The sequence below is a fragment of the Rana temporaria genome, chromosome 11, assembly GCF_905171775.1.
Source record: "Rana temporaria chromosome 11, aRanTem1.1, whole genome shotgun sequence".
NCBI lineage: Eukaryota > Metazoa > Chordata > Amphibia > Anura > Ranidae > Rana > Rana temporaria.
In genome coordinates, this window is record NC_053499.1 from 69,392,256 (window position 1) to 69,680,613 (window position 288,358).

At 42.8% G+C, this 288,358-nt stretch overlaps 1 protein-coding gene across 1 annotated transcript; it reads right to left on the reverse strand.

The window, feature by feature from the left end:
* Positions 1–61,769: 61,769 nt before the first annotated feature.
* NKD1 (NKD inhibitor of WNT signaling pathway 1) lies at positions 61,770–188,516 on the reverse strand. Its single transcript, XM_040328707.1, has 10 exons — positions 188,325–188,516; positions 188,144–188,176; positions 177,725–177,831; positions 94,926–94,983; positions 83,850–83,953; positions 79,721–79,816; positions 74,885–75,032; positions 71,933–72,014; positions 68,009–68,139; positions 61,770–63,666 (listed from the first exon to the last, which is right to left on the reverse strand). Exons 1-10 carry the CDS (start codon positions 188,347–188,349, stop codon positions 63,086–63,088), a joined length of 1,365 nt encoding a protein of 454 aa, XP_040184641.1. The 5' UTR covers positions 188,350–188,516; the 3' UTR covers positions 61,770–63,085.
* Positions 188,517–288,358: the final 99,842 nt, after the last annotated feature.

The following is a 288,358-nucleotide window of genomic DNA, read 5'->3' on the forward strand; positions in this document are numbered from 1 at the left end:
CTGAGCAACAACACTTGCAGGACAACACATCTGTGTGCCAACATGTCAGGGGCAGCCGTGGTCATACTACTACGGCGTCTACGCGCACGCAGGAGGAGGAGGAGGGCACAGGAGAGGGTACCCCGAGATCGCATGGACCTCTTTGGCATGGTGGAATCGGAGGTGTTTCGCTTGTTGAGATTTGACACTGAAGCCATCATGGAAATAGTACGATCCCTGCAGGATGACCTCACCAGCCCAACACATCGATCACAAGCAGTGCCGCCACTGCTCAAGGTCATGGCAACCCTGCATTTTTTAGCCAGTGGATCATTTCAAAGAACCAGTGGAAATTTGGCTGGGATGTCCCAATCCACAATGAGTAGGTGCGTGCACCAGGTTGTACCCGCTATCCTGAGACGGATGTCCCACCACATTGTGAGACCCACCCAGGAGGTCCAGCAGGCAAAGGCAAGAACCGATTTCTATAAAATAGCCAGATTTCCACGCACTGTGGGGGCCATTGATTGTTCTCATGTGGCACTCCAGGCCCCCCGTGACGCTGAACATATGTACCGTAACAGGAAGAATTGGCATTCCATTAATGTACAAGTAATAACCGATGCTCAAGGCCTCATATGGCACGTATGTGCTAAACACCCTGGGGCCACCCATGACAGCTTTATCTACCGGCAAAGCGACATCCCAAGACAACTTGAAGAGAACGTGTATGGGGACAGCTGGCTGGTTGGTGAGTGACATGGGTGTCAGGTTTGATTGTCCCCCCCCATGATGCAGACATCACGAGGGGCACATGCATGACTAACATCCTCCTGTCTTTTCCCTTCCAGGTGACTCTGGATATGCCCTGGGACCCCACCTGATGACCCCATTCCGGAACCCACAAACACCAGGAGAAAGAAGCTACAACGAGGCTCATATACGTACCCGGGGAGTGGTGGAGCGCACGTTTGGCCTCCTGAAGTCACGGTTCCGATGCCTAGATAGGTCTGGGGGTACCCTGTTGTATGCCCCAGACTTTGTGTGCCAGATTATCGGTGCATGTTGCATTTTGCACAATTTCGCCATGAGAAGGGGCCTGCAGGTTGAAGTCCGTCATGACCTGACCCCCGAACCAGACATTCCCCCCCCAACCGAGGGTCCCCCGTCTGCTGAGGGAAGAGCAGTCAGGAGATGCCTCGTGGAAGGCTTATTTTCACGTGCAACACGCACATGAAACATGTCACAATGCTAATGCACGCATGCACCCCACTGTGGTCCCTAACACACCCCCCCCAAACACAAATAAATTGGATTAGACCGAAGTACACCGTGCGGTACTTGGGAGCAGCAACGCCACATCAAGGCTCCAATTATGTTGCTGTATGTTTCTCTGAAAATAATTGTCAATATATATATCCAAAATAATAATAAAATAAATACAACTCCAATCGAGTATCATAATAACAAAATATCACTCATATCATGAGTATCAATTAATAACCAAAAATCAAATTGAATATAAAAATAAAATAATCTAAATGGCACTCATCTGGCCCGACGTGTACTACGCCTAGTGCCAAGGCTCCGTGCCCTCTGTTGCCTGGGGGCAGCCGCGGGTGGGGGGGGTGGGTCATTGGGAGGAGGAACATCCTCCGGTCTCTCCCTGGCTGCCTGGATACCCTCTAAAGCCAGGGCTATGCGGGTAAGGACCGCAGTGGTCTGATTCCCCACCGCCTCAATGGCTGCTGTATTGGCCTGTATGGCCACTCCCAGGCTCCTCACCTCTGCCACAAGGCCTGAATTAGTGTCATCCAGGTCCCTAACGCAGGTCACCAACGCAGTGCTGTTGGCACTGACCTCCTGCACATTTTCACTAATGGTGGCAGTGAAAGCAGCCTGGGTCTGCTGCATGGAGGCCAGGCTGGCTGCCACCCGGCGCATATCACATGCAACAGAACCCACATGTTGGGTCTGCCTGGCCAGGTCCATAGCCAAAGTGGCTTCTAAGGCATCAGGATCACCCCTCGTCTTCCTAATTGCCTTCCTGGGTGCAGGTGAGGCTTGGGGACGAATGTATGGGGAGGACCCTGAGGGAACTTCCCTTAGGGAGGATGGGCTTCCCAAAAGGTCGGAGGCCCTTAGGGGGCTTCCCAAAAGGGTGGAGGCCCTTAGGGGGGATCCCACATTTGAGGGCCTTGGGGGGGTTAGAATGAAGTTTGAGTCCCTTGGGGGGGTATCCCCTATGGAGGTGGAGGTATGGGAGGGTCCAGCGACGGTGGTCTCATCCCCCAGATATATGCCATCATCCAGGTGCCCGTGCTCCTCCTCCACTTCCTCTAATGGAGAGGTGTGGACACTGGTATCCTGGGATGGGCTTGGTTGGCCAGCAGCCGAGGATGGGCCCGCTTCATCCTGCATATCTGTGGATGACACAAAACAGTAACATGTTGGTGGACCCACACACTTGTCACATATTCACTCCCCCCCCACACACATGCTATACACCAGATAAAAGATAAAACACACTCACCTGTCCTCAAGGGCTGATCAACTGACTCGAAGCCCTCCAGGCCCTCCACCTGCTCCTTCTCCAGGCACCTGGCAATGACCTCCTCATCAGGTGTCAGTCTTAGTTTCAGGGCTGGTCCACCTCCGGTGCCCCTACTGTGTTTTTTTATCTTGGCCACCTTCTCCTTCACAAGACGCCGCAGGTCGTTGATCTTCTTGGCGATCTTGTCTGGGGTCCGGTTGGCATAGCCAAGGGCACTCACCTCCGCTGCAATCTGTGCCAAGATTTGATCCTTACGGACCTTGCTGGTCGAGCCACTTTCCTTGCCGTGGAGGAACTTGTTATATTTTCTCATGGCATCAATAATCACCGCCTTCTCCTCAATAATAAAGTTTTTTTCCCTCCTATCTTTCGAGCCAGCCTCAGACATCTTTTTTGATCTGAACAAAGCAAAAGTAGCCACACCAAACGACCAAAACCTGCAGGTGTACTTTTGCACTTGACTGGCGCATGTCCGTGCGGATTTATGCCCTGGGCGGAAACGGTGGGCTGGGTTATCGTGGGGGGGAATACGAGAGGCGAATTGGGGCGCATGCGCAGTGGGACGCGGGGGATGCGATCACGTGACGGCGCATGCGCCGTTCGTTCGGACCTTAATTTGCATGGGGTCACGCTTCATTTAAATGGATCACGCCCACCTCCTTCCCACTTTGAATTACGTCGGGTTACGCCATCAAAATTACATTACGATGGCGCAACGCAGCGCGCATTTGCTTGCTGAATAGGCTGCTTGCCTCTCTAAGTTTCGACGGTCTAGTGTATCTGCTTTGCGATACGCCCGCCTATTGATGCACTGAGCTTCGTGAATCTGGGCCATAGACTCCAGAAAGAGATAATTTTGGCCCTGTAAAAATCATTGGTAAAACCTCACCTGGAATATGCAGTTCAGTTTCAGGCACTAATTCACAAAAAGGAGTCTTAGATGACTTATGCCGCATACACACGGTCGTTTTTCGGCATGAAAAAAAACGTCATTTTTCAGCATGTCCAAAAAACGAAGTTTTTCCAACTTCATCATTAAAAACTACGTTGCCCACACACCATCGTTCTAGAAAAATTATGAACAAAGCACGGTGACGTACAACACGTACGACGGCACTCTAAAGGGGAAGTTCTATTCGCCTTTATGCTGCTTTTAGCTGCTTTTAGCTGACTCCTTGTTAGTAAAAGACGATTCGCGCTTTTTTGTCTGCTTACTTCATTATGAATGGTAGTTTTACCTGAACGAGCGCTCCCATCTCATAACTTGCTTCTGGGTATGCGCGGGTTTAAAATGTCGTTTTAGCCCACACACGATCATTTTTGACAACCCGAAAAAATAACATTTTAAAAAACAACATTAAAAAATGCAGCATGTTCGAATTTCAGAAGCCGAAAAACGATGTGAAGCCACACACGATGATTTTAAATGAAGTTTTTAAAAATTTAATTTTTTTTCATGCTGAAAAACGGCCATGTGTACGCGGCATTAAAGTGCAGAATGTGGTAATGATTAATAGGCAATGTACAGGCGGAGTGTGCGGCGGTGGGTAGTATGTGCAGGAGAGCAGTATGGGGTGTACGGCAGTGGATAGCATATGCAGGAGAGGAGTGCAGTGTGTATGAAGGTGGGTAGTATGTGCAGAAGAGGACACACCTCCAGAAGTCTGTGTGCTGTTTTTTTCTTTGTCACCCTACCAGGTACCACACTTAATGACTGGTTGTTAGTGGCTTGTTACTTCACTTGGTCACTCATAGCAACTACATTACTTCCTGACTTGCAGAGTTAACCTTTTGTAGTGGTGTTACTTAGGGCTGTGCAAATTAACTTTTAATTAATCGATGAATCTTTAATTTTTTTGATCGATCAAAATCTTTTTGATCGATTAAATTTCTTTTGATTGGTACTCACCTCTCCGCCGACTTCTGGGCCTTCAGGGAGTTCCGTTGGAGATCCAGTAACGTCACGGACACCGGCGGGGCTTGCCGTGTCCATCTGAAGGGCTCCTTTGCTGTGCCTTCATATCTGCATGCCGGCGGGACCTTACTATCTGCCGCACGCAAGAGCTGTTACACTTCCCTCTTTCACTTCCCTCTATCAACCTGGGATTTTACAACCATCCACTGGGAGTTGTGATAGTTCCCTTCATGGGACATCTACATACCGACGGACTGATGTTAACCTCTCCTCATCAGGATTCAGCAGTGGTATCGTACACATTTTTATACCAGTATCATACTTGGCTACATGTTTTTATGACTGCTTTTGGTACCGTTTGGTATTACTCGCACCATTTTTACAGTTTATGTAGCTACATCGATTTTATCTCCAGTGCAATATTTATTTGGTTACCTACTTGAAGACTATAAAAGTTTTAATGCTATTCCCATCGAGCGCTGCCTTCGTTTTTTGCATCCTGCTATCCATTTTTCCAGTTGTTGGTAGCTGCACTGGGAATCAGCCTGCAAGGAGATCAGCTAAAAGTAGTTGGATCTGTATGTGCGATATAATTAATCGAAATTAGTCGGTTAATCGATTAAAAAACAAAACGATTTAATCAAACAGAAAATTTTTGATCAGTAACAGCCCTAGTGTTACTTCATACCCCACATGTGCTTTACAGGCCTGAGTTCTTTAGAATAAGCCAGAAACAACATGCATCCCTTTGAATAACTTTACTGTAAAAATACAGCATGACAGCATACCTCCAAACTTTTTGAGATGGGAACGAGGGACAACTATTAGAAAAAGTATATAGGACACACCCCCTGCCATGCACACTTAAAGGAGATTTATACAAAAAATTATTAGGTAAACCCAGAAGTGGTTTTTTTTACCATTACAATTCCTTTATATTGGCCTTTGAAATTTACAAATGCAGATACAAAGTGCATTTATTATACCATTATATAGATCAGACCAAAATGAGGGACAAATGAGGAGGAAAGAGAGACAGAGGGACTTTGTTCCAAATCAGGGCAGTCCCTCGAAATCAGGGACAGTTGGGAGCCATGTGCAGTACAAAACAAACAATGTCCTGTCCTTAAACCTAACTAGGATAATGTAGTGACTTAGGCATACAGTACGTCTGTGGGGTGAGAGCCCATAATGGCATTGTCAATGGCTTGGATGCTGTCTGTGATCCCAGGTTGCTTCAGCGCCAAACTTGTGTCCACAGGTGTCTACGTTCCACCTGTACCCACATTACCGTTCTCCGAAGATCTTGAATCTAGGCTGTCCCCCTTTTTATAGGTGGGCCAGCCAGAGTAAAAACCCAGGAACTGAATACAAAATGTTTAAAAGTGAAGTATAGCCAAATCTTTTTTGGCTATACTTCTCCTATTTGATTACAAGAGTGCAGTCCGTTCTGCACTCTTGTGACCTGTTTTCAGCTGACAGCAGGTTAAAGCTGTTGGTGGATGTCACTCAGCCAGTCCAGGCTCAGGAAAGATCCTGATTTTACAGTGGGGAACCACCCAGTTTCCTGGACTGGCAGCTGGCTCAGCCTCTCCACAACCTTGAGCCAGCCCCTTCCGCCCCTACCACAGCCCAGTGCTCAGTGAGCACTGGAGGTGTAGAGCAAAGAGCCAGTGACTGACAGTCATGGCTCTATGCTCAAACTGGAGGGGGAGAACTGAGCGATCAGCGGTATTTAATTGTTCTGTTCCTGGGGTAGAGCCAGCGGGGGACAGTGGCAGCTGTGATCGGTGCTGCAGCCATCTAGGCATGATTTTTCATTTTTATGAATTACTGAACTTCTCTTTCAACCCTTTTCTCAGTCTGGGCCAGCTGCTGGAACTGCACACACATTTTCAACCTGCCTATAGGTGCCTTACGTAAAAAAAAAAAAAAAAAAACATGAGTGAGGTCCCCCAGAAAATCCATACTAAACCTTTCAATCGAGCATGCGCCCTGACTGGCCAGGAAGGGGGGAGAGCGTACCTTCTCCTGAACCATACCAGACCACATACCCTCAATATAGGGCTGGTGCCCATGTTGATGAGGACAAAGGCCTCTTCCCCACAACGCTGGTCAGTTGTTGTGGGGTGTCTGTGGTGTGGAGCTCATCGGAATTTAGAAATCCCTCAAATATTTGTGGCTATATTAAAGTGGTTGTAAAGCTCTCCTCCAGCCCTGCCTTAAATACTTACCTGAACCTGATCTTGATCCATCCATGTGCATGAGAGCAGAGGCTCTCTCGGTCTCGTTCTCTCCTCAGTAGCTCGGACACAGCAGTGGGAGCCACTCTGTCTGAGTTTCTGTCAATCCCAACCAATGAAGAGGAAACGGACAATGGGGAGGGAGGTAAAGCCTATCTGTGCTCTGTGTTCCTTAAGGACACATAGATCTGGCTCGGGAGCAGGCATGCGCTAATGTCCCCATAGCAAGCTGCTTGCTATGGGCACATTTGGCAGGGGAGGACACAGGAGTGCCAGCAGGCGACCTGAGAACAGGAGGAACATGGCTGCTCTGTGAAAAAAACATTACACATGGCAGGCAAGTATAACATGTTTGTTATTTAGAAAAAAATGCCTTTAGAATCACTTTAAGACAATTATGTAACCCCGCTTACATGGTCTGGATTGTAAGTCAATGGGTCGGGTGATATCAGTGGTTGGTAAGGATGCAGTGTGTACAAGCCCCCACTGTTTCCTTAGCAAACATTGAAGCCTCGTACACACGACTGTTTTTCCCAACAGGAAAACTGCCAGGAGAGCTTTTGGCCGGGAAAACCGGATGTGTGTATGCTTCCTCGCAGTTTTCCCGCCAGGAGAACCTGCTCTCTATTTTCCCGTCGGGATTCCCAGTGTTTTTTTTTCCTGCCAGATCTACTACTTACCTATGCCGATGGAGCATACACACGGCCGGGATTCCTGGCCAAAGCTCCATGGCAGTTTTCCTGCCATGTTCTCGGCTTTCCCTTGGTTTTCTCAGTGGACTTTTTACCGCCAAGAAAACCGAGAGTGTGTACAGGACTTGACACAAGAAAGCTGGCAAGTTCGTTCAAGCCAAACTCCATACACGTTCTGTGTTCAGACAAACATCCAGCTTGTGTTTAGTCAGTACTTACATTTGGATTGAACACTGGGCTCATTCCTACTGCTGGCCAATTTTGTGCTGCTGTGTCATCTGTGAGCTTTTAATATTTTGTAATTCTTGTAGGAAAACACCTTCCTATATCCTTTTTCTTAGTGCATTTCATCCAATTATCCCTCATTAAAAATGTCCTTCGGTTGACCAATTTTACTGCTGTATTATTCGTTTTGAATTAGTGAGAACAGGCACAGTCTCAGGGAACTTCTACTCAATTTCGATCCACCTATCAAAGCAGGCCTATAACATGTTGCTGCAAAAACTATTGCAAAAACTTCAAATTGCAATAAATCATATTGGAGTGCTGCTTCTGTATGTAGGCCAAGCCAATTTTATTAGGAGGCAAAATCAATATCACAGCAAAAATTTTAAAAAATGTGCTTCTAGTTAGGGCTGTTACTGATTAAAATTTTCGTGTTCGGTTAATCGTTTTTTTTTTTAATCCGTTAATAGACAAATTTTGGTTAATTATAACGCACATACAGATCCAACTACTTTTAGCTGATCTCCTTGCATTGCAACTCTGCATTAGTCAGTGATAAATGTGGTATACACTATATACAATCACCCGACACTAGTTAGTTTCCACAATCCATGACTTAACTTCACAGTTCACACAAATTTGCTTTAAATTCAAACTGTAGCACTGACGCAAGTAATTTTTTCTTATTAAACTTTAAGAAAAACATAGAAAGTTAGTTTAACTAGTTTATCTAGTGTATTGACTGTCAGTCACTTTATAGTAGGCAAGTAGGCATCACTTTAGCCAGTCATGCAGACATACCAGAGTGTTTAAATTTTCTGGAAGCAGACATGATCGCATTTTATTGACAGTATACCCTGAAGAACTGAACAGTCTTTCGCACGGAACAGATGTTGCCGATACACAAAGAATTGTCTGCACAAAACTGCTTAGGACAGGAAAACAATGGTTATTTTTGCCCCCTTCCTTTGATGGAGCCTGATGCATCCTCCTTCTCCACAGATGCAAAGGTACCTCAATCCAATGGGTGCAGTTTGCTTGCATCCAGCAGGGTAAGTCTCACTGTCCAGGCTGACCAGTGACATCAAGAATTTTGATTGATCAGAAAAATTAAAGATTAATAGAGGAATTAATCTTTAATTTCTGTAGCCCTACTTCTAGTGTATGTAGCCATTGAGATTGTCAGTAAATATACAGTTTCTTAAATCCACGAACAGTTTTAAAGGCATGCCCAAGCGTCTTAGGCCACGTACACATGGTCGGTCAAAACCGATGAAAACGGACTGAAGGACCTTTTCATCGGACCAAACCGACCGTGTGTGGGCCCCATCGGTCAGTTATCCTTCGGTCAAAAAATGTAGAACTTGCTGTAAATCTGAACCGATGGACGCCTAACCGATAGGTCAAAACCGACAGTTAGTATGCAAAAGCATCGGTTAAAAATCCATGCATGCTCAGAATCAAGTCGACGCATGCTTGGAAGCATTGAACTTTGTTTTTTTCAGCACGTTGTCGTGTTTTGCGTCACCGCGTTCTGACCCAATCGGTTATTTAACCTATGGTGTGTAGGCACATCAGACCATCAGTCAGCTTCATCGGTTAACCGATGAGAACGGTTCGAAGGACCGTTCTCATCGGATGGACTGATCGTGTGTACAGGGCTTTAGAGTTTGTATTTTTTTTTCAATATTGCCCTTAAAGCCACATGACAAGAGGCAGTCCTGGTCACGAGACGCCCCCCCCGCTCTGGTGAAGCTGACAGGAAGGAGTTTATGGTGGAACTACGGCGGTGGTATCCGATCCTGATAAACCAAGTTTTGAACCGCAGATTGGCGGTGACAGGCCTGCAGTCCCAGTGCCGGGTAGGCACTTTTAAAGTAAGAGGCCATTTGGCTTTCCGTTGTTTTTAGTTGTTTTTATTATTAAAACGTTATTACGCTATCGGCGTCTACCGGTTCTCTTTTTTTGCATATCATCCTTATCTGGAACGCCTGGAAACGAGATTCAATAGTCCATATCCATGTGTGTGTAGGCACAATCCTGCACTAGCCCGTATGACCATCTTTTTAAGTAAAGTGGTCAACAGGCTCTGGTAAGAGCACTTTATATACAAAGCACCTTGGGTGGAAACAAGTGAAATTTGAAAAGTATGGTGGTGGCATTTTCTACTTTTCTCCACTAGGAAGATCACAGCAATTGTCAAGATTCGTTTGGCTTTCTATGCATGCTATTGGGACTCTATTTTTTTATTTTTTATTTTTTTGGTGTTTAACACAGTGAACTTCAGTGTTTTTTGCTTACACTGCAGAGGAATCTGCGTATTCATGCACATCTGTGTGGGACATTTCTGCTGTATATTGATTTATATTGTTTCAGCAATCACTGTTCACATATGCTTTTGGAAACGTATTTTATTATTAATTGTTGCACGGTGTTGTGTGGTATTCCACATTTCACAATCACTATTGTGTGGTTGAGCGCCCTCTACCTTCCATTTTCATTATCACAATTCAGTATTGTTCTTTGAGGAGCAGCTTATTTAGTTTAATTTAGTACTTATTTATATTTGGCGCGGAATTTTCTATTCTACAAGAATTTTGATTGATCAGAAAAATTAAAGATTAATAGAGGAATTAATCTTTAATTTCTGTAGCCCTACTTCTAGTGTATGTTGCCATTGAGATTGTCAGTAAATATACAGTTTCTTAAATCCACGAACAGTTTTAAGGCATGCCCAAGCGTCTTAGGCCACGTACACATGGTCGGTCAAAACCGATGAAAACGGACTGAAGGACCTTTTCATCGGACCAAACCGACCGTGTGTGGGCCCCATCGGTCAGTTATCCTTCGGTCAAAAAATGTAGAACTTGCTGTAAATCTGAACCGATGGATGCCTAACCGATAGGTCAAAACCGACAGTTAGTATGCAAAAGCATCGGTTAAAAATCCATGCATGCTCAGAATCAAGTCGACGCATGCTTGGAAGCATTGAACTTTGTTTTTTTCAGCACGTTGTCGTGTTTTGCGTCACCGCGTTCTGACCCAATCGGTTATTTAACCTATGGTGTGTAGGCACATCAGACCATCAGTCAGCTTCATCGGTTAACCGATGAGAACGGTTCGAAGGACCGTTCTCATCGGATGGACTGATCGTGTGTACAGGGCTTTAGAGTTTGTATTTTTTTTTCAATATTGCCCTTAAAGCCACATGACAAGAGCCTCTCCATACATCTTATTTTTCATTTTGCTTTGGTGCATATGTCCCCAATGTCACCAATGCCCAGCTTCCCACACCTTTTTGACAGTGGTTTGCATATTTTTTTGAAAAATTTTGAGAATTTACTAACAGGATTTTCCCCCACAGACTTTAGAAAATCAAACAGGATTTTCCCAACCCTTAGCGAATCAAACCCGGGCAGATGCAATTATCTCGAATGTTGGCTCTGAGACCAAACATCCAATCCAATCATCCATATGATATACTTTTAGGGTCCATTGAGGAGTCTAGATAAACTGCAATTATTTTCTAAAGAAGATGCCTGAGGCTCTCATCTGTTGCCTGTAGTTTCTACATGTAGCACCCTGCCTTAGACATGCTAAATTTAGTTTTTGGCTCTGCTGTTTTCAGTGGGGCGGCAATCTATTTTCTAGGTCTGGCCAGGTTTCCATATGCCTGGTGCTTGATTCCTCCTGTCTGCCTCTGAAAGACATTTCCAGAAATCGAGTAGGAGGGTAAGCCCCTGAGCTATGAAAATGTATCTGGCCTCAGCCAATCCCTGGGAGGGGGTGCCGAGAAGGTGGCTGTGGAGAAAATAAATGTATGGAAGGCCTATTCAGCAGTGTCAGCAGTGTCATTCTCTTTGGGCTTCTGCCCCTGGAAGGCAGCCTGTATCCTGAAGTGCTGTTGTTAGGCTTTAGCATGTGGTTGACTGAGGTCTTGTAAGAACCTGGTCTAAAAGGTATTTGTTGGAGGGCATCACCTGTGAAATCTGGTCCCTTTTCTCTCACAGAAGAGTGTTGCATTGAAGCTAGGTGGATGACAGCTGTCCTTGGACATTATGAGTAGGATCTTGATCTAGGACTCCAGAGTACAGGGCCAATTACAATGGCCCTTTACCATGTGATCAGCCGTGACCAATCACAACTGATCATATGTAAACAGACTTGCTAGCTAACGGCAATCCGTTCCTCACACGCTGTGTCTTGTGAGGAAAGGAGTGCTGATAATCGGCAAACCTGTCAGCACACTGTTTACAATGATGATTAGTGAACTGATCACCAGTGTCCTGAATATCATTTCAGCGCCAAAAGAGCCAATCATTGCCTATCACTCCTTCAGAAGCATCCATTGTCGGCAAAATATGCAGAGGAACAACAGTGTAGCCTATACGGAAGAAACAACCAAATGTAATGTTTTGCTTTACTTTTTAAAATGATTTTAATGTAAAATAAAATGTACATATTTTTTTAAGAAAAAATTGTGTTCTGGCACCATTAAAACCCAATAGACTATGATTAGAATGAAATACTATATTTAAGGGATGTGGTGTAGAAAAAGGTCTTAGTCCAGAAGAGCTTTCCTTATTATTTAGGAACACTTAAAAATATTGCCTATCAGTGCTGCCCATCAGTGCCACCTCATCAGTGCAGCCTCATCATTGCAGCCTCATCAGTGCAGTTTTATCAGTACCCATTGGTGCCCATCAGAGCAGCCTCATCAGTGGCCATCTAAGGCCTCGTACACACCAGCGGATCTGTCCACTGAAAACGGTCCGCCAGACCGTTTTCAGTGGACATGTCCGCTGCGTCTGCTGCCGGATTTCTGTCTGATGGTTGTACACACCATCAGACAGAAATCCGTGCAGACACGATACGCGGTGATGTGGCCGCGCGGTCGCCGCAACGATGACGCGGTGACGTGCGCGGCCCTGGAAGGTCAATAGAAGATTTTCACCGCTCCAGGTGAGCCCTATAGACAATCGGGGACGGTCGGATTACCAAGGTGCTGGCAATGCACGTAGCAGTAGCAATAGGAGGAAGGAGATGGACAGCCGCACTCCGAAATAACTTTTCAAAAAAGTTGTCTTTTATTTTCAAGCAGGAACATGCATAATCACCACAACCATAAACCAGGACAGCCGACTAGTTTCGCACTCTTGCTAGTGCTTAATCATGGCCATGATTAAGCACTAGCAAGAGTGCGAAACTAGTCGGCTGTCCTGGTTTATGGTTGTGGTGATTATGCATGTTCCTGCTTGAAACACTTGTACACTTTTAGATTTGAGCAGCATTCTCATTAGATTACACATTTTCCCTGGTTTAGATTCTCTATTATTCATTTGGCCAGCACAGATTTTCTTTATCTATACAAACATAACTTCACTGTTTTGTTACCTTTTTATTCATGAAACTATTTTTTTTTTTCCAAAAAAAAATTGTTGTGCAAATACGGTTTGACATAAAACAACCACTATTTTATTCCCAAGGGTATCTGATAAAAAAAAAAACATATATATAGTTTGGCGGTTCTGAGTAATTTTCTAGCAAAAAAATTAAGATTGTAGGAGAGGAGTGCCAGAATAGGCCCGGTATGGAAGTGGTACAAGAAAGGAATTTCTAATGGCAATTGACAATATATTTTTTTTATTTGGTTTCTAGGTTGTACTATTTTTTGGGCACATTGGAGTAATGTAAGGAAAGCAAATAAACACATTTATAGTGTGTATGGGCTATTGAAATGTACTGTACAGTATATCCCATACTGTATTTTGTGTTATATGACATTTGTGAAAGGAACAATTATTTGAATAAAAATAGTATGCAAAACGTAAATTTTTGTAGTTACTGTACATCTGGCACAATATCAGTCCCTTAAAAAAAAGTGAATGAATGCCCTTAATCTGAGTGTTGATTGTACAGATTGTAATATGTTCTGCTACATACAGATCAGATTCCTTCCATTGAAATGTTTCTGTGCATAGATTGATTAGTGACTAAACTATTCTGTAATTTTTCCTAATAAAAAACAATAATATTTTACAGATTAAACATACTACGCCAGTGACAACATATTGGTTAAATATGGTCTAGACATGAACTAGAGCTAGTTATACTTCCAATGGGCATTACATAATTGACATAGTTAAATGTTATAGATACATTTTTTTAAGATCTGTTGCAATGGAAATATACTGTCTGCAGTTATGCAATTAAAGCACTACATTAAAGAAAAACTGAAAATTAAACACCATGAGGGCAATTTTCAAAGTAAAAGAACATCAGACATTCTAGAAATGACCTTTTCCATTCCAATGTTTCTGTTTATATTTAAAAGTAATGATGTTCAAGTCATATAAGTTATCTAATTTGCATATCAGTCACATTTTATAATTGATATGAGATCTAAGACACAAGGCCAACATTACCTCTAGGCTCAGTGCGATTGTGCCTAAGGAAATAGGACATGAGGGAAGTGCAGCAAAGATAACTTATTAACACTTTATAGCTATTCAATGAGGCAGAGCAAAGACTGATTTTGTTTGGTAACCTATAGCGATTTGACCGGGTAACCTTGCAAAGCGATCTGTATCATTGAATACTTTTTTGTATAATCATTATAAGTATTAATCTTTGTATATGAACATGAAGTGTTTTTTTAATTAATAAACATGTTATACTTACCAGGTCTGTGCAATTGAATTGCACAGAGTGACCCTGAACATTGTTTTCCTTGGGTTCCCCATCTACCCACCTGGCTCTTCCTCTTTAGCGAGTGTCCCTATAGTATGCTGCTTTCTGTGGTGGCACTTGTGCTGGCTCAATTCCAAGCTGCGTCGCCGGCGCCCCCTGCTGCCTCATTACAGGATTTGACTGACAGCAGCAGGAACCGATGCCTCCCGTTGCCTTGCAAAGCCTGTGAGAGCGGGGAGAGAAGAGGGACACAGTGCTGGGTCAAGTGAGGACTAGCCAAGGGCAAGGGGTGATACTGCTACCTAAAGATTTTGTACCTTTTCGACAGGGAATGTATTAAGGTCAAAAATGTTCAGGCTTTATAACCACTTTGGCAGAACATACCTGTGGGTATCCTTGAAGGGAAGATGAATATACTTAAGGGGATCATAGTGTTGATGTACTTCTAAGTGCCCGTCTACATATTTCTAAGGGCCCCAACTGTGAGTTATCTTTCATTTCCAAATGTAGTTTCAGGGCCTTATAAGTTTTCCTTGCGAAATGTTGCTCACTTCTGCTAAGCACATTGTAGCACTGTGAATAGTCCTATAGCCAAAGTTGTGCCTCGTGTCCAAACATCTGTTTTAAGAACAGTTGGCACTTCACACAGAAAATATTCAAGTGTGAAGCTAATTTCAACTCCTGGAGGGAGCTTGAGGGAGTAATAAATATGGTATTTCACCTACCTTTCTCCTTAGGCTAAAGGAGTCGTTAACTCTTGCTGTGCAGGGAGATGGGGCAACTGGATAGCAATCTATAAATTCTAACCAGAATTCAGCTTTACATTCATAAATTCCAGCTGTCATTTTCCGGGGCAGGTTTCAATCTAACTGGTAGCTATAGAGAGAAAAAAAAATTCCTAGCCTGTTATTTTGTATTATACAGGCAGCCCCCTGCCCTATATGGCTGTTAATAAGGGCCTGTTCACAAAGGACAAAGGACAATGCAGCAATTTTTATTTTCAACTGTATTGAAATATCAAAATGACATTCAGCTCATTTTATATGCACTGCAGAAGACTTACTGCTGTCATGGTGGGAGAAGCACTTGTCAATATCATGTGATACAGGGAACTAGTGCCGATGAGTGTTCCAGAGCATCCAGAGTGCTCCAGAATGTTCCAGAGTGCTCCAGAATGTTCAAGTGTGATCCAGTTTTTCCATAAAGCCGGTGCAGCATCACCATAAAGCTGGTCAGCAGACGGATATTGAAGTGCTCTAGAATTTCCTGGTAGAGGACTGTGCTGACTTTGGACTTGATAAAACACAGTGGACCAACACCAGCAGATGACATGGCTCCCCCCTAAATCATCACTGATAGTGGAAACTTCACACTGGACCTCATGCAACTTGGATTCTGTGCCTCTCCACTTTTCCTCCATACTCTGGGACTTTGATTTCCAAATGAAATGCAAAATGTTCCAGAGTCAGTGGTGATTTGGGGAGCCATGTCATCTGTTGGTGTTGGTCCACTGTGTTTTATCAAGTCCAGCTTTATGGAGATGCTGATTTCATTTTCCAGCAAGACTTGGCACCTGTCCACACTGCCCAAAGTACCAATACCTGGTTTAATGATCATGGTATCACTGTGCTTGTTTGGCCAGCAACCTCGCCTGACCTAAACCCCATAGAGAATCTGTGGGGTATTGTCAAGAGGAAGATGAGAGACACCAGACCCAACAATGCAGATGACCTGAAAGCCACTATCAAAGAAACCTGGGCTTCCATAACACCTCAGCAGTACCACAGGCTGATCCCCTCCATGCCACGCCACAATAATGCAGTAATTTATGCAAAAGGAGCCCCGACCAAGTATTGGTTCGGAATTTAGTATTCGTCCGAAAAATACATTTATTTAGTTACTCCCGAAATTAGTTTTTATTTATTTTGTTTATTTATTTTGTTTCCTTAAAAAATGCATTGGTCCGAAAATCCAAATTAATTAAGGTCGAATCTGTCATTGAAGGCTTATGGTGTCGAATGTTCTAAGAAGATTCGATGAAGCAGCTAAACTGTACGACGCCGCACTTGTACATTTCCGGTCATGTTCTGCCTACAAGCTATAGAAGAATTCTAATGTTGTATGACGCTAGTAATAATTATATTTATAAATTATTATTACCAGTCAACCAACATTCAAATTCTTCTATAGCCTATGGGCCGAGCATTTGTCCTGAAATGTACTATTGCAGTGTCGTACAGTTTAGCTGCTTGTCGAATCTTCTTAGAACTTTCGACAGACACCATAAGCCTTCAATGACAGATTCAACGCTTGTATGTTTTTCGCTGCTTCGTCAAATCTTCGTAGTTCATGTCTAATGGTCTATCCCAACACTGTCTCTATAATGTCGAATCTTTTCTCTCTATGTCGAATCTTTCCTCTCTATATCGAATCTTTCCTCTCTATGTACAATAATCTTGGACTAATAGAGTTAAGGTTAGGCACATTCGACCACAGGTTCGATAGACACAGATTGCTATTGTCAGCGTCATGTCGAATCTAGTATCTATAGCGAAATGTTGTAGCAACGAAAATAAAGCATTTTTTTATGTCGGATATTTCAGTTTTCGGATTCTGCTCTCTCATTTTCGTTTGTTAAAATGATGACAAAAATACCCGAAATTGGGACAAAAATGCATTCGGACGAAAACAAATGCACATATCTACTGTATATGGACATGACTTTTCAGTAAGCCAACATTCCTGTATTAAAAATCCTTTTTTGTATTGGTCTTACGAAATATTCCAATTTACTGAGATACTGAATTTGGGATTTTCACTAGCTGTAAGCCATAATCATAAAATTAAAAGAAATGCTTTAAATATATCACTCTGTGTGTAACCCATCTATATAATATATATAACTTTCACTTTTTGAATTGAATTACTGAAATAATTTTACTTTTTGATGATATTCTAATTTTATGAGATGCACCTGTATAATACAACAAAACGATTTTTAGGCACCTGCTGATACCTGATCCTGTTGCTGTTTCGGAATACTTAAAGTGAGGGTTGCCTGGAGACACTGAAATAAACTGTCCTCAGAGGTGAACCTGGGGAAAGGTAGAAGAACCTTTCGCTGGTCTTCATGGGACCACCAGGGATTAATAACCAACTGTTCATGGTGAGAGGCTTTTAAACACCTGCTACACTTAAACCTTCTTTGTTGTTTGCTGCTTTGGGGAATCCCTAGTTTGTAGCAGAGGCCTCTAACCTACAGCTGGAAGAGGTGCATGTAAGCAGAGATGCAAGACAGCAGCAAAACCTGCTAGTATAAGATGGCTGTCTGGAACCTGGGTAGTGAGCTCAGGAGAAGAAGATTGTATGGCTGTTGGCGCTACTGTAGAGAGAGCCCAGGGCCATTTGTTTCTTATTACCAGGGAGGACTTTGCTGCAGGGATCATGTGGCGCTGTACCCATTCTGGGGTAAAAGCTGAGAATCCCCCAGGCCATGTGACCCATTCCTTTACCGTTGCTGCTGATGTAATCCTGTTTTCCAGAGACTGTATATGTTTTATAATCCTTAAAAGTAAGGACTGCCTGGAGATACTGCAGGAAGATGGCTTGAGAAGTGGGCCGCAGGAACCTGTCCAGCTGTCTGAGAAATAGGTTCTTATTGGCTTTGAAACAACACTTTTTTTGGTGACAATAAAAAATTTCTTGAATATGGTGTGCTGATAAAATCCTGGATAGAGGCAGAAACCTTTAGCTGGCCCTTGTGGGACCGCCAGAGATTAAAGACCAGCTGTTAATGGTGAGAGGCTCCTATTCAAATGCTATACTTAAACCTTCTTTATTGTTTGCTGCCTGCTTTGGGGCATCCCTAGTTTGGAGTAGAGGTCTTTCTCTAACGTAGGGCTGGAAGAGATTCAAGTTTGCAGAGACAAGATGGGAACCTAGAGTGCCTGGCTGCTGTAGCTACTGTAGAGAGAGAGAGAGAGTCCAAGGCCTTTTTTCCCAAAAAATTGTGTAATATATTTTGTGATTCTTTTCTGCAAAAATAACTTTGTTGAATTATTTACAGAAAATTTGCATTTGATAAACGGTTCCACTAATATCATGTGACAAAATTAAAACATTTATTCTCCAGTGTCTCTGCTTTCAGAAAATATATAATGTTTGAAGCTTTATCTAATCGTCAGTCCTAAACGGATTTTTTGAACATATGAAAAAAAATACACAAAAAACACTCTGGCAGCAAAAGGGTTAAATGCATCTCCCACTCATTTAAAGCATTGTTTTTTTTCCCCCCATGTTGCGCTCAAAGTAACATTGAAGGACCCTCTCTTTGTGGTACTTTTTTTTTTATTCTTTATGTTTTTTGCTTTGTCCTCCATGGCTGTGCCCATCTTCCCATGATCTTTTTAAAAATGTCTATTATTCTTCAAAATGGTCAGAATTTAGATTACCCTCCCTTGACTTTATTTATTATGGGTACTTTTATAGCAACATCGATTTACACAGCATTTTACATATACTTTATATCTCACGTCAGTCCCTGCCCTCAAGGAGCTTCCAATCTAAGGTCCCTAACTCACATTCATGCATTGACATACTAAGCCAATTTAGACAGGAGCCAAGTAACCTAGCAGCATATCTTTGGAGTGCGGGAGAATTCCACATAGGCACAGGGAGAACATACAAACTCTTTGCAGGTAGTGCCATGGTTGGGATTTTAACCTGGGACCCTAGTGCTGTTAGGCAGAATGGCTAACCACTTCAATGGGACTAGCTGATAAGTTCAGGTTTTGCAGATTTCAAGCAAATCAAACCCAGGTTGATTTCCTCACCCCCACACGCAGTCTTGCCTTATGACCACAAAATAAAGATAAGGATCATGGCACATTACATGCTGAACAAATACACGTACTACATAAAAGCTATCTTTGTGTTTTATATACAAAGATACAGCGTTTCTGTCAATAATTTATTAAGTGGGTTGTCTTGTAGTTTATATCTGTCCAAATATTCAAACAGATTATGCAGAGCAAAAATTTCAGATCTTAATGGGGTGGAGATCAAAGTTAAAGCATGTTTAAATACAGTCTGGATTGCTTTGAACTGACTTTTAACGTCACAGTTCTTAAGGGAACAACCATGTTGCACTAAAAGAGTTAAACCAACAAGTTCTTTCTTCTTTCTGAACTCTAACATTGAAAGCATACTTTTCTTTTTAGGTTTGGTGCATCTTTCTGCCTTATAGGGTCAAACTTATTGACCTTGATCATATTTTTTTAGTACCACTATCTGGGTAAGAGTATTTCTCAGCACAGGACTAATACCTTTGAGTGCCAATACTCTTGATGTAAAGTGCCTTGTGGTTAGTTCAGACCATACGTTAGTTTTAAGAGATACGTTTGGCTTGGAAAAGAGATTAGGGGCTTAGGTGTTAATTTGAGGGTTTTGGGGGGTCAGTTCACTTAATGTTTACCGCATGTGATAAGGGTATCATGTTACTCATTTGTATAAATTATTGCATGCGGTAAACTAAGTCCAGTTCACAAAAAAAAATAAAGATTATGCTGTATTTACCGGGAAGAAAATGTGCAGGTAAATACAGCATAAAAAGCTCTTAAAGCGGATGTTCGCTCAAAAAAAATATTAAAAGCCAGCAGCTACAAATACTGCAGCTGCTGACTTTTAATATTAGGACACTTACCTGTCCTGGAGTCCAGCGATCGCTCGTCACCCTGCTGCTCCCCCCCTCCATCCACGCTGAGGGAACCTGGAAGTGAAGCGCTCCGGCTTCACTGCCCAGTTCCCTACGGCGCATGCGCGAGTCGCGCTGCGCCTGCCGATTGGCTCCCACTGTGTGATGGGAGCCGAGTGTTCCCAGCACACAATGGGGGGGGCGACGGGATGTGACGCAATGCCCGTCTTTTGCCCGTGAATGCCGGGCCGGAAGTGGGTGCAAATACCTGTCTTTAGACAGGTATCTGCACCCCCCTCCCCCCTGAAAGGTGTCAAATGTGACACCAGAGGGGGGAGGGTGCCGATCAGCGCGACTTCACTTTAGGGTGGAGAACCGCTTTAAGTCCAATTCACAAATGGACCAAATGAACGTTAAAAAGCATGCGACAATTACCACCAGGGTTTTGCTGGAGGTATCACATGCTATATTTGTCAAAAAACAGCCTGAGGTAGGGGACCTCTAGGCTGTTTTTTGACAAATAGCTGGTTGCAGAGCCCCCTTCCCTTGCCCCAAAGCACCCACCCCCCCATTTTGCATGCATATGGCCTGGTTCGCTCCCCCCCTTTTCCTGACTTGCCAGGCTGCATACCCGAATAAGATTATGGTATGGATTTGTGGGGGGGGCGCAATAAGCAGTTATTTTCTTTTTGCTTAATTTTGGCGATTTTTAGGGTTCCCCTTAAATCCCATAACGGAGCCGAAGTTTGGCTTTTTTTTATCAGCTGTGAGCGGAGTAGCCCACTGGCAGCTGTTGAGTCATCGGTTGTTAAGGATGGCGCGGCCGGCTTCCCAGCCCACACCTTAGCAACCAGCTAAATGCGGAAAATTACTGCATTAAGTAATTTGGTAATAACAGTTAAAACAAACAAATACCGCATTTGGTATTTAACTCTTTCACTAATTATTAGTCAATTGAATACTTGCAGAATTATTGGAACTCATCCCACGGGACATCTGCTGCAACACAAATGTCTCAGTGTGTATGAGGAAGATTAGCTGTCACGTGTCATTGGTGGCAGTCATAGAAAAGGGTGGGGGGGAGTGTCCCTGGATGACAAGAAATTGAGAATGCCAATCAGCAGTGTTCAAACTCTAATCAAGAAGTGAAAAATTAGGGGTTCTGTTGAAACCAAACCACGGTCAGGTAGACCAACTAAAATGTCAGCCAAAACTGGCAGGAAAATTGTTCAGGATGCAAAAAAAAACATAAATACCTTCAAGTGAAATACAGGACTCTGAAAACATGTGGCAAATTCCACAAAGTATCCCGTTTACAATACACCAAACAGCACAGAGACAAGCCTCAAACCTTCTGGCACAAAGTTATTTGGAGTGATGAGACCAAAATTTAGCTTTTTGGCCACAACCATAAACGCTACATGTGGAGAGGAGTCAACAAGGCCTATGATGAAAGATACACAAAAACAAATCTCCTGCGCTCTGATATTTTCAGGAAGTGCTATGAGGTGGTGCAGTTCAAATAAAAGTTATCATCTAGAGTCTTGCAGCCCTCCTCAGAATCGTGGGAATTCATAGAACTATAAAAAAGAAGAAAAAGAGCGGAGGGCGCACCGACCTCGTGTGATACTGATAAAAAGTATTTATTCAAATATTAAAATCAATGGTTATACTCACAAAATTGGAGTTAAAATCAGGCTTTAAAAATGAGTACAGCAGATGTCCAGCAACATCAGTGGAACACGAATAATCGTTTGAACCAATCAGTCAATGTTAAAGCTGACGCGTTTCGGGGGCGTACCCCTTTCTTCAGAGCTACGTGGTCTGCAGTGCTCTATGAAAGATACACCATTCCTACTGTGAAACACGGAGGTGGATCACTGATGTTTTGGGGTTGTGTGAGCTACAAAGGCACAGGAAATTTGGTCAAAATTGATGGTAAGATGAATGCAATTTGTTATCAAAAAATACTGGAGGAACATTTGCATTCATCAGCCAGGAAGCTGCACATGGGACATGCTTGGACATTCCAACATGACCGTGATGTAAAACACAAGGCCAAGTTGACCTGTCATTGGCTACAGCAAAATAAAGTGAAGGTTCTGGAGTGGCCATCTCAGTCTCCTGACCTCAATATCATTGAGCCACTCTGGGGAGACCTCAAATGTGTAGTTCATGCAAGACAGCCCAAGAATTTACAGGAACTGGAGGCTTTTTGCCAAGAGGAATGGGCAGCTTTACCATCTGAGAAGGTAAAGAGCCTCATCCACAAATACCACAAAAGACTTTAAGCTGTCATTGATGTTAAAGGGGCAATACACAGTAACTGGGATATGTAAAATTTTGATCAGGGTCAGTTGGGTAGTTTCTGCTGTCATTATGATTTAAAAAGAGTAAACACAGTTGATTGGTAATAAATGGCTCAGCTAAAATCTAACCATGAGTGAAAGAAAAGTTTTTGTGTTATCATTCACATTCTCTGAAAAATGTCCAAGAAATCATAAATGTTGCCAGGGTATGTAAACGTATGAGCACAATTGTATGTATGGGGCGGTTACATGTGTGTAGAGTTCATTATGACTAGGATTTGATTTTAGCTACCCCCCTCTCTCCACCCCCTATATGCAATGGATAGATGCATGCATACCGTAGCATTAAATCTATCCATGGCCGCTGCGGCCACCCCCTATTAATGCGTCCGGCCCCTATCAGGGCACTGGGTGCATGATTTTTTTTAAGCACCTGATTAGAGCCAGAGGCTCTAATGGGCTTCAAAATCGGGTGGGATCGGGTCGCAGAGGATGCGCTCCAATCCCACCCACTGATCCTCAATTCGGCCAATCAGAAGTGGGTGTGAGACCCGTTTTCCGATTGGCCAAAAAGAGTAGACTCCCGATTGACCACCGAGGAGAAGGAAGGAACCGGCAGAATGGGAGGCTGCAGGAGAACAGCATGAGAACATAAGCTTGCCAAGCAGGGGAAGCCACTGGTAATGGGGTTGGTGCTACAGACCAACCCAGGGGCGTGGCATACTGTTTTCCGCCCCCCAAAAACATTTCAACGGCCGCCACTTTTCCATGGGAAATTCCTGTGCTCCTACCACGGGAACTGACTTCATGACCATTAGTAAATTTGCGACTATTTTTCCCCTGTGTGCTATAGTAAATGCTATTTCCGCGTAAATCTACCCAGTTTAGCCAACTGAGACCCATGCATTCGCACATTCGCCGACTAGGCGCTATAGTCCCTAGGTGACCCAATTAACAGTTAACCACTTACCCCCCGGACCATATTGCTGCCCAAAGACCAGAGTACTTTTTGCGATTCGGGACTGCGTCGCTTTAACAGACAATTGCGCGGTCGTGCGACGTGGCTCCCAAACAAAATTGGCGTCCTTTTTTTCCCACAAATAGAGCTTTCTTTTGGTGGTATTTAAGAGAAAGACAAAAAGAGGGAAGCGCCTCTGAGTATACTGCTTTTAATTTAAAACATAAAAATATATATCCAGCACTTACATCATAATAATATGGTGCAGTCGTGGAGGCTGGCGTGCATCTGTAGCAGACAGTCCGCAAAGCGTCAGAGCTGGGCAGCCGGAGAGAGCCGGGGAGAGAGACGGCTGAGTCCTGGTTGTTGTGCCGCTGCTGGGCAATGGATTCGTCAGCTGTTGCGTGACGTCAGGTCGGACGGTGGCTGAGGGGGACCACAACGCGTTTCAGAGCCGGCGCACGGAAAAGACCAGCGCGCTCCTTTTTCAAGTGTAGTGAATGGAAGACAGGGCTCATATTTTAAACAGTCATGTGATCAGTGCCGACCAATGGGCATACAGGGATACCGAGCAAACGAAAGTGAATCGAATTACTTGATTAAAACTGACAGCGGGACAAGACTTATATATATATATGTGTATATAATACAAATGGAAAGGTATAATCTGAGGAGGGTGGATATTAAATGATTATCTACATATGTATAGTCAAAGTGACTGTGTATACATATAGTGGGGGAAACATGATTAAAAAGTGGAAAACGTATTACAAGTTTTGGACACTAGAGGGCCACCAAAGTAAGGATATATAAACGGTGCCTTAATTTAAAATGATATTATAATGGGAATACTACTAAGGGGTGATACTTCGGGCAGTGGCAATAGAACCACAAGGCTATGATGAGGCAGATATTGAATGTAAATATAAAAATACAGATGATAAAAATAGAAATAAAAATAAAAATAATAATAAAAGAAATAAGGATTGATCGCATCAAAATACAATACAAGGACAAGTAGGAACAATCATTGAGTATATCAGGCCCAGATGTAAATGGAAACTGATAAGTAATAGAGTATAGGGGAATATAGGGAGGGGGGGAGGGGAAAAGAAAAAGGAGAATGCGCGTGTATGTAGGGCTGCATACATAAACACACATATGCATGCATCCACATACGCGTGTAGATATGTGGTAAAGATGTAAGGAATATGTATATTTGGATATTTAAAGGATGGCATTGACATCTAATTCTTCGTTGAGGCCGAGAGGAGAGAGACAATCAAGGGTAAATATCCAGAAGGTCTCGCGTTCGCACAGTCTGGAGAAACGCTCAGCCTCAGAGAGGCCCCTAGGTATGGATTCAATGACCCATACCCGTAGGCCCTCCGTAGACCGGTCGTGGTGCTCCAGAAAATGACGAGGCACACTGTGTTCGTCACAACCAGCCTCAACGAAGCGTCGGTGTGCACCAAAACGCTGTCTCAGAGGATTGATGGTGCGTCCGACATAAAGAAGTTTACAGGGGCATGTGATACAGTACACCACATAGTCACTGGAACAATTGTGGAAATTGTCCAGCGAGTATGATTTACCTCTATGGAAGAAATCTTTTTGGCCGTGGGTGACGAATGGGCAGGTTTTGCATCTAGGTTTGTTGCACCTGTACATCCCTTTAAGTGGGATCAGACAGGTGGAATCTAACGATTTAAGACTTTTTAACCTACTGGGTGCTATCTTGTTTTTAAGGGTAGGAGCTCTTCTGTAAGTGACTTTAGGTTTATCACACAAGGTAGTAGCTAAATGGGGGTCTTGTTTAAGTATATTCCAATGTCCATTGGAATATACTTAAACAAGACCCCCATTTAGCTACTACCTTGTGTGATAAACCTAAAGTCACTTACAGAAGAGCTCCTACCCTTAAAAACAAGATAGCACCCAGTAGGTTAAAAAGTCTTAAATCGTTAGATTCCACCTGTCTGATCCCACTTAAAGGGATGTACAGGTGCAACAAACCTAGATGCAAAACCTGCCCATTCGTCACCCACGGCCAAAAAGATTTCTTCCATAGAGGTAAATCATACTCGCTGGACAATTTCCACAATTGTTCCAGTGACTATGTGGTGTACTGTATCACATGCCCCTGTAAACTTCTTTATGTCGGACGCACCATCAATCCTCTGAGACAGCGTTTTGGTGCACACCGACGCTTCGTTGAGGCTGGTTGTGACGAACACAGTGTGCCTCGTCATTTTCTGGAGCACCACGACCGGTCTACGGAGGGCCTACGGGTATGGGTCATTGAATCCATACCTAGGGGCCTCTCTGAGGCTGAGCGTTTCTCCAGACTGTGCGAACGCGAGACCTTCTGGATATTTACCCTTGATTGTCTCTCTCCTCTCGGCCTCAACGAAGAATTAGATGTCAATGCCATCCTTTAAATATCCAAATATACATATTCCTTACATCTTTACCACATATCTACACGCGTATGTGGATGCATGCATATGTGTGTTTATGTATGCAGCCCTACATACACGCGCATTCTCCTTTTTCTTTTCCCCTCCCCCCCTCCCTATATTCCCCTATACTCTATTACTTATCAGTTTCCATTTACATCTGGGCCTGATATACTCAATGATTGTTCCTACTTGTCCTTGTATTGTATTTTGATGCGATCAATCCTTATTTCTTTTATTATTATTTTTATTTTTATTTCTATTTTTATCATCTGTATTTTTATATTTACATTCAATATCTGCCTCATCATAGCCTTGTGGTTCTATTGCCACTGCCCGAAGTATCACCCCTTAGTAGTATTCCCATTATAATATCATTTTAAATTAAGGCACCGTTTATATATCCTTACTTTGGTGGCCCTCTAGTGTCCAAAACTTGTAATACGTTTTCCACTTTTTAATCATGTTTCCCCCACTATATGTATACACAGTCACTTTGACTATACATATGTAGATAATCATTTAATATCCACCCTCCTCAGATTATACCTTTCCATTTGTATTATATACACATATATATATATAAGTCTTGTCCCGCTGTCAGTTTTAATCAAGTAATTCGATTCACTTTCGTTTGCTCGGTATCCCTGTATGCCCATTGGTCGGCACTGATCACATGACTGTTTAAAATATGAGCCCTGTCTTCCATTCACTACACTTGAAAAAGGAGCGCGCTGGTCTTTTCCGTGCGCCGGCTCTGAAACGCGTTGTGGTCCCCCTCAGCCACCGTCCGACCTGACGTCACGCAACAGCTGACGAATCCATTGCCCAGCAGCGGCACAACAACCAGGACTCAGCCGTCTCTCTCCCCGGCTCTCTCCGGCTGCCCAGCTCTGACGCTTTGCGGACTGTCTGCTACAGATGCACGCCAGCCTCCACGACTGCACCATATTATTATGATGTAAGTGCTGGATATATATTTTTATGTTTTAAATTAAAAGCAGTATACTCAGAGGCGCTTCCCTCTTTTTGTCTTTCTCTTGCATACACCGAGCTGACTTCGCTCCTGGATAGCAGCCCTGAACTACTGCCTTCAACCACATCAGTTCCTCATTTTTATCAACTACAACCTCTTTAGGCATTTATGCTGGGACTGAACCTATCATGGATTTTTGAATATCACCAGTCACACTGTATATCCCCAATGTGTTTTGTGATTTTTATCTCAAACTAATCAATCAACTTTATTATCATTATTTTTATTATCACTTTTATTTATTGTTAACCCTTTAGTTGATTGTTCTGTGCAAACACCCTGAGCGCTGCACTCCACCCATTTTTTTTTTTTTGGTGGTATTTGATCACCTCTGCGTTTTTTATTTTTTGCGCTATAAACAAAAATAGAACGACAATTTTGAAAAAAATGAATATTTTTTACTTTTTGCTGTAATAAATATCCCCCAAAAATATATAGAAAAACATTTTTTTTCCTCAGTTTAGGCCGATACGTATTCTTCTACATATTTTTCGTAAAAAAAAATCGCAATAAGCGTTTATTGATTGGTTTGCGCAAAAGTTATAGCGTTTACAAAATAGGGGGTATTTTTATGGCATTTTTATTAATATTTTTTTTACTAGTAATGGCGGCGATCAGCGATTTTTTTTTCGGTATTGCGACATTATGGCGGACACTTCGGACATTTTTGACACATTTTTGGGACCATTGGCATTTTTATAGCGATCAGTGCTATAAAAATGCATTAGATTACTATAAAAATGCCACTGGCAGTGAAGGGGTTAACACTAGGGGGCGGGGAAGGGGTTAAGTATGCCTGGGTGTGTTCTTACTGCGGGGGGGGGGGGGGGCCTCACTAGGGGAAACACTGATTTTCTGTTCATACATTGTATGAACAGAAAATCAGCATTTCCCCTGCTGACAGGAACGAGAGCTGTGTGTTTACACACACAGCTCCCGTTCCCCGCTCTGTACCGAGCGATCGCGTGTGCCCGGCGGCGATCGCGCCCGCCGGGCACACGCACGGGAGTCGGGGGCGAGCGGGGGGCGCGCGCGCGCGCGCCTCCGGCGGCGCCCGTGCGCCCCTAGTGGCGGCTAATAGGCAGGACGTCCATTTACGTGGTCTCGCCTAGGAGAGCCACCTTGTGGACGTATTTCGGCGGTGCAGCGACGGCAAGTGGTTAATAAGAAAACACATAACACCTTAATTAACAGACAATAGCAGGAGACCTACTTAAACTACAATAAACACACTTGTTTAGGAGGCCCAAGTGGTTTGAGTGAATAACATTAACATCTACTGTACAGTCGTTAGCTGGTTTGAGGCAAGGAGACCCACCAATATGAACATGGAACCTCCAGTTCCCAGAGTCTGTGTGCTTTGGGAAAACATGAACTTGAATCAGAAACAAGACCACTCCACTGATCCCCCAGGCATACACCACCCAAAGAGTAGTGTTCCTCTTAAATGCCAGGCGCCATTGTCAGTGGGTAAGAGGCTTGCTCCTAGTCCTCTGCAAAAGCCCCTATCCAGGTTAGATATGTGACACGACCTTATCTGTAGATGGCATAAAAGAGATGATACGCAAGATGTAAAACGTTATTACTTAAATGTCCATTCATGAAAACCAGACAGATTGACCATGTGTTGCCACTATGTGACTTGCAATTGCTAGGAAGGGACCTGCCAATTCTCTCACTGTATTATACAAATGAGGATATTCCTCCCTGTTGGTGGACACACAGTGACTGCAGATTGTGGGATGGTTTTGAAATCTTGATTGAGCATATTTGGAGGAATATCCTTATTTGGAAGATGCATTGAGAGGATTGGCAGGTCCATTCCTGGCAATTGCAAGTGACATTGTGGTGACACAAACTGTTTGGTTTGCATACTACCTCTTTCATGCCATCTACAGATAAGGCTTGCTTGTGTATACCATATATGCTATTTTGCAGTCCTACACAATATATTTTTCTGAACTATATGATGTCCAACCATCTTTGTGCAACACTCTTGGGATGATACGCCAAATTTCTTTTTGCTGAGGAAACAACTATGTGAAACGCGTTGACCTCTTGGAACATTTAGAAAAGACATGTTGGTTCTTCAATATATGGCGGAATTTTTCCTATGATAACATGAATACATGATTTTACTAATGATTTTTACATTTTTGTAATAAATATTGTTTTATCTTAACTAAATGTGGCCGTCCTCTTGGTACCAGTAAAGTCCAACATCTCCTAGTTTTTAGTGAATTAGAAAAATGATATAGTGTTATCTTCCTTCTGTAAATTTCTAATTTATCCAACCCCCCCAGGTATTGAACTAAAGGCTGCTATACATAGCTTTTGGCTGATTCATACTGTACTTAGTTGTATAAAACTTGAGCTGTGGGTGCCCCTGTCGGCAACAACCAGCTCGACAAAAGTCGATCGTTGCTGTTAGTATACAATAGCCAATGGAAAATTCATTATCTGCGCTGTTTAGCGTGGATAAAGAAACGGTTTGATTTCTTTAACTCAGACCATAGGCAAACATGTTTTAGGTCTAGCCTGTATGACAACCCTGGTTCCCTAGATAGATACAGTGGAGTAGTGAGCATTGCCACCTAGGGAAAGAAAGTGTATTATTGCCGGATTACCAGGTAAAAATAAAGGGAAAAAAATCCCCCCCGGAACGAAAACTAAAATAGCCACCTCATCTTAACACTGGTTAGCTGCAATCAATTTCATTTTTGTTTTGGGTTAGATATGCTTTAAATCTATGTAGCCAATGCCAAAATGTATTCAAAATACTGGGTAGGAGTCATGCCCTAAGCTCTGACAATACTCATCACTATGAATATGGTACAGTAAGATAGTATACTCCTGACTGCGAATGAGATCTATTTACTAAGTGCTTTATAATATACTAATTATTTGATGTGTTTTTCAATTTGATGATAAAACATGTTTATAATAAGGTGGAACTGAGGCTTAATATATATTTACACTGTTTAAGAGTTTCGTTTTTAAAATGTTGGTGGTATTCATAGTTTATTTAATCTGAGTCTACACCAGCTTTTCTCAACCTTTTTACCCTAGGGAAACCCTAGAAATAATTTTGAGGTTTTGGGAAACTCATGCAAATCAATTACAGTATTTGAGGGTTGGGGGAAAAATCCTCCACATTGGTGGCCAGTGGGACAAATGACCCCCCCCCCCTTACAGTGGTGGCCACAATGCCACTTACAGACAGCTCAATTGTTGGAATCGTGTAGCTGGCTCTGCCAAGTGGTGCTGGCTCTGAGGCTATGCAGGTACCACCAAATTTGAGGTTAATGAGCCACAGCTCAAGAAACCACTAGCAACCTCTGTAGGAACTAGTGCTGGTGCAAGGATTTTCTACACCCTAGGCGAAACCTAATTTTGTCACCCCCTTGGCTCCGCCCCAACTCCACCCTGACTCCACCCCTTTGCCCTGCCCATGTATACGGTGGAGGTGGCGGTTGGGGGGGGATTTTTTGTAATCCTCAAATGTAATCACCTCAGTATAATGCCCCCAATGTACAGTTGGGGGGTATACAGTATACAGGTGGTGGTGTACAGTATACAGGTGGGAGTGGGGGTTTGCAGTATACAGATGGGGGGGCTGTACAGTATGCAGGTGGGTGGCAGGGGCTGTACAGTATACAGGTGGGGTGGGGGTTTGCAGTATACAGGTGGGGGGCTGTACAGTATACAGGTGGGGTGGGGGTGTGGGCTGTACAGTATACAGGTGGGGTGGGGGCTATACAGTATACAGGTGGGGGCTGTACAGTATACAGGTGGGGTGGGGGTGTGGGCTGTACAGTATACAGGTGGGGGTGGGGGCTATACAGTATACAGGTGGGGGCTGTACAGTATACAGGTGGGGTGGGGGCTGTACAGTATACAGGTGGGATGGGGGTTTGCAGTATACAGGTGGGGGGCTGTACAGTATACAGGTGGGGTGGGGTGGGGGTGTGGGCTGTACAGTATACAGGTGGGGGTGGGGGCTATACAGTATACAGGTGGGGGCTGTACAGTATACAGGTGGGGTGGGGGCTGTACAGTATATAGGTGGGGGGTCCAGTATACAGGTGGGGGGCTGTACAGTATACAGGTGGGGTGGGAGCTGTACAGTATACAGGTGGGGGTGGGGGCTGTACAGTATACAGGTGGGGGCTATACAGTATACAGGCGGGAGTGGGTGCTGTACAGTTTACAGGTGTGGGCTGTAGAGTATACATGTGGGGGCTGAACAGTATACAGGTGGGGGTGGGGTCTGTAAAGTATACAGATGGGGGTGGGGGCTGTTCACTATACAGGTGGGGGGCTGTACAGTATACAGGTGGGGGCTGTACAGTATACAGGTGGGGGTTGTCCAGTATACAGGTGGGGGGTGTACAGTATAAAGGTGGGGGTGGGAGCTGTACAGTATACAGGTGGGGGCTGTACAGTATACAGGTGGGTGGGAGCTGTACAGTATACAGGTGGGGCTGTACAGTATACAGGTGGGGAGGGGGCTTCAGGTGATTTGATCAGTTTCACTGCCTTAGTAATTTACTATTGTAGCACTACCCCACGAAGGAGCTGCTGGTTTGTTTTGGGTGGCATGTTACCTCATGGCTCCTCCGCTGTCTAGGGGTGTATAGTAAATATAGTAGTAACGGAATGTCCACGACAGGTGTCTTTTTCTGTGCTCTTTATTACCCAGCGGGGTAAAAACAAATAAACTTGTGGTGATAGAAGAGTTGAAGTAAAAGGAGAAATAGCAGATTCAGGCGTAACAATAGGGAAACAGTCCTGCTTCCAACAACACTTATGCCGCGTACAGACGGTCGTTTTTTGTGATGAAAAAACCCGTTGTTTTTGAAAACGTCATTTAAAATGACCGTGTGTGGGGAAAACGTTGTTTTATGTCTTCTCAAAAACGACAAAAAAAAAATCGAACATGCTTGAATTTTTGTGTCGTTTTTCAAAACGTTGTTCTTTGTGTCAATTAAAATGATAGTGTGTGGGCAAAACGACGTTTAAAACAACGTTTTTAAACCCGCGCATGCTCAGAAGCAAGTTATGAAGCTAGCTTTAATGGAAAAGAGTGCTGAACCTAACCGCGCTTTGCTAGAGCATTTTGAAAAAACGATGGTGTGTAGGCAAAGTCGTTTTTTAAAATGAAGTTTCAAAAACTTTGTTTTATTTCATGTTTTAAAACGTTGTTTTTTTTCATCACAAAAAACGACCGTCTGTACGTGGCATTAGTCTTCTTCGCCACTTCAGCCAGAGTGGGTATAGTGTATCTGAACAGGCCTCTCTCACTGACCTGGCAGCCAGAGTATCACTCGGAACTTAGAGGAAAAGTCTCTGCCACAGACCCTCCTTAGGATTGAAGTAGCGGAGGTGATCCTCCTTAATAGACTTTGGCCTGGATCTCCTTCAGGTTACTGACTGATAGGTGACCAACGTCCAGCCTTTCAGTAACCGGTTACCTTGATCCCCGGCCACAGCTTAAATGTTCCGGACCAACATGGTCCCGGAACCATGAACACCACGTGGCACGTGTACCCCGGCCTGGAAGGCCATTTCGCCGGGGCGCCGTGATGCAGTCACCCTAAAAGTGGGTGCCGCACTAGAAGAAGAACCCAGACCAATGGCGTCTGTATCATAAATACCCTCCCCCAGCATGCACAGTGAGGAGAAACCCTCCTGATAGGCTGCTGGGAAAAAGCACCCAAACCTCGACTCCACTGCTGCCACCTATCGTCCTGGGGTTGGAACAGCACCCCAGAAACAACAGAATGAACCCACAGCACAGCCAAGCTGAGACAGAGATCCAATTTGAACAGATAAACTGGAAAAGAAGCCAATTAACTCTCTGATCCCCCTCTAAATTTACAAAGCACCGGTAACCAGGCGCTACACACTCCCCCCACTTGAATAGACACTGTCCCAACAAACTGGTGTTTAAGCCTGAACACCTGACCTGAATCTGCTTTAACAGTAAAGGGAAGAAATAGAAAGGGTAGAAAAATATAAAAATATCAAACATTACTTTGTACAATATTCACAGTGTTGCATTATGACATTAAACATTCCTATCTATCTATTCTGCCCCATTCTCCAACAGTTTTGAAAGATAATCAATAACCTGAAAAAAAATGGAAGAACATACACAAATATACATTAATATACATTTATAGTCACTGAGGCTGAAAATGCACCTCTCCCATCTAAGGTGAAGCCTCCTTTCCTCCCAAAGAGACACATTCAAAAATAAGTGCTGAGATTTTCTCAAACTGCAAGGGCCTAGGAGAAAATATATACAGGTTAGGCTTTCTGCAGTGGTAGAAGCTGCGGAACACTGCCCCTAGTGGTCAGTGCGCTGGTACTACCAACATAAGGCAGTCCACACTTAAATTAGAGTAATCTAAAAGGAAGAAAAAAAAACTCTTCATATGAGACTCTCTGCCAGTGTTTCAATTTTTTCTTTATAACTCTTTCTCATTTCTACACTTATTGTAATCCAATATTCTTTCTGCCAATTCTCCTTTATAGGACCCTGATGATCTTTTCCACGAGATGGCACTATGTCACTGTTTGCCCCTGGCCTGCTGTCTCTGGCTGCCTCTCAGTGAGGGGGAGAGAGCCCAGGTTTCTGGGTTCTCTCATACTCCACCAGATGGCGGGCTGGTCCCGCTGTGTTGGTTGTTTTTTTTTCCCCCTCACTGACGGCGTCGTGGGTTTTTCCCGGAGCGCAGTGTTTTGGTCCCGCGCGCGCGTAAACACGTGCTGCGCGTGCGTGTGACGTCACGGGCGCGACGGGATTACAACAGATGTCGGGGATCTGACTGGTTCACCTGTGGGGGGGGGAAGTCGTCCAGGGCGGAGACAGCCATTAGCGCAGGACCACCATTGGCTCAGGTACTGTGCATGCACCTATATATACACTCCCCAGGGACTGATGGGGTCTTTATGTGACCCTTGTCCACTGTTGCAGGAGCGGATCATTGCAATACGGGGTAAGAAGCTTAATCTTTGGGCAGTACATTTCTGATGTGATTTTATACAATCTTAATACAACTTTACCTTTTTTCCATCCTTTCCTCTGCAGGCATGGGTTTATGTAGATAGCCCAGTGCTATATCCAGGCCCAAGCCTTTTCATCAACAGAGGTAATTTTTGAACAGATATTTTCAACCTATCCATTTATACATTGCTGCCCTTACCCTCAGTATAGCATATACACTATGTTACACCACCTCGTCTAGCACCTCTTTCACTTCCTCACTTTCCCCTTTCCCTTACCCACTTTTTTTTTTTTTCACATAGTCTCATATGTGTTATGCAATATGCTAATATACTAAAAACTATTTTCATTATTTCCCTCTGGCCTATGTCCAATTCAATTAACACCACTGCCCATGCTATATTCCCCCTTCCCCCCTCTTTGATCCCCTGCCGACACATGATGGAGGATGTGTAATGTGGAATGCACATGGACCTGACCCAATTTAGTTACTTTTTCATATATAATTATACATCATATACTCTATCATTATCTCTTGATAGGTGTCCCTGTGCTGACTGTCTTGCCGGGATCCCCTTCCCTTGTCAGTCTGGACTCGGTTCGGGATCCTTTTCCCATCACATTGTGAGCTCCAGTAGGCCGCCAACAGAGACACCACACTTTCGGGTCTCTCCGGTGCATTGCCTTCTGTGTGGAGGATAACTTTTGGGGTCCATTCTTGGAGTTTTCTTGCTTTTAAGCAATCTCTGGTTCCAACACAACTACGTTTCCATACAGCAAGTAGGTAGTTATATATGTAACACTTATGCTAATAGATACTTGTTCTACAATACATTGTAGCAACTATATATGTTGACATTGTACTTTTCGTTACAGTAGCACCTATTAGTTCCTCTGAAGAAGACCCTGCCTATGGGTTGAAACGCGTCAGGACCATGTTTGACATATTTGTATACCATTTATGTGCTTTTATGTCATTCTTTTGGTGCTTACCCTTCTGTATGTATATATTTGACTTTGTTTTGGAGTACCAGAGCTCATTTTTATGACTTTCAATGTACCAATAAATATTTTTGACTTACATTTACTTTCAGTTCCTATTTTACCAACCATTCGATACACTTTGCTGCCCAAAAACCCCAATGGGGGAGCTGTTTCTATTATCTATCATATAGGGGTGAGCAGCGCTTTCCACACCCACTTCGTGTCCTTTTCCATTATCCTTTTTTAACTCTTCTTCTTTTATTTTTCCTCTTTGCTGTGATGAAATCCGCGGGACCCTAATTTTACTAACTTATCATTATATCCCCCCGAAGTTCTTCACATCACTGCCAAATGTGGATCCGGAGGAAGAATGAAAACAAAAACTGAAAAGGGGTGATCGTTCCCGTTCATGATTTCTTCAATAGCAGCAGAAACAAAACAATAACACTGTAGGCATTGGTCCCACAGGTAAAATCTAGGATCCGGCAAAGTGATGATGTCCCCTTGGTCATTCATTTTGGTAATTAAATAAACCCGATCCACTTTTCCGGGACTCTTGATGACCACTCTGTCACTGTAGATGTACCGACCAGGGCTCCACTCCTTTAGGCAACCTTCAAACCGGTGGCCGGTACAGATGAAATCATACTCAGTGCCGCGATCAGCTTTTGGTACTTCCAAATATTCCCAAATTGCATCCTTGCACCACTCCTCTCTCATTTCCTCAATTAGTGTCATGAGATCTGGGGGCACGTAGAGATATTCCCAGCCATAGACCAGTGCCACCCTCGTCATTACTATGCACTGAAGGCGAGCCAGTTTCGGTAGGATACGGGGGTGTCCAAGTCCTGACATAACAATGGCATCAGGTGCTCTTTTCACGACAGGCAATGCAGCTGGTATGGGAGCAGTCTCTCTAGTAACACTGGTGCTTGGCACCGCAACTCCCCAAGTCAACTGCAGGACATCCGCCTGTGGCGCAGTTTTCCTGGAACATCTCTTGTGCTTGTGGGGTTTGGAGTTTCTGCCCCATTGTAACTTGAGCAGCACCGGCTCAAACCACTAATCATCCCCCACATCAGAGGAAGAGTCAATTTCAGAAGTGTGGTATTCTTCAGCAGGTAAACAGACACGTTCCTTAGTAAGTGTACTGACCTTGTCCTTGGACTTGGATTTGTCTTGGCCAGGGGCAACACTCTCCCTGGAATCTGTCATGTCCACACATTGGTAGGCCTTGTCCACAGCCGTGGAAGACCTTGACGGGTCCCATTTTCCCAGAGGTGAGCCAAGCGGGGACCACCGCCATGCATACTGTTTCGGTAGCAGCATCCACCTTCACAGCAGGCACATTCTCTTTATTTTCAGTGTCACTTACTTCGAACAACACAATCGGGGTAGTGAGTGTGGAAGAGACAGTCACGACATCGGGATCAACAGTAGTAGTGGTAGAAGCAGGTACAGGCCATGGGACCTTTTCTTCCGCGGTCACCGTTCCAGCTACCCAATACACCCGGTACTCACGGGGAGACTCCGTTGGTTGTTCCACATAGAACAAATATTCCCGACACTTCTTGCACCTAGCAAAAGGCAAGAGTCGGACAGCTAGCTCCGCATGTTGGGGGCAGGACAGTCCAAGGACCTTAACACTACCACTGGAAAATAGTACGAACCTCCCCTGGGTCCTCATTCGAATCCCGGTATCGGTCAGGGGGACTCTGGTGGCAGCAGGCATCGGATTGATTCCCGGTATAGACATCGTGGGTCTCAATCTCTCAAACGGCGTCGGGGGCACAGACATGTATGCACGACTCTCTCTCATGGGCGGGCAATCACTCTGTCCTTTGGCGCCAAATTTGCCCTACTTCTCACGCAGGGGTGGGTAACTCCTCCCACTTTGAGTTATTTTTCTTGCACGTTGCAGGCACAGGTCACTCCGCTGCACATGCGCCCAGACTTTAACTACCTGACGTTAACTCTCTCCTCACAGCACAGTCCAACACCACGACAATTTCCTTGCTTCAATGGCGGAATAAATGTTCTCAATTTGGTTGTCCGAGCCTATCCCGGACAAGCCCCCATACGTAGCACTACCCCCGCAGGAGTCTTTGGTTTGTTTTGGGTGGCATGTTACCTCATGGCTCCTCCGCCGTCTAGGGGTGTATGGTGAATATAATAGTAACGGAATGTCCACGACAGGTGTCTTTTTCTGTGCTCTTTATTACCCAGCCAGGTTAAAACAAATAAACTTGTGGTGATAGAAGAGTTGAAGTAAAAGGAGAAATAGGAGATTCAGGTGTAACAATAGGGAAACAGTCCTGCTTCCAACAACACTTAGTCTTCTTCGCCGGAGTGGGTATAGCGTACCTGGACAGGCCTCTCTCACTGACCTGGCAGCCATATTATCACTCGGGACTTAGAGGAAAAGTCTCTGCCACAGACCCTCTTTAGGATTGAGGTAGCAGAGGTGATCCTCCTTAATAGACTTTGGCCTGGATCTCCTTCAGGTAGTTTGCAGGTTATCGACTGATAAGTGACCAACGTCCAGCCTTTCAATAACCGGTTACCTTGATCTCCGGTGGATTGTCGAGATCCTATTGGATTGCCAGCCTCTCTTGGCTCTCCTCAGATTAACTCCCCACCGAACAGCTTCCTCACAAGGGAACAATGCTTGGGATCTTCTTAAGGATAGGGACCCAGTCGATTACTGGGGCCCAGCCACAGCTTAAATGTTCCGGACCAACATGGTCCCGGAACCAGGAACACCATGTTGCACGTGCACCCCGGCCTGGAAGGCCATTTCGCCGGGGCGCCGTGATGCAGTCAGACCAATGGCGTCTGTCTCATAAATACTCTCCCCCAGCATGCACAGCGAGGAGAAACCCTCCTGATAGGCTGCTGGGGAAAAGCACCCAAACCTTGACTCCACTGCTGCCACCTATCGTCCTGGGGTGGGAACAGCACCCCAGAAACAACAGAATGAGCCCACAGCACAGCCAAGCTGAGATAGAGACCCAATTTGAACAGATTAACTGGATCAGAGCCAGCAGAGACTCTCTGATCCCCCTCTAAATTTACGAAGCACCGGTACTTAGAAGTAACCAGGCGCTACACTATAGACGTTTCATCTGAGGGAAATCCTGAAAACATGACCTGTTGGAGGCATCTTGAGGACTGGAGCTGAGAAACACTGGTCTACACTCTCACTAATTACTATGCTTCAGGTTTTGATTTTCTATTTATGAGGCTTGAGCATTCTTAAGATTTTACATGTTCTTGTTTAACCACTTAAGGACCTTGGCTGTTCTTCAGATTTGGTGTTTACAAGACTAAAACTATTTTTTTTGCTAGAAAATTACTTAAAACCCCCAAACATTATATATTTTTTTCTAACACCCTAGAGAATAAAATGGCGGTCATTGCAATACTTTTTGTCACACCGTATTTGCGCAGCGGTCTTACAAGCGCACTTTTTTTGGAAAAAATTCATTTTTTTTGTATTAAAAAATAAGACAACAGTAAATTTAGCCCAATTTTTTTATATTGTGAAAGATAATGTTACGCCGAGTACAATGATACCCAACATGTCACGCTTCAAAATTGCGCCCGCTCGTGGAATGGCGTCAAACTTTTACCCTTAAAAATCTCCATAGGCGACGTTTAAAAAAATCTATAGGTTGCATCTTTTGAGCTACAGAGGATGTCTAGGGCTAGAATTATTGCTCTCACTCTAACGATCGCGGTGATACCTCACTTGTGTGGTTTGAACACCGTTTTCATATGCGGGCGCTACTCACGTATGCGCTCGCTTCTGCGTGCAAGCTCGTCGGGACGAGACGCTTTATAAAAAAAAATCTTTTGTTTTCTTATTTATTTCTATTTGTTTTATTAATTTTTACACTGAAAAAAAAATGGATCACTTTTATTCCTGTTACAAGGAATGTAAACATCCCTTGTAATAGAAAAAAGCATGACAGGTCCTCTTAAATATGAGATCTGGGGTCAAAAAGACCTCAGATCTCATATTTAGACTCTCATATTTAGACTTAAATGCAAAAAAAAAAAAATGTTGTCATTTGAAAAAATTACAACAAGAAAATATTGCTTTAAGAAGCATGGGCGGAAGTGACTTTTTGACGTCACTTCCGCACTGCTATGCTATGGGGACGGGTGGGGGCTATTTTGCCCTCACTCGTATCCCAGCCGAGCAGGGGACAGGACCCGATCGCCTCCGCTGCTACCGACGGTTCCGGTAAGCGGCGTTGGGCGCGGGAGAGCGGCGGGAGCCCTCTCCCGCCGCCGATAATGGTGATCTTGCGCCGAATCTGACACGGAGACAACCGTTATCGTTTACAGGACCGCTCAAGGAAAATATGGATATCTCGGTTGTGGCAGCAGATGCTGCTGTTACCGAGATATCCATCTTTAACCACTAGCCGACCGCGCACCGCCGTTCTACGTCGGCAGGTCGGCTCGGCTGGGCGAGAGCACGTAGTATAACGTCCTCTCTCTCAGCCGCCACTAGGGGCGCGCGGGCGCCCCCCGCTCGCCCCCGACTCCCGTGCGTGTGCCAGGCGGGCGCTATCCGGTCCTGTCAGCGGGGGAAACGCTGATCTTCTGTTCATACAATGTATGAACAGAAGATCAGTGTTTCCCCTAGTGAGTCCACCCCCCCCCCCACAGTAAGAACACACAAGGGACATACTTAACCCCTTCCCCACCCCCTAGTGTTAACCCCTTCACTGCCAGTGGCATTTTTATAGTAATCCAATGCATTTTTATAGCACTGATCGCTATAAAAATGCCAATGGTCCCAAAAATGTGTCAAAAGTGTCCGAAGTGTCCGCCATAATGTCGCAATACCGAAAAAAAATCGCTGATCGCCGCCATTACTAGTAAAAAAAATATATTAATAAAAATGCAATAAAACTATCCCCTATTTTGTAAACGCTATAACTTTTGCGCAAACCAATCAATAAACGCTTATTGCGATTTTTTTTACGAAAAATATGTAGAAGAATACGTATCGGCCTAAACTGAGGAAAAAAATGTTTTTTTTATATATTTTTGGGGGATATTTATTACAGCAAAAAGTAAAAAATATTAATTTTTTTCAAAATTGTCGCTCTATTTTTGTTTATAGCGCAAAAAATAAAAAACGCAGAGGTGATCAAATACCACCAAAAGAAAGCTCTATTTGTGGGAAAAAAAGGACGCCAATTTTGTTTGGTAGCCACGTCGCACGACCGCGCAATTGTCTGTTAAACGACGCAGTCCCGAATCGCAAAAAGTAGTCTGGTCTTTGGGCAGCAATATGGTCCGGCGGGTAAGTGGTTAAAAACAGGACGTATATAGTCGTGAGCGGGTCCTTAAGTGGTTGAAGGTGCAACAGTTAAAAACGATCCATTACCTGAATATTTAGCTGGTTGGCTGAATTTCAGCTTTAGTTATTTAAAGCCACCACTTTCATAGGGATTAAAGTATCATAGTTATGCTTATTCAAGATGTAATCAAAGAAAAGATATTGCATAACTTTCGTAAATGTCACATATGCGTTCTGCAACAGAATCCCTATCTGCAGTAAAACTATATGTGCAGTATACAGTACAGTAATTGTTCACAGAGGTCACTATATCTGAGTAGTAAAGGCTTGTGAAAAAAAATATGTACCAAAAAGTTTTTAGTTTTTTTACTTAAGTCCTTACAGTTCATATTTTATTTATTTATTTATAACTCTTGGGTCATTTATTGGTTGTCAGCCTGTAACCTAAAATAACATCCACATCATCCATATTCCCAGCTACATTTAATACAGAATCGTGTCGTAACTAGAGCCGGACCTAGACTGCTCTCGGTTTGACGTGGCTCCTCTCCTCTTGGCCTCAGCAACAGCTGCAAATCTATTTCAGACATAACAAATACAAATGTTCAAGTCCTCTTATGACTTGTGTTGTACATAATCTACCTATTGATTTTGTCTCTTCCATATCAAATGACAAAGTGTAGTCTAGACAAAGTGAAGACTTGTTTATACTAATAGACACCAATTATCATTGCAAATTATAATTACCATTCATTTATATATTGTCAAATATCACACAACCCTTTAGAGATGGGCTAATATTTTGTTGTTCTGAGCTACAGTATGTGATGTGTTATGAACATGAATCTCACCAGCATCCATATATATTTGGACACAGGCACAATTTAATTTTTTTCAGGTATTTACTAAAACGTATTCAAGCTATAGTTCTATAATGGATATGGGCTGAAAGTGCACTCTCAGGTTTAATTTGAGAGTATGTACATCCAAATCGGAGGAAGGGTTTAAGAATTTATAGAGGTGATGGTGGTGGTTCCCTGATAATATAACATACACATAGTGGGGTAGATTCACAGACAAGATACGACTGCGTATCTCCAGATACGCCGTCGTATCTCTGAGTCCGGCCGGTCGTATCTATGCGACTGATTCATAGAATCAGTTACGCATAGATTTCTAATAGATCCAACCGGCGTAAGTCTCTACTGATATAGACTTGGAAAGTGCTTTCTCTGATTACTCATCTGTTTCTTCAGCATTTTCATTACAGGGACAATCGAATGTAAGAGGAACTAGATTCAATCACCGCACATGAGGAAATCGGGGTAGATCTGGTGGTGGTGAGTCATGTGATGAATACAATCGCACCCCCTTCCCACTAAACGTAAAGATCCACCATCTGGGCAAGAGCAGATTGAAAGGCCTCACAAACACATGGGTGCTAATAGAGGTGATTGTTTGGTTAGGAAAAAGGAGACACAGGGTGCGAGGGGTCCACTACCACCTCCCCCCCAATATACAGATGATGATTTTTTTAGAACCAACCTCGACCTTCAAACTCTTATACTGCGTACACACAATCGGAAATTCCAACAACAAAACCGTGGATTTTTTTCCGACTGAATTTTGGCTCAAACTTGTCTTGCATACACACGATCACACAAATGTTGTCGGAAATTCCGAACGTCAAAAACGCGGTCATGTACAACACTAAGACAAGCCGAAAAAAATGAAGTTCAATGATTCCAAGAAATGCGTCAAATTGATTCCGAGCATGCGTATGATTTTTGTGCGTCAGAATTGCATACAAGGCGCCTTTTACAGTGATGACATTCTATCCAACCGTACCTGGTACAACAAAATATCCCCTTTGATTACAAGCTTTCAACAGGAATTCTGCAATTTAGAGGTTTTAGACAACACATTATTGCGAAAAACACTAGAGACTTTCTGGTTATTACTCATCCAATAAGTTCTATGCGTTACCCAAAACACACAAAAGCCTCTGGGACCCCCCAGGACTGCCTATCATTTTAGGCATCAAAAGCATCACTTTATAAGTGAGCATACTTGTAGATGACTATCTGCGCCCACATGTTGACATTCTACCGACATATCTCAGACACTATTCATTTGTTAACAATTCTTGAGGGCATGATTGTCATGATTTTCGAGACAGATACATTATTTAAGCATACCACACCAGTTAGGGCTCAAGATAGTTAAACAGTTCCTGGATGAAAGAAGTCATGACAACCATAATTATAACATCTTTGTATTGAACTTATTGCAGTGTATTTTGACGCACAATACATTTCTATTTGATGGCTCCCACGACCTCCAGATGCAAGGGGTGGCCATGGGGACTACATGTGTCCCCTCTTATGCCAACTTGTACCTGGAGGGTTGGGAGAGGTACATTTTTGGATCTGAGGACTTGTCGATGTACCTCCGCTATAAAGTCTTGTGGCAGTAGTATATCAAGGACATCCTCATCCTTTGGCCAGGACCCAAAGATATTTTGACCCATTTTGTCGATAGACTCAATAACAATTTGAAATTTACTTTAAATTTGGATACACATACTATACCCTTCCTAGATCTTAACATTACTAAGCTTTCTGATGGTTTAATTAGTAGGAATCTTTTTTTATAGAAAAAAAAACTGAATTCTCTCCTTTAAGCTACAAGGCTCCATCCTAGACAGTTTGACGGATTTGTACCAGTGATGTGGATTTTAAAATACAAGCCGATGCATGGAGGTATAGATTCCTCGAACAAGGATATAGCCACAAGGCCCTCAAGAGAGCCTATAAAAAAGCATTGGAAAGCCCACGAGAACTCTTACTATTTCAGGGAGAACAGCTATCTGAACAGGTCAAAATTAGGCCCATTAACAAACAAAGCGATGATATTTTTGCTGTCTTGCGTGAGCAATGGCATTTGCTCAATCAGGACACCACCATCAGGCACTTTGTGGATCCTAACCCCCCACATCACGTTTAAAAGAAATCGCTCACTTAAAGATGTCCTTACAGCAAGCCATTTTGATAGGCATCATGGTAATGATCAATGAGTGACGCCCGAGTGGTACATATAGGTGCAACCACCGCGACTATTGTCACTACATTAACCAGGTGAGAGACCCTTTCAAAATCGGTCCTATCACAATTTGGCCGAGACATTTTGTTAATTGCGAGGGCATAGTTTATTTACTTTTAGGAGGCTGCGATGCCTTCTATGTAGGCAAAACCGAACGCATGTTTTGGCAGCATATTAAGGCGACATTCAAGATGGGGTCTCTGAGAGCCCTATTGCAAGGCATGTCAATGAGTGTGGCTCCTGTGATTTGGATACTATCCCTTTTTCAGCAATTGATAGAATACATCCCAATCCTTGTGGGGAGATTTTGATAATCTCATCCTATGTTCTTAATCAAGCTGGATCTTTACCCTGAAGGCCAATTACCCACCCGGTTTAAATGGGGGTTTGTTAGTTACACTAATTGGTCAATTGTTTTATTTTGGGTTGATTAATTTTTTCCTAATTTTTTGGTAAATGGGCCATAGGGAATACAGTATATGTTTCGGACATGTCAGGTGGGGTCTGTTTGTCTGTTTTGGTTGTTATTTGTGGGAGGCGTTTCTCCAGGGGTGTGCAATGTGCCTTGGATGTGGCCCCTCCTTTTCGGGCATTTGAGTGCTCGGCTTAAGCACCCGTATATGTGGGGGCATGTTGAGGGAAGGCTCCGGATTCCACATTACTAGATATGCCTGGGGTGTAATATGCGTTCCCACGTGGCGCTTGCCTTCCAGGGATACGCACAGGGATGGGACGCATTTTCGGTCTGGCTGCCATCTTGGTTCTGGGAGATGCTATGACACCTCTGGTCTTTTGGGACAGACGGCATCTTTGGTGTTCCCTGACATTCTCTTCCCATCCTGCCTGCACCCCTTTAGAACTGGCCATGGGAGGGTTACCATGGAATGGATGTATCGGGTGTGGTGCATTTTATAGGGCTTTTATTTGGCTCTTTGTGGCCATTAGAGAGAGGACCTGCCCAGCACCCCACTGAACACCCCTCTTTCTGGTCCTACACAGAGGGGTAGGCTGGCATTGGGTTAATACATGCTGGATTGCGTGGTCTTTGGGAGACCCTGATAGACACTGTTTGGGGGCTCTAGGCATGAGGGAAATACCCATGTTCCTTCCATTCCACATTGTAAAGGACATATGGAGACCCTTTATGTTTTGTAATTGTTTTTTTGTTTGTGTCTGTATTTGAATTTACCACTGTTCAGGGACACCTGACTATGGTAGTGTTTTATATGTTTTTCAGGGAACCCTTGGTTGCAGACTTATTGGATGTATCCTATTTTCAGAAGGATTTGTACAGTTATCGCCTTGACTTTCATCTATTCATTATACCCAGGTAAACTTTGGGCTGATTGGCCGTGACACATTTTGGCATTCTCCATACAAACACCTTGGTGGCATCTATGTATATGTAGTTGTTTTAAATTTGTGTGCTTCTTTGATAGCCTTTTTTTGTAAGTATATATGTTTTTCTACATTTGAATGAATATTTAAAACTTTTAAATAATATATGTGCATGTTATATTACCAGGGAACCACCACTTAACACCCAAACTTTCCCTTTCCTCTTTATACATACCTAATACATAGGGCTGGTGCTTCCTGATAAATTGTTAAGCTGACTATATATCTATAACGCTTAATTTTCAGGGTTTATGAATTACAGCTCTTATGAATAGCCATCCCCTTTTGCAAGGGACCAAAAGTAATTGGACAATAGAATTAAAAGCTGTTTCGTGGCCAGGTGTGAGCTACTCCTTCGTTATTTCTTCATCATTTAAGCAGGTAAAAGGTCTGGTATCGATTCTACGTGTTGTATTTGCATTTGGAATATATTGCTGTGAACCTACATCATGCCTTCAAAGGAGTTGTCCATGCAAGTGAAACGGCCATTGTAAGGCTTCAAAAGCAAAACAAATCCACCAGAGAGATAGCAGCAACATTAGAATTGGCCAAATCAACAGTTTGGTATATTCTGATGAAAGAATGCACTGGTGAGCTCAGCAACATAAAAAGGCCTGGGTATCCACGGAAGACGCCAGTGGTGGATGATCGCAGGATCCTCTCTATGGTAAAGAGAAACCCACTCACAACATCCAGACAAGTAAAGGACACTCTCCAGGAGGTAGGCGTTTTATTGTCAAAGTCTACAATCAAGAGAATACTTCATGAGAGCACCACAAGGTGAAAAACATTCATACGCCTGAAGAATACAAAAGTCAGATTAGACTTTGCCAAAAAACATCTAAAAAAGTTAGACCAGTTCTGGAAAAGCATTCTTTGGACAGATGAAATTAAGATTAATCTGTGCCAGAATAACCGGAAGAAAAAAGTGTGGAGGTCTGCTTAATCTGCGTTTAGAGATCTACTGTCAACCTAGATTCAGCCAAATGTAGCACAGTTGATTGGATGACGCTTCACAGTACAGATGGACAATCATCCAAAACACACTGCAAAAGCAACCCAGGAGCTTTTGTAGGAAAATAAGTGGAATACTCTGCAATGGCCGAGTCAATCACCTGATCTCAACCCAATTAGAGCATGCATTTCACTTGAAGGCAAAACTAAAGGCAGAAAGACCCACAAAGAACAACTGAAGGTGGCTGCAGTTAGAGCCTGGCAAATCATCAGAAAGGAGAAAACCCAGTCTTTGGTAATGTCCATGGGTTCCAGACTTCAGGCAGTCATTACAGTATAGGATTAACAACAATATATTAAAAAATTATAATTTTATCTATGATTATATTAATTTGTCAAATTATATTTGAGCCCTTGAAAAAGGGGGGGGATGTATAAAAATGGTTTCAGTTCCCAAATGTTGTACTTGATATTTATGTTCAACCCCTTGAATTAAAGCTGGAAGTCTGCACTTCAAATTCATTTGGATTTTTTAATTTTATTCTGGTGGCATACAGAGCCAAAAGTATGAAAAAAGTGTCCAAATATATATGAACCTAACTGTATTCAACCATACTTCTTTACTGATTAAGTATTTCTAAAGTCATAAGATTTTTTACCAGAATGCACTCGATGTATTTGGGTAAAAAAAACTTTCAGTGCCTCTTACTCCCCCTCGCCCCTTGGGGGTGTATCGATCCAGCACTGTGCTCATCAGCAGGACTACTCTCCTCTCTCTGCTGGCCAGGCTTGGCTGAGAGTAGCAGGAGACATTGGCTCCTGCCACTGTCAGTCAAATTCAGTGAGAAGCGAGCAGTGGGCAGGGCCAAGCCGGGCTGTGTGTGTCAATGGACACAAGCCAAGCTCGGGAGTGAAATCGCACTTGTGCCACCATAGGAAGCATACAAAGAAAAGGAGCCCAGAGTGCTGTCAAAGGACCCCAGAAGAAGAGGTTTGGGGCTGTTCTGTGCAATACCATTGCACAGAGCAGGTAAGTTAAGCAGGTGTTAATTAAGGGGGGGGGGGAATGTGTATATCCCTGTGCTACCACACCTATGTTTAAATCACTCCAACAAAAAAATGTATTGATTGTTGCCAGCACTGACATGTGTTCCCACATCCACCACCTGAAATTCTATACAAAGTAAAGTGCAATCTGTGTGCAAACGGTATCAAATTAACAACTCCTCGGTCTCCTCCAAATGTATTTACAGGATCTTTACCACCACATTCTCCTTCAGAAATCTCAGAACTTTACTTCTGGTAAAACGTGATAATGTCACAATCGCTCCACCCCTGGCATGTTTCACCATGCCTGTCGTGGCTTACTTCACAAGAAAACTGGGAAATTTTTACAATCACTTTAAGGGAAGGAAATAAGGAAATAAGTACCTTTTGCTTGAATAACGTCCTTAATGGCACACTAATGGCACACTGTATCTTTTGGCAGCTGAGAAGGATGCAAAATGGGGCATATTGTTGGAACTGGTAGTGCCACCACATGTCTGACAGTGGCAGTGCAGTCACTTGTACCCATTCCTTCTCACCGGACTCAGTTAAAATCTGCTATGCTATGTTGCAGCTTGTAGATCTAGGGAGCCATACTGGGCCACAGCTGCTGGCAGCTGTACAGGCCAAAGCCAAGAGGTGGCTGAGCCCACACCATCTTCAGCCAGGAAAGGTCATTGTGACAACAGCACTAACCTACAGGTCCCACCCTTTTCTATTAAAAAATCACTACTTTACCTTGGCTGGCACGTTTTCAGCCTAGTGCACTGCATTGTCATGAAGTACCCCGGCTTCCAATTGGTCTTTTGTCAGGCCAAATGGGTTTGTGGCCATTTAGGATGCCTCTGCTGATTTCTGATAGCATGCTGTGTGCCCTGACTTCTACGCAACTACTTAAAATCTGATTCTGTCACCTGTCCTAAACTTTACCAATCGTCTTATCTGGCCTCTGGGGAACTGATAACACCTATTGTTTTCATTCAGCATTTTTGTGCTAAGAATGTGCTTATAATAACTAAACTGTCACAGACAGCTCCATGTCTAGACTTATGATCAGTGGGACATGATCTCAATCATTTGACCACTGTGACAGCCAATTACACTGATCACATGATTGGAAAGTCCATCCCAACTCCTGGCATTAAAACCCAGATAAAGAGCCACAAGGAAGGGTTAACAATACATTTCTCCACAGTGCCTGCAGCTGGTAAAATAAACAAAGGCAAAGTACACTAATTTTAGGAAAGTGTTTTTGGATAAAGAGAAGTTATTTAAGCTATAAAAAATTATCTGCTGCCCCTGCTAGAGGTTTTTCTTCTTTACTACGCTGACTTCTGACTTCCTGACACTGGCTCGTCTGATTACCTGCTTTGGCGTCCAAACCCTGGCTTCAGTATTTGACTACATTCCTGAGCTGTGTTTTTTGTTATTTTATTAAAGGTGTGATTTTAAATGCATTGTCTGTCTCCACCTGGTTTATGGTTCCTGACACATATATTACAATTTTTGAGTTTAGAATTAGATACCCTTTAACTACTTTTCTGTGTACAGCAAAAATAATGGAACCTATGACTTGCATGCATTGAAAGATGGATAATCATCTTTTTTTTCAGCTCTGTGTTTACACACAGATTGAGTGGTTTAATGGTTAGAATCCCACCAATAACACCATCAGAATCAGCAGTAAGGCCATTTTGCTATAGACTAAATCAGACTCAGAATCTAATGCAGGTTATTGTATATACTCTGGAAAGGGCTGCATGCTTTCTCGGTGATAAATAGATGAATCAAATAAAACAATATTTGTTTTAGCTTGTCACCACTGCTTAAAAATCTGTCTTCCATTGAAAAAGGTCACTGTATCACTGTATAAATCAATTACCAACCCAATCTGAGTTTCAGAGCCAACTGTGTGTGTGTGTGTGTATATATATATATATATATATATATATATATATATATATATTGTACAGGACGCCAGGGTTGGGTCCTGGACGGGTGCTATACAGCACCACTATTTGGGCTATGGTCCCTTTAAATAGCGGGAAGAGTGTTCAGGGGGTCACCCAAAGTGGGTGAAGGATTCCAGGTAAGAATTAATCCAGAGAGGACTGGCTCGCAGTTCTATCTGTTTTGATAGAGTAATTTGGGGCCTGGAATTCTGGAGGCTCTAAAGTGCTATTTGGGTGGGAAAGAGCCTCCACTCCTAAACACTGAAGAGCCAGCACACAAGGTGTTAACACTCCCAGAGAACCACCCATTTAAACAGGAAGTGATGGTGGAGGTGTGTGAGTGAGTTGGGAGAGTGCACCTGTGAGGACAAGATGGAAATCTGCTAGCTGTTCAGAGAGGACTTCTGAGTAGTTTGGAAGTGAAGCTGTGTCTGCAGGGAAGGTCTGGAGGACTTCTTACTAAAAACGTATGTGCCTTTCTTTTGGTTGTTTTCTGAAGAAAGACTTTTTCCTAATTTATGCTGGAAACAAGCAAGACTTTTGTTGTGACGTTTTGGATGCTGAAGAAAAGCTTTATTTTGTTTTGTTTGGTCACCAATAAAGACCCTTTGCTTTACTAACACGGTTTTACGCACTTGTCTCGCGGAGCTTAAGGACCCCCAAAGTTTACAATTGGTGGAGAATGCGGGCACTGGACCTGGAAGGGACAGGGTCTGAGGGGTCCGAACCTGAAACCTCCCCAACATACCCCTCCTATATGGAGACACCTGTCACCAATAATAAAACTGCAGAGAATGCTAATATGGAGGATAATGCCCCTGTCCCAGGTCTAGAAACCGAGTTGATCTCTGAGGGGGGGGGAGTCTTCCCATTGCAAGTTATGCTGGGGGAGGATGATGAGGAGCTCTCCCAGGTTGAGGAGGGGGAAGGGGAAGCATCCTCAAGGCCAGTACTTCCAGACCTGGATATATCCAGGGGTGCGTTCGGCACCGCCCAATTACAGGACCCTACATTGATCAATGCTCGAGAGCAGGTTTCTGTTATTGGTGGGGTCTCACAAATGCCAGGCGCAGATCAGAGGTTTCCTCACTTTGCATTGAAGGGGGACTTGGTGTATCGAGTGGCTGAGAGCCGAGGGGAAACTGTAGAGCAGTTGCTGGTTCCCCAACCGTATAGGCGGATGCTCCTTGATCTGGCCCACAACGATGCACTGGGAGGACACCTGGGGGCGGAGAAAACAGAGGCCAGGATAACCGACCGGTTTTACTGGCCAGGGCTGAAAGCCGAGGTTAAAAGGTATTGTGCGTCTTGTCCCATTTGCCAGTTAACCGCCCCAGTGTCCCACTATAGAAATCCTCTGGTACCCTTGCCAATTATTGAGGTCCCGTTTGAGCGAATCGCTATGGATCTGGTGGGACCCCTGGTAAAGTCGGCCCGGGGGCACCAATACATATTGGTAATCCTAGATTATGCAACTAGGTATCCAGAAGCCATCCCTTTGAGGAAAGTCTCCTCTAAGGCCATTGCCAGGGAATTGTTTCAAATGTTCTCACGAACTGGGTTCCCCAAAGAGATACTGACGGATCAGGGTACCCCTTTTATGTCAAAGGTGATGGCGGACTTGTGCAAACTGTTCCAAATTAAGCAGTTGCGGACGTCCGTCTATCACCCTCAGACCGATGGCCTGGTTGAGAGGTTTAATAAAACCCTAAAGTCAATGTTGAAAAGAGTAGTCCAGAAAGATGGTAAGGATTGGGATATGCTACTCCCTGCTCTGTTGTTTGCTATCCGGGAGGTTCCACAAGCATCCACGGGCTTCTCACCATTTGAATTAGTGTATGGACGAAGGCCCCGGGGGTTACTCGATCTGGTAAAAGAGACATGGGAAAGTGAGTCCTCACCGCATAAAACGGTGGTGGAGCATATCTCTCAAATGCGAGAGAGAGTGGCTAAGGTGATGCCGCTGGTGAGGGAGCACATGCAGAAGGCTCAGGATGCCCAAAGAAGAGTGTATAACAGGTCGGCTAAAATTAGACAGTTCCAAGTAGGAGACCGGGTGGCTGTTCTAATACCCACGGTAGAGAGTAAATTCTTGGCCAAGTGGCAAGGCCCGTTTGAGGTGGTAGAGAAAGTCGGTGAGGTGGACTACAAGGTACACCAGCCAGGAAAAAGAAAACCATACCAGATCTATCATGTTAATTTATTGAAACCCTGGAGAGACAGAGAACAAGTGTCCGCGGTAGTAGGGGTACAGTCAGGGGACCATGCAGGGATCGACCTGGTGCAGGTTGCTGCTACCCTGACTGGGCCCCAAACCCAGCAAACAAAAGAATTTTTACAAAGAAATAAGGATATGTTTTCAGAGTTGCCCGGTCGCACCAATGTCATCGAGCATGACATTGTGACCGAGCCGAATGTAAAAATCCGATTAAGGCCTTACCGTATCCCAGAAGCTCATAGGGTGGCAGTGTCAGAAGAGGTTAAAAGAATGTTCGAGCTTGGAGTCATTGAAGAGTCGCAGAGCGAGTGGTCAAGTCCAATTGTGTTGGTACCCAAGCCCAACGGCACCCTCCGCTTCTGCAACGACTTCAGAAAACTTAATGAAGTCTCCAAGTTTGACGCATATCCCATGCCACGGGTAGATGAGCTGATTGAGAGGTTAGGTCCTGCCAGGTACATCACCACGCTGGACCTCACAAAAGGGTACTGGCAGATCCCCCTGACTAAGGAAGCCAGGGAGAAAACGGCCTTCTCTACCCCGGAAGGCCACTTCCAATATAAAAGGATGCCGTTTGGTCTACACTCAGCCCCCGCCACATTCCAAAGGGCCATGGACAAAACTCTGCGTCCACACCAACGGTACGCTTCGGTCTATCTAGATGACATAGTCATCTTCAGCACTGATTGGGAGTCCCACCTTCTCCGGGTTCAGGCAGTTGTAGACTCCTTGAGAAGAGCAGGATTCACCATCAATCCAGAGAAGTGTGCCATTGGGATGGAGGAAGCAAAATACCTAGGGTATATTGTGGGTAGAGGGCTGGTGAAGCCCCAAATGAATAAGGTGGAGGCTATACAGGACTGGCCCCGTCCCGTAACCAAGAAGCAGGTCAGAGCGTTTTTGGGCATAGTTGGCTATTATAGGAGGTTTGTCCCCAACTTCGCCACTATTGCTGCACCGCTGACTGACTTGACCAAAGGTAGAAAGTCAGTGATGATAAAGTGGAACGCCGAGGCCGAGACAGCTTTTCAAAAGCTTAAGACAGCTTTGTGCCAAGATCCGGTGCTTGTAGCTCCAGATTTTAAAAAAGATTTTGTAGTGCAGACAGATGCTTCCAGTGAAGGGTTGGGAGCGGTCCTGTCTCAGGAAATCAATGGAGAGGAGCACCCCGTGGTTTTTCTTAGCAGGAAGCTGACATCAGCTGAGAGAAACTACGCGGTGGTGGAACGGGAGTGTCTGGCCATCAAGTGGGCTTTAGACTCCCTACGATATTTCCTCCTGGGTAGGAAGTTTCGCTTGGTGTCAGACCACGCCCCCCTTACGTGGATGAGACAAAACAAGCACACCAATGCCAGGGTAACAAGGTGGTTCCTTTCTCTCCAGGAGTTCAATTTTGTGGTAGAGCACAGACCCGGGAGACAACATCAGAATGCCGATGCCCTCTCCCGTGTCCATTGTATGGTGTCTACTGGTGCCTCCAACACCTCCGCGTTGAGGCAGAGGGGGGGGATATGTACAGGACGCCAGGGTTGGGTCCTGGACGGGTGCTATACAGCACCACTATTTGGGCTATGGTCCCTTTAAATAGCGGGAAGAGTGTTCAGGGGGTCACCCAAAGTGGGTGAAGGATTCCAGGTAAGAATTAATCCAGAGAGGACTGGCTCGCAGTTCTATCTGTTTTGATAGAGTAATTTGGGGCCTGGAATTCTGGAGGCTCTAAAGTGCTATTTGGGTGGGAAAGAGCCTCCACTCCTAAACACTGAAGAGCCAGCACACAAGGTGTTAACACTCCCAGAGAACCACCCATTTAAACAGGAAGTGATGGTGGAGGTGTGTGAGTGAGTTGGGAGAGTGCACCTGTGAGGACAAGATGGAAATCTGCTAGCTGTTCAGAGAGGACTTCTGAGTAGTTTGGAAGTGAAGCTGTGTCTGCAGGGAAGGTCTGGAGGACTTCTTACTAAAAACGTATGTGCCTTTCTTTTGGTTGTTTTCTGAAGAAAGACTTTTTCCTAATTTATGCTGGAAACAAGCAAGACTTTTGTTGTGACGTTTTGGATGCTGAAGAAAAGCTTTATTTTGTTTTGTTTGGTCACCAATAAAGACCCTTTGCTTTACTAACACGGTTTTACGCACTTGTCTCGCGGAGCTTAAGGACCCCCAAAGTTTACAATATATATATATATATATATATATATATATATATATATATACACACACACACACACACACACACACACACACAGTTGTGCTCATAAGTTTACCCTGGCAGAATTTATGATTTCTTGGCCATTTTTCATGGTTAGGCTGAAGCCATTTATTATCAATGTGTTTACTCTTTTTAAATCATAATGACAACAGAAACTAGCTGTAAAAACGCTCTAACGTTGATAAACACCGATAAACGGTCCAAAAAGTTGCTCACCAGTGTTTTGTAATGTTCTTGATCTACTGAAAAAGAAAAGAAAAAAAAACGCTAAAAAACGCTATTGCAAAAACATTGAAAAAAGTAAAAAAACGCACTGCAAAGCTACTGGCATTTTAATAACATTATTTGAATGTCCAGTGTTCATGAGGACTTAAGGTAACCATCCTCACCTGTGATCTGTTTGCTTGTAATTAGTGTGTGTGTATATAAAAGGTCAATGAATTTCTGGACTCTTGACAGACCCTTGCATCTTTCATCCAGTGCTGCACTGACATTTCTGGATTCTGAGTCATGGGGAAAGCAAAAGAATTGTCAAAGGATCGGTGAGAAAAGGTAGTTGAACTGTTTAAAACAGGAAAGGGATATAAAAAGATATCCAAGAAATTGAGAATTTCAATCAGCAGTGTTCAAACTCTAATCAAAAAGTGGGAAATAAGGGGTTCTGTTGAAACCAAACCATGTAGTCAGGTAGACCAACTACAATTTCAGCCACAACTGCCAGGAAAATTGTACGGGATGCAAAGAAAAACCCACAAATAACTTCAGGTGAAATGCAGGTCTCTCTGAAAACATGTGGTGTGGCTGTTTTAAGATGCACAATAAGGATGCACTTGAAGAAAGTTGGGCTGCATGGTCGAGTCGCCAGAAGAAAGCCATTACTATGTAAATGCCACAAAGTATCTTGCTTAAAATACGCCAAACAGCACAGAGACAAGCCTCAAACCTTCTGGCACAAAGTCATTTGGAGTGATGAGACCAAAATTTAGCTTTTTGGCCACAACCATAAATGCTACATTTGGAGAGGAGTCAACAAGGCCTATGATGAAAAGGTACAACATTCCTACTGTGAAACACGGAGGGGGATCGCTGATGTTTTTGGGATGTGTGAGCTACAAAGGCACAGGAAATTTGGTTAAAATTTATGGCAAGATGAATGCAGTATGTTATCAGAAAAATACTGGAGGAACATTTGCATTCAGCCAGGAAGCTGCGCATGGGACATACATGGACATTCCAACATGACAATGATCAAAAACACAAGACCAAGTTGATCTGTCATTGGCTACAGCAGAATAAATTGAAGGTTCTTGAGTGGCCATCTTAGTCCCCTGACCTCAATATCATTAAGCCACTCTGGGGAGATCTCAAAACATGCAGTTCATGCAAGACAGCCCAAGAATTTACAGGAACTGGAGGCTTTCTACCAAGAGGAATGGGCAGCTTTACCATCTGAGAAGATAAAGAGGTCCGATTTTTGATGCTGAAAGCGGTACAATGTTTAGCATTGAAATTTGGCATTTTATATTGTAGGCCTGTAATTCTTAGAAATAACTCACTTAAATCTGTCCAAACAAGAGTCTAGTAAACATCCCGGGTATGATAAAGTTTGAAACACAAAATCATAATATAATAAATAACTATAACAAATAATAATAATAAAATGTATTCAATAATGTAATCAAATCAAAAACAGAGAAATTTGCTCAGCTGCAGAATTGTCGCCGTCATTACTTTCAGTGTCTGTTGACGAATTTCCCCACAAATCACTATCGCTCAATTCTGCAAGTGATTCTAATTTATTATCGCTGTTTTCTAGCTGGTCAAAAAGCACTTTTGACATAAAGGGACACTATTTGGACAATCTACAGTTTACAGGCAGAAAGAACCTGTAAAACTGCATGCAGGGCACTGGACAAAGCATTAGAGACAAAAGGGATGTTAAATTATTTGATACAGTAATCTGTAAGATTACAGTGTACTGTATGTATGTGTTTTTCAGTTTTTGAATTTGGCTCTGGGCTCCGTCCCCATGTGTCGCGACGCTCGCAGGGAATGGAGCTTGGCACTGTGATACATCAAGCGGAGACACGGCTCGTACTTACAGCGGGGAGACATTGCAGAATCCTGGGGACAAGGTAAGTAAGCTGTACATGGATCCTGTGATGCAATCCCGAGTGTGGTTCGGGGTCATGGATTTTGGTACTGAAAATTCACCCCGAGCCTCATTTAGGAATACCGCTAGGAAGGTTAAGTACTGGGGTATGTAAACTTTTGATCAGGATCATTTGGGTAGTTTCCGCTGTCATTATCATTTAAAAAGAGTAAACACAGTTGATTGATCAAAAATAGCTTCAGCCAAACACTAACACCAACTTATGAGCACAACTGTGTGTATGTATGTATTTAAAGCAGTAATTTGTTTTTCTGCTGTCAGCATGGCAGTGTGATATGCATAAACATCCTGCAACAATAGCTCTTTTCTCCAGCAAGTAGTGTTGTAGGTAAAATATGTCATCATTGCTTATATCAGGGAAACTGGGTACCTACAGAAGACAGGGAACACTTTGGTTTAGGCCCTGTTCAAATAGACATTTGAAGGGGATGCTTGACAGGACATGCTGGCACATGGCAAGAACCAGCAGATAGAATCAGAAAATTGTGACAACATTGCTAACATTATGATTGTGACATCTTTATATAGACTCTGTAGGTCAACTTTATTTTGAATGAATATCTCTCCATTGTCAGTTCATGTGTATACAGTTATTACATTTTTCTAGTGTTCCATCAGACATTTTCAGCCATAGTTTTCTTCCAGATGTCATAAACAAACATATATAAACCCAGTACATAAAGACTCATTTAGTACTCAATTTAGTACTCAACTTGCTTAAACCCTTAAAAACAAATATTTTCTATTGTCCAAAAAGATGCACCTACAGCAGGAAACGTATATACAAATATTTTCATTTTAATACTGTATAAATAATGTACATTACATTAAATGTGATATAAAATATTAGACATAAAGGAAAGAGCTCTATGCTGGTTGGTTTGCACAATTGGTTACCTCAGAGAAGACAAAATTAGAAAGGTGGTAAACTTTTGAAGACTGCTGAGCAACCAATGCATTCTTTTATACCTGTTTTGTACGAGAAGACTCTTAGCACCATATCGGTTTTCCCTCTATGTCAAATATAGATGAAGAAACAAAAATTTACAATAGAAAACATCAAAGGGGGCTGTAAAACGCCATCCTAGATTTTTGGGATCCTTCCATATCAAAACTTAGAAGCCTACAACCTGCTCCCCCTTGGCTCTCTGGTTTACCTGCATAGTTCCTGTTGATTAATCTAATTTATCGGGCTGTTCTGGGCAGCATTTGTCCATATAGAAAGATCTTATTCTGCAAATAATTTCACAGCAACAGGATGAGGAACAATGCAATGCTGCTGTAAAATTGGGGTACCTTTTTTTTTACTACAGAGAATCTGAATTATTTGGAAAATTCTTAGTTTTTTTACGGAGATGTAAAGCCTGTGGGTTGGGAAATGAAAATATGTCTAAGCTTTTGGATTATTTTGTTTTTCACAGATGTAAGCTTCTCAGTTTGGGGTACTGAAACACCAATACTAGTGGTCCCAAAACAATGAGATTCAATCAGTTAGGGCCCCAGCGAGGCTACACATATTTATTAGTAGAGCTTGTTCCATATCCTCAAAATTACTGTTACAGAAGCCATATTTCTTCATAAAATATTAGAATGCATAGCAAGTCTTAATGAGTCTTATTGTGTTTGTAATAATGGAGTGGCTATGGCAGACACAGAAGAAGGCAGAATTACTAATAATAAAAAAAATCTAATGGCAGATCATCTTTAACATAAAATATTGGTTCACAATAAATCATAAATAACATTATAATTGCTTAATGTTTCCATATGTTTTGGGAAAGTATTACATAGCAAATTTAACAATACAACACAACAAGCTTTTAAATTAAAGAAACATGTAGACAAATGTAGGTTTGGGGTTTCATCTATTGGAGGTAAGGAAGTGTGGGTTTTTTAATACACTGCAATTATTTAGATGCTTGATTTTATTTTTCACATGCACTATAGGTGTGACAGCTAGCTTTTGATTGGTTGCTCCAGGCAACATTTACACTTTCCCTTTTTTCAACCATTATTCCTTACTGCTTGAACATAGTTATTAGCTTATCTCATAAAATCCAGTTGGAGATCAGAAGTTACTGCTCCAGCTGCATGTGGATATATGTGAATAAAGCAGAGAGTCAGTGAAATAAATGCATTTTTCACCGGAGTATAAACATGTTATCTAAAATAAACTGAGCACTTTGCACAAAGGACAGTGAAGCTAATGGTGTAACGCTGTATAAAAACTATTTGTAGAAGAGCAGGAGCAGGTAAATTACAGATGGCTTCTCAATAGAGCCCTTTGCAATCACTGCATTTAGTCTTGACATTCTGTTGAAAAGCAACTCAATAATACTTCAAAAAGAAGCCACAAAATTCATACATACGGTATGAATGTTTTTGCAGATAAGCTAGAAGCTCAATCTTGGGATGGTTTGGTTTAGAAAAAAATCCATTTACGGTATATAATTGGATCCAAGTAAACAGTAACCTGAAAGAAAGCTACTTGACCCATTCACTGCAAAGTACATCTGGTGTTATTTTTTCCCAGTAGGTTCCAGGCAATGGCACCCTACATGTGTAACTCCGCTCCCTCTGCTTGGTATGCTCATTGACAATACTCCTGTGCTATAGTATGCATTAGCATTTATAGCCAATGGCAGAACATCAGGCGTAAGGACTTTTCGGTTTATTTTTAACTGTGTGCCAAGCACCTTATTACCCTACATTACACAACATTTTCAGCCTTACTGCTCGTATCACATCATGTGCTTATTTTTCCACATTGTAAAATCAGTCTATGTCACCTAGTATGCTACTAAGTTCTCAAGTGCAAATCTCAGTACACAATTGTGTAGCAGGCATTATGCCCTCGATACCCTTTTTAGCCCAGGTAAAATTGCCTCTATTGTCATATTCATACCGATATGACAGCCTCCACCCCCTACAAGACTGTGTGTCTTACATTCTTCTAGATTGCAACCTTCATGTGATCATTCAGCACCCTTTTTAAAAATCATTCAACTATTCCACTTAGCACATATGGTTTCCTACCATGCATTGCTAGACAAGCTTCCTATGCACTTTGTTTAACCCACCCATTACACTGATATACCAGCTTTCAGTGCCAGACTATGGTCCCTCAATCCTTATCACACCCATACAGCAATAATCAGATTCATCTAATTTTTGGTTCTGTGGTCCCTCCTTTCTCAGTATTTGATAATCTAGCTTTAACATCCCCTGTAAATAACATGCCTATTTATATTTCTTTTCTGTAGCCACTGATATATCAGCCAATATCAACCCTTGAATTCCTACAAACTGGCACAGTTACAAGTTTATTTAGCTATTCTCATTCTTGTACTACACTTATATTTTACTTCGTCCTTCTCAACAAAACCATTCCCTGGTTGAACCCACTCTCTCACCTTAAACATTTACAGAGAATGGCACAAGTAGTTCAGTTTGCAATAGTTACACAATATGAAAATGTCCATTTTAATGACGCTAAGAATTTGATTCTCCCTTTCATGTTTCTAGTATAGCTTAGAAGATAAAAGGGTAAACTTTGATTGGTTGCTGTGCACAATCTAAGCCCCTTTAGACAGTTTATGTATGGGTTTAGGTATATGGTATATTGTTTATATGATATTCATAAAAGTTGAAAGGATGTATATCATATTCCTCAATACCTTGTCATTGTTCTATAGACTAGCAATAGATGACAGACAGCGTTGGGAGGTCACAATTAAAGTTGTGCTTATCTTGAGGTAACAGCAGCTTACGATAAAAAATAATCCTTGCCAGGAAGTCTGAAATCCACTGACCAAGAGTTTCAGTAGAGACTATATAGAGGCATCCCCAATCATTTACTGATCCTGCCTAAATTTGGGAGATTGGGTAGGCTAGATATGATAATTTAAAATCACTAGTAAGCCAGTTTAAAGTTGTTTTCTCAAGAACACAGGAAGTTGCATCTCAAAATGTCTAACAGAAGAACTGTCTATGTTGCCCCACACTAACCAATTCGTTTTATCACATTTAAAAAAATTAAAAGGCAGACCACAATTGGTTACAATACATACAGTTCTTATTTAGGTAATTTTGATAAGTCCACTGCTTCGGTCTACCAAATTCATATCAAGCTATTCTGAGTGTGTATGTCGATAACCTGTGTACCAAGGATTACCCTAATATCTGGCAATTATTTTTATTATGCTGAACATAAAATTAAATACGCTCCTTCAAAATTCAGTTTTTCTTCCGAAAATGGCAATATGCCCAGAAAACAGCAAGACTTTAACAAAAGATTCTATTACAATACATTCTCTGAAATAAAATAATTAGAATAATACTTAAGAGAAAGAGAACAGAACGCTACAAATAATCAAACCACAGATGTTTTAATGCAAAAAAAAATTGTACCTGAGTGTATAGATAATATACTATAATATTTATATATATATATTTATACTATATACTTGCCAACTTTAAGTAAAAGAAAAAATAACATAAAAAACAAAAAAAACTTTTGTCTGAAAAAGCGCAACTAAGGAGAAAAAAATGGAAATGCATGGAGGTGTTGCCATTTTTGTAAGCTGGAAAACCATCAAGATATATAAAGAATGACATAATAAATTTTGAAGGAATTACACGTCTAGTTTGTAAACTTTAAATGATAGTGCAAACCATATGAGTGCACTGTAACTTCATAACAGCCAATTGGTTATAATAATTTACATTGCAGTATCCTACTCTCTGATTGGCTGACATGGCCTAGATTTCAAATATGAGCTTCTACCATAAAAAAAATAAAAAAATTAAACTTTGGAGGCTACAGAAAGTAGAGTGTTCTGATTATACTGCATTTTTCTCAGCTCTTATACATAAGAATTGGTACAAACTTAAATTCAGAATCCAAGGGAGCTGTACTGTTAACCTCTCTCACCTAGAGCCCAGACGCCATTTCTAATGTCTTTGGAGCTCAGATACTCTTAGTTACACCGTTGCAATGGCTTTAAGTTTTATAAGGGATGTAGAAATGCCTATTTTATACAACAGCTTTTCACAGGTGGTAGTAACAAAATGTCTTATATTTCCCCATTAATCCCAATAACTACCACCTTCCCCAGTGCTGTCCTATTACAAGTTCAGAACAGCTATAACATTGTCTCCAAAAAATCCTGCCTAACTACAATGGAAGAGGGATCCATCCTCATCTCTCTTGAGCCACTTGCTGATCATACTATGCAGAGGAAAAATTCTAACTTATATAGCAGAGGTCTCCAAACTGCAGCCTGCTGGCCAAGTATAGCTGGCTGCAAAATGTTATGTGGTCAGTGGCCTCTCACAGGTCAGTCAACAGTTTATGTTTCTCCCCAGCTTCCAACACCCCCCTCCTTCCTTTCTCCAGCACTGGTTACTCCGGATCTGTCATTGTACTGTCGTTGGTTGCTAGGACCCTGAGTGCCCTAACAACAAATAATGTGCTTTCCCTCGCATTCACAGGAGGATAGTTCCTAGCCATGCCGTAAGTGTGTGAAGGTGGACTCTTAGGCCCCGTACTCACGACCAAACATGTCTGCTGAAACTGGTCCGCAGACCAGTTTCAGCAGACATGTTTGGCCGTGTGTTGGCCCGAGCGGACCATTTTGGGACGGATCGGACAGGTTTCCAGCGGACAACTGTTTCCCGGACTTGTTTTAAAACAGTCCGCTGGAAACCTGTCCGCCCGGACATGTACGGTCGTCTGTACAGACCTACCGTACATGTCCTGCCGCCCGCATCCCTCGCATGCGTCGAATGACTTCGACGCATGCGTGGAAGCATATTTAAGGCGGCCCGCCCACGTCGCCGCGTCATTGTCGCGGCGACACCGCGTCATCGACGCGGCGACACCGCGGACACGCCCCGCGTAATGTTTACGCGCGGGCTTCTGTTCGATGGTGTGTATAGCCATCGAACAGAAGTCCCCGGGCAGTCCCCGGCCAGACATGTCCGATGGAAACGGTCTGCAGACCGTTTTCATCGGACATGTCCTGCCGTGAGTACAAGGCCTTATGGAGACAAGCATGTAAGGTTCCGACGGGTTTAGGTTTATGTGAAATTTCTTTGCTTTGTTTACTCAAGTTCTTTCTCTGTTGTTCTGAATCATATTCTAATTACAAAAAACTCCATGTAAAACGTATCTATTCATGTATAAAACTCTTTTTTCTAAGCCCCTGAGTATTTGTAAAATATACAATGTGGCCCTCATATTAAAAAGTTTGGAAACCTTTGTTATACAGAAAAGAGAAAAGCAGTGTGAATGTACAACTTTTGATCACTTTCAGGAGCTATGTCACACAAGGTGGAGTGATGTGCCTTTTCAGATGGCTGTGAGAGAGAAGGAACACCCATATGCATAACGTAAGAATGGATCAAACAATTGAATATAGGAACCCAAAATAATTACCATATATTACCATGTAGTGGCATATATTCTAATGTGGTTCACTTCGTTTTTTGGGTTTCTGAGAAATGGCATTCTGGGTCTAATAAAATGTTGTTAGCTGTTTGAACCATGTTAATAAACATTTTTAAATACATTAAATGGCTTATAGCATTACCACGTAGTAACTATTATGATCTGATTTACCAATCCAGCATACTGCTGTTTGATTCTGTGCTTTGTACATAGTTATAGAACTGTCATCTTTAAATAGCCTGCATATATGTAACCATCACCTATACCAAGTAGAAGATGATTTCTATATATTGTACCATTCATTTTAAACTATCAGTTTGTTAGGGACTTACTGCTGTTGGTGTGGTAAGTCATAATCACTCCACAGTGTGAAACACATAGAAATACCATTTGTCATAAAGACTAATTCTATCTACGAAAAACTTTAAATGGCCATTGTTTTTATGAAATACGTGACAATTTAACATTACTTCAGCAGCTGGTTAAACAGTAAAAAAAAATGAATAAAATGGTTACACTGATTTTGTGTTACAGCCGATTAGTTAAATTTATAAATGACCTTCTCTTGTGCATTGGTTTTCCAGCAGGCAGATATAACTATGCATGAATAAAAATCAGTGTGAACAGCCTATTTAGAGAAACAGACTGAGCTCACCTATTCCTAAAAGCCACTATAATTGGTTAAACACTTCCAACATATGTCAAAGTCTAACATTTGACTGTTGATAGCCACATGCAGCGTACTGTATCAGCTTTTGCCATTTAATACAAAGTAAGGACGTGCAGATTTTTTCTTCATTTCTCATAAATGGCATGTGTGACAGTAATTGCATTATAATTAAATAAATCACACTGAAGAATTATTTTTCCTAATCTTATAAAACCACTTTAAAATATCTAAAAATAAAAATATTACAGAAGAATAGGAAGATTTTACTAAGTAAATATGTTGGCATTTTTCTCCTTTATAAACATACAAAATAGGTAAACAACTTACATGCATACACACAAAAAGATCATACATATGCATTTACACATACGCACGCACACACACACACACATACACACACACACACATACACACACACACACACACACACACACACGTGAGTTTGCATGTAAGGCAAGTCTACCCGTTTCATAATGAAAATCATGAACTAACACGAAGTACGAAAAATACTAGAGGTAGTCTGCTGTTTGTGGGTTTTTTTGTTAGTGATATTTTTTGATGTAAGAAACTGTTCAGATTGTTCATTTCTGCTAAAGGCTTCTGTGCAACAAGTCTAACTGTATATAAACACCATTTAATAATGCAAATATCCATCCATAGGTCCAATGTAAACGAAGTGCTTGATGATCTTTATAAACTGTATCCAAAGTCCACTTTGATGCCACAAAGCCTGTCAATAAATGTACCTTAAAAGTCAGGCAAATTCATTTCTTACTGACAATGCAATTCTCTTCATAAGAAAAGATTTCAAAATAGTGGACTGTTCTCCTTGGAATGGATGATTCTTTATGTTTGGTAGAAATGATGATAGTGGTGGTGATGCTCATGGTGATGATGGTGCTCGTGTCTTTGTACCAAATGTCCAGTATGACCTTCATAAAGTAACATGCTTGGTAGATCCCTCACATGCTCATTCTCCACAACATTTACAGGAGACTGGAAGGCTTTGCACATCTGGTGACTTTCCTTAGCTTTCTGTTTGCTCTTTCTGTGTGGCTGCTGAGGTGGTAAAGGATGGTATGGATAACCCTGTCCCATAAAAGCAGCTGGAGAAGTCACGGGAATTGACATACCATGGTTAGGTTTGCTTCTTGGTGTCCTTCCTGGCTGGCTCATTGATGCAGTAACATTTTTAGTTGAAGCTTTGGGGCTTTTTACAGAATGTTTGTTGGACTCCTGGCCTCTTTGCCTTTGTTGAAGTTCTACCATTTTTGGGTGAGAAGGGTCTAGAAGACAGAAATGCCCAGGATCCAGTGCCTGGGACCTCCTCTGGTGGAGGTACAGGGTTTCTGGTTCATGGGATCGAGATCTCATCTGATTAGAAGGTCTTGCATGAGAATCATTTTTTTCACCTGTGGTTGGAGAACCTAAGAAACACAAAATTTTTATTCACAACACAGAATTCAAATTGGTAAAAAAAAAAAACATTTACTTGATACTTGATCAAAGGAGAAAAAAAAATATACGTGGTCTTTTGGATATAAATTACGCTATATATATATATATATATATATATATATATATATATATATATATATATATATATATATATATAGACATATCTATCTATATAATATAGTATTGTTTTACCCACAAATTCATTTTTCATGTTCTGTAAAGAAACTTCCACCACAATGTTGGTCAACTCCGCAGCTCCTCTATGGGATCTAACCTGCCTTGGCTTTACACACACAATAAAGGGGATCTAATCTGAGGTCACTGCAATTGATGTCACATTGCCAATTAAAGGCACGCATGTGTGCATGTCCTCACTATAATTCACCTGTTACCTGGAATTCAGTGGTTCTATATACAGTATCCCACAAAAGGGAGTACACCCGTCACATTTTTGTAAATATTTTATTATATCTTTTCATGTGACAACACTGAAGAAATTACACTTTGCTACAATGTAACGTAGTGAGTGTACAGCTTGCATAACAGTGTAAATTTGCTGTTCCCTCAAAATAACTCAACACACAGCCATTAACCAATTACCTCCCGCCCACCGTCAAATGAGCTGAGGAGTACAAAAGACAAGTGTGTCTTTCCTACAGTCAAGCATGGTGGTGGGAGTGTCATGCGGCACTCGTTCTGGCTGAACGTCATATGACAGCTTTCCAGAACGACCGCTCTGGCGCACCCACGGGGGACACGCAGCACGGTGATCACGGCATGTTGCTAGGACAAGGCGCGACCCAGATCTCTGTAAAGAGCCGTGGCTCTTTAACCATGTGATTGGCTGTATCCAATCACAGCCGGTCACATGTAAACACGGAGATGCCAGTAATCGTCGCTCCTCGCCTCACACTGACAGAGTGTGAGGAGAGCCGATCAGCGGCATCTCCTCTTAGGGGACAATTAGGTATGTGATCAGGACACTGATCATCAGTGCCCTGATTACAATAAAGTGCCCAACAGTGCCAGTAATTAGTGCCCACCACTGCCAGCAATGAGTACCCACCAGTGCCAGCAGTCAGTGCCCACAAGTGCCAGCAATGAGAACCCACAAGTGCCAACAATGCGTACCCACAAGTGATGACAGTCAGTGCTGGCTATCAGAGTCGCCCATCAATGCTCATCACTGCTGCCCATCAATGCCGCCCATCTGTGCCCGCCAGTGCCGCCCATCTGTGCCCATAAGTGCGGCATATTCGTGCCTCCTTATCAGTGCCAGCTAATTAGTGCCCATAAGTGCCGCCTGATCAGTTCCCATAAGTGCAACCTCATCAGTGCCCATCAGTGCAGCCTATCAGCGCCCATGAGTAAAGGAGAAAAATTACTTATTTAAAAAAATTACTGACAGAAACTTAGAAAAAATTTTTTTTTCATTTTCAGTCTTTTTTTTTCTTTCTTTTTTTAGGAAAAATAAAAAACCCAGAAGTGAATACTGTCACAGGGCAGTATTCCGACATGATAACAACCCCAAACACACCTCCAAGATGACCACTGCCTTGCTAAAGAAGCTGAGGGTAAAGGTGATTCACTGGCCTCAATCCCTATTGAGCATCTGTGGGGCATTCTCAAACGGAGGGTGGAGGAGCACAAGGTCTCTAACATCCACCAGCTCCGTGATATTGTCATAGAGGAGTGGAAGAGGACTCCAGTGGCAACCTGTGAAGCTCTGGTGAACTCCATGCCCAAGAGGGTTAAGGCATTGCTGGAAATTAATGGTGGCCACACAAAATATTGACACTTTGTGCCCAATTTGGACATTTTCACTTAGGGGTGTACTCACTTTTGTTGCCAGCGGTTTAGACATTAATGGCTGTTTATTGAGTTATTTTGAGGGGACAGCAAATTTACACTGTTATACAAGCTGTACACTCACTACTTTACATTGTACCAAAGTGTAATTTCCTCAGTGTTGTCACATGAAAAGATATAATAAAATATTTACAAAAAACGTTAGGGGTGTACTCACTTTTGTGAGATACTGTACACGGATCAACATTCAGCAGGGACCTGCCAAACAGTGAGATACTGTTGGTAAAATCTAATGCCCTGTGTGTGGGCCCCATCGTTTTTTTCCCCATCGGTGAAAAGAAATAGAACCTGTTTTACATTTTTCCTATGGTTAAAAAACCAATAGAAAAAAACGATCGTCTGTGGGAAAATCCATCAGTCAAAAATCCACGCATGCTCAGAATCAAGTCGACGCATGCTCGGAAGCATTGAACTTAATTTTTCTCAGAACGTCGTTGTGTTTTACGTCACCGCGTTGGACACGATCGGATTTTTAACCGATGGTGTGTAGGCAAGACTGATGAAAGTCAGCTTCATCGGATATCTGATGAAAAAATCCATCAGCCCGTTTTCATCAGACAAACCGATCGTGTGTACAGGGCATTAGTCTTGCAAGTCCAAGCAGAATAAATTGCAAGAGATCAGCAATATTTTATAATTCAAGTAAACTGCTAATATCAGGCACACTTGGCAAGCTATATAACCCATGATTCAGTACAGGTGTGTCCTGCCAGTTATTAGATTTAGATACTGTCAAGTTTTTGATGCTGCATAGGATTCTGGTATAAAGATTTCTCTTTACTTCCTCTTAGGCCGGGTACTCACGACCAAACATGTATGGTGAAAGCGGTCCGTCGGACCGTTTCCACCATACATGTCTGCCAGAGGGCTTCTGTACGATGGTTGTACACACCATCGTACAGAAGTCCGCGCGTAAACAATACGCGGGGCGTGTCCGCGGTGTCGCCGCGTCGATGACGCGGTGTCGCCGCGACAATGACGCGGCGACGTGGGCGGCCCGCCTTTAAAATGCTTCCACGCATGCGTCGAAGTCATTCGACGCATGCGAGGGATGGCGGGCGCCTGGACATGTACGGTAGGTCTGTACTGACGACCGTACATGTCCGAGCGGGCAGAATTCCAGCGGACTGTTTTAAAACAAGTCCAGGAATATTTGTCTGCTGGGAAAAGGCCCGGCGGGCAAATGTTTGCTGGAATTCGGCCCGCTCGCGCCCACACACGACCAAACATGTCTGCTGAAACTGGCCTGCGGGCCAGTTTCAGCAGACATGTTTGCTCGTGAGTATGGGGCCTTAGACTGCAAGTGAGGGTGAAGCCCTATACACACGGGCCAGAATCTCGTCAGGAAAAAAAATTCTTTTTCCTGACGAGATTCTTGGCAAATATCACTTGCCGCCCGAGTGTTCAGACTCTCCTTTCAAAAGAACCGCGGTTCTCTTGAATGGCAAGAACGCAATGACGCCGAGCATGCGCTCATCACATTCGATGCCATCCCCGCCATCTTGTTGCACCCTACCTATGCCTAGGAAGCTACCGCGCATGAGTCAAAGTAATTTTGAGCATGCGCGGGTTTCCACGGCGACAGGTAAGTATACACACTCACGGGTTTCTCGGCAGGAAAATTGCAGAGAATCTCACAACGAGAAATATAGAGAACATGTTCTCTATTTTTCTCGTCTAGATCCTGGGCAGTTTTCTTGTCGAGAAACCTGAAAGCCTCGTACACACGCTCGGTATACTCGGCAAGAAAGCTCTGCCAGCAGTTTTCTTGCTGGTCCTTGCCGAGCGTGTGTACGAGGCTTTAGTCTTGCAAGTCCAAGCAGAATAAATTGCAAGATATCAGCAATATTTTATAATTCAAGTAAACTGCTAATGTCAGGCACACTTGGCAAGCTATATAACCTATGATTCAGTTTGATTATTACAATGCACTTTTTAAAGTATCTTTTTACAAACATGCTGGTTCGCAATTATACTTCCGTATTTAGCTGCTAAAAATTTACTGCACTGGCACATGCATAGAGAATCACCATAGCGAACAGCTGCTAACAGCATTGTATTAACAGTTGGCCGTTTCTGAGATTCCCTCTATAATTCAGCTGTCATTACAGCATATTTTTAGAGACTAAATACAGCAGGATCGAAGCAGAAGAGCACATGTGGAAAAGGGTACTTTAGATCCCCAAAGTCTTATTGCATTCAGGCAGCTGAAGACCGTATTGCCTGCCTAAGCATGTATGGATTCTGTATGCCATTCGATTACACATAGATATTGCACCAAATCAATACATAATACAGTACTGTATACTGATGTTGCCGGCAGCTAATTTATACGCTTGTGCATTAATATGTATGAAATCTCTACTTTTTTCTAAAATGCAAAAGCAGTTTCCAGATGAACACAACTAACTTTTTTATACCCCAACTGTTAGCAATACACACCTGGTCCAAACCTTGAAGTGTAATTCTCTATTCCTGCAAGATCCAAATAGTGGTTTCTCCTTTCAATGTTTTCATCCACACATTGCCTCAGACATTCAGTCTGTTCTGTTTCATTTTCAGCTGGGTTATGTCTATGAGAGATAACAAAGAACAGGATACGTCTGGGAACCACTTTCATAACATCTATGAACAGATAAAAGAATTTGCAGCAACTATTTTTGTTTATTTTTATATTACAATCTGGAGGAATTTTCTTCTCCTTTTCCTTTCATCACTCTGTCTTAGCTTGCTCTTAAAGTGGCAAAAAAGTGTCGACAGGTATGCTTTTTAGGACAGTTAGTGCCAGTTCACACTACCGCGACTTGGGATCCGACTTGTGTCGTGCAACATGAGAAATTCAATTGAAGTGAATGAGAGCCGTCTTAATGTACACTACTGAAGTCGCTGCGACTTCAGAAAAGGTTCCTGTACTACTTCAATCCGACTTCTAGGCAACTTGTACCCATTGATTTTAATGCCTCTAAAGCCGGATTGCATCTTAACTGAAGCAACTTTACAGGAAAAGAAAATAGTTTACTCAGGCAAACCCCTCCCTCCCACACAGAGCTGATTATTCTGTGATTGGCCACTGCCAAATATTATTATTTTTAACTATATCACACTGAGACGAAGCAGTATTTATTCCACATACAACCAAAGTCGCCTGTCCTGAAGGCAACTTTAAAGGGGTTGTAAAGGTAAATGTTTTTTCACCTTAATGCATCCTATGCATTAAGGTGAAAAAACATCCGACGGTACCGCCCCCCCCCCCCCCCAAACCCCCGTTTTACTTACCTTACCCCTCGAAAGTCCCGCGCGTGTCCACGTGATCCTCTTTGGTTCCCAGCCTGGCCGTTGATTGATAGCAGCGCAGCCATTGGCAGGCGCTGCTGTCAATCACAGCGGAAGACGCGGCCGAGTGATACAGTCGGCGGCTATGGCCGCCGCTGTATCACGGGAGCGCGCTCGCAAAAGCTTTCCACCATGCTTGCTCGCTCGCATGAAGGTGGAAAGCTTTTGCGAGGAGGAGCCGAGACAGCCGCCGAGGGAACCCAGAAGACAGCATTCGGGGACACTCTGTGCAAAACGAGCTGCACAGTGGAGGTATGTATAACATGTTTGTTATTTATTTTATTTTTTTAACTTTGCCTTTAGTGTTCCTTTAAGTTGCGTTGTAAGTTGCTCCAAGTCACGCTGAAGTCGCGCTGAAGTTGCCTTGCAAAGTCGCACTGTAAGTTGGGTTTTACCCCTGTGTGAACGGCACTAAAGACTGTGACTATGTCTTCTGTCAAAGTTGAGGCTCCCTGCTAGCACTCTGTTCTGTAAGTGTATACTTAGCTGTGCATGCACAGCTCAGTGTACAGTGTTAACATGTTTCTGTGTAAGGATAAAGTAACATGTGTATGCATGCACAAGAGCTACATTTTCCGGTCCCGGCAAATTAAAAGGCCGAAGACTCTGAACTTGGAAACACCGGTGATGAAGGGAAGTGCTGAGATTGCAACGCTTTGCTAGATAAGCCTACTAGCACATTATGTCATAAAGCTCCAGGGGCCAAACATTTTTCATTAGGTGTGGCAGTTTAGTTGACCTTTAAAATGTACTTGTCACGCACTTGTGCCTAAGGCTGCCATTTTGAAACCTAAACAAACCTTTATAGAATGCAACCTATGGTACTGTATATAACATTATTTTGCTGATGCGGATTACATTATAATTGGCAGTCTCTCAGATTAGTATTTTTAAAGGGAACATAATAATAATTTTATTTATAGTTCTCTTCTACAACCTTACATTTTAAGCTCCAATAACACTGCATGCAGTGAAGTGAACTTTTATCCTTACCAGACTTTAAGTGATTACTATTTGTTGGGCCTCATTTCTGAAAGAGGCAAGAGAGATATACCCAATTGAAATGGATGGAAAAAAAGCTACTGTTCTGATTAAGAAGTATGTTTTCATGTCTAAAATGTGTGATTAGAGTCAGGACAGGGTTAAAGTGGTTGTAAACACTTTACAACCACTTTATGCTACAGGTAAGCCTATAATAAGGCTTACCTGTAGCTACCCTGGATATCTCCTAAACCTACACGTATCCCCTGTCTCCTGCATGTGCTGATGTCAACTGCACATGCGCATTAAATGTATGTGCCGTTGCTTCAGTCAGTGTGCCGTTACCGTTCAGTCATCGTGGCTCTGGCCAATCACAGCGCCGGAGCCTGCAATACCCGGAAGTCACGTCCGGGGAGAGATGTCGCCGTCCAGAGGGGGGGGGGTACGAGGACTGCTGCGGGGGGCTTTGAAGCAAGGTAAATAATTCATAATGAGCTAGTATGCTATGCAGGGCTTTTTTTTAATAGGGTTTACAACCACTTTAAGGAACTAAATTCTGTTTAAAGAAGATTTAAAAATATGTTGAGCTACATGGAGGTACCTTATGATACCTGTTTTTATATGTTATTTGTTTTGTTTTTTTGTTGGGTTACTTTAAAATAGATAATTTTTTAGTGGTAGACATGTAAATAAACAAAATTAGAACATTTTTGTCTGCAAACCACTAATATATGGAAAATTTATTTTAGACAGAATAGACAGAAATACAAATGTTTTAGCATGTAAGGCCTTGTACACACGACCGAGTTTCTCGGCAAAAAACAGCAAGAAACTTGCTGGGAGATATTTTTTTGCCGAAAAAAAAAACGGTCGTGTGTACATTTCCGTCGAGGAAACTGTCGAGAAACTCGACGAGCCAAAAAGAGAGCATGTTCTCTATTTCCTCGACGTGAATGGAGAAAATTGGCTTGTCGAGTTTCTCGACAGCCTAACAAGGAACTCGACGAGGAAAACGATGTGTTTCGCCCGTCGAGTTTCTCGGTCGTGTGTACAAGGCCTCAGACAGCAGCAACCAAAATCATTGAGTATATAGCTTTGCATGGAGTTCATTTTTTATGGAGTGTGTATGTCCGGTATTCTACAGCATTTTGCCTGTTAAATAATGGCAGACACAATTTAAGTCCTATAACACTGAGTGAGTTTGGTGGTTAGTTCCAAAAAACTATTATTCAACTTTTCATTTCTCAGGGAATGTTTATGTGTCTTCCTAGAACTGTCCCTGTTGCTTCTCTATATCTAGGCATAACATTTCCACCCTTCAGACATAACACTCCCTTTTATCTTTTCCTTTGTCTGTCTCTATCTTCCAAATCCTAAATTCTGTAAATCCCAGGACCGTAAGCAGTCTAGCTTCTGGGGCCCATAGAATACTTTTTATCACAAAGAATGGACTAAATTAGCGCCAAAAGGTCTCTACGCAGAGAGACACAAGAAGCTACAGCCATGCTTGGAATGTGAAACAACGAAGCATTGGAGGAGAAATAAGATCAGCTGCTGCCAACAAAAATAATCCTGCAGGGACATGGGACCTTCAGACTTTTCAACATTGCAGATTTAAAAGTATATTTTTTATATAAAAAGATACAGCTTCTGTATATGTGGCTTACAGAATATATAAGGAAACCATACATGAGGGCGGTCATCTCATTGCAAATGCACACATTTAACAATAAAAATCAAAGCAATTTTTTTTTCTTTTGTAGAACGTCAGGAAAAGTTAAAAACCCTGCCAGAGTTGAGGACATTTCCCTTCACTTCCTCCCAAAGATGCTACAAGAGATTGGAGGAAATCTCCAAAAGCGAGGGTAATTCCTCTCTTCGACAGCTGTCCTCCCAACAGGTAACCTCATCAGAAGATTGCCTCTCACCTCTTGTTCTTGGCACAATTTGAAAAAAAGAAAACATAAAACTTGATAGAAGGTCTAAAAACCTTCCCACTTTATCCAAACGGAAAAAGGGTTATGCTTAGGGTTACAGTCTAAGAATATTTACCTTCCTAATCCACGCCTTTTTTCAGAGTTCCGTAAATCTTCATTGACCTTGCTGTCACTTCTGTGTCTCCCATTTTGCACCTCTGCAAAAAAAAAATCAAAACTGACAGTCACATGATTGATAACTCCCTAAGGCCGGCCATACACTGAATACCGGTTTGGTTGCTGATAAACCACCCGAAATTCACTTTGTGGGTAGCTCTGCTGGCACATTATCATCCAACAGAATATGCATAGTAGTGCTACAGCATGCATCTAATGAGGGAGGTATAGCTAACCCCAATCTATGGATATATTATTATATATAGCCAAACATGTACAACATTTTGCAGACTGAGGTAAGAGGATCCACCTTCTCCATCAGCTGATAAGTGCATGTGTGCACTCCAAAGCCATGCTGGTAGGTTAATTGGATCCTTTCTAAATTGTTCCTAGTACAGCTGAACCTCAGATTACGAGCATACTCCGTTCCAGGAGTATGCTCCTAATCCAAAGTACTCGCATATCAAAACGATTTTTCGCATTAAGTCAATGGAAACTAAAATAATTTGTTCCGCACTGACTTCAATGGGATGCAATACCGAATGCGGCCAGAGGTGGGGGGCGCCAGAGAGCGCCGAAAACGGCCAAAAAGACACTTTGGCTTGTTTCCTGCGCCCCCGTACTTAAGGCCAAATGAGGTACTGCAGGCCAATGTTCGGCTTTTCTCGGTTCCTGCACCCTGTACCTCAGGCCAAATGAGGTACTGCAGGCCTATTTTCAGCTCTGCTCGACTTCTGCGCCCCTACCTCAGGCCAAATGAGGTACTGCAGGCCTATTTAGCTTGAATTCTGCTCGTCTTGCGAGTCAACACTAGCAAACGAGTCAGATTTAAAAAAAAAAAATGTTCACAAATCAAAGCGCTCTCAGACCAAGTTACTCTTAAACCAAGGTCCCACTGTATGTGTATATATGAATGTGAGTTAGGGACTTTAGAGTGTAAGCTCTTTGAGGGTAGGGACTTATGTGAATTTACAATGTATACGTAAATCGCTTAAATTGACAGCGCTATATACATTAAGTACCTTAAATAAATAAATAAATAAATAAAATGTGTGGTACAGGAAAAAAAATTAAAGGTGTAAGGGAATGGTATGTTCTATTCTCTGGGTGGAGCTCCTGTTTTTGAAACGCTGAATAAAATTTGGAGACTGGTTAAGGAATTATCAGGCTTGTACTAATTTTACATCTTTTTAGGGCAATTACAAGGCATCCGGAAAGTTCTTACAGCGCTTCACTTTTTCCACATTTTGTTATGTTACAGCCTTATTCTAAAAAGGATTAAATTCCTTATTTTCCTCAAAATTCTACAAACAATACCCAATAATGTCAATGTGAAAGAAGTTTGTTTCAAATCTTTGCACATTTATTAAATATAAAAAACGGAAAAAAAAAAACATGTCTCAAAAAAGTTGGAACAGGGCAACAAAAAGCTGGCAAAGTAAGTGGCACTAACAAGGAAGAGCTGTAAAAACATTTTACAACTAATTAGGTAAATTGGCACTTAGAGAATGTCTCAGAAGTAAAGATAGGCAGATGTTCACAAATCTGTAAAAAGCTGCATCTAAAAATTGTTGAACAATTTCAGAATAATGTTCCTTAATGCAAAATTGCAAAGACCTTACATGTATCATCATCTACAGTACACAATATCACCAAAAGATTTAAAGAATCTGGAGAAATCTCTGTGCCTGTGATCTTTGGGCCCTCAGATGGCACTGCATTAAAAATGGGCAGGATTGTGTGATGAACATCACTCCATGGGCTCAGAAATACTTAAAAAAAACACTAAACACAGTTTGCTGCCATCCGCAAATGCAAGTTAAAGCTCTATTATGCAAAGAAGAAGCCATATTTAAACATGTTCCAAAAATGCTGTCTTCTCTGGGCCAAAGCTCATTTAAAATGGTCTGTTGCAAAGTGGAAAACTGTTCTGTCGTCAGACGAAAAAAAAATGTACATTCTTTTTGGCAACCATGGGTGCCGTGTCATCTGTACTAAAGAGAAGAGGGACCTTCTTGCTTGTTATCAGCGCTCAGTTCAAAAGCCTGAATCTCTGATGTATGGGGGATGCATTAGTGCATATGGAATGGGCAGCTTGCACATCTGGAAAGGCAGAATCAATGCTGAAAGATATATCCAGGTTTTAGAGCAGCTGAAGCCCCCATCCAATGTATTTTTAAGGAAGGTCTTGCATATTTCATCAGGACAAAGCTAAGCTGCATACTTCATCCATGACAACAGCATGGCTTTGTAGTAGAAGAGTGCCGATGCTTCACTGGCCTGCCTGCAGTACAGACCGTTCACCAATTGAAAATATTTGGCGCATCTTGAATAAACAAAATATGACAAAGACCCAAGACTTTTGAGTAGGTAAAATCCTAAATCAGGCAAGAATGGTACAACATTCCTCGCCCAAATCTCTACTGGTCTCCTCAGTTCCCAGACTTTTGTTAAAATAAGAGGGATGCTACACTGTGGTAAACATGGCCCTATGCCAACTTTTTTGTGACGTGTTGCTACCATCAATTTTAAAAATTACCTTATTTATTCTTAAAATTGTACATTATCTCAGTTTAAACATTTGTTATGTTTTCTATTGTGGGTAAAATATGGGTTCATGGGGTTTACAAATCATTGCAATCTGTTTTCATGTAGATTTTACACAGCGTCCCAGCATTTTGGTAAACAAGGTTGTATTACTATTCATTTTAATGACAGCTGATAGGATATTACATGAAGCCTAGATCATATTTGGTGTGCTTACTGTTAAAAGTGGCAGCTAATGCAAATCTAGGAAGGAGCAAATACACTTTGAGGTTTGAATATCTTCTATTACACAAATATAAGCAAGTGTCATCTTTCAAAGAAAAATTCCCATAAGGGGACCACCAAAGAAGACAATTTGGATTACCTGCATGGTTGAGCAGGGTGGTTCTCTTCTTCAGGGTGGCATCTGGAGCCACTGACAGCTTGACCCTCAGAGTTTTACTGGAGCTACTTGAGTGATTCACGGATGCATCAAAGACTTCATATATAGTATGAAGCAAACTTGTAATGTCCTAGAGAAATTCAATAATAGCATAATAAATGATTATGAAAAGAAAACAATTCATGGATTCCAATTAAAAAAAAAAATAACTACATTTAAACTCTCACAGACAGTTGTCAGCTACTGTCAGTGAGAATCACAATATTCAAAAATTTTCTTGACCTCTAGGAGAAGATATGTAGCTGTAGGTTTTTAACTCTCAATGTTTCTTCAAAGTAAATATTTAGGCTGGGTTCACACATATGCGAATTGAATGCAGGTTTCCCTGCATTCAATTCGCATAGCAGGAGAATGTGATCGGCTCTCTATGGAGCCGGTTCACATATATCCACAGCGGGTTCGGTGTGGTGTGCCGGAAAAACGTGTGCCTTTTTTGGTACGTTTCAGGTTCGATTTCAGCCCAAAATTCGGGCTGAAATCGGACCTGAACCAGTGAACCAGCACGCACCGGACCCCTGCTGAGCGCCGCATGCGGCAAGAGTGTGAACCCAGCCTCAAAAGTACAATCTAACAATTTCAACAAATATATAAGACAAGGCAGTAAAACCACCAATTTATCCTCAACTGTGTATATTTATTACCTATCTTGGTGCCTGACCCTTGTAGGAATTTTGAAGAATCTATTTTGCCCAGTGGCAAATATTTAAATGTTCTTGCAACAAAGTGTTAGCTGTGTCTGGGCACACCCCAATCACCCCGTGACATACTAAATCCCTCTACTTCCTGGTGCCTTCCGTCTCCCCCCTGCAGTGCTGCCAGCTTCCCTCCTCTCCCATCGGCTGCTGCTGAGGTAGTTTTACAATTGAGTGCGGGTGAAGGTGCTGGTATATATTTCATTTATTGGCCCCTTCCTTTTTCTAAATGAACACAGTGAGTGATCTGCACTGCATTCATTCTTAATGGAAGTATAGTAAACTATGCTGCTCAGCACTTCCCATTCCTTCACTATGCAGCTAAGGCTGCAAAGAAAGCTACTGGGGAAGCACGGTCCTCAGTCCCTTTCTTGGTCTCAAAAGTGAGACATCAGGGGTCTGTTTAGACCCTTGATATTTCACCAAAGCCCCCCAATGGGGCTTCTAAAAAATATATATATATATTATAATAATAAAAAATAGTGTAAAGAATAATAAAAAAAAACGAAATTATAAAAAATAATAAAAACGCCTGACACCGTCCACTGCCCTACTGACACCGTCCACAACTCTGCTGAGGTTTGTGCTCTGGGGTGCATACCCTAATGCAATAGGCTGCACACACCAATGGTCTCTGAAATCATTTTGTAAAACTTCTCAGGATACTAAGGTTTGCTATATCCATCTTCAAAAATGCAACCAATGAGCAAAATATCTTACGGACACTGGTCAGTATACAGTAGGTCTTACCAACAGCTTGATAACATGCGTTTCTAAGTGTCAGAATTGCTCAGTATTACATGCAGATAATTCCAACAGACAGTAAATGGGACAATGCTTTCACAATGTATGTGCAACATCTGAGCAAGAAGTAAAGTCTAGGTAGTTCCGAAGGTGGAAAAATGCACATGATGATCTAGATCAGGGGTCTCCAAACTATCTAAACAAAGGGTCGGTTTACTGTCCTTCTGACCTTATGGGGGCCGGACTGTGGCCAGTGGGAGTAAACTATGTCCCATCATTGGTTTTAGTGGAAGGAATAGGGCCCTATTAATATTGGTGGGAGGAATAAAACCCCATCCTTGGTGTCAGTGGGAGGAATAGTGCCCCATCCTTGGTGTCAGTTGTGGATGCAATAGTGCCCCAAGGGCCGGATAGAGGCAATCAAAGGGCAACATTCGGCCCCAGGGCCGCAGTTTGGAGACCACTGATCTAGATGATATAGTTCATCTTTCTCTCTGGGAAATTTGCCCGGCCATGAATATCATAAAGACGTTTTGTAAACATATTTGTTTCTACAGTTTTTTCACCACAGGTGAAACTTACTGCCCCTGAAAAAAACAGGAGTGAGTTAACCAATTTTCTATCACCTCCAAAAACTACAATGGCAGTTAAGAGCAGAGGAACCCTGTAAGGATAAAAAGCCGAGAAAAACACTGCAATGGCTGAAAGAGTTAATGGAACAGAGCAGCAAAATGAGTGATCTTGTTCTTTTATAGCTCAAACACGCTCATAACGTTTTACGGATCACAAAACATTAGTTCAATTATCAGAGCCCGATTAGCCATTTTTCCTTACAAAGATAATTACAGGGCAGCCTGTCAATTGTAGAAAAAGACCTCAAGAGTAAAATAAATTGGACTGTCAATTGAGGAAAGTACTCCATTAGCTAATTCTTTTCAACAGGAGTATTAAAGCTATGCCGTTATCTTAACACGCTCACAAAGACAGCACTGAAAGGCTCATCAAAGCCATTAGAAGCGGGGTGTTTTCTACACTCACTTGGCAAGAGAGTCACGGAACGTGTCATCCTGGTAATGAGACAGTTCATATGCAGAAGATTGGCAAAGAGAATAATGTACTCATCAGAAGTACAAACATTAAAAGCTCCTGCTTTAAGGTCAGCTCTAAGACAAGAACGGAATCTTTCTAGTGAAAAGGTATTCAGTGCTGCTAGGATTTATTTTTTCAATTAAAACTTTCAAATACGCGAACTGCGGTATTTTCATGCTAATAACCTAACTAATGACTTTTGCACATATAGACAGAGAAATGGCATACATTTATAAATCAACCTACAACTAGGAGACATATATATAAAAAAAAATGATCCTCACAATTCTATCCATTCATCCCCTTTCCTTACAACGGCAGATGAACAAACTTTTATAAGCTCTGCCAACCCAAAATCTAAAACATATTTTAAACTGAAAGGGGGCTCAGAAGATCCAGATTCTTCTGCCACCAGTCATTGGACCACTGACAGTCCACTAAGTACCTAACATATGTCCATTATGACTTAAATTAGCACAAATCAAAAGGATTACCAACTGAAAAATAGAATCTTTTAATAGTTTTTTGTGAACCTTCAAAATTATACCACAAATCATTGCTGCATATGAAATAAAATGAAACTGAGTTTGAACTATTATATTTTAAAACGTTCCATAACCAAAGTGCCATTATTACTTAAAAATCTCTTGAACATGAACAACTACTGAAGATAACAGAGGGTATCATATTGGGCAAAATTGTAGTCATTCAGTCCGCTACTGTAAAAAAGGAATATCTCAGAACTAAATGGGTAGAAATACAAATCCTTTGGCAGCTAAAACAGTTATTTTACCTGTCTTTTAAACTGATCAGCCAAAACTTTATGAACACCCACTTAACATTGAGTAGGTCCCCCATTTGCTATCAAAACCGCCCTGACCTGTCAAGGCATGGATGCCAATAGACCTCTTAAAGGTATGGTGTGGTATTTGGTACCAAGCTGTCAACAGCAAATCCTCTAAGTCTTGTAAGTTTTGAGGTGGGGCCTCCATGGATTGGTCTTGTTTTTCCAGCACATCACACCGATAGTTGATTGGATTGACATCTGAAGAATTTGGAGGTGAAGTCAACACCTCAAACTTATTGTTGTGTTCCTCAGACCATTCTTGAGCCACGTTTGCAGTATTGCAGTGTGCATTATTCTGCTGAATGAGGCCACTGCCATCAAGGAATACCATTTCCATGAAGGGGTGTACTTGGTCAACAACAATGTTTAGGTAGGTGGTACGTGTCAAGTAATATCCACATGAATGGTAGGACCCAAGGTTTCCCCTCAGAACATTGACCAAATAATCCAACTGCCTTTGCTGGCGTGCCTTCTTCCCAGGTAAGCAACAAACAATGCACTGGGCAATCCACATGATGTAAAAGAAAATGTGATTCAATCGACCAGGCCACTTTCTTCCATTGCTTTGTAGTCCAGTTCTGATGCTGACTTGCTCATTGTTGGTGCTTTTTTGGTGCGTCCTTTTCTTCTGCTTGCAACACATCAACTTCAGAGACAACATGTTTACTTGCTGCCTAATCTATCCCTCTGACTTTCATATGCCATTGAATTGAGATAATCAATGTTATTCGCTTAACCTGTCAGTGGCCATAAAATTATGGCTGATTGGTGTATATATGTAATTAGCTGCTTATGTTATATTAATCTTGATCATATTTCAGAATAATTGTATTCTTGTGTCCTAGTTGCTATTACTGACCATTTAAGATGACATAAACTGTCTAATAATTGCAAGTTTTGTAATTGTGGACAGCCCTTAATTTTATAATTCATTTATGGGCAGTCATACCCAAGATGAAAAGACATTGTAATTTCCAACAACCTTTGCATTAACTTCATGAAGACAATTCTCTATACATTTCACTTCAACAGAAAAAAAAGTAGAAAGGTAAGCTGCCTACAAACATTATGGCTAACGTTATGGTTAGCTGGTGATGTATGACCATCAAACTATCTTACGAACAGAAGATATTTGTACAAACATACAACATTGAATGCATGAACGTAACCTACTAGGGAGAGCACTGCTAGCAACAGACTTACTTGAGGAAAGCAACAGTGATCATTTGGGAAAATCTTTTTCTTTTTCTAATCAAATACCGTACAGGAAACTGTAGGCACCTTCACTGAGCTGCCATTGCAGTGTATAGGAACCTAAAGGAACTACACTTAGCATACTGTCTTTAATTTTTTTTTCTTCACAAAACTAAGGAACAGAAATCTTACCTCTCGTGTAACTCTTCCACTGTTGTCAAAATCATATAATGTAAAGGTCCATTCTTGTCGGTTGTCCTCTTCCACAGAAACATCACACTGAAGTTCCTAAACATGTCAATTAAAGTACTCAGTTTAATGTATCTATGATACAAGGGCAACTTCTACGTCATTAACTCTTTGAAGAAACAGGAAATCCTTGGATAACTTAAAGATGATTTTTTTTTTTCTGGGACAATATGAAGTCAGCAGCTACAAATACTGTAGCTGCTAACATTTAATAATTATGCATTTATCAGTCCAGGGATCCAGCCCTGTCCTCACTCAGGCTGGTTCTTCACCATCTTGGAAGTGGGAAGCCGGCTGTTACTTTGTGGTGCTTCACAGCTGGATCCCCACTACACATGCACAAGCAAAACTTTCTCAATGCACCTGCAGCCCCCTGTGACCTGCGAGGTTGTGGGAGGGGGTTGAACTTCCACTCAGATTGCCTAGGCACACTATACCATCCTATTCCTCCCCGGGTCAGCTGATAGCCTTCCACGGCTTCCAATACCATCTCTACGCTGACGGCACTCAAATCTATTTCTCTGCCCCTCAACTCGCTCCTACATTCTCCTCACGTAGCACTAATTTATCTATCTATCTATCTATCTATCTATCTATCTATCTATCTATCTATCTATCTATCTATCTATCTATCTATCTATCAGATATATCAGTTTGGATATCACACCACTTCCTCAAACTCAATCTATCAAAAACCGAACTTATAATTTTTCCTCCCCGACGTGCCTCTTTCCCTGATCTCTCTGTCAAAATTGATGGCACAACTATCAGCCCATCCCCACATGCCAAGGTCCTAGGAGTAGTCCTGGACTCCAAACTCTCCTTTAAGACCCATGTCCAATCACTGTCCAAATCGTGCCGCCTGAACCTCGGCAACATCTCCAAAATACGCCCCTTTATAACCAATGACACAACAAAACTCTTATGCCGCGTACAGATGGTCGTTTTTTGTGATGAAAAAAAAACGACGTTTTAAATCATGAAATAAAACGACGTTTTTGAAACATCATTTTCAAAAACGACATTGCCTACACACCATCGTTTTTTCACAATGCTCTAGCAAAGCGAGGTTACGTTTCACCACTTTTTTCCATTGAAACTAGCTTCTGGGCATGCGCGGGTTTAACAACGTTGTTTTAAACGTCGTTTTTTGGTACACACGGTCAATTTCTGTGAAACAAAAAACGACGTTTTGAAAAACGACACAAAAAATTCGAGCATGTTTGAATTTTTTTTTGTCGTTTTTCAGAAGACATAAAACGACGTTTTCCCCCACACACGATCATTTTAAATGACGTTTTCAAAAACGTTGTTTTTTTTTCATCACAAAAAACGACCGTCTGTATGCGGCATTAGTTCACTCCCTAGTCATCTCTCGCCTCGATTACTGCAACTCCCTACTCATTGGCTTACCTCTACATACTCTATCACCCCTTCATGAATCATGAATGCTGCTGCCAGACTCATCCACCTTACCAACCGCTCTCTGGTCTCTGCTACTCCTCTCTGTCATTCCCTTCACTGGCTTCCGTTCACCCAACAAATTAATTTTAAAATACTAACAACTACCTACAAAGCCATCCACAACTTAGCCCCCAGCTACATCACTGACCTAGGCCCGGATTCAGAAAGCCTGGCGTAACTTTGTGCGGGCGTAGCGTATCTCAGATACGCTATGCCGCCGTAACTTAGTGAGGCAGGTTCTGTATTCAGAAAGAACCTGCGCCCTAAGTTACAGCGGCGTAGCGTATGTGGTCCGGCGTAAGCCCACGTAATACAAATTATCCAAGCAGTGGGCGTGTTGTCTGTTAATAAATGGTGACCCCACGTAATAGACGTTTTTTACTAACAGGGCATGCGCCGTCCGTGGATGTATCCCAGTGCGCATGCTCCAAATTACGCCGCAAAGCCTCATTGGTTTTGATGTGAACGTAACTTACGCAAAGCCCTATTCACGAACGACTTACGCAAACGAAGTAAACGACGCAAAATTTGACGCTGGCCCGACATCCATACTTAACATTGGCTACGCCTCATATAGCAGGGGTAACTTTACGCCAGAAAAAGCCTTACGTAAACGACGTAAAATAATGCGCCGGGCGGAAGTAAGTTTCTGAATCAGCGTATCTACCTAATTTACATATTCTACGCGTAAATCTCCAGAAGCGCCACCTAGCGGCCAGCGTAAATATGCAACTAAGATACTACGGCGTAAGAGACTTACGTCAGTCGTATCTTAGCCAAATTTCAGCGTATCTTGCTTTCTGAATACAGAAAGAAGATACGCCGGCGCATCCTAAAATTTACGCAGTGTATCAATAGATACGCCGACGTAAACTCTTTCTGAATCCGGGCCCTAGTCTCTAAATACCAATCATTCTCTTCGTTCTTCTTAAGACCTCCTGCTCTCTCATCACCTGCTCCCATGCTCGGATCCCTGAAAACCTTCCTCTTCAGAGAAGCCTATCCTACCCACATCTACCAACTGTATTTTCACAGAAGCTGAGAAGCTCATGGAAAAAAACATTAAGGCCTCTTGCATGATACTCTATTTACTTTTTCAGACTTTTTTTTGGTATGTATTTGCGCGCATGTTCGCACATATGCGTTTGTGAAATTTTCACACAAATTCAAGCACAAAAACGTATTCTCACGTTTTTGTTCTGCGCAATAGGCAAATGGACATTTGCACAAATTTTGCACGCAATCGTATGCATTTGCCTGCATGAGGGTAAATTACTGACCAGATTTTTTAATGAAGAATGCACGGCTCTTGTTTACGTTCCTATGTGCATATGCACATTACACTTAATAGGCTGTATTTTAGCTCAGTAAAAAAAAAAAGCTGAACTGAGCTTTTTTCAGCTGCAGTGTGCAAGAGGCCTAAGCATAATCACAGAAACCCCTGTTCTATCTTTTCCTGCAAGCATTTTTTCCTTTAATACAACATTGTATAACCAGTGACCTGTTAACTCCTTCCTTATATTGTTCTCAGTCATAAAGTGCACGTAAAAAGCTGCTTAAAATACATCAAGTCGAACCAGCAAAGTAAACTGCTGAAAATAGCCCAGGTTGTGTGCAGCCCAGTTACCTGCTAGATTTGCTGACTGAAATCCATTCCCTCTGGCAGTTCTAAAGAGTCTGTGTCCCCTACTGAGTTCAAAGCCTCCTGACTGTAATAAGCCAGCCTGAGATATTGCAAACGGTACCAGTCTCACATTACATGGTACTCGCTACTAGGCTAATTTTCTAGGAGAAGCTAAAACAGGAGCAAAAGAAGGAGGTCTGGATCAGAGATAAAAAGTATCTTAAAGAAGCAAGGGAACACCACAAGTAATAACACAACGCATGTGCTACAATCAATGCTATCTAGTTCTGTAGCAGTAACATTGCTATATATTCACATCCTTCTCTACAAAGGCATGTTTCTGAGTCCAGGGCACTCTGCAAAGAAAATGACGCCATCTCCCATACAGGGAATGTAATATATAGGGTTTTCATGGTTTTAGTTTTTTTTGCCATTTTTTTAAGATATAAAAGAGCTTGGCATCATATAAATAATATTATCAGTGGATGTTAATGTTTTAAAAACATTGTTTCTGTGTATAAAGTTCTAATTATACATAGACGTGTATGGGGGAAGCCATATTTGTTTATTAAATATACAGCTTAGGCTTCCTGCTTTGCAGTGATACACAACAAATTGAAAACAATACACTCCCTGTGTGGCAAATATGTTATCTCAATAAATACAAAGTAATTGCAAATTTGTAAACATGGAAGTCATATAAAATGGAGTGCCCGAGTGAGTGCTCATTGAGAACGGCTGAACAGCTGTGAGGGAGGAGCAGGGAGTTGGAGAAATACTTTTTTTTTTTTCTGCAATCTGTTCAGATTGCTCGTCCCCCCTGGTGGCCAGGCACGGTACAAAAGGGCCAGTTGTACTGGCTTATCAGCAGCCTTGATGGCCATACTATAAAATATGGCCATGGTTCGTTACGGAACTAAAACTGAACAAAAACTACAAATAAAAGACAAAAGAAATAAAAGGAAACAATAAAGAAAAGCATACCTCAAATTTCAGCTGTTTCTTTGCACATCCATCTGTATCCCTTTCTCCTGTTTTTTTCTCTTCACAGGTAAAAAGTCCCTCACTCTTCTCAGCAGGGAGAGCAACTAGGACATGAAGAAATCATGTGAAACAGAGTTAATATACACCATCCAGTACCCTGATCTTTATTATGTCTTCCAAGAACATCACAAGCATGGCTTTCAATGTAATTTCTTTTATTTGTTAGTTGTGGTTGTTATATTGAATATAAGGAAATCTGTAAGACAACACACACACATATGTTCTTGGTTTCTGAGGGAAGTATCCATGCTCTGACTTGCGAGATAGTCCTGGGGAAGTGAAGACAAACCTATTCAAGACTAACCCCTGGTGTTGCGTCTCTTTAAAGCTGATCTCCACATTTGAGGGTTTTTACCACGTTTTGCCGCGGGTTTTACAGTTTTTTTACCGCATTTTGCTGCGATGTTGGACAGGTCTGGAAGGGTCACCAAAGTTACAAGCTGAAAAAAGCCCAAATCTGCCTAAAAAAAGCCCCAGAACTTGTTTGAGCTTCAGCCGTTTGGGAACTTCTGGCTTCAGGCTTTTGGAGTGGAGATGTGAACCATCTCCATAGAGAATAATAGATTTTTTCCCCTTCCAGCATTTTGTAGCTTCAGGCTTCAAGCTACAAAATGCTCAGGTGTGAATGGGGTCTAACAGATGAAGCATCTGTGAGCACTGTATAAAATGTATGAAGCCTCTGTAATATTCAGTATAAGGGCTGTGTTCCAGCAGCAGGACAGGGACTCCCCATCCCACTCCCAGGACAAAACTGAGTCAGGCTGAGCAACACTTAGCACAAACAAGGTCCATGAAGACATGGATGAGTGAGTTTGGGGTGGAGGAAGTTGATTGGCTTCACAGAGTCCTGACTTCAACCTGATGAAACACCTTTGAGATGAATTAGAGTGGAGACTGTGAGTCAGGCCTTCTTATCCAACATCAGTGCCTGACCTCAATGTGCTTCTAGAAGAAACATTCCAATAGACACACTCCTAAACCTTGTGGACAGAGTTGAAGCTGTTATAGCTGCAAAGGGTGGGCCAACTCAATATTGAACCCTACGGGCCAAGATGCCTAAGACAGGTATTTGCACCCACTTCCGGGCATAGACTCCCGTGGGGGTCGCGCCAATCCCCCCCCCCCGCTGTCTCCTGTGAAACACACTGTTCTCAGGAGAGCGGGGACCAGTGAGGGAGCGCGGCGCTACTCGCACATACGCAGTAGGGAACCAGGCAGTGAAGCCGCAACTCTTCACTTCCCGATTCCCTCACTGAGGGTGGCAGAGGGGGCAGCAGAGGGACGAGAGATTGCTCGGCCTCAGCTGCCCACATCGTGGGCGCGATGGACAGGCAAGTGTCCATTTTTTTAAAGTCAGCAGCTGCAGAATTATAAGCTGCTGGTTTTTTATAAAAAAAAAAAAATTAGGGGGGACCTCCTCTTTAAACAGGTGGTTTTAAGCCCTGTTTGTATGAGACGTAAAAATATTTGTAGCACACCTGGATTTTTTTTTATTCAGCTGGAGTTTCACTTTAAGACTTTACACTTTAAAAAGCAAATCCCTTTGAAAGAACATTCTAAAAGGTTTGCTGTAAAATATTTGAGGAGATACACTGTTAAGCTTGTGGGGTGCTATTATGCCCAAGGAAGTTATTATCTAATTGTTTGCCCGGTAGAGATACTGGCACACATCCAGCACTAAAGAGGTTAACACCCCTGTTCAGACCATCTTAACCAGCACTTTGAAGTTATTTTTTCTCAAGGCTCAAAATACCTTGTTGGACAGAGATCAGACGGGTATTAAACAGAATCGCTAATTAATTAGGCAAAGTTACATTTTTAAACAGTGTTTGTTGTGTTAGCCAAACACCCATATGGAAAATCTTACCCCCTCTATTCCTCCCTGAAAACATCAAAGCACTTTCTCCTTCACCAACTATAAAAAGATGTGGGATCTTATCAGCTTTAGACTGGATTCTATGTACAAATAGCAGCAAGATTCGCTTTTGATCAGTGAGGATGTGAAAATTTTAGAGAAATAGTGGAATCTACCAACGCTGCATATTTTATTGCAAATTACTTCCTGGCTTGAAACAAAAACATCTAATATTTCTGGAGGGAACACCTGGATATCTTCTTTAAATCTATATTTGTATTTCATTGTGCTATTGTAGTAAAGGTTTGATGGATTGAATTTTTTGACATGCAGATGTGTAACTAGTACAGAGGTGCACAATAAATGTATTTGCTGGGACCACAGCTGTGACCCCACCATCTGGTTTCAAATCCCTGAAGGAGGATATAACAAGCTGGTTGTTGATACCAGCATTTATATAGAACTGAAATATTCACACAGCACATTCAGATCAACCAGTAGAACAGTGAAGATGCACTTCCAAATATAATAGCTGATGCACAATGATAAAGGTCAACGAGCTTCATTATCATGAGAACCTATTTCTGATACATAGATAGCTGACCTTAGATAAACTCAGCTGTTGGGACACTAATCATTCAGCATGTTCTACTTGTGATACCTCTTCTGGTTTGCCAGATCAGCAATTTAGAATTCGTCATATGTAAATATAATAGTACAAAGGCAGACAAAGAATATGATCTGAGAATAGCTGACAAGACAATGAATCATTTTTATGGAGAGACTTTTCTAAAGTGGTCAATGACCACATTTGACTGTGATATCATAGATTACTCTAGGACTGAAGTCTCGTACACACGACCGGTTTTCAATCAAGATAACTGCTAGGAGAGCTTTTTGCCGTAAAAACCGCGCGTGTGCATGCTCCCTCGCCGGGAAAACTGCCGGGAATTCCGGCGGGAAAAATAGAGAACCTGCTCTCTATTTTTCCGCCGGGATTCCCGCCGTTTTTTTTTTCCGCCAGATTTATTACACTTGCCAATGGAAAACTCTGCGAGGCAGTGCCGAGGGAGCATAAGCCCTGTACACACACCCGGGATTCCCAGCCAAAGCTCTCCCCGCAGTTTTCCCGGTGGAATTTATACCGCCGGGAATCCCAGCTGTGTGTACAGGGCTTTATTCTCTCAACCAATCCACTAAAGCAGCCATTCTCAACCTCGGGTCCCTCTAGAACTGACATTTTCAAGAGAAGTTACCATGGAACCCTAGGATTTCTCCAGAGGTTACCAAGGGTTCTTTGACCAAGTAGCAATTTCTGCCTCTTAGAAAAGCTCCCATTGACACCAATGAAATCTGTACACTGGACTTTAAAGCAGACCTTCAGAATTTTTTTTAACTTTCCATCGATTAAATCTTCTGTCATTTTTTCTGCCAATAAATACCTTATACAGCCCACTTCCTGTTTATTGTCCGGTGAAAAGCCTAGGCTTATGACATCAGGCACAGCTCGGTCTCATTCTCGTGAGAGTTTGCCAGGAAGAGGGGGGGTGTGCGTCATAAGATGGTCAATGAGAGCTGCAGAGCTCGAAGTGTGCCTGTGTGTGTCTGTGTAAATTCAGGAAGTGAACAGGCAGCAGATTCAGCTGCCCACAGTTAAAATGGTTGCAGCCAGACTCAGCAGAGAGAGAATTCTGCAGCATATTTGGCAAGTACGGAACCACAGTATATATAAATGAATACAAATAGAGTGGTTGAAGGAAAGCTTCAGAATGGCAAAGATGTTTTTATTACAATGTATGTGAGCAGACTGCAGTTTCTCTTTAAGCCTATATGCATCAAATCCTGGTATTTTCGGGAAGGCACAGGTGCAACGTCCAGTCCCGCTTGCCTGTAATTCATGGAGGCTGGATGCTGTACCAAGTGATAACCATGTTTATGGTTATATGCATTCAGGTACATATGCCTGTAACGCTAGAATTCTGCATTCCATACATCCCTGATTGCATTTGGCAATAAATGTGAGTACCGCTTCATACTGCATCCAGCTGCCATGTATTCCAGCCTGTAGATTTTACCAGGCTGCTGGAATTGCAGCTAAATGTTGCACTGTGCTTCCCAGGTACACAAAAACACTGGGATTTGACACACACAAGTGCAACACACAGTGTGCATGCAGTCTTAGTTTGTTTTCTTTCGAAAACAGCCACAACCTTAGAAGACCCCATTACGGAAGCGGAAATACGGGAAAATTTAAAGGAGTCCCCTGCAGGGAAAAGCCCAGGTCCCGACAGGCTGACGGCCACATACTATAAGAAGTTTAGCGATATTTTGGTCCCCAAGATGTGCTCCTATATGAATGGTATCGGCGTTAATTGGGAGATTCACCGCGAGGCATTGGAGGCCGCCATAACGATAATTCCTAAGGAAGGCAAGGATCCCTCTTTGTGTTCCAGTTACAGACCCATCTCCTTACTGAATGCCGACGTGAAGCTGTTCGCTAAAATATTAGCAGGCAGAATGAAGTCAATAATTAAGGATCTGGTGCATACCGATCAAGTGGGTTTTATCCCAGGCAGGGAAAGTAGGGATAATAGTATTAGAACGCTCCTACTGATACAAAAAATAAAAGAAAGTAAATCCCCAGGTCTACTACTGTATATTGATGCTGAAAAAGCGTTTGACAGAGTAGACTGGGGAATTCTACAAAATACATTAGAGGCATATGGGGTGGGACCTAAGATGTTGGGGTGGATAAATGCTCTTTACAATCACCCAACTGCTAGAGTTAAAATAAATGGGATAGTATCAGGGTCATTTGAGATGTTTAATGGGACCCAACAGGGGTGTCCCCTGTCCTCCTTACTGTTTATCCTATTTCTAGAACCACTGATGGCTGGGATTAGAAATAATCCCGACATCATGTGGATACGGATAGAAGAAGAGGAACACAAACTTGCGGCGTACGCCGATTATATTCTGCTCTACATAATGAACCCAACGATAACTCTCCCTAACTTATTAAAAACTCTTAAAACATATGGGGAGGTATCAAGTTTCAAAATTAATCCCCTAAAATTGGAAATACTTAACATAAACGTCAAAGCACAGGAGGAATGTAGATACAAACAAGACTTCCCATTTATCTGGAGAGACACGGAGTTAAAATATTTAGGAGTCAATAGTACATCATCACCTGAGTCAATCTACCAACATAATTACATCCCACTACTGAATGATATTAAAATGGATTTAAATAAAATCGCATCTAGACAGAGATCTATACTAGGGAGAATAAACAGTTTTAAAATGCTAACCCTCCCCAAGATTTTATATAAAATACAAATGTTACCGATCTCACTTCCGGAAGCATACTTTAAAACACTAAAAAAGCTATTAGGTAGGTTTATATGGCAGAAAAAAAAAACCTGCATAAGCATCGCAATATTAACAAGAGATAAGGCACACGGAGGTTTGGGGGTACTGGACATTAACACATATTACAAGGCAATTCATATGGCACGGGTGGTTGATTGGGTAAAAAAAAATAAAGAGAAAAGGTGGGTTAAATTGGAAAGTAGTATTAATAAGGCAATATTAGGAAAAGAGATTTGGATCCCGGCACATTTTAGACATTTAAATGAGCACATGCACATGATCACACTGACATCAATGTCAATTTGGGATATGGTACACAAAAAGGAAAAATGGAGATATAATTCCCCACTAATCCCACTAAATGACACAAATTATTTCACACCAGGGAAAGCTAGTTTGTTTGGTAACTGGATAAAAAATAAAGATGCACAATTAAAGGATATATTAAAAGAAGGTAAAATACACACTTATGAGGAATTGAAAATAAAAAAATAAATATGTGATTTAAACAGGTGGCGGTACGCACAGCTGAAACACTTCGTAGAATCCCTCCCTTATCCGATTAGGCCGGAGGGTAATCTGCTCCCACTAGAGCGCTTGTGCTCAGCGCCAAACGGAAAGGGAGGGATCTCCACGTTTTATACAATTTTGATTGGGCTAAAAATTATGGGGCCACCACCGTATATAAAAAAATTGGAAGAGGAGTTGGAAACAGGTGAAACTTAGATAGATGTTGGGAAAATACTAAAGTTGACACATATCACATCAACCAACTGTAGTTTGATAAAAATTAATTTCAAATGCCTAGCACTCTGGTATATAACCCTGGACATAGCACACCACTATCAAAGGGAAACCTCTAAATTTTGTTGGAGGGGCTGTTCGGAACCAGGAACTATGTCGCACTTATGGTGGACTTTCCCAAAAATTAAAACATACTGGAACAAAGTGATATTAGTAATAGAGGAAATTACTGGGATTAAAATAACAGAAGAGGCGTGGGTATGTCTGTTTCACGGGACTAAAATGCCTATCAAACAGTACATGAGAACCTTACTTCCCCATTTCCTAAACACAGCAAAAAGTTTGATTCCCAGACAGTGGAAGGTTTCTAAGAGCCCTACGGTGAGGGACTGGCTATGTAAAATAAATGATATTTATCATGCAGAACAGCTTAGGTTTATGGGGGAGGAAGGAGAAAGGGGGTTCAAACTGAAATTGCAAGACTGGTTAAAATATAAGCAGACACAGAGATTTGCAGAAAGGATGGTATAGAGCAGGAAGGACAATAGGCAAAGTGAGACATGACACGAGATGGTTGGTCGGAGAGAAGAGGGTGGTTGGGGTAGGGGTTTTCTTAAAACCGGAAAATAAAGTATTGGGCCGAAACAGGCTATTCGACTGTGATTGAAATATAACCTGAGTAGAAAAGCCTCTTCCACACCAGTCTGCTGTTCTTTGTGTCCAAGCTATAACTCACCAGTCAACAAGTAGTGTAAACTTTACCAGTCATAGAGCTCTAGCTCTCATGCTGGTCATAGATGGATTGAAATTCGTCCGGTTCAGCATGAACTGGCCACATTTTGATCAACTGTAGGTAGCAATAAAGTCGATCAAACAACTTCACTACAGCCAGTCTGTCAGGTTTTTGCTATGCGATCACTGCCAGCAGCTATAGCCACCATCAGTGATCATTGAATTCTGATGTCTGGGAAACCTCCCGCACTCAGAATACAATAGAAGGAGTCCCCCATAAAACACGGATTGTGTTGATGGGTGAATCGAGCGTTTTTATTTCCTTCAAACTGTGGTTGAAGGAAAGAAAACTGCATGATGTATGGCCTGCCTGACTCAAATCTTTGAGTTAAGAAACCAGATCCAATTGCTTCTATTTTCCTTTTCATAAGCTAGTACTGAAGGAGTCTACAATATGTAACCCACTCCACTTTGCAACCATTTGTGTTCAAGCTCATGCTGGGAAACCCATTGCCCTTTGTAATTGGATCTTGCATGCACTATCCACTCTCTTGTGTCTTTGGTCACCTTTATAGTTCTTGTCTTGCTTTGTTGGTCACTTTTTAATGTGACAAAGATGACTGAGAAATAGATAACAGAATCTCCCTGATGTTAGTTCAAACACAATGACGGTTCACAGGATCTGAGGATTCAGAAAGTTGCCTGCTTATCACTGTGTACAGACTCATGAGATCAGCACAATGATTTGTAAGTTCAAACATGCAAAACTTTTGCTACCTTACACTGTGTGTGGCCCAGACATCTAACTGTGCAGGAATGTTGTGATGGAGCATGCGTGTTTCATCTCTTCTATGATCTGTTAGCTCACAGCACTAAGATGTTCATTATATGCATACCATGTGTAATGTTTATATGCAGTGAGGAAAGACAGGTATCCGGATTTGTATAATAACTAAGTCAGCCCTTATCTAATAATACAGCTTCTGAGAACAAGCCAAATCAATGACAATCAGTAAAACCCAGCTTGTTTTAGCATATCAACAGAACACCAATTAAAAAAATTATCAGACATGATGACACCAGTCCTACATTTTGCTGCATTTTATGTGGACAGAACACATAGAAAATCCTTGGTTATCAACAGAGCACATTTATATCGAAGCACTGTGTTGCACTGCACTACATTTTTGCTGTTGGAATGGGAATGGGTACCTGTGTACCACAGTACGGGCACACATTGCCAAACACATTGTAATATAAAGAGCCTTCAAACTGAACCTGTGCCCAAATCATGTACACTTAAGTATTAATATATTCTGAGCAAACAGTAAAAGGACTTTCAAGTTGAAGGAATTACTTGTATTGCATATTTACATTGATCCAGCTTAGCACAAGTATGCATATGTCGTACCTTATGGGCTGCTGAGGAAACTGGAAAATCACTGTAGTATCAGTCACTACTACAATGATAGCCATGATCTTCTGGGTTCTGCTGGTGCTGTGTGAGTGACTGCTCCTCTGCACACTGACCATAGGGGGCACCACCACCATTCATAGAATGCCATACCTGAGCAGCACCTTGAAGATGGAGGCTATGACTGTAGTAGTGATTTCCAGCTTCCCCCTAGATATACATATTTAACTTGTTCTAAGCTGGACCAAGTATGCAAAAAACGATTGGAATTAAGCTGTTAAATAAGCACTCATGTATCTCTGGCTCTATAACCACTGTGAAAACATTTATTTTCAAAATTTACAATGCAGTAGAGCTGCACGATTCTGGATAAAATGAGAATCAAATATTTTTTTGCTTAGAACAAAGATCACCATTGTGTCAGAAAAAGGCTTAGGGCCAGATCCACAAAGAGCCGCCGTAACTTAAATATTCTGATTTAAGTTACACTGCCGCAAAATTTCTACCTAAGTGCCCGATCCACAAAGCACTTACCTAGAAATTTTCGGCTGTGTAACTTAAATCCGGCCGGCGCAAGGCGTTCCCAATTCAAATGGGGCGAGTCCCATTTAAATTAGGCGCGCTCCCGCGCCGGCCGTGCTGCGCATGCTCGTGATGTCATTTTCCCGACGGGCATAGCGCGAAATTACGTTACGCCGTGTTTTGTGAATCGCGCCAGGTAAAAAAAGTTGCGTCGGGAAAAAAAAAAAAGATACGGCGAAAAAAAAATAAAAAAATCAGCGTCGCTGCAAAGAAGGGTCTACTTTTACAACGTGTAAACAGTTTACACGTTGTAAAAGCAGCCCTAATTTTACGATGGCAACGTAAGTATTTACGGAGATTTCACGAAGCTAAACCGCTTCGTGGATCTCCGTAAGTGCTCATTTGCATACGCGAAGCGGCATTTCGACTCGAAATGCCCCCAGCGGCGGATGCGGTACTGCATCCTAAGATCCGGCAGTGTAAGTCCCTTACACATGCCGGATCTTCTGCCTATCTTTGGGAAACTGATTCTTTGGATCAGTTCCAAAGATAGAAACAGGGATACGACGGCGTATCAGTAGATACGCCGGCGTATCCCTTTTGAGGATCTGGCCCTTAGTCTTTAAAGGGGTTGTAAAGGTTTGTGTTTTTTCACCTTACTGCACCCTGGCAATCACCAGCCCCCCCGTTTTACTTACCTGAGCCAGTTCACCTGCTCGGTGTGCCGCCGGCGCCCTCTTCTCCACGGAGTCCTGCCGTTGATTGGACAGATTGATCACAGCACAGCCATTGGCTCCCACTGCTATCAATTAAATCCAATGATGCGGGCACCGAGGGGCAGGGCCGAGTCATACACTTAGCGTCTATAGATGCCGAGTGTATGACACAAGAGGGCGCCCGCAAAGTAACCCCGTGGGGAGACAGCTTCCCAGAGGGGGCCATCTAATGCAGGGAGGAGCTGCGAGAGCCGCCATGGGACCACAGAACAGACGGATCGGGGCCACTGTTTGCAAAACGAGCTGCACAATGGAGGTAAGTATGACATGTTTGTTTAAAAAAAATATATATATCCTTTAGTATCCCTTTAAAGTGGACTGTCCGTCATCTTTTCAACTTTCCATCTATTAAATCTTCTGCCCTTGTTGTTTTACCTTTGGATAGCAACACATTTTGTTCTGACTGTAAAAACCATGTACAGCCCATTTCCTAGTTTTTGTCTGATCATTAGCCTAGGCTCTATGACATCATGCACAGCTCTCTCTCACTCTTTGTCAGAAAGGAAGGGGGGGTTGAGTCATAAGAGTGTCAATGAAAGCTGCTGGGCTGCAGAGCTGGAGGTGTGTGTGTAAATCCAGGAAGTGAACAGGCAACAGCTTCAGCTGCCCATAGTTAAAATGGCTGCAGCCAAACCCAGTGGTGGGAGATTTCTGTAGCATATTTGGCAAGTACAGAATCACAGTATATATAAAATAATATGCAAAGTGGTTGGAGGGAAGCTTTATAATGGCAAATATGTTTTTTGTATTACAAATTATGTGAGCAGACTGCAGTTCCTCTTTCAGTCATTAAACTGACCTTATTTACAGACTGAAGTTCATCCCTTTGATCTAAATTATACAATGTTTATTTTTATCTCAGAGCTGAGGAATATTGTGATAAACTTTGCCAGCTTTTTTTTTTTTTTCTTGACAGCTCTGAGCAGAGAACTGTTATATGAATCGTGGAAATGCCGGATTAAGATAGTGAGGGGGGGTTTAATCAAGATCACGCAGGAAGTGTGCTTCTCCATGAGACCAGCATACCAGCCATCTAAACCATTCCATGTTGTTGAAAAAATAATTAATTCACATCACAAGATGCTAGAGGTCAGGAATGGTTTGTTTTAAAATGTTGTTAACATATGTAAATGAATATTTTATAGTGGTTATAAAAAGGTACTTTTTTTAATAAATATGTCCTACCACTTTAATGTTCATAGTCTGAACACAGGTGCACTTTAAGCCATATTTGCTTTCCATAAGAGAGCCTTGTGTCTAAAATCGAATATGTTAAAAAAACACACAACATACGGTATTCATAAAGCAACATGAAGTTTCCAAATAGTTGTGTAATAACAGGGGCAATTTAAAACTCATAAAACAGGGGAACTGCTGCAGCCAGGTTAACCTTCATGTTTTTTTGACTGATGGGATAAATTCACCTGTGAATATTGTATTAATCTAAAATATATTTTAAACATTTTTAATACAAGAAATCACTATCAACTAGTTACTAACCAAGTTCCAAAATAAATTTTAGGCTTCCACAATAACGAATTAAGAAAAAAGCAGAATGGTAGACAATTTATATAGTCTAATTTAATGGATTTTCTTACCTTCCAGGTGAAAATGTTCTGCTCCAATAGCTTCCTTACAAATATGCCCCGATGGGTCCTGCACAAAAAAAAATGTACAATTGGATTAAACGATCTTTGTGCTTTTCCTGAAACAGAAATTCATGCAAGCAGAGTATGATTAAATAGGGGAACATATTATTAAAGTGTCTCTTGTGGTCAAAAATGGTACTGCTGCTTTTCATACATCATCTTGCATAAAGGCTTTGGCCCCATTAAAAACACACATACGTTTACTATTCTTTTTTTTTTGTAAATAGTTTTTATTAAGAGTTTTACAATGATACAAGAAGAAAAAAAAAACACAAAAGTCAGTCCGAGCAAGAAAAGACATCAGATAGCCAACACCATGACATCAACACAGAGCAATTACTGTTAAAACATACCAATATGGCAGGAACACCCGTCCCACCCTCCCCCCGAGCCCCAAAAGGGATCACACTGCCCCGGGGAAAGAAGGCCCGGGGCCCCTCCAAAGTAGTATTCGCCCCCATTTAAGTATCAGGAACATGGACAGGCATAGTAACCTATGCGGAGCTCTGGACCAGGAAAGACTCGAACCGAGCGAAAGGGCCATCAATCCCTAGGAGCCAGAAGAGAGGGGAATACCCCCGTCTCCTAGTTCCAATACTAACATATATTAGACCCTTATATCGAAAAACAAAACAATGTTCAATCAACAAAGAAATGCCTAAATGACCTTTAAGGTCCATAACTAATTCGAAAGCTAAATCAAGTATACTGAATAATTAGAACAGTAGGGAAAAAGAAGAAAAAGGAAAAAAGAACAGATGAAGAAAGAGAAGGACAGAAAGTAGGGGAACAGGAGACACACGGAAGGCCAGTATGCAGAGGGTTCTAGAGCGAGTAGAGAGAATCAAAGGAGAACTCCAACGTATGAAGCCCAAGGCTCCCAGATAAGCTTGAAACCATCTACATTGTCCAAAATAATGTTGGAAATTTTCTCATTAGACATTATCCAGGAAATTTTCCGTTTAGCCAATACAAAGGAAACTGATGGGGACTTCCAGGCCTTGGTAATAGTCATCTTGGCTCCCAAAAGATGAAAAACACCAGCGCCTGTGTGTATTTGGAAATTTTAGGGATAGGATTGTTGAGTAGGGCAATGGTGGGATCATGAGATATCCCCACTCCCGTGAGTTTTCTGATAAGGCGGGAAATTTTATGCCAAAAGGATCGAATTCTAGGGCATTCCCACAGTGTGTGGAGAAAGGAGCCAGTAAGCCCACAACCCCTAAAGCACAAGGGGGAGGATTGCGGGTAAAATTTTGCAATGCGAGTGGGGACCAAGTACCATCGGGTCATGACCTTGAGGCTCGCCTCAACAAGCGACACATTCAAAATGCCCTTGAAGGAGCGAGTCAAATTAGAATGCCACTTTTCTAATGACCAATCGAGGTCAAGGTCACGATCCCAGCTCGTCTTGTAGAGCGCTTTCTCCAGAGGCTCGGCCAGAGCTGAGTAAATTAAAGATATACCTCCCCTTGTGTCCATGGCCGAGGAACACCACTGCTCATAGGGGGGTCACAGAAACGTTTACTATTCTTACATGTAATATTCTTTATTAGGGTGAGCTCTGTTAAAGCAGTTATAAAGGGTATTTTTTTTTACATACTTACCCAGCTCTGTGCAATGGGTATTGCACAAGGCAGCCCGGAATCTCCTATTCTGGGGGCCCCTGCCGCCACTGCCAACACCGGTTTTCTGACGGGAAATGCCCCTTGTCGAATAATGCCCACCCTGTACTGCGCAGGCGCTGCCTGCGCAGTACCGGGCGGGCATTATTCGACGGGGGAATTTCTCACCACAACACGGCACTATAAGCTGAGCTACCCATGCAAGGGGAATATACCTCCATCCATCGCATTTGTGTGGCTGGATGAATCTGTGACCTTTTTTTTCTGTTCAGCCTGCTGGCTAAATAATAATAATAAAAAAAACTAACCATGTATGACCAGCTTAAGAGGAAGTGACAGGAAGTGAAATTTTCCCAAAACAAAACTGCCTGTTTTTACCATTCCCTACTCGATCAAAAAACAAATTCACATATGATTTAAATCTCTATATGGCAGACCTGAAGCTGCTGTTGCTATCCAATTCACCTCTCACAATCATGAGGTCTCATGCACTCTGGGGCTATTATAAATGTTTTTCTCCTAGCAGGAAAAAAGCTAATCCAAAAATGCTCCTAAGCTACGTTTAGGTGTATCAAGTGTTTGGGTGTTTATTTTGTTGCCAAAAATATTCATTTATTCTGCACACTGAAATGAAAACCACTCAACGTGCCTCGCACTTGTCTTGAATGCACAAGTGATGTTTTCTGTTTACTGCCTCTAAACTCCTGTAAACGCCTATGTGTGCATAAACACATAAACTAACATGGGGGGGTTAAAAAGAACCAAAAAAACATCAAACACCTGTAAAACAAGTGTTTTTGTGCTCATGTGTGCATGAGGCCTAAGTGAGTGTATTAAACCATATTTAGAAAAGAAAGAGACTAATATATTTTAACATTTAGAAAGTAACTCTGGAAGCACATGCCACCTTGAAGTTGGGATGATTTTTGATTCCAAGTCGCAAATCACACTGTAAACAGACATGGCATAAAACCCAAAACCATTGTTTGTGTCACTTACAACCATGTGCATTCTAAAGGTAAACAGGACAGCTGTGCGTCTGTGAGAGAACTGGCAGGAAAATGCCATTAAAGTGCAGAAAGGCAACAAGGCACCTGAGTGTTTAAAACATAATAAACTGTTCAGCCTTAATGTATTCTTATGTCAGTGTACAGAAAGCCTTGGTTTTCTCACTGGATGACAAACAATCCCTTGTATAGTTGATCGCTGGGAGTTTGTCTGTTAAAAGTGCTAAATACAATGGATATGCCAATTGCTTTATACAATGAATGTATTAAGTCTAACTGCAAAGAAGTTAATTCCTGAAAAAAAAGCCAGCCACTCATGGATCGATATTTGTCTGGTTCAGCAGGGTCTGGCCCAATTTCAACCCACGTGGGCAGGATGGATGTACAAAAGTTGATCTATCGATTGACTTGTGTACAACCAGCCTGTTGGGCTTTTGCTGAATGACCAGTGCCACTGGCTATAGTAGGCAACCCTGATCATTGTATTCTGAACGTGGGGAAGGTTCCCTGCCATCAGAATACAATAGCACAGCGGGAAGATCTACCACATGAACATTGAATGTGTATGCTTTTCCGAGGAGAAAAAAACACGCATGGTCAGAATCAAGTATTAGACGGGAGCGCTCGTTCTGGTAAAACTAGCGTTCGTAATGGAGATAGCACATTCGTCACGCTGGACTGAAAAGCACGACGACTGAAAAGCGTGAGTTGTCTCTCACCAAACTTTTACTAACACAAGGATCCGCAAAAGCTGCCCAAAGGGTGGCGCCATTTGAATGGAACTTCCCCTTTATAGTCCCATCATACGTGTTGTACGTCACCGCGCTTTGGTTGGGCGGGAGTTGGCATGAACGTCTGTATGCAAGGCAGGCTGGAGAGGAATCACGTCTGCAAAAACTTTGTTTTCTTTTCCTGACAGGAAAACCGATCGTGTGTACGAGGCATTATGCTTAGGCTCTAAAATCTTGTTTGGCACTGTAGAAATAGTACACTGCAGAATGGTTGGGCAAAAACTCCCTTTCTAAGATTTGATGTGGTACATACATTTCTTAAAGTGTGTCTAAGATGTTCATCCCTGTATATTGTATCAAGCCCTCTTTCATGGTTGATTCTGCATATCCCTGTGGCAAACATTAGCCACATTAAAGGGGTTTTCCCCCCATTTTTTAAGTTTATTAAAGTCAGCAGCTACAAAAAGTGTAGCTGCTGGCTTTTAATAAACAGACACTTACCTGCTCCACGGCTCCAGCGACGCGCCTTCATTTCTAGTGTGGGCACCCGGCAGTGACAGCTTTCGGCTTCACGGCCGGGCACCCACTGCGCATGCGTGAGCGGCACTGCGCATGCGCGAGCGGCGCCGTCCGATCGGACAGGCGCTCGCCTACAGGGAGGGGTTGTGAAAAGGCGATTAAGCTAATCGCCTTTCCAGCCCCTCGGTGGAAGGAGGAAGTGGGACAGGAAGTCCCCTTCTCCTGAAGCCCCCACTCCTTCCCCAAAAAAATTACATGCCAAATGTGGCATGTAAGGGGGCGAGGAGTGGGTTAAGCGGAAGTTAAATTTTTAGGTGGAACTCCGCTTTAAAATGGTCATTATATTCCAGCAAAGAATGTTTTAAACAGCTCAAACAAGCATCTCCTCCTTATTTTCATTACCTAGTGGAAGTTAATATCTGTAACAGTGGGACATCTGAGACAACGCCAAGGCTGTACACCAGCTAAAGGCTCCATCATAAGAACTCCACCTCCCCCATTTAAAAAGGTAAGGAACTTATTTTCATTCACATACGTGGTGCAGCACAAACCTGGTTTTTATTATGTCAAGTTATTGTAAAAATCCTTTCCTTCTCTGTTTAACTCCTTGCATTCGGACACATATGCACTAGTCACTGCCGTACTGACAACTCAGTGGTCCAGTTTTCAAGGGCCTCTTCCTACATACATCAGTATACATTTTAGCAGAAATTAACATTCTTTAGATTCTTTCTAAGTATTTTTATCTGCCCTGATACCAAAGCAGCACTGCTGCATACTGCTTTTTCCCCCCTGTTCTGGCACTCTAGTCTCCAAGTCTAAACTCATAACACACTTCCTGACTCTAAAAGAATTTCTTAATTGGTTTAGAAGGAGGTGTGGGGGAGGGAGACTGAAATCTAGCAGATGCAATATCTAGTAAAAGCCAACTATAACTTAGTTCTGACTTTCAAGAAGCCTTGTGAGCAGTGAAAACTCAAAGCAGGACTTTAACCATAAACTCATTTTTTGCTTTCCTCCTCCCTTCCTGCTTCCCAAATAACTGGGTGTTGTTCCCTTTCTATATGAAAGGTTTATAGAGAAGGTCCTTTGGATGTTCACAATTCGCTGCTGGATGCAAACAAGTCACAAGGTCTCATGTAAGCACAGATGTGCCAACAGGTCTTTAAAATCTGGCAGAGACCCGTATCACATATGTAGAGTGTTCCTGTGTATGGCCAAACAAGATGCAAGTACCCACTAGGTCCACTGCAAGAAACAAAGGTGTGTGCGTACGCATGAGGCGGGGGGGGGGGGGGGGATACGAGCAAACTTTTTGCAGACGAAACATGCTAGGTTCCTTCTACAATTCCACAAATTACTTGCCAGTTCACAATTTTCTGCGCACACTCTGCCCACCTCAGTACAGAAATGTAATGAACTCCTGTGTGCATGCTTTGGGTTTATGTCATACCTGGGCTGGCCTATCAAGACAATGGAAGACCCAGTATCCAGTAGTAAATGGAGAAGCACAAGATATTGGCGCCACCAAGAGTGCCTCAAACATAGCGCATCTTAGAGTGGACATAAGCATTTGTGAATTTAGTTCTGCTATGAATTTTGGCTAATTGATTCATGCTGAAATATCTCTGCTAGTCACAGTGGGAGAAATTTTTTTGCCGAGGAAGCCGGTCGTGTGCACATTTTCGTAGAGGAAACTGTCGAGAAACTCGACGAGCCAAAAAGAGAGCATGTTCTCTATTTCCTTGATGGGAATGGAGAAAATTGACTTGTCGAGTTCCTCGACAGCCTAACAAGGAACTCGACGAGGAAAACTATGTGTTTCGCCCGTCGAGTTTCTCGGTCGTGTGTATGAGGCTTTTGTCTGCTATTGTTGCCCATCAGCTCCTCCCCTGCTAGAAGCCCAATTTGTGGGAGTTTCACTTTTTTTACCACCACATCTACTGTGACCATGCATGCAGGGTGCACTGTCAGGCTGGAGGACATCATTAGTACTCTTCTAACTGACAAAGTAAAATGGTGGATCTAGTCAGTACATCATGAGCTGTGTGTTGAAATAGCAATAGGAGACTCTTGTAGACATGCGCCCTACCCCAGAATGAGTAGAGATGGCACATTCCTAATGTGGAGCTTAGTCTGTCTTTCTTACAGTTATTATATTTCTGTGCTGCACTGACACATCGTTTCCCCTAGCAAGGATATAGACTGCATTCCTGTTGTGTAACTCAGGCCACACTCACTTGCTTCTGCCTCCACTGCTGTAGGCACACCTGTGGATGTTTTACAGGAAGTCAATCACATGCCCCCTCCTCTGCATGTATTGTGACATTGCTAGTCTCAGGCAAGAACCTAGTACAAAGACAAGCATGGTCAATCAGTACTAATTCTTAGGAACCTACAGAGCAGCATAGTCAGACAACTATGGGGGATGGCGAGAGGGGGTGCGCTGTCAAGTCTAAGGCCCCTTTCACATTGGAGCGGGAGTCGCGGTGGCGGTATAGCGCCGCTAAAAATAGCAACGCTATACCGCCGGGATTGCCGCGGGAATCGGCCGCTAGCGGTACGGTATTAACCCCCGCTAGCAGCCGATAAAGGGTTAATACCACCCGCAATGCGCCTCTGCAGAGGCGCATTGCGGGCGGTATTGCCGCGGTTTCCCATTGTTTTAAATGGGAAGGAGCGGTATACATGCCGCTCCTCTCACTGCTCCAAAGATGCTGCTGACAGGAGATTTTTTTCTCTCCATCATCCGAGCGGTGCTTAGTCAGCCAGAACAGCTTACTGAGGAGGAACAGGAAGTGAGAAATTCAGACAAAGAAAAAAAGGGAAATCGAAGGAAAAGGTAAGTGAACCAACAATGCACTAGCTTAAAGGAACCCATTTAGAAAATAAAAAACAAACCTTTACAACTCATTTAAAACGCATCAAAGTCCGACCAAAGTACAGGGACTACTTGGAAGTCACTGTGACTTGCAGTCGTACAGATATGAATGGTACTCACTGGAAATCATGGGGTAAGACTTGTCATGCTACTTTGCAGACCCAAGTCGCAGGACAAGTCGCACAAGTGTGAAAGGGGCCTTAGTCATTAGGATCATTAACAGCAGGAAGTCAGCCTAGTGTATGAAAGCATCCTCCTAGTACAGTCAAACAATATCAGTACAATATCAAAAGTGATAAATTCGCAAAAATGTATATGTATTTTGTTTTAATATTTGTAATTTGAGTATGGTGAATTTTTAAACTATCCTTTTTAACTGCTTCAAGCACACGGGTGCATTAGTGGCATACAACTTAATATTCTGGCTTTTCTCTGCCTCCAGGAAGCCCAGTTGCTGCAAACAGTGGCCCATAGGCATGAATGCTTGTACACAAGTATATGATGTATGTGCATAAACTATTCCCTGAATGGAGAAAGTCTGCATTCTGGTCATATGTCTGTATGCTTTCTGAAGGTGTACGTCCCCACAAGTTTGTGTGCATGAGGCCTAACAGGCCTTTGTAAACCCTCTCCAACAGATTGTATGTTCCATAAATGGAACATAAATATTGCATGGGAATACGAGCTTCATTATTGTAGGAGAATGGGTTTAATTACGAACAAGATGTTACGAGTTAGACAAAGGATGTTTATATGCACAGTATGCTTGCAAAAAAAAAGATGTTATCCCCTTTGCTAAAATGAAACATTCTTGAAGATTAAAGTATTCTGTGTTTAGTAACCAATTAGTAATCTGTAACTAATTAAATTCTCAAACACTGATCATCTGCCCAGGACTGATGTCATTTCAAACATCTGCAGCAATCACATTAAAAAGTCAGGTGTGAAATCTCTACGTTCGTTAATCTGCTCAACCTTACCCATTAAAATAAACATTAAAGGGACCACAGGCCCTTTAAACTCTCAAGTGATTGGGAAAATAATTCAATGGGAACTCATAACACAACACTTCAATGCCTTTCAGCAGAAAACCCGCTTTTGTTTTTCTTCCCTTTCAGCCAAATGAAGTGACTCCTAGGGATTTTATTTGTAACAGGACTGCTTTTATTCTCCATAGGAAGTCTTAGCACAGAAATCTGCTCGGTATTCTCATTTTACCGGGGTAAAGCATGAGTGTTATGTGCAGCACGCTGCCTCCATTCATTCAACAGACAACGCGGACATAAAAACGGAATGCAATGTGTGTCTCCCAAAACTTTTGCAGGTATAAGACATCAAGTATATGAACATTAAAAGGAAATCTGCCATTGCTGGAACCTGTGTCAGGCATGGCCCTACAATGGTGTTTGCTGCCCTGAACTAGCACAGATAATTAACAGAGCTAAGTAGATTTGGCTTGGTGAATAGTGATGAGCTCAGGCGTGTTCGGATCCTAGTCTAAACCCACCTGAGCGATTCCGCCAGGTCGATCATAAGCAGACAGTGCTGCTTTGCTCCTCTGTTTTTTCCAGTCTCTGACTATCTACAAGTGATAGGACTCAAGTGGAGTCCCAGATCTTTACGGGGAACTGCCCGTTCTTTCTGCTCCCTTGGGTCTATTTGTGGGAAGGTACATGGTAGCTGGTGATCACCAAGCTTCATCCAGGTAGTGGACTACTTCTGCTAATCTTTTAGAATCTTTGCAATCCAATACACAAGAAAATTCTGGTGACAATCACAATACTGTAATCCAATTAATTTGACAGAGTATCTGGAAAACTGACATGTTCACGCATTCAGCCTGGCGACATCTGTGTTTTTGATAGTGTATGGAAATCTGAACTACTGCACTGATCTTACATTATGACCTCAATGTTTCCCCACTAATGCTCTTTCAGTGGGCACAGTAGTTGGCTCTTTGAGTCTCCCCAGAGTCTCGTTCTATTAGTTTGGGAGAACCATGTACATGTCTCCTTTATATTTGATATTTCACACTGAATGTGTTAGAAGCATACCTTCGATCAGAGGTGATGGGAGTTTTTCTGTTGTTCTGGGTGTTTATATGCGGTAGATTCTTCATGTTGTGTGCTTTTACCACCCTATAGAATACAGCAGGGGAGGGGACATTCTGTTCTGAGTCTGAGACCTTTCTCTTGTAATAATGGCCTCCCTCCTAGCTTTACCTGGAAATGCAGCTGTGGTATCAGTACTTTAAATAGAAGCCCTGCCTCATCCGACTGCACACCACCTCCACATTGTCTATATAGCCTCTCACTACCCACTCGTAGGCAGCTTTTCTTTCAGCACGGCTCTCTATTAAAGCTACAAGTTGGTAAACAAGATTATAATTTAAATTGTCACTCTTCCGTAAGCCCTGTACACACATGGGCCAAATTTTGGGAGACACCGGGCAGTAAAAAAAAAAAAACGGCCAACATTAGGCCCTTGTGTATGCCACCTTGTACGTTTGGCCAGCTTCTGTCGGACAATCATGCTGGAAAACTAGCAGCCGACTGACTCACAATCAGCACTCTCAGCCAATGGCGGAGAGCGCTAATCAGAGTGATCCGACCTGAGCTGACAGATTTTTTTTTCATTCAACTCGCTGGGTTGAACAAAAGAAAAACAAATATTATGTACCAGGCTTTACTCTAACTGCTCCTTATCTCCTGTGTGTGTCCAGTCATCTCACCTTAATCCAGCTCTCTCTATATTGGGGTCTGGAAACAGGGCCTTGCTGCTAATTAACTTTTATCTCAGCCTCTTTCCCAGCTATTCACTCTCCATCTCTAGCCCATCTTACTCTTCTCCTCTCGTGACCATGGATGGGATTAAAGTTTACATCCCTGAATGTCAGGGGCTTACATCTACCTGAGGAATGCTCCGGACTTTGATAGGATCTAAAAAAAAATACATTACACAAATACTGTTTCTACAAAAAAAAGCATTTCAAATATGACAAAATCCCACAACTCATTAATAAAGCTTTTCCTTAAAGCGGGAGTTCACCCAAAAATCAACTTTCTGCAGTTGATTTCTATCAGTGCCCATTAGTGCTGCATATTAGTACCACTGTCACATGATATTAAAAAAAAAGTATCGGTATGAGCAAGTACTTGAAAAAAAGTATCGGTACTTGTACTATGTCTTAAAAAAGTGGTATTGGTGCAACCCTAATTAAGATGAGTAATTTACTTGAGAAAAAATGGCAGCTGTAAGTATAATCCTTTAGAAAGCTAAAGCTGGGTATACACTAGTAGAATTTTGTTCAATATTTTTAATTGTAAGAATGTTGTATGAATGTTTGCTCATCTTTCTATTCATTAGTGGGGTCAAAACAATGTTCATTTGCAACTGCAGTGATGAGAAAGTTCGAAGGTGCTGGATGGAAAAATATTTCCCGATGGTACAAATTTCTAACATTGTATGTGGTTTTTATCTGGTAACGTTCATTCATTACAAAAACCAAGAATAAAACTAAATGAAATATTGAACTACATTTGAATGACAGGTAAAGTTCTGGGAGTATTCATTCAAAATTCTACCAGTGTATGCCCTGCTTAAATGTCATTCAGTTGGGGTTTCCATCTACTTGTGGTCAGAAAGACTGTTTACGAGGCAGAATTCACACTCCTTACATAGCAGTTATGCTGCTCACTCACTCTGGCATATTGCCATGCATTCTGAAAAGCAAGCAAAATAAACGGACACATGATATTCCATAGTTTTCTATGAAGTCTGTTCCCACTGCATCACGATGGGAATAAAGTGCTGCGCACTGCATTTTTGGTGTATTCCCCCGCACAGTCAGACACAGCACAAGTTAACAAAAAAAAAATATGCATAGCTGTAAAAATGATAGAATTCATCCAGATTATAAAAAAAAAAAAGGCAATTTAACCCAGTGCACGCGCCATAATGATTAGCAGTAATATTTACAATAAGCTGGCTCCCTTTTAATGCTTTTAGCGCAATGTTAACTTTCCATCCGTGACTAAACAAGACAGACAAAGTGAACTGCACCTTTACAACATACATTATATCCAGTCCTTGAATTCCTCCCCCCTGTTCCACATTCCTTTGTCCTCCCACTCTCTCCCTATCCCGTCATCCTCTAGCCTGGCATCTGTGTCTGTAATCAGCAGGGCAGCAGTTATCCAAGCAGATGAAAGAAAGAATTGTCTCAGGCTTCCAAGCTTCCTGGACGGACCACTCCACTGATCAAAGGAAGAAGCCACTGCTGTTTGCTTTGTATTTCCCTTAATAAGGCCCCATTAAGTGATCCCCACACATAAACACAACTTTGGTGCTGCATCTGCAGACAGGGGAACATAGCACGTTTTTTTTTCTTTAGGTTGTCCTTAAATGCCTGCGAACTACACCTAACCTGTCATTCAAGTCACATCAAATGACATAACTTATAGGCCGTGTGTCACAGACACATGTATTAAATTACTGATTTGTAGACTGTAATAGAAGTTAGAAAAACACAAATATTCACGATATTTAGAAACTTAAAACAGTTGGTTTGAATTTAGTCTTCTTAAGGTTGAAGCTAAACGTGCTTTGAAAGCAATAAAAAGAGGAATCCACAAACAAAAAACTTCTCAACCCATATAATGCGATTACTGTCAAGATCAATAAAACTCAATTGATCAAATTATACGCAGTCTGGGCAAATTCTGATTAGATTAGTTGGCTTCTTTCAAATAAGAACGGAAGATCTTGGTTTCCAATGCCCCCACACATGGCGCAATTGCTTTAGTCCTATTAGTTTTTTTTTTAGCTTTGAAAACATTTCTTACAGTAAATAAATTAAAATGATTTAGAAGTGGAAATTGTCTGCTTTGTCTGATCCTTTCATCAAACAAGCCTAAAGTTGTCATCAAACTTTAATGTACAAAAACTGTGCCCACCCACACTATAAAAGGCAGAACATTAGAATGGATTAAGGAAAATGGTATGGCCTCACTTCAAATACACAAAACAAATATTGATATCTGGAAAAGTACTTTGAGGTACAATACAGAAGCTTTATAATGCTCACCATTGGGATAATATGACCAGTTTGATCAAAGTATCAAAATTCCAACGTCTATGTTCTGTGTGACCTAGACCAGCCTTTGTCAACATTTTTAACCAGAGGAATTCTTGAGATAATATTCAAACCTCAAGGAACCCCTGCTAAAACCAATTCATAAGGGGTTAGTGGGATGAATGCCCCCTAAAGCCTCGTACACACGATCGAGAAACTCGACGGGCGAAACACATCGTTTTGCTCGTCGAGTTCCTTGTTAGGCTGTCGAGGATCTCGGCGATCCAAATTTTCCCATTGCCGTTGAGGAAAAATAAGACATGCTCTCTTTTTGGCTCGACGAGATCCTCGACAGTTTCCTCGTCGAAAAGTGTACACATGACCGGTTTCCTCGGCCAAAAAAAAAACCCAGCAAGTTTCTTGCTGTTTTTTGCCGAGAAACTCGGTCGTGTGTACGAAGCCTTACAGTGTTGGCCAGAATGCCCCTTACAGACACTTTAAAATATCATTGGTGTAATGCTACTGGCTCTGCGAAGTGGCACTGGCCCCCCCCCCAACCATGCTTGCACCATCAGATTGGAGGCCAATTAGTCACAGCTCAAGGAACTCTGGAAGAATCTTAGGGTTCCATATAACCTTGGTTGAGAATGGCTGACCTACGCATATTACTCAAGAAATGACACCCATAATGCTTTGAAAAAGACAGACGATCACTTCCTGTCCTACAGCCATTAGAAGAAGTGAGGCCAAATCCCCTTTAGGCCCCTTTCACACTGGGGCGGGAGTTGCGCTGACGGTATAGCGCCACTATTTTTAGCAGCGCTATACCATCGGAATTGCGGCGGTATTCGGCCGCTAGCGGTGCGGCTTTAACCCCCGGTGGTGGCCAAAAAAGGGTTAATACCATCGGCAATGCGCCTCTACAGACGCGCATTGCTGGCGTAATTACCGTGGTGTCTCATTGTTTTCAGTGGGAAGGAGCGGTGGAGGAGCGGTAAACACACCGCCCCTCTCAACGCTCCAAAGATGCTGCTGGCAGGACTTTTGGAGCGGTCCCGCCAGCACATCGCCTCAGGCCTCGTACACACGACCGGTTTCCTCGGCAGAATCCATCAAGAAACTTGGTGGGAGATTTTTTTTGCCGAGGAAACCGGTCGTGTGTACATTTTTCAGCGAGGAAACTGTCGAGGAACTCATCGAGCCAAAAAGAGAGCATGTTCTCTTTTTCCTCGACGGGAATGGAGAAAATTGGTTCGTCGAGTTCCTCGACAAGCCTAACAAGAACTCGACGAGGAAAACGATGTGTTTCACCCGCCGAGTTCCTCGGTCGTGTGTACGAGGCCTTAGTGTAAAAGCCCTCGGGCTTTCACATTGAGACTACAGGGCAGGAGTTTTTCAGGCGGTATTTAGGCGCTATCCTCAGTGTGAAAGGGTTCTTAAGGTAAGAGAGACTCTTAAACCATTTTCACCAGAAAAGGTGTGTCCCTTTGGAAATGTCTACTCTTTTTTTGTTCCAATGACAACTCAAACTTTCGGATTTTCCTGCCAGTCCTAGCAACAAGGGTCTTTAGTACAAAAATAAGGTGAAATTCACCAAAGATGTCTCAATCAGCAGTCAAATTTGACAGAGGTTCTAAATTTTAGCCATTCTATAAAAAAACCTGATAGTTTTGGTTTTGAAAACAAATGATGTCCACAACCTTGTCACTAACCTTTGTCTACAGAGGGACACATATATGGCAGATGTATGCACTCTGATACACATATATGGCAGATGTATGCACTCTGATACTAGTACAGTAACTAGAAAATGAATAGATTAACCAACTGTGAGATCCATCGGGGGGGTCTACAAACATGCCATGTCATAACGAATATTGAATGTTTCAAACTGTAATTAAAGGGAATTTTAAAAATGACTAATTAATGGCATTAGATGCTCCACAAGAGAAATTTTGATATTTATTTAGAACTTTAAATAGCATTTAGTGCTTTGATAGTTATTTATTTTTCAAGGATGTAATAACATATTTATAAACCAAAAACCTGAAGAAATATTCAACATTAACATTTTAGGATAAATACATCTGATCTTATATAGATATAAAAAATGTAAAAATCGCTATTGAGTTACTGCAAGCCATGTTTGATAACAGAAATATACACGTGGGATTATTTTCTTGACTTATGCCTTCTACACACGATCGGCGTTTCCGATGAAAAAAGTCAGATGAAATTTTTTCATCGGATATTCCGTCCGCGTGTGGCCCCATCTGCCTTTTTTCTGTCGGAGTTTAGAAATAGAAATTAAGTGTGGAACTCCGACAGAGAAAAAAACACACATGCTCAGAATTAAGTCCACGCATGCTCGGAAGCATTGAACTTGATTTTTCTCGGCTCGTCGTAGTGTTTTACGTCACTGCGTTTTGGACGGTCGGAATTTGGTCTGACAGTGTGTATGCAAGATAGCTTGAACGGAATTCCGACGGAAAATTCCATCGGATTTTATCCCATCGGAAATTCCGATCGTGTGTTCAGGGCATAGAAGAGGAAGTTCTGCTTTAAAGACTTACCCCCCATTCTCCTGAAAAATGTACACCTTGAGGAGTGGGGGTAGGGAGGATTGGGTATCAATTTTGACAGGTACCCGCTCCCACTGCCTAGGCAATCGAAAGCAGAAGTTCTCCTCCCCCTGCAGACTTCTGGAACATGTGACAGTTCCCAGAAGACTGCTTGACTGTTCATGATGCTCGCAGTGGGCAATCGGCTGTGATGTTTCAAGCTGTCATAGCCGGGTGCCCATACTTAAGATGTCGGCGCCAAGAAAAGAAGACAGCAGGTGAAATCAGGTGGGGTGGGACAGGTAAGTGGCTTTTTTTTAAAAGTCAGCAGCTACAGTTTTTGTAACTGCTTAGTTTTTTTCACAGGAGACTGAAGCTCATCTTTAACACATATACCCATGGGTTCCTACTGGGCGCAATGTAATCTACATGTGAACAGTTATATACATCATGCTGAGTTAAGCAGAAATCCAAGGCAAAGAGTTATCCCAATTTGGCTGCAAAGGTGCAAATCTCTTTAAATTTTTGACGCAAATACTTCTACAGTATATATCTGCTTGAAAAGCCAACTGTATTTTTCGTTCTGGATGGAGAAGGTATGACCATTGTTACTGATGTCTGTATCCCTTCTCGGGACATTTCACTTATTTCAGTGAAGAAAGGCTAAGGCCTCGTACATACGACTGAGTTTCTCAGTAAAAACCAGCAAGAAACTTGCTGGGAGATATTTTTTTGCCGAGGAAAATGGTCGTGTATACATTTTCGTCGAGGAAACTGTCGAGAAACGCGACGAGCCAAAAAGAGAGCAAGTTCTCTATTTCCACGACGGGAATGGAGAAACTTGCCTTGTCGAGTTCCTCAACAGCCTGAAGCCTCGTACACACGACCGAGAAACTCAACGGGCGAAACACATCGAGTTCCTCGTCGAGTTCCTTGTTAGGCTTGTCGAGGAACTCGACAAGCTTGCTTTGCGTACACACAGTTAAGCCAAAATCTCCTTGTTCTCAAACGCGGTGACATACAACACATACAACGGCAGGGGAAGTTCGATTCCACTGGCTAAACTCTTGGGGCTGCTTTTGCTAATTTCATGTGTTTGCGTGTTAAATAAAAGTTTGGTAAGAGACAATTTGCACTTTCAGTCTGTTACAGCTTTAAAAATGTGTTATCTCCATTACAAATGCTACTTTTACTCCCGTCTCATACTTTAATCTGAGCAAACGCGGGTTTCTTAGCATACAGACGTCTGAGTTTCTCGTTGAAAACCAGCCTGTCGAGGATCTTGACGAGCCAAATCAGACTCCTGTCGAGAAAATAGAGAACTTGCTCTCTTTTTGGCTCGTCGAGGTTCTCGACAGTTTCCATGACGAAAATGTACACACGACCGGTTTCCTCGGCAAAAAAATGTATTTTTCCAGGTTCTTGCTGGTTTTTGCCGAGAAACTCGGTCGTGTGTACGAGGACTAACAAGGAACTCGACGAGGAAAACGATGTGTTTCGCCCGTCGAGTTCCTCGGTCGTGTGTACGAGGCTTCAGACCTCTTTAAGGTCTAGTAACCCATTACCACTGTTCTCTATGGAAAAGCATATATCCAAATTAAATCAATTCTGTGTAGATCCAATAAAACACAAGCCTATACGCTCACTGTAAACGGGTTTGTTTGCTGCAGTTTTATTGTATGAATGCTTGCTGTTTTATTTTTTATTTTTCAAAACACCAACACAAATCCCACCAACTAGTTATTATAAAAACAAGGTGAAAAAAGAGCTGATGACATATTGATAAAGCACTAATCTCTAAATCTGGGTGTCAGTTATGGGACATGGTATGAAGATCTAGCTCCGCATACCAGCAATCCACAAACACAACGACAGATCTCATTGATCCTCAGCCAACAATTACTGGCCTCCGTCCCAGAGGCTATTTCAGTATCAGACTCTGGACAGCTATCAAAACTCTACAAATGTGTGTTCAGTGTCCAACTCGTGTGAGGCCATGCTAGAATGGCAGGTGTGTGTCTGTGGGACAGCTAATATCTTCATGGTAAAAGGTCTTCCATCTATCAGATGAAGCATGTGTGGTGAACAATCAGTATTTTGGATCTTTTATGGCGTTCTTACTATTTTTTTTACTTGCCGTTTTATTTTGCCTGCAGGTCATTATTGAAAAAAAAAAATGAAATATTTATTTCACTGTTTTCGCTTCATGTTACTGAACAAAAAGTTAAAACTGAATATAAAATTGAAAACCGTTTAGGAGTCTAAAGTGCATGCTGTGAAATGTTTCAAGAGTCATCACATTTCCGAGAAACGTAATGCTGCGCCTTATTCATGTGCTGGACAACTTACAGTGAATTCTCAATTTATACTTGTGTCTAAATGGGTCTAGTTCTTCCTAGGTAAAAAAACAAAAAACTGAAAACAATTCTAGATTTATAAATACCAATAAAAGTGGTTTATTTGTTATACCCTCATCTAGAGGTCTCTTTATTTCTCAATATTATGAGTATTAGATGGAACTGTTGTTTTTTGATGCTCATCGTTTTTTATTTGTCTATATCCACCTACATGATGTCATGTAATTGGAACCATTTTTGTTATTCTGATTTGTAATTCTCGTTAAAACCGTTGATAAAATGTGTATGCAAAGAAAAAAAATTTAAAATAATTCTATATATATGGTTTTAAAACCAATTAAAAGTGGTTTATTTGTTATATTCTCATCAATAGGTCTCTTTATTTCCCAATATCATTAATATTAGATGGAATTATTGTTTTTTGATGCTCATCGATTTGTATTTGTCTATATCCACCTACACGATGTCATGTAATTGTTTTCAATTAATTTTTATTAATCTTTTTCGCATACCGTATTTATCGGCGTATACCGCGCACTTTTTTGCCCTGAAATTTAGGGCAAAATCGTGGGTGCGCAATATACGCCGATACCCGCGCCGAGTTTGAACTACTGCGCCGGCATATACCGAGCGCAGTACACTCGTGTATAGTCGGGCAGGCTCGGCTCCTCTCGCAGTCACGTCCTGGATGTACAGGACGCACAGGACGTGACCGCGAGAGGAGACAAGCCTGCCCGACTATACACGAATGTACTGCGCTCGGTATATGCCGGCGCAGTAGTTCAAACTCAGCACGGGAAGCGGAGATCGAGCAAGGAGGACACCGCAGAAGGACGCCGGACCCGACGAGGAGGACACCACCGAAGCCGCAGACGGACGCTGGACCCGACGAGGCAGCCAATGGACGCCGTGCAAGACACCAAAACTGTAAGTACTAAAATCTTTTTTTCACAGGAATGCGGGTCCACTTTAGGGGTGCGCGCTATACGCCGTAGTGCGCAATACCCCGATAAATACGGTATATAAAAAAAAAATTAGAACAAGATTCTATCACATTATGCATTTATTCCTATTCAATATACCAAATCTTATTCAATATCCATAAATCGCATTACCTTTTAAAACAAAATATACCTACATTTACTCACTATCTTCCATTCTCTTTCATCCTCACATTCATAATTTTTTTTTTATAAAAAAAATATATATCCCTTCTACTTTCTCTCCTTTCATATAATCATTTTATATTTCCCCTTTTTTCTTTATTATTTATATATATTCTTTCATTTCTTTTGAGAGCTGAAATTCGATGTCATGTAATTGGAACCATTTAATTTTTATTTATTTCTATTTATTTTTTATTTATTTTTTTCGATGTCATGTAATTGGAACCATTTTTTGTTGTTCTTATCTGTAAGGCCTTGTACAAACTATTTTTTTTGCTGAGAAAAACAGTCTTGTGTGTGTTTTTCGTCGAGAAAACTGTTGTGGATCTCAACGAGAAAAAAAGAGAACATGTTTTCTTTTTTCTCGTCGGCAGTATGCTCGTGTGTATGCTTAGAAACCTGCGCATGCTCAGAATAAAGTATGAGACGGCAGCGCACCTTCCGTAAAAGTAGCGTTCGTAATGGAGATAGCACATTCATCACGCTGTAACAGACTGAAAAGCGCGAATCATCTCTCATCAAACTTTTAATTAACACGCAGTAGCATGAGATTAGCAAAAGCAGCCCCAAGGGTGGCGCCGGTGGAATCAAACTTCCCCTTTATAGTGCCGTCATACGTGTTGTACGTCACCGCGTTTGAGAACGACGAGATTTTGTCTTGACAGTGTGTACTGAAAAAAAAGAAAACTTGACAAGATACTCGACAAGCCTGACAAGAAACTCGTCAAGGAAAACAATGTTTCTTTTACGACGAGATTCTCGGCCGTGTGTACAAGGCCCAATTCTCGTAAAAACCTTTAATAAAATGTTTATGCAAAAAAAAAAAATTAAAACAATTCTACAAATATGGTTTAAAAATTGTTTATTTGTTATATCCTCATCAAGAGGTCTCTTTATTTTTCAATATCATTAATATTAGATGGAATTTTTATTTTTTTTATGTATTTGTCTATATCCACCTACATGATGTAATGTAATTGGAACCATTCTTGATGTTCTTATCTGTAATTCTCGTTAAAACCTTTAATAAATTTGTTTATGCAAAAAAAAAAAAAAAAAAAAAAGAATAAAGCAAGCCACACTGTGCTTATGTGGGTGCAATGTATATAAACATGCAGATGTGAGCTTTTAAAGCAGTAATCCAGCCAAACATTAAATAAGAATTAGAATTCTATTAAAAGATAAAACAAAACCAGTTTTGGTGCAATAGTGACCTTCAATTCATAAACATTTCCACGCAGTACATTTTTTCTACCAGTAGATGTCCTCCATTTGGCAGCCAGCATCTTTTAACATATTTGCCATGAGCCCAAGTCATTCTATACCCACCCCAGCCTGTTAGTAGATAGTGAAAGAAGAAACAGCAAGCACAGTGATAAGCTCATATCTCACTCATCTGTCACTGAGCTTTCTCTTAACATCAGCAAGCTTTTTGAACTAAATGGCTTCTTTTACTGTTACTTCTACATACATGCCAATCCTGTTGTACAGGGACTGCAAAATACTTTTACCAGGTCAAATTAAGATACTTAAAATGTTTGCTTTTAAAAAATAAATTAAAACTGTATTTCCACGTTTGCAGTCAAACTGGAGAAAAGCCCACTCTGTTACAGGAAATATTTTTTTTAAAGGAGAAGGTGTCTTGGCTGTTTCTAAGAAGCCGAACGGCGAGTCGGCGCTATACTGCGCACCGCCGTTTGGCTCCTTTCGGCAATCGTGACGCAGCTTACGTGATGGGGGGAGCTCGTTTTTGGTCATCACGTCAATCACCAGCAAGTTAGGAACGCCCACTCCCACGGGATTCGCAACCCGGAAGCCGCGGGTGAATTAGCTGTACCGAGGTATGTACAGCATAAAAAAAAACAAAATAGGCATAATTGTATTGTAATGTGTCGGGACATTGTAATACTAGAAAGTAGTTTTAGGGTGAACCTCCCTTTTAACACTTTAACTTCTTGCCCCCCACATATCACACATGTGCAGCAGCAAAGTGTGTGTGTGTGTGTGTGTGTGTGGGGGGGGGGTTAACTACATACGCAGCATAAGTTTCTGTGCCATATGCATTCTCACTGTGCACTTCCAGCATAGTGGCTGAGCTGTCAAAGACCAGGAATGGCAAGCTGCAGGCACCTCCAGTGCCAGTGGAAAAGGGGTCAATAACGACCAAACAACATATTCAATCTTTTGTGTTTGTTATCCATCCTCCCAGCAATGAGCCTCAGCTGGCAGTGCAAGTGGAGACCGTATTATTACTATTATTATACAGGATTTATATAGCGCCAACAGTTGCACAGCACTTTACAACGTTAGGGCACACAGTACAGTTACAATACAATTCAGAACAGGAGGAATCACCCCTTATAAACATATATTTGTCTATGAGGATCATTACATACCAGCTACAACAAATTTACCATTTTGAGAGTATTCCAATAAAATGTATTGCCACTTAACGCACTTCTCTGGTATCAGTTATAGTCATCAGCAGTTAAATCGTTCACTTAAGTGTACAGCAGAAAGGGGCATTAGTGATCTCTTCACTGTCCAAAAAAGCAAAAAAAATAAAACCTGGCAAACACAATGATACATCTGATCGCAATGTGGACTTCTAAAACGAAGCAGCGTAAATGGCTTCCAAAACTCCAGATTGTTTATTTGAGATTATGCCTGGAACACTACAGATGGTTGTAATACCAGGAATTTTATTCAGTCTGACTTCTTAATATTTTCCCTGGGTGGAATCATTCCAAAAATGGAGCATAGTTTGAAGATCCCAATATTACATTTGTATGACCTGAGATGCTCTCTAAATAGAGAGTTCAAATGTAAAGCATTCTCCAGAGAGTCCAGAAACCAAGAAAAATAAAGAATTGTTTACCTATAATAACGTCATCATACGCAGGTATCCACTTTTTTGCAATCTCCTATATACCATAGCACTCAAAGAGTCAATGAGGTGTGTTACATAGAAATGTGCTGCCAAGTAAAAAAAATGTTGATAGAAGATAAGTGCAAAGTCGGACAAAACTCCAAAGTACAAACACGCATGTTCAGAAGCAATGCTCACCAAACACGACATTAGCAGATGATGCCCAAGGGGTGGCGCTAATAAGCTGAAAAAACAGGCAGTTTCGTGTTTGTTGACCGATAATTCTTTGCCGTTTGTATGCAATACAAGTTCCTGGCCAACGCTCTTCAAACAAAAGTCCTACACGTTGTCTGCAGAAAGTCCGATCATGTGTACGAGACTTTAGGGTGAGAAGAGGACACCACTCAATTCTTTGTACAGTCTAAACTGAAACAGAGAGAGTGGTGTCAGCTGCCTGCCAGGGCTGTTTGAATCTCCAAATTTTCTAGAAAGAAATACAAATATTTTGGCAGGTAAAACTGCTCTCATACACTGTATGTATTCCATTTGTGTATTTAGCTTTTTGCCTGGTGTTGAGCTTTTGGCTCCATGTACACTAGCAGGAGCTTTTGGCCTTTTTTTTTGCCAAAGCTCCTAAACTCAACTCCATAAAAGCCTAGGTGTCCATGTACACATAGGCTTTTAGGATCATTTAAGAGCTGCTGAGGTTAGAGGAGGTACAACCTCCCCTATCCTATCCATTATAATGCATGTGCTTCCACTGTGGAGGCTCTCAAAATTTAGAGTGAGGACTACAGAAAATACTGGGGTGCCTTGACGGGGCCTGTAGCTTATGCATGCATTTGCAAATGTGTGCAAACTAAAGCCCTTTTTTTAACGCATAATGTTAGACAGGATAATTTGGTTGGTTGCAGGCTGGTTGGTAAGATGAGCTGGGAATTTCTTTGATTTTGTTTAGTATACTAAACCAGGGGTTGACAAATTTGCTTGGAATCTAGGAGCCAGCTAAAAAAGTTAGGAGCCAGAAAACGCACCCCGTCCCGACGAGCTTGCGTGCAGAAGCGAAACACATTTCTGTGAGCAGCGCCCGCATATGTAAACGGTGTTCAAACCACACATGCAAGGTATCGCCACGATTGGTAGAGCGAGAGCAATAATTCTAGCCCTAGACCTCATCTGTAACTCAAAACATGCAACCTGTAGATTTTTGTAAACATCGCCTATGAAGATTTTAAAGGGTAAAAGTTTGTCGGCATTCCGCGAGCGGACGCAATTTTGAAGCGTGACAGGTTGGGTATGAATTTACTGGGCGTAACATTATCTTTCATAATATTAAAAAAAATGGGGATAACTTTACTGTTGTCTTATTTTTTTAATTAAAGAAAGTGTAATTTTTTCCCAAAAAAGTGCGCTTGTAGGACCGCTGCGCAAATACGGCGTGACAGAAAGTATTGCAACAATCGCCATTTTATTCTCTAGGGTGTTAGGATAAAAAATATATAATGTTTGGGGGTTCTAATTAGAGGCAAGAAGATGGCAGTGAAAATAGTGAAAAATTACATTAGAATTGCTGTTTAACTTGTAATGCTTAACTTGTAATACCAACGGCCACCACCAGATGGCGCCAGCTCACATCTGGTGGTAATAACTTGTAATACCAACGGCTCACCACCAGATTGCCCACCTTCCAAGCCAAGTCGCCAGGACACTATTTCTAGTCGCCATGGCAACCTGGCGACCAGGATTTGTCGAGCCCTGTACTAAACTATGTCACAAGTTGCAGGCAAGACCCTTACCTTACCGGGAAAGCAGACCCCGTTCCTTGTCACACTGATTTTCCGAAAAGGGATAGTTGGTGTTCTGCTAGGGACTCTCTCCTGAGAGTTAGGACTCTTTCCATTAAGCTGGCCATAGATGGATCAAATCTCGGCTGGTTCATCAAGGACCACATGAAATTCTAACCATCTATGGGCATGCTGGTTCTACTAAAAATCGATCGACTTCAGTACAACCAGCCTGTCAAACTGGCACAACGCAATAGTGCTGCAGACCAATGGCTGAGAGGGCTGACCAGTGTGTTCTGGGGGCATCAAAACCTAATAGCTCACCGTGGAGAGATTGCAAAGTTAGTACAGCAGCTCCTCCAAAGCTCATTCAGGGTTGTAGGAAAGAAAATTGCATCATCTATGGCTTGCCTTAAGTGTTGATGGGAGAATGCCTTCCACAGCACTATTGTATTCTGTCAGCGGGAGACCTTCCCAGCCGGCAGAATACAGTGATTCCTGCTAGTGGCTATGGCCGCTGGCAGCGATCGTATGTAAGAAAATTCAACAGGCTGGTTGTACCCAAGTTGATAGATAAATCGACATGGGTACAAAGGGCCAGATTCACAGAACAAATACGCCGGAGTATCTACTGATACTCCGGCGTATTTTCAAATTTGCCGCGTCGTATCTTAATTTGTGATTCACAAACAAGATACAACGGCATTTGGCTAAGATCCGACAGGCTTACAGCTTCGTACGCCTTCGGATCTTAGGCTGCAATACTTCGGCCGCCGCTGGGTGGAGTTTGCGTCATTTTCCAGCGTTGGGTATGCAAATTAGCTTTTACGGCGATCCACGAAGCTACTCGCGTGCGTTACGTCGTTTTTTACCGTCGCAAAGTTAAGCCATCCTTTTCATGGCTTAACTTTACAACAGCCATGTTAAAGTATGGCCGTCGTTCCCGCGTCGAATTGAAAAAAAAAATTTTTGGCGTAAGTACGTTACGCACGTCGCCATTCACAAACACGTCGGAGCGCCGTAATTTCGCGCAAAGCACGTTGGGAAATTTACTAACGGAGCATGCGCAGAACTTTCGGCGCGGGAGCGCGCTTAATTTAAATGGTACGCGCCCCATTTGAATTGGGCTGGCTTGCGCCAGACGTCTTTACGTTACTCCGCCGCAAGTTTATACTCAAGTGCTTTGTGGATCAAGCACTTACGAGAAAAACTTGCGGCGGTGTAACGTAAAGACGATACGTTACGCCGCCGCATTTGTACCTGAATCAGGCCCAATAATCCTACCCATACATGGATCACAATTCGTCCAATCCCTGCTAAAAATGTATGAATTTTGATCCATGTATGACCGGCTTTAGACCCTCACTACGAGGAATGCAGACGTGTAGAGGAAGGGGATCTACTTCACGCACGATTTTAACTTGAGATAAGGGTTATAGCCACAACTCAATACAAACTACATACTTGTTTTTTTTTTTTTTTAAATGACAGACACCAACAGACTTCAATGACAAGTGAGCTCCCTTTGTAGTAAGAATGGCCAGACTAGAGATTACTGAGAAACCATAATATCATTTGTAGAAACATGTGATTGTTTCCTTATGTGTCAAAAGCATTAGTGCAGAGATGCCGTGATCTGTACTACTTTGATCTGCAGCCACTTCTAAAATGCTCCTTCTAAACATCCAGAAAAGAACAAAATAAAGCTGGAAACACTTAGTAGGGGACCAGTGGCAAGTTTACTGCCTGAGCTACAAGTTCAGATGGTTTTCTAAAGAATAAAATAGACCTGTGTGAGAAACCTAAATGGACGGCAACAATGGACCCCTTGAAGGCCACATTCTAGTTCCAGGGTAGTAAACTTAATATATTCTGCTTCACAATGGGGTTGATTTACTAAAGGCAAATCCACTTTTTGCACTACAAGTGCAGTCACTGTAGATCAGAGGGGAAGATCTGAAATGAGGGGAAGCTCTGCTGATTTTATCATCCAAACATGTGCAAGCAAAAATGCTGTTTTTTATTCTCCTTTCATGTCCCCCTCGGATCTACAGCAACTGCACTTCCAAGTTCACTTTCAATGCATTTCCAAGTGCACTTTGCACTTGTAGTTTGCACTTGTAGTGCAAAGTGGATTTGCCTTTAGTAAATAACCCCCAGTGCAGGGCCGGTCCTACCATGGGACCCGCAGCACTTTCAGGGGGGCAGCAAATTGCCGCCCGCGCGCCATCCCATTCCGCCAGCTCCGCTCTCCACTCCACTGTGGGGCTAATTGCCACCCGACCGCTCTCCGCTCCACTGTGGGGTTAATTGCATGAATAGAGCCATAACAGGTTCTTTTTATACTCCTATATACATGTATAGAGCCATGATAGGTCCACTTTAGTTATCATGATAAAAAATAATGGATGTGGGGGCATTTTGGTGGGCGTAATTTTTTTTTTTTGGGGGGGGGCAGCATTTCATTCTTGGTACCAGGCAGCACACTGTCTTGGGCCGGCACTGCCCCAGTGACTTATGTAATCCAAAATTCAAATCGGAATAAGAGTGTGAGAATGCCATGATCGAGCTGTGGCTTTACAGGTATATTGCTTTGGGTCAGATTCCCTTTAGAACTGAACTCCAGGTAAAAATAATGTAAAAAGCATATATAAAGACACGTGCACGATTAGGTCTTCAGTTCCCTATGATCTTTTCTATAGTAAGGTTTATGAGAGGGAGGGGTACCATTCTCAGCCAATTGGGACCTAAATGGTTATGCCAGAGCATAAAGGATGCTAGAATACAGAAATGAACTCATCATTATGTTGCAGGCCCTCCTCTGTGCAAGGCTAGGGATGGTCCTAGACCAGGCTGTACTGCTTTCTTGCAGAAGAGCAAACTAAGGTATTAACCCCAGCTATAGTGTTTATTGGCAGAGTTACCTGGGCCTCAATATTAGGATTAAAAAACATGATATACAGTGTGTATTCTTATACACCATGTCTTACGTTTGCATGGAGTTTAGCTTTAAAGCGGAGTTCCACCCTAAAAACAATTTTTTTATGAACAGCTTGCCTTTAATGTAAAAAAAAAATCTTAATTTTTCTTTTACTCACTTCTATATGGCTGTTACTAGGCAGATTTCGTAATCTGCCTAGTTCCTAGTCCACGGGGTAGAACTTCCTGTCCTAAGACCCCATTGCCTCCTGGGAAATGATGACACTCATTTCCCAGGAGCCTCTGGGCATTACTGTGCCTAAAAATCCTGCAGGGAGCCTTGCTGAGATGACCTGAGTCCTCGTACACACGACCGAGGATCTCGACGGGCGAAACACATTGTTTTGCTCGTTGAGTTCCTTGTTGGGCTGTCGAGGAACTCGACATGCCAATTTTCTCCATTCCCGTCGAGGAGAAAGAGAACATGCTCTCTTTTTGGCTCGTCGAGTTCCTCGACAGTTTCCTCGTCGAAAAATGTACACACGACCGGTTTCCACGGCAAGCAAAAAAAACAGCAAGTTTCTTGCTGGTTTTTGCCGAGAAACTCGGTCGTGTGTACGAGGCCTCAGCCTCTAACAGCAGGATAGGTGCTTGGGATACTTGAGCCGTATTTGTTGCCAGCATCAGTGAAAGGTAGAAGGCAGTATGGGGGAAATAGGTGCCAGGCGATCTTCTGGCTTCAATGGGAGTGAAGGTCATGCCGACAGTAGTATCATGCACAGAAGCAGAGATAATATTGCTGTAATTACCTGTTCTAAAACATCTGGAGAACTTCTGTAATTTTTTTTTTTTTTTGCTTGTGGTTGCTCCTGGTTTACGCCTGCTTTTAAGACAAAAATATATCTAAAGCCATACATACGGTACATTTCACAAAAAGGGAAAAGGTCCAGCCTTTTGGTTTGCAAATGGCAAAATATACTCATGAATGGGTTTACCTAAAAAAAAGAGAATAATGAGTTAACTCCCGAGAGAAAGAAATAATCTATTGGGTGGCTGCAGGCAAGCTTTATAACTGATGTTCTTTAAGTATATTTTTAGTAGTCTTGGAGACATCCAGGTCTTTTCCAAAGATTCCATTCGTACTAGTCATTTATTATATCATGCTTTCTTGAGATTATTTTCCTTTATATACACAGGCTTCTTAATATTTAGGGACACCGAGTTTTCTCCATCACTATAATATTTATATTTTACTTTTTCCATTAGGTTTTACTTCAGTAAGATCTTTTTGGGTTGACTGTTGGATTTACCATCACCATCCAGAAAAAAAAATGAATGGGTTCACTCATTTCCTTTTCCCCCCTTACTGTTAATAACAGGGTTGTTGGAACCTATATCCTATTAACTCCCTAATATTTGATGATAAAATAACTCTGTATGTTCAGCACTAATCTTGCTCAATTCCTTAAAACAGAGTTCCACCCAAAAGTGGAATCTCTGCTGTTCTGCTTCCTCCCCCCTATGGTGCCATGTTTGGCGCCTTTCGGGGGGAGCGAGTACATGTTTTTGACAGGTACCCAACACCCACTTCTGGGAGACTCCGCCACCAGTTAGAAAGCTCAGAGCGCTTCACACACGCGCCATAGGGAACCGGCTGTGAAGACGAAAGGCACCACTGCCGGTTTCCCTTACCAAGAATGGTGGCGGCAGCACCCAGGAGCCGATTAAGAAATTGGCCTTAAATTTGTCCCAAGAAGATTTAGATACATTCGACCAATACTCCTTCTCGTACTTTAAGTCTCCGCCACCCTCTCCCTCAGGAGGGGATTTCTCGCCAGATACCCTTTCCACCGCCCCTGATTGATTGATTGATTGATTCTCTGATGTTAGTCAGGGTGTCACCCCCCCAGTCAATGCTTGCTATTTATTGGTGCGCCCCCCCTTCCTCTCCTCTTTTAGTATTGTATTCTGTTTCCTTTATATTGTTGTTACCGGTATCTGTAGGCTCTGTTTAGATAATCCTCCAGGCAAACCCAGGCCCTCTGAGTTCCTTACAGATCCTACCAGTTCATACCTTTGAGGTGACAATGATCACCATTTACCTCCTTATGGTTCATATGATTAATATGCCACACTCTGTTATGTTTACTGGATGCTTTGATTATTCTGTCAATGGCGTGTGTTTACTGGGGCAACTGCCCCTTTTCCTTTTGCCATGCTTGTTTTATCTTTTATGTATCATTTGTAAAAAAACTCAATAAACATTTTTTGGGGTTTCGACATTGCGGGATCGATAGACAGGTACAGTAATGCCCCGTACACACGATCAGGCTTTTGACCAGCCAAACTCACATCGGAATTCCAACGGAATTCCATCTGAGTAAAAGAGAACATGTTCTCTATCTAAACTCCGACGGAATTCCTCGGAAAATCCGATGGAAAAACCCTGATGGGGCATACACACGGTCAGAATTTCCGTTCGAAAAAGTATGTCTGACTTTTTCCATCTGAAATTATGATGGCGTGTACGGGGCATAAGTGTCCTAATATTAAAAGTCAGCGGCTAGCAATTTTTTGGTTGGGGTGGGGGCAGAACTACTCTACTCTTGCATATTGCTTCATATAATTTTGCACGGTGTTATATTATATAATTTAACAATATTAGTGGAAACAACAAGATTTATATTTTAGAGCATTTTAAAAAGTTTTTCCTAAAAGCTTTAAAAAGGCATACACATCAAGCGCCTCTCAGTGTGGAATTTGGATAAAAGAACAATATCATGTATTCAGGTGCATAACAATGTAAATGCATTGGCAAGCCTCTGAAGTTGTGCCATATTTACATATTTATCCCTGTTTACATAAACATATGTAAATATTCAGTATTATGTAGAACAATGCAGAGCTTGAATTACTATGAAGTTAGCATTACTGGTACAGGGAAAGTGACATTATTGTGGGAAGAAAGGAAGCAAATGGAAACAGGAGATTGGACACGTTGGGGAAAAATAACTAGTCTCGGTACAATGGCTAGAGCAAATATTGGCGTTACCATTGGCGCTTTCTTTTAACCACTTATTTTTATTTTACTGGTTTTACAAATATGCTTAGTCATTTGCATAGGATTACAGGATTAGGAAGATGTTTTTTTTTAAGGAAATCTGTCACAAGCAAAACAGTATTTAAAAAAAAAAAAATACATAAAGTAATCAGTCAGATTACTTCTGCCAGACGTGCATGCTTAAAAACCAGGAGATGACCGACTCACGATCACAGCTCTCAGCCAATGGCAAAGAGCGCTGATCGGAGTGCTCTGGCGGGGGGGCTGTCCCCCCTGTCAGAACACAACAGCTCAATGAGGGAGATTGCTGGACTAACCTTGCATAGTTAGTACAGTGTTTTCGACCTGAGCTGACAAGTTTTGGTAAAACTCATATAGTGTGTACCAGGCTTAAAGCAAACCATTGGCCTTGGAAATTTTAGTAAACCGGCCCTTGGAACCTATTGCATATGCCACCAAATTCTTGAATAGTTGCTGTTTTCCAAATCACCCATTATCCCACATATGGAGCGCACTATTATTTCAATTTCAAACCACAGCTCCAATGGCTGATAACCACTCCTGATGTTCCCATTGACCACCAAAATGTGATAAGCAGCCTTAAGGGCAGTACACACGCACACAGTTTCTGTTGAATATTCGGCCCGTGTGTACGGCAGCCGGTTCAGCCAGCTTCTGTTGAAGGGGCAAGACCAAAACATTTCTGCTGATTGGCATCCGATCAACACTCTCCCTGTCAGAACACAATAGCTCAACTGAAGGGATATGTTAGTACAGCAGCTTCTCCCAAGCTCTTCAGTTTTTTTTCAATTCAGCACGGTGGGTTGAACATAAAAAATAAAATAAAAGTGTGTATCAGGCTTTAGGCTGGCCATAGATGGTTCAAATCTCAGCCGGATCGGGAGGATTGAAACGTGTATGGGCAGGCTGAATGCACAGAGTTCATGGCCTGCTTTACTTTCTAACAGGGAGACAGTGGAAGCTGGGTCAAAGCTTGGCCAAAATACATAACAATACATAATACATAATTTTCAAGCCCAAATGACACTCTAAAAATTAATGAAAACACCTCGGTTTCTGGGTCCAGTTTACTCTTGATAAAGCCATGCTAAAATATTACAAGCAGTGGCCAGGCTCTGTTTAGCATTCAGAATTCCCTATTTAGCTACCATGCAGTGTACTACAAGTGCTGGCGACTTTTTTACTGTCAAGTTATTTTTTCCCTGTGTATCTCGGCAGATCCCCATAGCCACTAGAACAGGGTTGTGGAGAGGAAGCCCTTGTGCTCATCAACATAGTGGGACAAGAAGCTTGACTGTTCAGAAGCATAGGCTTGTTTTGACCAACTAATGTACCAAAACCTTGCCCCCCCCACAAAAAAAAAAGACAGAGGCTGATTAAGTTGGAAATAGGGCAATGCCACAGCTTTGCTGAATTTTCCAAATGTAACAACATTCAAAGTACCAAATAATGCCAGTCACACTTTTACCACGAGCAGCCATAACAAAACTCTAGTCTATGAGGCCTGTCTTCACCATCAGTGCCAGACAGGCATTGAACTGACTCCAGAATTAAACTTGAGGGCATAGCCCATAAATCAATATCAATCGCTGGCAAATTAAAAACTGCCAATAAAGCTGTGATGAAACTCTCAACGGATGAATGGGTGGGCAACTCTTGTGACGTCTGAATCTCCTCAGGATTAGTGAGAGGTGCCCCTGCATACCCTTTTTCTAGAGTTCTGGCTCCACCTAGTCACCACATGTCTTAATGGCCAATTCTAATAGAGCCACTTAACCTGTTTTAGGCTGATGCCCCCATAGATGCCAAGCTGGCAACCAATTCCAATCCCTAAGGGGGGGGGGGTTCAAGGGGCCTTCACTGATGGTTAAATTACCTTAATGCCCTGTTTCTGTGCCCATAAAGTTGTGGGGGAATCACCCAATTAGGACACAGGCAGCAATATGAAATTGGCAGAGGTTATAACTATGCATCCCTCTAAAAAGGTGGCTTCTGATAAATTATCCATACTTCCTATACCAGTGACCATCTAGGAAGTACACTAAGGTCAAAAAAATAAATACAAAATGTATCACTTCCTCAGTCTACAAAAAAACAAAAAGCTATTTTTCTGTATCTCAGTCTGCTGTTCAAACATGTTGATCTCCAATTTTATCTGACAGATTTGAATATGATTACAAATTTAAAGGGGTTGTAAAGGTTCATCTTTTATTTTCTAAATAGGTTACTTTAAGCTATTGCATTGTTGGTTCACTTACCTTTTCCTTCAATTTCCCTTTGTTTTCTTTGTCTGAATTTCTCACTTCCTGCTCCTCCTCAGTAAGCTGTTCTAAATGACTTTTCACCGCTCGGATGATGGTGGAAAGCTTACTGAGGAGAAACAGGAAGTGAGAAATTCAAACAAAGAAATAAAAACATTTAGAAGGGAAATGGAAGGAAAAGGTAAGTGAACCAACAATGCACTAGCTTAAAGGAACCAATTTAGAAAATAAAAGACAAACCTTTACAACCCTGTTTTCCTATGAGGAAGTGTTGAAAACATGATCATCATCTTCTTCAGGCACCTGTGATGAAATACTTGCACCTATTTTGTCATACTTAAGAAGGCAGGGCAAAGAGCAATGATCATGTAAACAGAACGGCCAGAATAACAAGAGATGAATTTCAAAAGGTTCCTGTGGGTTTCTTTATTGTATATTGCTCTTTGTCTTCTTAAACAAGGCTGCCCATAAAAATTTGAGGACATTCAAAAATTCAGACACAGTCCTCGTTAAATATTTGTTGCCCGACATCAAAAAGCCAAGACCAATTTAAAAATCAAAGATATAGAAGAGTTAACAATAAATGGAATATCTCGCTTGAAAGGGAACAGCTGGAGAAAAGCAAAGAAAAAAACTTTTTGTAATAAAGTTAAAGCGGAAGTGGAAACCTGGGTGTTCCCTGTTTGTGTCACATTCCACACAGACACCAGGGACCCTGCAAGAAGGCATATTTCACTCATATTAATTCCAGATTCTAACAATTGGCTTAATGGGATTTTAAAGCATTACATGAAATTTTGTGGACGGCCCTTTGAAATAAAAGACATTCAACAGTCGCCAACTTTGTTTTTCTTTCAAACCACAATACCTCTACCACCAATACAAAGCAGGGTGAGGAATTGGAACTTTAGTGTGCCACCCAGAGAAAACACACACATATACATATGTACGTACACATACACAGATTATATACCGTATTTACATATATACACATAGCAACTTCTTTATATTACAATTAAAAAAAGCAATCTATCAAGTTAGAGTGCAATCACACTTGCGAATGCACCCTGCCAGTGATTACATGCGAGAACCTCAGCGGGGGTTCTTGTTATAAGCTGCAAGTAAACAACCCTACTGAAAGCAATGGGAGGCTGCCAGCTCTCGCAGCTGAGCTACAGACAACATATGGCATATGAAACTGTCCTATCTATGGTGCCTAGGATCAATTTGGCAAATTGGGAAATCTCAAATTTGGAACAAGTAGACCCTCTCCTTTCTCCACATAAAAGGGAACAATGCTGCCATATTTGTGATTTTTTATTTATTTTTTGCTCCTGTGTCATATCTGTTCACTTATTGTTGCCTGTATTGCTAACTGGCACTGGCAACTGGCTATTGTCTAACTGGCACTCATTTTATAAATGTTTTTTTTCAGCTTTGGATAAAATATGGAAAGGTAAAACCACATTCTACAAGACCAGTAGCAAAGCTATGCGCAGAAGGGTCAGAAGCTTCATTGGAATAAATCTAAGGCCCCTTTCACACTGGGGCGGGAGGTGCGGTGGCGGTATAGCGCTGCTATTTTTAGCGGAGCTATACCGTCGGAATTGTGGCGGTATTCGGCCGCTGGTGGTGCGTTTCTAACCCCCGCTAGCGGTCAAAAAAGGGTTAATACCGCCCACAATGCGCCTCTGCAGAGGCGCATTGCCGGCAGTATAGCCACGGTTTCCCATTGATTTCAATGGGAAGGAGCGGTGGAGGTATCGGTAGCTCCTCTCACTGCTTCAAAGATGGAGGTAGCGGTAGCTCCTCTCACTGCTTCAAAGATGGAGGTAGAGGTAGCTCCTCTCACTGCTTCAAAGATGGAGGTAGAGGTAGCTCCTCTCACTGCTTCAAAGATGAGGTAGCGGTAACTCCTCTCACTGCTTCAAAGGTGGAGGTAGCGGTGGAGGTAGCGGTAGCTCCTCTCATTTCTTCAAAGATGCTGCTAGCAGGACTTTTGGAGCGGTCCTGCTAGCGCACTGCTCCAGTGTGAAAGCTCTGCTGTTTACGATCGGTTTGCACACGCTATTTTTAGCGCAATAGCGCCTACAAACCACCCAAGTGTGAAAGGGGCCTTAGGCTACCGTGGAGCAGAACTTTTATCCAGCCAAAATGTAAATAAAGGGAGGGACAACAGCCTGTAAAACCTAGGGTATGATAAGGGCCATGTTTATCCTCTCAGGTACAGGTCCTGTCAGTGACCACAGCTCTTTCAGCGATATCTGTGAAGATTGTGTCTAGACACTCACAGGAGAGCTGCTGATTCCTGCAACTGTAAAGCAGCATTTGTAATTACCCGTGCGAATGGAACATTGCTTTTTGGCCACAAAAAAAAAAAAAAAAAAAGACTTTTCAAATCCTTTGTAAATATTTCAAGAGACAGTTTCTTACATCTATAAAACTAAAGTAATTTTTTGTGGCATTGAAGAAAGTTGGGAAAAATACTTCTTTTGAGCGATGAAATGTTAAAGATATTTTGAGATGATACATAGGGTCTGGCTTTTATAAAACCCTATCCTATAAAACTATTAAAAAGAGTGCTTAAAAGGAAAGAGCTTGAAAGACTTTGACCCTTCTAGCAGAAGTAATAGCTAGTAAGAAAACCATCTAAAATGTCAAGAATTGTGGAGAGTGGTTACCAACAGGCCCAACTGTTCCTTGCATACGGCATTCAATACAATTGTTAGGTCCCAGGGAGCAGTAGTGACACTTGATTATAGGGTCTTCTGCTAATCTAGTGTTCAGTAATATTGGCAAAGTTGTCATTTTTATCACAAGAATGCTGGGTGATAATTATTATTGTTATACAGGATTTATATAAAACGCCAGTTTGCGCAGTTCTTTACAACATGAGGGCAGACAGTACAGTTACAATACAATTCAATACAGGTGGATTCAGAGGGCCCCGCTCAATAGAGCTTACAACCTAGGAGGGAGGATCAAATGATACAAAAGGTAATAGCTGTGGGGGATGATCTGATGGAGAAAGTAAAAGTACAGTTGTTAGGTGGGGGCCGGATAGACTTCTCTGAAGAGAATGATTTTCAGGCATTGTCTAAAAGCAAGCAGAGTAGGAGATAGTCGGACAGATTGGGGTAGGGAGTTCCAAAGTATGGGAGAGGCTTGGGAAAAGTCCTGGTGGCGAGCATGGAAGGAGGTGAAGAGGGAACTAGAGAGCAGGAGGTCTTGGGAGGAACAAAGGAAACAAGTAGGTTGGTGTTCTGAGACTAGGTTAGTGATGTAGCTGGGGGCCGAGTTGTGGATGGCTTTGCAAGTTATTAAAATGTTGTATTTAATTTGTTGGGTGAGTGGAAGCCAGTGGAGGGATTGACAGAGAGGTGTAGCAGACACTGAGTGGTTGGTAAGGTCGATGAACCTGGCAGCAGCATTCAGGATGGATTGAAGGGGGGATAGCCTGTATAAAGATAATCTAATGAGAACGGAGTTACAGTAGTCAAGGCGGGAGATGACCAGGGAGTGAACTAGAAGCTTTGTTGTGTCATTTGTTATGAAAGGGCATATTTTGGAGTGGTTAAGAGGGCAAGATTTGGAAAGTGTTTGGATGCAGAGCCGAAAGGAAAGTTCACGGTTACATCTAGAACCTTGGCATGTGGGGATGGGCTGATAGTAGGGCTATTGATTTTGACGGAGAGATCAGGAGCAGAGACATGTGGGGGGAGGGGGGGTGTCATAAGTTCCGTTTTGGATAGATTGAGTGGATGTGGCATCCAGGCTGATATGTCTGTTAGTAAATTAGTGATATGTGAGGAGACTGAAGGAGTGAGCTGAGGAGTAGAGATAATACTTTCTCAACTCCAGCCTAATGGAAGTCTAGGAATGTTGGTACTGAAAAGCTAACTTTGTTGAACTTTTTTATGCCATGTAAAAAAGATCATCCAAAATGTAGCATATATTTTTCTAGTAGTCATCGTATGGCCAGAGAGCAGTGTGAATAGCCCTGTACACATGACCGGGATTCCCGGCGGTAAATAATCCGCCGGGAATCCCGGGGGAAAACCAAGAACCTGCTCTGTAACTTTTCCCCTGTACACACCAGAGGTTTTCCCGTCGGGAAAACTGCGGTGAGAGCGTGTATGCTCTACTGCAGTGTTTCCCATAGGAAAAATTTTGGGAAAAAGACTGCCGGGAATCGCATACACACGGCCAGTTTTCCCGGCCAAAAGCGGTCATGGCAGTTTTCCAGACGGGAAAACTGGTCGTGTGTACGAGGCATAACACTTCAGAACTCTAATTTCTGAGAAATAAATTCCTCCTTGACCACCATGATGCCACTAGAATAATTTGTGACTGGTATCGAAGAACCTTCCTAACCACCAACAGAAGCATATAAAATAGGGCAAAGGTATACCCCTGACTGAGGTTCTGTCTGAGTTAGAGAGAATTACTTCTCTACTTTCTTGTTACTGCTGGAGGCAAAGAGGTCGACATCAGGAAACCCCCATCTGTCTAATTTCTTCGAATATATCTGGGTTCAGTTCCCATTTCACCTGCTGTACTTATACTTTGCTTAGGTAATCTGCCAAGACATTCAGAGACCCTTTGACATGAACTGCTAATAAGTATATATTTTCATCATCATGTTCATTATATATTTTCATATCAACAACTACATCTAATAGCCAAATTGTAGTATTTTTCTGATACACTTTATTCAATATAAATGAATAACATTTGACCAAGGGAGAGAACAGCTCAATAACATTGGATTTTGTCCCCATTCTCACAGAATGAATGTACATGTAGTTTCACAGGATGGATGCAAAATTGCTTATAAATACAGGCCTAACCTTTCCCCACACTGTCCAAAAAAAAATATATGTCTTTGTAATGTACATGGCAGCACAAAAAAAAAAAAAACAAGCGGATTGCAGTGAAACTATATCCAAGTGAAATATCAACCAATGGCATATACAAAAGTCCATCAAAATAGGCATTATATCTGTTACTGCATATCAAATCATCAATCCAAGCGCACAATGTGTTTCCCCCCTTTAATATACTAATACAAATATAAATTCCACTGTGGTCAGTTACTGCACAGGCATAAAAAACAGAGCTGTCATACATACAGGAAATATGCCTTTCTTTGAACCTCTTCCACTGAAGAGGCCTGGGGCAATGAATTGAGAACAGCTGTGCTTGCAGTCCTTCTCAGTTCACTGCACAAGTCATGCCCTTTCCAAATGTTCTACCCCTTATTTGATCTTCATCACCTTGGATGAAACACAATTCCATGTGAATTCTGCCAGGTGAGGAAGGACTGTTGCCCTGTCCCTATGTATTGTTATTATTGAGTAGTCCACATTAGGAAAACCATGCAGGCTGCATACAGTAAATATAAAAATTCTACACACCCCTGTTAAAATGTCAGGTTTCTGTGATGTAAAACAAATTAGATAGATAAAGATAAATCATTTTAGAACTTTTTCCACCTGTAATGTGACCTATAAACTGTACAAATTGAAAAACAAATTGAAATCTTTTGGGAAGGGGTAAAAACTAAAATCACGTGGTTGCATAAGTGTGCACACTGGCTTATAACTGGGGATGTGTCCAGAATTATGCAATCACGTTCAAATTCATGTTAAATAGGAGTCAGTACACACCTGCCATCATTTAAAGTGCCTCTGATTAACCCCAAATAAAGGTCAGCTGTTCTAGTAGGTCTTTTCTGACATTTTATTAGTTGCATCCTACAGAAAAAGCCATGGTCCGCAGAGAGCTTACAAAGGATTAGAGGGATCTCATTGTTAAAGGGTATCAGTCAAGAGGGTAGAAAAGAATTTCCAAAGCATTAGAAATACCATGGAACACAGTGAAGACAGTCATCATCAAGTGGAGAAAATATGGCACAACAGTGACATTACCAAGAACTGGACGTCCCTCCAAAATTGATGAAAAGACCAGAAGAAAACTGGTCAGGGAGGCTGCCAAGAGGCCTACAGTAACATTAAATGAGCTTCAGGAATCTTTGGCAAGTACTGGCTGTGTGGTACATGTGACAACAATCACCCGTATTCTTCATATGCCTGGGCTATGGGGTAAAGTGGCAAGATGGAAGCCTTTACTTAAGAAAAGTATCTAGGCCCTGCCAAATTTTGCAAAAACACATCTATTGTCTCCCAAAAGCATGTTGGAAAATGTGGTCTGATGATGAAACCAATGTTGAACTTTTTGGCCATAATTCCAAAAGATAGGTTTGCCGCAAAAACAACATTACACATCACCAAAAGAACACCATACCCACCCTGAAGCATGGTGGTGGCAGTGTTTTTCTTTAGCGGGAACAGGGGCTTTAGTCAAGGCAGGGGGGATTATGAACAGTTCCAAATACCAGGCGATATTGGCACAAAACCTTCAGGCTTCTGCTAGAAAGCTGTACATGAAGAGGAACTTCATCTTTCACCATGACAACTACCCAAAGCATACATCTAAATCAACAAAGGAATGGCTTTACCAGAAGACAATTAAAGTTTTGGAATGGCCCAGCCAGAGCCCAGACCTGAATCCGATTGAAAATGTGTGGGGTGATTGGAAGAGGGCTGTGCACAGGAGATGCTCTCGCAATCTGACAGATGGAGTGTTTTTGCAAAGAAGAGTGGGCAAATATGCCAAGTCAAGATGTGCCATGCTGATAGACTCAAACCCAAAAAGACTGAGTGCTGTAATAAAATCAAAACATGCTGCAACAAAGTATTAGTTTAAGGGTGTGCACACTTATACATCCACATTATTTTAGTTTTTTAGTTTTACTTCCCTCCACCTAAAAGATTTCAGTTTGTTGTTCAACTGAGTTGTACAGTTTATAGGTCACAATAAAAAGGTGAAAAAAGTTCTGGAATGATTTATTTTGGTCTCATTTTTTTTACATCACAGAAACCTGACATTTTAACAGGAGTATGTAGATTTTTTTATATCCACTGTATATATTGAATTTGTGATAATGTATGTAATGCCTACAATAACGTCTAGAGCTTTCCTCTTAAGTGTAGTGGTGGAAGATGGGCAAGCTTGCCATAACCTACTTTTCACACACTATAAGTATTGCTTCCTAAGTTTCTTTTGTTTCAAAAAAACAAGTAGCACTAGTAATGAGGAGGAATAAGTAGTAATAAAGCAAAGGGATGCCTCATTTAACAATTTAAGTACCAGCCTGTAATACCCCTTTATTACCTGGCCATTTTTATAGCTCTTAGGGATGGGATACCTTAACGGACCATTAACCTTAACTGCAACACTGTACTTTAATGAATTTTATAAAATTTTTGAGAAATTTCTTTTGGTGGTTTTTAAAAACCACTGTGTTGTGTTTACTATATAAAAAAAAAAACATAAAAAAAAAAGTGTCATTAAAAATAGCTTTCCCTTACTTTCTGTTACATTAAAAATGACAGGACAGTGCGAAAACCCCCAAAATTACCCCTTTTTAAAAAAAAGTTGTCACCCTAAGGTGATCTAGTTTTTTGCCAGTATAGAAACTGGTACTGAAGAAATAAAAAAATGGAGTTTGTCAACGGTGCATTGGATACAGCGCATAGAGGTCATACACAGAGGGAGATGAAAGGGTTAATGTACCAGTTCACATACACCGGGAGAATGGAGATGAAGGTTGGACTTGTGTCTTTTTTCAACCTCACCTACTATGTAACTATGTAAAGGGCTAATGTGCATATATGCAGGATAAGGGATGAGAAAAGATAATATACAGGGCACAGAGAAACTGTGTGGAGATCAGATGTGTAGGAGGGGTGCGGGTGAAAGGTTAAAACTCAACTTGAATTTGCATGATTCCTACTGTGCTCAGGAACTAATAAATGAGTCACGTTAGTTCCTGTTTCATACATTTTAAAGAGGAAGGGGAGGGCTCTTAAATGTAAACACACACTGTTTACATCATGTGATTGCTGTGATTGGCCACTCTGATCGATCACAGTAATCTGGAGGTTTAGAGCTGCTCGGATTGGCTCTGTACACAGTGTCTACGAACAGAGGAGCCATCCAAGCACATATTTGTTTACCGGCATTAACAGACAGAACGAAAAAAAATGTATTTATAAATGTTGAGGAACTAACAAAAAAGTATTACTGGCGTTTTATCAGCATTGGGATCCCAGTGTCTGGAGAAAATGTATGTTTTGTGTTGAAGCGTTTGAAATAATAGATGTGCAAAAATAAACTGGAAACACCACAACTGATGGAAGCTGCATAAAATATACAGATGTTTATACACAGATACATAAATAAGGGTGAATAGGGCCTTCAGATAGGCAGGTGGGAAAATCACAAAGAAAATGAGGTTCAGTGTGGAAAAGGGAAATTTCTGCATTTAAGAACTTAAAATGTAAATTCAACACATAATTTTGATCGGAAACTGCTGAGCAAATCTTCAAAAAATGAAGACTCATAACTTTGATGCCAAAAGCAAATATCACATTAAAATCTATAATTTTTTACAGAATTTCCAGTATCCTTTAAAGGGATTTTACTATCAAGAGTTTATTTAACTTTGAATTTATAAGCTATTTATTTTCTTTGAGGGGTTGTGTATAATTTTATATTATTAGCAATTTTGGGTTTTCTTCTTCTGGGTCTGCGATACAGCAATTTTTTTTTAACAAGTATTCAATGCATCCAGCAGTTGAATACTTACAGTGGCTGCAGAATGAAGAGGCAGCATTCAATACATGACCACTGGAAAGGTAATTATAATCACATCTCCTTTTACAGGTGAAGCTTTGAGTTAAAAATGAGTGTGGGGTGACAAGGTCACTTTGCATTTTCAGTACCCGTAAACTTGCAGTATACATCCAATCGTCCAGCTTTTTTTGCAGGATTGTCTTGGAATTTGACCTAAATCCCGCAAATCCAACCTATATCCCGATGCTGGGTTCTCTGGAAGGTTTTACCCCCTTCCTTAACAGGCCATTTTTGTACTAGGTTGCTTTAACTGACAATTGCGAAGCCATGTGACGCTGTACCCACAAACAGAGCTTTATTTTGGTGTTATTTGATTTTTTTGCGCTGCTATAAAATATTCTCAATAAAAAAAAAAATATCTAATTTCTTCATCAATTTAGGCCAATTTGTATTCTGTTACATACTTTTGGCAAAAAAATAAAATGAAAAATATCAGAAAAAGCGTATATTGATTGGTTTTCACAAAAGTTATGGCATCTACAAACTATTGGATGGATTGGTGAACTTTTTAAAAATGTTTTTATAAATGACGGCGATCAGCGGTTTTTAGCGGGACTGCGACATTGCGGCGGACAAATCTGCAACTTAGTGAGAGCAGAGTGACAGAGGTGAACTCAACACTGTGCCGCTTCTCCTTTAGGGCAGCCCGGCCTCAGAGCAAATGGGTTAAATAATGTTGGCCATCAGCCTGAGGACATCTAATGGCAGAAATTTAGAAAATGATGCATGGAATAGACTCCCAGCAGAGGTACAGCCAACAGTAATGCCGTGTACACACGACCGTTTTTCATGACGAGAAAAATTAAATTTTCTTAATTGGTCATTAAAAACGATCGTGTGTAGGCTCCAGAGCATTTTTCTCGACGTGAAAAATGGGCATTAAAAATTTAGAACATGCTCTAATTTTTCTCGTAGTTTTTCACGTTGAGAAAAACAGTCGTGTGTAGGCTTTAGCGACGGGAAAACAACGTGCATGCTCAGAAGCAAGTTATGAGACGGGAGCAATCGTTCGCGTAAAACCCTTTATAGTGCCGTCGTACGTGTTGTACGTCACCGTGCTTTGCTTGAGCATTTTTTTTTCACGATCGTGTGTATGCAAGGCATGCTTGACAAGAATCACATAGAGAAAAACAATGTTTTTTCCATGACATTAAAAACAGTCGTGTGTACGTGGCATGGGTGGGTTGAGCCATGCTTGGGACAAACAGATCTACTACAAAAACAAAACAAAAACATTTATAAACATTTAAAAAAATGGGATCACTGGGTAATTTTTTTGCTGTCGCTCAGGGACTGCAGGAAAAAATATCTATATTGAAGCGGAATAAAGCAGAAAAAGCTTGTTATGTTATATTATAGTTTTACCATTTTTTTGGACTGGAGATGTGCATCAATTACTTAACAAACATCCTTTGTTTTACTGGTTTAGCTTGTGGCCTTATTAGAATTTCTGAAATGAGATCTAGAAGGTCCTGGATATAAACACTTAATTATTATACTTAATTTTAGAGAACTTTTCATCTTGACATAATTTTGTTATTGGTGCCAATTTATGCCATGATTCCAAAATTATTCCCAGTCCAACAGTTTATGTAGATATATTCGCCAGTACACCGAGGATCATTTAGAAAAACGTCCAAAAAATTTTTAATGCATAGAAACGATCACAAAAAAGCAACGTTTCGAAGTCGCACAGGACCTCTTCGTCAGGCAGGACGTTTTTCTAAATGATCCTCGGTGTACTGGCGAATATATCTACATGATCGCTTTTCCAGTTCCCAGCTCGTGATCGCTTTAGCAACCTCTTCTTTTTTTGGCCGTTCTGCAGGAAGGTGTGCAATTGGAATATTTTTGAGACCATACCAACAGTTTGTCTATTGGAACTCAAACGCACTTGGGGGACAACATTTTGTTCAGTTTTCAGGTCTTGTGCCAAGATTATCCTATAAGACCATCTAATAAGGCCTCGTACACACGATAGGTTAACCAGAGGACAACGGTCTGATGGACCGTTTTCATCGGTCAAAACAGATCGTGTGTGGGCCCCATAGGTTATTTAACCATCGGTTAAAAAAAAGCCAACTTGCTTTAAATTTAACCGATGGATTCCTAACCGATGGGTCAAAACCGATCGTTAGTAGGCACGACCATCGGATAAAAATCCAGGCATGCTCAGAATCAAGTCGACGCATGCTTGGAAGCATTGAACTTCATTTTTTTCAGCACGTCGTTGTGTTTTACGTCACCGCGTTCTGACACGATCGGTTATTCAACCGATGGTGTGTGGGCGTGACGGACCATCAGTCAGCTTCATCGGTTAACCAATGACAACGGTCCTTCAGACCATTCTCATCGGATGGACTGATCGTGTGTACGAGGCTTAAGAGAGTCTTCTACCATCGGGTTGCCTTGTCTAGATTGCCCTCCTATTCCTATGCTTACCACTACTATGCCTGAAGTGGTTGTACCACATTCTGGTAACAGAGTTTTAAAATAAAAAAATGGTTTTTCAAAAACCCAGAGACAGATCACGGCTGGTTCCTTGCAGTAATATACAGTATATATCCTGAATATACTTTATTCTCTTATATTTTTAACCTGTACAATTCATTCCCAAGCTCAGAACTGTCCTTTTATCATCTGAGAATCTTAATGAACAGGTCAGGTCCACAATGACATCATGACCCATTTATCCAAGTGTGAGTACACATAAGCAACAGATGCACATTGCACCTGGCGCTCTGTTCTGAATCTTTTCTGCCAGCTGCACCCTTATCTCGCTTACCTCTTTCTCTAGTTGGGGCAACCTCTCGGGGAAACCATTGGCAGGAACAGGTGCTGCAGCATCAAAACCTGGCAGATTCTACAGGCACTGCTGGTCAAATTGTGTAGCAAAGCAAAAATCATGTCAATGCAGATATTAACCCAATCACTATAATCCCATACGTATTAACGCGTGACTGTAATTTTGACTGTAAAGTTTTCAATCAGATTAAAGTGGTATTAAACCCAAAACTAAAAATGAAATATATTACAGCTTACCAATCATTATATGTAGTGGCTGTATTAGTTATTTTTTTTGGTAGGCTTTTTCCTTCCTCTGTTTTCACCTGGTGATCGATACACTAACACATTGAAGCCAAACTCCATCTCACACTTTATAATCAGTTACAGCTAACTGTCCCCCCCCCCCCCATTTAGGGCCAGGCTGAGTTCATAAAGGAGAGCGCATCGACTCACAGCAGGAGTCCAGTGTGACTACATTCACCGTTTCAGGTCCAATTTCAGTCTGAATTTGGACCTGAAATGGACCAAAAACTCACAGGACAGTTCAATTTGCACCGGAGCCGCTGTGGAGATGTGTGAACCGGCTCCATAGAGAGATATAAATAAAAATAAATACTGTATATGCAGCTGATGACGTATATGGCGCATGCACTCTGAAGGAACGGCCACCCGTGCCATTTCTTCAGAGCCATGTGCCGTTACTGGTGGCTCCCACGTACATGCGTGGAAGTGACGTCATGCAGCTCCTGCTTTTGTCAATCAAATCCTGTGACACTGGAGCAGGTGGAGGGGCCAAGTCCTGCTGTCTGTGTCAATGGACGCAGTAATGGGTGCACCCATAGCTTTCTGTGGGGGCACCCAATAAAGGGGAGGAGCCAGGGGTGCCAGTGGGGAACCCCAGAATAGGAGGATCGGGGCTGCTCTGTGCAAAACGATTACACAGAGCAGGTAAGTATAGACATGTTTGTTATTTTTATTGAAAAAAATAAAATACAAGACGTTACAAACACTAATGCTGAGCGCTTCATACTTCTGTATAAACATCTTCACCTAGTTTTTATACTCGCACATGTTTTATCAATGATAAAAGACAAATACAACATGAACATATAAAAGGGGCCTATAAATATTTGCAACGAGGTAGAAGAACAATCACATTGTCAAAAGTTAAAAGCAAAATATGAAGCAGACAACTATGTGAACCCTCCTAAACCAACAAAAAAACGGCATCTTTCTCATTTGTCAGTTCAGTGTCTGGGGCTCACGCCACAAGCAGAAAACATGAAAGGCAAAAATCCTACATAATTAAATTCTTTGTTGAACTGCCAATGGAAAATAAGACGATTGAGGCATTACAATAGCGGCATTCATTCAGCAAAAAAAGTAGGTGTTCAGAAAAAAAGACACTCACGTCTAGCTAGGATAACAGACACCATTTTGTTATGGAGTATCCTGGTCACATATCTACTTAATGTGAAAGATAAAAAGATTTTCTCCAACTTTTGTATATTTAGACAACGTGATAAGCTAGAAATAATCTGCTTTTAAAAGGCAAAAAGAGACCAAAACAAAATATCCAAGTAAAAAATAAATGACTTAAACACAGCAAACAAAAATCTATCTTTGTAGGTATACATGTATACAAAGCAGACAGATTTCTTTATATCTGTGATCCAGTTATAAGACTTTTTACATTAAGTTTACATAAGACATTTATGAACTACAGAAAAACAGTATAACAAAGTAAAGTATCGATTCCTACATCCACAACGTATCCCATACACTGTACCTTTAGCTCTTACAAGCCCAGTAAACAGCATTTGCACATCTTTAAAGGAATTCAGTTATTGCTTCTGTATAAGACTAATAGTACTTTAGATGTATTCAGTAGCACAAATAAAGTTGAATATACAGGTAATCTAATCAATTAGAGTGATTAGCAATCAACTTTTTGCTTGAAATATTTTTTGTTCAATTTCCCATTGATGCTGCTATAGTTTCAAAACTACAGCAAGTGTGAACTGGAGCAACCAATCAGATTCTCCATGCACAATGAACTTACTGGTGTTAAAGGGGTTAGACTCTGTATAATTAAAGGGGAATTACACTGCATTTGAGCACCAAAAACACTATTTAATTCATTTTTAATATTCAAAGCAAACTTTGCTCTGGCAGTTGACTGTTCCTTTTTGTCCTCACATGCAATGCAGTGCTATGGGCCCTGCATTGGTTTTGATGACATCATGGGCATCTAACCATTTGGGCATAAGGGAGAAGAAGCTTCAGGGATCTGGCCTGCAGCAATGACGAGACTTCGGGAGCGGCAGGTCAGATAAGTAAAACTTATTTTCCTGGCCCCTTTAATGTAAATGAGCATTTAGCCCTCACAGTACTGGGCAGCCAATCCAAATGGAAGGGAAGGTTTTTACTTCCCTGGAGTTCGACTTAAAAAGGCATTTTCACTTTTGCAGCCCAATCAGGATAACACCTAGTGTATGTGTTGTATAATCTCATTCAGATAACATAGCTTTTATTCTGTGACGGATCTCGGATACCCCGGCTGGGCACCTCTGCCAGACCTGTGTCTCTTGTTCCCGAAATGCACCCGCAGCTGGTAGACTCGCCATAACCAGCCCTAACCCGCCAATCACAAGGCAAACCCCACAGGTGTTGAGGGTTAAACATGCAGAGCATAAACAAAATACAAAACATACACCTTTAAACACAGTTAGGGGGAGACACAGGTCTGGCGGTGGTGCCCAGCCAGGGTATCCGAGATCCTTCACAGTGGTGGCAGCAGTGGGATCTGTCACATATTCTACTTGTTCTTTTCCAAAACTGATGTGTTCTTCTGCTTGCAGAGGAGTTTAATAAGTTAACATTTACCACAGTTAACCCTGTCTGTACTGTTCTGACAGATCTTATTATCAATTGTAGCACTGTCTGTCCTAACAAATGGTTAAAGAACTCAGAGCTGAGCTTCTCCATGACATGTTAATGAGGAGAAGCTCATTGTGTCCCTATTTGTCAGCCATGACAGGGACATGTTGAGTTTCTGCTCAGTTCAAGTCTTTCAGAGTAGTTTGCAGAATTGCTAGAAAGGCCAGAAATATTTTAAGTTATTTTGGTAACACATCAAGTTTTAGTTGGGTCGTCTACAATTTTGTTGTAAAAGTGGAAATACACATTACAACCTTGTAGGGTAGAAAAGAATAATGAGTATATGCAAATATATGCAAAGTACTAGACAGAAGATGGCTCCAAGTATTAGGCAGACGATGGAGTGGACATTCATGACCTTCCTCCTAAATAAACAGGTGTGCTTATGTTAAGTGAGTCTGCACTGGGCAACATTGGCCTAAAACCAGGAAAAAAAGCAAAGATAAGCCAGGAAAATGAAATCATTACCAGCCAGCTACAATGTTGGCAGGGAGAACATTGAGTTATGAGGCACTCTTGTAAAACAGTAAACGTTGGTCATAGTAATTAAAGAGATGCTTTATTAAATTTTCTAACCTGGACTAGAGGAATGACATTTGGCATATGACTCCTTCAAAGGGTGACACAAACTTTAATAAGTTCTATGCACTACGCCCAAGGTTATCGAGTAACAAAATACGACAGGCCCTATGCTATCTGATTCTTGCAGCATTTCTAAAAGAATAATTGGTCAACTTATGAGATGCCCTCAAAATGTAACTTTCCCATTTCATCAGATGAAAGAAAAGAAAGAAAGAAAAATACTAGGGCAGAAAGAAAAACAGTGACATTCTTTCATCACATGCCAGTGTCTGAAACAGAGCTTTCAATATGCCAGTCTCATTTTGCACGCCATGAGTATTGTCGGTTTGTGTGACAATTGCGTGGCACACCCAGTCTACTGCCTAATGAGCCAAGCTCTTTCAAGTACATAGTAACACCGGTTCTGAAGGAAGGAAAGGACGGAAAAAGGAAAACAGGCAAAAATACAATTATTTTTAGCGCACATATACATAGCAATAATGAAAAGAAAGCAAGCCGAAGCTGGGTTGAATTGTGTGGATAGTACAAGGATAGCTCTCCCCAATTGGGGGTGCTGTATACATTTCAGTTCGCTTTTTTCCCCATCAAAGACAAAGACATCATCATGGTTAATATCTTATTTTTCAACCAATTATGTAGTATTTATCGGCGTATACCGCGCACTATTTTGCCCTGAAAATCAGGGCAAAATCGTGGGTGCGCGATATACGCCGATACCCGCTTTCCCGCCATGAGTTTGAATACTGCGCCCGCATATAGCGAGCGCAGTACACTCGTGAATCTTCGGCCAGTCTCGGCGCCTCTCGTACTGACGTCCTGACGTCCTGAGCGTACAGGACGTCAGTGCGAGAGGCGCCCGAGCCTGCCCGAAGATTCACGAGTGTACTGCGCTCGCTATATGCGGGCGCAGTATTCAAACTCATGGCGGGAAACGAGCGGGAGGACGCCGCCGAAGGACGCCGGACCCGCCGAAGATGGACACCGGACCCGCCGAAGATGGACACCGGACCCGCCGAAGATGGACACCGGACCCGCCGAAGATGGACGCCCGACCCGCCGAAGACGGACGCCGGACCCGCCGAAGAGGACACCCGACGAGGCCGCAGAAGGACGCCGACCCGACGAGGCCGCAGATGGACGCCGCGCAAGACATCAAAACTGTAAGTACAAAACAACAAAAAATCTTTTTTTCCCACAGGATTGGGGGCCACTTTGGGGGTGCGCGGTATACGCCAGAGCGCGGTATACCGCGATAAATACGGTATTTATAAAACTCAGAGGGATTATTAAATGTTCAGGTACTTTAATTGATATAAGACACTCAAACATTATAAGACTGAGATAGTTGACTATGTTAGTCAGGATAGGAATATGGGTCCCTGCGTGGCCGTTGTTTTCGGGTGACTGTCACGTTGACATAACCTAGATGTTGTATATCTTATGCTGGCCATAGACTCCACGAAAAATCGTTCCGAAAGAACTTTCGAAAAACGAAAGTTCTTTCGTGAGTGCAAACGATAGTGCCATCATGTAATGGGCGATAAATCGTTCAGTGGACTTAAAAAAAAAAAAAAATGGTTCGTTTTTTTTACATATACCTAGTGCAGAAACTTCAGACGGGAAACACATTAACCTTCCGATTTATCGTTCGTTCGGCAGAAAATTTCCAAACTTGTCCTTCGTTTTTTCGGCTCAAAAACGTCCAAACGATTTTCGATTTTGTGCCCATTAACTGGCCGAAAAACGAAAGATCTTTCTTTACGACCGATTTTTTTTGTATAGTGTATGGCCAGCATAATTTAATAAATTGTACAATAAACATAAATAATAAAAAAAAAACATTATAAGACTGCTGTTCATAAGAAGCATCAGCTGTTAGCCATGCCTCCCAAAAAGAAGCTCTCTGAAGACAAATCAAGAGTAGGTGATCTGCATAAGGCAGAAAAGGATATAAAGAAATCTCAAAGTGTTTTACACATCCATCAGTCTACAGATAAACTGGACATAAATGGAGACAGTTTAGTGCTGTGGTTCCTCCTCGAAGTTGGTGCCCACTGCCCAGCAAAGATGACTCCCAAGGCACAATGCAGAAACCTCAGTTAGGTAAAGAAGAACCCACGTGTAACAGCTAAAGGCTCGGAAACATTGCTGGAACTGAAAAACATCCCCTTTCACAGAAAAGTTTTCTATGAAAAGGGATGCTATTATTGAGGAAGCTGCTGCTCTCCAAACAGAAAAAAAAGAAGAGGAAGAAATTGTGGCACGCCAGAAGATTACCAAAGAGCACATTGACAAACTGCAGCGTTGCTGGGAAAAAAAATATGTGGAGTGATGAAACAAAAGGTAAATTGTTCAGGAAGAATACTCAGCACTATGTATGGCACAGAAAGGGTGCAGCTAACCAAAATCAAAACATCCTCCCAAAGGTGAAGTATGGCGGAAGGAAAAACATGATATGGCCTTGCTTCGCTGCCTTAGGCCGTGTACACACAGTCGGTCAAAACCGATGGAAACGGACTGAAGGATCGTTTCATCGGTCCAAACCGATGGTGTGTGGGCCCCATCGGTCAGTTATCCTTCGGTCAAAAATTTTAGAACTTAAATTTAAAATTGAACCGATGGACGCCTAACCGATAGGTCAAAACCGACGGTTAGTATACAAAAGCATCGGTTAAAAACTTGTGCATGCTCAGAATCAAGTCGACGCATGCTTGGAAGCATTGAACTTCATTTTTCTCAGCACGTCGTTGTGATTTACGTCACCGCGTTGGACCCGGTCAGTTTTTTAACTGATGGTGTGTAGGCACATCAGACCATCGGTCAGCTTCCTTCGGACCGTTCTCATCGGATGGACTGATCGTGTGTATGCGGCCTTAGGCCTCGTACACACGACAGAGTTTCTCGGCAGAATTCAGCGAGAAACTCGGTCAGAGCCGGATTCTGCCGAGAAACTCTGTCGTGTGTACACTTTCGGCCCGATGGAGCCGCCAAGGAACTCGTCGAGAAAATAGAGAACATGTTCTCTATTTTCTCGTTGTTCTATGGGAGAACTCGGCCCGCCGAGCTCCTCGGCGGCTTCAGGGCTGAACTCGCCGAGGAACTCGACGTGTTTGGCACGTCGAGTTCCTCGGCCGTGTGTACGAGGCCTTAGGGCCTAGACCACTTGCCATCATCAAGGGGAATTCCAAGTTTATCAAAATATCCAAAAAGAATGTCAGGATGGGGTGTCCACCAGCTGAAGCTTAGTACGTTGTAAAAGTTGGATGATGCAGCCAGACAATAAACCTAAGTAAATGCACCACAAGACTGGCTATAGAAAAAGAAAATGTGCCTTTTGGAGTGGCCCAGTCAGAGCCCAGACCTTAACCTCATAGAGATGCCATGGAATGACCTCTAGAGAGCCATTCACGCCAGACACCCTATAAATGTGTAGGGGAAGCAGTTTTGTAAAGAGGAATGTTCACAAAATCCTCCTGAATGTTTTACAGGTCTGACCCACAGCTACCAAAATCTTTGGCTTGAAGTCACTCCTGCCAAACAAGGTTTGACCAGCTATTAATGCCAAGGGTTCACCTACTTTTTCCTGCAGCACTGTAAATGTTTATTGGGTGTGTTCAATAAACATGCATTCAATTAGAATCAGCTTAAGAGCACATTGGGTTTGTCTATTGTTGGGACTTAGATAAGGATCAAAACACAGTTTATGGCAAACAACTGAAGAAAACCAGTTTGTTTCAAGGGGTTCCCAAACTTTTTCTTGCCATTGTATAACTAGAAACAGATGACTAGAGGATGCACTCAGAAAACTTAGACCCTAACAGAGCCTCACCACCAATGTTTCTCCCGTTACAGCTGATCCAATCCTGCAATATTTATTATTCTGTCAACTAAAACAGCTTGTACATACGGATACAGTGGTTCTTCTACAATATAAGTGGTATTCTGTTGCTCCAAAAATACTTTGATTTTGGCACTGCTTGGTGTTTCCTCTGAGTTCTCAGCATCATAATCAAACATGCTGTTGGGATAAGCTGGTATTTGGGCTATTCCCAAATGTTTTAGCTTTTTGGAAATGCAAGTTGAAAAACCTGCCCAGCCAGTACTAGACCAAGTGGGAAACCAGTATGCATGTTTTTTCTCCAGTGCAAATAGGATTTCATGAGGCCACTACACTAGTAGGATTAAAAAGCACCAGAAGAGGTTATCCTTAGACCCAGTTCACACAGGGGCGGCTCGACTTTGGGGGCGAATCAGCAAGAAGATCTCAAGATGACTTCAGAGGCTACTTGTAAAATTACTTCTGTTTGGAAGTCAATGCAAGTCGCCCCCAAAGTTGTGCAAGAACCCTTTTCTAAGTTGGAGCGACTTGAGTCGCTCCAATTTGAACGGTTCCATTGAATAGAGCGGAGCGCGACTTGTCAGGCGGCTGAGTAGCCTGACGAGTCGCCCCTGTGTGAACCGTGTCTTAATACAATTCAGCTTAATGTATTTGTAAAATATGATACTGTATTCTTTTTGTCAGAGATCAGCGAAAGATACATTTAACACAGCCAACAGGGTATGTTGGAAAATCTCAAATCATGCTTCATCATAGTTTACTGTGCTGCATAAATGCCTTTATTGATAACCTAATAGGTATTCAAATTGTGAAGTCCTATACAAAAATATTGTGTTTTTTCAGCTGCAGCCACAAAAGCCGTTTACACCATTTTTCTTTTCTTCCAAGCTATGACCAACGATTTCTTATAAAGGGTTTTCACATGCAAATCTCAGAATGGTCTGGCTTTGATACTTCCAAATAATGATGAAGCATGCTTGCACCTTACTACAATCTAAAACGTAATATTGGCCATTAAAGCTACCAATCATACTGATGGGCCAATAAGAACATGTGGTGGAAGAACATAGCAGCAAGCTTCAACACCACCCATAGTTTTGCCAGCATTTGGCTTAGACAGGAAGGTTGCTTTAGAAATATTCACACATATCTAGATTTCTGCATGTACACACGACCGGTTTTCTCGGCAGAATTGAGCAAGAAACTCGATGGGAGACGTATTCTGCCGAGAAAACCGGTCGTGTGTACACTTTTCGCAGAGGAAACCGACGAGGATCTTGTCGGGCCAAAAAGAGAACATGTTCTCTATTTCCTCGTTGGGCAATGGGAAAATTTGGCTCGCCGAGATCCTCGGCGGCTTCACAAGGAACTCGACGAGCAAAACGATGTGTTTTGCCCGTCGAGTTTCTCGGACGTGTGTACGGGGCCATATACCTGCAGTAGTTTGTCTTCTACCACCAGTCACAAAATCTCTAGGTATGATGCACGTGTAAAAAAACAGAAGAGTTGTTTGGGTTATGCCTTCTACAAAAATCAACCACACTAGACAATAAAGAAAATCTAGTGGATATGTGCGCTAACATTCTTGTCATCTCATCAAATACGAATACGAATAGTTAAGATTCAATGCATATTTTCTGGCACGCTTGAAGTTCATGTAATTTAAAAGCTTTAAAGTTCCCTTGGCCCCAAAAGAATACACTGTACAAGTCCTGATATATGAACAGACATCAGGTTTTTATCAAATTTCAAAGGAAGAGTAACGCAAGGTCAGTGTCTAGTTGCTTTTGCTTGTGAAGGATTTACAATTGTTAAGACGACCCAGAACTGAAAATGACTGAAGCTGTGCAAGTCCCCTCTACATATGTTGCTTGAATTTGGATGGGAGTTTCTATTATTGTCTCCAATTTATTTTATTTAGGGCTGTTACTGATTAAGATTTTCGTGTTTGATTAATTGATTTTTTTTTATATTGCATATGGACTATGATGACCGTTCTGTACCTGATTTTGCTACCTAAAGCGGTGTTCCACTTGTTTTTCTGTTTAATTAGGGTACTTTCACATTGAGGCGCTTCTAAACTGCCAATAAAACACTGAGCGCTTTTTGGGCGCTTTTGAAGCACTTTTCAGGTGCTTCCTATTCATTTCAATGGAGAGGGGCATTTTTGAGGTGCTTTTTTTAGCGCTCCAAAGATGGAGTTTTTTCACTGCCCCAGTGTAAAAGCATTTTCGTGAGGTTTATCATTTTTTTTTTTTTTTTTTTTTGCACAAAAGGCACCTGAAAAGTGCCTTAACGTGAAAGGGGTTCGAAAAGTCAGCAGCTACAAAAAAGTGGTGCTTAAATTAGGGCTGAGCACACAAGAGCACTATATATAAAATAAACCATGGGCCCATTATATTGTTAGGTGATCTGCCACCTAAATCGAGTGCCCAGATTTGAGCAACAGATGTAAAAGCGAGGCTACTACAAGAGTGTCCATAATGCTTTAGTACCTGCTCTTTTTAATATAATGTTTTTGATGTAATGGTAACTTCACATTTAATATTGGTATTACTTTTATCCAGAGCTTTTTTTCTCAGAAAATAGCTGCAGGAACTCAACCATGACTCCGTTCAGATTTCACAAACAGTAGAAGGTTCTTAAAGGGGCATTAAATACCAGGATTGCATTAGATACAGAGTGCAGAGTTCAGGGGGGTTACACACAGAGTGCAGAGCTGTCACTTGTAAACACAGAAACCAGACTTCTGTGTTTACAAGTGATTGTGGTGAGCAGGCACCAAAGGGTCTGAGCCAAAGGTGGTGGAACTGAGTTCCCCCTGAAAAAAAGCCCTGCTTTTATCTACACGAATGTTCAACCATTTAAAGGCCAAAACTCCAATGTTACACACATTTACACACACCCCTACCTCGCACGTATACACTCTCCAACTCATCCAACCCATCTACAGACGTGAAAACTAAGAAAAAATAAAGAGGTGGTAACTCTGACTCCATGGAAATCAGACAGTTGATAAACAAGAATGATGGCAAACATTTGTATTTGACCACAAATAACCTTCAGGAAGGAGGATTTTAACCTGTTACATCTAACTACAAACATATGCACTATTTACCCTCCTCCAACATAAATGCAGCAAGCATGCAATGGGGTTTATTTACTAAGGCTGAAGAGTGCAAAATCGGGCTCACTTCTGCATAGAAACCAATCGGCTTACAGGTTTTATTGCCAAAGCTTAATTGAACAAGCCGAGGTTAGAAGCTGATTGGTTTCCATGCAGTGAGCCTGATTTTGCACTCTCCAGCTCCAGTAAATAAACTCCAATGAATTTACTAGTCCTCAAAAGTGTCATGTTTAAAATCTACAATTATTTTGAGCAAACTATAATGTATGCCATCTCCATAGATCTAAAAAAAAATTTAAGCTGCCTAATTGTAACCATTACTATATCAACTAAGGGAATCTTCATTTGTAAAGTAGATATTAAAGGAGTTGTAAAGGAAAAAAAAAATCACCTTAATGCAATGTATGCATTAAGGTGAAAAAACATCTGATGATGCTGCCCCCCCCCCCCCGAGCCCCTGTTTTACTTACCTGACCCCTCGAAAGTCCAGCGCTTGGTCCCGAGATCCTCTTCGCCGCTCAGCCTGGCCGCTGATTGGCTAGAGCAGATGGATTGAGAGCAGCGCAGCCATTGGCTGGTGCTGCTGTCAATCACATCCAGTGACGCAGCGCGCCGAGGGGCGGGGCCGAGTGATACAGTGAGCGGCTATGGCCGCTCGCTGTATCACGGGAGCACGCCCGCAAGGACTCATCACCATGCAAGCTCTCTTGCATGAATGTGGTGAGTTCTTGCGGGGAGGACCAGAGACAGCCGCCGAGGGACCCCAGAAGACCTGGATCGGGGACACTCTGTGCAAAACGAACTGCACAGTGGAGGCAAGTATGACATGTTTGTTATTTTAAAGATTTTTTTTTTTTCCTTTAGTGACCCTTTAAGGCTGTATAATATCATTCAGTGTTCAACTATCTCACTTGGAATAGCACCCTTCCTTTGATTGCCTTTGACTACTATTTTGCCTTTCATCTGTTTTCTGTCTGTTTCAACTCAGTTCACTTTCTTCATCCAACTCTTGTCAATGATCCTTAATTCGTTTTTTACTCTTTCACCTCTCCCACTCCTTTTTCTGAATCCACTCTCCCCCTTTCAATTGCTGACCCTTAGATTGCTTTAGTTCTTCCCTTTTTTATTTAATCTTCTATTCCCACTCCTTGCAGCCCCTTCACTCTTCCTCTAAATCAGGGGTCTCCAAACTTTTTAGCCCGAGGGCCACATTGTAAATTTTATAAATATTTGCGGGCCGAAAAAATTCATTTAGAAATAAATGAATACAAATGTAAATAATCTTGTCAGAGCCTTTCCACATGTCTGTGTCCGCTACCCTGATAACACACCCAGATACCCCCCCTAATATAATAGCACCACCCCCCCCCCCCCCCAGATACTCCCCAGCCTGATCACCACCACCCCAGATACCCCCAGTCTGATCACACACCCCTATATCTCTCCACTCTGATCACACCCCCCCTCCTCATACCTCTCTCCTAACACACCCCTCCACCATCATACACACACCTTTGGGTTTTGCATTCCTGCAAACTGTTCCTGCTCCAGATGATGACAGTGGAGGAATCTGCAGCACACCAGGGTGGATCAGCTGTCACTGGAACAGGCACAATACCTTCCTAGAAATCTGGCAGTGGCAGCTGAAGAGAGCAGGAGCCTCCTCCACTCCAACCTTATCCCAGGGTTGGTAATTTGCACCCTAGACAAGACCAGCTACAGGCCACTACAGTATGGGTGAACAGGGTCTTGGGTAGAAATGCACCTGCATATGTGGTGTCACAAAAAATAAATAAAAATGTCTCTGCATTGATAGTGTTGCTGGAAGGACAAATGTCCTTGTACTGGGCTGTGAAGATGTTGGTGCTATATAGACATTTAAATGGGTGGGGAAGGCTCCTGCTGTCCTTGTACATAGCCACAGTCAGTGTTAACACTATACTTGGTGCAGTAGAATGGGGATGGATGGTGTACAGATAATGGGGAGCTGCTCCCACTCCATTTTTATGCCTTCCCCCTCCATGTACACACTTCTCCCATGTCATAAATATCTCTCACAGCCTATCAGTGGCCTATATTTAGGTATGTCTGTAAAGGGCGAGCAGGAGGGAACAATGCAGGGGAGGCACAGTACATGGAGCATGGGGACAAGAGGGCACAGTACAGGAGGCCACAATATAGGTTGGCACAGTACAAGGGGGGCACAGTACATGAGGTGTTACAGAGCTATGTGACCTGGAAAGGGCACAGTATCCAGGAGTAAAATGTCAGGCTTACCATGGCCATCTGAAGATCAAAGCCATCCATGACTCCTGTGTGTAGCACCAGGTGATCTGACTGCTCTCATGCTTCTCAGTGAAGGGGAGAGATAATCACACACCAGCAATATCTGATGTCTTTTATCCACTCAGCCTAGCGGGGTAGCAGTTCTTTGCAAGCAGTGTACCCCTCTCTGCATGCAATGCACTTTCAGCTCCATGGGGCAGCGGGAAAATGCCTGGCTCTCGAGATGTTTAAACACAGGGTCCGCCCCCGAGTGTCATCAGACAGAACTCCAAGCATGCCCCATTCCAAGCTCAGCTGATGAAGAACGGCTGGCTGTTAAACTGTGCATGTGCAGTTTGTATTAAACAGCGCTCGGCGGAGTTATCATCGTTACTGACCGGCAGCTCCCCCATGTTCACAGTCTGCAGGGGAAGAAACTTCAGGGGCCCCCTATGCACCTCGAGCCCTTGCCTGCGCGTTAAGATGGGCTTGCCTCCTCAGTGTCTCCACCCCCTCCTAGTCTCTGGGTGTCTGTCTCTCTGCAGTGTTAGTCTCCATGCCGTTCACATCAGAGCCATCCCCGGCTTGGTTCTTGGGGTGCAGCCGGCAGAGAGGGTGCTGACAGGCGTAGAGAGGGGGTGAAGCTAACTGACACGGCACGCCTCCTCCCCCACATCGGGACATGTATTTGCAGGACCCTACCTGACTCCAGCACACACAGCCAGCCCACATCAATGCTGCCCGATAGCGGGGCCCGCCTCCTCCCTTTGTGCATTGTAATCCGCCCACCGCAACACCTTCCTCTGCTCTGTCAGCGGTACACATACATCGCCCGCCTGCCTTCTGCTCTGTCCCACTGCCCGCATGGGGAAATTTAACCAGGCAGTCTCTGAATGAGCTGCGGGCCGGATAAAACATCCAAGCGGGCCGGATGTGGCCCGCGGGCCGGGGTTTGGAGACCCCTGCTCTAAATGACAATTCATGCCTCCCCATGCATACGCATATTCCCATTTTAAAATTGTATAATTGGCAGTTTGTTGCTACACATTGCACATAAATGTCTAATGCCTCGTACACACGACTGGTTTTCCCATCGGGAAAACTGCCATGAGAGCTTTTGGCCGGGAAAACCAGCCGTGTGTATGCTCCATCGCAGTTTTCCTGACGAGGAAAACTGCAGAAAAAAAAAAAAAAAAGAGAACCAGCTCTCTTTTTTCCCGTCAGGATTCCCGGCGGACTTTTTCTTGTCTGGAAAACTGGTAGTGTGTATGTTTTTCCGAGGTAAAAAAAAACGTGCATGCTCAGAATCAAGTACGAGACGGGAGCGCTCTTCCTGGTAAAACTAGCGTTCGTAATGGAGATATCACATTCGTCACGCTGCAAATTATTGCATCGTTTAATACAGCACATAAAAAGCGCGAATCGTCTCTCAAACTGTTGCTAACTCAAGGATCAGCAAAAGCAGGCCAAATGGTGTTGCCATTTGAATGAAACTTCCCCTTTATAGTCCCATCGTACGTGTTGTACGTCACCACGCTTTGGACGGCAGTTTTGGCCTGAACGTGTGTATGCAAGGCAGGTTTGAGAGAATCCCATTGGGAAAAACGCTGTTATTTTCCTGCCGAGAAAAACGGTCATGTGTAGGAGGCACAACACTCCAAGCCTGACTATACCAAGATTCCTAATGGAATCTTTAGCTCATGCCTTTTACAAGGATGTGCACCAAACACTCTCCTAAACCTAGAGTAGCCCTTGGCAAATCATGTCTTGCACAAAGTCCCATACCTACAAGCAGTTTGTATTTGTGCAGCCAACCATAGAGCAGCTAGGCTCACATCACCTTGCTACTATGAAAAGTTAACAAAGAAGGAAGCCAATTGGCAGCTCTGCCTGAACAACAATCCCCTTCTGAAGAAGCCAAGTGACCAAAACCGACCTTTACCATTGGCTACATGACTTCCTACTACAGAAATTCCTAAGTATCATTTCCTGCAAGAACATTAACTGGGATTACAGTCAACCTATAAAGTCCCATGTGTGATGTAGACTTCCCCCAACCAGTAAGACGGAGCACTTCTAAAGGAATTTAGACCCTGCCACTCTCCTCATTAGAACACTAAAATGCATCAGCTGATCAAAAATGAAAAACACTCCTATTCAGAATCAGTCCTGAACAAGACATGATCTAAGAAAAAGCTATTCCTTCATAGCAGAACCAGGTAGGAGTCTGCAACAACATTTGTCAAAATCCTTGCAGTATACATTGATCACCCAGAAGAGGGTTTGCTCTTCAAATAGCTTCAATCGATGCAACCAGAAACATTAAGACCAAAAGACAATTATGTAATTAAAAGCAGTAACCTCAGTTCTAACCTCACTTTTCCCCCACCATTTCTGAACTGCAAGCAGTCAGGGAACTTTGGGCCTTCATCAGTAGTGCCTGTTTTTTTTTGGGGGGGGGGGGGGGGGTCATCAGGTTTGCACCTACCCAGCTTCTCCTTCTGGCGAATCCAGTCTCAAGTTCCGCCTCCTGTCCTGATTGGCTGGGAGTAGAAGCCAGAAGACAATAGTGTTACAAGTGGGTGGGTTCGTTTTGAGCCTAACCTTTTTGAAGCCAATTAAAACCTCAGGCTCTAATCCTGTGCCTCAAAAAAAAAAACTCATAGAAACCTACGAGTCCAATGCCCTGAATGGAGATTAGGAGACGGCGAGTGGAGATTAGTGAGGTGGTTCCCCTTATGGACTGGCCACCGCTGGTCCTCATCCTTCACCCTTAGGCCCCGTACACACGTCCGAGGAACTCAACGGGCAAAACTCATCGTTTTGATCGTCGAGTTCTGTGTGAAGCCGCCGAGGATCTCGGCGAGCCAACTTTCCTCATTGAACAACGAGGAAATAGAGAACATGTTCTCTATTTGGCTCGACGAGGAACTCGTCGGCTTCCTCGGCCGAAAGTGTATACACGGCCGGGTTTCTCGGCAGAATTCAGCTCCGATCGAGTTTCTGGCTGAATTCTGCCGAGAAACTCGGTCGTGTGTACGGGGCCTTACATCTAGAACAGGGGTCTCCAAACATTATAAACAAAGGGCCGGTTTATTGTCCTTCAGACTCTTGGAGGGCCGGATTTTGGCAAGCGGGGGGTGGAAATTTTCCTGGCATCAGTGGGACTTAACATATGGTATTAGGGGGAGAAATGGTGCCCCATCGTTTATATCATAGGGAGGAATAAAGTCCCATTAGTGGTGTCAGTGGGAGAAATGGTGCTCCACTGTCGGTGTCAGATGTCAGAATAGTGTCTCGTATCAGTGGGAGGGATACTGCCCCAAGGGCCGGATAAAGGCAAGCAAAGGGCCGCATCCGGCCCTCGGGCAGCAGTTTGGAGACCACTGATCTAGAAGATGAAGAGTATCATGCATACGCCACTGTCAGCGTCATGCAAAGACTTGTGATATATTTTGCTTCTTGTCAATGAAGCAGTGTAGATACAATCACTTTTAAGTGATTACAAAATAACTTTGTGTTTATGATCTCTTCCTCTGCCTGCCTGCCAAAATGTTCTCAACTCCATCAAAATGAACTTTAAAAGATGTTTAACAGAACAGCCTTTGTTGGTGCAGTTTGTCTATGCAGGAGTGGCTGGGATGTTTTCCCTATAACACAATGGACGTCAATGGGAGAACTTTAAAAAAAAGCTCTTACATAGAAACTAGGGGAATAAAAAGGATCTCCATCCAGCATTCTGCATTTTTTGACGTCTGTGTAATGAGACGGGCTAAGAAAACAAGTATTTTATGTGGCTGGGATTCACGGTGGATCTCAGAAGAATTTGGCAGAGATCGATGCCAGGATTTCAAACGTCTTTCCACATTTCTAACAGAGATCTAAGGAACAAGAAGTTCAAATCCTTTTGGACCCTCTGTGACATTATAAAAAGACTGCAAAAATGTGCTTGTCCCTGGGACTTGCATTTCTCAGCAAAGTTCATCCAGGATCAATGATTTTTTATTATTATTGGAGACAGAGATTAATATTAAAGGGAGACTGTAAAAGAACAAAATTTGTCTCTGGACAACACCAACAAAAAGAAAAGTAATAAAAGAGTTTTACCGTGTTTGCAAAGTTTTCTATGACCTTCTTTTTTGGCAGCATTCTAGAGGAAAGCCGGCACATTAGCTTTAGAGAGCTCAAAATACCTTTGATGACACAGTGGGGTACTTTTGTATAATCTAGGAGGAAACTAGTTTCTTCCTTAATATACCAAAACGTGTAATCCTCACAAAAAGTTCAAATTGTAAACTGAAGCTTAAGCCAAAGTGAGAATCCCTTTAATTCAATGTGTACTTGTACTTCTGCAGCCAAATTGGGGATAACATACACTTTATATTTGTTACATTTTCCATTTACATGGTCCAACTTAAAAAAAAATTAAAGGGCAACTCCACTTTTGGGGGGGGGGGGGGGGGGCGATTAGCACATAAAAAAAATACAGTTGAACCTCGGATTACGAGCATAGTACGTTCCAGGAGTATGCTCGTAATCCAAAGTACTTGCATATCAAAGAGAGTTTTCCCATTGAAGTCAATGGAAACAAAAATAATTTGTTCCGCATTGACTTCAATAGGATGTAATACCGAATGCGGCCAGAGGTGGAGGGGCACCAGAGAGTGCCAAAAACACCCGAAAAGGTCCAAGGACACTTTGGCTCGTTTCCTGCGCCCCCGTACCTCGGGCCAAATGAGGTACTGCAGGCCTATTTTTGGCTTGGCTTGGCTTCTGCACCCCGTACCTCAGACCAAATGAGATACTGCAGGCCTATTTAGCTTGAATTCTGCTCGCCTTGCGAGTCAACACTCACAAACCAAGTCAGAATTAAAAAAAAAAAGTTGCTCGCAAATCAAAACGCTCTCAAACCAAGTTACTCTTAAACCGAGGTTTCACTGTATAGTGTATACAAGTGTGACACAAGTCATATTGTAAATGAAGTAGAGCTGCACGATTCTGGCCAAAATGAGAATCACCATTTTTTTGCTTAGAATAAACATCACGATTCTCCCAAGATTCTCGTGGCGTAACACCTTTCACATTATACAAAAAAAATTGGGCTAACTTTACTGTTTTTGTTTTTTTTATTAATAAAAGTGTATTTTTTTCCCCATAAAAATGTATTTGAAAGACTGCTGTGCAAATACAGTGCAACGTAAAATATTGCAACAGCCACCATTTTATTCTCTAGGGTCTCTGCTAAAATATATATATATATATATATAATGTTTGGGGGTTCTAAGGAATTTGCTAGCAAAAAAAAATGATTTTTAACTTGAAACCAACAAATGTCAGAAAAAGGTTTAGTGTATAAGTGGTTAAACTTCCCTCATTTACACACAGAAGTGTATTCCTTTGATCTAAAGGACACATTGTTACAATGTTTATACTTAGTTTCCCTACTGATGAATGTTGTGATACTTGGCAGACTGTTGGGGTTTTTTTTGTTTGTTTTTTGACGGCTGATGGCTTCAGCAGAGCAGAGAACTCTCTGCATAAAAAGAATCGAGAAATACTTTGTCAAAATTGTAAGAAGAAAGAAATTGCGATAACGATTCTTAACGATTAATCGCGCAGCTCTAAAATTAAGGTTATTAAAAATGACCTTTCCTTTTCAAACTGCAGTGCTGTAACTTTCTGTAAAATTCAATGCAATGTGGCTACCAGGAGGCGTTCTGTACACAGATGGTGTACAGAACGCCCCACAGAAACAACATTTCATACTTGAGGGATTGGCTTATGGATTTTAGCAGAAGTCTGCACTAAAATACAAATCAGATTAAGCATCCTCTACATCAAAATTTTCATTTTTGGTGAGATACTCCCAAAGGGAAATCACATCTAAAGGGATGCAGACACTGCCACTTTCCTCATTAGAGCCCTGCAGGTGCAGCAGCTGATTAATTATAAAACCACTCCTATTGGATTCACTTTTCGCACATGGACACAGACAAACAGCTATTTTTTCAGAATAGCAAGGTTGGAATCTGCAACAAAGTTTGTTAATCGCTTTAAATGTTTATAGATCAGCCAGGGGAGAAGATTTTGATCTCAACAAACGTGGAGTTGCTCTTTAAAAATTGCTGCTTACCTTTTTACATGCTTGAAAATACTATTTAGCCCTTATTTTTAATGTAATGTTAAGGAGGGGGTTGGGAAGTTATGTTTCCCATAAACAATCCAGACTGTACTTAGTTGGCAGGACTCATTATCAGTTGTACACTGTCTGCCCTAACAATATGGGTGGTATATTGGATGTTAATGGAAGAACTGAGCAAAAACAAAATCTTGGTTTGGTAATTTTCTCTTCTGAATAAATGTTTTGTTTTTCTTTCCTTGCGCTGGTAAAATACCTCACTATGGTCACTACAGCTAGCTGAGGACCAAAGTAAATGCAAAAATTACAAAGAATGCTAGAGGAAATTAGCAAAAAATTAAAAAAATGTGACCATTTGTTACATTTATCTGCTAATTGCCTTTGGTAATCTCTGGAATTCTTACACGGTATCTCTTGTTACAATGATGAATGCAGCTCCTACGCAACAACTAATTGTAACTAATGGTTACATTTATTTGCCAATACTAGCATTCTCTAGAAAAGTTATATTGTATCTCTGTATGCATTTCCTCTGCTCCTCTGCTCCATCTAGTGGCCATAAATAAGGATTTTACTACTGCAAATAACCAAAATTTGATCAGAATTGAAAATAGCCTAAACATTTGTTTTTGCCAAAATTGCACAGAATTTTAATGCATATACGGTACATGCATGTTGACTGGAAAAAATGGCTATGCAATTTCATTTATAGATAGTGTTTTTTTTTTTTACTAAAAAAGTGGAAATATACTATAAAAACAGACATCTTTCTCGCAAAGGCTTCATTCACACCAGCGTGTCCCCAAAGTCGCACAATTTCCAGTTTTGGTGTGATTTTGATCCAACTTTTCATTCTATGGATCAAAGTCATAAAAAAGTAGTGCAGGCACCTTTTCAGGCCTCACGCACACTGGACGTTAAAAAAAAGGCCAGTAGCTTCGCAGTGAGTTTTCCAACTTTTTTCAACGTTTTTTCAATAGCGTTTATTAGCGTTTTTTAGCGTTTTTCCGCGTTTTTTAGTTGAAGAAAAAAAAAATTTCAGTGGATCAAAAACATTAAAAAACGCTGGCGAGTGAAGTTTTTGAGCGTTTATTAGCGTTTTTGACCTTTATCAGCGTTTATCAGCTTTAGAGCGTTTTTACAGCTAAAAAAACGTCTCTCAGAACCCACTAGTTTTTTTTTTTTTTTTTACTGCTCAAAAACGCCACTTCCCAAAACTACTGATAACAGCCTATATGTGCATGGACACGTAGGATAACATGATGGAGAGTTTATTGACTGTAGAAAAAAACATCTACTGACAAAAACAGCTGCTGTAAAAATGTCCAAAAACGTCCAGTGTGCATGAGGCCTCAAAGTCGCTGCGACTAAGTTGCACTGATTTTGAACAGGTGTCATTTCAAAAGAATGGGGTGCAATTTGTCATGAGACTTTGATGTCCAAAGTCGCATGACAAACCTCACAAGTGTGAATGTAAACCTTTTCTCTCTCCCCACATTTCACCAATCACATTCCAACTACCAAGCCAAACTTACATTTACAGGTGCAAGTTCACCTTTTAAGAAAAAATCAAGTGGAGAACCAACACCCTACAGCACAGGTGTCAAACACAAGGCCCATGGGCCGAATCCGGCCCTCCAGGCCATTTCATGTGGCCTTCGCACCTCTCCTGCAGCTACAAGAGTTCTCCAGACCCTGTACTTTCTGCTTTCAAGCAATGCATTTAGCTTCTTCCCAGCAGCAGCATATAGTAAGGGAGTGCACTGTGATATAAGGGAGAGGGGGGACCCAACTTCTGATGGTGGGGTGGCTCTTGACATCTAATGTAAAAGGGAAGGGGACATCTAATCTTACAGATACAACAAGCCCTTTTGAGGGCAATCATAATGCTGATGCGACCCACAATTGAGTTTGACACCTCTGCCCTACAGCTTCGGTCCCCGCCGTAGTTAGCTCAATGGGTGATGAGCTGTTAGTGGTTCTTCTTTCTGCAGGGATTCCAGGATGCATGAAGCCTCGTACACATGACCGAGAAACTCGACGGGCGAAACACATCGTTTTGCTCGTCGAATTCCTTGTTAGGCTGTCGAGGATCTCGGCGAGCCAAATTTCCCCATTCCCGTTGAGGAAAAAAAAGACATGCTCTCTTTTTGGCTCGACGAGATCCTCGACAGCTTCCTCGTCGAAAAGTGTACACACGACCGGTTTCCTCGGCAAAAAAAAAAAAACAGCAAGTTGCTTGCTGTTTTTTGCCGAGAAACTCGGTCGTGTGTACGAGGCCTCAGAGTGATTCTGGATTGCAGCACTGGCTGTGAGGGCACTAACCACTCATCACCCATGGAGGTAAGTACAGCAGGGACTGGGGTGGGAAAGCTGTAGTGTGATAGTTCACCTTTTAATTTTTTCTTAAATTGTGAACTAGCCCTTTATTACTGATGTGCTCAATTTCTTCTCTAGAACCACAACAATCCACGTTTGAAGCACATGTGGAACTCATCAAAGTCTTTCAGGAATTAAACAGCTATCCTATGCCAGTTTCCCAGAATCCTTTTCTTTCTCGCATTCACATCTCCACCTCCCTGAACAGCAGCGTTAGTGGCTTTTCCACTCTGTACGTCATTTATGTTGATTCAGCCCAGAATGTTTCAGTAGAAGAACATGGAACTCGAGGAGGGGGTCAGAAAAAAAGAGGCAGGTATTACCTTAAAAAACACACACACAAAAATGGTGCCCTTATTTATTTTTACAGTGCAAAGGCTTCACCAGGAGCCACTGATGTTATTTTTCTAACATGAAGGAGACCACAGAGGTGAAGGCCCGGCCCCCTCCGAAATTGCTAACAACCTCACATGAAAGGCTGTGCCTAGAAGAGACGACCGATTGTCCGCCACACTTTAGTCCTCCTCCAAGTCTTTATTGGCTACTACCTCAAAGCACCCAAGGAGTATGTATTTATTCAGCTACTTCCTTCCCAGTATGTTTATGCATTTCAGCTGGAGAATTAACCCATGGGCTGCCAGATTTAGCTTCACTTTGACTGCAAATCTCCTTTAAATGTGCTTAAATTATTTTGTTGCACCGCTGCTAGAGACATTTAAAACTTACAACAAATAAACTTATTCACAGAGTAGTTACTTTTCACAGTGTAAAGTCAGAGGAGCAGGGTCCTCCTAATCCTAGCGCTGTCTCCTTTATATTATAAAGCGTCGCACAAACTGTTGGCACTGTATAAATCCTATACAATAATAATATTAGTATAATCATTACTTGTTGCACTTATCACCAGTATAATTTAAAGTGTTGGTTCACCTTTTCAGAAAGAGTGAACACCCTACACCTCCCCCACCCCTCCAATAACCCCTGTACTTACCTCTGTGGATAATGAGTTGTCAGTGCCTACAGACAGGGCCGCCATCAGGGCGGTAGAGGCAATACACCTGTAAGGGGCACGATGGTCCCCAGGGGCCTGGCTGGCCCCCCTCACGTTTTTTTTTTCTTTTTGCATTACACCCACCTGTAAGGGGCCCGATGGTCTCCAGGGCCCTTACAGGCCCGGCTCCTGTTTTCTTTTTGCATTACACTTGTAAGGGGGCCCGATGGTCCCCAGGTCCGTCCCCCCTGCTTAATATCTTGCGCCAGGAGAGAAGAGATTCTCTGCTCCAGGGGGGCCCTGCCTAAAGCTGTGTAAGGGGCCCCAAAATTTGTGTTGACTGCCCTGCCCACACAGCAGATACAGTGGTCCAGAGATTCGATATCCCCACTTCTCTCCCCCTTCTTTCTGCATTTGGGACGGATAAGTACAATCTTTTCTGCCAGCGTAAACCAATTGGAAGTCAACGTCTTGGAAGTGCTGCATAAAGAAGGGAGATATCCATTCCCAGACAGCTGCATTGGCCATGTGGGCCCTGATAATTCATCACCCACAGTGGTAAGTACATCAGACTGTAGGGTGTTAGTAGACGTTTTTAATTTTTTTCTGCACCTTGAACTTGCACCTTAAAATGTAAGTTTGGCTTGGTACGTGAAATGCGATTGGAAATGTGGGGAAAGAGAAAATGGGAGAGGACAAAATGCAAGAACAGGGTCCCGATGACCATCTGAGATGCTCTTTGGAATCTTACACCTTTGAAAACAAGTCAAAATGGTCACCTCCCGCATGTGTGTCCTAAAACTAAGCAACATTTCTAACCTTTTCACAGCTGCAGTGTTTGGTGGAAAACATTAGTAAACTCGGTGACGCTGAGAAGAGGAGGATAGGGACAGTGATAATAGAATGGGGCACAGCTACCTGTAGGGGTTTTTCAGCAAGGCTTCAGGAAGGATACAAATGGTCTAAAGGCAAGGCTATTTAACGAAGCACAGAATTTTAAAACTGCATGAGATTTTTGAACACAACGAGCCAAGAAAAATTATGTTTAATGCTTCCGAGCATGCCTCCACTTGATTCTGAGCATGTGCAGATTTTTGTCCGTTGAAATTGCATACAGACGAACGGTTTTCCCGCTAGGATTTTTTCCTGATGGGGAAAAAAAAAGAGATTCTGCTCTCTTTTTTTCGGCAGTTTTCATGTGGGAAAAAGTCTGATGGAGCATAGACACACTCGAGATTCCGGGCCAAAAGCTCTCATCTGACTTTTTCAGACGGGAAAACCGGTTGTGTGTACGCGGCATTAGACCCCTTGACTGCATGATGTTTTTCACTGAAAAGTGAACTATCCATTTCAACAGGTCAAAAAGGATCAATTATGGTAATATCATCTTGAACGCTTTCCATACTTCCTCTTTATTAGAAGACTGCTCTGATCTCATTAATGGCCACAGTTATCTCTGCATGGGTTAAACTGCCACTGTTAGTGTACCATGTCTTACCCGGGCAACCGCATTAAGCCACAGCACTGCCTGAGTGATCCAGGAGTGGGCAGGATGTGCTGCACTTTACAGAAAGATTTACTTTAAAATGCACATGGGTTTTTACTGCATTTTTAACAAAGGGCCCTTTCACACAGAGGAGTTTTTCCAAGTGCTTTTGCATTAAAAAGCACCTAAAAAATAAATAAAAAGAAAAATACTTCCCTTTAAAATCAATGAATGTGTTCACACTAGGGCAGTGCGCTTCCGTTGTGGTGAAAATAAATCCTGTTCGCAGCATCTTGTAGCATGTTTGAGGAAAAAAAACACCATAAACTCTCCTTCCCATTGAATGCAATGGAAAACACAGTAAAGCCTTGACAAAAACACGACTACGATGCATTGTTGGTGCATTTTTTAAGTTACATGTCCTTTTTGCAGCAGACCTGTGTGAAAGTGCTCTTATGCCCGGCCAAATCTCATCGGAATTCAAGTCAAAATTCCATCGGAAAAATATAGAACACGTTCTATATCTAAAGTCCGATGGAATTCATCGTAATGAAAAAACTCCGATGGGGCTACACACGATCGGAAAATCCGATGGCAAAAGTCCATCAGACTTTTTCCATTGGAAATTCCAATCGTGTATCCGGGGCATTAGTGTAACTTATACATAATTCTGAACTATGCCTTACATACGGATATCTTCTACGTGCCCTTCTCATAAAAGTAGAACTAACACCAATTTTGTATTTTTTTGTTTTAAATTTTGGATAGCATTTCAATTTTGGATAGCATTAAGAAGTTATAACTAAGGTCAGATATTTTTTGCCGTTGGGAATATTTCTCTTTACTTCCTGTCCCGCAGTCAAAAAAGGAAGTGGGAGGAAATCCCTCCAAAGTGAAGGAATCCCTAGTTGTCACCAGGATCACCTGTTCTGGGGAAAACACCAAATTTGGGATTTTCATTTACTTTCACTCTCAGTTATAATGGTAAACAGGACAAATAGAGAAGGTTTGCCTTTAGTTATACATTCATGTTACAATATCCCAATTTGGTCAATGAATGGTGCCAGCTCTGACTCCTTCCAAACTTGCAATGTCGAGGGCAGGTGTCAATCCAAGTAACCGCTATGCAATAATACAGACATCTTCTACTACAGACACAGAAGATACCAATAGGCCCAATGTGCAAAGGAAGGCATTCTCAATGATTATGTCTACATCTGAAATTATTATCAAACCTTAACTGTTTAAAGTGTAAAGAATATACTGCACTGTGTATAATATAATATACCGGTAGGTACAGAAATTAGCTGCCACATGGCTATAGGGAAAAGCAATATTGTAATGGAGAAAAAGAATGTAGTGCTAATAATTGTATATAAATATGGAAGTTAACCACATCTATTAGATATTCCAAACTAAGTCTATATTTGTATAATACCTCAATCGTAACAAAGTGTCACCACGTGACCATGTTCAGTGGGACTTAACTGAATAGATTAACCATAAACTTAATAAGTGAAAAACAAAAACTGTGATTAATAACACAATAAATAATCCAAAATTATGAATGAGAACAGAAAGTGACTTAAGTCTAAATGAATGAAAATCCAATACGGATGCAACCCTCTGGATGGAACGACAGCTTATCAGAAGCACCACCACCAACAGCAGGAGGAGGCTTACCGGATGCAGATGACTAGGGGAGGCATATACCACCCAAGTCACCAAGAGCTTATATAGTCGGTCAACTCGATCAGTGCAGCTGGTCCTGAATCCAATCGGCTACTCGACATTAGTGGTCCAAAACTTCAATATATACCAAACAATGTATATCAAGTATTCTTGTGGGGACAGAGGCTCAGTATCCACATGACATGCGAGATATAATGAAAGGAAACTCACATAGCGTGATACCGTTTACAGAGTGGTTTTTATTAAAAAAGTTGCATAAAAACTCACATTTTAGAAGATCATTGGCTTGTCATAAAGTGCGGGTACAAAAGCGATGTTGTGGATGGGTCCACCAGACGCGTTTCAACTAAAAAGTCCCCAGCCTATGATGACCTTATAAAATATCTTTCATTATATCTCACATGGCATGTGGATACTGATCCTCTGTCCCCACAAGAATACATGAAATACATTGTTTGGTATATTTGGTTATTAGCGCTACATTATTTTTCTCCAAAACCTCAACTGTTTGAATCACTTTTTGCAAATCCCTGCCTTTTCTGGATTGTAAAAATTCTCTCCAAGAAATATAGTTTACAACTTTACATAACCTATTGGCTGAACACAAAACATTTTGGGAGGTGTACTCTGCTTTAAATGGGACTATTGCCACAAACACGCAATGATTATTTCTGTAGCTCTGATGTAAATGCACGTCTAGGCTTTAGAATGCAGAAAATGTTTTACATGTAAAGTTAATGAATACCGTATTGCACATCAAGAATTTAAAGTACATGGATCCTTGGAATTTACAAAACAAGTGTGACGAAGGAGATGATATATACTATAGTGGACAGCATACAGAATGTGCCAATAAAAAATCTTCTGCAGAGTACTCTTTGAGAAGCTGGATATCAGCAGCTGGAAATCCAGATGGTTCCTGAACAAACTGTCAACCAACGCATCTGCTTCACATCACTGCCCAAAATAATGAATTTATAGAGGAGGGGGCTCCATATCCCAAGCGTTCTCTATGTGAAGCTGAACTGAACCTATAGAAGCAACTGGTATCACTCAGGGAAAACTCTTTGGAATCCAGCGTTGTTACTTTGCTGGCAGCGCGGTTAATCCCTTCATTATGCCTCAAGAGCATTTAGTCGCTTTAAAGGGGTATTCCCACCAAGTGGTAAGCAAACAACACTGACATGCTTAACCACTTCGCTGGCAGCAAAGAACATTCACGGCACCCAAGAGCTCCACTATCAACGTGTGAGCTCTAACTACAGACAAATCAACAAAACGTGACAAATCGATAAAACATATTTCAGCCAATCTTATGAAAATTGATGCCCAGTGACCAATAAACAGGCCAAATATACTGTAAAACCAACAGATTTTCAAAAAATTGTTAAAGTGTTTGTGAAGACCATGGGGCAGATCCAGGTAGATCGGCGCATTCCACTGTCCGGCGTAGCGTATCTATGATATGCTACGCCGCCGTAACTTACATTTTTTTTTTGGTATCCTGAAAGGATTTCCACCGTAAGTTACGGCGGCGTAGCGTAACTTAGGCGGCGTAAGGGTGCGCAATTCAAATGTATGTGATGGGGGCGTGTTTTATGTAAATACGTTTTGACCCGACGTAAATGACGTTTTTTTTCAACCGTCCGTGGGGGTATCCCAGTGTGCATGCTCAAAATTAAACCAGAACAAGCCAATGCTTACGACGGTGACGTCATTCTACGCAAATCCCTATTCGCGAACGACTTACGCAAACGACGTAAAGAATTCAAAATTTTACGCGGGAATGACGGCCATACTTAACATTGAGTACGCCTCATATAGCAGGGGTAACTATACGCCGGAAAAAGCCGAATGCAAACGACGTAAAAAAATGCGCCAGGTCGGACGTACGTTCGTGGATCGCCGTATCTAGCCAAATTGCATACTGAACGCGGAATTCGACGGAAACGCCACCTAGCGTCCGCCGGAAAAATGCACCTAAGGTCCGACGGCGTACTAAGACGTACGCCTGTCGGATCGAGTCCAGATGCAGTCGTATCTTGTTTTGTAGATACAAAACAAAGATACGACGCGGGAAATTTGAAATTACGCGGCGTATCAATAGATACGCCGGCGTAATTCTTCTGTGGATCTGGCCCCATTAGTCTAGTTTTCAATAGAGTATACAATTATTATTATTAATGACCTCTACAGTCAGAATGTTGAGCAATCGTTTTGCTTATGGATTTTTAAACCTATCTACAAATTTTAAAAACTGCAAAAACTATGCACAGATTATGGTCTCCAAGAACTGGAAATGCTTTGCCCCCTGGTCCTCCTCACTTTACTGTTACTCCATCATTGTGATGGGTGGCTAGGGTGTGCTACAAGAAACTGAAACTAAAGTTACCCTTATTGGCATTTCAATCATTTCAGTTTGTTCCATGGTTTATTTTAAAATAACAAAATCTACACCATAACGCTTCATATGAAAATAGGGAGAGTCAACACAATCCCTTTTCAAAGTGTTTATTGTTAATGGGGAAAGCACTGCAGGCAATCGCTTGTTATGAAAATGACCTCATGTTGAATACGGCGCTTTGCATCATCAGTCATACCAATATTATAAAACTGAAATTAAGAGACAGGCCAAAGCATGTATAACACATCTTAGCGTGCGAGGTTATACTACACTCAGCGCTAACCTTCACAGAATATGTGATCTTTGACCTCTAATATTTGGGACAGCAGTAATGCCAAAACTATTCAAAGTGTTTTCACATTCTTCGTACAAATTTAGACTTCATAGCAGTCTACTGGGAGACATTTCTATAAATTCAATACCCTCCCTGTCAAGTAGTACTTAAAAAAAAAAAATTCAAGGACTTTGCTTTATACTAATCTGGAAAATAAATAGTAGCAAAGTCTATTTTGGAACCATGTCCTCTGGCCTTCTGTTGCATATACTGTTGACATATATATTTAAATAACTTTTTAATTAACATCCTGCTAGACTCTTGATAATTAAACTTTTATAGTGCTCAAAATATTTAGGAATATCATTTTTAGTTTGCAATCACTGAAACTCTACAGCATTAGGCTCCATGCACACTGAAGCTAAGAAAACGCCAGTAGCTTTGCAGGGAGCCTTTCAACGTTTTTTTGCGTTTTTGCAATAGCTTTAATCAGCATTTTTCAGTGTAGCTTTTTCTTTTTTTGTTTACTTTTTTTTTCAATGGATAAAAAAAACGCTAAAAAGCGCTGACGCCAGTGTTTATTAGCGTTTTTCGGCGTTTTGCGGTTTTTAGCGTTTTTTCTCACCGAAAAACGTCACTTTGAACGCAAATTACGGGCGTTCAGAAAAAAGCCAATAAACTCCAAAGCTAACAGAGTTCAGTTTATGGGCTTTTTAAAAAAAGCCCAAAACGCCAATAAACTGCAGTTTATCAGCTTCAGTGTGCATGGAGCCTTATAGGATTTTGTAAAAAAGAACTTAAAATATAGTTTCATATTACCCAAACCATTATCTGCAGTCACATTAGAGTAAGAAAGTTTTATTTTTTATTTATTTATATTTTACATACAGCCGATTTTCTGATTTGAGAAGTAAAAAATAAAAATAAATAAATAATAATAAAAAAGACCTTATTAATATCTTATTAATAATAATAGCATCTTATTAAGCTAACTGTAGGTCCAAAAATTGTAGTCAACTACACAGAGAATAGTAGCACAATTTGAAAATTCTAAGGCTCCATGCACACTGAAGCTGATAAACTGCAGTTTACTGGCGTTTTGGCTTTTTTTTTTTAAAGCCCATAAACTGAACTCTATGTTAGCCTATGTGCCCATGCACACCTGGGCGTTTTTTAGTGTTAATGAGCTTTGGAGTTTATTGGCTTTTTTCTGAACGCCCGAAACTTGCAACACTGAAAAACGCTCAAAAACTTTTGATGCAAGCTTGTTCCTTTAATACATATTGTAGTGTCCAGATGGTTTATTTCTGTTGGTGAATGTTTTTATAGTTGAGTAAAAACTATTGTAGTTCCTGTGAAATTGGGAAAGATCCTCTGTAATTGCAATCCAGATGATCAAAATATCGACGTAGCAGAAGTAGGCCATAGGTTTTGTGGGTCATGTAGAGATATATTATTTTTTTGTTTTTTAGATGAAACAGAATATTCAAGGCACATGCAATCATGTTTGCTGGTCCTATTACTGCTATTGTTATTATTATTATACAGGATTTATATAGCGCCAACAGTTTGCGCAGCGCTTTACAATGCAGGGAGACACTACACCAACAGTACAATTCAAAACAAAAGGTGCCGGTTCACACAGGGGCAACCCGACTTACAGCGCGACTTTGTGAGGCGACTTCAGCGCGACTTGGAGCAACTTACAACGCGACTTAAAGTTACCTCCAGGACAGGCGACTTTGGCTGTGGCCAATCACAGAATAATCAGCTCTGTGGGAGGGGTTTGCCTAAGTAAACTATTTTCTTTTCCTGTAAAGTTGCTTCAGTTAAGACAGTGATCCGACTTTGGAGGCAACTTCCATTGAAATCAATGGGTACAAGTTGCCTAGAAGTCACCTTGAAGTAGTACAGGAACCTTTTCTGAAGTCGGAGCGACTTCAGTAGTGTACATTAAGACGGCTCCCATTCACTTCAATGGAATTTCTCATGTCGCGCGGATCCCAAGTCGATGTAGTGTGAACAGGCACTTAGAGATGCCCTGCTCCTGCGAGCTTACAATCTAAAAGGGTTGAGTATTTTACACAAGTTACGCTTGGTGGTAACATTTCAGCTAAACAGATTGTTAGTAATAAAAGACAGCGATTATAGGAGACTACCCCAAAAAATATATGTACAAGCGTAGAAAGGGGAGATATTTGACACGTGTCATGTGTTATGTCAATAGTGTCTTCTTCCTAGGCGCTTCGTTCCCAATATTCAAGACTAAGGCCCCATACACACGATAGAATCCATCCGCAGATAAATCCCAGCAAATGGGTTTCTGCGGATAGATTCTATGGTGTGTACACGCCAGCGGATCTCTTTCCGCGGAGAAATCTCCTCTGGAATGGATTCCAGCAGATCGAATATTTGTTGTGCTGCACAACGAATCCATCTGCTGGAATCCATTCCAACGGATGGATCCGCTCGTCTGTACAGACTTACCGGATCCATCCGTCCAAAGGGATTCCCCGCACGCGTCGTAATGATTTGACGCATGCGTGGAATTCCTTATATGACAGCGTCGCGCCCGTCGCCGCGTCATAATCGCGGCGACGGCGCGACACGTCATCGCCAGAGGATTTCCGCGCGGATTTCAATGGGATGGTGTGTACACTCCATCCCATCGAAATCAGCGGATATCTTTGAGAGGATTTATCCGTGGAAACGGTCCGCTGGACCGTATTCGCGGATAAATTCTCCCGTGTGTATGGGGCCTTAGGCTATCTTCAAAAATGTGAAGTTTATTCTTCAAGATAGACAAGCAAAAGACAATGCTTACATAATGACAGCTGGTAACACATGTTTAAGATGATTGTTTCAGAAGGAGAAATTATATGGTATGATGGTACATCTTTCTGCTGGGTGAGGTCCCTTCCAGCAGGGTCGGGTAACCCCCAACAATCCTAACTAGCTACTCAAACCACATGGATTCTTATACTGTTCTTAAAGCCAAGCTAAGCATTTTTACTTTTAGAATAGCTCCAAGGAAGGTGGTGATGCTACTGTCACAAATGTAACACCCACTTGTGTATATTAAGTAACATAACTCCACCCATTGTCTTGACGTAGAACTTCAAGAATAGATGTAATGTGCAACAACTGACCTTCCTCTTGTCCTCAGCAACCTTCAAAATGAACATGTTTCAATAGAGATGTCAGAAACTTTTATCACTTAAAATAGTAATAAATTCAAAATCTAACAATATACCAGCACAAGGATTATGAACAATCTCTTCTAACATGTTGGCGATCCCTGACAAATCACTGAGTTCCGACAGTCTTGTGAGCAGTCTTTTGGAGCAGCAGCAATAGTACACTGCAGACATTGTCATACATCATAAAGCCAAAAGCAAAATAAAAAAGGTTTTGAAACAAAACTGGTTTCTGAAAACTGTATGTATTCCACCATGCTTGCTAAGACCTAAGCTACAACCATCAATGTACGTCTATGTTACCATGATCATTTCCATTGGGCCACTTTGCTGGGCACGCTTTGACTTGGCATCTGTCACTACTGCTGTCTAAAAAAGGGTAGTCCCTTACTATTCATTCCTTTGGTGGCTCTCCAAGGTAACCCAGTCCAAAGCAGATCATACTGACTGAGCAGTATTGAATCATGGAATTTCCTACCAAGTTAACACATCAGCATTAGAAAAAGTGATCTGCAGGAAACATATGGTAAGGTTATTATATGCTTCCAGACAATTAAAACAAAATCACTGTGTACAACAAAAGCAGCAAAAACTATTTTTTCTGCTACAAAGAAATGCATCAACAATAAAAGCAAAAAAAAAAAAAAAAAAAATGAAGCTCACCAGCAACTACGATTTAAACTTTCTAGTATCCTCCAACAAGCAAAGTTCATAAACTAGACAATGTACGTTTGCAATGCAGACTTTATCTGTAGTTCCGTTGCTACACAGGCTGCAGATCTCATAACTCTAGCATGATTGAAACCATCTTTTTCCATTCTTTTCTTTTAAATAAGTATGCAAGCACAGCAAGTTTTTGTTCTAGAGGAACTTTTTTTTTTTTCCTGCACTGATTAAAGACTATATAGGAGAACAATTTCACCACTAATCATTTTCCTCGCTAAATGAAAAAAGAAAAATAAGTCCCTTTATTAGAAAATATAAACATGCTCCAAGCAAGGACTTCAAAAGAAAGATGAATTGCTGCAAGACTTGTCCACACGCTTCTTCCATTAGACAGAAAAAAAGACGTCGTTGCTCCAAATATAATGTAAGCATTATAATCCTTCTGCAGTCAGAAATTCCAAACACTAAGTGCTCTGTGTTTTCTGAGACAAAAGTGTAAAAAGAACAAAGGGCCTGTTGTATTGATGATATACCGGTAGCTGGTGATGAGATAATTGCCAGGAATTTGTTCTTTCACACTGACCAAGACGTGAGATGAAGATGTTACAACTGCTCCATAATAGGAGATGTCATGTGACGGCGATATCGGTGTACTCAGCTGGGCGTAGTAATAAGGCTTTTTATTTTATTTTTATATATTTATTTATTTATTTTTATATATATTAGGGCTGTTACTGATTAAAATTTTCGTGTTCGATCAATCAATTTTTTAAAATCGATTAATCGACTCATTTTGATTAATTATAAACACACATACAGATCCAACTACTTTTAGCTGATCTCCTTGCAGGCTGATTCCCAGTGCAGCTACCAACCACTGGAAAATGGATAGCAGGATACAAAAAACACACAAAGGCAGCGCTCGATGTGAATAGCATTAAAACTTTTATAGTCTTCAAGTAGGTAACAAAATAAATATTGCACTGGAGATAAAATCGATGTAGCTACATAAACTGTAAAAATGGTGCGAGTAATACCAAACAGTAGCAAAAGCAGTGATAAAAACATGTAGCTAAGTATGATACTGATATAAAAATGTGTACAACGATACCACTGCTATATCCAGATGAGAGGTTAACATCAGTCCATCGGCATGTACCGTGAAGGGAACTATCACAACTCCCAGTGGATGGCTGTAGAATCCCAGGTTTATAGAGGGAAGTGTAACAGCCCTTGCGTGTGGCAGATAGTAAGGTCCCGCCGGCATGCAGATATATTCATTCACGTAGCATAACGTACTGCTTACATATTAATAACCCCAAAACTGAAGTTTTCCTCTGCTATGCAGTGGGGGGGGGGGGGGGGCTAGGGAGTTAATGTTTACCATCAACAACCCTGTCTGCACTGCACTGGCCTATCTCATTATCAGTTGTAATCGAGATTTAAAGAGTTAAAGACCTAAAAGCTGAGCTTCTGCACAGTTTGTTGAGAGAAAACTCAGTGGGGGTTATTTACAAAAAAGACAAATCCACTTTGTACTACAAGTGAAAACTACAAGTGCAAAGTGCCCTTGAAATTGCATTGAAAGTGCAGTCGCTGTAGATCCGAGGGGGACATGCAAGGAAAATAAAAAACAGCATTTTTAGTTTGCACATGATTGGATAATAAAATCAGCAGAGCTTCCCCTCATTTCAGATCTACCCCTCAGATTTACAGCGACTGCACTTCCAAGTGCACTTTCATGTAGTGCAAAGTGGATTTGCCTTTCGTAAATAACCGCTAGTGAGTCCCTCTTTGTGAGTGGGGACAGGTTGCGTTTCCCTTCACTTCAGACTGCCTGAGGCCTGCTCCAAACACCTAGAAAGGAAAGAAATATATACAGTATTTGTATATTATCTTCAGGTAGGGAACACAAACATAAAGTGGGGTTTTCTATTTGACTGCAAAAAGTGGAAATACACTTTGGCCCCATTCATACAACATCAGGTGTTGGACATATGCACTTTTTTTTGCACATTCACACATAGGGCAGTCTATTGATTTCAAGGTGCGGCTCCGCACACCACAATGAAGCTCAGCACCTTCTTGAGCGTTGCATGTTTTGCTGCATTTGGGGCTCCACTAACACTGAATAACATCACAAGCATTCGTCTTTTGTGTGCGTTCACATTAGGGCTGAAACAACTAATCGATTAATCGACAAGTAATCGATTATGAAAATAGTTGTCAACTATTTTCATAATCGATTAATCGGCCAGTTGATTAGTTGGCCTGCATATAGAATACATCATTTGTTTACATATCGGGAAATACAGTGCAGCACACATACAGCTCAGTACACCATCCATACATGTCACTAGGTGTCTGAGAAGTTGTGAATGTACAAGTGTGAGGAGCAATGCCTCATGGGACATGTAGTCCTGGGCAGGAAGTGAGTGGTTCTAAAGGCAGAAGTTTTTTTTTTTTTTTATACCTTGCTATAGCGGGTGCTCTATACTATACTTTGCAGCTTGCTATTGAGGCACTCTGAAGGCAGGAGGGACCCCAGAAGTGGAGGATCTGGGCTGCTCTGTACAAAACAATTACACAGAGCAGGTAAGTATAAAAGTTTGTTTAAAAAAAAAATCTTTAAAGACTCTGTGCAGGGAAGATCAGCATCTGAACCCAGAGAAAGTGGAGGTAATAGAAGGCATTACAATTGCTGTAGTTGGTTATTTATATTTACCATTGCATATGGATATTTAAGAATAAATTCCCTTTTTATTTACATATTAACTAAATTGTACACCACACTTTAATTTTTTTAAGATTATCCTATTAGTCGATTAATCGAAACAATAATCAACCAACTAATCGATTATAAAAATAATCGTTAGTTGCAGCCCTAGTTCACATACTACACAAATGTGACTACAGCCTTCAGATCAGTTCATAGACATGCAAGCTTCCATTGGATGAGCATGCATATACAGTCAGCAAACACTCCCAGCGCCCGCGTTATTCTATAAAAACAGCAGGTATCAGAAGGGAATTTTAGCAGACACTCGCCGACGATCGTTTCCTGGGCAACAATGTATTAGCTTGGCATGTCTGCTAAAGTCTAAAATTGTCCATAAAGAAAAATCAGGCAGCAGTCAACTAGTGACAATTGGTACCTTTAGTTATACCGGCAGTTCCTTAAAGGTGCACATAACTGGTAAGTGGTTGGTTTTTGAGACAACCGAGGAAAAAAAAAAAAAAGGATGAGGAATGCGTACAAGAAGTTGTAAGGTCGGAAAATGGCTACATTCCGTGCTTATCGCAAGCCAAGTGAAACGATCACGCTCATCTCTGTATAAAACTACTGACACCTTTTTTTTTCCCTTCTTCTTCAGAAGACAAAAGCAGACAAGTATTTTCAAACAATTCTCTACCTCTATGATCTGTTCATGAAATCTTTTGTTGTGGGGTTGATCTATTTCCCAGCCCTCAGATAAACTTATTTGCTTTCTCCAGTTTCTGAAGTGCAAAGCTGTCATTAATCAAACAGATAAATGGAAGCAGCTTATGTGCCGAAGTGACATTCCCGCACAAGACTGACACATAGTTGTATTGAGAACAGATACAAAGTAGTAAAACGGGATTCCATCTTTCGCAGAGAGAAACGGATGCCAAGTTGTGCCTGATACACATCTGTGCAAGCTGTTAGCTCACGCAGGTATGCGCTGCGCTCCAAGGTCAGTCTGGGCTGAGAAGGGTTAACAAAAGACGGAGTGGGGCCAAAAAATTGGAATTTATGCCAAAACCCACATCTTGTGAGGCCGCTAGTCTCCAAATATTACTAACACGTATAAGAAATATTATCACTTCCCGAGGAAAGGCGCATCACTGTTAAGAAAAGAAATGATTACATCCATAGGTCTTTATTATATATAGCATGATCCTGCAAACAAAAAAACTAATAACCAGTAGTTTCAGAGGTTAGAAAAAAAATATATATGATTTTGGTTGCTTTTGCCTTTTCGATTAGCATAGTCTGGGCTATTGCTCAAATAATAATTTAAAGTTAATGAAAATTCAAACAACAAATTTCTATTATTTGCTCCCTTTTAATCTGCTAAATATACCATTAAAAGCTTATTATATCTGTTGAACAATTTGGAGGGAAAAAAAACAGATCACTTGTGAGCTGATAACCCTTTGCTTCTGGACGGTTATCAGTTAGCATTGTTCCCTGACAACTCATGGGGCCCCCGGGCAATAGGAGATTATGGGGCCCGCAGGCAATAGGAGATTATGGGGACCCCAGGCAATAGGAGATTACGGGGCCCCCAGGCAATAGGAGATTATGGGGCACACAGTATACACATACAGGGCTAGATTCAGCAAGAATTTACGCCGGCGTATCTATTGATACGCCGCGTAAATTCAAAGCTGCGTCTTTCTGTATTCAGAAAGCAAGATACACCGAAATTAGGCTAAGATCCGACTGGCGTAAGTCTCTTACGCCGTCGTATCTTAGTTGCACATTTACGCTGGCCGCTAGGTGGCGCTTCCGTCGATTTCAGCGTAGAATATGCAAATGAGCTGGATACGCCTATTCAGAAACGTACGTGTGCCCGGCTGATTTTTTTTACGTCGTTTGCGTAAGGCTTTTTCCGGCGTGACGTTACTCCTGCTATATGAGGCATAGCCAATGTTAAGTATGGACGTCGGGACAGCGTCGAATTTTGCGTCGTTTGCGTAAGTCGTTCGCGAATAGGGCTTTGCGTAAATTACGTTCACGTCGAAAGCATTGATTATTTGCGACGTGATTAGGAGCATGCACACTGCGATACGTTCACGGACGGCGCATGCGCCGTTTGTTAGAGACGTCATTTACGTGGGGTCATGTTTTATTTGCATAAAACACGCCCACGTCTTCTCGATTTGAATTTGGCGCGCTTACGCCGACAGATTTACGCTACGCCGCCGTAACTTAGGGCGCAGGTTCTTTGTGAATCCAGCCCCATCCTCACTAAGTTACGGGGGCGTAGCGTATCTGAGATACGCTACGCCCACACAAACTTACGGCGGGCTTTCTGAATCTAGCCCACAGTATGCATACACAGTATACACACATACAGATTACACTTACACACACTGAAAATGTACTGGAGAGGCAGGGCAGCTATAATCATGGGATTTTTAGAACAAAAGGTTTTCGGTAAGGGACATTTCAGGGACAGATGTAAAAAAAAACAAAAAAAAAAAAACACAGATTTTTTACATACTGTCCCTGGTTTTACTGAGGCTGGCAACCCTGATGGGGCCCCCTAGTGGCATGGGGCCCTCGGGCAGTGCCCGAATGGTGAGTCTGCCCATGGTTCCCTGCTATCTCTATGGACTACAAAAAAAAAAAAATCTCTCCCTATCATGGAGAAGAGATTGAGGTGTTATTCCTAACATACCATTTGCCTTAGGCTGGCCATACATTATACGATTTTCCTTTAGGTTTACCAAAGCCATATAATAAGAGTTCAAACCTAAACACTTTCAATTTGGATGCAATCAGGAATGTCCTTGCACTATAGCTGAAGGTGAATCTAAAGAAAATTGAAAAGGGAAATTGTATAATGCCTGCCTTAGAGTGCTGCTTAGTATGGCTGTCACCCTAGGGCAGAAAGTGTCAAGGTAAGGAATACCTAGCTAAAATAAAGTGTGAAACAAAAAAACAAATGCAGCCAGCACATCTAAGCAGCAGTAACCTGCAATACCATACATATGTGTTCTTGGGTTTAGATACACCTTTAAGCAGCCTTTGCCATGCCAACCAGGGTTTCATGAAAACCTAGTGTTCCTCCAGAGATTGCTAGGGGTTCCATGGGCAATAAGTAGTGGAGGACGGACTGCTTGATGGCGCCTGCATAGTTTAGGGGCCAATGTCACTAGAAAGATCCTTGGACCAGTGGAGCCTTTCCTATGTAAAAAGAGTGAAACACCTCTCAAGGTGAGTCTTCACCTATCCCACCTCTCCACAAAGTCTCTCCTCTATTTGCTCAGATTAGTAACATCTGAAACATGTGATCTTATTAGCGGTCCCTATTGGCGACAGTCTTCCATTCTTCCTCCAACTAGGCAACAATACAAGGGAGCCCCAAAAATGTTCAGGCTTGGGTGTCAAATACTCTAGGGCACAGGTGTCAAACACAAGGCCCGCGGGCCGAATCCGGCCCTCCAGGCCATTTCATGTGGCACTTGCACCTCTACTGCAGCTGCAGGAAAGCTCCAGCCCTCCTCTGGTCCTTCTCCAGACCCTGTACTTTCTGCTTTCAAGCAATGCATCCAGCTTTTTCCCAGCAGCAGCATAAGGTAAGGGGGTGCACTGTAATGAAAGGGAGAGTGGGGGACTCAACTTCTGATGGTGGGGTGGCGCTTGAAATCAAATGTAAGGGGAGGGGATGAGCTGGACATCCAATCTTACAGATACAATCGGCCCTTTTGAGGGCAATCATAATGCTGATGCGGCCCACCATGAAATCGAGTTTGACACCCTTGCTCTAGGGATATCACATTCGTGTTTAATTTAGAATATCTACAAATGACGCACTGTTGGCTTTGGATGTATTAATTTTTAGAATAAAGGGTCCCTATAGGATAAAAAATAGTTGAGAAAGGCTGACTCAAAGCTCTGTTGACAATCTTGCTGGAACATACAGAAAAAAGCCTAGGCACGTTGTCACGTGATCTCTGCTGAAGAGCAGGAGCAGCCCCGGATCCTTCCTAAAACAAAGTATGGGACCAATTGCTTAACGTATGTGCTCCATGGCCAGTAGAGCAAAACGGCCTGCAGTAGCAGTTTTCTCCAGGAAAGGTATTTATTTTTTCATCACAGTAAGATGTTAGGTCTGCTTTAAAGCGGAGCTCCACCCTATTTTAAAACATTAGCTTAAAGCGGGGGTTCACCCTAAAAAAAAAAAAAAAATTTCTACAATGCCATCCAGCATACTAGCGCGAGCTACAGTATGCCTTTATTTTATTTTTTTTGCGCCGCACTCACAGTTTAATCCCGTAGTTACGTTTCAGACTAAAGCGGTGGTTCACCCTAAAAAACAAGTTTCTACCATGAAATCCAGCATACTAGCGTGAGCTACAGTATGCCTTTATTTTATTTATTTTTGCGCCGTACTCACAGTTTAATCCAGTAGTTAAGTTTCAGACTCCCCGCGGGGAGTAGGCGTTCTTATGCAGAGGGGAACATGATTGACGGACGGCTATGGCACGCCACGCTTCCCGAAAAAAGCCGGAGTAGGACTCGGCTCTTCACGGCGCTATACGGCGCCTGCGCACAGACGTCCCTATGCAGAGGGGAACATGATTGACGGCCGGCTATGGCGCGTCACGCCCGAAAATAGGCGAAATAGGACTTCGCTCTTCACGGCGCCTGCGCAGTCAGCTCCTAGTCTGTGCGCAGGCGCCGTATAGCGCCGTGAAGAGCCGAGTCCTACTCCGGCTTTTTTCGGGAAGCGTGGCGCGCCATAGCCGTCCGTCAATCATGTTCCCCTCTGCATAGGAACGCCTACTCCCTGCGGGGAGTCTGAAACTTAACTACTGGATTAAACTGTGAGTACGGCGCAAAAATAAATAAAATAAAGGCATACTGTGGCTCACGCTAGTATGCTGGATTTCATGGTAGAAACTTGTTTTTTAAGGTGAACCATCACTTTAATCATATTGCAGCAATGAGTAAAGTTACAATAGGAAGGTTTTTTTTGTTATGGTACCTGTGTTATCTTGATGTGTCTCTCTGTTTCCTGACTGTGTATTCTGCGGGTATTCCGTCATTTCCTTTACCCGCGCTGTCTCCTGGGAGCTTGTGTTATTGCTCCAAGGAGTCATTTTGAAGGCCTGCTGCGAGTTAACGCGGAAGTTAGAAAGCAGGGCGCTGCAGCACGGTTACAATGCGCTTGCGCGCGAATGGGGCGGGACGACGGGCAGTGTATGATGGTCACAGATCGTCATCGCTATCCAGGAAGAAAGTGCTTATGGGCTTCACATGCCCACAAGCAAAATGAGAATGTCGGCAAACATTTTTTAAAAGTGTCTTTATACAAAAACTCGGGAGATCGGCGGCGGTCAATTTGAAAAATTTAATAATGTGGTTGGAACTCCGCTTTAAGCGAGTTTAAATAGTAAAAAAATAAAACAACATATCAGCCATTTTTTACACCATCCGAGAAAGTTTCATGGTCACATTTAAAAGCAAAACAGCATTTCCAGAACATGAAAACACATTACGGCCATTTCCAGCTCACTTTCTGCATATAGAGTGATGATCACCTGATAGATAACTGGATGGAAATGCTTTACTTGAAACACCAAAGAAACAGATTGATATATAAATAAATATGGAGGGTGGTGACTTACCCTTTTGCACCCAGGCTTGTGATTGGGTACTTGGGAAGTCTTCTGCTTGGCAATCCAATCTTCTATGCCTTTCCGAGTCAGGCAAGCATTTACTGCAAAACTATCACCTACAGGAAGACAGAAATGCGGTGAGGGTTCAAGGAAAAAATTAGGAAGAAGAAAAGAATACCTCAGCCCTCTGTCCTAGTTCCTTCTAATGACATAATGCATCCATTATCTAGCACCCCATCTTGTCAAACCCATTGACTGAGGCTGACCACACAAGGACCAACAACAGCAACTGTCACTTGTGACAATCTCCCCAGATAGAGGTGCAGTGCTGAGTGCTTCCAGTCACTAGAAGTGATTGTAATCATATTGGGAAATCTCTCAGAGACAGATAAATGATCTTCCTGTTTTATGTAGAGTATATGGAACAAAGACTTTATTGTGCATTCACTGGCTCCATCATCAAACTAATTGGGAAGATGAGCGCAATGGTCCCGAAGCTGCATGATATGTTCAAGAACGAGCAGACGCCTGATGGCTTTTGTGGCGATGTCTGCCTTTCTATGGTGGCTCCATTAGCTACAGTATAGCTGGGAGGACTTTCTTGGGCATAATGAGTGAGATTTACTAAAACTGGAGCACTCAGAATCTGCTGCAGATGTGCATGCTAGCCAATCAGCTCCTAACGTCAGCAGGTTCAATTAAAGGGCTTGTAACCTTAACCTTTTGGGGAGGAAAATCTTAGTAATATAAATATACCCATCTTTTATATAAGGGTGTAGGTAAGGGTTAATTTAACTGTCATATATTTTTATTTGGCATATAAGTAATATGTGTACCAGGTATTATTGAAATATCTCCAGGCGTACAGAAGTTATGTGGGAACATACATTTCCCATTGATTTGCATGGGACTTTAAACAAAAACCCCGACCCTCACAAATGGGGGTAGTTAAGGGATAAATTAACTATCCTATAGTTTAAGTGGACATATAAGTAACATGTGACCAAGTGTTATCGAAATATCTACAGCCGTTTGGAAGTTATGAAGTAACATGTATTTCCCATAGAGTTGAATGGGACTTTAAAGAAAAACCCCGACCATGGCAAATGGGGGTGGGTAAGGGTTAAACCACCTATCCTATGTTTGTTGCTGACATATAAGTAACATGTGTGCCAAGTTTCATGTTAATATCTTTAGCCGTTTGGACGTGATGCTGGAACATACATACATACACACACACACACGTTGAGTTTTATATATATAGATTAGTTTGTTTAAACTGGTTGTAAAGCCTCGTACACACGATCAGTCCATCCAATGAAAACGGTCTGAAGGACCGTTGTACTAGGTTAACCTATGAAGCTGACTGATTGCCCGTCGTGCGTACACACCATAGGTTAAATAACCGATCGGGTCAGAACGCGGTGACGTAAAACACAACGACGTGCTGAAAAAAACGAAGTTCAATGCTTCCAAGCATGCGTCGACTTCATTCTGAGCATGCGTGGGTTTTTAACCGATGGTTTAACGATCGGTTTTGACCTATCGGTTACTATCCATAGGTTAAATTTTAAAGCAAGTTGCCATTTTTTTAACCTAAGGTTAAATAACCTATGGGGCCTACACACGATCGGTTTGGACCGATCGTGGGTCCTTCAGACTGTTTTCATCTGTTTAACCTATCGTGTGTACGAGCCTTAAAGGTACATTTTTTTTTCCTAAATAGCTTCCTTTACCTTAGTGCAGTCCTCCTCCACTTACCTCATCCTTCCATTTTGCTTTTAAATGCTTCTAGATTGTAAGCTCTAACGAGCAGGGCCCTCTGATCTCTCCTGTATTGATTGTATTGTGACTGTACTGTCTTCCCTGATGTAAAGCGCTGCGCAAACTGTTGACGCTATATAAATCCTGTATAATAATAATAATAATAAATGTCCTTATTTCTTCTGAGAAATCCCCACTTCCTGTTCTTCTGTCTGTAACTCCACACAGTAATGCGAGGCTTTCTCCCTGGTGTGAAGTGTCGTTCTCGCCCCCTGCCTTGGACTACAGGAGAGTGAGGACGCCCACTAAAACACAGCTCTTTTCTCTATCTGCGTCGTAGAGAGCGTCCTGACTCTCCTGTTGTCCAAGGGAGGGGGTGAGCACGACGCTCCACACCAGGGAGAAAGCCTCGCATTACTGTGTGGAGTTACAGACAGAAGAACAGGATGTGAGGATTTCTCAGAAGAAATAAGGACATTTAAAAGCAAAATCGAAGTGAAAGAGGACTGCACTAAGGTAAAGGAAGCTATTTAGGGAAATAAATTGTACCTTTACAACCCCTTTAAGCTAGTGCATTGTTGGTTCACTTACCTTTTCCTTCGATTTCCCTTCTAAATGTTTTTTTCCTTTGTTTTCTTTGTCTGAATTTCTCACTTCCTGTTCCTCCTCAGTAAGCTGTTCTGGCTGACTAACCCCCATGGATGATGGGGGCAAGCTTACTAAGGAGAAACAGGAAGTGAGGCCTCGTACACACAACCGGTTTCCTCGGCAGAATTCATCAAGAAACTTGGTGGGAGATTTTTTTGGCCGTGGAAACCGGTCGTGTGTACATTTTTCAGCGAGGAAACTGTCGAGGAACATGTTCTCTTTTTCCTCGACGGGAATGGAGAAAATTGGCTTGTCGAGTTCCTTGACAAGCCTAACAAGAACTCGACAAGGAAAACGTTGTGTTTCGCCCGCCGAGTTCCTCGGTCGCGTGTACGAGGCCTGAGAAATTCATACAAAGAAAAAAACATTTAGAAGGGAAATTGAAGGAAAAGGTAAGTGAACCAACAATGCACTAGCTTAAAGGAACCAATTTAGAAAATAAAAAAACAAACCTTTACAACCCCTTAATAAAACTTGAAAGCTGATTGGTTTCTATGCAGAGCTGCACCAGATTTTGCACCATGCAGTTTTAGTAAATAAACAAAAATATCTATTAAGTGAACCAATTCTCCTTTGTCCTTTAGGGTACGTGCACTGATGTTTGTGCACAATTTTCGCACTTATTTTGCATGTATTTGCATGTACAAGAGTAAAATAAATTCTAGCTCTCAGAATGCAATTTTGACCTCTTCAAATGAACATTTAACGCAAGTATTTGCATGCGTATGCACGTAAAATACTGATCTGCAACTCAGATTTCTGCATTTTTTTCTTGCTCATCTATACACAGCACATGTTTACACACCTGTGTATACAGACACATAGAAAACAATGGACTGCATTTAAATCAGTAGAAAGAGAAACAAACAAAAAAACACCTGTATGCCTAAAAACACCACGTGGCAGCAGTTTGAAAGAGGCCTTGGGATGACTCAAAAAACCTGGAAAACATATTAGATGTTCCCAATGCATGTGGCCATCTTTGGCCATAATAAAACTGGGGAAAAACAATCCCTTAACCAGGTACTGCAGTTGGGGCGCATGCATGCTGCAAACTTCGATGGCAGCGTTGTAGCCCTGCTCCGCTCACTTTAGGAGCTTTGTGCACCATGGCCATGGCTATTTCCATCATAAACCTTCTACAACTGCACCCTTATGTACCACGGCTCTGCAGGCACCTACCTATGGAATAGGCATGACTAAAATCCAAGACGAAGCCAAAGCCCCAAGGCAGGACTATTGCCAAGATGGCACTGCCTCCTCTTCCTGTAGACAAGACCACAAGACACAAGTCCGTAGGCTCCTCTGATTGCCCTATGTAGTTTCCCTTGGTTCTACAAGCAGGTACTGCCATGACTACGGCTTACTGTACAGGAATGGACTGGCCATTGGGACTACAGGGAGTTTCCCGGTGGGCCGATGGCTCAGTGGGCCAGCTTCAGTGACAGCGAACCGCCACCACATCCGCTACTCTGTCTCTCCCTACCCGCATCGCTCACCTCCTCTCCCTCCCCGCAGCGCTCACCTGGGGGGACAAAGAAGCAGGGGGAGGACCAGAGGAGCGGGGGGGGGGGGGGCGACAGAGGAGCATGGGGGAGGGGACAGACAGCTGACTCAACAGCCATGGCCTGGGAGTTTCTCACTTCTGCCTAATCTTGTAACATGAGGGGGGGCACCAAACTGATTCTTTGCCCCGGGTGAAATAATGTCTAGCTTCCCCACTGGTACTGCCTATAAGAGTACCAGTACCAGCCGTTCTACTCTAATAAAGTAGAAAGGCTAGTGAAGGGGGAGAGGGGGCTTGGGTGGCCGAGGGGGGGGGGGGGTGCGGGAGTTGCCCTGCCGCCATGGGAGAGACCTGTCAAAGTGGGCCAGTCTGGATGAGGTCCAGGGCCAAATTTTTGTCCCAGTCCAGCCCTGTTACTGTACATTTATCTTTGGCGCACAATGACAGATCTGTTTCCTTTTCTATACAAACCAGAGAATCACCCAAACTGACCTCATATTTGGTAACCGTCTACCCACCAATTGATATATCGTTATAAACAATGGCAAGAAGTTTCACATAATAGATAAAAATAATAAAAAGCGTAGACGGCCATGGAGCGTCCACTCCCAGGATCACTCCCGAAGTCACCATGACCCAGTGAACACTTTATTACACCGAAGCTTAAGGGCTACTCCGCACATGTCATCAAGAAAGAATTACTGTACACAATGCAATTAAAATGAAATCACAAATTTCTTTTTAGTCAAGGAAACACTTTGACCATATCACTGATCTAAGACATTCCAGGGCATTAGACTAGATCACAGGATGCTTGCATTTCAAAGATCAGCTATAAGCATTGGTAAAAAGCAGCTTACAGGTTCACTGACACATGAAGGGATTAGACAGGGAACAGAGTCACAGATCAAACACTCTCACACAAACACAAGTCCATCATTCAGGCGCTGTCTCTGCTACAGAAACAAAGTAAATCAGGTCCCCATCTACAAAACCAAAACGGCAAATCACAAGGCGGATCATCAGTCCAATGGCGGTTTGTTTGCAGATCAGCAAAACCAAACAAAGTCCAATCACCAACTCCAAGCTCCATCCAAACAGACACAAGTAAGATATTTACTGAATATATTAGTAACTTACTTAAAAAAAAAGGATTCAACAAAAATCAACAACAAAGTCATCAAGAACAATATATATATATATATATATATATATATATATTAGAACTTTGTCTTCAAAAAAAGGTGCTCATTTGTTCCCTTGGAGATTTAGTATATATATGTATACATATATATATATATATATATATATATATATATATATATATATATATATATATATATATATCTCTATCTATCTATGTTATAAAGATAGAGAGAGAGAGAGAGAGAGAGAGAGAGAGAGAGAGAGAGAGAGAGAGAGAGAGAGAGAGAGAGAGAGAGAGAGAGAGAGAGATATATATTACACATACACATATGTATATATTCTAAACCTAAGCTACCAAATGAACACTTGACAAAGACAAAGTTCTTCAATTGTGTCTCTACTTGTTCATGTTCTCCTGCTTCTTATGATGTCCTGCCAACTCTTTGATTTCATAGGGCCGGATTCAGAAAGGAGATACGACGGCGTATCTTCGGATACGCCGTCGTAACTCTGAGTGTGCGGGGTCGTAACTATGCGACTGATTCATAGAATCAGTTACGCATAGATTTCCCTAAGATCCGAACGGTAAGTGTCTTACACCGTCGTATCTGAGGCTGCATATTTACGTTGGCAGCTAGGTGGCGCTTCCGTAGATTTACGTGAGGAATATGCTAATTAGGTATATACGCCGATTCAGAAACGTACGTCCGCCCGGTGCATTTTTTTACGTCGTTTACTATAGGCTTTTTCCGGCGTAAAGTTACCCCTGCTATATGAGGCGTATCCTATGTTACGTATGGACGTCGTTCCCGCGTCTAATTTTGAAAATTTTACATCGTTTGCGTAAGTCGTTCGCGAATAAAGCTGGACGTAATTTACGTTCACGTCGAAAGCAATGACGATTTGCAGCGTAATTTCGAGCATGCGCACTGGGATTCTTTCACGAACGGCGCATGTGCCGTTCGTAAAAAACTTCAAATACGTGGGGTCACACTAAATTTGAATGAAACACGCCCACATCATCCACATTTGAATTAGGCGGGCTTACGCCGGACCACATCCGTTACGCCGCCGTAACATAGGGTGCAAGTTCTTTCTGAATACGGAACTTGCGCCCTAATTTACGGCGGCGTAACGTATCTGAGATACGTTACGCCATGCGGATAGATACACCAATGTATCTGAATCCGGCCCTATATCTCTTACTCAATACTACCCTGGTGGGTAATGATATATTTACAAGATTGAAAATGATTAGTAACCAGCAGCCAAAGAATAAAAGCACATTTCTAATTTGCTGTATAGGTTGAGGCTTAAGTGATACTAAATTCTGGTATAAAAACATTCTATTTAAGTATGCATTCTTAATCCAGACTCTACCTTCTATTGCTCTCAGCCTCCTCCAAATGCCCATAATCCTTTTTTTATTTTTTATTTCCTGTTAAAGAGTTTCCACCATAAGTGGGAACAAAGCCACCCTCTCCTACCTGCTCAGCGGTGGACCAGGGACTATGGGATGTGTAGTATGCACAGAGCAGTGCTCATGACCACAACTAACTTGTACTCCCATTTCAAACAAATGGAAGTGAGGGGGAAAAGGAGAGTTTCCGGATTTCTCAAAAGATGTTATAAGGAAGAAGCAAAACAGCAAGGAAGAATTTCATGGAAAATACATTACGGGGCCAGGAAGTAGCGGTTGTATATAGATAAGTATGTCCAGGGCCAATCCTCCCTATAGGCTCACTATGCAAGCCGCTTAGGGCCCTGCAAAGCTGCAAAGGGCCCCCCAAATTACTAGAGGCCCCGCCTGGTGAGAAGTCATTTTCGCACCCTCACCCCGCTTCTAAACTCGCTGGCTGAGTCATTTCCGACAGCAGAACACCCCCTCCCCCCGCTTCTCAACTTTCTTTAATGTGACATGTCACTGTCGTCAGCGCCCCCCGCTTCTCATTTTTAATGTGCCATGTCATTTTGCTTAGGGCCCCAGGGAGGTCAGGATCGGCAAATAGACTGCGCAGTTTGCAAAGGGCAGTTGCTCCAGATCTTAGTAAAGGAGGTAAGGCTTCACTTTGCAAAAAATACCCAATTACGTGCAAAGAAAAAAAAAACAGCATCTTTGCTGGCACATGATTGGATGATAGAAGTCAGCAGAGCTTCTGTTTATTTACTAAGCTCTGGAGCAACTGCACTTGCAGAGTACATTGGAGTTCATTTACTAAAGATGTGTGCAAAACCAGGGTCACTTCTTCATAGAAACCAATCAGCGTCTAACCTCGGCTTTGGCAATAAAACCTGGAAGCTGATTGGTTTCTATGCAGAAGTAAGCCGGATTTTGCACACTTCAACCTTAGGAAATAAACCCCACATTTCGTTTGCCTTTAGTAAGTCATCCCCTTAGTGTCACTTTAAAGCTGAACTCCATGCATAGTTACAATGATCCACCTTGGACCTATGTAAGTGGGCATATTCCATACCTAACTGATCCCTGTGGAAGCGGAGAAGCACCATAGTAGCCACAGCTACTACTGTTATCCTCCTGTTCTTCCGGGTGCTGTGCCGAGTGGCTGCCCTGCTGCAGTAACCACAGTGGATCATTCGCTTGGCATGGGCGCCATTCAGATAGCGCCTTGTTTTTTTTTTCTTAGTGAATATGTGGCGTTCTCCGATTGGACAAGTTAGAGATCATGACATCACCGCCTGCGTCTCTGCCTCATCCAATTCGACCTGTTGGGAAAATGCAAAGCGTTCTCTAAATAATGCCTGTGCTGAGTGAACAACCCCCTGTGTTCAAGATAGAGCAGGGCAGCTGCTAGGCACAGGGTCCGGTGTAATAGCGGCAGCGGCGGCTACTATAGTACTTCTGCGCTTCCACAGTAACCGGCCAGGTACAGGATTTGTATACTTACACTGATCCAAGCTGAACTAATGTAACTATAGAAAAATATCCATCCCTGGAGTTCAGCTTTAAGACGCTCTGCCTCGGTATTAACCAAGTCCATATGTTTTGCAGCTGGCCAAATCAGTTAAACATTAAAGGACAATCTGCTTTTAAAGTTGACATCCAGGCAAGTCTGCTCTATGGACCCGGCGAATGTACCGCGGCACACAGAAAACAGAGTTTGGAAAAAGCGATAATGCGCGATTCCGACTTTGTTGTTCACATGAGATGGTCTGGCCGGAGATTCTCCAAACAAAAAGGTGACAAACTTTGACAAAGACTTAACACATGGAGGACAACATAAAAGTGGTAAGCAGAGCTTTAGAACGCACAGGGGGTGACAACCCGACGCTATGTGATCAGATCCTAAAAGGCGGGACCCTCAGGAGGATAATGTGACCCCGGACTTCACAAAAAACACATGGCAGTCTTCAATCACACACATAAGAGCAGTCAATGTAGCCTTTGGAGAGGAGCAGCTAATGCCTACTCTGCATGGGACCGGGACTCACAGGGACGACTTTACAAGCTTAGAATGTAATGCAGAAACCTCCACAACACTAGAACATTCCAAAACCCGAGCTGGAAAGAGGCTGAAAGCAGGGACCCATCAAAAGCAGAGGACGACCCAACCAAGAACTCACATGTATAAGAAGAGATATCAAGACAAGCTAATAAACAACAACCAACATATAAGAAGAGCTCTGAAGACAACCTAATAAACAACAACCAACATATAAGAAGAGCTCTGAAGACAACCTAATAAACAACAACCAACATATAAGAAGAGCTCTGAAGACAACCTAATAAACAACAACCAACATATAAGTATAGATCTGAAGACAACTTAATAAACAACAACCAACATATAAGAAGAGATTTGAAGACAACCTAATAAACAACAACCAACATATAAGTATAGATCTAAAGACAACTTAATAAACAACCACCAACATATAAGAAGAGATCTGAAAACAACCTAATAAACAACAACAACCAACATATAAGAAGAGATCTGAAGACAAACTAATAAACAACAACAACCAACATATAAGAAGAGATCTGAAGACAACCTAATAAATAACAACCAACATATAAGAAGAGATCTGAAGACAACCTAATAAACAACAACCACCAACATATATAACAAACACCACAATAATAATAAATAGTCCAACCCCATGGGGACAATAACAGCGTGACCATGAGACGGCAAGTTTATTTACTAATTTTTATCCTTTTATTTAGTAAATAAACCCCATAGTCTAGTTGCCTTTAGTAAGTCATCCCCTTAGTGTCACTTTAAAGCTGACCTCCATGTATGGACATTTTTGCATAGTTACGATGATCCACCTTGGACCTATGTAAGTGTGCATATCATATACCTAGCTGGTCCCTGTGGAATCAGAGAGGCAATATCGTGACGGTCTAAAAATGAATTGTACAGAATAGTTTTTAAAATACAATCGGAATATTGAAAAGATCGTTTTCTGCGCCATACACACACACTGATGGATGGAATAATCAGTCTATGGCTGACAACCCATTTGATCCCAATGCCACATATGAGGACATCGTTTTTTATTAATAGTTTGGATAAGTTCGAAATCACACCTCTGTTCCCACGGTGATAAAATGTCATCATTTAGTCGATCGTATTTGTGAACAAGTATCTCAGTGCTACCGATTAATGGAAAACAATCAATAGTTTTCTGCCCCGGCAAATGGGATCAAAAGTTCTGGCTATTTAGCGTGTGTGGATTTGATGGAATTGTACAGAGATCGAATAATAAAACCAAAGCGTGTGCGATCACCACTACCGATCATATCCAATGTCTTTCCTGTCATCAGATTTTGACATCCGGACCGATCAGAATCACTTTGATTAGATGAGCTGGGAATGGATCAATGACTCGAATCTGATCGATGAAGGATGGTTACGTGTGTGATCAGCAGCAACCAATCAATACATGGATCCATGACCTATAATCGACCAATCAATACATAGATCCGTGACCTATAATCGACCAATCAATACATAGATCCATGACCTATAATCGACCAATCAATACATAGATCTATAATCGACCAATCAATATATAAATCCATGAACTATAATCGACCAATCAATACATAGATCCATAACCTATAATCAACCAATCAATACATAGATCCATGACCTATAATCGACCAATCAATACATAGATCCATGACCTATAATCGACCAATAAATACATAGATCCATGACCTATAATCGACCAATACATAGATCCATGACCTATAATCGACCAATCAATACATAGATCCATGACCTATAATCGACCAATCAATACATAGATCCATGACCTATAATCGACCAATAAATACATAGATCCATGACCTATAGGGCCCCCAGAAGACAAGGACAGGACATGACATTTCCTACCTTCAGGGCTTTCTCTTGGTTTGCAGACTGCAACTGCCAGTCCGGAGATCGGGGTGAAGATCGGAGGAGAGAAGAGAACAAAAAAGCACCATTAGATGTCTCCCAACCAACCGACCGACCAATCCCCCCCACCGACCACCCCATACACACACACACAGCCATGCCTCCGAACATCGCTCACCGTGCTTGGAGTAAAGTTTCCCCATCTCTCGGGATGCACAACATCAGACACACATTACAATCCAGACATCGGACAATCCATCGGCCACGTAAATCCGCTCATACGATCCGGATCCTACAAGCGCTGACACCCCATAGACTAGGAGGCTGCCGACTACACCGAGCCAACACTCTGCCAGACACAGCACAGAGGAGGAGGGGGAGGAGCCAGAGGAGGGGGAGGGGGGCACAGGACAGGGAGGAGGAGGAGGAGAGGAGCTGGAGGGAGACACACTGTGTGAATGGAGGGAGGAGGAGGATGGAGGAGGATGGAGGGAGGAGGGTGTGCCTGCCTGTCTGCCTGCTGGACTCCAAACTCATCTCTCAACAACTCACACAACCATCAATCCACCTCCAATGCCTTTCACCATGGAGGATTCCTTGAAATAACTTCCCCCTTCCAGGAACCTCTGATATTCAGATGAATCACCAACTTTGTTTCTTGTGTTTTACTTTTATTTGTTTTTGTTTGTTTGTTTTTTATTGTTTTTTTAACCACTTCAGCTCCAGAAGATTTTACCCCCTTTATATCCATTTTTTTTGCTATAGAACACTGCGCTATTTTACCTGGCGATTGCATGATCATGCAACGATGTACACAAATCAAATTTATACCATTTTTTCCCCACAAATAGAGCTTTCTTTTGAGGGTATTTGTTCGATTGTTTTTAAAAAAATTTATGATACAAACGAAAAAAGACAATTTAGTGAGTAGCACTCTCGCCTAGCAGTAAAAAGGGTTGCTGGTTCGAATCCCGACCACGACACTACCTACCTGGAGTTTGCATGTTCTCCCTATGCCTGCGTGGGTTTCCTCCGGATGCTCCGGTTTCCTCCCACACTCCAAAGACATGCTGGTAGGTTAATTGGCTTTTGTCTAAATTGGCCCTAGAATGTGAATGTGAGTTAGGGACGTTCAATTGTAAGCTTCTTGAGGGTAGGAACTGATATAAGTACCTTAAATAATAATAATTTTGGAGGAAAAAAACTTTTTTTTTCTTTCTGCCATTAAACATATACAATAAATAAAAAAAAAAGACGATCATGCAATGCTGCAGACAAATTAAATTTATATTATTTTTTTTCTCACAAATAGAGCTTTCTTTTGAGGGTATTTGATCAATTGTTGTTTTTTTTTATTTTTATTATTATCATTATTAATATTATTATTATACAAATGAAAAAATTAAATTTTGAAGAATTTTTTTTTTTTTTACCTTCTGTCATACAACATATCCAATACATAAAAAAAAAAAAAAGATCATGCAAGGCTGTACACAAATTAAATGTATATAACTCCCCCCCCCCCCCACACACACACACACAAATAGAGCTTTCTTTTGAGGGTATTTGATCAATTTTTTTTTTTTTTACTTTTTATTATACAAATGAAAAAAGACAATTTTGAAGAAAAAAAAAAAACAATATTTATTTTTTTACTTTCTGCCATGAAACATATCCAAAACATAAACATAAAAAAAAGAAGAAGAAAAGATGACCATGCAACGTTGCACACAAATTGCATTTATATAACCCCCCCCCCCCCAAATAGAGCTTTCTTTTGATGGCATTTGATCACCAATTGTTTTTTTAATTATTATTATTATTATTATTATTATTATTGTTATTATTATTATACAAATGAATAAAAAATGCTGGGGGGAAAAATATATATATTTTACATTTCTGATATATATATATATATATATATATATATATATATATATATATATATATATATATATATATATATATATATATAAATATTTCTTTATAAATTTAGTCCCATATGTAGTCTGCTACATATTTTTTGTATACATTTTTTTTTTTTTTTTTTTATATATATACCGTACTAGTTGATCAGCGACTTACAGCAGGACTAAGATAGTACAGGGGGTAATCAGACACTATGGGGGTTTATTTACTAAAGGCAAATCCACTGTGCACTACAAGTGCACATGGAAGTGCAGTCACTGTACATCTGATGGGAGGATCTGAAATGAGGGGAAGCTCTGCTGATTTTATCATCCAATCATATGCAAGCAAAAATGCATTTCTTTTCCCTTGCATGTCCCCCTCAGATCTACAGAGACTGCACTTCCAAGTGCACTTGCAATGCACTTGTAGTGCAAAGTGGATTTTTCTTTAGTAAATCAAGCCCCCCAGGTTTGATTCACTTAAGCTAGAGTGCAAAATCTGGTGCAGCTCCGCAGAGAAACCAATCAGCTTCCAGTTTTTTTTTTTGTCAAAGCTTAAAAGATAAGCATGGGATTTTTTTTAAGAGGAATACTTACCTAGGTGGATGCAGCATCGATCCTCCGGCGCATCTAACACTGAGAACCGAGCGATCAAACACCACTGATTGCTCAGTTTCCAGGGCTCTATGAGCAGACAGTTGGTGACTGTCAATCACCACTATCTTCTCCCCCTAACTCCCCACTCACTGGGCTGTGGAGGGGGCAGGATCGGCCAGCTCGGGAGCTGAGAGCCGATCCACGTGGGTAAACCCAGAATGTATGCGCTCCTGTAATCCACGTCTTTAACAACACAAGCTGAAGTCAGACGCTGATTGGCTACTATGCACAGATGCACCAGATTTAGCATTCTCCAGTCTTAGTAAATCAACCCTTAACTGACACTTTGTGGGCATTGAGTAACTGACACTGACATCACCAGTGGCACTAATACAGTGATCAGTGCTAAAAATATACGCTGTCACTGTACTAATGACACTGCCTGGGAAGGGGTTAATATCTAGGGTCAATCAAGAGGTTATAATTGTGCGCCCTTCCAAGTGTTCATGTGTTTACTGTGTGCTGCTTTGTTGTTTACCAACACAGAGCTCTAGGCTGTGATTTGTGATATTGGTGTCCCAAGAGGTCACTTGCTACATTCTTCTTGCCTAGGCAAGAAACGAAGAAGAAATGAAGAAGTGAGAGAGGGGTCCTTAAGAAAGGCATCCGCCCACAAAAAAAAAAATCTTGTAATTGAAACTTAAGAAAAATTACAAACATGTTATACTCATCTGCTCTGTGTAATGGTTTTGAAAATAGCAGCCCTGATCCTCTTTTTTTGGGTCTCCTGCGGGCGATCCTGGCCCCTCCCCCCTGCCGAGTGCCCACAATTGCAAGCCTCTTGCTATGGGGGCACTCGAGCAGGCTCGCTCCCGAGTCACACTCCTGTGGACAATGGATATTATCTATTCACACACAGAGCGTGGCTCGGCTCTGCCTCACGATCTATTCTCATTGGCTCACTAGCTGTTTAGAGGGTATTGCCTCACTGGGAACATTTTATATGTAGGGGTGGGTACCATCATCCTATATAGACATTGAAAGGAAGAGAAGGGTTCACAAGGGCTACTCCAAAGTGTTGCCCTATAATGCCAGTGGTATTGAAGGACTATCTCAGTACCCAGAAATCAAAACAAGTATTGATAAAAATTATACATTTATTAAGAAAAATACATAAGCAACAAAAAGACAAGGGTATAGTTGTTGTATGTGATTCCGTTAGGTTGGCACAGCATTGAACCCAACTGGTAGGTGGGAACACATAGATGTAGGTACAGATGTGGTCCTCTACATGTTTCACGACATGTGTCGCTTCTTCAGGAGAAGCCAACCAAAAACATCTATAAGGAGATACAATCTCATAGTTACGATATCAGGAAACACTTGAGAAACAATGTTTTAGCAAAGCTACCAATAAACCTTTTATTTTTGGAGTATTAAAAAAGCCTGTGCGACTCACCAATGGAAGCCCATATGGGCATCAGACGGCATTAGAGACACCCTAGACTGGTGTTCCCCCCCGGGGGCGAACAGGGAAGGCTATAAATGGTGGATGGACTATGATGATATGAAAAGATATCAATGTATTATGAGTGAATACTTGAACAAGCACACAGGGATATAAAAAAGGGGGGGGGGGGTGATGGGAGAGAAGGGGAAGGGTGGGGGGAGGGGCATAAGAAACGGAAGGAAAAAGGGTGGGAAAGGGGGGAAAGAAGAGGGCATGGACATGAAAGATAAGGGAAAAAGGGAGAGAAGGGGAGGGTGGGTGGGGGGGAGGGGAGGAGGAAACGGAAGGAAGGTGGGAAGGAAAAAGGGTGGGAAAGGGGGGAAAGAAGAGGGCATGGACATGAAAGATAAGGGAAAAAGGGAGAGAAGGGGAGGGGAGGAGGAAACGGAAGGAAGGTGGGAAGGAAAAAGGGTGGGAAAGGGGGGAAAGAAGAGGGCATGGACATGAAAGATAAGGGGAAAAACGGAGAGAAGGGGGAGGGTGGGGGGAAGGAGGAAACGGAAGGAAGGTGGGAAGTGGGAGGGAAGAAAAGGGTGGAAAAGGCGGTTAAGAAGAGGGCATGGACATGAAAGATAAGGGAAAAAGAAGGGGGAGGGGGGCAAAGGGGAGAGGAAAAGGAAGGGGGGTTTTGGTGGGAGGGAGAGAAAAATAAGAAGGGGTGGGAGGGGGGGGGGAAGGGAGAAAGGGAAAGAGGGCATAAAACAAGAAGAAAGGATGACAAGGGGAAATAGGGTGGAAAGGGGGGACAAAGAAAGTGGGGGAAAAGAAGAGGGCATTGACGTGAAAGATAAGGGAAAAAGGGAGAAAAGGAGGGGGGGGGGGAGGGAAAGGAAGGGTTTTTTTTGATGGGGGGGGGGAGAAAAATAAGAAGTTGTGGGGTTGGGGGAGGGAAGGGAGAAAGGGAAAGAGGGCAGAAAACAAGAAGAAAAGATGACAAGGGGGAAATAGGGTGGAAAAGGGGGACAAAGAAAGTGGGGGAAAGAAGAGGGCATTGACGTGAAAAATAAGGGAAAAAGGGAGAAAAGGAGGGGGGAAAGGAAGGGGGGATTTTGATGGGGGGGGGGAGAAAAATAAGAAGTCGTGGGGTTGGGGGAGGGAAGGGAGAAAGGGAAAGAGGGCAGAAAACAAGAAGAAAAGAAGACAAGAGGAAAAAAGAGAAAAGAAAGGGATAGGGGAGGGAGTGGGAAGGACTGGGGGAATAAGGTGGAGGAAGCTTTGCAATCACTAGCTGTGTAAGCCAATGAGGAGCCAATGCCAGAGAGAGCCTTTGCTCTCATGCATATCACTGGATCGAGATGTGACTCAGGTAAGTATGGTGTGGGGGAGCTGGGTGGTGGAGCTGCACCCAAAAGGTTTTTTACTTTAAAGCGGAGTTCCGCCTCAAAAAAAATAAAAATAAAATCAGCAGCTTTAAATACTGCAGCTGCTGACTTTTAAAAAAAAGGACACTTACCTGTCCAGGGTGCCCGCGATGTCCTCACCCGAAGCCGACCATCTCTCGCCTCCGGTTGGAGGCATCAGCATCTTAAGTAAGGGAATCAGGAAGTAAAGCTTTGCGGCTTCACAGCCTGGTTCCCTACTGCGCATGCACGAGTCACACTGTTCTGAGTGGCCTCTGCTGTCTTCTGGGACCTGTGTGTCCCCCAGAAGACAGCAGGGGGACAACGACGACAGAGGAGGGGCCCGACATGGCGTAGATCGCTGCGGTTCCCGAAACGATATTTTGCCAGAAGTGGGAGAAAGTATCTGTATTAGACAGGTATCTGCTCCCCCTCCCCCTGAAAGGTTCCATATGTGACACCGGAGGGGGGACCAGGTCAGCGGAAGTTTCATTTTTGGGTGGAACTCCGCTTTAATGCATAGATTGCCTTGAGGTAAACAACCTTCTGCCTTTAGAACCACTTTAAATTACTATAGCTACAGCTCACGATAGCAAGATGGTCAGTGGAAAAATGCTCCTTACATTGGAGGTCATTGGGAAGAATCTCCCTCTGCACATTGGTGGTCAGTGGGAGACAGAATGCTCCCCATACAGACAACCAACGTATCTAAGGCCCCGTACACACGACCGAGTTTCTCGGCAGAATTCAGCCAGAAACTCGATCGGAGCTGAATTCTGCCGAGAAACCCGGGCGGGTGTACTCTTTTGGCCGAGGAAGCCGACGAGGATCTCGGCGAGGAAATAGAGAACATGTTCTCTATTTCCTCGTTGTTCAATGGGAAATTTCGGCTCGCCGAGATCCTCGGCGGCTTCACAAGGAACTCGACGAGCAAAACGATGTGTTTTGCCCGTCGAGTTCCTCGGACGTGTGTATGAGGCCTAAGGCCTAGTACACACGAGAGGATTTATCCGCGGATACGGTCCACCGGACCGTATCCGCGGATAAATCCTCTCGAGGATTTCCACGGATTTGGATCCGATGGAGTGTACTCACCATCGGATCGAAATCTGCGCCGAAATCCCCTCGCGATGACGTGTCGCGCCCTCGCTGCGATGATGATGCGGCGACGTGCGCGACGCTGTCATAAAAGGAATTCCACGCATGCGTCGAATCATTACGACGCATGCGGGGGATCCCTTCGGACGGATCGATCCGGTGAGTCTGTACAGACCACCGGATCGATCCGCGGGAGCCAATTCAAGCGGATAGATTTGTAGACATGTCTACAAATTTTTATCTGCTGGAATTGAGAAATTTCCGCGGATAAATATCCGCAGGAATGTACACACCATAGAATCTATCCGCTGAAACCGATCCGCTGAGATTTTTCAGTTGATGGATTCTATCGTGTGTACGATAGAGGTAGAAACTGCTTATTGCTCAAGGAACCCCTGGCAACCTCTGGAGAAGCCTTGGATTCCACCAAACCCTGGCTGAGAATTTAGAATGGCTGCGCCAGGCTTATTTTCAAAAAGTCACAGTGATACATTAAAGCGGAGGTTCACCCCTAAATTACACTTTTTCCCCTTAGATTAATGCTCGTTTTGTCTAGGGGAATCCGCTAGTTGTGTTAAAATATGAGCCGTACTTACCATTTACGCGATGCATCTTCTCCGCCGCTTCCGGGTTTGGTCTCCGGGACTGGGCGTTTCTTCTTGATTGACAGTCTTCCGAGAGGCTTCCGACGGTCGCATCCAACGCGTCACGATTTTCCGAAAGAAGCCGAACGTCGGTGCGCAGACGCAGTATAGAGCCGCACCGACGTTTGGCTTCTTTCGGCTACTAGTGACGCGATGGATGCGACCGTCGGAAGCCTTTCGGAAGACTGTCAATCAAGAAGGAACGCCCGCTCCCGAAGACCCATATCCCGGAAGCGACGGAGAAGATGCATCTCGAAAACGGGTAAGTACGGATCGTATTTTAACACAACTAGCCGATTCCCCTAGACAAAACGAGCAGGAATCTAAGGGGATTTTTTGAAATTTTTTTCTTATGGGTGAACTCCCGCTTTAAAGACTTGAGCGTGTTTCAAAAAACAAACAAGCTATGGGTTTGTTTTTAACCTCCTCCAGCTCTGGACATGCAACACATGTCAAAAGAGCTGAAGAAATGCATAACCGCTGTTTTTTTTAATTTTTTGTTTGTTTTTCTATATAAAGGAAAACTAAACATTTTGAAACATTTATGGTTTTCTTTACTTTTTTGTATAGTCAGGACATTGCAAACACCCCAAAGTCACCATTTTGGAAAGTAGACACCCAAAGGTGTTCCTATTTTTTGACAGTGGCGGCTGTTTTTTTTGGGGGGACAGTAAAAAATCAACCCCCCCTCTCCCCCCGAGCGGCCGGCGACACCTGTTGAAACACACCTAAGTGGGCTCTGTTCGTATTCTCTGCACCCCAAGACCTCGGGCTCTAATAAGGTGCTTCACAAAAACACCCCGCCATTGTAATTCATGCATCCGGCGTCCTGCAAGGGGCCGGATGCATGGATAAGGGAGGCAGCGATTAAAAGGGGGGGGTGCCCTTGCGCCCTTAATAGCCCCTGTTTTTTTCCACAATTATTTGGAATTGAAGAAACACGCTGGCATTGAGTCGCTAAAGGTGCACTTTCTGTTATTAGTGGAAGAAAGTTCCATGAAGTGTCAGTGCAATGGTTAGATGACACATATAAATCCAAAACACTTTAAAATCCTCCAAAACACTCCCACAGTCCTTGGTGGTCGGTGCCCAGCTTGCTAAGAAGTCACTGGGAGGTGGGAGAATGTAGAGGCTAGAAGAATGGACAGCCGCACTTCCAAAAAAACCCTTAGGTTGTCTTTATTTTAAAACAGATGGCAAATGCACTACAAAGTACAGCAAAAAATAGAGATGGCAGCCTACGCGTTTCAGACTGCGATCAGTGCTTAATCATGATTAAACATGATGGAAGAGCACTGCATATGTTCCCATGAGATACTCTGCATTAGATACTTTAGGGAAAGGTTCCTGATTGTTCTTATAGGGAGATAAATATATAAGAGTCAGTCCTGCTTCACAAATCAAATTGCAGCAGCACTGCATATGTTCCTGTGAGATACTCTGCATATTGCAGCAGCACTGCATATGTTCCTGTGAGATACTCTGCATTAGATACTTTAGGGAAAGGTTCCAGATTGTTCTTATATGGAGAGAAATATATAGGAGTCAGTCCTGCTTCAGAAATCATATTAAACCAGCACTGCATATGTTACTGTGAGATACACCCTTTATATACTTTTCTTCTACTGTGCTATTCAAAAAACATCCATTTAGGGACAGTGTTTCCTCCAGTGTTTCTCAGTGTTTCCTCCATATCTGTACATGTGAGATAAACACTTTAGCCAGTGTTCTTCTATTGTTCTATTCAAAAATCACCCATTTAGGGCAAAAATATATATTTTGCAGTGTTTCCTCCATATCTGTATGTGTGAGATAAACACTTTAGCTAGTATTCTTCTATTGTTCTATTCAAAAAACACCCATTTAGGGCAAAAATATATATTTTGCAGTGTTTCCTCCAGTGTTTGCAGTGTTTCCTCCATATCTGTATGTGTGAGATAAACACTTTAGCTAGTATTCTTCTATTGTTCTATTCAAAAAACACCCATTTAGGGCAAAAATATATATTTTACAGTTTTTCTGTAATAAATAAATGAAAAACAAAAAGCTGTGTTGGCTACCTCGTCCTCCTCCACCGCCGCTTCCACCTACACCGCCACATCCACCACCACCACCTCGTCCTCCTAGGTCAAGATTTTTTTTTTATGTTATTTTAAGTTATTTCCCGATCCACATTTATTTGCAGAGTATTTGCCATTTGCAGCCCTTAAGCCCTTTCCATTATTTTTTTAGAGACATTTTAGTAGTCAAAAGTCTGTGTCCCCATTGACTTCAATGGGCTTCGGGTTCGGGGTCACTTTCGGGTCGAGTTCGTGTCCCGAACCCAGACTTTTTTCCGAAGTTCGGCCGAACCCGTCGAACCCGAACATCCAAGTGTCCGCTCAACTCTACTCCTAATTATTATTTGTACTCTCAAAGTACCTGAGCTATTCACCTTTCATAGATAACTACTGGTTGTTACTACAGCTCCTAATTATTATACGTACTCTCAAAGTACCTGAGCTAATTACCTTTCATATATATAACTATTAGTTATTACTACAGCTCTTAGTTACTATAGGTACTCTCAAAGTACCTGAGCTATGTTGCCTCTCATACGTTACTATTAGTTGCCAGTACAACTTGTGTATTACTACGTGAACTCTCAAAGTACATGAGCTATATTGCCTCGCATACGCAACTATTACTTGTTACTACAACTGATTACTACGTGCTTGACAGAAGTATAAATTACTTATAGGCCTTGTCCTAACTGTTTGAACATGTTCGCTCTAACTTTTCTATGCTAGGAGTTGATGCTATTTCATAGCATCTCCCCTAGTGGCCTAATACATCCCTATATGCTCAAAGTGATATGATGTAGAGAACCCCCAAACTCCTGTTGCGAGGAGTGACGCCTGGGGTTCCTTACTGATAATCACTTGCATAGAGAGGTGTATTGGATTATTGATCTTGAACTATAATTTTTAACGCTAAGCTTTGGTCGCATGTCGTAATGCGTCCATGCTTAGTAGCTCAACGCCTTTCTTTATGCAACATAGAGATGTATAGATCCCACTAACTCCTGTTGCGAGAAGTGACGCCTGGGGCCCAATACTGAGTTGTCGCATAGAGAATCGCATTGAAATCCTTGCTAACCGCAGTTGTGGTTCACCCCGTTCACCAGTGCTGTTACACATGGCTATCCTTCTTCCTCTCTTCTGAAGTACCTGCCATCTTCCTTGGAGACTTTAACATTCCAACCAATGCTAACACCTCAGCCACTTCTCAACTACTCAATTAAACCTTCTCCTTCAACCTAACACAATGGACACAAACCACCACTCACTCCAATGGCAACACTCTTGACCTCGTATTCTCCCACCCTGTAACTTCTCTAACACCCCCTTTCCTCTCTCCGATCACAATCTTATTAGTTTCACACTCTCCCTGTCTCCTACCTCCCATGCCGTTTACCTGCAAACAGTCACCCACAGGAACCTTCGCCACCTCAACCCTTTCCTTCTTCATTCTGCTACTGATTGCCTTTATGATAAAATCACACCCCTGTCCTGCCCAGACCTGGTCACTTTTGTCTACAACAACATATCGTCATCCTCCCTGGACACACTTGACCCCATCTCTACGCGCAGAACCAGACCTCGCCTGCTACAACCCTGCAAACAGATGACACCAGAAGTCCCAAGAAGCACAGATGTGCTCTTCAGCGATTGTGATGTAACGCGAAATCCTTACCACCTCTATGCTGACGACACATCTACAGTATCAGTACAGTATAAGTGAATACACCCCTCACATTTTTGTGAATATTTTATTACAGTATATTCATGTGACAACACTGAAGAAATGACACTTTGCTACAATGTAAAGTAGTGAGTGTACCCTATCTTCGTCTTCTGGGGTCCCTCGGCGGCTGTCTCGGCTCCTTCCCTTATTAGCTAACCCCCCTGGGAAGTGCTTTCCCAAGGGGGTTACCTTGTGGGCGCGCTCCCAAGTCCTGTATTCGCCGTCCATAGCCGCCAACTACAGGACTCGGCCCCGGCCCTCTCGTCAATAGAGTTGATTGACAGCAGCGCGAGCCAATGGCTGTGCTGCTATCAATCTATCCAATGAAGAGCCGAGCCTAGAAGCCACCACATTCTCGACGCGGGACGAGGTAAGTAAACGGCGGGGCTGGGGGGCCTGTAAGCATCGGATGTTTTTTCACCTTAATGCATAGGATGCATTAAGGTGAAAAAACAGGAACCTTTACAACCCCTTTAATATCTAAACCGCTGGGAAAAAAAGTGAGTACACCCCTAAGTGAAAATGTCCAAATTGGGCCCAAAGTATCAATATTTTGTGTGGCCACCATTATTTTCCAGCACTGCCTTAACCCTCTTGGGCATGGAGTTCACCAGAGCTTCACAGGTTGCCCCTGGAGTCCTCTTCCACTCCTCCATGATGACATCACAGAGCTGGTGGATGTTAGAAACCTTGCGCTCCTCCACCTTCAATTTGAAGATTCCTCACAGATGCTCAATAGGGTTTAGGTCTGGAGAGAAAAAAATAAGAGCACATTTTTTGCAGGTAAAAAAATTAGCATTTATTATTTTTTCTAAAGATCCTGCAACACATTGCATCTGTGATCAGCAGAATATGGGTGCAAAAGTTGGCTATACACATTTTAGTCATATATATTGTACATTCACATCAGTCCCTGCCCTCGGGATGCCTACAATCTAAGGTCTCTAACTTAGGCCCCGAGTTTCTCGGCAAAAACCAGCAAGAACCTTGCTGGGAGATATTTTTTTGCCGAGGAAACCGGTCGTGTGTACATTTTCGTTGAGGAAATTGTCGAGAAACTCGACGAGCCAAAAATAAAGCATGTTCTCTATTTCCTTGACGGGAATGGAGAAAATTGGCTTGTCGAGTTTCTCGACGGCTTCACAAGGAACTCGACGAGCAAAACGATGTGTTTCGCCCATCGAGTTTCTCGGTCGTGTGTACGAGGCCTCACATTTATGCATACAAGGGCCATTTCTGACAGGATCCAATTAACCTGGAGTGTGGGAGGAAATTGGAGCACCTGGAGGAAACCCATGCAGGCACTGGGAGAACATCTAGGAAGGTGGTGTTGTGGTTGGGATTGGAGCCAGTTACCTCAGTGTTTCCAGGTGAAAGTGCTAACCACTACACCACTGCACTGACCCAGCAGGAGATTTGTCCATCCTTCCAAGGATACAGGAATCCATTAGCTTTTAAGTCTGCAGGCTAAATGAAAGACATCTACATGTGTCTAGACACCCTCATACAACCCCTTCTGCAGGAAGACCATCCCACACCAAAAACTAACAATGTGGATCTTCCAGTACTGACAACTTCTTATCAGATGCAGACACACCCCCTGGGGAACATTAAACCAAAAGCTCCAACACTAAAAGGCAAGAACACTAAAGCTGGTTTGAAAGTTCCATTCGTGTTTTCCTGCCTGATAGAACGGGATTGTTGGAAAACTTTTGGCAATCAGGGTATTTTGACAGCAGAGGGGTCCCGCTATCAGAATGTCGCAGCGGGGGAGGGATCCTCCATCCATTTGTTTTTCACTGCAACTACTGTATTTACTTATGGACTTTCACTATAGTGTCACTTTACTATTGAATACTGTTTAACCACTTCCCGCATTGTCAAATGACGGCTGCAGAAACCTTTCGTCCCTCCGAGAGGCAGTCATATGATGTCCCAATGAGCGTGCGGCCGCCAGGGAACCCGCAATTGCTCGTCACAGAGCAGGGACGTGGATCTCTGTGTGTAAACACAGAGATCCACGTCCTGTCAGGGAGAGGAGACCGATGGTGTGTCCCTTGTACATAGGGACACCGATCGGTCACCTCCCTCAGTCAAGTCTCCTCCCCCCACAGTTAGAATCACTCCCTAGGGAACACATTTAACCCCTTGATTGCCCCCTTGTGTTAACTCCTTCCCTGCCAGTCACATGTATACAGTAATCAGTGCATATTTATAGCACTGATCGCTGTATAAATGTGAATGGTCCAAAAATAGTGTCAAAAGTGTCCGATATGTCTGCCGCAATATCGCAGTCCTGACAAAAATCGCAGATTGCTGCCATTACTAGTAAAAAAAATAATAATAAAAATGCCATAATTCTATCCCCTATTTTGTAGACGCTATAACTTTTGCGTAATCCAATCAATATACGCTTATTGTGATTTTTACCAAAAATATGTAGAAGAACACATATCGGCCTAAACTGATAAAAAAAATAATGTTTTTTAAATTGGGATATTTATTATAGCAAAATGTAATAAATGTGTTTTTTTTTTCAAAATTGTCACTCTTTTTTTGTTAATAGCGCAAAAAATAAAAACTGCAGAGGTAATCAGATACCACCAAAAGAAAGCTCTATTGTGGGGAAAAAAATATCAAAATTAATTTGGGTACGACGTTGCATGACCACACAATTCTCATTCAAAGTGTAACAATGCTGAAAGCTGAAAATTGGCCTGGGAAGGAAGGTGGTGAAAATGCCCGGTATGAAAGTGGTTAAAATAAACTTAATGGCCCAGATTCTCAAAGGACTTACGATGGCGTAGCGCCATGTACGCCGTCGTAAGTCCGAATGAGAGCCGTCGTATTTATGCGGCTGATTCTTAGAATCAGTTATGCATACATTTGGCTAAGATACTAGCGGCGTAAGTCTCTTACACCGTCATATCTTAGGGTGCATATTTCCGCTGGCCGCTAGGTGGAGCTTCTGTAGATTTCCGCGTCTAATATGCTAATGAGCTAGATACGCCGATTCACAAACGTACGCGCGCCCGGCGTAGCAAGATACGTCGTTTATGTAAGACATACGCCGGCGTAAAGTTACCCCTCATAAAGCAGGGGTAAGTCATGTTAGGTATGGACATCGGAAACGTCGTAACAGTGTCGTGTTTTACGTTGTTTGCGTAAGTCGTCTGTGAATGGGGGCTGGACGTAAGTTACGTTCACGTCGACTAGGCATTGAGCGGGCGTAATTTAATTTGAAAATTCAACGTGATACTGAGCATGCGCACGCATGCGCCGTTCGAAAAAAGCGTAATTTACGTGGGGTCATGATTAGTTTACATAAAACACGCCCCCTGTCCCTCATTTGATTTAGGCGCGCTTACGCCGGCAAAACTACGCTACGCCGCCGTAACTTTAGACGCAAGTGCTTTGTGAATATAGCACTTGCCTCTCTAAGTTGCGGCGGCGTAGCGTAACTACGATACGCTACGCCCGCCGCTGACTGTGAATCTGGCCCAATAGGTCTATTATGTGATTCAATATTCACGGGGGATACAAGCTATATTTTTTAGAGCGCTGCACTTTTCTGTTTACATGTATAATATGTTGTGCTTGTATATCTACACTGATTGCACGTAGCTCTGTAATTACCAATTAGCGTTGACATACACTATTTGGATCTATTGATCAACCCGTTGGCTGATACAACAAAAAAAAGTAATCGTTGTCCAGCATAACCACTTAAAGTGACACTAAATTCTTAAAAAATATATATACAGTGGAACCTCGGATTACGAGCATAATCCGTTCCAGGAGAAAGCTTGTAATCCAAAAAACTTGCATATCAAAGCGAGTTTCCCCATAGAAGTCAATGAAAACAAAGATACAGTGGAACCTCGGATTGCGAGGAACGCGGTTAACGAGTGTTTTATACGAGCATTGTATTTAAAAAAAATCCTGACTCGGTTTGCGAGTGTTGTCTCACAAAATGAGCAGGATTCAAGCCAAAGCGGTGTGCAGTACCACGTTTGGCCTGAGGTGGGGGGGGGCGCCGTTCGTAAATGCACAGAAAGGCCCGAGGACAGCTCGGCTGACCTCGGCAAACCTCTGAAAGCCTCCGGAACGGAGTCTTTCCGAGGTTTGCCTAGGTCACCCAAGGTGTCCTCGGGCCTTTTCGGCCGTTTCCGAAGCTTTCCGGCGCCCTCCTACCTCTGGCCGCATGTGGTATTGCATGCCATTGAAGTCAATGCAGAAGGAATAATTTGTTTCCATTGACTTCAATGGGGAAACTCACTGATATGCGAGTATTTTGGATTACGAGCATTCTCCTGGAACAGATTATGCTCGTAATCCGAGGTTTCACTGTAATTCATTCCGCATTGACTTCTATGGCATGCAATACCGCATGTGGCCAGAGGTGGGGGGGGGGGGCACCGGAATAGCCTTGGAAATACTCAGTGACAGCTCGGCTGATCTCGGAAAGGTTCGGAAAGACTCGGGTCTGAGTATTTCCGAGTGTTTCCTAGTATTTCCAAATGGCTCCGAACCATTCCGAGTGTCACCTGCGCCCCCGCACCTCTGGCTAAATGCGGTACTGCACACCCCATTACCTGGAATTCTGCTTGTTTTGTGAGACAACACTCGCAAACTGAGTCAGGATTTTTTTTTTTTAAGTTGTTCGTTATTCAAAATGCCTGTTAACCACATGGATCGTAAACCAAGGTTCCACTGTATATTCTAAAGTATTTATTCTTATCTTCAAAAAAAGAAAAAAAAAAATCTTTTTGCTCTCAACCTCCTCCAGATCTCCAAATTCCTTCTTTTTTTTGTTGCTGCTGTGATCCATCTTCCTGTTAGAGGGTGGTTACTTTTGTTCTCCATGTTATCACTATAAGTAATGCCTCGTACACACGATCGGAATTTCCGATGGAAAAAGTCAGACGGAATTTTTTCATCGGATATTCCGACCGTGTGTGGGCCCCATCGGAAATTGCGGAAATTCCGACGGACTTAGAAAGAGAACATGTTCTCTTTTTTTTCCATCGAAAATTACTATCGTCTGTATGGAACTCCGACTGAGAAAAAAACATGCATGCTCAGAATCAAGTCGACGCATGCTCGGAAGCATCGAATGTCATTTTTCTCAGCTCGTCGTACGTGTTGTACGTCACCGCGTTTTGGACGGTCATAATTTGGTGTGACAGTGTGTATGCAAGACAGCTTGAACGGCATTCCGTCAGAAAAATCAGTCGGAATTTATCCCGACGGAAATTCTGATCGTGTGTAAGGAGTGGATGTGTATAGATTTTTTTGGAGAATAAGGATATTGTTTATTGTCACTTAAAGTCGACCACACACTAGTAGGATTTTTCTGAAAATGTTACATTTAACAACATTTGATTGGTTTTCCAATCATTAGTTAAGTCAAATCGATGTTCCTTTCTGAACTCAGTGACGTGAAAATTTGAAGGAGCCGCATGGAAAAATCTTCTGGAACGTATACATTTATAACTGTGTATGTGGTTTTCGTTGGAGAAAGTCCACTGACTCCAAAATCACATGTAAAAGCAAATGTTTTATAACATTGTATGACATCGTCAGGTCATCAAATGTACTGATCTGAATATCTGTAACAAAGTTCATTCAAAAATCTACTAGTGTATTGCCAGCTTTTTTTCTGCTAATAGCAAGGCACACGAAAATTCACTGAATCATAATGTACAAAAAAATTAAAAAATCACTGAGCCGCCATAATACAAATAAATAAATCACTGTGAACCATGATGTAAAAAATAAATAAAAAAGAAACTGTAAATCATATTGTAAAAAATATAAACAAACAAAAAAAACACAGTGAACCATAATAATAATAATAATAATAATAATAATAATAATAATAAAAAATCACTGTGAATCATCATGTAAAGAAAGAAAAATCACTGCGAACCATAATGTAAAAAAAATAAAAATAATGTTAACCATACTGTAAGAAAAAAAGAATCACTGTGAACCATAATGTAAAAAAAAAAAACAAAAAAAAACACTGAGCCATAATAAATAAATCACTATGATCCCTAATAAAATAAAATTGAAAGAAAAAATGAAAGAAAAATCACTGTAAAAAAAATCACTGTGAACCATGATGTTAAAAATAAAATAAATTACTATGAACCATAATGTAAAAGAAAAAAAAAATCACTGAGCCATAATAATAAAAAAAATTCACTATGATCCCTAATAAAATAAAATTGAAAGAAAAATCACTGTAAAAAAATCACTGTGAACCATGATGTTAAAAAGAAAATAAATTACTGTAAACCATAATGTAATAATAAAAAACAAAAAAACAAAAAACAATGTAAACCATAATTATAAAAAAAAATCCACAAGAACCATAATGTGGAAAAAAATCCCTGTGAACCATCATGTAAAGAAAAAAAAAAAAATCACTGTGAACCATAATGTAATTTTTTTTTTATGTTAACCATACTGTAAGAAAAAAATAACCGCAAACCATAATGTAAAAAAATTATAATCACTGAGCCATAATAAAAATAAAAAAAATCACTATGATCCATAATAAAAATAAAATGTAATAAATCACTGTAAAAAAAAAAATCACTGTAAAAAAAAAAGAAAAAAGAAAAGTAATTACTGAAAACCATAATGTAATAAAAAAAACACTGTATACCATAATAATAAAAGTAAGAAATTTTTTTTCTGAGAACCATAATGTGGAATAAAAATCCTTGTGAACCATCATGTAAAGAAAAAAAATCACTGTGAACCATAGGGTAAAAAAATATAAGAAATGTAAGAAAAAATAAAACATATTGTAAAAAAAAAAAAAAAAAAAGAAAAAGAAAAAATCACTATGATCCATAATAAAATAAAATTGAAAAAAATCACTGTAAAAAATTAAAATTTACTGTGAACCATGATGTTAAAAAAGAAAAAAAGAAAATAAATTACTGTAAACCATAATGTAATAATAATAATAATAATAATAAAAAACACTGTAAACCATAATAATAAAAAAAAAAATCCCTGAGAACCATAATGTTAAAAAAAAAAATACCTGTGAACCATCATGTAAATTAAAATAAAAATAACCGTGAACCATAAGGTAAAAAAACTAAAATAATGTTAACCATACTGTAAGAAAAAAAAAATCACTGTGAACCATAATATAAATAAAGTTGTATATATAATAAAACATTAACTTACAAGAGGGTTAGGCGCCGGGCCCTACAAACTGTGACATCTCCCTTTTTGCATAAAGCACTGAGCAAACTGATATAATTCCTGAATAATACCAATAATAATCTTTATATAATATAGTATAAAATAATATAATAATATATAATCCTAGAAATATATGTGCCCTATAAGAATAATAAGGTATCACAACTCTCAGTAATAGAGTGTTCGGGGTAATGCAGAAGGAGATGGCTTTACATTGCTAGTTACAGAAGTAAAAAGGATCAGATGTTTTGGAAGCAAGTTATAAGAAATTGTGTCTCACAATTGCGTAGAAAGTACTTTAGGGGTGCGCGATCCCTCCCCCCCAACAGATGCGCCCACCTCATCCACTCCTCTTCCTGCCCCCTCTGGATGAGTCTTTGAACAGAATATTTTTCTTTTCCAGCAGCTTTTTCCGCACAGAAATACAATGGGGCCTTTGACAGCAAGACTGTGGGACATCGGCTTTGATGTTGGCTTCTAATAAGTTGTGTATGTCTGCATCTAAAAACAATGCTCGCAGGCGATCTACCCGAGGAGGGAGCTGAGGAATAGAGAGAGAACTGTTAAACTGCATTCAGTTGTGTAAACTGTGGCTAACACACGGCGGGGACAAAAAAAAAAAGTTCCTTTGATGCGAAAGATTAGACATACAATAGAGAGAATAAAAAAGACGGCTAATAATGTGCCTAAATTATGGAATTAAATTAGAGCAAAGGCATCTGCTGTGTTTACTGCATATGTTTACCGTAAAAGACGGCTCCTAAAGACTTTTATTTCATCGTGTTTTAGGTCTTATGAATTTTTTTCCAATTTGACATAATCAATCTTCTTTACAATCATAATTGATATTCTGTACTCCTGGATGTTGGTGCTTCAGAAAAGTTTTCTTCAGTTTGAGTTAAAATATATGTAAATCATATCACTAAAATCTCATATAATCTTTAACATTATTTGAAAAGATGTTTGAGTCCTGGTTCACATTGATGCGATTTGGCATGTGAAATCGCATGCCAATTCGGCGGCAATTGCAGCGTCCGAATCGGTGCGACAGAGTAGTTTCTGTACTACTTTTGGTGATTTCGGGGTGCGATTTCCATTGACATCTGTGCAGAAACCCGCACAGATGTCCCTGAAATCACCCCGAAGTCAACACTGTCACGCTGTCAGTGTGAAATAGGGCTTAAAGTGGTTGTAAACCCACAAAAAAAAAACCTGCAAGACAAAGGCATAATGAGCTAGTATGCAAAGCATACTAGCTCATTATGAAATACTTGCCTTAGATCAAAGCCCCCCGCAGCAGTCCCCGTACACAGTTACGGCCGGCGACCTCGCTCCTGGAGTTACTCTTGGGTATCGTGGGCTCCAGGGCTGTGGTTGGCTGGAGCCGTGGTGACGTCACTCCCGTGCATGCGCACGGAAGCCACCAGTAATGCCACACTAGCTGAAGCAAGGGCACAAACTTGCCGTTGCTTTAGTGCGCATGTGGCGATGACACATGCTGATACAGGGGATATCTCCTAAACCGTGCAGGTTTAGGAGAAAGCGGGGGTAGCTACAGGTAAGCCTTATTATTGGCTTACCTGTAGTGAAAAGTGGATTGTAAGCCCTCTTCCAGGAGTCCGCCGGCTCAGTGGGAGATCTCTCCGCTGATCTCTGCTAAACCGGCGGATGACAAGTCCCCCTCTGCTCACTGAGCGGGGAGGGGCTTGTACAGCGCCGCTGTCTCCTATGGGGAGATCTCCCCCGATCTGATCCGCCATGGACGGATGGGGACGCATCGCCATCCGTCCGATTTTGGCGGATCGGGTCAGATGTCAGCGGACATGGCTCTCCGCTGACATGCAACGCTCCATAGGACTGCATTAAACGGCTGTTCAGGTCCGCCATCAAAACTGACAGGCGGACCTGAACGGTGCGATCGTGTGAAAGGGGCCTTAGGGTTTACAACTACTTTAAGTCTATATAACTTGTTGCTACCCGTGTAACTCAGATGTGTGGTGGCAAAAGGTGGGTTTTAGTGTCCACACGCCTCACATATGTGTCACTGGGCGGCTGATGATTCTGAGAGCACACTCACTGCGAACTCCTAGCACAGAGACCAAGCTATCGGCTATCTGTCCTCTCTATTGAATGGTAACTGGCAGGACTGGCTCCTGATCATATGACCACTGTGACAGCCAATCACAGTGACTTACAAATCTTTGAGGAATGATCACATCACAGAAGACATAGTGCAATGTTTCGGACCCGTGCAGGACCCCTTTGTCAGGCATGTGGGGGACCTGCGTGGCTCCATAACGTTGCACTATGTCTTCTGTGATGTGATCATTCTTCAATAAAGAATTGGGACGTAACTGACGATCCTGTGGGGTGCTGGCGAATATGTGCAAATATTTGGTCTGTGATGTTTCCAGTTCCAGGTGGTTGTTATTGCTGCAGCACCCGTTACTTCTAAAGCCTTATCCAGGAAAGTGTGCAATTGTATTATCAATACTAGCCAATCCCAGTGGTCACATGGTAACCGACCCTGTCCGACCCCTAAGCGCTCAGAACTTGTTAAATGGACACTGGGGCAGGTGGAAAGGGGTACAGATGAGCAGCATTAAAAAAAAAAAAAAATACCTAGTGGTTCTTCCACTTCCTGTTTTAGCTGACAACACTCTGTTCCTGTCTATTATTTGTGTCTAAGCCAATGGGAAGGGATCTTCTTTGGTCCTTTGGCCTGCTGGGAGAGCCTATTTATTTGGGTAAGGTCAGGTGATCGGGGTTCTGTGCCATCTGGGTGGCTGTCTGGGTGAACGTGTGTTGTGCTGCCCCGGGCTACTAGGCCAGAGCCTGAGCCAGAGGAACATCTGCTACAAGGCTGTCTGAGGGCTTATCCAGAAGCAAGAGAGCAGCGTAGGGTTGCTGTCCAACCAGAGGTAACTGTTCTGCTGGCCGGAGAACCTGTCGTGGTCAGAGGTAGAGGGGAAGCTGTCGCCACTAAGGGACCATCCACCTTATTACTAGGGACAACTGTGTGTATCTGAAGCAAGTACCAGAGCAATATTCTCGCCAACCGGGGACGGTGAAGAATTGGGAAACTTCGTAGTTGTCAAGCCAGGGACCCAGCCAGTGGATGTGACACTTGCAGAGCAGCCTTGTGTGCCAAGCCAGGGACTGAGCAGGCCAGTGGGGTGACGCTTGAGGAGTATCTTGGATGCCAAGATAGGGACCCTGCAGGGAAAGCGGGGGTGATGTTTGAGGAAAATACGGAGAGAGAAGGTTGGAGGAGCTCAGGAGATCCAGTGGCAGTGGATCAGCAAGTCTAGTGAGAGAGACTGGGAGCTCAGTTGAGTGAAGATCTACAATAGGAGAATGTAGAGGAAGTGAAAGAGTTAATTGTAACCTTTGGTTAGAAACAAGGTTGTTGTCATAGGAGACAGCGTGTCTACACATGCAGGTGTGGTGTCCGACTGGGTGCCTTTCCCTGCAAGGCTGTCTACCTATTGAAGTCTCAGAGTCTGCCAATTAACATTACAACTACTAAAGGGTGTCCTGGATCTAAAACCTCTCTCCCACAGTTCTGTTTAAGAGACAGTAAATCTCTTTGCATTCAATAAGTGTCTGGCGCCCATGAATCTACCTTGCATTACACCCACCATGCCTTGTAACCCACTCTACATAGAAGGATGCCAGCTCTACCTGACTCCGGAGGTCACCATCAGGCTTCTGGAGGCCTGGAACCTTGTTACATGGAGAACAGGGACACACCAGACCCATGCTGTCAGCCGCATTTGTCTGCAGTGTGAACCCGGCCTCCAGGAATAAAGACAAAAAAGATTTTAAATAACTCACAGCCGGATTTTCATACATAGTTTAGAGGGATGCTTTGAAGGTAGTCAGAAGAAAAATATGGTGCCCGTAGCATGCAGCTTCCAAACACTTGTAGGTGTGGCCTATACAGTGGGTGTTGCTTTTTGGTGTATGCCTTGTAGGAGTGGGAATAAAATAGGCCCCAGCAATGGTGTGATTGGCAACAATATAAATACACATTATCAATTTACCTTTCTCTATGACCTGTCTTGCTTTTCATTACATGGATAGTTTCACCACCATGTTCGGATTCAGCCTAGCTGATGCCAGTGCTTGCCCCTGAAGCTGCTTTCTACTCACTGCTGCTGCTGGGGAAACTCCTCTTCTGGAGACCTTTGCTGCTCTGCTGTTCACCACTACTGCCTGGGACATTGCTGGAAACAGACTCCTCAAAATAGGGACTTTCCCAAGAAGACAGGGACAGATGGATAACCATGACTTAGGCTGCATTCACACCTGAGCGTAGGTCGTTCGGTCGTTCTACCTGGCGTATTCATGCTTATTTGCGCGTTTGCATACATCGTCGTCTGACGTTTTTGTACTTTTTTATTTTAGCCAATAGGAAAAATTATTATCTTTTCATCACTTGTTGCTATGTTGGTAGATTTTTTTTATCTTCTGCCTGGGTAAAATGTTCTATTGATTAAAGCGACAAAACGCCTGTAGCAAACGCTCGTTGTCGCGCTAGTCGCTTGAATCGAGCGTTTCCATTACTTTCTATGGGAAATAGAAACGCTAAAAAACACCCAAACCGCCTGATTCGCGGGACAAAAAAGGCTCCGGAACTTGTTTGAGCTTCAGGCGTTGGGCGTCAGGCGTTTTGGAGTGGAGATGTGAACCATCTGCATGGGGAATAATGTGTTTTTTCCCCTCTAGCGTTTTTGAGCGTCGCGCTTCAGGCGACAAAACGCTCAGGTGTGAATGCAGCCTTAGCTTCACACTGATTATAACTACCAACCCCATGCTGATAAAGTGTAGGTGTAGGAGTAGGTGCTCTGGTCTAGTAAATGCAATGACTAAATACCCGATGGATAGAGCATTCTGTCAGGAACCTCATGCAGCAAGTGTTCATTTACACATCGCATGTGCAGGTACATGAGCAGGAAAATAATAAAAAGATATGCAAAGACAAGAATGTGCATGCATAAGCCTCGGCACTCACGTGCACGCATTGGGGAACCCACAGATCCTGGTTTCCAGTGATCTATTTAAACCTAAGGTCTGCCTAGCTTCATTGCTAGATCTTAAGCTCTGATCCCTGTACTATGTGCCCCTAAAATCCTGCAGATTTTTCTACTGACCCGACTATGTTTGATGCTTCTCTTCGGATTCCATTTGCCTGTTGTGTCTGCTACTGATCCGTGTTACCGACCCTGAGCTGGAATTTTGACTAAGATTCTGCCTGCTAATTGTGTACTTTGCTACCAGCATGTTGCCAATCCTTGCCTGTCTCTGACCTGGATTCTGATCAATAAATAATTGTCAGTTAAAGCGACGCAGTGCCGAATCGCAAAAAGGGGCCTGGTCTTTTACCTGCATTTTGGTCCGGGTCTTAAGTGGTTAAGTTCACTGAACCAACTTCTTGGCACCTGCGCCCTTCCGCTGTCCTAGTAATCCCTAAGGCTGGCCATACATTATACAATTGTCTTCTATAGATTTCCTTTAGATTTACCAAAATCGAAACACTTAATTTGTGTGTAATCAGGCAGGCCCTTGTACTACACAGTTGAAGGTAAACCTAAAGGAAATTGAATAAGAAAATTGTATAGTGTATGGCCATCTTTACTCTACTACCAAGGTCAGGTACGTAACGTGACAAATTAACTTCAAGGCCTGCTACATAAAAATTACATTGCTAAGCTCCTTTCCATTTTGGAGAGGGTTATGTGCCTACTAATAGAAATTATCTTGAAATGTGAAAATGTAATCTTGTTTTACAAAGATGCCAGGTTTATTATAGAGTAATCCTTCAACTGGTCCCACTTATGTTTTAAAGTGGCCCTTCCCATGTGTGAATGGCATAAGGCCAACCATATCCGGCCTGACATTCACAAGCAATGCAAGCATTTGAGGCTGGATTCACACCTATGCATTTATAGTGCTTTTTGCATTTTGAAGATTTGCACCACAGAATGTGTCCTATAGGAAACCATGTTAAATGGGCTGTAGTGCAAATCTGCAAAAAGCACCAAAAATGCATACGTGTGAATCCAGCCTAATGCCGCGTACAGACGGTCATTTTTTGTGATGAAATAAAATGACATTTTTAAAAATGTCAATTAAAATGATCGTGTGTGGGCAAAATGTCATTTTATGTCTTCTGAAAAATGACAAAAAAAAAATTCGAACATGCTCGAATTTTTTGTGTCGTTTTTCAAAATGTCATTTTTTGTGTCAATGAAAATGATAGTGTGTGGGCAAAACGACGTTTTTAAACCCGCACATGCCCAGAAGCAAGTTTTGAGACGGGAGGTAAAACTACCATTCATAATGGAGTAAGCACATTCATCACGCTGTAACAGACAAAAAAGCACGAATCATCTTTTACTAACAAGTAACCAGCTAAAAGCAGCCTCAAGGCGAATAGAACTTCCCCTTTAGAGTGCCGTCACTTTGTTCATCATTTTTCAAAATGATGGTGTGTATGCTACATCGTTTTTGAAAATGAAGTTTCAAAAATGTTGTTTTTTTTCATCACTTCAAACGTCATTTTTTTTTCATCACAAAAAATGACCGTCTGTATGGGGCATTAGGCTTCATTAGTGATAAGCAAACCATGTAGAAGTATCTGAATGCAATCATTTTCATTTTGAAACATGTTTCAAAATGATTGACTTTAGGCCTGGTTCACACCTAGGCATTTTTTTGCGCATTTTCAGTTTTGCAGAAACACACTACAGTCCATTTAACATGGTTTCTGGATATTGGTTCCATAGGGCCAGATTCACGTAGATTCCGGCATAGCGTAAGCTATTTACACTACGCCGCCGCAACTTAGTGGAGCAAGTGCAGTATTCTCAAAGCACTTGCTCCGTAATTTGCGGCGGCGTGGTGTAAATGGCCCGGCGTATCCCCACGTAATTCAAAGGGGGCGGCTTGTATTTAAATTAAGCGCGCCCCCGTGCCGAACGAACTGCGCATGCGCCGGCCTTAAACGTAGCCCAGTGCGCATGCTCCGTAATACGCCGCAAATACATTGGTTTCGACGTGAACGTAATTAACGCACAGCCCTATTCGCGACGAGTTACGTAAACGACGGAAAAACCAGAAGCTGTCCCGACAGCCATACTTAACATGGCATACGGCGGACCGACGTAAGGTTACCCCTCATATAGCAGGGGTAACCTTACGCTTACGGAGACTACGTAAACTACGGCGAAGCAGCGCAAAAACGTTCGGGAATTGGCGTATTCGGCTCATTTGCATATGCAACGCTGAAATCGGCGTAAAAGCCACCTAGCGGCCAGTGTAGTATTGCATTTAGGATCCGACGGTGTAAGTGACTTACACCAGTCGGATCCTAGCCTAATTCTGGCATATCTTGTTTTGCGAATACAAAACAATGATACGCCGGCGGGATTTTCGAATTACGCCGGTGTATCTGTAGATACACCGGCGTAATTCTTTTGAGAATCTGGTCCCCAGTCTTCAATGGATGAAAAACATGTATTGAAAGACGCAAAATGCACCTGGAATATGCAAGCTACAACCTGCATAGGTGTGAATCTGGCCATAATAAATGTTTTTTTCTGCAAGGTGTTTTAAGGAAACGTAAGGTAAATTGAAACATTTACTATAATATAATAGTTATGGTACCTAAATACATTGGTGGATTGGGCTACTATATGCCAAATAAAGTTCATGGTGGATAAGAGATAATGTATATATTTAAAGTAATAGTAAAGTGGCAGCTTTTTAAACTTTATTCTCCTGCTCTTCACCTGTTTAGTGTTGCCCAATGCATTTTCAAGTGTAAAGATGTTGCAAAAAACGTACACTTGATTGTCTACACATCCTATCCCATTGCTTAAAGCGGGGTTCCACCCGCAATTTTTTTTTTAAAGTCAGCAGCTACAAACACTGAAGCTGCTGACTTTTGACCCTTGATGCTAGCAGCTCCCAGCGCCGCTATCCTCATTAAGGGAAACAGGCAGTGAAGCTGTGCGGCTTCACTGCCCGTCTCCTACTGCGCATGCGCGAGCCGCGAGGCTCTTTGTGAATGGGCCAGGTGCTCTCTGGGACACACACAGTTCCCAGAAGGCAGCGCGCCCCATTCACAGGAAGACACTGCAGGAGGACAGAGGAAGAAGACCCACCATGGACGATGAAGAGGCAGATTACAGACTTCCGCATAGCAACCGCTATTTCTGGTAAGTATAAAAAAAAAAATCAAATTTTTTTTCTATATTTTTTTGGATTTTTGCAAAAAAAATAAAAATTTCAGGGTGGAACTCCACTTTAACTATATATCCCTTCATCCCTAGCATCTGGCACACAAAGTGCATGTGTGCCTTGTCTTAGAGGAGGAGCAGGGGCTTGGTATGATGTTTTACTGTTCTGGGTAGCCTTTGCATATTGGTGCTGACAGCATTTTGACATCAAGACTGTAGTTCTCAGGCAAAGACGCACACAAAAGGGTGGCTCTATGGAACTGTGCAAGGCAAAGGAGCCACTTGAGAAGAGAAACCTTTGGGTAGCGATGATTGAATGGGCTCTAAGTAGGGTTGTCCCGATAACACTTTTTTAGACCGAGTACAAGTACCAATACTTTTTGTCCGATTACCGATACTTTTTTTTATGTCATGTGTCAATTTTTTTAATGTTTTTTTACAATGCTTTATTTTTTTAGCCCTGTTGGGGGGCTTTGGTGAGATATCAAGGGTCTTAACAGACCTCTGACTTCTCCCCTTTGAGATAGAGAAAGGGACTAAGGACACAGATTCCCCAGTCCTTTTCTCAACTGCACTGAAAGTGAATGGAGAGAAGACAGCGGCTCCTCTCCATTCATGAACTGAAGCATCGTAAACACAGGTTACGATGTTTCAGTTTATATGAATAGACAGAGTCAGTGTTTACTGACTCTGTTCATTCGGAAAAGGTAGTAGACGGGTTTAGCGGCTCCTACCTCTGCTCTCCAGTCTGATGGAGGGTGTGGAGGAGGATATGGAGGGTGACAGGAGCGTAGAGGGGGAGAGCAGAAGAACGGAGGGTGACACTGAGCGAGGAGGGGGACAGCAGCAGCACGGAGGGGGGACACGGAGCGTAGAGGGTGAGAGCAGAAGAACGGAGGGTGACCGAGCAAGGAGGGGGACAGCAGCAGAACGGAGAGGGACACGGAGCGCAGAGGAGGAGAGCAGAAGAACGGAAGAGTACAGCAGCAGCACGGAGGTGGGACATGGAGCGCGGAGGGGGAGAGCAGCAGGGATGGGGGAACTGGAGGAGGATATAGGGACAGTCAGCGGTGATCGGTGCGGCTTTGGGGGGAGTTTCAAGCACCGATCACCTCTGTATAGATTTCACTAAAACAGCTGAAAAGGGGGGGGGGGGGGTCCAGAGAGAAGCTGTCAGGCTGTATTGAAATCTATACAGGATGATCGGTGCTTGCAACTCCCCCCCCCCCCCCCCCGCCGCACCGACCATCTCTGACTGCCCAGGTATCGGGTGAAGCATCGGAGCATTTTCCCTGAGTACAAGTACTCGGGGAAATGCTTGGTATCGGTACTGATACCGCTACTAGTATCGGTATTGGGACAACCCTAGCTCTAAGGAAATGAAAGATGAGTTTCTAAAGACGATTCCACAGCAGCCAAGGTAAGTGAATGGAATAATAAGTAAAACATAAGCAATAATGGAGAAGAATTTAGGTGTTCTAGTAAATCAGAAAGTTAATAACAGCATGCATTGCCCATCTTTAGTTTCTAACATGAGCAAGTAACTACCTTTTATTAAAAGAAGCATAAACTCAAGAGAGAGAGAGAGAGAGAGAGATAGAGAGAGACATAACCTTGTCTTGAACATACAATTCCATTTTGTGAGCCTGTTCGCAAAAAGGATGTTCTAAAACTGTACAGTGAAGGGAAGTTAAGGGGCATGTAGAACCTCAGTTATGAGGAATGATTAGCTGAACTGAATTTTATACTCCCAAGTATATGATCATATACAAATAAGACATATACTGTAGTAACAGTAGAAAGGTGTGCAATTAAAGGTCACCACAAAAGATATAATTTCACTCTACAATTGCAGGAAAAAGAGTTTATCCTCTGCATATGGAAAGGATTCTTCACTACAAGAGCTTTGAAAATGTATCTTTCACACGTTCTTTCAGATTTTTTCAGTAAAGGACCAAATGCTCAAAACTACAACTATTTAAAAAAAAAGAAATCCGCGCGGACAGGATACGCGGTGACGTGGCCGCGCCGTCGCCGTGACGGTGACGTGCGCGACCCTGGAAGGTCAATGCTTCCACGCATGCGTCGAATCACTTCGACGCATGCGAGGGCTTTCGGCCGAGCGGACATGTCCGGTAAGTCGTACAGACGACCGAACATGTCCGACGGACAGGCTTCCAGCGGACATGTTTCTTAGCATGCTAAGAAACATTCGTCTGCTGGAAACCTGTCCGATCCGCCGGAAAATTGTCCGGTCGGCCGTACACACGACCGAACATGTCTGCCGAAACTGGTCCGCGAACCAGTTTCAGCAGACATGTTCGGTCGTGTGTACGAGGTCTTAGTAATCAATGATGCCAACAGCCTGCCCAATGGGAAGTTTTTCATTTATTGGCTATAGTAATACTGCCAAAAAAATTGTAAATTCCTACTCGCTTTCAGCAGGAAGTTCAGGCAGGCGAATGAGCCAACTAGTTTGGCTAGTTCTTAAACTGTGAACCCAAACCCTAGCCCTAAATTTTATTAATTAATGATTATTTTCTATTGCATTTTAGCAACAAATTCTTACATTAACATGCAATTATCACCTTAAATGTATGGTTTGACACTGCCTTCTAGGAGCTTTATGTTCTCCATATTCAAGTTGGTGTCCTCTGGTTCTCTGGTCTCATCCCACAACCCAAAAACCCAGAGATGGGTTAATTGAAAGAATTCTGTAAAAATTCACAAAAGCTACAAAAACATCAAAAACTGCTCTCTGATGTGTAACGGAAGAACCCAGGTCCTACTTCTATACTCATAAACAATTGAAAGAGTCGGCAAAACTGAAGTCCTTCAAGTGTAGTTAATTGGTACATCAGAGTGACAATAAAACAATAGCACTTCAACTTCTATACTCCCTACATCTGTACATATTTTATTAATTGAATACTTTGGAATTGGGTATGAAAGGGTTAAATGTGAAGTTGTGTTTTCATTGGTGCCTGCTGTCTGTGTCCCCTCTTGAGTGATCACCCTCTCTGCTTGTCCTGGTGACCATTGTCATAGGGACAGTAAGTTATTGGATATTTAAAACTGTATAATTGACATTAGAAACAAAAATAGAGGGACTCTTGTACTGGTGACAACTGTCTAAGAAGGCATTTCTCCTTACTTTCTGCAGATATTTCCTCTCACATCATGTTTTGTGATACAGAAGTGAAGGGAAATCTCGCCATTAGGATTTTCTGTTTTTTTATTTTATTTTTATCCAGTGATCCTGACAATAACACACTCCTAAACATTGCTCACCCACTGTACTCCATCAATAAAGGAATAGCATTGTCAGGGAAGAAGAGTGCTTAGACTGGAGAACACCTACCTCTTTCCCTATCCCCTTAACACAGGAGGAAGGAGTTCTGTAGTTTGCAATGGAGAACTGGGCAGGGATAATAACAATCTCTGAAGTGTCAATGCAGCAAAGGCAAATGTATTAGGAAGTTAGAAGCGTACTGGATTTTTGAAAGGATCAACAGGTATTTTTTACACTTACAGTACAGCATTTAAAGAGACAACATTTGGGAACATGTGCATGTATTGGAGAAATACTGTATACTAACTACTTTGCCCATAAATACACTTTTACTTAGTGATTTTTAGGTGCCCAAATATCCCACCACTACCCGCATGTAGTTTGCATGTCTTCTATGTGCCTGTATGGGTTTCCTCTGAGTGCTCTGGTTTCCCCCAACCCTTCAAAAGACATGCTGGTAGGATAATTGGCTCCTGTATAAATTTGCCCTAGTATGTATGTATGTGAGGTAGGTACCTTAAGCTGGGCTTACACCTGTAGAATTTCATAAAAAAATTCTTAGCATGTTTGTTCGATTGTCTTAGGCCTTGTACTCACGGCAGGACATGTCCGATGAAAACGGTCTGCAGACCGTTTCCATCGGACATGTCTGGCCGGGGACTGCCCGGGGACTTCTGTTCGATGGCTATACACACCATCGAAAAGAGGTCCGCGCGTAAACAATACGCGGGGCGTGTCCGCGGTGTCGCCGCGTCGATGACGCGGTGTCGCCGCGACAATGACGCAGCGACGTGGGCGGCCCGCCTTTAAAATGCTTCCACGCATGCGTCGAAGTCATTTGACGCATGCGAGGGATGGCGGGCGGCAGGACATGTACGGTAGGTCTGTACAGACGACCGTACATGTCTGGGCGGACAGGTTTCCAGCGGACTGTTTTAAAGCAAGTCCAGGAAACAGTTGTCCGCTGGAAACCTGTCCGATCCGCCCGAAAATGGTCCGCTCGGGCCAACACACGGCCAAACATGTCTGCTGAAACTGGTCTGCGGACCAGTTTCAGCAGACATGTTTGGTCGTGAGTACGGGGCCTAAGAGTTAAAGAGGCAGGGGAGGGCTGACAGGGGGGGCAGGGTGGAAATCTCCCCCCGGGCTGGTGACACTATGCACAGCCACTGGCCGCCACTACCAAATGCTGTTTTTGCAGAGCAGGAATATGCCTGCTGGAGCTCTGTTAACACAGTTCACGGCCGCTGCTCACCTCCCACTGGTGGACTCTGATGTAAGGGGGACCTCTGTGCGGACTCTGATGTAAGGGGGGCCTCTGTGCGGACTCTGATGTAAGGGGGGTCTCTGTGCGGACTCTGATGTAAGGGGGGCCACTGTGTGGACTCTGATGTAAGGGGGGCCACTGTGTGGACTCTGATGTAAGGGGGGTCTCTCTGCGGACTCTGATGTAAGGGGGGTCTCTGTGCGGACTCTGATGTAAGGTGGGCCACTGTGTGGACTCTGATGTAAGGGGGGCCTCTGTGCGGACTCTGATGTAAGGGGGGCCACTGTGTGGACTCTGATGTAAGGGGGGCCACTGTATGGACTCTGATGGGGGGCCTCTGTGTGGACTCTTGTGATCATGAAAAATCTTTGACTGTTTTCCTCGATCCATCACTTTTCCACGCTCTATGGGCCACTTGACTGGATTTGCCCCCCAGGCCTAAGGCTGCCAGCCCTCCCCTGCAAAGAGGATGAATCAACAATTGGTTTCACCCAGAGCAAGCAAAAAATCTAAGAACGAGGATGGAAAATGTTTGTTGAATCCAATGGGAATTAAAGTGTTACTAAACCCAGGACCCTGCATTTACTATATTTGGTCTCCCACAGTACACAGAACTTGGAAATGCAAATATTTTATTAAATATGAACTGCAAAATACCTTTTCCCATCTGCAGTATATAGCAGTCTTATGACTTATATCAGTGTCTGGTTAAAGCTTATTGTTTTCATTCCACTCTGACTATCCTATGGGGCTGCAGGCTGAATTAACTATACAGGCAGTCCCCGGGCTACAAACAAGACAGGGTCTGTAGTTTGTTCTTAAGTTGAATCTGTTTGTAAGTTGGAACATGTACATTTTTAGCTTTAGTGTAGCTTTTGTAAGGATAGCATAGGAAAGGAGTAACACCCCTTTAACATTTTTTTAGCTGTCTGTTCCCCTGTTTAGAAGATTTCACCTCACTCCCTGTCCCTGTAAGAATTGAATTTTGAAAAATTTGGGTTGTTATGGAAACAAGGATTGGTGATAAAGCATCAGTGGAGACATCTTTTTTCCCATGATAACTCTTATGCCTTGTACACACACCTAGTTTTCGAGAAACGAGAAAACTGCCATTTTGTATATTGGTTGTGAAAACCAGTCGTGTTTATGCTCCCTAGCAGTTTTCTCGACAAAAAAACTACCCGCAAAAAAATTGAAGCCAGCTCTCTTTTTTCTCGTCGTTTTTCCCGTCCAGTCTTTTCTCGTTGCGAAAAACAGTTGTGTGCATGCTTTTCCGAGGGGAAAAAAATGCAAATGCTCAGAATCAAGTATGAGACGGGAGCGTTCGTTCTGGTAAAACGAGCGTTCGTAATGGAGATAGCACATTCATCACGCTGTAACGGACCGAAAAGCACAAAGACTGAAAAGCGCGAATCGTCTCTCACCAAACTTCTACTAACACGAGGATCAGCAAAAGCAGCCCAAAGGGTGGCGCCATTTGAAAGGAAACTTCCCCTTTATAGTCCCGTCGTACGTGTTTTATGTCACCGCTCTTTGGTCGGACTTTTTTTTTGCATGAACGTATGTATGCAAGTCAGGCTGGAGAGTAATCACGGTGGGAAAAACAACGGCTTTTTGCACATCAGGAAAAACGATGGAGTGTACAAGGCATTACAGGAGTGAATTTCCATGGGGTTGATTTTCTCTTACTTCCTGTTTTCTCCCTCCGTTTGTAAGCCAGGGACTGCCTGTATCTGGTCTCCCACAGTACACAGAACATGGAATTGCAATTATTTTAGTAAATGTAAACTGCAAAATACCTTTCCACATCTGCAGTATATAGCAGTCTTTAAACTTCTATCAGTGTCTGGTTGAAGATTGAAGGAGTTGTTTTTATTCCACTGACTATCCCATGAAGCTACAGGACCCCTGATCCTTTGTCTGTACAGTGCTGATTGGCCCTGTGCTGATCACATGCACCCTCCCAGGGAAAAAAAACACTCTAGCAATACACACCAAACTGAGCATGTGCAGAGTGCCCCGAATAATCTGTACTATCAGAAGATGGATTGAGGCAGTGGAAGAAGCGGAGGATCAGAGAAGACAGGATCAAACAGCCTTTTTACACAATGTGGAGGGGTTAACCCCTTAGGTTCCACAGTGAGTATAACAAGCATGCTTTACTGCATATACAGACTGATTTTACTGTTGTGTGTTTAGTTTACACCCATGCGATCCGATTCCTGTCCGAATTCACAGTTTGTACTGCGATCTGCGAATCGATCGGGGGTGTCATTAACTTTGTATTGACACCCGAAGCGCTTCGCAGAGGACATTGTGAACAGCCTGCGAGAAAGTTGAAATGCGGGTACCAGCACTGTAATTGTGAACCCTGGCTCAAGGTTGGAACTGATGTGAATATACACTGTAAAGTGCTGCATAAAGTGCTGGCGCTAAATTGAATACCTGTAATCAATAAATCTTGAAGATGTTATGTTGCCAAATAGCTATAGCTTATAGATAGGGATGGTCCTCATGTTCGAGTCAAGTTCCGCAACGGCGGATCCAGGGGGGGGGGCAACATGGCAATTGCTCTCCCCCCGAGGCAATCATGTCACATTGGCTTTTTAACTGCTTTGCGGTGCCTGCAGCTCCCGCTGCCGAGTCTCTAACTCTCTCTCCCTCTCTCATCACCAGGGCTGGTAGGCTGCTTTGAGCTGTAGCTGACTGCAGCGCTCCCCCTCTCTCCTGCGTGTATGACACTGGGCATCTCTCGCTGTGTGTGAGAGCTGGATCTGTGTTCGGCTGTGCTGCCTGTGCTAGACCTGCTCGTGTGATAGTAGATGGAGATGGAACACTGATTGAATCAGTGTTTTGTCTATCACACAAGCCCGTCTAGGGTGGGACTTTGCTAGAGCCGAACACAGACCTACAGCATTCATATACAAAAGTGGGACTGCATTCATATACAAAAGTGGGACTGCATTCATAGACACAAGTGGGGCTGCATTGATATACAAAAGTGGGTCTGCATTGATATACAAAAGTGGGTCTGCATTGATATACAAAAGTGGGTCTGCATTGATATACAAAAGTGGGACTGCATTAATATACAAAAGTGGGACTGAATTTATACACAAAGGTGGGGCTGCATTCATATGCACAGTGAGGCTGCAATGGTGGGCACTGATGAGGCTGCATTGATCTCTTGTACCATGTGTTCAGTCTCTGACCATCCCTTGTACCATGCCTGCAGTCTCTGACCATCTCTTATACCCCTTCTGCAGTCTCTGACCATCCCTTGTACCATGCCTGCAGTCTCTGACCATCTCTTATACCACGTCTGCAGTCTCTGACCATCCCTTGTACCATGCCTGCAGTCTCTGACCATCTTTTATACCACGTCTGCAGTCTGACCATCCCTTGTACCATGCCTGCAGTCTCTGACCATCTCTTATACCACGTCTGCAGTCTCTGACCATCCCTTGTACCACGTCTGCAGTCTCTGACCATTTCTTGTACCACGTCTGCAGTCTCTGACCATCCCTTGTACCACGTCTGCAGTCTCTGACCATCCCTTGTACCACGTCTGCAGTCTCTGACCATCCCTTGTACCACGTCTGCAGTCTCTGACCATCTCCTGTACCACGTCTGCAGTCTCTGACCATCTCCTGTACCACGTCTGCAGTCTCTGACCATCTCCTGTACCACGTCTGCAGTCTCTGACCATCTCTTGTACCACATCTGCAGTCTCTGACCATCCCTTGTACCACGTCTACAGTCTCTGACCATCTCCTGTACCACGTCTGCAGTCTCTGACCATCTCCTGTACCACGTCTGCAGTCTCTGACCATTTCTTGTACCACGTCTGCAGTCTTTGACCATCCCTTGTACCACGTCTGCAGTCTCTGACCATCCCTTGTACCACGTCTGCAGTCTCTGACCATCTCCTGTACCATGTCTGCAGTCTCTGACCATCTCTTGTACCATGCCTGCAGTCTCTGACCATCTCTTATACCATGTCTGCAGTCTCTGACCATCCCTTGTACCATGCCTGCAGTCTCTGACCATCTCTTGTACCACGTCTGCAGTCTCTGACCATCCCTTGTACCACGTCTGCAGTCTCTGACCATCTCTTATACCATGTCTGCAGTCTCTGACCATCCCTTGTACCATGCCTGCAGTCTCTGACCATCTCTTGTACCACGTCTGCAGTCTCTGACCATCCCTTGTACCACGTCTGCAGTCTCTGACCATCTCCTGTACCACGTCTGCAGTCTCTGACCATCTCTTGTACCATGTCTGCAGTCTCTGACCATCTCTTGTACCATGTCTGCAGTCTCTGACCATCTCTTGTACCATGTCTGCATTCTCTGACTATCTCTTGTACCATGTCTGCAGTCTCTGACCATCTCTTGTACCATGTCTGCAGTCTCTGACCATCTCTTGTACCATGTCTGCAGTCCCTGACAATCGTCTACAAACTATGGGATAGATTTATGGCATTTATATTTAAATATTTTTTACTAGTAATGGCGGCGATCATTGATTTTTTAGCGGTACTGCAACATTGCAGCGGACACATCGGACACCTAATAGAGTTCTGTAAGCAACACCTTATTTTCCGGCAGTGCCCCTCCCGAGACTAGACTCTGGATCCGCCCTTACTTGAACGTTGGGTGTTCGTTTGTACGCAAACAAACCGAACATATGGGGCATTCTCGGCAAATTCGAGAGTAAAGGCTACTTACACGGCAGCCGTATGTAGTGTGACGTTGAGATTGAGAGAATTAGAGCTAGATTAGGCAGGTTAGTTAGTGGCGTGCAGGCAGTTTAGTGTGTATATATATATATATATATATATATATATATATATATATATATATATATATATATATATATACACATACACAGTGTAGTCAGTGTACTACTACACTTCTGGTGGTGTGCACTGTATACAATACAGTGCAGCCGTTGTACAGTTGCTAATACAGTGCAAGTGTTGTACACAGTATCTAATACAATGTGTACAATTTCTAATACACTTCAGGCGGTGTACACAGTATCTAATACAGTGTAGTGTGGTGTTGTAAAACAAAAGATACATCATGTATGGCACCAAGGAGGCAGATGCTGACCGGCCACTAAAAGAGGGCAAGCAGCCTCTGTCTCTACAGTCAACAGTGCTGGTCGTGGACATCCTCTGCAGGTGGCCGTGGGGCACGCTTGTCCTTTTTTCTGCTCCTGGCTGTGTTATTGAGCCACAACATGCAGAAGAGTTGGTGAAGTGGATAACTAAGCCGTCCTCATCCTCCTCATCCTCTGTCACCCAGGCTCATATAGTTTGCCTTCCAACACAGCTGCCAAAGTGGACTATTCCAACAGCTCCTTGTCCACAGTTACTCCTTCCGTAGCCCCACCATCATGCATGGAGGAGTCACCAGAATTATTACATGCTGCTGGAGGATGCGCAAGCAATTTGAAGACTTCGATGTTGGTTCCCAAGTTAAGGGAGGGTGCAATGTGAGCCTAGAGAGAGGTGGTGCCACAGAAGGACAATAAACTAGCAGTCATGTTCCCCCAGCTGCAGCATACTGCCAAGTTTGCTCCAGTGAGGAGGATGGAGGGGATGATGAGGTTACTGACTGTACTTGGGTGCCTGAGTTAAGAGAAGAGGAAATTGAGGAGGAGGAGGAGGCACAACTCCAATGAGGCAGGATGTCCTCCAGGGGCCAGCTCAAGGGCAGCCCCTATTGCATCACACCACAGAGCTCCACAGGTGCAGGGCACTGCTGACTCCTCGCTGACTTCCAAAATGTCATTGGTGTGGGCTTTTTTCAACACATCTGCATTAGATCTCACTGTTGCTGTTTGCAATCTATGTCTTAAGTGGATCAAGCATGACCAAAACAACACCTGCTTGGGCACCACATGCTTGACAAGACATATGATGACCTGCCATGCAGTCCGTTGGCAACAGCACCTGAAAGACCCACATAATAACAAAAGGCAGACTTCTCCTTGCTCATTATCTGTGATCTCAACCCTTACTACACCTCCAGTCCTCTCAAAAATCTGCACTGAGAGGAATGAAGGTATAGCAATAGGTGCCACAAGTACTTGCAGCCAACATGGGGACAAAGAGAAGGCTAATTAAATACTTTCTTCAGCTCTGTGTATACAAAGGAGCATGGGGGATATGTCCATAATGGGGGTGGTATTGACACAGCCCCAAATAATCCACAATGGCTCAAAAGTGATAGGGTCCAGAAATATTTAGACAAAATAAAGGTGGATAAAGCACCTGGACCAGATGGCATCCACCCATGGATCCTAAAAGAATTGAGCTCTGTAATTTCAAAGCCATTCTATCTAATTTTTAGGGACTCATTAATGATGGGAAAAGTACCACTGGATTGGCACAGGGCCAATGTGGTGCCCATATTTAAAAAGGGAACAAAGGGCCAGATCCTCAAAAGAGATACGGCGGAGTAACTGCTGTTACTCCGTCGTATCCCTGGTCCTAACTATGGAACTGATCCACAGACTCAGTTTCCCATAGTTAGGACGAAGATCCGACATGTGTAATTGAATTGCACTGTCGGATCTTAAGGATGCAATTCTAGGCCGGCCGCTAGGTGGCGAGGCCATTCCGGCCGGCGTAGAATATGCAAATGACCAGTTACGGCGATCCACGAACGCTCCGACGGGCCTGTCGCTCTAAATCTACGTCGTTTACGTCGAGTTCCGCCGCGTAAAACTAGGGCTAAGCCCTAGTTGTCTTAAGCCATGTTAAGTATGGCCGTCGTTCCCGCGTCGAATTTTAAATTCTACGTCGTTTGCGTAAGACGTCCGTGAATGGCGCTGGACGGCATTTACGTTAACGTCTAAGCAAATGACGTCGGAGAAACGTCAGTTAGCGCAATGCACGTCGGGTAATTTACCCGACGGAGCATGTGCAGTACGTCCGGCGCGGGAGCGCGCCTAATTTAAATGGGACTCGCCCATTTGAATAGGAACGCCTTGCGCCGGACGGATTTAAGTTACAGCGCCGCAAAATTCCAGGTAAGTGCTTTGTGGATCGGCACCTAACTTGGGAATTTTGCGGCAGAGTAACTTAAATCCGAAAAGTTACGTAGCGCCGCGGCTTTGTGGATAACCCCCAAAGTCTTTACCAATAACTATAGACCTGTTAGTTTAACTTCTATAGTTCAGAAGATACTGGAGAGTTTAACAAAAGACCACATAGAGGAGTTTTTGCTGGAAAAAAAAAAACATTTTAAGCAACAGACAGTACGGATTCATGAAAGACAGAAGTTGTCAGACAAACCTAATTTCTTTTTATGAATAGGTAAGTATTACTTTGTTCAGAGGGGTGGCAGTGGACATGGTATACTTGGATTTTGCAAAAGTGTTCGATACAGTTCCGCACACACGGCTCATGTGTAAGGTAAAGTCTACAGGCTTGGAAATATCAGTTTGTAAATGGATAGAAAACTGGCTAAAAGACAGAATTCAGAGAGTAGTGGTTAATGATTCTTAGGCCCTGTACACACGAGGAGACATACCTGATGAAAATGGTCTGCAGACCGTTTTCATCGGACATGTCTCCTGGGATATTTTGGTCTGATGTGTGTACACACCATCAGACCAAAATCCCCGCGGACAGAGAACGCAGTGACGTGGCGGTGACGGTGACGCGGCGACGTGCGCAAACCAGGAAGTTCAATGCTTCCACGCATGCGTCGAATCAATTCGACGCATGCGCGGGATTTCGGTCCGCTGGTTAGATGTACAGGTTTCCAGCGGACAAGTTTCTAAGCATGCTAAGAAACTTTTGTCCACTGGAAAACGGTCTGCTGGAAAAATGTCCGCTGGAAAACGGTCCGATAGGCCGTACACACGACCAAACATGTCCGATGAAACTGGTCTGCGGACCAGTTTCATCGGACATGTTCGGTCGTGTGTACGGGACCTGACTCTGAATGGTCTAAGGTTATCAGTGGTGTACCCCAAGGTTCAGCGCTGGGACCCTTACTTTTTAGTATCTTTATAAATCATATTGGGTCTGGGATCAAAAGTAATGCCACGTACACAGGACCATTTTTCATGATGTGAATTTTTTTTTTTTTTTTTAAATGGTCATTAAAAACGATCGTGTGTAGGCTCCAGAGCATTTTTCATGAGGTGAAAAGTTGCCATTAAAAATTTAGAACATGCTCTAAATTTTCACATAGTTTTTCACGTTGTCGTTTTTCACGCCGTGTGTAGGCTTTAACGATGTGAATAAAAAATGTACATGCTCAGAAGCAAGTTATGAGACGGGAGCACTCGTTCTGGTAAAACTAGCGTTTGTAATGGAGATAGCACATTCGTCACGCTGTAACAGACTGAAAAGCACGAAGACTGAAAAGCGTGAATCGTCTCTCACCAAACTTTTACTAACACGAAATCAGCAAAAGCAGCCCCAAGGGTGGCGCCATCCAAATGGTACTTCCCCTTTATAGTGCTGTCGTACGTGTTGTACGTCACCGCGCTTTGCTTGAGCATTTTTTTTTCATCAAATCGGAATTTTTTTTTTTCTAGACCATTTAAAATGGTCGTGTGTACGCGGCACTACATTTTTGTCTTTGCAGATGACAATAAGCTATGCAGTGGAATAACGTTCGTACAGGATGTCTCCAATTTACAAGTAGACCTCAATGCAATGTCTAATTTTGGGACCATTTACACGATCAGTGCTATAAAAATGCACTCATTACTGTGTAAATGTGACTGGCAGTGAAAGGGTTAACCACTAGGGAGCTAGGAAGGGGTTAAATGTGTCCTAGAGAGTGATTCTAACTTTTAGGGGGCGTGGCTACGAGGGACACGTCACTGATCACTGCTCCCGATGAGAGGGAGCAGACATCAGTGACATGTCACTAGGCAGAACGGAGAGATGGTGTGTTTACACTTGCATCTCCCCATTCTTCATCTCTGTGACCCGATCACGGAACACCGGCGGACATCGAGTCTGCGGTCCCACGACCACGGTCATGGAGCTTGCGGCAAGCGTGCGTGCACGGCGGCAAATTCAAACTGGCGTAAATATACGTTGATTTGCCTTTCGGTGCCATTCTGCCAATGTATATGTACAGGAGCTGGTCCTTAACCACTTCCAGACCTTAGGTGTTTTTCAGATTTGGTGTTTGCAAGACTAAAACAGTTTTTTCTGCTAGAAAATTACTTAAAACCCCCAAACATTTTTTTTTTTTCTAACACCCTAGAGAATAAAATAGTGGTCATTCCAATACTTTTTGTCACACTGTATTTGCGCAGCGGTCTTACAAGCGCACTTTTTTTGGAAAAAATTCACTTTTTTTAATTAAAAAATAAGACAACAATAAATTTGGCCCAATTTTTTTATATATTGTGAAAGATAATGTTACGCCGAGTAAAATGATACCCAACATGTCACGCTTAAAAATTGCGCCCGCTCGTGGCATGGCGTCAAACTTTTACCCTTAAAAATCTCAATAGGCGATGTTTAAAAAATTCTAGAGATTGCATTTTTTGAGCTACAGAGTAGGCCTAGGACTAGAATTATTGCTCTCACTCTAACGATCGCGGCGATACCTCACTTGTGTGATTTATACACCGTTTTCATATGCGGGCTACTCGCGTATGCGTTCGCTTCTGCGCGCGAGCTCGTCGGGACAGGGCGCTTTAAAAAAATTTTTGGGGGGTTTTCTTATTTATTTTTATTTATTTTATTACTTTTTACACTGGAAAAAAAAATTGATCACTTTTATTCCTATTATAAGGAATGTAAACATCCCTTGTAATAGAAAAAATCATGACAGGTCCTCTTAAATATGAGATCTGGGGTCAAAAAGACAAAATTTGAAACTGTCATTTTTTCAAATGACAAAAAAAAAATTGTCTCTTTAAGAGGCTGGGCGGGACTGACGTTTTGACGTCACTTCCGCCCAGCAGAGCTATGGGGACGGGCGAAGGAGATTTTTTCTTTCAGTCCCGTCCCCGCTCAGCTGCCGAACGGTCCCGATCTCCTCCGCCGCTACCGATGGCTCCGGTAAGCGGCGGAGGGCGCGGGAGAGCGGCGGGAGGGGGGGCCCCTCTCCCGCCACCGATAACGGCAATCTCGTGGCGAATCCGCCGCGGAGACCGCCGTTATCGTGTACCGGACCGCGCACACTAAAGATTGATACCTCGGTTGTGGCAGCAGCTGCTGCCGTTACCGAGATATCAATCTTTAAAAATAGGACGTACATCGTCGTGCGCAGGTCTGGAAGTGGTTAACCGGTTAAAGGAATCTTTCATTTTTATTGTTTCACTTTTAGCATTATTAAAATCACTGCTCCTGAAAATTGCATTGATACATGTCCCCTCGTGTAGTACCCGAGTCCCCAAGTCCCCATACACTTTTTGTGGCAATAACTTGCATAAGCCTTAAATGAGTACTTTTGATTCTTCATGTTTGTGTCCCATAGCCTTTAATAGGGTTTGCCTGTTTGCATGTTCTGGTGTGAACCGATGGGTGTTTGGCCCATCCCTACTTATAGACAAGAATGATCTGCAACTCTTGCAACCCTGCTTTGGTTTCTACTTTTTCCTCGGGATTTACCAGTGTGCCTTTTCAAATATTGCTTGCTATTTCTTGTTTTATAAGAAAAACATTTAGGTTGTCAAACTAACAATATTAATCATTACATATGTCATAAGCATATACTATAAACAGAATAACTTTTGTCCATCTGTCTTACATTTGTGTAACATAAAAGACAAAAAGTCTGCATTTGTATATAGTGAGCATTTTTACTTTAAACGAGTCATCCACTGAAAATGTGAAAAAACCACAACTAAAGATTTGGACTCAAAGAGTACAATGTGTTATTTCTAGCCATGGTTACCCTTTTAGTAAAAGAGAACACAATGTGCACTTTTTTCTTTATTACAAGCACAAGCACAGCTTTTAAATAGTAGATTATTACAAACATATAAAAGAGGAATTAAATAAATTATCAGGCTTTGTTTTTGCTTCCTTTCCTGATAAATAGTGCATTGTAAAAAAAAAGCTACCGTATTTATCGGCGTATACCGCGCACTTTTTTGCCCTGAAAATCAGGGCAAAATCATGGGTGCGCGGTATACGCTGATACCCGCTTTCCCGTGCCGAGTTTGAATACTGCGCCGACATATACCGAGCGCAGTACACTCGTGTATTGTCGGGCAGTCTCGGGTCATCTCGCGCTGAAGTCCTGGACGTACAGGACGTCAGCGCGAGAGTTGCCGAGCCTGCCCGACGATACACGAGTGTACTGCGCTCTGTATATGTCGGCGCAGTATTCAAACTCGGCGCGGGAAACGAGCGGGGAGGACGCGAGGACGCCGCAGAAGGACGCCGGACCCAAAGAAGACGGACGCCGGACCCGACGAGGCCGCCGATGGACGCCGCGCAAGACACCAAAACTGTAAGTACAAAAAACTTTTTTCCACAGGAATTCGGGGCAACTTTAGGGGTGCGCGCTATACGCCGATAAATACGGTAACTCCTGAAGCCAGAAGCAGCTCTAGGCTTTGTGAGGCCTTAGGCAAAACTTAACATGGGGCCCCACTCACACCCATGATGGGAAAAATAATTCAAGGACAAGAGCCTTTTCCCCACAACCCTGGCTGGTGGTTGTGGGGGTCTGCCGGCATGGGGCTTATCGGAATCTGGAAGCCCCCTTTAACAAGGTGGCCCACAGATCCTGCTCTTTAATAACTAAGGGGTGGGGTCACCCGATGATGTCACCTGGTGAACCCGCCCCTTGAGACGTCATTGACTGAGAGCATGCTGGGTCATTGACGCCACAAGGGGTGGTGTCACTGATATTCACTGGTTGTTAGGGATGCTGGTGGCCCTGCTCCTGAGTCAGGGCTCTTAATGCTGCCTGAGCACAGCAGCGTTAAGGTCCACTGTCCCTCAAAACTGGGGTAATGCATTGGGTAAATTAGGAGGCCGCGAGGCCCCTGTGAGTGTGAGGCCTAAGGCGACTGCCTAATTTGCCTAATTAAAGAGCCGCCTCTGCCTGAAGCGTTTCAATTTTATGACACTTTCAAACAATTATATCCTCATACCTTCATTATTAAAACTGTGGAGTAGCTTGCCAGACATAGATAAACACAGCTATATCATGCTGGGGGAACATGCTGGGGTGGCATAGGCTGGGTTACATTTGCTGAATTGGGGTATTTTGCTCTAGTGGGCACTTCCACTTTGTCTCATCTGATCATCTCCTCTCTGTCCCTTCACAGGCTGCTGCTTCTTGCATCCACCTAAAACTGAAACTGATTGCTTTCACGTGCCTCTGGTAACCTATTCATCTATAATGCTGCTTGCAAATCTGTAACCGTGTCCATATTATTGTGATGTTTATTTTGATCTTTATTGTTTTACCTAAAATCTGGTCTAATCTTAATCTTTACAACTCTGCCCTCCTGCTCCTCTTGTAGTCTCATTTGGTGTAAAAGCTTGTTCTGCTAGCCATATGCCATAACAACTTCTGTTTGATCAATTGACAATTGTGAACTCCGTCCATCACGGTATACAGGTAAACCACCTTTATGGGGGGAACATGCTGGGGTAGCATATGTTTTTTTGCTAAAGTGGGGTGCTTACGTGGGCACTTCTGCTCTGCCTCATCTGACCACCTCCCCTCTGTATCTTCACAGGTAAACTATAGTTATATGTGAAGATAGAGGGCGCTAGATACCATACATAATTAACAATTAATTAGTGTAAAGTGCCAAAAGGCTAATCATCCACCTGATTAGAAAAATGGATTATTGATACCTGTACAAACATGTGCAAAGATATATAACCAATAAAATTAAAGTCCCAAAATATTGCAGATGGCGCTGCGCATTTAGTGATAAATGTGATTCAATGTGATCAAATATAAAGAGTCTTATAGTCCAAATATTATAAAGAAAATTTTCCAATCATCTTCAGTTAAGGTGATCTTCCTAAAGAGAAAAAAAGTGCCACCACCACACTTGAAAACTTCAATTCCACCCAAGGTGCTTTGAAAATATAATGCTCTTACCAGAGCCTGTTGACCACTTTAGTGAAAAAGATAGTCATACAAGCATATGCAGGATTGTGCCTGCGCACATGAAGATATGGACAAAACGATATTAGATCCAGGAGCTCCAAATGGGATGTATATGTAAAAGAAGAAAGCCAGGAAGATGCCAATAGCGTGATAAAGTTTTAATTAAAAAATCATTAAAAACATGGAAACAGCCAAATGGCCTCTTACTTCAAAGGGTGCCCACCCGGCACTGAGGCTGTAGACCTGCTACCGCCAACCTGCGGTTCGAATTTCGGGCTCAGGGGGAGGAAGCTGCCGCCGTCACACCACCATGGGAACCTCGCTGTCAACACCACAGAGCGGGGGGACGCCTTTATGGAAAAGTGGCAAGAAGAACGCCATTGTTAAAGGAAAGGGGGACACAGCAAATATGTGGAAGAAGGTGCTCTGGTCAGATGAGACCAAATTTTTACTTTTTGGTCTAAAAGAAAAACACTATGGGCCAAATCCTCAGCCAGGCGGCGTAACTTAACTTTCAGCAGTTAAGTTACACTGACTTGAAGTTTTTACCTAAGTGCCTGATCCACAAAGCACTTACGTAAAAATTTCAAGCCGTGTAACTTAAGTGCCGCCGTCGTAAGGCGTTCCTCCTCTCCGGGGGGCGTTTACAATTTAAATGAGGCGCGCTCCCGCGCCGGCCCTACTGCGCATGCGTGTGACGTCATTTTCCCGACGTGCAGCGCGCGAACGTAATTGACGCCGGGCGGCTTTGTGGATTGCGACGGGACACTAAAGTTGCGACGGGTGAAAAAAAAGACGCGCCGGGAAAACAAATAATTATAAAAAAAAATGACAGCGTTGTTCGGCATGCATTCCTGAGAGGGAGAACTCCATGCCAATTTTCAAAGAAAAAAACGGCATGGGTTCCCCCCCAGGAGCATACCAGGCCCTTAGGTCTGGTATGGGTTGTAAGGAGACCCCCCCACGCCGAAAAATCGACGTAGGGGGTCCCCCTACAATCCATACCAGACCCGTATCCAAAGCACGCTACCCGGCCGGTCAGGAAGGGAGTGGGGACGAGCGAGCGCCCCCCCCTCCTGAGCCGTGCCAGGCCGCATGCCCTCAACATGGGGGGTTGGGTGCTCTGGGGCAGGGGGGCGCACTGCGGGCCCCCCCACCCCAGAGCACCCTGTCCCCATGTTGATGAGGACAGGACCTCTTCCCGACAACCCTTGCCGTTGGTTGTCGGGGTATGCGGGTGGGGGCTTATCGGAATCTGGGAGTCCCCTTTAATAAGGGGGTCCCCATATACCGGCCCCCCACCCTAAGTGAATGGATATGGGGTACATCGTACCCCTATCCATTCACCTGTAGGCAAAAAGTAAAAGTTAGTAAACACACAACACAAGGCTTTTTAAAATAATTTATTATTCTGCTCCGGATGCCCCCCCTGTCTTCGTTATTAGCTCAATTACCAGGGGGGGCTTCTTCTTCCGCTCTCCGGCGGGGGGTCTTCTCCGCTCTCCGGGGGGGGCTTCTTCTTCCGCTCTCCGGCGGGGGGGCTTCTCCGGACTCCGGGGGGCTTCTTCCATCTTCTCCCCTCTTCCGCTGTTGACTCGGCGAACCCTGGTTCTTCTGCAGCTGTCCGGTGCCTTCTTCTTCAGCGCTGGCTGCCTGCTATGTTTGTGTGTTAGCTCAATTAGTAACAGGCAGCCGGCGCGGTCTTCTGTGACGTCAGGGTCTTCTGTTCTTCTCCCCTCTTCCGATGTTGACTCGTCGCCTGTTGTCGCTGTAATGATGGAAGCGCGCCTTGCATCCCATTTATATAGGCATCATCGTCCCATCATGCTCCGGCAGGTACCCACGTGGTGGGTGCCTACCCACGTGCACCCACCACGTGGGTACCTACCGGAGCATGATGGGACGGTGATGCCTATATAAATGGGATGCAAGGCGCGCTTCCATCATTACAGCGACAAGATGCGACGAGGCAACATCGGAAGAGGGGAGAAGAACAGAAGAGAAGACCCTGACGTCACAGAAGACCGTGCCGGCTGCCTGTTACTAATTGAGCTAACACACAAACATAGCAGGCAGCCAGCGCTGAAGAAGAAGGCACCGGACATCTGCAGAAGAACCGGGGTTCGCCGAGTCAACAGCGGAAGAGGGGAGAAGATGGAAGAAGCCCCCCGGAGTCCGGAGAAGCCCCCCCGCCGGAGAGCGGAAGAAGAAGCCCCCCCCGGAGAGCGGAGAAGACCCCCGGAGAGTGGAAGAAGAAGCCCCCCCTGGTAATTGAGCTAATAACGAAGACAGGGGGGCATCCGGAGCAGAATAATAAATTATTTTAAAAAGCCTTGTGTTGTGTGTTTACTAACCTTTACTTTTTGCCTACAGGTGAATGGATAGGGGTACGATGTACCCCATATCCATTCACTTAGGGTGGGGGGCCGGTATCTGGGGACCCCCTTATTAAAGGGGACTCCCAGATTCCGATAAGCCCCCGCCCGCATACCCCGACAACCAACGGCAAGGGTTGTCGGGAAGAGGTCCTGTCCTCATCAACATGGGGACAGGGTGCTCTGGGGTGGGGGGGCCCGCAGTGCGCCCCCCTGCCCCAGAGCACCCAACCCCCCCATGTTGAGGGCATGCGGCCTGGCACGGCTCAGGAGGGGGGGGGCGCTCGCTCGTCCCCACTCCCTTCCTGACCGGCCGGGTAGCGTGCTTTGGATACGGGTCTGGTATGGATTGTAGGGGGACCCCCTACGTCGATTTTTCGGCGGAGGGGGGGTCTCCTTACAACCCATAACAGACCTAAGGGCCTGGTATGCTCCTGGGGGGGAACCCATGCCGGTTTGGATTTTACAAATTGCCGTGGAGTTCTCCCTCGGGAATGCATACCAAATGCCGTCGCTTGAATGGGCCTTTACAAGGTGTGACTAACTTTACACTTTGTAAAAGCAGCCCTAGTTTTACACCAGGCAAACTAACACTTACGGCGAAAAAACTAGGCACAAAAGCTTTGAGGATCGCCCTAAGTGCTAATTTGCATACTAGAAGAGGCATTTCGACTCGAAATGCCCCCAGTGGCGGATGCGGTACTGCATCCTAAGATCCGGCAGTGTAAGTCCTTTACAGATGTCGGATCTTCTGCCTAACTTAGGAAAACTGCTTCTGAGGATCAGTTCCAAAGTTAGAACCAGATACGACGGCTTACGCCGGAGTATCTCTTTTGTGGATATGGCCCCATGTGTGGCAGAAAACTAACACTGCACATCACCCTGAAAACACAATCCCCACCATGAAACATGGTGGTGGCAGCATCATGTGGGAATTTTTTTTTTCAGCAGGGACAGGGAAGCTGGTCAGAGTTGATGGGAAGATGGATGGAGCCAAATACAGGGCAATCTGCAACCTGTTATAGTCTGCAAAAGACTTGAGACTGGGGCAGAGGTTACCCTTCCAGTAGGACAACGACCATAAACATAAAGTCAGAGCTACAATGGAATGGTTTAGATCAAAGCATATTTATGTGTTAGACTGGTCCAGTCAAAGTCCAGACCTAAATCCAATTAAGAATCTGTGACAAGACTTGAAAATTGATGTTCACAGACGCTCCCAGTCCAATCTGACAGAGCTTGAGCTATTTTGCTGAGAAGAATGGGCAAAAATGTCACTCTCTAGATGTGCAAAGCTGGTAGAGACATCCCCAAAAAGACTTACAGCTGTAATTGCAGCGAAAGGAGGTTCTACAAAGTATTGATTTTGAATACAAATGCACGCCACACTTTTCAAATGTTTGTAAAAAAAAATTAAAACCATTTATCATTTTTTCTTCCACTTCACAATTATGTGCCACTGTTGGTCTATCACATAAAATCCCAATAAAATATTTATGTTTTTGGTTGTAACATAACAAAATGTGGAAAACTTCAAGTGGTATGAAAACTTTTCAAGGCACTGTATTCATCTATGCTGCTGCTTCTTGCATCCACCTAAAACGGAAACTGCCTGATTACTTTAATGTGCCCCTGGTAAACTATTCATCTATGTTGCTGCTTGCACATCTTTAATCTTGTCCACATTACTGTGATCTTTATTTTGATCTTTATTGCCTTACCTAAACTCTGGGCCGATCTTAATCTTTACAAATCTGCCCTCCTGCTCTTCTTGTAGTTTCATTTGGTGTGAAAGCTTGTTCTGCTAGCCATATTCTTTTTATTAAAGGGGCGGTCCTCCCACCCCTGCAAAAATTAAAAGCCAGCAACTTCACATACTGCAGCTGCTGACTTGTCCCGGAGTCCAGCAATGTTGGCACCATGTATCCATCAGCTGTCCGGGTGCTGCCGCTGGTAAGGTAACCCAGTAGTGAAGCATTACGGCTTCACGCTGGGTCCCTACTGCGCATGCAGCACCAATGCACTCTCCTACTGACCCGGGGGGAAGGAGGAGGGAGCCAAGCTGCTAACGTAATTCGCGCAGCTCGGTCTCCCGAAAGTGGGAACAGGGTACCTGTCAAAGACAAGTATCTGCTCCCCCCCAAAAAGGTGCCCAATGTGGCACCGGAGGGGGCAAAAGAGAAATAAATGGAAGTTCCACTTTTGGATGATACTCCGCTTTAACTTCTGATTGATCAATTGGCAATTACATCACAGTATACAGCTAAACCCCCTTCATAAGGGAGGGACATGCTGGGGGGCACATGCTGGGGGGGGGGGCATAGGTTTGCTTTCTTTTGCTGAAGTGAAGTTCTTTTGCTCGAGTGAAGTGGTGGAGAAGGATCTGGGTGTTCTGGTAGATCATAAGAGTGATAATAGCCTTCAATGCCAAGCTGCAGTTTCCAAAGCAAGAAAAGTACTTTCTTAACCTCCTGAGCGGTGTTCCCGAGTCTGACTCGGGGTGAGATTTTTGGGCTAAAATCGGTAACCCCGAGTCAGACTCGGGCTCGCCTCGCTGGATGTACAGGGAGTGTTTACTTACCTTGTCCCTGGATCCAGCGATGCCACCGCGCTGTGTGAGCGAGCGGGACCTCGCTCGATTCACACAGCGTCCTCCTGTGCCGCCGATCTCCGTTCCCTGCGACGTTACGACTCTTGGGGACGGAGAACGGCGCCAAATTCAAAAAAGTAAACAAACACATTACATACAGTATACTGTAATCTTATAGATTACAGTACTGTATGTAAAAAAACACACCCCCCTTGTCCCTAGTGGTCTGCCCAGTGTCCTGTGTGTCATTTTATATAATAAAAATCTTTTTTTCTCCCTGCAAACTGTAGATTGTCCATAGCAACCAAAAGTGTCTTTTAATGTCAAAAATAGTTTTAGATCAGCTAGAAAACAGCGATAATAAATTATAATCACTTGCAGAATTGTGCGATAGCGATTTGTGGGGAAATTCGTCATAAAAAAAATTAAAGTAATGACAGCAACAATTCTGCAACTGAGAACATTTCAGTGATTTTGATTTGATTACATTATTGAATAATTTTTATTATAATTTTATTATTATTTGTTATAATTATTTATAGTTATTTATTATATTATAATTTATAATTTTGTTTTTAAAAAAATGTCATACCCAGGATGCCTATTAGAATCTTGTTTGGTCAGATTTAAGTGAGTTATTTCTAAAAATTACAGGCCTACAGTATAAAACGCCAAATTTCCTTGCAAATAATGGTACCGCTTTCAGCATGTTTTTTCTGAAAGAATCATACCGCCAGGGAGGTTAAGAGAGGTATGGACTCCAGGGAGAGAGATATAATTTTGCCCCTTTACAAAGACCTCACCTGGAATATGCAGTTCAGTTTTGGGCACCAGTTCAAAAAAATATATATATATCATGGAACTGAAGAAAGTGCAGAGAAGGGCAACCAAACTGATAAGAGGCATGGAGGAACTCAGCTGTGGGGAAAGATTGGCTTAACTGAATGCATTCTATCTTGACAAGAGGAGATAGGGGGGGGGGGTTGGAGGAAAAGAGATTTAATACCAAAATACGGAAAGGTTTCTTTACAGTAAGATCTGTGAAAATGTAGAATAGATTCCTTTAAAAACTGGTTCTGTCCAGCTCAGTAGATTGCTTTAAAAAAGGACTGGATTATTTCCTAAATGTACATAATATAACTGGATACTAACATTTATAGGTAAAGTTGATCCAGAAAATATCTGATTGCCTCTTGGGGTATCTGGAAGGATTTTTTCAAATGCTGGAAAAAATTGGATTATGCTTTGCTGTGTTCTTGCTTTCCTCTGGATCAACTGTGGGTATAGTATTGTATATATTTTTTCCATTTTATTGGTTGATCTAGATGGACTTCTTTTTTTCAGGCAGACTATGTAACTAAGTGGGCATTTCCACTTTGCACCTCAGCGATTGCACAACGCGAAAATCCACAGCAAACTACATTACAAAACACTAAACAGACTGAAGGTGATTTATCTTCCCTTTCAGTTATTTCATCTCTTACCCAGTCCTCCTCTTGATCCTTCCACTCTGTAACATGCGCTCCCTACCTCTCCTTCTCACAGTTGTATCCTCTCTCCCTAAATTCTCTTTATTTCATCCCTCTTCTCCACCCCACAGTTTATATATTTCAACATCACTTCTGTCCTCTCCTTATTGCTGCTCTCATCAGCTATTGCCAATACTAAACCCACATACTACTAAAACCCCCAGGACACTGGTGCATGTCCCTTCATATATACAGGGTAACCATCAGAAATGTTATTTTGGGGCCGGGGGGCCCTTTAGGCTGGGGCTCCTCTGCCTGGCCACCAACATTCCTCAGGGCCCAATGATCATTTCACTGAGTCCTTCAGTGCATCCCCTTTTATTTTAACACTCCTACAACCGAATATATGAAAATGAAGAGTGTATTCAATCAATGCTTTCAAGATTTAACAGTAAGGGTTAATATTATGGCCAAAAAATATGAAGCCTGCCACCACTACTTTCAGTATGGGCACTACAGTTAGTGGGGAATGGGAGAGTTACCTTGCTCCCATTCACTATTTGTTCAAATTATGGGACTTCTGTCATTCCAGAAATGTCCACTGGGCCAGTCTGTGGTCCAGGGATGCAATGTCATCCCTGGCCAGCAGTTGGCGCCAGAGGGGTTCTGGCAGAGTAAGTTTCTCCAGCAGCCAATCAGAGGAGTTTTTCCCTCAGGGGGCGTGCTGGAGAGGAGTATATCTGTGACAGGTGTCATGTGTTCTAAAATCTTCACGGGGTCCCCGTTCCAGGTGCGGCATCCACCTTCAGGGTGCGCGCATCCATGGACCCCGTGGGCGTGGCCCACCTGGCCATGCAGACCGCTTGGAACCTCATCCAGAGGTACAATGGGACCCCAGTGACTGGTTTGGTTCCCGGTTCTATTGAGAGGATCCCAGGCTGGGTGCCGTTCGATTGGGGAGTCGGTTTGAGGGGAACCCGAAGGCAGGTCGTCCAACAGAGCCTGAATGAACCAATTGGGGATCCGGTGACCAGAGTATCGACAGGTATGTTTGCTGTCATCTGGTGACCGATGCAGAAATCTACTGGGAGGATTCGCTCCATCTATCTATCTAGCTCAGTTATTGTAATTGGCCTGTGGCAGAGGCCCGAGCTGGGTCTGTGAGAGAGGCCCGTTCCTCCCAGAAATCCTAAGTGACATCTCGGCTGCCAGGCCTGTAAAAAAGGGTCTGTCCGGGGGCACTTTACCCACTCAGTTGGAGTGGCGACGAGTTACAAATTGGTACTATGCAGAGAAGTACTAACTGTTCTATTTAATATCCAGGCCTGATACTGCAAGGTTCTTCCTCTCTCTCTATTCGTCAACTTTGTCTTTCCCAATTGATGTTGATGTTGGCCGTGTTGGCCTGGAAAATAAAGCATTGGAAAAACCCTTTATTCACTGTCTGGACCATCGCTCACTGTTCGTCTCTACAATTGCACCCCTAGACAACGCCAGGGTAACTTAATAGGCCGATCCCAAATCAAACAGTGACTCCTTCGGGGGTAGCGCTACATTAAGAACCTACAATATATACTCAAGTATAAGCCGAATTTATCAGCACATTTTTTTTGTGCTGAAAATGCCCCCCTCGGCTTATACTCGAGTCTCCTTCCTCACTGTGCTCATCTGCAGCCTTATGATCTCCTGGCGCTGTGATATGTAGTCTAGTTGGTGGCCATGCAGTGTACCAAAGCCACGCCCTCTCCTCTTTCTTGTCCGTGATAGGCTCTTCGTCACAGATGAGGACTAGGAGGAGGTTTGCAATCAAACTTCACCAATCTTTATCATTTGCTTACATTTCTTTTGCTCCCTCTTTGGTGATGGTAGATGAAAAATGTACCCAGTATTTCCAGTAATGGAAGAACATGTGACTCACTCTGTCTTTTTGAGCCAAGTGGCATGGTCACATAGGGGGTCGATCTACTAAAGGCAAATAGACTGTTCTCTATGGCTGGGAAGTTGCACTTTGTAAGGGAATTTGCTCCTGAGCATAGGGAATGAGGTGAAACTCTCCTGACTCATCATCCAATCATGAGTAAGCAAAAATGCTGTTTTTTTTTTATTTTTTTATTTGCCTTGCACCTGATTGTGTATTCTTTACAAAGTGAAGTGTCACCATATTCACTAAGCACTGAGGATAATTCCCTTGCAAGCTGATCAGTTTATTTGCCGCTAGTAAATCAATCCAAATAAGTCCATAGCTATGTCTAAAGCAAAGACTCCAGAGACTTAGGCCCAGATTCTCAAAGGGCTTACGACGGCGCAACGCAATGTACGCCGTCGTAAGTCCTAATCTGGTCAGTCGTATCTATGTGACTGATTCTTAGAATCAGTTACGCATAGATATCCATTAGATCCGACAGGCATAAGGCTCTTACGCTGTCGGATCTTAAATGCAATTTTTTTTTTTGCCGCTAGGTGTCACCTCCGTCGTTTTCCCCGTCGAGTATGCAAATTAGCTAAATACGCGAATTCCCGAACGTACGAACGGTCGACGCAGTGAATTTACGACGTTTACGTTAGATTTGGCGTAAAGTTGCCCCTGCTATATGAAGGGCAACCAATGTTAAGTATGGCCGTCGTTCCCGTGTCAAAATGTTAAAATTTACACTGTTTGCGTAAGTCGTCCGTGAATGGGGCTGGACGCCATTTACGTTCACGGCGAAACCAATGACGTCCTTGCGACGTCATTTGGAGCAATGCACCCTGGTATATTTTCCGGACGGCGCATGCGCAGTACGTTTGGCGCGGGAACGCGCTTAATTTAAATGCTCCACGCCCCCTACCCGGCTAATTTGAATTAGGCGGGCTTGCGCCGGGTGATTTACGCTACGCCGCCGCAACTTTACAGGCAAGTTCTTTGTGAATAAAGCACTTGCCTGTAAAACTTGCGGCGGCGTAACGTAAATCAGATACGTTACGCCCGCACAGTTTTACGCCCATCTACGAGAATCTGGGCCTTAATACTTACAACGATTTTTACTTTGCTCCCTGCAACTGAATGAGGTGGTGGAGCGGGGCAAAATGAAGGTAAGTATTTACTTGACCTGTATGGGTAGAGCACAAGTTTACTTTAATATATGATACATAGTGGGAGGGGTCTAGGATCAGATCTTATCTATTATCCATAACGTAAAAGTAGGAAACACCTTCTGCCAACTGTAGGTCTGCCATTTATTGGCGGGACTACCAAAGGGGCCGCTACTATGACAGGAGAGCTTTGTAGGATAATCCAACACCCCTCAATAGAAGACCCCCTTTGTGGCTCCTTCCCTTACAATGTGTAACGTAGGGTATACCGCCTGCTGCGACTTGTTCATAAGTGAATCATACTGTATATCCTTCACTCGTTTGGTTAGCAAGCTTTCATTTCATCATAGGCCATGAAAAGTAATACTTTTCTATAAACCTCAGGTGTCAAAATAAGGTCAGTAAAAAAAGAAGAGGTTTATGGTTACTTTAGTTTGGAGTAATGAGCTTTTTCATATTCTGGTACATTATTAACATTTTTCTGGCAGGGGTGTTAATGTGCTCTGCAAAGCATCCCTGAATATTTCCGCAAAGAAAAAAAAAAAAGCAGCTGGCAGGAAAAACAGCTTTGAATTACAAAGGGGGAGAAAAAAAAAAGGCATGAAACGTGTCTACAGCTTTAGAGTGAACACAGTCTACAGCCAGCCTGCTTCCCGAAAAATTATCCAAAGAATGTGGCGATATATCGTACAATGTAATGATTTCCACCATGCGCTTTCACTCGTTGACCTTTCACAATAAGAAGTTTGAAACTCTAGACAGACAGACAGTGCGTCCACGTTGCGTCTGATTCAGGAACACAGCCCTTTAACTGCGGGTGAGGCGTCTTCAAACACAAAGCAGCATCCGAACTTTTCAACTATTTCTGAACAAAGCTAAGTGAACAAAAAGACTCCTTTGTAGGAAATGTTGAAAGAATTAGATTGCTGAGTTTTTACAGGTAAAGAAGCACTCGGGATGAAAGGAATTAGAGGAAAAAGACTCTTTTTGTATTTTGTACGTTCGAGTACAGGAAAAGTTTTGATCTCAAATCCTGTGCTCTGTATGTCCTCTTGTTCATGTAAAAACAGTAATACTTTAATACATGGTGAGGTCACTGATGGTCTGACAATAGCGCGGCAAAGCTATGTTCAGTATCTATCCAGACTAAGAGTAAAATTGGTCAAAGGTTTCCTAAATAGCTTATGTCAACCATACAAAAGATGGGGAACTAAATCAAAATACGAAATTCCAATACATAGAAAATGAGTATGAGAGCTTATTTTACAAATGACTTTACCCATTATCATATCGGTATTTGCATGTATGACTCCTGTAAATATTACATCGTTTGTGCCACAAAAGAGTTAATATCAGAAAAGTTGAAGGCAGGATAGGGCCCTAGGCAAAGTAGCAGCTTTGGACTTCCTATCCCAGGTTTGATACATAGCGCTATTCCCTAGTTTACTTAAAACTTAAAGGAACACTAAAGGTTCCTTTTTTATTAGATCAATTGATTGCTGTAAGCAAGAGCATTTGAATATCACTTGCCTCGTTTTTCCTTTTGACCTCCAAAATACAATAATCCAGGTTTGAAAACGCCATTTCCTGTCACTCCTCTTCTTGCTTTCCACCAGCATCTGAACCGTTTTGCATGGTGGAAAGCAGAATGTGCTCACCCCCTCCCTATGACTATAGTCCTGCATGAAGATGCTCTTTTATCCCTCACAGGCATGGAGGCTAAGCCTAATGAGAACTGTAGTTCCCATTAGGCCGTGATGTAGCAAGAATGAATGTGCACCGCAAACCAGGAAGTCAGTGAGAATAATGATTCAGGAGAGCTGGAGGTGAATAAAACGGCTCGATTTCAACAGGTATCAAACTAGTTATAATGCAAAACATTACTTTTTACTTTATCAGCTACTGTCAGACTTTAATTTAACTTCACTCTCTCAATTTACATTGTTTAATTTTAATCATTTTGCTTCAAGCATTAGTAAATAGATAGGAAAGTATCATCTTTATTTGTTTTAAACTTTTTTTTTTACATTTCATCAGTTACTTTCTGGTTTCTGGCCTAACCAAATATGTCATACATCCCAGGAGTCTTCAGGGGGAGGAGGGAGCTTTCTCAGCTAAGCACACCCTCCTGTCTGCATGCCCGAGCTAAAAGCAAACAACCCCTCCCGATGGTCGGTGGCATCTCAGCACCCCCCCTGCACTTACCTCAGCAGACACCGGCAGGCAGGTTGCGGGCTCTGGCAGGCAGCAGTGGGCTTTAGCGGGCAGGTTGGTGAGCAGCGGCAGGTTGTGGGCTTCGGAGGGTTGCAGGCTCCTGCAGGCAGCAGCGGGCTTCGGCGGATTGCATGCTCCGGCGACAGCGGGCTTCTATGGACGGCTGGTGGGCTGCTGTATCTTCTGCTTCTCCCTTCTTCCCATAGGTGTCCAATAGGATCACCTGTCCTTTCAGCAAATCGGGTGACAGGTATCAGACCCGCTTCCGGAAGGAGGATCAATGTTGCAACAGCGAATATTCTTTTTTTTAATATTCAATATTTTTATTTTGTAAAAGGGAAAGGCATACAGAACAGAATACATATTCCAAACTAAAAAAAAAATACATCACCACATCCAAATATTACAGATGCAAAAATGTATAACCTATATTTTATTCTTTCCATCAACCTAACTTGAACGGGTATTCCCTATACTTTATGTATCCCTCTCTCCCCATTACTATATCTTCTTATATATTCCTATTCAAAATTCCAATTTCAGCCGAAAATATTTTCCTTTCTGTTATTATTTCTCCAGCATTTTCTTCCCTTCCTCTGAGTTAATGAATGTTTTCCAACCCAACCAAATGTCATTATATTGTTTCCTCCTATTTTGAGCTGAAAGAACTAAATCCTCCATTGCCTCCATCTCCTGAATTCTAGAAAGCCACCGTGCTATAGATGGAGGTCTAGAATCCCTCCAGCTTCGTGTGACTCCCACCTTAGCTGCGTTAATCATATGACATATGACTGATTTCCTGTAGCTCTGGACTGGAATCTGTGAACAATGAAGCAGAAAAAAGGCGGGATCATTTGGTATCTGATATTTTGTAAAATATTGAGATATTCTCCTCACCTCCTCCCAATAATGCCTCATTTTTTCACAGGTCCAGAATATATGCAAAAGAGTTCCTAGCTCCCTCCCACATCTCCAACATTGGTCTGAGTTTTCTTTAGCAAATTTATTAAGCCTTACTGGGGTATAGTACCATTGTGTGAGAATTTTATAACTGGCTTCTTGGGTTCTTGTACAGATTGAAGAGTTAAAAGTCAGTAGAATAATCTGTTTACGTTCAATTGGAGTAAAATTTCTCTTCAGCACTTCTTCCCATTTGCCAATTCCTGACATCACGTAATCCTCTGGAGGAGCATTCAAAAGGCCATACATCTTTGATACCACCTGCGAGAGTGGTTCTTCATCACTACAGTATTGTTCAAACACTGTCAACTGCCTTTGAAAGTCCTCCACCGATCCTAGTGATCTCAGGAAATGGCTTAACTGAATTGCCTGCCAGAAAGTGAGCCCAAAGGACCCCCCCTTCCTTGTCAGGTTCCCCAATGATGGCCAATCATCTGACTGTGTAAAATGTACAGCCTGATAGACGCCCTTCTGTCTTAGATTCTCAAAATTACCTTTTTCCAGTCCTGGGGTAAAATTCGGATTTCCTAATATGGGTAGCAATGGTGAGTGTTTTGACGAAAATACCTGGTTCCTGCATATTTTTGCTGCTATTCTTAATGTAGGTCCTATTGTAGCATGTTTTTTAAGGTATATTGGTAATTCTGCATAACACCACCAATGCTCTAGAATATGGGATCGGGCTAACCTGTTGTTCCATATCTACCCAGCATTTTGACTCTCTGTGCCTGCACCAATCAACCATCCTTGTCAGATGAATTGCTCTATAGTATTTCACTATATCTGGGACAGCCATCCCCCCTACTCTCTTCGGCATTCTCAGTAATTCTCTCTTTATTCTTGGTCTTTTCCCCGCCCATATAAAGTTCATAAACAGCCTGTCTAATTGACGAAGGAAGGAAGCTGGAATAAAAATTGGGAGTGCCTGGAGGAGATACAATATTTTTGGCAGAATAGACATCTTCACTATACTACTCCGCCCAAACCAGGAATGCAGGCCATGTTGCCATTTATCTAAGAGTATTCGTATTGAGCCATACAAGGATGGGAAATTTAACCCAAAAGTATTCTTTATATTTGCTGGTATATACGTACCCAAATATTTCAGGACCTTCCCCCACTTAAACCCAAAGTTCTGTCTTATGGTTTCCCCCATATTGGCTGGCATTGCCACTTCCATTGCGTCAGATTTGGATCTATTGATTTTTAAGTTAGACATCCTTCCGTATAACTCAATTTCATTTACCAAATTAGGAAGTGAGATATGAGGGTTAGTCAAGGAAATGAATATTCGCTATTGTTTCCTCCGCAACAGCGAATATTAATTCGCTGTTGCAACATACCTGGGTTGGCTCCAGATGCAATGCTCTGCACCCTGATCCCATCCTATTTTGAAGCCTATTAGAGTCTCTGGCTCTAATTAGTGCTTCAAAACCCTCCCCCCCGCCCACCCACACCATAGGAATTCATGTGCCCGGCATCCTAAAAGGGGGCAGTCGCATTGATAGGGAGGGTGGCAGCATAGATTGGGAGGGTGGCAGCATGGATAGGTGTGGCAGCGTCCCTGCGCCTACAATGGATGGGCCACTCCTGCTAGGGGGGTGTTTTTCAAAGTAATTTCTCAGCAAAATGAAGCATGGAGACATGGATATATGGGTGGGGGAGTTTGTTTTAAATATAAAACGTTTATGAAATGGCACTTTTGGTTTGTGTCCACTTTGGAGTATAAATGTTCTTTCTGGTCTTCCTGGACATTCACTGGGTCTTAGACTCATGAACGTGTAGTTCATTCACATGTGTAGGTAAAAAAAAGAAATATGTATCAACTTCAATATTAAAGTGATTGTAAAGTCAGGTTTTTTATTTTAATGCACTCTGATATTGGATAGTCCCTCAACATCTTCATCAGTCTCAATGATATCTCAGAACCTTAGACCAGTGTTTCTCAACTCCAGTCCTCAAGGTGCCCCAACAGGTCATGTTTTCAGAATTTTCCTCCGATGAAACGGCTGTGGTAATTACTAAGGCAGTGAAACTAATCAAACACCTGTGAAAAATAATGGAAAGCCTGAAAACATGATCTGTTTGGGTGCTTGAGGACTGTTGAGAAACACTGCCTTAGACCATTGGAGTACAGGAGTGAAGAGGCTACAGGGACTTCTATGAGATGAGGAGCCTATAGGAGCAGAGGATCAGCAAAGTAAAACTACTATACCCAGTATTCTAGACCTAAACAAGCAGTCCCTCTGCAAGAAAGGATTTTTATTCTTCCCATGGTTCAGCTTTAAAGTAGAGATGTAGGTTGACTTAAAGGGGTTGTAAAGGATTTTTTTTTTTCATAATAAGCATCCTTTACCTGCAGACATTCCTCTTTTCACTTCCTCATTGTTCGTTTTTGCTCAGAAGTTGCTCGATTTCTTCTCTGTTCTGTTCACTTCCTGCTTGTCTGATTTTACTGACCACCGTGATGGGAGGCTTTACTGCGGTGGTCCGTAACGTGCTCGCCCCCTCCTGGGAACTACATCTGTGTGGCAGGACGCTCTCTACATGTTAGAGACTTTAAGAAGGTGTGAATTACTGGGCGTGCCGCAATTCATACTGGGAAATGTAGTTCTTACATGAAAAAATGATGCAAACCAGGAAGTGAATGAGAGAACAGAAACTAGAACACCGGAGGTGATATAGATGAAGGAATTTAATAGGTATTTACTCGTTTTTTTAACAGAATCATTACACTACTCTGTCTGTCTACCTTGCAGACATTAATTTTAGACAACATTTTTTTTTCCTTTACTTAACTCCTTTAAGTGGAAGTGAATGCAAACAGAAAAATTAATAACTAAAATGTATGGTCCTTTGAAGCCAAAACCTTCGCATATTTTCTAGTTTTTCAACTCAGAAATCTTTGTCGGATGGTATAACCAGGACCTGACTTCCCCATACTCTAATGGAGACAAAAGAAATACAGCTGGGCCAAGGGCTACCCACACTTGTGATTGGTTGATAAAGGAATAGCTACACATTGTTAGCATAGGGAGGGAATTACTGTATTTATTGGCATATAACATGCATATAACATGCACTGGGCCTGCGTGTTATAAGCCAATATTTGTTATTATTATTACCAACGGTGCGCGGTTCACCCTTTTGGGTGGTTGTCAGGCAGGTTGCACCGCGTGTCCTGGCCCTGGGACCTCGCTGCCAGCATACTTTAAGGTTAAGAAAACATTACTGCCAGTCCTTTCTCATACACTGCTCCTCCTGTGCCACCCTCAATGTAAATTGGAAGACTCTAAATACCTCAATTAATGCAGCTCTTTCTGGTCGCTCTCCTTCTCTCACTCTGTCTCCTCGAGTGTGGCTTTTGATTGGAGGAAGAGAGCGGTCATGTGACCGTCAACAAATAAGGTGACCAGGACCACGAAAGAGCGGCGTTAATTGAGTTTTTTAGAATCTTCGATTTACGACAGTGACACAGGAGGAGCGGTGTATGAGAAGAGGTGGACAGAGATGTTTTGTCAATTTTAGAGTATGCTGGCAATGCTGATCCAGGAGACTGGGGGTCTCCTGGGAGTGCAGGGGGGCTTTATAATGAATGGGTGTCTGTGTCCCGGGCAGGGAGTCTGTGTCCTGGGCAGGGAGTCTGTGTCCTGGGCAGGGGATCTGTGTAATGTTCAGGGGGTCCGTGTACTGTGCAGAGGGCTATGGAAAGTTTTTTTCCTGAAACTTCCCTCTTAAAGTTAGTTTATACGATAAATACAGTAGTTAGGATTAATTTATTGGCGCTAACTGATTATCTGTAGATAACATTAGTTTGGCTATAGATATACTTTAAGATGATCATAACTGTATTTCTTTTAGTAAACACTCCTTGTTTTGGTATTTTAAAAACCTGGATACAGAATTCCTTACTGTGTGAGAGTAAACCACACATGCCTAAGTAATGCAGAAGTAAGACCTACACATTTTAACAAATTAGATGTTTTTTTTTACCTAGTGAAAATGCATTGCACAGACCACAGGCCAGTTTGTTCCCGGTTCTATCCCCTATTGGGTGCACAGCAGCCAGGCACACAGCAGTTTCTTAGTCTCTCCACACAATAACCAGTCTGACAGTGTTTTTTTAGTATTTATTGAGTAGCCACCCTGGCGGTATGATTACGTCAGATTTTTGTGTCTCAAAGTGGTATATTGTTTTGCATAGAAATGTGTTGTTTAATATTTTAGGCCTGTAATTCTTAGTAATACACTTAAATCTGTCCAAAAAAAAAGAGTCTGAGCTGGGACTTCAATGACACTCCTGCATTCTTCAGATAGGTAGTCCAGGGGGGCAGACAGACCCTCAAGGCTAGGTCTCTCTCCACCAGGACAAAGACCCTGCTGTTCTATGCCCCAGACTATTTATGCACATCTCAGCCCCCTGCTGGTCACCCTCTTGACCAGGGATTGGCTGAGGCTGCAAGAATTTTCAGCCCAGGGTCTGCCTCTCTTAACCCACTATATTCCAGAGCTTACTGGGATGCAGGGGAAAGTAGTTCAACCTGCAGCCCAGCAGAACCCAGAACAGCCAAAAGTAATTAAATCCTGCTCCACTGGCTACAGAGGAGCCAAAAACGAAATGTTTCTACATCTGTTAGCAACCAAACTAGAAGGGTGTTACAAATGCATTGTAAAGCACATATCAAAATTCCAAATTAAATTGCAATTAAAAAACTTCTTGTTTTTCTGACACCTGAAATATCTGGTTAATAATAGCCCATCAATCCTTTCCCTATGTTTTTAATTAATGATTTTATTGAGCATATACTGTATACAGACAAACAGCAAATGAGGAATAAACAAATAGTATACAAGGAAAAGAGTGACTTGAATGACTTAATGCACAAGAATCAACATTATAATAAAAAAAAAACACTTTCAGCAGTACCATAATATCTAAATTAGTGCTGTTCACTACTGTCTGTTTATTGTACCACAAGCAAGGGGAGATTTCCCCTCACTTCTTGGCCCATAGCCAAATCCTCTCAATTACAATTCTTACTGTCCCCTCTCTCCTGCCACCCCCTCTATCACCATAGACAGATTCATGCATTGCATGAATCTATCTTTGGTTGCCGCTGCCACCCCCTATTCAGGTACTGCCCCTTTTCGGGTCCCGGGAGCCTGAATTATAGCGGAGGGGTATTTTTTGGAAGCACCCAATTAGAGCCATAGGCTCGAATAGGCGTCCAAAAAGGTAAACAGCTCGTAGTTCACTCAGCATTGGGCTAGGAAAGCAAATTAATTTTCGCTTTCCTAACACTGAACCGCCTCTCAGCCAATCAAGCGCTCGGGTCTGTTACCTGTCACCTGATTGGCTGAAATGACAGGCACTGTGTTTGGATGCCTATCAGGCGTCCAATCATAGCAGAGGACGGGAAGAGAGGACGGGAGAAGACGTTGAGGAGCGTGGAGGAGCGTGGAGGAGACCGCCGCCCTAACCCGCTGCTACACCGAAACAGGTAAGTGCTGGGCGGGCGGGGGCACACTGGCAGCATTTGATGGATACAGTAGCAGCAATTGATGGGCACACTGGCAGCAATTGATGGGCACAGTAGCGGCAATTAATGGGCACACTGGCAGCAATTGATGGGCACAGTAGCGGCAATTGATGTGCACGCTGGCAGCAATTGATGGGTACAGTGACTGCTTTTCATGGGCACAGTGGCTGCAATTGATGGGGGGGGGGGTTCAGCTTGTTTGCGCCCCCCCAAAAAATTTGGAGCACCAGCCACCACTGCTTGAATCTCTGTTACAGGTGCACAGACAGCCAGCAGTAAAAACTGGCAGGTGTTCAAATCTCTCTACAGTCAGGAGACCTGATGTAGTTGTAGCAATGGCACATGTTTAATCATCAACTGGTAAAGGACTTGCTTAGACCAGCAAATAGAAATTGGCCAATAAGGCGGAGCTAGCCGGGGACCGCAATGGACGCTTGAGAGCGGAGCTCCGGCGATAGCAGGCTGACAACGGCTATTATCAGCCCATCCGAGCGGCAAAATCATCGCCCTGCACGGCGGAATTGTGGCAGAACGGGCCCCTGACAGAGCGGGCATGACTAAGCCCAAAAAAGCGGGGAACCGTCCCCAGAAACTGACAGAGTTTTATCCCCTCGAGGCCAAGCAACATGGCGCCGGAGCGACATCCACGCCGACGGCGGGCCCGCGCTCACAGTCACACACGGCCAGCAGAAATAACAAAAGGAGCAATCCTCCTCGGTCATCCACCTCTCCTCCACCTACACCCTCTTCGGGGAGCCCAGAGAAGTCCAGGTTCAGGGTGGATGCCACAGATGAAGAGGTGAGCGCTTTATCTATTTCAGGGGAGGAATCTAGGGAGGACACGAGGGAGCTCCCTGATTCCATTGATACCTTCCCCACGGCCAATCAGCCTGTAATGGACACGGTCCTGAAGGAGATGCTGGTCTCCCTGAGAAGCTCTTTACACACTGACATGGTGTCATGCCTCCATAAATTTAGCAGAGAACTGGGATCAGTTACAGAAAGAGTGATACATGTGGAAGTTAAAATGGGGGAGTTTGCTGACACAATAAATGACCTGGTGGATGCTAATGACGGGAGGGAGGATGAGCTGGAAGCACTTAAAACGAAAATGGCAGATTTAGAAGACAGAAGCAGGAGGAACAACGTTAAAATAAGGGGGATCCCTGAGACAGTGCAACAAGCTGATCTGCGCCAATATGTCTCTCATCTTCTGACTGCCACCCTCCCTGACATGAAGGAGCTGGACTTTAATATAGACAGAATACACCGTCTACCCAAACCCTCATACTTGTCAGAGAACATACCCAGGGATGTTATTATGAGATTTCATTTTTACTCCACCAGGGAAAAGTTGATGGCAGCATCAAGGGCAAAAGGGAAAATCCCAGCACCATACGACAGTCTACAATTCTATGCGGACTTGTCGCAATTCACGCTGCAAAAACGCAGGAATTTAAACACAATAACGAAAGCACTCAGGAACCACAATCTTAGCTACAAGTGGGGCTTCCCGACAAAATTGATTGTCACTAAGGAAGGAACGGACTATGTGATTGACTCCATGACCAGGGGCCTGACCTTCCTTAAATCATGGGGGATTACACCTGACCCTCAATCTCAGGACCCAGCAAATCCAGGACGCTCTGCACAGCCTCAGGATTGGCACAAAGTGATTTCGAGGAATGCTCGCACCCATAAATAGCTTGGATGGGCATAACATGCCATATATCCACCTGCTAAGGGAGAAGTCTGTGCGGTCCGTATTACACTTACAGCTCGGACTTTCCTACCCTAGTTTATCTGAGTGGCCATGAGCCACACTCTTGTTCAATTTCCATTAGTTGGGCTATTCGGCTACATTGACTGTTTTTTTTCTTTTGTATTTATGTTCTTGTTTTTCTCCCCATTCGGATCCAAACGACGTCTCTACGAATACACTGAGTCCATACCATCTGGGCACATGCAGAACCGATGGCCTCAAAAGTTTCTCCAGCCAATGCCACCAAAGACGGTCAATCTTCTGACAGTGAGTAAGAAATGTTCACCTTATTCCACCTCATCATACCACACATCCAAATGGCGTTAAAATTTATGTCAACCAACGCCAAGGGCCTTAACCACCCGGCGAAAAGACGCTCATTGTGGAAAGAAGCCATACACCAGCATTGTGACGTCTTGTGCGTCCAGGAGACTCACTTCACCCAGACCTCTCCCCCTAAATGCAGTCATCCCCAATTCCAGCACTACTTTTATGCCAATGCGGATGTGAAAAAAAAAGGAGTGATGATAGCTATAAGGGATTCCGTAGCTTTTAAGCTACACTCACTGGTGACTGACCCCCAGGGTCGTTTTTTGATCCTGATCTGTGACATTGACTCCACTACCTACACAATAGGGAACATTTATGCACCAAACCATGGACAGATTTGTTTCTTTAAGAAATTGGCCAATAATTTTGGCTGTCCCTGTTCTCGCTGATGGAAAGCTGTGCTGATGCTAGTCTATATTTTTCAAACTCTCATTAAGAGTTAAGAGACCACAGATGAGGCAGAAGTGTAAAATTGGCCAGCAACAGAACAAATAGAAATAGAAAGGCAAAGAGCACAGGCTGCAGCACTGCTACAAAAATTAGAATGCATACAGGATACAGCAGTGTAGAATGTTGCAGTAGCAGTACAGTTTTTGTCAGGAATAATAGGCCTAACCAATGTATGCCTAACTTTTCTTTTACCATGGGGATGGTGGGGGGAGTGCATGTTAGTGGTAAAATGTGTGGTGGGTTTGGTGCATACAGATGGTCAGTAATAAGTGAATGCTGTGCTTTGAGCACCCCAAAAATTGAAAAAAAAGCCATATCAACACAAAATCTATTTAAAAGCCCCCCCCCCAAAAAAAAAAAAAAAAATATCACTCATGAAACAAAAGTCTGCATTTTTAATGGCAAGTATTGCAAGAAAAAAAAAGTTTGATCTAAAATTAAGCTTCTATCAACATTAACTATCAAACCATATCTTGTCAAAATAAATGAAAAGCCCAGAATACCACTCTTCTGAAACAAATGCTTATTTTATTCTTTTAAGTCAGGCATTTCTGGCCTCAAAATAAAATTAGCCAAAACACTCCCAAAAAATAAGACCAAAAATAAAAAAAAATAGGTGATGACTGCCTGAAGAGCTAGCAACACGATTTAAAGTACTATTTATTAAAAAATGTCAAAATTTAAAATTGTATACTCATTTACACATTGAATTTCAATTATTTTAAGCCTACTCCTATTAATCTAAATGATCTTGACATTTTTAAAAACATACTTTTTGAGGAATCCCACATATTTACTTCCTTGAATTATCTGACACATATTCACTATTCTCTGTGAATATGCACTGCCGTGTCACATATTTCACAGAGCCTGCCTTCTTGACTACTTATTTGCTGAGAGGAGGAGTTTCATGAAGTGGAGTCATTACGAGAAGCACTGCTTTGCAGGCAGCAAGGTACCATGGGAGGTAGCCCTTAGAAATCAAAGGTGATGGGATGTTGAAAGAGAGGGTTAGCACTCACTATATGAAAGGATATTTGTCAAATAAACTTGTACAGGATTGTCAATAAAAATTATGATTTAGATACAACAATCTACAACAATTCTAAGGTTATACAAGGAAAGTGTAGGCTTTGACTATACATCTCCCAAAAGCAGCTTATAACACACTGACACTGTAGCTTCCATGTGCCACTTTACGTCCTTCTATCCGCAAATTTCTAGTGAGGAGGAAAGCTTACCTAAAAATCCCCCTATTGGCCATATCTAATCTTGCTGTCCATAGTTCAAAGGCCATGCAGTGTATTGTGGTTGAAGAAACTTCCCCTGGGTGAATTTGTACATAATTAAAAGGAAACATGAATTTCAAACACATGGTAGTGGCAAATTTGAGCTTCATCCCTATCTTTGGTCCACTGAATCAGAACATAACATTTTCACAGGCAGGGGAAGTTTTCCCTTCATTTGGAATAATACTGTCAGTGTATGCAGGGACGTCTTTAAGGCAGGGCAGCCCATTTATTAATGGGCTGCTCTATGTGCTACAAATGCGGAAGAAAGTCTCTAACGCTTTTTCAAAATCACACGGTTGCACAGCACATGTCAGAAAATGTGTGAGGGTGTAATAAACAATAGATATGTGCATTCCCGTTCGTACGAATGTTATTTTCGTACGAAAATGTTCATTTTCGTACCCGCAGAATAATGTGTAAATACGAAAAAATTAAAGCACCAAAATAGGAAAACAACGGGATTACGAACAAGCCGCATAACGAACAACCGCAAATATGAACGAACGATCCGACGAAATCCGACAAAACGAAAACGGCAAAAGAACGAAAATGACATCTATAACAAAAGATTTGCATTCTGTATCCTGTTTGAATCCCCTCTCTGCTCGTATCCTCAGCCATATGTTCACACGACATCCACAACAAAAGATTTGCATTCTGTATTTTGTTTGAATCCCTTCTCTGTTCGTATCCTCAGCCGTATGTTCACACGACATCCACAACAAAAGATTTGCACTCTGTATCTTGTTTGAATCCCTTCTCTGTTCGCACCCTCAGTCGTATGCTCATATGACATCCACAACAAAAGACCCGCACTCTGCATTTTGTTTGAATCCTTTCCCTGTCCGCATCCCCAGTCGCATGCTCACACGACATCCACAACAAAAGACCCGCACCCTGTATTTTGAATTCCTTTTTTCTGTTCGTATTTTGGATTCAACAGAATGCAAATCTTTTGCCACAGATGTCACATGAACACACGACCGAAAACACCAAAAGAAAAAGGACCCAAAACACAGAATGCAAATCCCTTGCCACAGATGTAATTTTCGTTTTTTTCTTTCAAATAGTTTTTATTGGTATATGTCAAGCATATCAATACAATATTATCAAGTGCCGTGTGGTATACAGTGCATAGTAACTTGCATAGTATCAAATAGAAGGTACAATACCGGGTTATCTACTGTACCATCCATGTACCCACCAAGTGGGCACCTGGACGGTAGGCAATATATAAACAGAGTGTGAACAGAATACCATTGTGTATCCAAACAGGGGGGGGGGGGGGATGAAGGATAAAGAGGGAGGGAGGGGGGGGGGGGGTAGAGAGCATCATAAGTATCAATACAATCAGGGGATCATTCGATGGTCTATTGGCCTTTGTACCAAGTTTGCCAGGGGTCCCAAAGGGTCAGTACCATGGAGTAGGAGTGTTTCCTACGTGCAAGGGTGGATTCGTATGTGTAGTGGGTTTTCACCAGTCGCACTACGTCTGTCAGTGATGGGATAGTTTTGGACTTCCAGTTCCGAGCGATCAGTAGTCTTGTTGCTAACAGTACATGTACAGTTACCAGTCTCAGGGGTGGTGGGATGTCTTCAATGGATAGATTAAGGATAGCTAGCGGGGGTGTCAATGAAATGGGTGTACCAAGAATGTTCTGTAGCATCATCTCCACTGATGACCATAGTGGTCTTAAGTATGGGCAGGACCAGAATATGTGGAGAAGAGTACCAGGGTTTTTGCATCCCCTCCAACATTCGTGAGATGTGGCAGGGTGGAATTTGGCTATCCTAGTTGGTGTAAGATACCATCTCATCAGCAGTTTTTGTGAGAGTTCCCAAAGGGAGGTGCAGGAGGTGTATTTGTGGTTGGCTTTGATCGCTGTTTGCCATTGACGGTCAGAGAACGGGGTAAGTAAGTCATGTTCCCATTCTAGGAGTGGTTTGGATTTGGTGAAGGAGTTTTTTTCTTGGAGGGTTGAGTAAATTATGGACGTACCTTTGTTTTTCGTCGTATCAGAGAAGAGGAAGCGCCATATGTGCAGAGGTAGGTGTCCTTCCAAGGGACGAGAGTTGTTAAGGCAATGTTGCAGTCTATAGTATGTGAGGTAGTCTGAGTCAGGGGCCTGTAGGGTCTTTTGGGCGTGGAGAAATGATTTGGTGGCCACTAGGGGACGTAGTTCGTGGACGTAGGATATGTGGTCGGACAGCCAGTGGGGAACAGGCAGGTCAGGGGTCAGCAGCTGGAGTGTTTGTATGGGTATTGGGGTAGGTTTGGTAGCAAGGGTCGGCCAGGAGGAGGAATGGAGTACCTTCCATACTTTGACAGTGGCCTGAATAGTAGGGGAGTATATGGAGAGTAGTGGGTATTTGGCGGTCGTGCTGAATAGCCATTGGGAAAGGTTGGGGCTAGGGACCATGTGGGATTCTATAGCGCCCCAAAGTGTGGTGGGGCGTTCCATCATCCACTCGCGCATCTGTGAGATTATAGTGGCCATATAGTAATCTTTGATGTCTGCTAGGCCCATGCCTCCCACAGACCTATGTTTGATGAGTTTAGCCTGGTTGCATCTGGGTTTTTTGCCTTGCCATAGAAAGTGACCAAGTATGGATTGTAAGGATTTAAGGTATGATTGTGGTAAAGGGATTGGGAGCGTCCTGAAGATGTACAGTAGTCTGGGTAGGACCATCAGTTTAAAGGCCGCAAGTCTCCCCGCCCATGAGAATTCGTGTTTGGAAATTTTTGTAGTTTCTCGGATAAGCATCTGTTTCATCTCGGTATAGTTTTGGGGGAATAGGGTTGATGTGGATTTAGTCAAAGTGATACCTAGGTATGGTATACCTGTGTCCGCCCAAGGGTATGGGTATTTGTGTCTAATCAGGTTGCTAGTGATGGCGTCCAGTCCTATGTCTAGAATGTACGATTTTTGTTCGTTGACCTTATAGTAAGATACATTAGCAAATCTTTTTAGTAATAACTGTACCGAAGCCAGGGATGAAAGGGGGTTACTTAGCATTATTATCACGTCATCGGCGAACAAATTGATTTTATGGTCTGAGATGCCTATTTTCAGACCTGTTATTGAGTCGTGAGTTCTAACATGTTCTGCTAGGGGTTCCATGATGAGGTTAAAGATTAGGGGTGATAGGGGGCAGCCTTGACGTGTGCCATTGGAAATCATGAAAGGTTTTGAGAGTATTTCGGAGGTATATACCTGGGCTGACGGGGAGGAGTAAAGTGCCATGATGGCGGAGAGTATGGGACCCTGGAACCCAAATTTTGTGAGAGTCGCGTGCATGTAACCCCAGTGGACCCGGTCGAACGCCTTCTCCGCATCCAGTGATAGGAGCAGAGAAGGCGTTCGGGTCGTCCCCGCGGCGTGGATGAGGTTAACGAGTCTACGGGTTGCATCAAAGGCTTGTCTACCTTTAGTAAAGCCGGATTGGTCCTTGTGGATGAGCAGGGGCATTAGGTCTATTAGGCGGTTGGCTATTAGCTTGGCGTGGATCTTGGCATCCAAATTGAGGAGGGAAATAGGACGAAAGTTCTGGGCACATGTGGGTTCCTTGCCTGGCTTCGGCAGAGTGACAATCAGGGCGGATAACATTTCCGGGGGGAGAGAGGAGGAAGAAGCAGCATCGTTGCAGACAGTAGTCAGAAAAGGTGCAAGTATCTGGCCGAATTTCTTATAGTACTCGCTAGTCAAGCCGTCAGGGCCCGGGGATTTATTAGAGGGCAGACCTGCTATCGTTTGTAAAATTTCTAGGGGAGTAAAAGGTGCGTTCAGCGATTCCAACTGCTCCACAGACAACTTAGGGAGGTTGATGTCTTGGAGAAATGCTTCTATGTCTTGGGGAGACGGTTGGGGCACCGAACTGTCATCTTTGAGGTTATATAAGGTGTTATAGTAGTGGCTGAAAGCATCAGCAATCTCCGTGGGGTCAATAAGTTTCTTTTTTGAGGAAGGGTGGAACAGGTGGGTAATTTTGGTTTTGGTAATATGCCCCTTGATTCTATTGGCCATGAGCTTGCCAGCTTTGTTGCCTGTGGAGTAATGTGTGGCTTTGAAGTAGGTATGGGCCCTTTCATAAGATTCTAGCAGGTGTGCCCTAAGGTCACTTCTCAGGAGGTCTAGTTTATTTTTAGTATCAAGGGTAGGATTAGATTGATTCTGAGCCTCCAGTATTCTTATTTCCGAGGTCAGGGTGTCTAGGCGGTGTGTTTTCAACCTCCTCTCTCTCGCCCCAAGTTGAATAAATATTCCTCTTATGAACGCCTTGTGTGCGTTCCACAGCATAGAATTGTCTTTCACAGAGCCTGTATTCAGGGAAAAAAATTCAGTTAGACGGTCTGCGATATACGCAGAGTGTTGTGGTGAGTGAATAAGGGATGCATTAGCTCTCCAGATCCTCGATCGTGCGAGGGAGGGAGAGGCATTTAAGAACATGGTGACGGGTGCATGGTCGGACCATGTAATGGTAGAGATATCAGAGTTCGAGATATTGGGAAGGGACCATTTGTCTACCAGGAAATAGTCAATCCTCGTGTAGGAGTTATGGCGGGGGGAGAAATATGAATAGTCTCTTTCAGTGGTATGCAGACATCTCCAGGCGTCGTATAGGTCATGTGTTCTCATGAAGGAGCCCATAGGCGATGCAGTCCTGCCCGTTCGGGAAGAGGCATCCATCGAGTTGTCAGGGACTATATTAAAATCTCCGCAGATGATAAGTGTTCCCTGTTTAAAGCGAGTGAGTTTTTTCATAAGCTTGGATAGGAAGCTGATCTGCCTCGTATTAGGGACGTAGACATTGACTATAGTGTATCTGACATTGTCCAGGGAGCAGTCTAGTGCAAGGTACCTTCCGTTGATATCAGACATGCTGTTGTGGAGGGTAAATGTTATGGTGTCCTTGATGGCTATTAAAACTCCGTTTTTCTTCTCAGGGCCCGAGGCCTTAAGGATAGTTGGGAATTGTTTGTTGGTACAGGTCGGCTCTGCCGTGAGTTTAAAGTGCGTTTCTTGCACACAGATGATGTCACATAGGGACGTGCGGGCTGTTTTCCATAGTGACGCCCTTTTAGCAGGGTGGTTTAGGCCTTTAGCGTTTAGGGTCATAAATTTAGGCATTTTCAGGAAAGTGTAGTAAGAGCGGATAATTAGTTACTCACAGTTCGTCGCGGTCTTCCAGGTGTGGGATCAGGTGGGCTGTGGCTTTGATCTACGTCCTAGTTCAGGAATACGTTTTCTCAGATGTGTGGAGCTCTCCAGGGATCCGGTAGAGAGGGGAAGGAAAGGAGAGGGTCAGGGAGCACAAGGAAGGGTTAACAGTAACAACGATAGGTGCAAACAGGTTAACAACAGTGCTGGGTGTGTATAAAACACCGTGGTCAGTAGTATATCAGAAACGACTACTGAATCTTTTTTGGGGGGTAAAAGTCCGTGTATCAACTGCAACGAGCAGGCACCGACCGGAGTGCATACGTGAGCAATAGGTGGTAGCGCACCAACCCTATGGTCAGTCAGTAACACTGGGGTGGGTTTCCATGGCATTGTGGTGTGGATGGTCAGGAGAGGTGTCACGAGGTGTTGCATTGCCATCTGGAATAATGTGCCACTTTTTGAGGAGATGGATGCCTTCTTCCACCGTGTGTATATTATGTTTAACCCCATTTCTTGTAATCATAAGTTTGGTCGGGAATCCCCATTGGTAGGGAATCTTGTGGTTGTTCAGAGGTTTGGTGATGGTCTGGAGTTGTCTCCGCTGCTGACGGGTGTATTGGGAGATGTCAGCGAAAAGCTGCAGCTTTGTGTATGGCGGAGGTAGCTGGCCCAGCCTTCTGGATTTGGACATGAGCATGTCCTTGGCGTGGTAGAAGTGAATTCTCATGAGGGTATCACGGGGTATTTCAGGTGGCAAGTGGGAAGGTTTTGGCAGGCGGTGGATACGGTCTACGATTGTCTCCACAGGGGGAGATCGGGTAAGAGCGTGGTAATCATTTTTCTGGCGTATGAATTGAGGTCAGCAGGCAAAACCGATTCTGGGATGCCGCGTATTTTCACATTATTGCGCCTTGACCTGTCCTCGAGGTCCGCCATCTTGGCGCGCAGCCACTGTTGGTCGTCTTTTGCGTGGTCATGGGCATCTACTAAGTCATTGACTGTTACTGTCATGGCGCTCATCCGGTGCTCAATACGGTCCACCCTCCCCTTGACATGTGTCATTTCGTTTTTAAATGCTGAGATCATGGTGGAAATATCACTATGCAGCGATGTGTGCAGGGAGATTAGCATGCCCTTTAGCACCGTGTCCATGACAGGCTGGTCGGTAGTGGGAAATGCTGCTATAGGGGATGATGTTGGATCCAGTGAGGGGAGGTTGTCTAGTGTAGGCCTTACCTCAGAGGCCTGGGGGTGAAGGTCCATCCTCATCCGCGCTTTAGCAGGGCTGGCAGTCGTGGAGGACGGTCCGGAGGGTGGCGGTGGGCCGTGAGGGGGTGAGCTGGGATGTGCGAATCCGTCCCCATCGTCCGGCAGGTCAGTGTAGGCTCTCTCTCCTCGCGGTGAGCGGTCGCGGGCGCCATCTTGGATTCGAGCGCCGTGAGGTGAGGAGAAAAAATCAGTCAGTTTCCTCGGCGGGCGGTAGTCCTTTCGTTTCCTGGAGGTGCCAGGCGGGTTCCCCAACATGTGTTGGTTTTGGTGCTGCATTTTTAGGGCGTAGGTTGGCCGCTTAGATGTCGGATTCTCCGGTCAGTGCAGGAGCTGTGGTATCAGGCTTCCATGCAGCTCGGCGGTTGGACACGCCCCCTAATTTTCGTTTTTTTGAATGGGCAGTGAGTGTAGTTAGTGAAGCAACTTCTCTTTTGTGCTGAGTAGTACAGTAAAGCCAAATAAACTTTTCTGTGGATTTTCATCTGAAGGGAGATCTGTTGGCCAGACTTTTGAACCCAAAAATGGTTTTCTGATGGAGTTTAAAAAACGAACAAATTTTCTGAGAACAAACGGAAAACGATAGTTTTTATGTTTGTTGTTAAAGTCTGACCAAGTGTATGGGGCTTAACAATAGTTAATATGGATGAGCCACGTGTTGAAAGTGCCACGAATCCCGCGATATATTTACGAAAGTACAAAATGACGAAAATCCTTTTTCTGTTCGTATCTTCAGTCGCATGCCCACATGACATCCACAACAAATTGTCATAGATGTCACATAAACACACGACCGAAAACACGAACAGAAAAAGGAATCCAAAACACAGAATGCAAATCATTGACGAAAATTCACGAAAATTATTGTCTAACAAGTAACGAACATAAATTAAACAGAATAACGAACCATCCCACATGTACGAAAATAAAACGGTAACGAAAATACGAAATGATCGGAATACGAAAAAATCTCGTCGTACGAAAAACGAACGGGAACGAACAGGAAAATGGGCGTCTTACGAAAAACGAACGGAAACGAACCTACGGAACGATACAAAACGGAACAAAAAAAAAAAAAAAAATGTTTCTGTGCACATGTCTAATAAACAATTAATGGCACTTCTGTGTATCTGCTAAAGTGCAGCACATTTCTGTGGTGTCAGGAAAGCGATTTTGCATGCGTTCCGACAAATGTGAACACAGGCTAAGTGTCTCATTGGTGGTCAGTGTAAATCTTCTCATTACATTGGGGCTTGGTGTAGAATACTTTCATTCACACCAGTGTGAATGTTCCCCTTACATTAGTGGTCAGTGTAAATCCCTTCTTACATTGGTGGTTACTGTGAATGCTTCCATTACATTAGTGGTCAGTGGAAAACCCTATTACATTAGTGGCCAGTGTAAACCCCTATTACATTGGTGGCCAGTAGGGATGAGCGTTCGGTTCGCACTAGAACCTTCGAACGGACCGACCATTCGCGCGAACATTTAGAACCCCATTGACATCTATGGGACTCGAACATTAGAATTCAAAAGTGCTCATTTTAAAGCCTAATATGCAAGTTATTGTCGTAAAACATGTTTGAGAACCCGGGTCTTTCCCCAGGGAACATGTATCAATGGAAAAAAAAGTTTTCAAAAGGGTTGTTTTTTTTGGAGCAGTGATTTTAATGATGCTTAAAGTGAAAAAAAAAACTGAAAAATTCCTTTAAATATCGTACGTGCTGGGTGTCTATAAGATGCCTGTGAAGTGGCACGTGTTTAGAACTGTCCCTGCACAAAATGAGATTACTATAAGAAAAAGTCATTTAAAACTGCTTGTCTGGTCCCTGCAATATGGATGAAAATCATTGAGAAATATAGCACAGACAGTACACACACCACGTAGCTTTAGGTACACACTGCAGAGGACAATGGCAGTACACACACCACATAGCTTTAGGTGCACACTGCAGAGGACAATGGCAGTACACACACCACGTAAGTTTAAGTGCACACTGCAGAGGACACGGGCAGTACTCACACCACGTAGCTTTAGGTGCACACTGCAGAGGACAATGGCAGTACACACACCAAGTAGCTTTAGGTGCACACTGCAGAGGACAATGGCAGTACACACACCACGTAGGTTTAGGTGCACACTGCAGAGGACACGGGCAGTACACACACCACGTAGCTTTAGGTGCACACTGCAGAGGACACAGGCAGTACACCACGTGAGAATACTGCAGCTAGCACAATCACCTGCCTGCCTGTCAGTAAATTAGGAAGAGCGGATCTAGCTAAACTATTCAGTGTATAAATATATATACAACACCTGGGATGCATATATATCCTCTACGCACTGTGGCCCGGATTCAGAAAGAAGTTACGACGGCGTATCTCCAGATACGCGTCGTAACTCCGAATGCGGGCTGTCGCAACTCGGCGCCTGATTCATAGAATCAGATACGCCTCACAGTTGCGTAGATACGAGCGGCGTAAGTCTCTTACGCCGTCGTATCTTAGTTGCATATTTACGCTGGCCGCTAGGTGACGCTTCCGTAGATTTACGCGTCGAATATGGTAATGAGCTAGATACGCCGATTCAGAAACGTACGTGCGCCCGGCGCATTTTTAATGCGTAAATACGAAAAAATTAAAGCACCAAAATACGAAAACGACGGGATTACGAACGAGCCGCATAACGAACAACCGCAAATATGAACGAACGATCCGACGAAATCCGACAAAACGAAAACGGCAAAAGAACGAAAATGACATCTATAACAAAAGATTTGCATTCTGTATTTTGTTTGAATCCCTTCTCTGTTCGTATCCTCAGCCGTATGTTCACACGACATCCACAACAAAAGATTTGCACTCTGTATCTTGTTTGAATCCCTTCTCTGTTCGCACCCTCAGTCGTATGCTCATATGACATCCACAACAAAAGACCCGCACTCTGCATTTTGTTTGAATCCTTTCCCTGTCCGCATCCCCAGTCGCATGCTCACACGACATCCACAACAAAAGACCCGCACCCTGTATTTTGAATTCCTTTTTTCTGTTCGTATTTTGGATTCAACAGAATGCAAATCTTTTGACACAGATGTCACATGAACACACGACCGAAAACACCAAAAGAAAAAGGACCCAAAACACAGAATGCAAGTCCCTTGCCACAGATGTAATTTTCGTTTTTTTTGAATGGGCAGTGAGTATAGTTAGTGAAGCAGCTTCTCTTTTGTGCTGAGTAGTACAGTAAAGCCAAATAAACTTTTCTGTGGATTTTCATCTGAAGGGAGATCAGTTGGCCAGACTTTTGAACCCAAAAATGGTTTTCTGATGGACTTTAAAAACGAACAAATTTTCTGAGAACGAACGGAAAACGATCGTTTTTATGTTTGTTGTTAAAAAAGTCTGACCAAGTGTATGGGGCTTAACAATAGTTAATATGGATGAGCCGCGTGTTGAAAGTGCCGCCGATTCAGAAACGTACGTGCGCCCGGCGCATTTTTTTACGTCGTTTACGTAAGGCTTTTTTCGGCGTATAGTTACCCCTGCTCTATGAGGCGTAGCCAATGTTAGGTATGGACGTCGGGCCAGCGTCGAATTTTGCGTCGTTTAAGTCGTACGTATAGGGCTGTGCGTAAGTTACGTTCACGTCTAAAGCAATGACTATTTGTGGCGTAATTTGGAGCATGCGCACTGGGATACTTTCACGGCCGTTCGTTAGTAACGTCAATTACGTGGGGTCACGACTGTTTAGCATACAACACGCCCCCTACCAGCCTATTTTGAATTACGCTGGCTTATGCCGGCTTATATACGCTACGCCAACGTAACTTCGGGCGCAAGTTCTTTCTGAATAGAGGATTTGCCTCTCAAAGTTACGGCGGCGAAGCGTATATGAGATACACTACGCACGCCTAAAGATAGGCATTTGTATCTGAATCCGGGCCTGTAACTTTAACTGACTAGCCTGCCTGCTCTATCTACGTACAAAAAATGACACTCTCTCTCTCTCTCTCTCTCTCTCTCTCTCTGTCTTCTCTTTCTTAACCACCGCAACACACTACACAAGGCCGACCTGCAGGCGGCCTTTTATAGTGTGGGGCGTGTACTAAACCCCCTAAGCCATAATTGGCCAAAGCCACCCTGGCTTTGGCCAATTATAGCTCTCCGTTTTTGCAAGCTGTGATTGGCCAAGCATGCGGGTCATAGTGCATGCTTGGCCAATCATCAGCCAGCAATGCACTGAAATGCCGCAGTGAATTATGGGCCGTGACACGCCACTCGAATTTGGCGCGAACGGCCCAAAACGTTCGTAATTCAACGAACGATCGAACATACGATGTTCGAGTCGAACATGAGTTTGACTCGAATACGAAGCTCATCCCTAGTGGCCAGTGTTGAAACTCCTCTTTATATTGGTAGTCGGTAAAAAAAATCTGCATTGTAATTGATTACACGCTCCCCTCCCCCAGCACTATCACTTATCCCAGGGGTTCTAGGATCCCAGCAGTTTTCTGTCTATTGATGGGTCTGTTCACCTCCCCAATCCATGATGTGCAGGCAGTGAGAAGATGATGTGCTGTAACCTCTAGAAACCAATCAGTGAGCAGTATTACTGTACAGTAATCTATAGCAACCAATCAAGAAGCAGAAATTATGCGCTGTAACCTTTAGCAACGAATTAGTGAACCATAATGTGTGCTGTAACCTCTAGCAACCAGTCAGTAAACAGTAATGATATGATGTAACCTCTGGCAATCAATCGCAATCACTGTATGATCTGAATGATTTTGAGTCTAGCTGATATTTATTGTACAGTATGTCTCAGAGCAGGTGGAGAGCGAAATTGCATGGGGGGGGGGGGGCAGGGTCCAATCATTATTAAAGATGGCCCTGAGTGTATAAGCAGTAAGGGGAAAGGGGGGGCACAAAGACGTATAAATATATATATATATGTATATACAGTATACATTCATACTTTAATTCCAGTAAGAATTAAAAGATTTATACTCAAGAAGTCTAACACTTTGCAGATCTTTGAACTCAGGGATGGGATTCAATGACCTAGAAAACACAAACAAGTGCACTGGCTTTCTACACTGTATCCACATTTTAAGCCTAGTGGAGCTGTATACAGCATTTGGAAGCATTAGCTGCCTTATGGCTTTCACAACACGTTTAGTACATCACATAGCTTTAAAAGAAAGAAATCCCCTCCTTAACTTTTCTTGCTGCCAGAAATTCTCACACAGCAGGGGGTACTTACGGGTTTAATGTAAGATTTTAAATTGCTTGTGAGTAATCAGAGATTAAAGGTACCCGTAAACATGGCATGGCAATTACTCAATCTAGCCACTTTTAGGGAGGTTAATGAACAATTTCATCTCTATCACATGGACACAGACACCATCGTCACACTTTATGTTATGTTGTACAGTACATTGTCACCATTTCTATACTCTATACACTTTGCTGTATGTTATACTGGGGGTTATTTACGAAAGCCAAAGCCACTTTGCACTGGAAGTGCACTTTGAAGGGCAGTCGCTGTAAATCTGAGGGGTAGATCTGAAATGAGGGGAAAGCTCTGCTGATTTTATCATCCAATCATGTGCAAGCTAAAATGCTGTTTTTTATTTTCCTTGCATGCCCCCCTCGGATCTACAGTGACTGCACTTCCAAGTGCACTGCAAGTGCACTTGCAGTGCAGAGTGGATTTTTCTTTAGTAAATAACCCCCATAGTCTTGACCCCTGCACTCCACATGCTATATTGTATGTACTTAGTCCTGATTTTTGCACTCTACATGCAAAATTGTATAGCACTTGCCTTCACCCATTTATACATAATTACTACATAGTTAGTCAGGTTGAAAAATTACACAAGTCCATCTAGTTCAACCATTGTTCAACCATTCATTCTGATCCAGCTCCAAACCTCCTGTACCAGGAAATCCAGCTGCAGATCTGGTTGCATCTTTGTCACCTTACCCCTTTTTTTTCTCCTTTTCTTCGTCAATAAGTATTTAATACAATTTAAAGCGGAGCTCTACCTAAAAGTGGTAGCTCCTCTTGTCTATCTCCCCCCGCCACTAGGGTTGCCACCTACTCCCTTTAAAACCGAACACATATAAATTACACAGGTTCTGTGGCTGATTAAGGTGGTAAATAAACTTATTGGGTGCTTTATCTGGAATAAATTAACCTCAGAACTTGTGTAATTCATATGTGTTCGGGTTAAAAGGGATGAGGTGCAAAACCTAGCTGCCACATTTGTCACCTTTTGGGTGGAGGGGGGGGGGGGCAGGTTTTGACAGGTACCCACTCCTACTTCCGGTTCACTTCACCGCAGCAAAGTGAGCTGGAAGTTCACCCTCTTCCTCTCCCCCAGCCAATCCATTAACATGCACAGTAGGAAATCAGCTGTGAAGCCACAAGGCTTTTCTGCCAGTTTCCCTTAGCCTAGATGGTGGCGCCAGCAAGAATCAATTGGGTGAGGACAGGTAAGTGCCCTAATAGTAAAACTCAGCAGCTACAGTATTTGTACCTAATACAACAAAGTGGGAGCAATACAGTCACTCAGGGAAATACAAAAGTAAGGGTGAGCCATGCATATAAGGATATGACATGCAGGTAAGCAAAATTATATTGAATGTCAAGATATTGGATACAGATGTTTTAGGCTAGACCACCATCGTGAGAAGAGCATTCAACCCACGGTTTCCAGTGTTTATCAAATGAAGCTTGTGCAACAGACCAATGAGAAAACTTCTTTCTTTATCATACACCACGGGACACAGAGCCTTAAATCATTACATAATGGGTTGTATGGTTACCAGAGGTGATTGGACACTGGCACAACCAATCAAAGACAGTTCCCCTCAATATAACCCCTTCGTTTTTTCACCAGTGTCTAAGGTGTTGGATGAGAGGAAAATGTGCTGAAGAAAGCTCTGCCTAAGAAGCCCTATGAGGGTAGAGAGCTATAATGTGGGTCCATCCAAGACGCTTAATTATATTATGCCAATACTGGATGGTATCCGGACCTCATGGACGAGGTGTTGCCTGTAATGTCTCTCTCCGGAGGAATGGGCTCTGAGGTCCAGCACGTTTGCTCTATATGCTAAAAGTCCTGGTAAGAGTCTATTACAAGGCCCAGGGAAGTAGGAACCCATACCCATGAAGGTTGGCATGCAGACCCCGCCAGGATGGGGGAAGATTGGTATCTGCCTGGCAGAGAACCTGCGGCGGGGACAAGGTGAGTGAGGAAAAAGTCCTAGGTTTCAAACTTAGGGACTTTTCCTATTTAGAGTGGGTGTAATTTTTTAAACCGCCACTGGGGGGCGTAATGAGAGTTTTTACTCACAAAGCTCCAAAGCAGTGTCAGTCCAAACGACAAGCACACTCCTTCCGCTGCAAGCTCTGTCATTGCCCTCCTCCTCCTTCCAGAGAAGACTGGAGGATCTCCTAACACAGGAGAAATGCCATTAACCGCACATGGGTGCGGATGATGCCCCTAGGATGCGGGCCCAGCCTCAGACTTCAGATGGGTTTGGCGATAGGTCTTTTCTCCAATGCCGTATAAAAACATTTTTTGCTGCTATAAGAACGTGGATTATAACTTCTATGCATTGGGGGAAATATTATTAATTCCTAAGTGTAAAATTGCCAGGGTGGGGTCAGGCTGTAGCAGAATACCTTATCAAGTTTTAGAACAAATTTCATCTACGTTATTTGGTCTGCTTCCATGTCCTCCTGTCTTTTCTGCCTTCTTGTATCAGTATCTCCCCTTACCCCTCATCGAGGTCCATATCAGCATCCTGTACCTGTTAACAGCCTGTGACAATGGGCTTTTCTTTATGTCAAAACTGGTTCTTTTTCCATACATGTGTAAATTGCGTAGGTTCTTTCCCCAGTAGAGAAAGAAAGTCAGATAAGGCAGCATTTTAAAATGGATAGCTGAATTTCATATATAATATATGTGTTTCCAAGTGAGTATAAGTATGGAGAAAAGAGTCGTTTAGAGCGGTGCTAATGTGGAGGAATTACCTACTGGCATATGATACCTAAACCAAGCACCTTCACACTTTAATTGTTTTAATTGTTTTAATAAACCACTTAAGACCCGGACCAAAATGCAGCTAAAGGACCTTGCCCCTTTTTGCGATTCGGCACTGCGCCGCTTTAACTGACAATTGCGCAGTCGTGCGACGTGGCTCCCAAACAAGACCGCGCAATTGTCATTCAAAGTGCAACAGCGCTGAAAGCTGAAAATTGGTCTGGGCAGGAAGGTGTATAAGTGCCCAGTATGGAAATGGTTAAGGGTATTTTTAAACTTAAGCGTGGCTGTGTTATATTTTTATTCCTTTCTCAGTAGATTGCCCTGCAGCCAGGCACACGATTACAGTCACTCGTTTCCTTAAAAACCAGTCTAGGAGTGTTCTTTTTGTTGTTTTTACTTTTTGGAAAAACTGGTATAGGGTTGAGGGAATTGAGTGGGATATTCCAAAAATGTACAGGTTGAGGACAGTAAACTCCTTTCTGAAAATCTGAAGCAGAAGTCCTTGTAATAGCAAACTGTGGACTTGATTTGTAGTAGAAGCAGTGAAAACCAGGCTTCTTTCTTTAGAGCACCAAGAGCAGAGTCCCTTTACAAAGAACAGGATAGACTTGGATTAAGTGATTTCCCCTTTGGTCAAACACACACAGTTAACTGTCTAGCAGCCCAGAAGTCTCTAAGGCAGTGGTTCTCAACCCTATTAGTGCCGTGACCCCTTGATAACATTTTCCAAGTTGTGGGGACCCCTAACAGTAAAATTATTTTTGTAGTGTGGGTTGTCAGCACCAAAGGCAAGACAAGTCCCTTCCACTCATATAGTATTAAAACCCCTTATGTTTTTTTTTAGGATGTACCACTCTTTCTTTTTGTTCTCCTTTCTTTCCCTTTTTTCTCTCTATCCTAATTTCTCCCCCCCCCATCCCCCTCTCTAGCTCTTCTTGTTCTTTCTCTTATTCTTTCTCTCCTTTTTTCTTCGCTCCTCCCCCTCTTTTTTCCCCCTTCCATGTATTCTCTATTTTTATTCCCTCTCGTACCCCTTGGTGGGGGGTGGGGGGAATGGGATCAGTGGCAGTATTGGGGGGTGTTCTGATCAGCCAACTTGGGTGCTCTTGATTAAGGTCTGATCTGAAAACTGTAGTGGGGACTTTTAATGGCAACTATAATCACAGGTAGTGTTACTCACTGTGTCCTTGGATTCACTGTGTCTCTGACTTTGTGGTGTCTTGCAGCAGTAACACCTATGCCGAAAACAGCCCCTCCCACTTCACGTTTCTCACCAGTTAGCTGACCTCTAGTCTCTGCCCCCCAGTCATGCCGTGAACTGAATGGGTGGCTGCAGAGAGGCTGAGTGGGTGGCCGCAGACTCCAGGAACAGCCCAGCTGGGTGGCCACGAAAAGGCTGGGAGAGCGGGCTTCAGGAACAGCATAGGGTTCAGTGACCCCTGGCAAATTCTCATTCAACCTCCGAGGGGGTCCCGACCCCCAGGTTGAGAGCCACTGCTCTAAGGTCTCTCACAGCAGTCTGTACTCACAAAATATCCAGGGACAGTTGGTTGCCGCCTTCCAACTTCCAAGCGGCACCTTACAGCAGTGATACCAGACTAGATCTTTAGCACACAGTTTCTCGGTTAGCTGTCTGTAGCTTCAGCATGCAGGCCCTCAGGTCGCTCAACTGAGGCTTCACGAACAGCAAGCACATGGCAGCATTGAGTGAGTGAGAGACTTATAAAGCGCAACACATGCAAACTGAATCGCCTCTGGGCGCTTAGTATGCATTCCCTGAGTAAACTTTTTGATCTCAGAAGAGATGGGTTTTGATCTTTCTTCTGAAGGCCAAGTGGTTCACCTCCAATCAGATGGTGGTTGGTAGAGCGTTCCACAGCCTTGGTCCTTGGACTGCGAATCTACGTTCTCATTTGGACTTGTATCTGGCTTTGGGTATCTGGAGTAGATTTTGGTTGGTGGATTGCAGAACGCGATTGGGTTTGTGAGCCTAAATCTGAACTGAAGGCAGTCAATTTCCATCATCATTTTTTCTGATATTCATCAATATGGTCACCACCACTGTATCAATGCTGGCCCTTTCTTATCTCTGCATTGTTCTGCTCTGGGTCTCTGGAGAGTTGAGGCTACAGAAGTTGCCAAGAGAAGTCCTTCTCTCTTCTGCTTCTACTCCGAGTCCTCACCACAAAGTCCTATGCAGTGGCGGGAGCAATGCTGTATCCTGGCTTAGGCCAACAAGGCCCAGGCCTAGGGAAGCACTTTGCAGGGGGGCAGCACAGAAAGAGTCCCTGCCGGCTTGCACTAGCTCCAGTCTGATGGGGCGGACTGGGCTAAGAGGCAAATTAGTCTAGCGCCCCATAAAGCGGCCGCACTGCTTCCGGTATGCGGGAGACCGGCATTCCGCAATTGGGGGGGGGGGGGGGGGCGCTGCTTCTAACTTTGATTGTCCTATCATCCTGGACCACAAACCTTCCTTACTATGCGATATGTTTTCTTCTGCACCATTGGCATCACTATATCTTCTTAGTCCTCTCCATAAAATTATCAGAAATTTGTGCTTAAAGTAGAACTATAGGCAACACTCTTTTTTTTTTTTTTTTGGATAGAGTAAGGGAGGGTTATAGCCTCTGACAGTTTATTTTTTAGCATCCCTGTCCCATTGCAGAGATTTCCCTTCACTTCCTGCCCCATAGCCAAACAGGGAGGGAGAGGAAATCTATGCAAATTAAGGGAATCCAATGTGTCAGGCTCTCAGAACTAGTGTCCCAGCTCGAAAATTTCAGGGTGGGTCTTAAACAGAACAGGGTGTGATCTTGACAGGAAGGGGTGCGTCATATTTAAATTAGGGGGTGCACGAGTTTAGTGAGGCCTAGGGCAGCACAAAACCTAAATACACTATATATCTGGATGTACCCGAGCCATGCAGCTTCCACCCTTTAAAGGGCCACTGACAAGAGTTACTCAAGTCAATGTGAATGCAAAAACATCTTGAAGCATATTTAGACAGCTTATAACACCGTCAAAAGGAAGTTAACTGCAGGTTGAATGCACTCGTGATAGGATTCTGAATGATCTTTGAAGAGTTTTAAACTGATATTAAATGTGAGCAAAGTGCTCCTAAAAGCAAATCACACAGGTCCTTAAAGGGGTTGTACACCCTTGTGTTTCTGACACTGACTGGCCCACCAGCCCCCCTGTTTTACTCCCCTGAGCCCGTTCGTTCCCTCGGTGGAGACGCACTCTACCTCTCTGCTCGGGGTTCTCAGCTCTTGACTGAATAGATTGATAGCAGCGCAGCCATTGGCTCCCACTGCTGTCAATCAAATCCAATGATGCGGGTGTCGGAGGTGGGGGAGGGTTCGAGTCTGGCATTCTGTGTCTATGCACACAAATGCTGGACTCTGGAGCACATCCGCAATGATAACCCCCAGGGAGTGTGCTTCTCCTAGGGCAGTGATGGTGAACCTTGGCACCCCAGATGTTTTGGAACTACATTTCCCATGATGCTCAACTACACTGCAGAGTGTATGAGTATCGTGGGAAATGTAGTTCCAAAACATCTGGGGTGCCAGGGTTCGCCATCACTGTCCTAGGGTGTTTACTGATGGGAGGAGGAGCCGCGAGTGCCCCCGGGGGACCCCAGAAGACGAGGTTCAGGGCCACTCTGTGCAAAACGAACTGCACAGTGGAGGTAAGAATGATATGTTTGTTATTTAAAAAAAAAAAATAACTAGTGCGATTGCCAATCCATTCTTTAATTAAATGTATTGATGTAACCATGTTTTCAAATACTAAAGCTTCTAAACTGCATTGGAGATGGCCATGCAATCCTTGTCCAGTTGAAATTTCAGTTGAGTTCCGGGTGTGTAGTATTTGATATGAACCCCACTTGTTAGTGCCTCATTAGTACTGACATTTTTTTTTTTCCAGCTGCTGATTCTGATTGATTACCAGACTTTCAGTAACTGACAATTGCCTGTCTTTGGCCTCGCTCTGCAGACCTGATTAGGAAACTCTGCTTTATCTTGCTACTAAAGGGGAACTTCTTCTTTTTCTTCTCCTGTCTAGTTTCTTGTGTTTGTTTGCAGCAAGCCTCCTGCACAAGTGGATGTCAGTTTACATTCCAGGATACAAGGTACCTTGCCTTTGAAGTATATAATTGGAACATTAACCTGTGTTTCAGGTGGGAATCTATGTTTAAACCTGCTACATTTTGCTTTTGTCAGTTGAGTCTACTACTCACAGCCTGACTGGGCCTGCTTAATATACTTTTGCCAACTGATTTGTAAAGGCCCATATACACGATCGGATATTGCGACAACAATTGTCTGACGGATGTGTCAATAGTTGTCGGAATTTCCGACAACAAATCTTGGCTGTGCATGCTCTCAAATGTTCAGACAACAAATGTGTTACGTCAGATCATCCGATCATGTGTACACAAATCCGTCGGACTAAAATCCAAAGTACAAACACGCATGCTCGGAAGCAATGCTAACCATAAGACAACGTTAGCAGAAGTTGCCCAAAGGGTGGCGCTAAAGAGCTTAAAAAACACGTAGGCCCGGATTCACAGTGAACAGGCGCACATTACGCTTGACAAAGGTGCGCGCTGTGTGTTTGTTTTCCCATCAAACCACAGCACATGCACGGAAACGCGCCGCACATTTGCTGTCCCCGGCGATGACGTCATCTCCTCCACCGCAACCATAGCGTCCCAAAGCGTGCGCTCCAACGTGCGCTCCGGCATCCCTGCGAGCACATCTGTGCACCTTCTCTTCACACCACATCGCAAAGACCAAGCAGGAATGCATCTGCTACACAGCACAACACCAGCGCTGTGACAGAGACCGAAGGGACATCCATTGGCTGTGCTCAGACGAATCGCTGGACATCAGACATATGCCTGAATCTTCAAAATTACATGTGAGTGCTTTTATTGCATATCCTAGTAAAAGTTTAGCAGTTTACTAAGTGGCGCCTGCTTTCTCTTGTTTTCTCATTCTATGTACCTGGAGTGTCGCTTCAACTCCCTTTGCATGGCAGCCCGGTACCATTAACTGTAACTCATGCAAAAAGCTCACCTAGCTTACAGGACTTCTACTGAAGACTTTATTTTGATCTACACGGTACACCACATGCGCTTTATTGTATACATTTGTCTGCACATTACGCCGCCATAGCGCATCTCAATGTACGCTACGCCGACGCAGCGCAGAGAGGCATGCATTGAATTCAGGAAGCCAGTGCTCCCAAAGCTGCGTCGGCGTGGCGTAGATTTCGAAGGCGCAGGCCGGCGTAGGTGGAAGTGGGCTTGCCCCATGCAAAGCCATGCAAATGAGGCGTGACCCCATGCAAATGATGGTTTGAGAGCCAGACAAGTACGTTAAACGAACTGCGCATGCGCCGTGTCGTGGACGCATCCCTGTGCGCATGCTCATAACCACGTCGGAACAACTACCTAAGATACGCCGGATCACTGCGTGTAAACTACATAAAAAACGCCGGCTTCTGTTCCCTGTTGCAGACCTTTACATGTCTGCTGCTGAGTTACACCTCCTTTACAGGGGTTAACTTTACGCCGGACGTACAACTTACGCGCACCTCTCCTAACCTGCGTTGGGCGGGCGCAGGTTCGCGAATCGCTGTATTTTCCTCATTTGCATATTTGAATGGCTAATCAATGGCAGCGCCACCATGCGGCCAGCGTAAATGTGCGCCCACCCTACGCCGGCGTAGGCAAGTTACGTTGGCGGGATTAAGCCTGTTTTTAGGCATATCTTAGTTTGTGGGTACTTCGCACAGATATGACGGCGCATATTTGCACTTACGCAGCGTATCTGGAGATACGTCGGCGCAAGTGCTTTGTAAATCCGGGCCGTAGTATGTCTATTACGTCACTACGTTTGTGTTTGTTGGCTGAAAATGTTCTGCCGTGGGTATGCATACCAAGTTCATGGACAACGCCCTTTGGACAAAAATCCACGGATTTGTCCGATGGAAGTCCGATCGTGTGTACGAGGCTTAAGAAATGCATTATGCTTTGTACAACGTAAGATATATTTTCTCACTTTTGTTTTTTGATAATTTTTATATACTGGTATTTGTTTTTTCTTCTAATATTATTTAATATTATTTTCATGTTTATGACAGGTGGTGCTGCAGATGCTCAAAGGTTTTCTGTGTCTCTGAACACAATTACATTATATAAAAGTAAATGTAAACCCTAACAAATAATTTTTCCTATTTCCTCCATTCTAGTATGTTAAATGTACTATTGAGATTATTTTATATATCTATTTGATAAAATAAGTAAAAATACCTGCTGGTCCTGCCAGAAAGCTTGTGAGTTCCTGTGCACTCTCTTTGCTGCACAGAAGATTGCTACCCAGTTTACCTCTATAAACTACAGAACACCTCCCCAATGTATTGGAGATGAGAAGTAAAAGGGTTCTGTATAAATCAGGAGTGGACAGCCTAGTGTGGCAATGCTGCTTCTCATAGATACAGAGCAATGTCACCCTAGGACAAACATGGGGGAATTTACTACACAGGAGCAAAGAGAATCTGGAGCAACAGTGCATAGTGACCAATAAACATCTAGCGTCAGCTTATTTAGCTTTCAAAATAAAAGACAGAAGCTAACTGCCATTTGTGCACAGCTGCTCTAGATTCTGGCTGCTCTAGTCTTAGTAAATTCCCCTCAAACTGTTTTACTGGCAGGATCAACAGGTGAAAATACATTTAAAAAAAGCCTGAATAAAAGAAAACCAATGTAGCCACCACATCTTAGGACTGATAAACTGCTATTAAACCCATTCCTGTTATATGCTTTGGAAACAAAAGCAAACATGGCATTTAGTTTATGCAAATTTGTCTGTTAGTCGTAGACATGTGCACACTGAAATATTTTGTTTCGGAATTTCGTTTACGTCCAAAAAATACATTTATTTAGTTACTCCCGAAATTCGTTTTTATTTATTTTGTTTTGTTAAAAATCGCATTAGTCCAAAAATCCGAGTTAAAGGGGTTGTAAAGGTTTGTTTTTTATTTTCTAAATTGGTTCCTTTAAGCTAGTGCATTGTTGAGTCACTTACCTTTTCCTTCGATTTCCCTTTTTTCTTTGTTTCTTTGTCTGAATTTCTCACTTCCTGTTCCTCCTCAGTAAGCTGTTCAGTAAGCTATTCTGGCTGACTAAACACCACTCTAATAATGGTGTGAAGTTTACTGAGGAGAAACAGGAACTGAGAAATTCAGACAAAGAAAAAAAACATTTAGAAGGGAAATCAAAGGAAAGGGTAAATGAACCAACAATGCACTAGCTTAAAGGAACCTATTTAGAAAAATAAATAAATGAACCTTTACAACCCCTTTAAGGTCGAATCTGTCATTGAAGGCTTATGGTGTCCAGCGAATGTTCTAAGAAGATTTGACAGAGCAGCTAAACTGTGCGACGCCGCAGTCTTACATTTCCGGTCGAATGTTCCGCCTACAAGTTATAGACAAATTTTAATGTTGTATGACACTAGTAATAATTATATTTATAAATTATTATAACTAGTCAACCAACATTCAAATTCTTCTATAGGCTATGAGCCGAGCATTTGACCCAAAATGTACAGTTTAGCTGCTTGTCGAATCTTCTTAGAACTTTCGACAGACACCATAAGCCTTCAATGACAGATTCAACGTTTGTATGTTTTCTCTGCTTCGTCGAATCTTCGTAGTTCATGTCTAATGGTCTATCCCAACACTGTCTCTATAATGTTGAATCTTTTCTCTCTATATCGAATCATTCCTCTCTATATCGAATCTTTCCTCTCTATGTACAATAATCTTGGACTAATAGAGTTAGGTTAGGCCAGTGTTTCTCAATTCCAGTCCTCAGGCCCCCCCAACAGGTCAGGTTTTCAGGATTTCCCTCAGATGAAAAGGCTGTGGTGATTACTAAGGCAGTGAAACTGATCAAATCACCTGTGCAAAATAATGGAAATCCTGAAAACCTGACCTGTTGGGGGGGCCTGAGGACTGGAATTGAGAAACACTGGGTTAGGCACATTCGACCACAGGTTCGATAGACACAGGTTGCTATTGTCAGCGTCATGTCGAATCTCCTATCTGTATCGAACTGTTGTAACAACGAAAATAAAACATTTTTTATGTTGGATTTTTTCGGATTTGAGATTCTGCGCGTTCGTTTTTGTTTGTTAAAACTATAACGAAAATAACCGAAATTCGGACGAAAATGCATTTGGATGAAAACTAATGCACATATCTAGTTAGACGTTAAATTGAAAGACAGTTAGCTCATGTTTATGAGTGTGTTACAAAGTTAGTTAGGTAGTTAGGTTGAAAAATAGCACATGTAGAATATAGTCTTATGAACCCAAGGAAACTTTTTCATGTTGCATAGTATTTTAGTGTATGTTCCTATTTTGCATTGCTGGATGTAAATACATCATCACCACACCATGACACTTATCAAGACTGTATTTTAAAATATATTACCATTGTTTCTTTATATGCCATAATACATTTGCACAGTTTTAGTACAGTACTATTAACACAGCCCTCAATTTTCCAGTTTTTCTTGGAATGTATGCAGCTTCGAATTTCAGTCTACTCTGAAAAGTACGCATAGAACAAAACACATTGGTAGCAGTAGTTACTTATCCGAGAGGCAAAAGTTGCTCAAGGAACCCCCAGCAACCTCTGAAAAAAAATTAAGGTTCTATGAAACTCTGTTTGAGAAAGACGGATATAAATATTGGAATCTCATGTGGTGGGTTAGTTGTATTTTTCTTAAAAGTATGGATTTACAAAAACAAAACAATACAGTGTATACTCACGTAGGTGTTTGCCGCATCTGTCCCCTGCTCACTCTAACACTGAGAACTAAGCAATCAGCAGTCAGTGTCCTGTGAACAGAGAGCTGGTGACTATCAGTCACCAGCTCCCTGCTCTGCCCCTTCAGCACTCACTGGAGCGCTTGGCTGTGGAGAGGGTGGGAGCAGCTTCTAGCGGCTCGCTGAGAGGCTGAGCCAGCTGCCAGTCCGGGCATCTGGGTGGATCCCTATTATATGGTTGGCCCACTGTCATCTGAAAATGGGTCACAGGAATGCAGAATGAATTGCACTCCCAGCTGGTACTAAAAAAAATTGGGGGTCCACAAACAAACCCCTCCAGGTCCGCACTCACCAGAGGAAGCCTTGCCTTTCATGGGACGAGAAGCCGGAAACCGGAAGTGACACAATGACAAAAATGTATTCGCTAAAATCAAACGTGGGAGGATTTGGGGCGCAGTGCTCTGTGCCCCGAGGACAACCTGAAACAAGCCAATTAAAGCCTCAGCCTCAAATCACATGCGTTTCAAAAATGTACGGACTTAATAGACACCCGCCCCGCACAGTGCAAAGGACTGGTTTAAATAGTAAGTCTGCTTCTGTGTGGTATACTACCATCTGACTAAGATGTTGAAGACCCTTTTCTGTTCTGCAGTAATTACCTTTCAGCAATTTCCAAAGTCTGCCCATGTGTATTTTTTTGGGGCTCTCCAACTTGCACCCCACAATATGGAAACTTTGAGGGGAGGCCAGTGCCCCTGCACCCCTTATGGACCGGCCACCATTGTGATCCTTCTATAAGTTCAAAAAATTATATAGTTTGTTTATGAAATTTTCCATGGGCTTAAAGTGTAATGACGTTGTTTTATTGATGGGAATCCTCCAGTACATTAGTTCTCAGACGTTTTCATAACAGCGAGCACATGGCAACATAAGTGGAGAGGAAATAATGTTCTTAGTTATATGGATTCTGTTTAAATTGAAATATTTTTTGAACAAAATAGAGTAATAACTTAATTTTAAAGATTAGAAAATTGTGGTAAAGCAAGCAGTGGACAAGCAAATAAAAAACGTTTTATAGTAAAGTATATATTTAGGGGTTTCTTATTTTATTTACAGAGACAGAAAGAGGGCAGCACCATCTAAGTGCAAGATTATTAAGACATGTTATTCCCTAAAAGACAATTGGTAACTCACAAGATGGGATTAATAATGTGGTTCATCCACTCGTGGAAAAGACGATCTTCTCACTGGTGAAAAGGCAGCTGATTGGTCCAGGGACGCCGATGGTTCCCAGCACTTCCAGACACTCAGGACGGCTCACAGACAGTGGTGTACATCACTTTTGGTTGGAGAGAATGCGAGGAAGGAGTGCAGCTATTAGAAGTAGGAATGATGAAGGATATGCATGCTCCGAACACACACTCCTCCCTGCTCTCTCTCCAACCGGAAGTGATGTACACCACTGTCTGTTAACTGTCCTGAGTGCCTGGAAGTGCTGGGAACTATCAGCTGCCTCTTCACCAGTGAGAAGATCGTCTTTCCAACGAGCGGATGAACAACATTATTAATCTCACATGTGCTGACATCTCATAAATCTTTTACCAATTGTCTTTTAGGGAATAAAATGCTGCACTTAGATGGCGCTGCTTCCCTTCTGTCTTTGCCTTTGACAGTTACTTCTAGCCTGGCATGAGCTGGCAGCCATCCACAGTCAGCTTATCTAAGAACACTTCAACCGTCCTTGTGCCACAAATGTACCCCTCCACATGAACTCGATGTGAAAGAGAATTCTAATTACCCACTCTCTCATTATTCAGCTGATCGAGCGCACGTGATCCAATGTACTTTCTCTTATTTTATTTTCAGCACTTTTTTTTATTTCGAGCAGGCCAAGAAATCATGAATAAAAACTGGTGGTAGCAAATTTTATGCCAAATTTCCAAAAAGTCATCAATGTAACTATTTATATGACATACCTAGCCGATTTCCACAGAAGCGGAAAAACACTGAAGTAGACAGGGCTACTCCAGTCATCTCCACTTGATTCTGGGTCAGTGGCGGCCGATTCATAACGGGCACACCCCCCCCCTCCATGCGTCCGGCCCCCTAATCTACATGCAGGGCGCCAGGCGCATGGATTTCAATAGGCTCTAATAGGCTTCAAAAATAGATGTGCGCCCCGAGCACACCCACTTGTGACAATAGTGAATTAATATTCACTATTATCTTCCTCATTCTTCTCCCAGCCAATCAGGAAGTCTGGCCAAGGAGTCTTAGGTCTAACTGAATGAATGCAAAAAGTTGGATGAAATGAAGAGTGTGACGTCACCACGCTGTCTCTTCACCTCATCGAAATAGAAAACACTTTGCATTCATTCAGAAAATGTGACCAGAGGTTTAGGAATCTAAAAGGAGTTTTTATTTAACACATATACTAATACCAGTAACAATAATACTTGCAGTGAGTATTTACAAATCTGCGTAATGTATTTTCTGTATTAAAGTATAATTAAAAATACAAAACAACAAGCAAGTAAAAATATGAAAGTAACAAAAAAATACTTTTAGGTAAATATTACAATAAATGTATATTTGCTGAGGTTATACTGTAGTTTTCTTCTTTTAAGGGATTCCACTAACTTTATTTTTCTTCCTTGCTTTAGTAAACCTTATTGGTAGGGGACAATGGGTTAATATTCCCTTTTACTTCTCATCTCTTTTAGTGCGCAACTAAACATTCTTCTATAATTTTTGGGGAAAGTGAAAGGTTAATATGATTTGCTTACCGACTGGTTAATTAGCTTATTCACTTCTGAGAAAGATCAAGAATTTGGGACTAAAGAAGGTTTTAACATCACTGCTAAATGCAAACGCAATTAGGCCAGTGAGGATGTTAGATAGAGATCCCCTTTCATGTATGAATATAAAAGGATATGCATGGTTTTGTCTGAAATGACAACCAGAGCAGGTTTATTAATGGGTATCTAATAGAAAAAGAGAATTTTATGATTCTCATTAATTACAAAAGTGTCATGTGCTCCTGGCAGAGCATTAATCCCTCCCTGTAGATTAGGAGACTTCCACAAAGGACTTCAAAGGGTTTTCTAGCCTATCCCCAGGGAGTTGCTGGCTGCAAAAACCACAAAGTGTAACCATGCTAAACTACAAGAGGGGGGTCTCTGTGACCATGCCCTACAGAGAATGCCAGGAGAAGCAGCTATAAGGCAAGTGTGTAGCCTGACTAAACAATTTAGGTGTCAATCCAAACAAGAGCCAGAGAAACCTGCAGGTTAAAAGGTTAGTTGGCCAGTGTCCCATCCTGTATCACAACCAAAGCTCTGGTATGTAAATTGAATCTCATTGGGAAACTCACGTTCACATATGACTCTAGAAAACGTGAAGTCAGATTTAGGCTCACTCACACCTTGCCTTCCAGTTTATCTTCAATGTGGAAATCTTGATTTTCTGATATACATTATATATATATATATATATATATATATATATATATATATATATATATATATATATATATATATATATATATATATATATATATATATATATATATATATATATATATATATATATATATATATATTTATTATTGTCATGGACCTTGAGATATTAAAATGTTTCTACTTGACATCTGTTACACAGGAGAGGGACATTCAATGCAAGGACATCGGTTATTGAAATGCTAAGTGGAACCAGCTAGAGAAATACCTTTTATTGTGTTCTGCAGGTTAAGAGCGGGTGTCGGAGACGCTCCGTCTGGCTAAAAACTATGGATTGAAGGTTAATTGAATCTAGATGTATGTGTTTATTGTTCTAAAGGTCAGAAGCCTCCTGTCAGCTGTATTGAATTAGCATTCTATTGTCTAAAGCAATGTAACCTTTCAGAGGTAGTAATTAAGTAGACCGGGTTATTGTGTATATTGATTACCCCCTGGGGCTTCTGTCTCAATACACAAGTCTTTCTATCCAAGCTATTGGACCAATCCCTGTTGACAATTTCAAGTCCTCATTTGCATGGTCAAGGGGGACCTGAGTGAAGACTGCATATACTTTACAATTGACCAATAGGAAAGCGGTTGTTGGGAGTGGGATGTTCCAAATTCTGTATAAAAGTGTGCTGTGTAATTGAAAATAGAGAGTCCTGTTGGAACTTACATACAGCCTGCCTGGTGTTTGTTCTTAATGGGTCCGAATGGCACATAGCTGTAATTCGGATCCCGGAACCTTGGATGACTGGACCATCAGACTTTTGCAATCTGCAAGCTGACTCACTGGTAGCAGAGGAGTGTCGGGAGAGCAGGACCTGGGCGAGGAAGGATCTCGTCACATTGGTTGGCAGCGGTGGGATTTGCTCTCCAGTTACTGGGACAACTCCAAACCACCACCATGAATGACCAGCTATGCAGCCTGGAGGAGAACCATGCTAAAAGACTTGCTTGAGAGCCGTGGAGGGACCGGTGGGAAGAACAAGGCCACCCTGATCATTGCGCTAGCCGAGATGGATCAGAGGGATGGTGATGCAGGACCCCGGTCAGTTGAAGACTTGTTCCAGCAGCGAGTTCAACAGCGGTTGGCATTATATGGTGCGAACCCATCAGAGACCGCCATACAGAATACCATTAGAGACCTCCAGCGGCAGGATGAGAGAGAACGAGAGCGACAACAGAGAGAACGAGAGCGGCAACAGGAGCTGAGAATTGCAGAAATACGGCGATCGGTGACAACGCCTAAAGAAGCAGCACCAAATGAAAGAAGAGGAGAGGTACAGATATCAGTAACCATGGAAGAGGAATTCAGAAGGAGGTTGCGAGAGAAGCAGATACAGCGCAGAGGACCAGTATCAGAGGAGGTCCTGCTTGGATGGTCTGATTCGATCCGCTGCGAACTCTGGAAAGAAGCGCTAACCCGCGAGCAGCGACACCAGGGAAAAGCTCTCCCCTCCATCCATGTAAGGTACTGGTCACAGTATGAAGTACGGATGCTGTTATTGGGGGAACAACCAAAGCAGGAGTGGACAGCAGAGTTAAGCAGGCTGATCCGGGAAGAGATGCGGTTGGACGAGAGCTACAGAGCCCTCCGGTGGTATGTAGTCCAAGAGTGCCCGTGGTCAGCGGATGACAGCCCCACGGAAGGCTTTGACTATGATGGCCTGGGATTGTTGTATTGGAGGATGTCCAGGGATCCCAACTTTGGGAGCGATCGGGAGTGGCGTTGGGAGGAAATAATGGAGCACAGAGAGCGAAGACTGAATGTCCCGGAAGTGCACTGGTTACAGGAAGATTTGGAATTCCTGGCCGCTCAAGAATGGGAACTGGAAATCACCTACAAACAGCTGCTAGACTCCGCTCAGCAGCAGGGTGAGGTTCCCTTTACCTGGGACTATGAGGAAATATCAGCTGACAGTGATGAAATCCTGGCTGATGAATCAGCAGTGGAAAATCGGGAGCTTGCCATTCCCAAAGCTGAAGTGCTGACCGCACGGCCGAGCTCTGCTAACCTCTGCTCAGTACCCATAGCATCTTCTGGGTTCCATGGACAGGAGATGGTGAACCTCTATCCCCAGACACCAGTTGTAGAGACAGGGGATTTGATAGACTTTTCTGCTGAGGAAGAACAACCTGGGGAGCCTCCAGCAGAAGAGCTGGTATCAGGGCCAAACTTCACTGTGCTCTGCCCAGCACCAAGGGCAGTATTTGTGGAGTTACAAGGAACTTCCCCAGCTGAAGCGCTGATCACAGGACAGAGGGATCAAGACCTCTGCCCCACCCCCGTGGCAGTTCCGGAGGCTCAGGGTGAGAAGATGGCAATCACTCCAAAGCCACAGATTACAGAATGTATGGACTGTTCAGAGGATGTTATGGATTATGCACCCCCAGCAGAAGTGCTGGCAACAGGGCAGAATGCTAGCCATCTCTGCCCAGCACTGGGACCAACTGTGGAGTTCCAGGGAGCCGGGGCGGTTGGCCCCCCTCCCCAGCAACAAGCTGAGGTAGTAAAGCTGTTACTCCCAGCTGAATCACTGGCAGCAGGGCAGGATGCTACTGGCTGCTGCACACAACTACAGCTTGAGCGGATATCGGTGGATGGGACTGTGGTCCCCACTCACAGCAACCCAGCGGAAGAGCTGGCAACAGAGCAGAGTGCCCCGGGCCTCTGCTCTCAACTAACAGAAGAGGGGGTTCCTGTGGTAGTGGATGGGACTCCGATCTCCACAGACACAACCCCAGAAAATGGTGCGGCACTGAGACAGGAGGATGTCGGCTTTGCTTTGCAAGCACCGGGGGATTTTTTACCTAGCATCAGTGGATGGGACTGCAGTCTCCACTGGTATACCCCAGGAATGGTGGCCAGTTGGCCCAGATTCCCAATGGCATGATGAACTGAGCCCAGCCACCCTGTCTTCTCTCCAGCGGCTGAAAGGACTCCAGGGAGAAGGGCCAGTCCAGGCCTCTCCCCAGCGGCAGGCGTGTTCTCTGAGAGAGGCAGAGATTGGCTGGGTGAGTAATGCTCTCTTTGGGACAAGGTATCTGGGGTACTGGGTGGGTACCGAAATTGGGGTCTCTCCCAGTGTTAGTCTCCTGCCAAAGGGGGAGATGTGTGACAGACCTAGCCGGGACAGGGGCTTTTGGAGAGGACTGAATGTGAGCCTCTTGCCGTCCGATTATGGGCCAGGACCTCAAAACAGGAAGGCAGATGGGTCATCCCAGCACAGTCCTGGAACTTTAAGACTACTTTTCCAACATCCTCGAGTTGACCCGTTTGGGTCCCACTGCGGCTGTTGGACTGTTTCCCAGGGGAAGTAATGTCATGGACCTTGAGATATTAAAATGTTTCTACTTGACATCTGTTACACAGGAGAGGGACATTCAATGCAAGGACATCGGTTATTGAAATGCTAAGTGGAACCAGCTAGAGAAATACCTTTTATTGTGTTCTGCAGGTTAAGAGCGGGTGTCGGAGACGCTCCGTCTGGCTAAAAACTATGGATTGAAGGTTAATTGAATCTAGATGTATGTGTTTATTGTTCTAAAGGTCAGAAGCCTCCTGTCAGCTGTATTGAATTAGCATTCTATTGTCTAAAGCAATGTAACCTTTCAGAGGTAGTAATTAAGTAGACCGGGTTATTGTGTATATTGATTACCCCCTGGGGCTTCTGTCTCAATACACAAGTCTTTCTATCCAAGCTATTGGACCAATCCCTGTTGACAATTTCAAGTCCTCATTTGCATGGTCAAGGGGGACCTGAGTGAAGACTGCATATACTTTACAATTGACCAATAGGAAAGCGGTTGTTGGGAGTGGGATGTTCCAAATTCTGTATAAAAGTGTGCTGTGTAATTGAAAATAGAGAGTCCTGTTGGAACTTACATACAGCCTGCCTGGTGTTTGTTCTTAATGGGTCCGAATGGCACATAGCTGTAATTCGGATCCCGGAACCTTGGATGACTGGACCATCAGACTTTTGCAATCTGCAAGCTGACTCACTGGTAGCAGAGGAGTGTCGGGAGAGCAGGACCTGGGCGAGGAAGGATCTCGTCACAATTATATATATATATGTGTATGTATATATATATATATATATATATATATATATATACACACACATTGTGTATATACATACATATATATTCTTAAAAATTAGTGCAGCAACTCAGTGCAGTGGTTCTAAAGGCATACGTTTTTTTTTACTTTAATGCATTCTATGCATTCTGGTAAAAAAAAAACACCTTTTTAGTTATCATCACCCCAAGCCTCCCTAAATACGAGTTACAGCCATGAAAAACCGTGACTTACAGGTAAAAAAAGGGATGCTAGCGTGGCGGTACTACAAGCAGTAATAAGTGCCAAGTGTGTTCTACTACTGCAGCGTCCCACTCAGGACATGTGGGAACTGCAAAAGTATTACTTCTTTGTCATTGCTATATTGCATGTCATTTTGCATTGCTACACCTGTGGTATCCCTGTTCATAGGCTGGTCAAGTGTGCTTCATACTTCCCACCACAAGATGGGGATAGCACCACTCTGGGATATCTATCCCAGCTCAGGCTTATCTGTGGTCAGTTGTTCAGTTCAAGGAAGAGAGTGTGCAGAGAGAAAGCAGAATGTCAAGGTGAGAGAAGGTCAGTCCAGAGAAGGGACAAATTTGAACTGCTAAAATCAAAGGATAAAAGCCACTAATCGGCAGCAAAGACCTTTGAGTATAAAGGTGAAGGATCTCTTAGTCACCGACAACCTCACCAATGTCACTGGATTCAAAAGGGACCAGACACAAGTAAACATTATACTGAACCACAGCCTGAGTCCAGGCCTACTAAAGCCTATTAGCAGTGGATCAGCAGAACTCCTCTATTTACACAGAGACTGTATTCTAACTGGATGTTTGTACTGCAACCAAAACCAGTCACAGTAAAAGTTGTGAGTTGTATCCTACCACTGCCTACCTCATTCTTCAACATTGCTACTACAACTGGTTGTACCACCATTAACGGTACTGGCGTCACGACAATTACCATCAAGGGACCCAGCCGCCACGAGCACTCTAAACACCCCTGTCATCACGGGCACCTCAACCACCATCTTGGTTGGCGTTTCCCTATCACAGAGTGTGCCCCGGAGGATTTCGTGCTGTCTTCCCCTTCACTGTGCGACCGGCCCAGGGAGGCTTTCTGCTAACCGTGAGTAAATCGATGAACTGTATTATTGCTGTCTCTCATCGGCCCACCATGCACCTCACGTGTTCCCCTGCGGTTCTGGCTCGTCGCACTACTTACAGGCAGCACCAGTCCAGAGACCATTAATCAAGATGGCAGACAACAGTGTTAAGCCTCGTACACACGATCAGTCCATCCGATGAGAACGGTCTGATGGACCGTTGTCATCGGTTAACCGATGAAGCTGACTGATGGTCTGTCGTGCCTACACACTATCGGTTAAAAAAACAATCGTGTCAGAATGCGGTGACGTGCTGAAAAAAACTAAGTTCAATGCTTCCCAGAATGCGTTGACTTGATTCTGAGCATGCGTGGATTTTTAACCGATGGGTGTGCCTACTAACGATCGTTTTTTTCCCATCGGTTAGGAATCCATCGGTTAAATTTAAAGCAAGTTGGCTTTTTTTTAACCAATGGTTAAATAACCTACGGGGCCCACACACGATCGGTTTTGACCGATGAAAACGGTCCATCAGACCGTTATCCTCTGTTTTACCTATCGTGTGTACGAGGCCTTAGTGTATGCATGGGACAGTGTGTGTTGATGAAGTTTCTTGTGAATAAAGACATTAAACCCAAGGATATCTACAGAAGGCTTCAAGCACAGTATGGTGATGAGACACTAAGCCGCAGTAAGACGTTTGAATGGTGTAATCATTTCAAAGATGGCCGTACGTCCATCAGTGACGATCCCGGTCGTGGTGGTTCCCAGCCCACAGCAGTTATTCCTGTGAACATTCAGTGCATGGAATGTTGTGAAATTCCACAAGAGACAAATCTTTCTGTGGGAACTGTGAACACAACCATTTCAAAACATTTTCATTTTTGAAAAGTCAGCGCACGCTGGGTACCCAGATAGCTTTCTGCTTTTGACCAACACAGAAGAATTAAAGTCTGCACTGCGTTGAAGGAGCGTTTTGACATTTAAGACCAGGATTTTCTGGATTGCACCGTTATATATGTGATGAAACCTGGGCACATCATTTCACTCTGGAATCAAAATGGGCATCAAAGCAGTAGAAGCATGTGGACTCACCACCACCCAAAAAAGTTTGAACAATTGTGTCTGCAGTTTAAGTGATGGCCAACATTTTTTGGGGCAAATGTGGCATTATTCATGTGGATTTTCTACTCAGTGGTGCCACTATCAACAGTGAATATTACTGTTCTGAGTGATGTACATACGCGTCTGCGGAAAGAATGGCTTGGTTTGATTACTAAAGGCTTCCTGTTTCTCTAGGACAACACACAAGCTCATACTTTTCTCCGCACTATGTGCACATTACAGCAACTCGACTTTGAGGTAATGCCACATCCCCTTACAGCCTGGACCTCAATCCAAGTGATTTCCACCTGTTTGGACCCCTTGGAGGTTAGCATTTCAGCACTGATGACAAAGTGAAGCAGGCTGTCCTAGGATGGTTTAGGACAGTGTTTCTCAACTCCAGTCCTCAAGGCGCCCCAACAGGTCATGTTTCCAGGATTTCCCTCATATGAAACGGCTGTGGTAATTACTAAGGCAGTGAAACTGTTCAAATCACCTGTGCAAAATAATGGAAATCCTGAAAACATGACCTGTTGGGGCGCCTTGAGGACTGGAGTTGAGAAACAGTGGTTTAGGAGTACTGAAAAATCTTTCTATGCCAAAACTTTCCAGGCAAATTATGGGATAAGTGTATAAATGTAGCAGGGGAGTATGTCAAAAAATTAATGCAGTTTCCACTCCTTGAAATTTGTTCTTTTATCAGATAAATTGAAAGGTCCCTTAACCTCCCTGGCGGTATGATTCTTTCAGAAAAAACATGCTGAAAGCGGTACCATTATTTGCAAGGAAATTTGGCGTTTTATATTGTAGGTCTGTAATTTTTAGAAATAACTCACTTAAATCTGACCAAACAAGATTCTAATAGGCATCCCGTGTATTACATTTTTTTAAAAACAAAATTATAAATTATAATATAATAAATAATTATAAATAATTATAACAAATAATAATATAATTATAATAAAAATTATTCAATAATGTAATCAAATTAAAATCACTGAAATTTGCTCAGTTGCAGAATTGTTGCTGTCATTATTTTTTTTTTTTTAT

Bases quoted from the DNA above. Each gene is read 5' to 3' on its own strand.
- NKD1 (XM_040328707.1), bottom strand. From the start codon at position 188,349: ATGGGGAAACTTTACTCCAAGCACG. The intron at 79,817-83,849 runs GTATGCTTTTCT...TGACATGTTTAG, and splicing joins AGAAACAGCTGAAATTTGAG to GAACTTCAGTGTGATGTTTC. The intron at 72,015-74,884 runs GTAATCCAAATT...TTTTTTTTGCAG, and splicing joins CACCCTGCTCAACCATGCAG to AGGTGCAAAATGGGAGACAC.